At 42.1% G+C, this 288,358-nt stretch overlaps 9 protein-coding genes and 4 long non-coding RNA genes across 25 annotated transcripts; 7 read left to right on the top strand and 6 right to left on the bottom strand.

Annotated features, from left to right (window-relative positions):
- Positions 1 to 52,231: 52,231 nt before the first annotated feature.
- Positions 52,232 to 99,801, bottom strand: prdm5 (PR domain containing 5). 2 transcript variants are annotated; one of them, XM_058073727.1, is made up of 16 exons: positions 99,539 to 99,800; positions 99,010 to 99,093; positions 94,059 to 94,181; positions 90,347 to 90,512; positions 90,087 to 90,264; positions 88,149 to 88,241; positions 87,960 to 88,081; positions 86,825 to 86,904; positions 85,089 to 85,173; positions 84,854 to 85,011; positions 84,483 to 84,576; positions 80,853 to 81,013; positions 75,927 to 76,020; positions 58,083 to 58,168; positions 55,604 to 55,708; positions 52,232 to 54,325 (listed from the first exon to the last, which is right to left on the bottom strand). In XM_058073727.1, the coding sequence occupies exons 1-16, from the start codon at positions 99,629 to 99,631 to the stop codon at positions 54,161 to 54,163; spliced, it is 1,887 nt and encodes a 628-aa protein (XP_057929710.1). In that variant the 5' UTR covers positions 99,632 to 99,800; the 3' UTR covers positions 52,232 to 54,160. The 2 variants fall into 2 exon arrangements, with proteins under 2 accessions (XP_057929710.1, XP_057929711.1); XM_058073728.1 differs by lacking the exons at positions 52,232 to 54,325; positions 55,604 to 55,708; positions 58,083 to 58,168 and adding an exon at positions 75,038 to 75,842 and having other exon boundaries at positions 99,539 to 99,801.
- On the top strand, positions 87,133 to 92,767 carry LOC131129834 (uncharacterized). Its single transcript, XR_009129899.1, has 3 exons — positions 87,133 to 88,268; positions 90,129 to 90,573; positions 92,401 to 92,767. It is a non-coding gene; the product is annotated as an uncharacterized LOC131129834 (long non-coding RNA).
- Positions 99,802 to 103,113: 3,312 nt separating the features above from the next.
- Positions 103,114 to 104,586, top strand: LOC131129828 (uncharacterized). The gene is made up of 3 exons (XR_009129897.1): positions 103,114 to 103,234; positions 103,783 to 103,961; positions 104,092 to 104,586. It is a non-coding gene; the product is annotated as an uncharacterized LOC131129828 (long non-coding RNA).
- A 1,246-nt stretch (positions 104,587 to 105,832) lies between these two features.
- Positions 105,833 to 119,955, bottom strand: ndnf (neuron-derived neurotrophic factor). The gene is made up of 4 exons (XM_058073242.1): positions 119,803 to 119,955; positions 110,840 to 111,043; positions 109,466 to 109,590; positions 105,833 to 107,657 (listed from the first exon to the last, which is right to left on the bottom strand). The coding sequence occupies exons 2-4, from the start codon at positions 111,040 to 111,042 to the stop codon at positions 106,264 to 106,266; spliced, it is 1,722 nt and encodes a 573-aa protein (XP_057929225.1). The 5' UTR covers position 111,043; positions 119,803 to 119,955; the 3' UTR covers positions 105,833 to 106,263.
- A 24,098-nt stretch (positions 119,956 to 144,053) lies between these two features.
- On the top strand, positions 144,054 to 167,636 carry cpeb2 (cytoplasmic polyadenylation element binding protein 2). 2 transcript variants are annotated; one of them, XM_058074423.1, is made up of 11 exons: positions 144,055 to 145,002; positions 147,741 to 147,983; positions 152,351 to 152,441; positions 156,329 to 156,382; positions 156,555 to 156,578; positions 158,301 to 158,474; positions 159,708 to 159,797; positions 159,867 to 159,985; positions 160,045 to 160,159; positions 160,230 to 160,411; positions 160,878 to 167,636. In XM_058074423.1, exons 1-11 carry the CDS (start codon positions 144,535 to 144,537, stop codon positions 161,103 to 161,105), a joined length of 1,788 nt encoding a protein of 595 aa, XP_057930406.1. In that variant the 5' UTR covers positions 144,055 to 144,534; the 3' UTR covers positions 161,106 to 167,636. The 2 variants fall into 2 exon arrangements, with proteins under 2 accessions (XP_057930407.1, XP_057930406.1); XM_058074424.1 differs by lacking the exon at positions 156,555 to 156,578 and having other exon boundaries at positions 144,054 to 145,002.
- Positions 153,845 to 158,927, bottom strand: LOC131130184 (uncharacterized). 2 transcript variants are annotated; one of them, XR_009129971.1, is made up of 3 exons: positions 158,776 to 158,927; positions 158,270 to 158,459; positions 153,845 to 153,959 (listed from the first exon to the last, which is right to left on the bottom strand). It is a non-coding gene; the product is annotated as an uncharacterized LOC131130184 (long non-coding RNA). The 2 variants fall into 2 exon arrangements; XR_009129970.1 differs by lacking the exon at positions 153,845 to 153,959 and adding an exon at positions 157,787 to 158,001.
- A 1,695-nt stretch (positions 167,637 to 169,331) lies between the features above and the next one.
- On the top strand, positions 169,332 to 175,946 carry LOC131130180 (complement C1q tumor necrosis factor-related protein 7). The gene is made up of 3 exons (XM_058074436.1): positions 169,332 to 169,444; positions 172,871 to 173,095; positions 175,174 to 175,946. The coding sequence occupies exons 1-3, from the start codon at positions 169,438 to 169,440 to the stop codon at positions 175,800 to 175,802; spliced, it is 861 nt and encodes a 286-aa protein (XP_057930419.1). The 5' UTR covers positions 169,332 to 169,437; the 3' UTR covers positions 175,803 to 175,946.
- Positions 173,276 to 176,179, bottom strand: LOC131130185 (uncharacterized). Its single transcript, XR_009129972.1, has 3 exons — positions 176,035 to 176,179; positions 175,650 to 175,806; positions 173,276 to 174,391 (listed from the first exon to the last, which is right to left on the bottom strand). It is a non-coding gene; the product is annotated as an uncharacterized LOC131130185 (long non-coding RNA).
- A 1,006-nt stretch (positions 176,180 to 177,185) lies between these two features.
- On the top strand, positions 177,186 to 203,741 carry cc2d2a (coiled-coil and C2 domain containing 2A). Of its 5 annotated transcripts, none has more exons than XM_058074413.1 (40): positions 177,186 to 177,392; positions 177,506 to 177,590; positions 177,898 to 177,954; positions 178,066 to 178,146; positions 178,220 to 178,340; positions 180,469 to 180,560; positions 180,639 to 180,740; positions 180,815 to 180,895; positions 182,799 to 182,981; positions 183,050 to 183,209; positions 183,283 to 183,419; positions 183,514 to 183,645; positions 184,561 to 184,773; positions 184,833 to 184,939; positions 185,020 to 185,160; positions 185,262 to 185,418; positions 185,497 to 185,765; positions 186,779 to 186,956; positions 187,034 to 187,187; positions 187,785 to 187,932; positions 188,027 to 188,165; positions 188,249 to 188,452; positions 189,760 to 189,852; positions 189,924 to 190,015; positions 191,899 to 191,913; positions 192,792 to 192,959; positions 193,034 to 193,091; positions 193,155 to 193,264; positions 194,113 to 194,209; positions 194,279 to 194,377; positions 194,523 to 194,702; positions 195,518 to 195,532; positions 195,617 to 195,820; positions 196,376 to 196,465; positions 199,196 to 199,309; positions 200,883 to 201,017; positions 201,093 to 201,215; positions 201,288 to 201,346; positions 203,172 to 203,349; positions 203,421 to 203,741. In XM_058074413.1, the coding sequence occupies exons 1-40, from the start codon at positions 177,379 to 177,381 to the stop codon at positions 203,604 to 203,606; spliced, it is 4,971 nt and encodes a 1,656-aa protein (XP_057930396.1). In that variant the 5' UTR covers positions 177,186 to 177,378; the 3' UTR covers positions 203,607 to 203,741. The 5 variants fall into 5 exon arrangements, with proteins under 5 accessions (XP_057930396.1, XP_057930394.1, XP_057930397.1 ...); XM_058074411.1 differs by lacking the exon at positions 191,899 to 191,913 and adding an exon at positions 191,590 to 191,718; XM_058074414.1 differs by lacking the exon at positions 191,899 to 191,913.
- fbxl5 (F-box and leucine-rich repeat protein 5) lies at positions 202,813 to 210,601 on the bottom strand. 2 transcript variants are annotated; one of them, XM_058074422.1, is made up of 11 exons: positions 210,460 to 210,601; positions 209,613 to 209,828; positions 207,332 to 207,427; positions 207,075 to 207,270; positions 206,792 to 206,977; positions 206,600 to 206,725; positions 206,379 to 206,533; positions 206,231 to 206,313; positions 204,516 to 205,145; positions 204,300 to 204,448; positions 202,813 to 204,058 (listed from the first exon to the last, which is right to left on the bottom strand). In XM_058074422.1, exons 1-11 carry the CDS (start codon positions 210,541 to 210,543, stop codon positions 203,982 to 203,984), a joined length of 1,998 nt encoding a protein of 665 aa, XP_057930405.1. In that variant the 5' UTR covers positions 210,544 to 210,601; the 3' UTR covers positions 202,813 to 203,981. The 2 variants fall into 2 exon arrangements, with proteins under 2 accessions (XP_057930405.1, XP_057930404.1); XM_058074421.1 differs by having other exon boundaries at positions 202,814 to 204,058; positions 204,516 to 205,148.
- A 1,207-nt stretch (positions 210,602 to 211,808) lies between these two features.
- On the top strand, positions 211,809 to 262,704 carry sh3rf1 (SH3 domain containing ring finger 1). The gene is made up of 12 exons (XM_058074416.1): positions 211,809 to 212,073; positions 217,557 to 218,007; positions 241,199 to 241,474; positions 241,688 to 241,783; positions 244,593 to 244,892; positions 246,357 to 246,467; positions 251,680 to 251,807; positions 251,975 to 252,145; positions 257,416 to 257,687; positions 257,907 to 258,229; positions 258,313 to 258,636; positions 259,433 to 262,704. The coding sequence occupies exons 2-12, from the start codon at positions 217,654 to 217,656 to the stop codon at positions 259,595 to 259,597; spliced, it is 2,520 nt and encodes an 839-aa protein (XP_057930399.1). The 5' UTR covers positions 211,809 to 212,073; positions 217,557 to 217,653; the 3' UTR covers positions 259,598 to 262,704.
- A 141-nt stretch (positions 262,705 to 262,845) lies between these two features.
- LOC131130179 (centrosomal protein of 135 kDa-like) lies at positions 262,846 to 274,940 on the top strand. Of its 5 annotated transcripts, none has more exons than XM_058074433.1 (7): positions 262,846 to 262,960; positions 264,270 to 264,404; positions 264,473 to 264,627; positions 268,365 to 268,476; positions 268,542 to 268,827; positions 268,896 to 268,961; positions 270,098 to 270,905. In XM_058074433.1, the coding sequence occupies exons 2-7, from the start codon at positions 264,292 to 264,294 to the stop codon at positions 270,464 to 270,466; spliced, it is 1,101 nt and encodes a 366-aa protein (XP_057930416.1). In that variant the 5' UTR covers positions 262,846 to 262,960; positions 264,270 to 264,291; the 3' UTR covers positions 270,467 to 270,905. The 5 variants fall into 5 exon arrangements, with proteins under 5 accessions (XP_057930416.1, XP_057930414.1, XP_057930418.1 ...); XM_058074431.1 differs by lacking the exon at positions 262,846 to 262,960 and adding an exon at positions 263,040 to 263,914; XM_058074435.1 differs by lacking the exon at positions 262,846 to 262,960 and adding an exon at positions 271,099 to 274,940 and having other exon boundaries at positions 263,935 to 264,404; positions 270,098 to 270,218.
- On the bottom strand, positions 272,832 to 284,941 carry LOC131130176 (cytochrome P450 2J2-like). The gene is made up of 9 exons (XM_058074427.1): positions 284,732 to 284,941; positions 282,853 to 283,018; positions 280,552 to 280,704; positions 280,318 to 280,478; positions 279,320 to 279,493; positions 279,115 to 279,256; positions 276,920 to 277,107; positions 275,765 to 275,906; positions 272,832 to 275,683 (listed from the first exon to the last, which is right to left on the bottom strand). The coding sequence occupies exons 1-9, from the start codon at positions 284,921 to 284,923 to the stop codon at positions 275,508 to 275,510; spliced, it is 1,494 nt and encodes a 497-aa protein (XP_057930410.1). The 5' UTR covers positions 284,924 to 284,941; the 3' UTR covers positions 272,832 to 275,507.
- Between the last annotated feature and the right edge of the window lie 3,417 nt (positions 284,942 to 288,358).

The raw sequence follows: 288,358 nt of genomic DNA, 5'->3' as shown, positions 1-288,358 counted from the left end.
AATGGGAGGAAAAATAACATTTCAGTAGCATGAACTTGAAATTTTAAAAACAAAATGCGATGCTGTAAAATGCTGTAGGAAAAAAGCATAACAATGTAGGAGGATAAAAACAGTGAATAAAAGCTCCTTTATTACTGTGAGTGAGTACACCACGATCTGGATCTGGATCTGTTACTGTACATGTTACTGTACCTGTTACTGTACCTGTTACTGTACCTGTTACTGTACCTGTTACTGTACCTGTACCCGGACACGTATTCGTATCTGTTCACCCATCTAAATGATCTGTATCTGTAGCCATACTTGGAGTGGGCGTGGCATAAAACAGAGGTGGGTGTGGTTTAACCGGAAATAGGCAAAGCTGGGCTTAAAGCTGTACATTATTTTATGTCTGAAATTGATTTGGATTGATCAGAAGTTGCTGTATGTAATTTAGGGATGCCCAACATTGGCTTTCTTACCGATATGCCGATATTGTCACACTCACAATTTATGATTCCGATATCAACCGATAGCGATACCAAGATGTGTAACATCACATATATTATATACGTTATATACATATACATATACATGATTTATCTGTACTGCACTGACTGAATAACTATAAATTAAAATAATTAAACATTTCTACATGTTGGTAGGTCTAAATGAAAACCTTTCACACCACACCGACAGTACCGCACCCCCAGCCCATCCCCGTGGGGCACGTCCAAATCTCCAAATATTTGACAAGCACTGTTGTAAAGTAACAGTACTGTTAAATAAGTACAGTTGTGTTGGAAAACATTTCTGTTTCTTGTTCCTTGATTTAATGACCAAGTAGAGATGTTGTTTTTTTTTAACTATACATATATAACTTCTTAGCATACAATATCTATGTGTGGTGCTTTAGAAAATACCAAAGTGGCAAAGTTGCATCCATTCACTTTTCACTTTGTGGCCCTGAGCCCCGACCGGGAAACGGGTTGGACATGCCTGATGGAAATGAAATTCATTAGAATGTTATTATTTGACATGTCAACAATAACAAATGGAGGATTTTTGTTAAGAGGAAGTGGGATTATGCGGACGAACGTTCGCAGAGGCACACATCCAAGTGTTTGAAGTCTGTGGCGAGCGCCTGCAGACAGGCGATTGGTTGCAGTGATCCAGCAGCGCTTGAGAAAACATCAATTCCACACACAGATTGTTGTCCTCCTTCGTCTGGTGGCTGGTGGTTTTGGCTGAGCTGTCTGGAACTGGCCCAGCCCAATGTGTTTAGTGGGCTGTGGCACGGTCCAGGTCTTTGTAGATCCTTCTCTTCAGCGCGGGCGCACGTCTCCGGAGAGTCGGCAGATTGATGCTGCTCTCGCTGAACGCTGGGATATCCGTGTCCTTGGCAGGGCGGGATTTTGTGGGTAATGGCGGGGCTGGAAAGGCTTGTTAAACGCCAGCATGAGATGACACGATGAGCCGGCCTGTGCGTGGCGTCGGCGTGTCATTGCTTGCATCTGTTGGAGGGCGTGCCCGCCTTTGGTGTTTGTTTGGATTAGTCCACAAATCCTCCAAGTCCTTTGACGTGGACACCAGTGGAGAGGTTGGTTTGGGCTTTCAAAAGACCTTGGCCAGAGAACCCTCCTGGTTTTTCAACGACACCACACATGCCCGCTAAAGCTAGTAGCTCATATTGTAAGACAAAGTTTTGCACATATTTTCACCAACAACTGACTCAGACAAAAACTGGGGCATATGTAAACTAATCCATATACATTTTTACTAATATTTATTCATTCATTAATTTTCTACTGGTTATCCTCACAAGGTTGGCGGGGGTGCTGGAGCCTATCCAAGCTGATTCCAAGCAAGAGGCAGGGTCCACCCTGGACTGGTGGCCAGCCAATCACAGGGCACATATAGACAAACAACCATTCACACTCACATTCATACCTTTGAACAATTTGGAGTGGCCAATTAGCCTAGCATGTTTTTGGAATGGGGGAGGAAACCGGAGTACCCGGAGAAAACCCACGCATGCACGGGGAGAACCTGACTGTGTGGCCAACATGCTAACAACTCGCCTACCGTGCAGCCCTATAATTATTAATAATAATAACATTAATATTGAGCTGCATGGCGACCAAGTGGTTAGCACACAGGCCACACAGCTAGGATACCCGAGTTCAATTCCACCCTCAGCCATCTCTGTGTTTCTTTCTTGTCTTTTGCCTGTATGACCTTTTGTCCACTGTGTTTCCTGCTAGCCGTTTGCTGCAGTGTTTTTCGTTGTCTGTTGGGTTGTACTTTTGGACTTTATGTAGTTCAGTTTTTGGTTTCTACTTTTCACCCTCTGTTATCATTACCCAAGTGGACTACCTTTGTTGAATAAACATTTTTTGTTCCTTGAGACTGTCTCTGCGTTTGGATTCCATACCCGCTCTCGTGACAGCTAGCTTCATTGGCCACTCCAAATTGTCCATAGGTATGAATGTGGGTGGGAATGGTTGTTTGTCTATATGTGCCCTGTGATTGGCTGGCCACCAGTCCAGGGTGGACCCCGCCTCTCGCCTGAAGTCAGCTGCGATAGGCTCCAGCATACCTCTACAACCCTAGTGAGGATAAGCGGTATAGAAAATTGATGGATTGATGGATGGAGTCAGCCATGGCATGTCCAACATGATAGAGTGCAAACAAGTTCTCCTCCCATTCCGTGTGAAAGTGGTACATTTCTTTATAAATTTCTCTACTCTTTTTTAGATTTTTTAAATCCGCATTCTTAAAGGAAATCATCTCTAAATCCATGAACATATGTCTTTCTCTTTCTGCATTCTAAAGATACAAAATCAGATAAAACATCTAAGATTGCACACCTATTTTGCCTATGCCTTCTGAAACAACCTACGAATAGTGCCAGCAGTGCTGGATTTACCTAATGTTGCCTGTATATGAACCAGGCTACAGCGACATTGTTATAATTATTAACATTGTTTGGCTTATTCAAGTTGTAACTACGTTGCTGGCGTGGTGACATTCCGCCACACAACACTCGCTAGCTATTGGCCGACTAGCAACTAGCTTCGCCACACACTCACTCACAATGCCTCAGGCCACTAGCGAAAGGTAACGCTACATATCGGAGCTGCCGCTATTGCTGCTGTCTTTTTGATTTTGTTTTTGGAAAAGTAAACACCAGCTGTAGCGTTCCGTTCTACGTTACTATGTGAAATCAATGCACCCAGGAAGGAAGTTCCACTAATGATAACAATGATCATGAAGATGCCTGTTACTACATGCTCACAGTATGGATCTAAAAGCATAAAACTCTCTGGAGGTGTTTTAATAGCAGGCTTTGTAGGCGAAAAGGTCAATTTTAATGCTGATCAGAAGTACCAATATTGTAGTATCGATCCACACATCACTATCCTGCAGGAATCCATGAGGCAAGTGTTTGGCATGTTGTTTAGACATGAAGTGATTCCTGGGACTAACAATCCTCAGAAGATGACGGTGGATAGCGCTGAGATGTCGTACGATCATTGCAATACAAAGTATTTCCTCCCTTTTTCTCCACTGCAAGGGGATGGAGCCTCTTATTAGGTCAGCGGAAAGAGGAAAATTAGCACAGCTCCCCCAGGCTGGGATTTATCCCACATCTCTTCCAATTAGCTTCCAGAGCTGGGGGAGATAATTGCCTGGATAGAAACTCGCCGCCGCTACGTTCCCTTCTCATTCCGCAGCCAGCCAAGCACACAAGAAGAAAGTTCAAGTGACGACGGCATCAACATCCCATTGCTCCCGCTTAATCCAGCTCCAAGCGAGCCTGCTAAATCCTGGCATACGCTAGCAAGTTAGGACATGTGTTGTCATTTAGCGCGCTATCATCTTAAAGAACGGGGAGGGATTAGCGTCCTTGTCTTTTTCATCCTATAATCCACACTCCACCAAATCCCAAACTTTTAGCGGCTTCTCCTCTCAGAATCGACCTCAAACGAGGGCGCCGCCGTCCCATCCAATCAGGCGACAGGTGACGGCTGAAATTCATGGCGGAGGGGAGAGAAGTTGGCCCGATGTGGCCGGCGAGGAGATGAGCATCAAGGAGATTAAATGACTTCATAAATATAGCATTCCACTTTGCCGCCACCGCGTATATCACTGGGCCGCATTAATCAGCGGCGGCCATCCCGTGTTGCCGTAATTGCATCCCAGGATGAATCTGAGGGAACTTTATCTTTCTGCTGGTAACGTACATCATGTCACGGATATTTCATGTGTGATTGATGGCCGCACCCTTCACTCAGCTTCAGAGAGTGCGGGAAAATAAGGGAATATTTCAGGCATTACTTATTACACTCGCTGCAAGCACAACTTCTGCTGAGAGAGCTGGATAGAAAACTATTCATGCACAGTGGGATTTTTTATATGATTAAAGATTTGAATCATATTAATCACATGAACAAAATGAATTAATCATGGCATCGCTGACTGAGGCGTTTGGTTGCCAATGTACTAAATATAAACACAAAATGTCCGCCCTCAGAGACGATGTCTCTCGCTACAATGCAAAGCAATGCAAGCTTTCGCTGTGGTTGAAAGGAAACATGTATTTGCCTCATACTACTCTTTAGTAGCAGCAGAACACACCAGGAGGGGTTGCGTTCAAAGACACCACGTCATTTAAGTTCAATTCACATATCTGGGGCATACTTAAACGCAACAAATTAAGAGTTATGTTAGTGAGTGATAAGAATATTTGTTTTAATGATAAGAATATACACTTTTACACATCCATGCATAGTAAAGATGTTATTGTGATATTAGGAGTGTCCTTCAATGCACCTCGCAGTGGACTAGTGACAATGAGGAAGTGTCAAAAAGGGGAGGGATCAGAGACGTGTTTGTGAGCTGTAATACATAAATGGTGTTGGAATTGCACTGAAAGTCAGAATAAAATTATTCAAGAGCCTGTGTGACCTTTTGAGGCCTCAGTCTGCCATCTTAACAGAGAGGCATGGCCTGCCATGATGCTCATGCGTTAATCACTCGTGGTGTCAAAAGATCTCGCTAGATTAAAATGTCTCATGATCACAAGGCCTGGGATGATAATAAATAAATGACGCAACAAATAAAAATGAACTGAATCATTGCACTGGCATCAACACATTGCCATGTGCATGCATGTATCTTTATGGTCATGATAATGGTTTTATTTCATTTGAATCATGCATCAGATTACAATTGAGTGCATCACATAATCACTTCAGTTCTTTAAGATTGCAATACATTGTCATATTTATTTCATTGTACTTTTCTTAAAAATAATGTTAAAGTCTTGTCATGTCTTGTAAAGTAAAGGGGACATTTATGCTCATTTATGGCCCTTTGTATTGAGTTGTGGACTCAATAGAGCAGCTACGCACAATAACCAGCAAAGAAAGCTTTCTAGATCTTGCAAAATGTGAACCTATTCCAGCTGTATTTCCTTTGAGTTCCAAAACGGTCTGTTTTAATTTATTTCACCCTTGGCCCGCCTCCGCAGTGATTGGTCCCACTCAGTTGAATAGCTAACAGTGCACGCCATTGGGACACACCTATTTCAACTATGAAGCCCTCTAAAAAAACCTCAATCAACGTCCATTTTTAGCTAGCTCACACTAACTCATTTTCTTGCGCTATAAGGGAAAATAGAAATAAATATGTGTTCAGGTTTCACATAAGGATTGTGAATGATGGGCAAAATTAAAAAAAAGCTATTTTTCAGAGCCCTATTTGTATTATATTTGTATAATACAACTTAAAAAACATTTCTTTATTATTTCAACTTCAGTGTACTAAAATGACATTTTTCCTCAGAATACTACAAATTTATTCATGTATTTATTATTATTACTTATTTAAATTGCAACTTTTCTTGTCATCAGAATGCATGTTTTTTTCGTTTAATATTTTGATAATATTTTAATATTCTTCTGGTAACTATTTTAACCATTTTAACTTTATTGTTGTAAAATTACCGCAGATTAAATCTGTATTTTCCAAGTATTTCAACTTTCCTCTTGTAAATGTTTTCATAATTTTGACTTTATTCTCATAATACTACTTATAATGCTGACTTTATTCTAGTCACATTCGAACTTCTTCCTCAACCTAACTTGTACAATTACAAATAACGCTACATCACGATCGCAGTTGTATGACACCACCCAGCCTTGTCAGTCTTTGTAGAAGCAAAAAGAAGGAAATAAATCGAGTCTTTGCAAAGCTCACAGCCCTACAACGCCACACTTGACTCTAATATCCCCCCTCTGAGCCCATGAAAAGTAACTCATACACACACACACACACACACACTCTTTGCTGTTGAAACCTTCAGTGGCTATTCTGGGCTGCGGCACCATGTAATTAAGTTCCTGTCGCTCTCCGCTCTCAGACGCTGTCGACATAAATGCAGGCCCGGTTTAGTTAATTAGTTCCAGTGTGCGACCACGCTCACACACGAGCTAAAGCGCTGTGCTGTGCCGGGAGGAGGATGGAGGGAAGGGTCATACATAAAAGTGGGACATCAGTCCAGAGGAGGGGGCGAGAGAAAGCCTGTGTCACATTTATGAAGGGTTTGGAAAAGCGAACAGCTAGTTGTTTTTTTTTATACATTTAATTTAGCATCCAATTACACCAAAGTGTGGGAAGGTTTTTTTAATGGCTCAGAGCACATTCTAAAAATATAATGTTACGGGCTTCTTCCTGAGCCACCACCTTGGTGTGGTGGAGGAGATTGCATGTCCTGATGATCCTAGGAGCTATGTTGTCGGGCCTTTTATGACCCTAGTAGGGTCACCCATAACCAAGAGGTCCTAGGAACGGGACCAGACAGAGTGGCTCAACAAACCCCACCGAAGACAAAAAGCAGGAGTTAATTCCCTCTTGCCCAGCAGCGGTGGGGCACGATAGTGGGTCTGCCGGCCAAAGGAGTCAGGTGCAGAGCGAGCTGGGTGGCGGGCAAAAGCAGAACCTTGGCTGTCCGATCCTCGGCTGCAGAAGCGCACTCTTTCCATGTGGAAAGTCACCTCGCTCGTACCCTGAGCTGGTGCACAAGGTAAAGAAGTTCTGGCGAGATACAGTCGGACTCACCTCAATGGACAGCAAGGGCTCTGGAACCAGTCCACTCCAGATGTGCCAGCAGGGACAGCCAACATGCAGGGGTGGCAATTCTTATTGCCCCCTGGCTCAGGGCCGGTATGTTGGAGTTTAATTTGTGAACTGGTAGGAAGATGGGTCCTGACCGTTGTTTGCGTTCAGAATACCCACCCTTTTTGGTGTCCAGGAGAGTGCTCCCTCTGTGGATTCTCTTGTTCTGCTTGTTCAATGATTGACTTCATGTCCAACTTACTATGTCCACATTTTTGGACAGTCGGCTAAAGAGAAGTGTAACTGATCAACTGATCACCACCTGGCAGAGTACCCTGTTTGAAGGACTTTCAAGTCCCACTTCCGTAAGGTGGTTGATGCTTGTTGTGGTGGTAATCCCAGCACCTGTTGGTGGACACCAGCAGTGGGGGATGCCATCAGGCTGAAGGAAGAGTCCTATTTGGCCTTTTAGGTCCAAGGGACTCTGGAGGCAGCTGACAGGTACCGCCAGGCCAGGCAGCCTGCTCTGGTAGTCGCATGGAGGGAGGGACATGGGCGGAGTTCGGAGAAGCCATGGAGAACGACTTCTGGACGGCTTCAAAGAGATCCACCATCTCAGAGAGGGCAAGCAGTGCACTGCCAACACCGTGTAGAGTGGGGATGATGTGTTGCTGATCTGGACGTGAGATGTTGTGCACCAGGGGAAGGAGTACTCCAAAGACCTCCATTCCACAGACACTTCTTCCATTGAGAAAGCAAAGCTACTTGAGAAAGCCAAGTGGACGATGTTAAGTACCTCGAGTCTTGTTCACTTTTTTCTTGAAAAAAAGTGAGGGCCACAGATTGAAAGGAAGTAACTTTTACACTTTGATATTTTGTCAAGCAACACATGTACGTAGATATGCTTAGAAGTTATATATATTTAAAAAAAAAGAGCATTCCACTCAGGAATGAATTGAATTATCGTTGAAGCGTAAGAGGGGGTCAAGCTCAACACACCTTAGCCTTTTAGTCATGGAAGGCCTTGACCCTGTCCATCTATCAAAGCTACCCCTCATTTATCTGACCCACTGCCATATCTTCTTCCCAAAATGGCGTCACTTGTCCGCTTCCAGCTGTCAACACAAGGAAGCCACTCGGAATTCCCCCGAGCTGGAAGGATGCTAAACATGGGCTGGAATTTTTCGCTTGCCGGCTTGCTGTTGTTTCCCGCTCAGTGACACCGTGCATATTTTAGTCCGCAGACCTAATTACACACAAATCAACCAGGTGGGTGTGGCCCAGCCCCAGACCCCACCCCCCGAGCTTGCTTTGTCGGGTGATTCCCCAAATCTCCCACTTTCCCATGCCCACTCACTGTTCTAGTGGCCAGCAAATTTACGGTTGAAGATGATGATGGACAGGAAGAAAATACCGGACTTGTGGCATCACGTTGCAGCTGTGTATCATTACCTACGTATTATTTATGCAAAACAAAACCTACCAGTGGCATGCGTTCATTCCCACGCAAAACATCATTCTACTCAATAGACAAGCTTTAAACATCACTTTAAACATAAAGCTGATATTAATAATCTTTTTCATTCATATGACAAAGCTGAGATGCACTTTTTTCTACATCATCGTGGCAAAGTTGCACCCTGTCATTTTTCACTATGCAGCCCTGGTGGAAAGACGTGTGGCCACCCCTGGGCAAAGACGTCATGAACTTGTGACTGAGCATGTCCAGAGAATTGTCCATATCTCATTTAGGAGATTCAGAAAACAAGTCACAGTCCCGAGGTTCTTCCTTTTCCAACTCTGGAAAGACTACAAAGCGGGTGTTACCTGATATTCTGCACCCCTGTGTCATAGGTTCATCCAGATGGGATTTTTTTACCCTGCCCCAACCCCCCCCTAAAAACCTTGCAACCTCTAGAAATGTGTGTGATCCTGTGAACACCCAGAAAAAAAATCTTGTTTTGGTTGTCGGAGGAGTTTCCTGCTGTTTTGACTGCGCCGCATGTGAGCTCATACTTTGACATAAATGAAGTCCATCAGGGAGGCGTATTAAGCCACAACCCCCTCTTTTGTCTACAGTATTGGGTAATAAAAGTGTAAAGCTGATTATAGGGCTGTTATGTAATGTATAAAGGGCTATAATAATGTAAAAGGATTGGATTAGAAGGTATATTACATTTATTGATCATGAGTGCTACTTCTCAGAAATTCCCTTATCACGTTTTAGTCTGAAACAAATTAACTGCCATAAATGAGGGATGATCGTAACCCCCAAATCCTTGCTAATTCCATGTATGTAGAGTGTCATTCGGTTACATTGGATGCTGCACTGAAACATCTCTGGTCTCCCAAGAGGACCAAAGACATCAAGTCAAATTGAGCGCAGCGGTTAAACTATTCGGAAGTAATAATGAGCCATTAAAGGAAGAGCTGGATGACTGCGACGCTGGCCGAGCCCCAAGTCACTCCGCGTGAAGTCAGGACACACACACACACACAAAGGGTGATGACTGGCTGATGACATGAATGTGCACCAAGGCTACTTTAGCACTCAATCACAGATCACGTGCAACGGCGCCTGCCGGCCCTCGCGAGGACGCCGTCTAAAGACTTGGCGAGGATTTCTATCGCTGTCACATTATGTCAACACGCTCGTCCTTCACTTGCAATGAGGCCATTAGTCTACCGCCCAAACACACCACAACTCATTCCAATAGAACACTGAGCACATGGGTATACAAAGTGCAGCATGGGGGCCATTTGCGGCCCGAGGCTGTTTTTTTTTTTATTGGCTCATGGCACATTCTAGGAATATTTAACCAAAATAACTAAAAATAAAACAGCAAAAATGCAAACATCAGCAGGAATTTTACAAGACAGTTACTATGGTACCCATTATGTCATTGGATGGTCATATCAACTCGTACTTCGGTATGTGACAAAAAACAAAATAATAATAATAAATAAGTAAATAAATAATTAAATTATATCAGAAAGGCGGGAAGTGAACAAATGTAACAGTTACTGATTGTAAAAGTACCAGATGGAGGGGTAGGATTTAATAAGCTTTGCTTCTTCCTACTCCTTTTGGACATGTGGAACTGGCAACTTATTATGGGATGCACTCAATTGTAATCTGATGCATGTTCAAATGAACTTAAACCATTACCATTACCATTATCCACATAAAAAAAGTCTGAATTTCATGACAATAACATAATATTACCAAGAAAAACTTTAGGCGCATAGAGTTGAAATATTAAAGGGGCTTTTTTTTTTTAATCAAAACAAACAAAACAAGAAAAAAAGTGTTGATTTTTTGAAAATTAGCTTGGGGGAAAAGTCAAGATATTATGGGAATATAGTCATAATTACAATCAGAAACTTTACAAAAATAAAGTTTAAATAGTTGGAAAATTCATGAAAATAAACTACAGGAATGGGGAAAAAACACCTGAAAAGAACAAAGTCAAAATGTGAAGAGGAACAAGTAGTATTCCAATGAGAAAAAAAGTAACAATGTGACAAGAATGAATTGGAGTGAATAGTTAAAGACAAATTAATTTACATGCAAAAAATAATGACATGAGTCATGAGTCATGAGAGTCATGAGAAAAAAAGAATCTAAGCAAAATAAAGTCATTGGCTCGCAGCAAATTCTAAAAATATCATCTAACAAGAAAACTAAAAAAAAACACACCAAAACAACGGAAAAATTAATAATCATTTTACAAGAATAAAATAAATATAATTATTGCAAGAATAATGTAATACTAGGCTACACAGCGGGCTCTTATTGGCTGTCCAGGGTGTACACAGCCTGAGAGTATCACCCTCTCATAAGATGCCCCCTGGCGGCATACCTGACAAGAGTGGAAGTCGGATAGGTGACGGGTCGTGGATACACAATAGAGAAACCCAGGAGAAACCCAGTCCGTATCCTTCCCAGTCCACCAGATACTGAAACCCCCTACCCCTTCTTCTGGGGTCCAAAATGGCCTTTACCGTATAAGATGGCTAGCCATCAATCATGTGCGGCAGAGGCAGCTACTCGACAGGCAGGCACAGCAGACTTGATGATACAGGCTTGAGGCAGGAAACGGGAAAAAAACTGGGTGGATCTTGAGTGATGGTGGTAGCTTGAGCCTGATGGAGCCTGATGGAGCCTAAGGAGCTGATAACAGGGTCGATGACGTAAGGCCCCATGAACCATGAGCATATTTTTTGCTGGTCCCGGCCAAGGGTAATTAGGTAAGAGTAAGGTAAGAGCCAGCCCAGTAATCCGGTGCCCGGACTCTGTCTTATCTCTGACTCGGTCTTCCGACAAACTCTTCTCGCCCGCCGAAGGTGAAGCTGGACAGAAGCCATGGCTATGTCAACCGCCTGCGAAAGGAAGAGCGCTGCGTCCAAGTCCTGATTGGCCCACTCTGTCTGGCCGCTCATCGGTGGGTGGTATCCTGAGGATATACTATCAGATGCTCCAAGTACCTTGCAGAAACTCCTCCACACCCGATAGGTCTGTCGGAAACCACATCAACAAGAATTCCATGTAATAGAAAAACATGTGAAAAAAATGTGCCATCTTGGAAAATTTGTCCCTGATGTTCAGGATTACCGTGTTGCCACTAGAAGGGGGGAGTCCTGTATGGGGTGGGCAACAGCTGTAACAAACCAGCTGTAGGGCGATGTGAGGACATACGCTGAAACAAACTCCTGAACTTTGGCCAACATGGAAGGCCACCAGAACCTCTGAGACACTGTAAATAGAGTTCATTGAATCCTCAGATGACAGGTCCCCTTGGAGGAGTGCCCTGTTGGAGTACCTCAGACCTTAGTCCCTCCGGTACAAACAGCTTGCTCGCAACGCACCCAGGTAAGTCTATTCCCTACAGCGCTTCCAACACCCTCTTTTCCACCTCCTACTGGAGACCTCCCAAGACTAAGGCTACAGGTACGAGCCTCCTCCTCCATAGGACCAAAAACCCTGGTTGATGTTGCATGATTTGGGTCTGTATTTCAAAAAAGTTGAATCTGGAAAGGAAAGGAAAAGTTGAATCCTGTGAGGACCAACAAGCCGGGAGTAAAGTCTTTGAGCAGATGTGATATATGTAAGGTTTGTGTGATCCGTTACCACTACGAAGGGAGGGGCCAATCTTCCAGCCCCACGGCATGAGAACGATGGCCACCAGTTCTCTGTTACCCACATCACAGTTACCCTGTGCTTTGTTGAGGCGACGCGAGAAGAATGCAGATGGGTGAAGATTCTGGTCAACCGGGAAACGCTGGGAGAGGACTGCTCCCCCTCCTGTATTAACGCATCGACCTCTATGAAAAATCATAATGCGGGATGAGGGTAACTTCGACAGGAGTCGAAGTAAACAAGGGCCTACAGGGTCCAAACAAAGAGAATCTTAGTAGATGTAAGCTTAGTCAGAAGTCCCTCTTTGCTACTGAAATTGTGATTGAAGCGCCTGTAGAAATGAGCAAACCCGAGAAACCTTTGTCATTGCTTCATTGATTTAGAAGAAGGCCATTGGACCACTGCTGGAACCTTTGTGGGATCGGCAACAGGCTGCTGCTTTATCCGTGAGTAGGCCCTTAAGAACTCTACAGGAATCCAAATTATACGTGGCATGCTGTTGATCGAAAACCAGGGAACCCTTGTGGAGGAACTGTTCGCAGGAGGTGGACTCACCCGTGAAGCAAGGAGAGTGAGGTACAGGAGGGTGAGGGTCACGGTAGGGAAAACACGGTAGGTGTCACCACTAAAGAGGGACTGCTTCTTCTTCTCCACTTCTCCTTGTTCTTCTCCTTATCCTCCTTCCAAAGAAAGAAGGAGAAGAAGCAAAAGAAAGAGGAGAAGATGGCGGAAAACAAGGAAAAGTGGAGAAGAAGAAGCAGGAGAAAGAGAAGGAGAAGAAGAATGTGAAAAAGCATAAGAATAAGGAGGAGAACTACTGCTTCTTCTTCTTCTCCACTTCTCCCTGTTTTCCTCCTCGTCCTTCTTCTCTGACTTAACTGTCCATAAGTCATGAAGCGTTTGTCTAATAATGATAACACTTTGAAGATATCTGCTTTAAACATATGCTAGCATGTCCTGCAAAGCGTTTTCACCATAGGGGGCGCCACAAATTACACTCACTACCATTGTCGGCCATTTTGAACATCAAGACTACATGACCCTTGGCTCCCCGCTGTTTTCCTTCTTTTCAAGGCACATAAAGGTTAGCCCGCGTATGTATGGAACGACCAACCCCCCCACACCTCACCTCACCCCCCACCGCTTTCTTTACTAATTGAATTCACAGCAGAGACAAACGAGTGTTAATTGGGAGGATAACGATGACAGCATTCGACTGTTCAGAGGCCGTCCTTAAGAAATGTTCTTCACGGCAGGAGGTGGGGGAAGAAGTGGTGGGGGGGTCCCTACAGTTCTTTGTGCTCTTTTCTTTGGGAGGAAGCAATAAAGCAATAAAAAGGCCGGCTCGATGAGTCCTGTGTGCTCCCGCTCCCCCTTTGGCCTCATAGTGGAAAAAACGAGGGCACTCTGAGACGGACCATAACCACTGAACGCCACACCATGTGTCTGTGTGTGTTTACTTTCACTTGTGCTGATACGCATTAACACGCTTCCCCCGAGCACACTTCAACACCTTTTTTAATTCTTAAATGCTGAGCAGGTAAAGCCGTCCATTATTAAAACGGCGCTCGCATGTCCATTTCCTCATCTACACACAAAGTCAAGGCCTGAAGGACGCTCCATATATCGCAGACTCTTCTTTTATTGCCTTCCTCCGCCGGCCCATCAAGAAGAGTGGCAAATATCTCCTGGCTTCATATTGCAATATCAATTCTTTATGAGGTAATATGATCGCAAAAGCAAAGACAACTGCTGAGGCTGCGAATGTCCACAAAGGGAAGGTGACATGCTGGCGTTGGCTGTACTAGCAAGATAGGTACAATTTTCACAGCGTAAAATTAACAATACAAACGATACAAACCGTAGACTAAGAGTATTTCCCATACATTAATTTATTTCTATCTCAATGCCTGTTCATGAGGTAGTAACACTTGAGTATTCATCCGGCACATGCGAGTCAGTGGAACTCAAGTATTTATCCAGCACCAGTGAGTCAAACTTCAGTCTACACTGAGCTCCACGAATCAGTCAAACATTAAGTTTCGAGTACCCATGAGACTGTGGAACTCAATTATTTTAGTACCCGTGAGTCAGTCAAACTCCAGTCTTTGTCAAGCACCTGTGACTGATTGAATGTGCCTTTGAGTCAGAGAGACTGGAGACTTCGTCAAGCACTGTGAGTCAGTAAAACTGAAGTGTTGGTCAAGCTCCGTGAATCTGTAAAACTTGAGTATTCGTCAAGCCCTCATGAGTCGGTGAACATTGACTGGTCATCAAGCTCCATGGATCATTAAAGTCAAGCATCTGTCAAGCTCCGGTGAGTCATTGAAACTCAAGTCTTCTGAGTACAGAATGGTCAGTAAAATCCGAGTCTTTGTCAAGCACCCGTGAGTCAGTGAAAGTGAAGTGTTCGTCAAGCTCCATCAGTAAAACTCGTCTTCGTTGAGCGCACATGAGTCATTGTCAAGCAAATTTTGTCGAGCACCAGGAAGTGAGTGAGTACCCATGAGTCAGTGAAAATGGAGTCCTCACCAAGCACCCAGGAGTCAGTATAACTCGTCATCCTTGAGCACCGTGAGTCTTTGTAAAGGACCCGGAGTCAGTAAAACACCAGTATTTGTCGAGCTCCTGAGATTCAGTGAAAGTCAATTCTGCACCGAGTGGCCGAGAGTCACAGAAACTCGTGTCTTCGCGGAGCAATTGTGAGTTTGTGAAGCTCAAATCTTTGTTGAGTACCTGAAAGTCAGAGAAACTCAAGTCTTTGTCAGGTACCTGGGAGTCAGTAAAACGGAAATATCTGTTGAGTACCGTAAGTCAGTGAAGTCAGTGTAACTCAAGTATTTGATGGGCACTTGTGAGTCAGTGATAATGGAGTCTTTGTTCAGCTCCATGAGTCAATGAAACTCGAGTACTTGCCAAGTGTCTGTGAGTCAGTGGTACTGGAGTCTTTGTGGAGCACCCAGGAGTCAATTCAACTGGAGACTTCGTAAGTTGCCAAGTTACCAGCTTTCCATCTTTTATCCGGCAGGAACAAAGGTGAGCAAGTGAACTGAACAGGGAAAAGAACCTGTGAATCTTTACTCGCTGAAAATGTTTTGAGTTTTGAGTCATTGGTTCAGAGCAGAGACAGAGTGGACTTTCTGTGGTTGTTGAGGTTAGCTCAAAAGCTACACATTTTAGTGGTCTCGCGGCGCTAAAAGCACATTTCACAGGCCTGCACTGAAACACAATAAGTGTTTTCACGGCTCGCCGTCTGTGCCCAGGTTACGTCATCAGGTTTACACCCCCAAAATGAATTCAGAGCATCTAAACAATCCTGTCTTTTTCCTCAGCCTATGTAAACATGTCACAAAGTATTTGTCACAAAAACTGCTCCTCCAATCAGTTCCTACCGCTCACAACAAATTTTTGCCCCCAAAAAAACATCAGGTGATGTGATGTCGTCATGTAGCGTTTCACGTGGCCGCTGCATGAAGTCATGTCTGTCCTCACTGCTGTCGTGGAAAAAGCCATCGCTGCTCAAGTGTACCAGCGTGTACTGAAGGGAGGCGCAACTTGTGATGGAGCGCCGCTTAGGTGTTGGAAATAATCCCCCGACTTTCACTTACACTTCTTTGCTCAAATTTGATTGACACACTTTTCTTTTGAGTTGATCTGCGCAATATTGTTGTATATTATGTATTGTATTTTAGCTTTCCAAATATAAAAGTAGCACATCAGTAGCGGCGTTGAGTATCCGTTAGTCAGTGAAATTCAAGTCTTAGTCGAGTACCCGTGAGTCAGTATTGCAGTATAAATAAATTGCAGTATTCCTCAATCACCCATGTGAGTCTATGTTGAACACTGGTGAAACTCTTGTCAAGGACCTTTTCTATGGAGGACCAAAACTGCCAAAATAATAAATAAATAAATAAATAAAAGTGAAAATAAAAACAAAAATGAAAAAAAATCAAAAAATTAAATACACAAAAATAAATATAAATGGAAATAAAAACAAAATAAAAAATATATATACATGAATAAATAAATAAAAGCAAAAATAAATACAAAAATAAAAAACAAGATTCAAAAATTAAAAATAAATACAAAAATAAATGTAGAAATAAATACAAAAATAAATATAAATAGTAATAAATAATAAATGTAATAAATAGAATTACATATCAATAAATAAATAAAAGCACTCTGCTCTCATATGTATTTATTTCATGCAGCAGACAATGTCAGCTTGAAATGCAGAAGGAAAAACTATTCAAATGAGGGGGCGGTCCTAAGTGTGTCTTGGGTTGAACTGTTCGCCTATTGGTTGATCGACATGTGAGTGCGAAAAAGCTCCGTCGGGGAGGAGAGAGATCAGGCTCCAATAAGGCTTCCACCCGGAAAAGCAGGTAATCCGGGGAAGCATTGTCCGAAATATCTGCTAGAAAACGGAGATCCCTGGAGATTGCAGCCATATTTACCGCCATTGAGAGTGGTGTGGTGACTTCCTCTTGCTGTGGCTGTTTGCAGGCATACCTAGTCGATTTTCGCACTCACATGTGGATCAACCAATAGGCGAACAGTTCAACCCAAGACACACTTAGGACCGCCCCCTCATTTGAATAGTTTTTCCTTCTGCATTTCAAGCTGACATTGTCTGCAGCATGAAATAAATACATATGAGAGCAGAGTGCTTTTATTTATTTATTGATATGTAATTCTATTTATATATTTATTTTTGTATTTATTTCTACATTTATTTTTGTATTTATTTTTAATTTTTGAGTCTTGTTTTTTATTTTTGTATTTATTTTTGCTTTTATTTATTTATTTATGTATATATTTTGTTATTTTTGTTTTTATTTCCATTTATATTTATTTTTGTGTATTTAATTTTTTGATTTTTTTTTCATTTTTGTTTTTATTTTCACTTTTTTAATTTTTTTATTTATTATTTTGGCATTTTTGGTCCTCCATACTTTTCGACAGGGAAACACAAGTCTACATTGAGCACCCTTTAGTCAGTGAAACTGGAGTCTTTGTTGAGCACCCATGAATCAGTGACACACGAGTATTCTTTGAGCACTTGTTCATCTGTGAAACTGGAGTCTTTGTCGAGCACCCGTGAGACAGTGACATTCGAGTCTGTGTTGAGCATACATGTCAGTGAAACCTGAGTATTCATCAAGCACCAATGAGTCGGTGAAACTCGAGTCTTATCGAGTACCAGTGAGTCAGTGAAGGCGCAGATTTTAGTGCATGCAGTAAATTGACTAAATATATAGTATAAATGTACAGTATATCCACTTAGCGACACAAAGAGGGCGGGGCAGTGCATAATTAGAGAGAGGCGGTTCTTTCCTGAAAGTGAAAAATCTTTCTACTGCAGTGATTTTCAACCACTGTGCAGCGGCACACTAGTGTACCTTGAGAAACCGTCAGGTGTGCCGTGAGGAATTATCCAATATCACTTTTTATAATTAACATTTATTAATCATCATTTGCAAATATTATGTCAATAGTATACATCGACCCAAATATTCCAATTGCATTTGGTTTATTTGCTCAAACGGAAAGAATTGAACAGGGATGGAATATTCCTTTAACCAATCCGATTGAGGTATCTTGTACCCGCTCAAACGGAAAGTTGTCAGGGTGCCTTCTTCTTCGTGGTGTTTTTCTTTTATTTTTTTTTTATTTTTTTTTTTTTTTTTGTCCCGTCCAGCCATTGGGGCAGATAGTATTGTTGATCTAAATGCCCTTACATGCTAGACAGATTTGCTCTGTGTCAGGAAAGGTGTTGGCTACAACTTCCCTGTACCATGAAATTTTATTTGCCGTTATTTGATGTCTTTGTTATGCCATTTGGGACGACCGGACCGGAGCAAGAAGAAGAACAGAAAAGAAGAAGAGAGAAGAGAAAGGTGGGGTCGGGGGGGGGGAGGGGGGGGGCAGTAGAGGGAGAGACAAAAACAGCAGCAACAAGAATTCCCAAAACAACAACAGTGACAAACAGAACAGTTAAATGTCAATGATGGCTAAGGGTCACACTGGAGATGATATCAGTGGAATGAAACAGTCCAACTTACCAATAGCAATAGTAACAATGAGGACATGACCCATGATAGTAAACACAATTGCAACCATACAGTTACAGTAATTAAAATCTCATTGCTTGACATCATTATTACTGTAATAATAGCATACCAATACTATATAAACATCAGGGATAAGAGAGTAGATTGTATAGAGAAGCACCCATGTGCTGTGAGTGCCCATATGGAGGTGTGTTGTGTATGTGAATGCGAGTGTGTGAATGTGTAATTGTCACTGAGAATGACAAAAGGAGAGAGACTGCCTTCTACCACCCAGCAAACCCCGCCCCGCGCAGCCAGGTCAAGCCCCCACCGCCAGAGATCCTCCGGCCCCGTGGGTGTGGGCAAAGCCAGGGCCGACTCCCCAAGACCCGCCCCCGAAGCAACTCCCCGAAGAGACCAGCAAGAGGCCATGGAGGAGCAATCCCAACCGGCAACAGGGCGCCAGCAGGCCGGAGGAGAGCCGCACCCCCGAGACCAGCGGGAGACCATACCCTACTAGGGCAGAAGGGCATCGAAGGCCACACACCCGTGGGCACAGGGGCGCCCCTGCCGGCCGGAAGGGAGCCCGTCCACGGCCGGAGGCACCGCCTCCCGCCCCCCACACACCCCCAGGAAGCAGAACCCGGCCCGCCCCAGGTAACCCCAGGCCCGACCACCGACATAGGACCGCCCCGGCCAGGACAGAAGAGGCCCGGGCACACTGCCCCATGGAGGACCGGGCGGTTGAGATGGAACACCCTACGCCAGACCCCCGCAGAGCCCCCCCCCCGTATATCTACATGGCCATATACCCACATACACATCCACACATATACATATATATATACATATATATATAATTATAATAAAACTAATCATTAATTATCTAAGTATTTAAAACAATAAATACATAAAATAAACTCAGACACATGCACACCCCATCCACTCAATACACACACATGCTGTGGACGTCCCCGGGTGGGGCGTCCGGGGCATCACAGGGTGGGGGACCCAGGGGTCCCAGACCCACAACCAGGCCCCGAGCCCAGGGAGGTACGGACCGCCAAGGCATAGCACCCCCAGACTCCCCTCGACCACGGCATCAGGGCTACTGCAGTGTGGCAGACAAAGGAGCGGGCGAGGGGAGGAGGCCCGCACATGAGCAAGCGGAGGGGGCGAGCAGGCGAGTGGTGAGGCGCTCCACTGCGCCGGCCGACATCCACCGGGCAGCTCACCCCCGTGAGGGAGAGCCATAGCTCCAAGTCACGGGGAGGCCACGCACCAGAGCCGAGGAGTTAAGACCAGCGCAAGGCCCCCGAAGGACCCCACCATCCACCGGGAGGGCCAGCCCCCCCCGCCCCCAGAACCAGCAGCGCTCCGCCCACGTACCGGAGAACCATCCCCGACGAGCCCTAAGGCAAGACTGGGGATGGGCAAAGACAGGGACAGCGATGCGGCAGAGCATAGGACCAGTGGCAGCAGACACCCAAACGCCCGAAAGAGCACCGCCCCCCCAGCAGGCCCCACCCCGAGGAGCATGCTCCCCATCCCCACACGCCACCCCGGCCCCCGTACCCACGAGCAGGATCAGGTCCCCTCCCAACACACAGCCCGGTCCCCGCAGCAGCCACCACAGCGCAACAACCCCAAGCCACCACCGTAGACTTCAGGCCACCAGCAGCGCGGACCCCACTGCCTGGAGGCCGGTGAACGCCCCCCCAAGGGCACGTTGGCGCCCGCGACCCAGGACAGATCCAGGGAGGTAGCGCCAACCATGACACCAGGGCAAGCCCCGGCGTCAGCTGGTTCCAGCGGGACCCCCAGGAAGGCCAGGCAGACCAGACCAAAATATCCTGCAGCCCAGGGCACCCCGAGCGAGCCGCCAAGCCCCAGCAGCCAGCGGGCCAATCGCGGGGGTAGGCAGTAGGCTCTCCGGTCCAGCCCGCTACACCTGTGTGTGTGAAGATGGTATTGTGTAGATAGTGCAATTAAAAATAGGCCTGTCCCATAGGGCTGACCTATGTGTGTGGTGTATGTGTATGTGTGTGTGTGTGTGTGGAAGGAAGCTGAGCAATGGTGGGTCCCCTGCCTGCCCAGACCCCCCCCAGAACTGAGTGTCTAAGGTGCGGTTAAAATTGAAGGGTGACCAGCCAGAGGAATGCCGAGGACAAAAGGGCATCCGCAAGGAAACCCTTCGCCCCCGGCAAAACCAGTTGCAGGCCACCCCCCAAAGTCCTACATGTATGTGAGGTGGTGCAGTGCAGCAGGGAGGATCGGGGCCCCACACACGCCCACCCCGCACTACCGGCCAACCGAGCCGGGCAAGCCAGCCGCCCGGAGCAAGCCCTGGGCCACGGGACCAACCACGGGCCCCACCCAGCCCATCGTGGCGGCCAGTCCGGCCTGCCAGCTCCCCCCCGGAGGGCCCCACCAGAGATTGAGCCAGCTATGCCACCCCCGGACCACCAGGAGCCGCGGACAAACCACACGCCCCGAGGCTGCTCCTACAACCACCAGAACAGCAGGAACCGCGCCCCGGCAACACATCCGTCACCATGGCAGCCCAGGGAGTGACACCACAGAGACCGCAGGAGAACCGGGACCCGCATGGGGAAGAGCCCAACCCCACCCCCCGGGCTCGTGAGCCAAGAGTGCCAGGGCGGGACAGAGACACACACACCAGGCAGCAGAGCCCACCAGGCAGACGATACCCCAACAGCCGCAAAAAGTGAATGCCCCCCCCAGTCCCACCCTCCACCACAGCGCCGACCCGTCTCCACCACATCTCCCATCCACCCACGGACCCACCAAGTAGGACACCCCGGAGGCGGGAAGACCGCCACCAGACCGGAGACAGAAGGGGCCAACCAGACACCGGCAAATAGCAGGGGCCGCCCGTGAGCCACCGGCCAGCCCCACCCCCCAACCCTTGGTCGAGGCCCCCCCACGACCCAGAGCCCACCACCCCGCCCCCCAAGCAAGCCCCCCGCTAATCCCGGCCCACGCCGCGCAGAGCACCACCCCCACCGCTATCCGCCCCGCTACCCACGCACCCACAGCCAGCCCCCCACCCGCCCGCCCCACATCCACCACAACCCAGCCATCCCTCCACCGAAGGGAGGGAAGCAGGTAATGCCCCACCCCAGCACCGCACCTCCCCACCCAGAGCCCAAGCTGCACAAACGAGACCCCCCCTCCCGTATGAGCTTACCAGGCGCCCCACCCGGGGCCATACACCTACCATACACAAAAATTAAAATTGAGAATAAAAATAATAAAAAAATAATAATAATAAATAAATAAATAAATAAATAAAAATAAAGTAAAGTAATTGATAATAATAATAATAGTAACCATAATAATAATAGTAGTAATAATAATAATAATAATAATAATAACAATAATAATAATAATAACAATAATAGTAATAACAATAATAGTAATAATAATAATATTTATTGATAGTTATGTATGTATAATAATGATACTACTATTGATACTTAATATATAATAATTTATATAAAATATATTTTCTAATAATTTAGATCTTCGTGGTGTTTTTCTTCTTCTGTTGTTTATTGGCGGTTGGCAAGCAGCTTTCGTGTGCATTAGCGCCATCTGTGGAACAGAATCTAAACCCTTCTATACTTTATTCACAAGTGCAGTTTTATTAAAAAAGAAAATATATATCTACATGTCCTCAGTTTAATTATAAAATATTAGCAAGATTGAATTTGATCTTTTCCTGTTTAAATTGATCCCGGGTGCGTTCTTTCAGCGCATGCTCAGATATAACATAACACCCAGATCCAGACGTTCTTCACTTTTAAAAATGGAGGCCAGCAATCGGCACTGGACTAAGCAAAGTTTGTTTTTTTATTCAAACTAAATTTCAAGACTGGACAGACGAAAAACTGGCAATACGGAGTTATTCCAACAAGTGAAAGAATAACTCGGGGAAGCCGGTATCACGTGATCTTGATGTTTACGTTTTACTGGGCATGCCCTATTGACTATTGTGGTTGATTTTCACGGCGCATGTAGACAAGAGATTGGAATATTCCTTTCCATGGATACCATTGTTTCCCGAAAGGTCATTGGGAAAGAGAAAAAAGTGGTGATGTAAAAACGTGGCTACTGTGGAGTGTCTGTGGTGTAAAGACTGGCAGAGCAATGTAATATTGGTCCGTGTGGCAACACCTACCTTGTTCCTCCGATAGACTTATTGATGCACGTGTGAGGTCGTGGTGACATTTTGGAACATTTTTGGTTAGTGGTGTGCCACAAGATTTTTCCAATGTAAAAAACGTGCCGTGGCTCAAAAAAGGTTGAAAAACACTGTTCTACTGTATAAAAGAAATTAATCTGACCATGTGCTGAGTCAGCATTAACAGCAGTTGAAGAGCTTGCAACCAAAAGGCGCTAAATCCATTTTGACTGATTTCGAGAAAATCAATGATTTTTAACTACACACATATCAATCTATTTGGTCATCAAGTCTATATTGCAAATGAAAGAGCTATCAATATAGGTCATAAAAATGCATGCTATAAAAATCCTGCACACACCATGTATTTTATATATTTTTTTTAATTCTTTTTTTTTCGAATTTAGCGCCTTTTGGCTGAAATGATGGATTTAGCGCCTTTTGGCTGAAATAAATTTGAAGTCACCTTTAACTTCTTCAATGGTATTGTGGTAAAAGCATGTAAGGTGCTTTAATGTTCTATGCTAATAAAATAATTACAGAAGCCATTCTCAACATACAATACACCCCCCTCCCCACCCACACACACATACACACATGCACTTGTTCACCTTCACACATTACAGAAACAAAATGTTATAACCTACCACTAGTACACTGTTACTGATAAAATGTTGTTAAGATATTATAGCACACATTAACATCATCCACATTCCATGATGATCAGCTTTAACACAACTCAACATACCCAATTATACAAGACAATGGTACAAGACATGTCATACATTGCAGGTGCATTCAACCTGTAGGCTGCAGTAGAGCGACACATGAAAAATAACAATTACTGTTTGTGTACTTAATGTACACAAACAAAACAGGATGCGCACTGATACTGGCTTTCTGTATGTGCAGTGCCAATTGTATTCTTCTCTCTGATTGGTCAGATTAACAATAGATGGGAAACTTGGGCCAATCAGAATAAAGAATAAAGAAAGGGATTTAGCTCCTTTTGGTTGAAATCTGAAATGGAAATAGCGCCTTTTGGTTGAAAGCATAAATTTCATATCACTTTTTTTCATATTTTTAAAAATGATTTCAAGACCAAAATATGTGATTTGGATACACATGACAGAGGTCTATTAAACTCATGAAAAACATGCAACTTAGTGAAAATTGGATTTAGCGCCTTTTGGTTGCAAGCTCTTCAGTTGATAGTAAGCAAGACTGCCAAGTTGCGCCATTTTAAAGCGCATGAAGTGCTAGATGATTGCATGTACTTATATTCTCCAAATCCAAGTACACTACCATTGCAAAAGTGTTTGTGGAGCCATCATGCTAACAGCGCTGCTAAAACCACTTATTTAATAGTTGTTGCAGTGTCTTCCTGAGTTGTAATTTTTGGGGATAAAAAAAGTCCCACCACTTGTGGAAAAATGCGTCATTGCTGAGCGCTCGCTGTAGGCACCGGTGGGAAATTCCCCATCTGGCCAGCTAAAGTGCGTTGGTATAAGCCGGTATGCCGGGAGCTGCATCTCCTCCTGTGTAATTAGCAGACGGGAGTAGCGACTTTAGCATGCTCCTCAGACCTCACACAAACAGTAACGCTGTCGACATGACCGGCCTCTGTCCTCAGAAAGACAGAGGCCGAAAGAAAACAGATGCCGGCGTGTTATTCTCATCCATGTGTCAATCTTTACTCTGACTTTTCATACCAGGTTGTAAAAAACATTCCTAATATATCACAACTGGAAAAAACAATGCAGCGAGGGTTTGTTCCTCCACCTTTCAACTATACAGTATATTCCACTTCAGCTGAAGTGGAATATATTTTCAAAGGTGTCTGAAAGATGTATCCTTGGAGAAATTTGGGGCCATTTATTTGTGGATTTTCAGTTCTTCATACATTGTCTTTATTCCAATTGTATTAGAACTAATACTTGCATAACTTTCCGAAAATTACAACTTTCTTTTTTCTCATAATATTACTACTTAAAAACCTAACCTTTTAAAAAAATATTTAAAATCCATGCTCTCAAAATAATATTGTTTTTTTTCTCGTAATATTATGACTTATTTCTCATAAAATGCTGTTTTTTTCCCATTCCTGTTATCGTTTAAAAAAAAAAATCCAAAAATGTTAACTTTCATCTTATAATTTTATTTCTCAAAATTTACTTTATTTCCTTGAAGGGAAAAGTTTTTCCCCAACCTGACTTTCAAAAAATGCCAACTTCATTAGTTTTTTTTTTTTGTTTCCTCCTAATAATTATTACATTTTTTAAAAGTCAACAACAGGTCGTTGCATCTTAGTAGCTCCACCATATGCAACTAATATTTTTATTTTAATGATTATTATTTTACCTCACAATATTAAAAGTTTATTCTCCTAAAAGTGACACTTTTTTCTCTTAAAATTTTGTCTTTATTCTCATCAATGTGTTTTTTTTATTTCTACTGTTTTTTTATTTTCCCAAATATTTTAATTTTCTTCTTATATTTACTCATATTTGTGAGAAATATTTGTGACTTTATTCCCCAAATTCTTGACTTCATATTAAAACATTGCCCAATCTAATTTTCCAAAAATGGCAACTTCATTTGTGTTTTGTTTTTTTGTTTCCTCATATTACCACTTTTTTTAAATGTCTTAAAAATGGTCTTTTGTTTACATTAGTTCAAGTATATGCTCCTAAAATGTTTCAGAATGTTTCCACTTGGGATGTTCCTATCAGGATTTTATGCTGCCGATATCGATCCCGATAATCAGTGAGTGAAATGAACTGATCCCGGTACCAATAGGGATAACATACCTTTTGTATTTCACAATATAATATATATTTATGTATATTTTGTTTTCCAATTTATTTTTATTTAAAATTTGAAATACAGTTTTTTTCTTTCTGTATTACTTTTATCTCCAAATACATTATTTTTGTAAAATTTGTCAATTTTTGCTGTTTTTATTTGATTCTATACCTGTACTGTATTCATAAAATTACAAATTTCCAAATCTAAATGAAAAAGTAGATTGTGTATATTGTGTATACAGTACATACGGACAATCATAAGTGAATATATTTATGCTGCCCCCATAGATCTGGAGTGATGTGGTAGCACAACATGGAACACGTTTATCCCAGGCTGGCATTCCCGCTCCTCCAGATGTTCCTCCCATTCCTCCCCCCAACCAGCCCGAGCAAGGACATACGATCCGGCATTTTATTGTGAGTGAGCTTACGTGTAATTAAGCCTCCCCGATGGCTTTTTGCTGGCGCTTCATTTTAAGCCTCTCGCGCCGGCTGTCGGCCTCCCGGTGACGAGTGGGGGGTGGAGGGGTGGTAATATGTTTTATCGTGTCACGCTGAAAAAAGAAGGCAGTAGAAGGCTGTAGAAAAGCAAACAACTTATTCTTCCCTTCACTTAAGTGTCCTGAACTTACCCTGGTAAAAAGAAAGCCTGAGTTGTATTTATGAATCAAGGTCATGATGGACTCAGACCAGATAACCAGCTGACTGGTCGAGGTCAGGCCATCCTGTACTGTCCTGTACTGCATCTGTCCCTCAAAATAAGCATTCCATGCATCGCCGACTCCATCCAGTGGTGTTATGGTGTGTGCGAGTCCAACCATCTTCCTCATACATCTCTCTGACAAAACGTGTCCTCAACCCGGAAGTCCTTGTTGCCGGGCTCTGTCCCCCATCTATGACATCATCAGCCATTGACTCTGTAGTTCCTTGCAAGCTAACACGGTTAGCTTCCAGAAATCACATGAAACACAAATTCATCCAAAAAATAAATCTGCTAGGAGTTGAGTTGAGTTTAACGATACATGGAATTTTCTGGCAATACCACGCGATACGATTCACCCTCTTCACGATGCGATAATTATTTAGTTCAAATCACTGCAATCCGATATGATATGGTGCAATTTCTTGCGATATGATGCAATTCTAGATCTAGAAATGTACATGAAATATGCTAAACACAAGTAGCTGGTCCAAACACAAGATAGCTAACAGCTACATCACACCAAGTTTAAAAACACATTCAAAATTACAATTCAGGAACATTTGATGTCGCTAGTTCAAATGCTTTTTACGCAGATTGCTTCCTGAGCAAGAAGGTGTCAACTTAATATGTACCACTTGTACATTACATAGAAATGGTATTATACTATTTTATTTATTATACTCGAGCAGCAGTTTACTCACTGAAATAAACTTGACCCCCCCCCCCCCCCCCACATGCACCTGCCACAAAACTTTTCCACTTTTCCACTTTGTGCTTTCATCAGTGCAAACCCCACGATTGGCTTGATAAGTACTAGCTCATTCCAACCTTGTGTTTCCAATCAACAGCTGTGCCGCCATGGAAGCCAAGCAACTGTGAGCAATTTGATGATGATACCGTACGAGCAGCTTTGCCAGGAACAATCTGACGTAGTCAGCAGTAAATGGACTTTCACTTGCATCGCGCTTTTCTACCTTCAAGGTACTCGCAGTGCTTTGACACTGCAGCTCGTTTACCTACTCATGAAGCAGCATCAGGAGCCCAAGCGTTCTTCCACACCGTCGCAGGAGGACATAGGATGGAACCAGCGACATCTTCCTCGGTGGACGCACAGCAGGATCGCTTATTAATGTGCAAACAATGAGGAATCATCCCAGAAGCACGAGGGGGAACTAGTTAATAAACTGCAGGAAGCTGGGACCACAGTTGCAAAAGAAACGGTTGGTAAGACACTACTTCAGCAGCACACACAAGGGGGGACACGTACAGGCCCGCCTGAAGTTCACTACTGACTGCAGGGACAACTCAAAAGAGGCCTGGAAGAAGGTGATGTGTTCAGATGATTCAGATCAAATTGAACTTTTTGGAGGGCAAAGAACACAGAGTGCAACCATCAAGAACATCATCGCCGCCGTTAAGCATGGTGGTGGTGACATCATGCTTTGGGGGTCTTTGTAGGGGGACAGGACCATTCCATGGCATATAGGGGAGGATGGAATTACATATGGAATTATGTGCAAATAAATCCCTACAATGTTTTATTCCACTTTTTGTATTATATTCTGTCTCTCAGTGTCAAAATGAATTAAAATGATGCACCATTGCACTCTTTTCAAGGGGTCAAATCCCCCCCACTTAGGGGGGTTGTAAATCCACTTAGGAATACATGTAGCATTACGCCCGTAGCGTGTAGCAATATTAGACAGTTGCTGGATGTTCCTTGTGTGCTAAATTGGATCCTAGAAATATTCAGGGAGCCGACATCGTAGACACCCTGCCATGTACCTGTGCCACCCTAAACACTTTTGCAAAAACACAGTTTTCATGCTCCACTTATGTTGCAATTAGCATCTCTGCCTCTGTGCAACACCAACACACACACACACACAGGCCGTGTGTGTGTCGCCAACCTGCTCGGATGCAATGTGAGAAACATGAAAAGAGCGCAATTGAATCTGGCCCATTTTCAAACGGGGCATTTATTTTTACAATCTCCAGCTGGACGGCGCTGGAAGTGTGTGGAAGCAATCAGCACACACAAAAAGATGGGGGCGTGGGGGCTGCTTAACGGTCACGGATTCATATGTCACTAAGCCTGAAGGATAAAATACACATGTACTTCGTGTGATACTGTACCCATCTGGGCAAATACCTTCAAGAACACATTTTGTCCTTGGCAATGTCCACTGGGATTTTGAAGGCATGACAATTGAGTATTTGAAAAGTGACTTGGAATTTTAAATGCAGCCTCAATGCATTTCAATTTGTTCGGAGTTCTGAATTTTTCCCACAGGAAATAATGGAAGTCGGTGGAACCCAGGTTTCCTTTCCAAAAGGTAAGACAAAAAGCAAAAAAAAGGTAAGAAAAAAAAATTGCATTCGTTTATTCTTCTGCAACATTGGACTTTGTAATGCTACAAATATATCAGAATTAGCCAAAAGCTTGTTTTTCATCCCTTTAAAAAGTCCATCCATCCATCAATTTTATATGCCACTAATCATCATTAGTCACAAGGGAATGATGGAGCCTATCCCAGCTGTCTTCGGGCAAGAGGCGGGGTACACCCTGGACTGGTGGCCAGCCAATCACAGGGCACAACACCTACTCACCACTTTAACTCCCAGGACTTTAACAATCAACACTTTTGCACGTAAGCACTTTAACACGCAACACTTTAGCACCAGCACTTTAACAGTCAATACCTCAGCACGTTCACATTCAATGCTTTAGCACCCAACCACATTCGCACCCAACCTCGTTAGCAACACTTTAACACCTCAATGCTTTAGTTCCCAGCACTTTAACTGGCAACACTTTGGCACCAAGCACTTTAGCACCTTGACTATTTAGCCCTCAAGCAGTTTAGTAAGGCACTTTAACACCTCTAACACTTTAGCACCCAGGCAACTTTAGCACCCCAACACTAAACACTTTCGTACACAGCACTTTAACATCAAATATTAATATTACTAACACTTTAGCACGTTCACAATCAATGCTTTAGCACCCAACCTCTTTAGCAGCACTTTATCACCGCAATGCTTTAGTTTCCAGCACTTTAACAAGCATCACTTTAGCACCCAAGCACTTTAGTAACTTGACAATTTAGCCCTCAAGCACTTTAGCAACTAGGCAACTTTAGCACCCCAACACTTTAGCACTGACAGACCTAACTCGACAAGCACCCAAACACCTCAACCCTTTAGAACTAAAGCTCTTAACACTTTAGCATCTCAGCACTTTAACACCTAAACACTTATGTCTGCTGTTTTATATGTATTCTTTCTTTTGTTTGATGTGAAATGTTGTTGTTACTGTACTTTGACATCAACCTGCCCCCAAGAGCTAACAATGGAACTTACCTACTGGCTATAATCTTGCATATTAACAGAAATATGTTCCTGTCTTCCTTACTTCCTCCATCTCCAAAAAGGCATGAAAGTTTCAAAACGCATGCAGGGAATCATTTTCATTTGAGCAGGATCAGGCTTTGAAGGAGTTTTGCACAAAAGAAGTCAAAGCTTCCGTAAGCGCTTCTCATCGCACAGAGCCTGATGGATTTGTGAGTACTCTAAAAAGTTACCGGCGCTGTCTGCGCAAGCCTCATGACCTTCCGCGACCTGCTGCTCTCGTACCCAACTAGGCTGGCGTCATAGCAGGCCCGCAGCTCCTCTTTACATCTGGTACATCCAGCCCTGAGGCATGCTGGGAGAGAACTTGACCAGAACCGACCAAATGTACCTACCAGTTCACGCAAGACATATTTTTACTGAGAGCTCCTCCACATAATAGGTATCTCTCTTGTTGTGTGCTGCAGTGAAATGTGTCCAAGCAGAAACAGTGGTTATGGAGAACTACTGTTCTGCACCACAGAACAAAATTGTCAAAATTGCCAGTTGGACACCCTTGGCCACCCAGTAGCGCAGCCATAGCCATACACTCACGTCATGAAATACATCTGTGCAATAGAGTAGCGCGATACACAACCATTATTGTTCAAATATCTGACACCACAAGCGCGTAGCATGATAACTGTGTCTTGCTGGAGTCGAGCATGATGCATGAATGCTGCTAGTGGAATGAGCTGCGGTTCATTGCGGGGGGAGTTGAATTCCAACATGTACTGTGACATGAGGCAGGGAGGACTTTTAAATATTAGTGCAGACTTGCCAACACGTGGGAAATTTCTCGAACTCAGCAGGCAATTAATTAATATGTTTGTATGCTTCACTGCCCTCCGTTTTGTTGCATTTTGCTGGTTTCAGTTTCGAGTTTAGTCTGTGCAGCACAGATAAATAAATAGATCTTGTCAGTCTATCACATTGAGACAAACAACCATTCACACTCATATTCACACCAAATAATTTAAAGTTGCCAATTAACCAAACATCCATCTTTTGGAAATCTGGTTGGAGTACCTGGGTTGGAGTACCTGGAGAAAAACCACGCCACGTTATGGCCTAAACCAGTGATTCTTAACCATACTTGGGCCTCAAGCGCCACCTATAGGGCCGCAAAAAACTTTGAGTTTTGCACCAATGGGCCGCGAGGGCCATGGGACGGCGTAGTAGGTTATCAACTGAAGAAACCAGAGATAGGCTAGCCGCTATGCTACTCTATGCTCTCCATGAGACGCTTGGTTACAGTGAAGCCTCCAACCAGATGGTGGCGGTAATATATCAGTCGATTGTTTAACAAGCTCACAGAAGATCAGAAGAAGACATTCAACTCCAACTGGCAATGGATACCAAGGCTCGACAATAACGTTGTACCGATGGCCCGGGGCAAGTTAAAACAAAATTCGGGCAAGTAAATCCAATCATTAATATTCCCGTCGGGCAAGTGCACTTTAGCATGCCGTACTGCCAAGAGTTTTTTTTTTAAAGCGGTTCTTGTTGGGTGTTGGTAAAACACGGACTGCATAATTCCGATGGTAATTTGCAAACCAATCCTTGCAAATCTTGAAATGGACCAATCAGAATCGTTTATTTAGACCGCGGTCCGTAATCCACAATCCGCGTTTTACCCACACCCGTTCTTGTTCGCAATCAACCAATCAGCGATCGTTTTACTAGGAAAACATCTATCATGGCGTCCCTGCCAACATGGTCTAATTCTTCAACAACTTCTGAAGGAAAACACCAAAAAGTGATGAAACAGTGCCTCCTAAACAAGTATTTTATTAGCGGCAGCAAATCAAATGATGGCAAAGGTGAGTGAATCACATTGCTGTGACAATTTGAAGTGGTCACAATGAAACACCACCCATTAGATCCAATACCAAGTGCTGATTTTGCACAAGCTACAAAACCTAGCGGTTTCATTTCTCTGTGTATTTTTCTCACCTTTGCTTCACAAATTATTGTTTGACCATTGAGCATTTTTTCTGGATTAAAAACACTTTACTAGTACACAAATGTGTCAAATGTTTCATTGAGGTGCACAACTTATAAATATCACTGCTTACTACGACTACCATGTGTAAGGTAGCATGGCTTGCCATGTTAACATACATCTCCACAAATTTTCAGACATTCCTCCAAATACAATGCATCAGTACTATTATCTGATGAATTATCAGCATATATTGATATATGATATCATTATGGCAGTCTTTTCATTTTACATGGGGCAAGTTCGGGCTAGTAGTTCTCACCTTAAGGATTCCCCATGGGCAAGTATTTTTTGTTTTTAACGTAGAGCCCTGGATACGTTTTTAAAACAAAAAAAATGAAGACAAAAGTGGTGCTAGTCCCCTCTCCCAAAGACTACAGTAAAAATGGAGGAAGCGAGGCAGAGCCACAAGTATTTTATCACTGCCTTTTTTATTGATTGATTGATTTTATTGATTTTTATTCTGACTCCTTTTTTTGTTAAAAGTTAAATCTAGATATTGGTCTTTTTATTAATAAGCCTGACTTAAGCCTTCACATTTTTTCTTCATTTCTTGCTTTAATCTTGCTTTATTCTATGAATTATTAGCAAAAGTTAAGATAGGTTTAATGATCTTTGTGATGATCACATTTTATCATGTCATGTTTTTATTCATGAAACTTTATTCAGGTGTTAGCTTGTTAGCTTGTTAAGCTGTGAGTGGATTTGATTGATAAGGGAAAACAAATGAATGAGATCAATTACCTCTATGCACTCTGCACTGACAAAATTGGGCCTTGACGTTAAAAAGATTAAGAACCCCTGGCCTTAACCACTGTTATTATAAAAAATCATATATCATAATAATGCAGTATTTTTAATACCCCATCTTTCACTCTGTAAAATTTGTAGTATTGGCATTTTTTGACATGTATCTTCTCACAGGCAATTTGTACAGTCTGTGAAACATTTGCAGCATTTCTGAAAATGCTGGCTTTTTATCTGTATTAAAGAGCAGTATTTGGGGGGTGATTTTCTGTGACTGTACACAACTTTGAGCTGTTTAGGTTCCCAGATAGAAAAGGTGGGTGGGGTTTATGTTTAAAGTGGGCAAGTTTGTTTTGTTGCCTTTTACTTTGCTACCACTCGAACAAATTTGTGTTGATGGGCTCACCTTTGTCATCATTAATATTCCAACATGGGGGGCTGTGGCATTTGGCTTTGCAAGCATCTTTTTCCCTCCTAACTTCCTTACATTGCTCCTGACGAGACTATTTTGCTGTGTATGCTAACGTCCCCTTCATCCCCACAAAGACAAAGTGATTGTATGACTGACAGGAGGTCTCACTCTGGTCTCTGTTGTTCTGGGAAGCGTGTAGGTGCTGAAGTCTCTTCTGGTATGGGGGCGATCACCAAGGACAACATGGCAATAATTATGAACTTACGAAGTTCATTCATTAAGGAATTTATTATAGCGCAACAATTTCTCTCTGAACAAGAAATCTGATCAATCTGGTCAATCTTGTGACATACAAATGTACTTTTACTTCTCGATGAGTGCAGTAATAATAAAAAAAAAAAAAAGGATTGCCCTCCAAGCATAATCGCCTCTCCTACTCCCCCCTTTTTGCAAAAGTAGGTAAACGTGATGTTAAATGTTCAGTTGTCCATTCGTCTGTCATTTGAATTTTTTGCATTATTTTCTGCATTTACTAAAACTACAAATATTTTATTTAAAATTTGGGTTTTTTTGTGTCAACAAGACACCTTTGCTTTGGACAATTTGGACAATCCTTGCTTTTGTCACATACTGTCAACCCTCCTGTCTTGTACTTCCATGGGGTAGCAGGCGTGTTTGACTGTTCAGTTGTGCGGGATCAGGGGGTTGTGGTGGTGCTTTTTGGACTGAGGGATTTGGGGGCGGGGGAGGCTTGAACATTGTTTATTTGCAGAACTGGCTCTCGCGCCGTCCCGACAAGCTCCCTGACCGAGTGCACACTGAGCTGGTATTAGTGTTGTTTGAAAAGGAGGCTATTAAAAGCAATGACCTTCATTAAAGTCGTATTAGGGGACAGATGCCTACACTGGGGGGGTCAACGAGGAGGAGGCCGGAGTGCAGATGCACGAGTGCTTGTGTCAACAGCTCTCGCTCTTTCCATGAGATTACAACCACCTGGTCCCCAAACATTTTAATCATGGATGAAATTAATTTCTATGTTGCAGTAATTGCACTTAATTGCTGCTTTGAAGGCGAGCAGCAGCATCTGGCTAACACGTGGATTAGCGCGAGACTCTGGCCAACTTCGGCCCGTTCCGACACACATCCCACCTCGGCAAACCAGGGTGAGCCGTTCCGGCAGCTTTCCTCCACGTGTTCTCCAGCCTGAGTGGAAGGTGTTTTAGTCGGATGCTGCTATTCTTTTTAGGAATTCAAGCAGCTCCGGCTAATCCAGCTGTGCTTCCACTTTTCCGGCAGTACACTTTGTTCCATGTGGCCCACAGACGCACACCGACACACACTTGGACTTTACATCCAGCAGGCACGCACCTTCACACGCTGGAATGCTGGGAATTAGCTTCATTACAGGCAACCTCGCCAATGTGCATGCAGCGTGCCAGCCAGCACAGGAAGTGTGTGTGTGTGTGTGTGTGTGTTTGTGTGTGAAGTGATGGCTGTGTCCAGGCAGCGCACAGGTGAAGTCCATCAAGCAGCAGTTTGGAATATACCACTGGAAAAGTAACAGAAGGTAACATTTCCACCATAACACTGTCAGCAACTTCACAACTTTAACATGCGACCATCTTTCCAAAGCTTTTCCAGCGAGGGTAAAAAATCCAAGAATACAACTTTACCACTTTGGGGTTTGTTTCTTTTTGTTGGCTTCTCATATTACCACTTAAAAAAACAACATATTTTTTCTTTAAAATTGAAACTGTGTCACTAAAATGTCATTATTTTGCCTCAAAATATAAACATTTTATCCTCATAGAATTAAGATATTTAGAATATGACTTAATTTCACTTTTATCTCTTAAAAACTGTTTTTAAAATCTTTTTAAAAGTTTTTAAAAGTTGTTGTTTGCTATTGCTATGCTGTTGCTATTTTAAGTTTTTTGTCATGACTTTATTATTCTATATCAGAATATTTTGACTTTATTCTCATAACATTAGAACTGTTTCCATTTCCATATAACTTTTTCCACAACCAAATTTAAAGTCATTTGTTGTTTCTCATGTTAAAAAACATATTTTTTCTCTCATAATATTACTTAATAATATAGTTTATAGTTTATTCTTGAAGAATTAGGACGTTTTTCTGACATTTGTTTTTTTATGTATGTTTTATATTTTTAAATATTTAGATTTTATTCTCTTAAAAACAGTTTTTAACTATTTGAACTATTGAACTTCATTCATTCATTTTCTACCGCTTTTCCTCACGAGGGTCGGGGGTGCCGGAGCCTATCCCAGCTGTCTTTGGGCGAGAGGCGAGGTACACCCTGGACTAGTGGCCAGCCAATCACAGGGCACATATAGACAAACAACCATACACATTCATACCTTTGGACAATTTGGAGTGGCTAATTAACCTAGCATGTTTTTGGAATGTGGGAGGAAACCGGAGTACCCGGAGAAAACCCACGCACGCACGGGGAGAACATGCAAACTCCACACAGAGATGGCCGTGGGTGGAATTGAACCCTGGTCTCCTAGCTGTGAGGTCTGAGCGCTTACCACTCTACCACCGTGCAGCACTATTGAACTTTCTTCTTGTAAATTTTCTTCTGTAATTATGTTATGTTAAGATAATTATTATTTACCAGTAGAGGGTGCATCCCGCCAACACTTGTGATGACATGAGTACAGATAGTTGTTTTATTCATTTGACAATTTTATTCTCATAATTATGACTTTCTCATTAGATTCCAATTCCTGTTGTTGCAAGTGAACAACGGCAATTAAAGAGAGGTTGTGGAGTTGAATGGAATCTAAGGATTACAACAGTGCTACCGGTAAACAACACTTTTCTTTTGTTATGTTTCATGGTAAGTGATTCAAGCTAAATTCATCTTGCCTGACGTTGAACGTTGACTCACACACACTTGCACGCACGGCAGTCGACAACAATGTATCCATTGAGGCACACATCAAGACAAACTTGCAAGTGAGGATTATTATTTTCTGTCATCTCCTGAGTGATGTTCTCATTTACACTGAGAACCTGCCACTCAATGCATGCCCCCCCACACACACACACATACACACGCCCCCAGCTCATCCATGGTGTCATTGATGCTGATGCGTCACATCTGGAAGCTCTTCCCTCTTGGATGTGTTGCAGAGACATTCCGTTTGGGGAAAAAGGTGGAGAAGATTTGCAGACATGAGCAAACGATCCCTTCCTGATGTGGATGGGATCAGTGAGAGTGAGAGTGCATCAAAACACCAGCAATTTGCTTTTTCAGGCTCTTTGAGCCCCTCCTTTGCCGCAGTGCGAAAGGTCAAAAAGCGAGAGCTGACACGTCGTGACCCGTGCCGAGTCCAATTGTCATCAAGTCCCGCAGACACTTGTCAGTGGGTACTCACACTACACCATTGGTGTTGACATGGATTCGGGTTCCATTCCCCCCCCTCTCCTGGACCCCACTGGCCTGCATTCACACTCATCATTCTTCTTACGACATGTTTACTATTTTCACTTTCGCTATTTCAGTCAATCAATCAAATCCAATTCATTTATTCAACCATTATGCGTGTAGCTGGCGGGTTGAGATGTGCCAGTTATGAACGAGTCGTTCAAAACAGAAGACTCAAGTTTCACTGACTCACAAGTGCTCACCAAAGACCCGACTCTCATTGACTCACGAGTGCTTGAGTGTCACCAACTCACAAGTACTCAAGTTTCACTGACTCGTGGGTATTTGACCAAGACTCGAGTTTCACTGATTCATGAGTACTCAACAATGACTCGAGTTTCACTGCCTCGTGGGTTTTTGATGAAGAGTGACGTTTCACTGACTCAGAGGTGGTTGACAACTCGTCGATTTTCACTGACTCACCGGTGATCAATGAAGACTTGTGTTTAAGGACTCACGGGTACTCGACAAAGACTCAAGTTTCACTGACGAAGACATGAGTTTCACTGATTCATGAGTACTCGACAAAGGCTCACATTGTACTGACTCATAGGTTGCATGAAGAGTCGGCATTTCAGTGCTTACTGATTTATGGATACTCGAGTTTTACTGACTCACAGGCTATTGACTTCACTATTGACTTCACTGACTCATGGGTATTTGATGAAGACTTGGATTCCACTAATCCATCGGTGCAGGAAAAAGACTTGTGGATGTTCGAAAATGAAGCGATAGCATTTCAGTCATTTCATGACTTCGTTGTGCACCTTCCATCACGCCGTGCCCCCCCACTCCCATATAAAAGAGGCCAGATGGAGAGGACCTTATGTGGTAAGCTAACCGCTTCAGTGCTTCCTATGAGTGCAACTAAAGTGGAGGTGTGGAGGCGGGGCTGAGGGCGTGGCATCGCTAAAAGCACGCTTCAAGTCCTGCATGTCCAAAGGTATCACGATGGGAAGTCAACCTTTCCGCACAGGAAATGACGCTTCGAATGGTTGCCGTTGGTCCCCATCAACAACATTTGCAGGACGATCTGCCTCCAGTTAGCGGGCGCCGCTGTTCCTGTTTGAGGCGGCTCTTGTTTCAGGACATGCTTTTAATGGAACTCAAACTGAAACACGTTTTCCGCTCGAGAACAAAGGCGGAGGATGGCGAGAGGCTGCAGCGGTGACCCCAGCTGAAACGGGCCCCTGCAAACTTTCCTGTTTCTTCAGCGTGCTAAAGAAACCTGACCTTTTGTGGCTGCTCTAGTTTCTCCTTGTTTGGAAACGCACTGGATCAACTGTGACTTGGCTCACCTCAGAACTCCACAATGAAGACGGCGACAGCTTCTATGTACAAAATATAAAATATAATATTTTAGTTACGTGTAAGATGGACTGGCAGCTAGGAATCTGGTCCAGAAGGGCCATCAAACACCATATTGTACAAGACAAAAATGAAAAAAATGAGGTGTGGGAAAAGTTAGTATGCTAGGAAAACAATGTGCCGGGGTTGGATACGAATCCAACCAATCGAATCGAATCTTTTTGAAAGTAGGTTTGAATATCTCGCTTTGAGTATCGCTCTCTCATGACATTGTGTTGTTTTTATTCATTCATGAATGAATTGAAATGGTCAGTTTCACTATTATCCAACAACCTTTACACAACCTTTCACACAGCATGGACACAGTAAGCCCACATGGCTGAGATTGAGTGGAAAAGGTTCTCCTCCTGTGTGGAAGTGGTACGGCTTCTTTATCCTCCTTCCCCACTCCATTTGAAAACTTTCTTAACTTTAAAATAAGTAAATTGGAGAGGCTTACTAGTTTGCTATGCCAGCACTGCACATCTGTTATTACTAGTTACTAGTTACTATTACTAGTTATTAGTAGGGTGTTATTTCATGTCTACAGGGCTCTAATAAGGATAAAACGCATATTTAGAAAGACATAAATAGGATTTATATGCTCTACCTACAAAAATATTCCCTTTATTAATATTACGTTCTACTTTATGGAAATTCACTTACTGGGGTCGGGTCTGGAACCAATTAACCTCCATCAATGAGGGATGACTGTAATGAGATAAACATTTCACTTGCCTTTTAACTTTATTGAAAAGTCTTGTTGGTGAAGATGCTGAGCTTTCTTGAATTCTCACCTTCTTTATGATTGTTTTGCAGCCTTGCTCACTTTTTGAAGAAGCACATAGACAAGTGGGATGCTGTTTTTGGGCATTCTATTATTTGGCAGAATTATACTCAGACAAACGGGGGAGGTTGTTCCATGCATTGTTTGGCCGTATGGTACCGGGCCAGGATGAGAAAAACTGTATTTTGCCAGCACTTTGGGAAGGAACTGATACTGAGAAGCGAGGCTCCATTGGGTTGATTTGATTTAGTCTATCTTGCTAAAACTGGTGTGGCTTTTCCACGTAAGGACTGTGGCTGGTTGATGAGATCTTATGTCTGATCGAAGAAGAAGATATTCTGGAAATGGAGAAACATCAGCAGGAATCCTGTGAAAAAGATTGGTCCTCCTCCTTGGAGAAGTCCGCTGGGGGTCAACATGCATTATGGATTATGGATTATCCTTTCATTTCTTTAAAATGTCAACAGACTGATTTGGCCTCCAAGCACAAAGAAAACAAAATCTTGTTTTTCATTGTTCTTTGTTGGGCTGGAATGATGCAGAAGTCGGGGTGGCTATACGGTGCATTTCATGAGGAGAAAGATGTCATTAGGAGCATTAAAAGCTCCATTTAGTCCTTCAACCATTCCAAATGAGACGTCCCGTCTGCGTCTGGTGCGGTCTAGGACACTGCTGCACCTGCTGGATGCCAGGAGCCAAGAAAAACAGAGGGGTGATGGTCCCAAATCCCAGATCCCAGATCCGGGTCTGCTTCAGTGTTTTTCCACTCAGTAATAACTTTTAAAAGTCCCACCAGCATTTCTAAGCGGTTTATGAGGATGTGAAGGTCTCTCCTCCTCCTGAGTTATGAGTGTCGGGATCAAGGCTGCTGTCTGGCACCATCCGCACTTCCTGATTGGATCACGCCTCCCGCCGTAAATCACGTCACATGATCACCCTGTACAAGCGTTCCTTTCTACATGCTTCTGTTCACTTCCATTATTATTTTTTATGTTTCTATTTATTAGTATATACGTATGTACCATATTATTTGCATATATTACTATATTTCATTTATTTTAATGTTTCATTATTTTTATTGTACTTTTTAAAATATTATATTTGTATATACTGCGTATATTATAGTATATATTATATATTATATATATATATTATATTAGTATATACATATGTACCACATTATTTGCATATATTACTATATTTTATTTATTTTAATGTTTAATTATTTTATTGTACTTTTTAAAATATTATATTAGTATATACTGTGTGTATTATAGTATATATTATATATATATATATAATATTAGTATATACGTATGTACCCTATTATTTGCATATATTACTATATTTAATTTATTTTAATGTTTAATGGAATTATTTTTATTGTACTTTTAAAAATATTATATTTTTATATATTTATATCTTTTTATGTTTAATCATTATTTTTATTTTGCAAGGTGTATATCCCAGTACATCTGGCATAAAAGTAAGATAAGATAAGATATGCCTTTATGGGTCCCACAAGGGGACATTTCAGGCTTACAGCAGCAAGTACAGTAGCACACAAGTATGTAATACAAAGTACACAAGGGCAGATGAAGTGCAGAAACAGGGTACTACAAATACAATACACTATATACGGTTATCTCCATGTTGATCAGGTCACAGGTGTCTTGAACGGTTATTTTACTGAATTTTGACAGCAGCAGGAATGACCTGCACTATCTCTCCTTTGGATACACACTTTGGATGCATCATCATAATGGAGCTTCTTAGTGCAGAGGGGGTGTGTTGGAGGGGGCGGGACTCCCCCTGCACTCCATAAGACCTCCTGAGCAGATCCAGTCCACTCTGATCTTTGTGTAGTACTGTAGTCTTGCTAGTCCAGTCCAGTATAGATTGGACTTAGGTGGTTTAGATGAACACTCAGGTACTTATAAGATGTCTCCATCTTGGTGTACCTTCCCTGGATGTTCACTGGTGATGGGGGGGTAACGCCGCATTTCAGAAAAAGAACAGTAAAATATGGTGTAGTGGTAGTTTCAAAAAACGCCTATTTACTGATTTTCCAACTCCCAAAACACGCACGCACGTGCACGGCGCGTGCACAAGCACTGCAGGCTGTTGATGAAGCGCATTGAATGTGGGAGGCTTTTCATACAGGAGGACCGTGACCTTCCTGCTTTCCTTTCACTCGTCTGCTTCTGTGCGAGCCGCTGACAGCCAGCACACAAACACAGAGTGTGTGTGTGTGCGTGTGCGTGTGCGTGTGCGTGTGTGCGGTTAGGAGTCACGGTCAACAAGACAAGAACAACACATTCATTTCATTTGTTTGACCAGTGACTTCCTGTGAGATACGTAGATGTGTTGGGCCTCAGCAGCTGCTGTCTCTGACAGTACACTCGCATCACGTGCGCCATCGTCATGCACCGCACATACGTACGTACATGCGTGTGGTCTTGGTGATCAGGGTCAGGGTGTTGCATTCACAGACATCCTCGTCCAGCCTCACACCTCTCGCAGGGGCCACGGTAACCTGGGGCGGGCCTCCGCAAAGCTTTTGAAAAAAGCACATGAGAGGTGCATATCTCGCACCGCTCGTCTGGCCGCACTGGCAGGAAAAAGACCCCCGGCCTGGGCGAAGGTGTTGTGTTACGACGCTGCACTTCAACACAAATTCAAAACATGAGCAACGGAGACAATGGCGCCAATGTTGTTGTGTCAGTGCTCATTTCCACACCTTCATGTTGTTGTCATGAAAGGACGATTGGACTGCTCTGCAAAGCTGGCTATTGTTCTGAAACCGTTTGGACTAACTTGTTATTTCTCAGAAGGCTTCTGTCTAAGACGGCAAAGAAAAGCAGCAGTTGTTTATTTGGAACATAAAGTTGGATACATTAGCTCACTTTTAGGGGCCACATTGAATAAAATAAATCATCTGAGATTTACAGAATCATTTCATTTTCATTGCAGAAAGGTAACATAAGTCCTTGCTTTTCATAGCTGTCTCAGCCGATGCCTGAGTAAAACAATCAAAGCGTTTAAAATGAAATAACTAATTTGTTTTGATTGATAAAATAGCTAGATGAAATTACAAATAAATAGAAAATCATAACTTAACATACCCCGCCTCTCGCCCGAAGACAGCTGGGATAGGCTCCAGCACCCCCGCGACCCTCGTGAGGAAAAAGCGGTAGAAAATGAATGAATGAATGAATGAATGAATAAATTAACATCAAGAGAACATAAACAAAAAAGGAAAAATAATGAAAACAAGTAGTATTAATATAAGACTTAATTTTTTTAACAACATAAAACAATAATACATACAATAATAATCTAAGATGAAATAAAAATACCACAAGAAATAACTTACAAAATAAATAAATAATAAATAAATAAATAATAACTAATAAAGATGAATAAATAAGCTTAAAAAATAAATATGTCTGTAAAATAAAATGATAATATTACATCAAATATAAAAGACACTAAAAATAGCAAACAAAATAATTTTGCCCAAACAAATGAAATCAAGCTTCATAAAAACAGGAGCAAAGTACAACATTCATTCATTCATTCATTTTCTACCGCTTATCCTCACGAGGGTCACGGGGGGTGCTGGAGCCTATCCCAGCTGTCTTCGGGCGAGAGGCGGCGTACACCCTGGACTGGTCGCCAGCCAATCACTGCAAAGTACAACAATTTAAGGTCAAATAACAGCATCCCTCCATAGAAATACAATTCATGAATTCACATTTTGAGCATCATGTTAGCATCAGACATCGATGATGGTAAAACTTGACAAATGTGCTTATTGTCAGAAAGCATGAAAAAACTTAAATGTAGTGAAATTCCTCAGGCTCTTACCTGTCAATCATGCTGGAATCCTGCAAGGACAAGGTCAATGTGAAGGTCAAGTTCAACCTGGAAAACCTGTGCTTCCAAAGCTTCCAAAAACTCGGTGAGCATCTGAAGGAGGAACTGCATTCCTCTCTTCCGTCAAGCTAAAGTGTGATGATAACCATAGAACATATTTTCATCACTACATTTTCAACCCCATCTGCTTCACCAAGTCACAGCTCGTGCTGGAATTCATCTTTCCTTCACTGAACCGCAGCTCCCCACTGCCGGCGGCACTCGTTCAGGTGACCGCCACCGTCCACGCTTCACTGTGGGCAAGACACAGTCATGACTGTGTAAAATGTACACTGCTAGACAAGCTGTACACCAACTGCTCTAATGTGTGTCCAAGAGAAGAACTTTCGAGAAGATGAAGCTAGAAGGTCCGGATATAAACATGAGGACAAGCTGGAAGGTCCAGATATAAACATGAGGACAAGCTAGAAGGTCCTAGTGAATGTAAGGAAAAGCCAGATGCTCCAAATGAGCACAAAGACAAGACAGATGGTCCCAATGGACACGAGGACAGACTAGAAGCTCCAAATGGAAATGAGGACAAGCAAGACCTTGCTAGTGAATGTGAGAAGAAGCTAGAAAGTCCAGATGAACGTGTGGACATGCTAGAAGCTCCAAATGGATGCAAGAACAAGCTAGACTGTCCTAATGGGATGTGAGGGCGAGCTAGAAGGTCCTAATGGACATGGGGACAAGCTACAAGGAGCATGTATGTCCAAAGCCAGAATGGAAGAAAAGAAAAACCACAGAAGAAGAAAAATTGTCTCCAGTTTGGGACACATGAGCAGCGGCAAATTCCATTAAATGAGGAGAAGCCATGGAAGGAGGGAAGGAAGTGGACATCAACTGGTCCACATGTGGGTCATCTCAGTAGATGTGTGCTGTGTGCTATCACTCCTCATGTCCATTAGGACCTTCTGGCTTGTCATCACACCCCTTTGGAGCTTCTAGCTTGTCCTCACATCCATTAGGACCTTCTTCCAAAGCACCTTTGTGCTCCACGCCGCTAATAAGCCTGCCTCCATTTCCTGGAGGAATGACATGGGAGTGTTTCTTTCCACCTTTCACCGATGGAAGACAGAAGACATGTGAACACAAAAGGTGGAGGTTTTTTCATGTTGTTCCCACATATTCCTTTTGAGTCCTGGCAGAAGCCAAACTTCTCTGGGGACAATTTTTGGTACCAGATTTGTCACATGGGGGTCACTGCAATATTTAATAGTTAGTGGGTGGCATCCACGGCCTCTTCTGGTCCAGGAGATGGAAGAAACATCCTCTTTGGGGGTCCTGGTGGGACCCTGATGGGTCAAATTTCAACCATTTGTCTGACCCTGACCTGGTGAAACATTTTTTTTTTCATCTTGCTTTCACAAACTCTTTCTGGTCCAGGAGATGAAGGAAACCTTCCGCATCATCATCAGGGTCCCAACAGAACCCAAAAATGGCAAAGAAACTCCACTTTTTGGAGGAGAAAGTTTTGCTTGCTTTGAATTGAATGTTTTTCTAATGTCGTGAGATCCAAGCCTGTCACACTTTTCTGGTCCAAGAGGTGGAGAAAACCTCTCAGACTTGCATCAAGAGGTTCTAGTACACCCATAAATGTCAGAAAACCCACTTTACAGAGGGGGCAGTTTGTTCTACTCAGGTCGGGGGACCCCGTGTAACATTTAATTGTTTTTAGGTCGCATCAAGGGCCCCTTTTGGTCCGGGATGTGGGGAAAGCCTCACCCTTACTGGAGATCCTGGTAGACCAATAAATGTCAGAAAACCCACTTTACAGAGGGGTCAGTTTTTGGTAGTTCTGTCAGGTCGGGGGACCCGGTGGAACATTTAATTGTTTTTAGGTCGCATCCAGGGCCCCTTTCTGGTCCGGGAGGTGGGGAAAGCCTCACTTTTACTGGAGATCCTGCAAGACCAATTAATGTCAGAAAACCTACTTTACAGAGGGGTCAGTTTTTGGTAGTTCAGGTGGAGGGACCCATTATAACATATTGTTTCAGGTCGTCTATGACCACTTTCTGGACCGGGATGTGGGGAAAATCTCCCACACCTTCAATGGGGATCCCAACAGGACTTATAAATATCAGAAAACACACTTCTCAGAGGGGTCAAATTTTGGTAGTTCTGTCAGGCTGGGTGTAACGTTGAATCAGTGTTAGGTTGCCGGTCCATGGCCCCTGTGGTGGTCTGGGAGGTGGAGGAAAGCCCTCACAACCTCATCAAGGTATCTGGCAGGACATAAAAATACCCAGAAAAGAAACCTTTTCAGAGGGGTCGAATTGCAGGCCTTTTTCAGATCCTGACCTGGAGCAACATTATTTTTTTCATGGCCGTTCCACAGACTCACAAACCCTTCCACACTCTCACCGAGGTCTGGGCAGGACCCAAATATGGCAAAAGAAACCCCCCACTTTTCAGAGGGGTCAAGTTTCAGTCGCGTTGTCATACATTTTGGTCGTGAATCTCATTTTTTCATTTTTTTTCCGACCCTGTCACAACACTGATTCTGGTGGAGGAGAAAACCTCCTACACCCTTAGCAGGGGTCCCAGTAGACGCATAAATGTCAGAAAACCCACTTCTCAAGGGGGAATTTTTTGGTAGTTCTGTCAGGTCAGGGGACCCGGTGAAAGATTTAATTGTGTTTAGGTCGTGTCCCTGGCCCCTGTCTGGTCCGGGAGGTGGGGGAAACTTCCTGCACCATCAGGGATCCCAGCAGGACTAAAAATGCCCTTTTCTAACAGGTCACAAATCTTTGTCCTTAGTCTTATTAAATACATATATCGATTTTTTAAAAATCTTTTCCCCATTTTGTCATCAGGTCCAAGGTCCAGAAGATGGGGGAACCATCCAAAACCCTCATCGGGAGTCCTGACAGGACTTTAGAATGGCTTTTAAAAGGGTTTGTCGACTTTCAGCCATTATGTCAGGTCCCGACCAGGTAAATGTTTTCATGTCACATCCGCAACTCCTTTCCGGTACTGAATGTGAAGGGGAACCCTCCCACATTGTCAAGGGGGGTCCCCTTGCAAAAGGAACTCTCAGAGGGATACATTTTTGGTAGTTCTCTCAGGTCGGAGAACCTGGTTGGACAGAACAGAAGGTGGGCAAAACCTCCCGCACTTTCATCAGGTGTTCCAGCAGAACTACAGAAAGCCCAGAGGGGAGGATTTGGGGCCAACATGCTGGTTGCAGATTCATGGCAGAACGTGATCTTTTGGGGAATCCAGGTGCCGACATCTGTTGCCTACTTGTTGCCACGGCAACACCTGCGGAGGTCAGTCTGGTGCCCGGTGAGGGTTCTGGTGTTGTTGTTGACGTGACGGCAGTTTGCAGTAAATGGCAAGGCGGCATGCTAATGACAATCCTGTGTGGCGGTGCCCGGGCCCGTCTGGCTGCCCTCGCAAATGTTAGGCTTTGCCAGTGAAAACGTGCAATTAAAAGCACATGGAGCACATCAGGGATGCACACGGCAAAGAAAAAAAAGATGTGAAGATGAGTGAGGTCATGCTTGACTGGGAAAGTCCCAGGAGAAAATCACATGTTGGGAAAGCAGAGTGGAAAAGTGACATTGTTACAGCTGCAAGACAACTCCCGGTCATTGACGCAGGGGTGTCCGAACCAACCTTGGTAAAACCTTTCCCAACCTTTTATTTCATTTGCCAAATATTGCAACTTTGTTTTTAAATGATCTTTGTAGATTGTCTTTTACTAATTTTTAGGGCTGTCAAAGTTAACATTAAAGACACGTTAAGGGAAGTTCCCTTTAACGGCGCCAAATTTTTTGACGCACGATTAACATGCGTTCCTCCTGTTTGACCCTCGGCCCCCACTGTAGTTTGGTTGAAGCACGGTAACTCTGTAGCCACAAGCTGGAACAAATATTGATGGGAAATGGAGAAAGAAAAGAGTATTTAGATTGGTAAAGTTAGCTTCAAAGCCCTGGTAGATGGCTCTTGTAGCAAGACCAAAGTTATTTGTATCTACTGTCGCTGTGTTTGACTTATCACGGATTCCATGGCCGACCAGAGACTGGAGCAGTGCAGGTATTGTTTTTATTGTCATATAAGTGCTACCTTGGCATAAGAGTGGCCCAACTAACCAGTGTTTTTCACATTTTTACATCTCTCTGATGATTTTTACATTGAACTGCCAGCTAAATTGGACTTCCAGCTGCTATTGATGGGCTGTCAATGTGATGACCGTGGCCGAAGTCCAGTGTTTTGCTAGCGTTAGCCATTTAGCATGGAACTACCACAATGATGCACATTAGCACTCAAAGTCATCAAATCTTACCTTTATGCATTCCCACATAGTATCAGCATTCGGGAGTAAGTATGAGGTGAAAGAAAAAGGGGAAAATACATCCAAATACATCCATACAGCCCTCTTTGCATCGGAGAACGGTAGGATGGTGCGTTCAATGACCGTCGAAAAAGTAGGGCAAATCGCCTTATACATTCACTGTGGAAATAGTATTATATTAAATTAGAGTATTATATTTAAATAATATTTATTTTAATATAGAGTAGGGCGGCACGGTGGTCTAGGGGTTAGCGCGCAGACCTCACAGCTAGGAGACCAGGGTTCAATCCCACCCTCGGGCATCTCTGTGTGGAGTTTGCATGTTCTCCCCGTGCATGCGTGGGTTTTCTCCGGGTACTCTGGTTTCCTCCCACATTCCAAAAACATGCTAGGTTAATTGGAGACTCCAAATTGTCCATAGGTATGAATGTGAGTGTGAATGGTTGTTTGTCTATATGTGCCCTGTGATTGGCTGGCCACCAGTCCAGGGTGTACCCCGCCTTACGCCCGAAGACAGCTGGGATAGGCTCCAGCACCCCCCGCGACCCTCGTGAGGAAAAGCGGTAGAAAATGAATGAATGAATATAGAGTATTATAGAGAGTATATAGAGAGTATTCTATTAAAATAATATTATAATAATATTTTAATATATAATATATATATATATAATATATAATATTATTATTATTTATTATTATTTATAAAAAATAGTTGGGAGTGGCCAATGAAGGTAACATGCATGTTTTTGGAATGGGGGAGGAAAGCGGAGTACCTGGAGAAAACCCACACATGCACGGGGAGAACATTAGCGCTCCACACAGAGATGCTCAAGCGGGGAATGGAACCTAGGTTTTTCATCTCCTGACTGTGTGGCCAACATGCTAACCATTTGGTCACCATGCAGCAAAAACCAAAATTGTAAGAAATGAACAATAAAAATGATTTCTCCTCTACACAATGACAACTTCTGTTGTTCTGTGTCCCACAGACGCAGTAAAAACGACTCAAAGGATGGTGTGGGCGAGCTGTCGTGGAAGCAACAAGCGAAGAGAGAGCTAATCCTCGGAACCACACGCTGCATTATTTATTGACTTCTACTGACTAACTCCACATTCTCACAGAGCTAAATGCAGACCCAAAGCATCAGAGGCACCTTAGCGTGCGAGCCAATGAAAGGCTTTAATTAGTCGTCACCAGGAATAGAAGGCGCATCAACAACCGGGACTCAAACACTTTTGATCACGTTTGGCAAACATGACATTAGACGAGATTAAATGATGAGACACATCAAAGAAAGACGTGACAAAGTGCAAACATGCTAAACTCAAGTGAAACAACAACAAACAGCTATCAACTAGAAAATTCCCATGCGCATTTGAAACAGGTCTGCTATCTGCTACGAAGCTCTGGTGCTGCGTTTCAGATTAAATGGAAATGCTAACAATTCTAATAGATAGCAGGCTAACAGCCAGCATGCTAGCAACTTGTGCAGAAACCTTGTATTAACATGGGAACATACAGTAACTTAGTTGCTAAAATGCTAAATGTCAATGTGATATGCAAATACTAACATCAGAACCTCAAGGTGGGTGCTATGCACATATTGTGCTAACTGCTACCTAATCGAATTTAGAAAGAATTCCAACAATATTCAAATGCTAACAATGCTAACAGCTAACATGCTAACCTCTACCATGCTAGCATTGTAGTGACTCATCAATCTATCCAACGGAGCAAAGTTAAACTTGCTCTTGCTAAAGCAACCTAGCTAGGGTTGCTACATATGTATAAAGTGGTAACTGTGGCAACTGCTGTAATTTAGAGAAAATCACAACGATATGTAAATGCTAACAATGCTATAAGCTTACATGCTAACACCTAGCATTGGATATATATATATATTGCTCTACCTGTACAAAGTCTGTACAAAGTCAAAGTTGCTTTTCTAGACAGTTGTGAAAGTGCTAAATGCCATGGTGATATGCAAAATGCTAATGCTGGCACCTTAAAACATGGGTATATGTATATAAATTGCTAACTAGTACCTAATTTAATTGTGAGAGAATCCCAACAGTATGTAATACGAACAATGCTAACAACTAACATACAAACCTCTACCATGCCAGCATCTATCTCGCTGTACAAAGTCAAAGTTGCGGTAATTAACAGTTGCTAAAGTTCTAAATGTCAATGTGATATGCGGAATTTAAAAATTGTGAATGCAAGCACTTCGTAAGATGGGGACAATGTACACAAAGTGCTAACTGTTGGAATAAAGCTGTATATATCATGTAATCACATTCAATAAGCTTGCTTCATATTATCCAAGTTACTATTACATGCAAATAGATCACACGTCAATAAGCTTGCTTCATATTATCCAAGTTACTATACATGCACATAGATCACACGTTTGCATAACTCATCACATTCCTTTAGACACTCAATAACAGGATGTCTCCTTGAGACATTCTGCTTTCTCAAAATATGCTTGATGTCTCCTTGAGACATTCAATAACAGAATGTCTCCTTGAACTATCTGTCTCTGCTTTCTCAAAATATGCTTGATGTTGAAACCGGTCTCAACCGTGTGAACTGTTCCCCCTCCCTTAGACGATTGAGACCTATGTAATAGGGCACACCTAAACTCTAATTAATAAAAAGAAGGAGAGCAGAGACTGTTTTCAGAGTAGGTTGGATGAATGTTACTGAACAGTCTCTGATCACTCTCCTTGCAAGCCTATATCTCACGTCTTTGTGTCTTCTTTCACAGTTGGTGATAATGTTTTGGGTTTAACCCTAACATTAAATTGGTCCTTCGAGCCGGATTCCAACAGACCCGATGATTCCAGCGTGGGAGAGAGATCCAGGCAAGTCTGTGGCCACAGCGACCAATACCCTTTCCGGGACTGGTTCCTCCCTCTCGGGCTGGGATCCGACGGTTGACGGAGATCCAGGAACACGGAGACGTGAGTAGAATATTTCACTTAAAAAAGGAATGTGTGACGAGTGAAATAAAATACCGGTATTCAAGGGGTGACGAGTTAGGCGATAAGGTATAAAAACCCTGACAATTCTAGACTCTATCAGGTAAAAGTAAAGACCAGTTAAAGTCCGCGCGAGGGCAGAAGAAGAGGCCTGTTGAAAAGGATACAGTTAAATTCTGCAAGGGCGGCGGCGTCCTCTGGCAAAGATAAGAAAACGCGTTAAAGGTGTGTGAACATGTGTGTGTGAATGGGAGTAAGATTACCACTAGGTTTCGAACTCCATACCAAACAGTGAGATTGTAAGTGGTGACTTGTTGTGGATGCAAAGGCAAGAATTGTCCGCCCTCACCGGGGTAGAAGCTTGACAATTACCACAATAAGGCATATTAGGACTCCCTAGGAGCACTTGTCATAGTTGGGACCAAATTGCCAAAAAAAACTAGTTACGCTAAACATCAGAGGCCACTAATGTCACTTGTTGAGAAAAACCAAGGTAAAACTTTAGTTTTGACTGTAGATTTGACATCAGGACAGCTCCTAAGCCCAATTCCAACCAAAGATACTTCATGTGTGTGGTTGGGATGCACCTGTTGGGAATTCTGGTTATGCCAATGGAGGACAGGCTATGATACGTGTTACCCAATTCAGTTATGCCAGACTTACTCAGCAAAACTACAGAGACCAGAATTAACCAGGGCAACAATTAGAGCAGGTGTTAAAGTAGCTGTACTCCAAACCACTGATGATTGGTTCCAAGTATTTACTGGTATTTCTGGCCAAAACAACAACTGGTTACTCATGGCAGAGCAAGCAGCAAACACCACCGACCAGGACTGTGTGGTTTGCATGGGACCAAGACCGCTGCTGCAGATAGTTCCTTCTGTTTTGAATAAAAGTTGCCTTTTACAGGTTATAACCAAGACCAACCCTACAGGAAGTTGTACCATGTATGATAGGGTGTTTCCCTTTACAGGTCCAGAGAAGAAGAAACCACTGTTTTCCAATAAAGTTGCAATTGGTAATTTCACATGTATCCACAGGACTGGAACCGGCACAATATTGGGTTCATTGAACGCTTCTCAATGTGCTGAAACTGAAACTGTTGATGAACATTTTACACCCTTATCACGGAGTGATATATGGTGGTGGTGTGGTGATAACGCCATATATGACAAATTACCTTTCAATACTACAGGATATTGTGCTACTGTTACCTTAATTCTGCCTGTACACATATTCCAGATCACAGCGGTTGAGCTACTACATACATTTGACACCATACTCCCACATTTATGGACTAGGACTAAAAGAGGCTTGGGATGGAGTGATAATGATCCAACTTTATATTGATGCTATAGGTATTCCACGAGGTGTTCCTGATGATTATAAACTGGTTAATCAAATAGCAGCTGGGTGGGAATCTATTGTACCTTGGATAACAATAAATAAAAATGTAGATAGGATCAACTACATCCACTACAATGTGCAGAAGCTAGGAAATTATACTCAAGATGGTTTTCAAGCAATTCATGAGCAATTGTCAGCTACGTCCTTGATGGCTTTCCAGAACCGCATTGCTCTTGACATGTTGCTGGCGGAGAAAGGGCATGTCTGCGCCCTTTTTGGTGAGAAGTGTTGCACGTTCATTCCGAACAATACAGCAGCAGATGACAGCCTCACCAGGGCCTTGGATGGACTTCAGTCCCTAAATAAGAAGATGAAAGAGCATTCAGGTGTTGATACCTCTATGTGGTCTGGGTTCGCTGATTTCTTCAGTAAGTGGAAGCCTCTTTTAATGACAATTGCATTGGCAGTGACGGTTTTTGTCGGCATTCTGGCAGTGTGTGGATGTATTTGTATCCCCATTATTCGCAGGATTTGCACCCAGATAATATCCTCTGCTATTTCACCCATTCAGTTACATGTTCAAGAGCTTACACTCTTATTCCACAACATGACGACGACGAAGATGGTGTTAACATTAATAAAGATAGTGTTGACCATGACGATGAAACATCTTTTAACATTCCTGATCTTTTTCCAGATCCAGGCGACTATGAGTGACATTTCTCCTCTAGGTGTAACTTTTTCTCATATGTTTATGACTTTATGATCGAAAATCCTCGTGAAGTGATCAATAAATGATGTTCTACAATGAGTAAATTGGATAAACAGGGGGGAAATGTTGGAATAAAGCTGTATATATCATGTAATCACATTCAATAAGCTTGCTTCATATTATCCAAGTTACTATTACATGCACATAGATCACACGTCAATAACAGGATGTCTCCTTGAGACATTGTGCTTTCTCAAAATATGCTTGATGTCTCCTTGAGACATTCAATAACAGAATGTCTCCTTGAACTATCTGTCTCTGCTTTCTCAAAATATGCTTGATGTTGAAACCGGTCTCAACCGTGTGAACTGTTCCCCCTCCCTTAGACGATTGAGACCTATGTAATAGGGCACACCTAAACTCTAATTAATAAAAAGAAGGAGAGCAGAGACTGTTTTCAAAGTAGGTTGGATGAATGTTACTGAACAGTCTCTGATCACTCTCCTTGCAAGCCTATATCTCACGTCTTTGTGTCTTCTTTCACAGTTGGTGATAATGTTTTGGGTTTAACCCTAACACTAACTCCCACCTAATTGAATTCTGAGAGAATCCCAACAATATTTAAATGTTAAAAGCTAACATGCTAGCATTGAACATGCCAACCGTGTAAGTGTGTATCAGTGTATCGCTGCTTAGGCCGTACAAAGCCATGGAGTAATGTCCAAATGTATCCGTTTTTACTTGAAAAATGTATTGAAATCATACAAAAAACATTTATTACAAGAAAAATATTTATTTCACGTTATCATCAGCATTAGAGGCGGGCTCATAAAGAAATAGAAAGTGAAAAAGCCTTCCTTGCTGAGATACAGCACCTTCAACAAACACGTCCAACATGAAGACGCTTTATTGCCCTGCAGTACCGCTTTCTACCTCAAGGGGCAACAGTGAGGCCTGGAACAATAGCCTTCAGGCTTCATGGAAATGTATCTCATTTCCATGATACCTTTATATAATAACGCAATCCCTCATTTCTACTAAAGATAAATAATAACAATAGTTGTACAAAACAATACAGGTAGAATACTCTAATTTGATATATAAATTACTGAGCAAAACCAGGCAGTTTATTTTATTTGAATATTTAAACTTTCTTCTAAAAATACCGTAATTGGAAACGGTAACTTTATTAATTTGTTGTTTTGTTTGTTTATAGTATTGCGACTTTTCGAAAAATAGTGTCTTTGGTTAATATTTCAACATTATGCCTGTAAAACAACATAATTTATCCTCATAATATTATGACTGAATGAATGATTATTACTGATTTTTCCCGTTATAACTTTTGCTCTTAATATTGACTTTTTCCCTAGGCTAATTTTTTAACCCTCCAAAAATTGCAACTGTATTTGCAGTTTTTCATCATACTTTTTTATACATTTTTATTATATTTTTTCAACAAAAAAGTGCTATTTAACATTTCCACGTATGACAATTTGCTGATACTTACTTAAGTTTATTCCCAGAAAATTGTGACTTTTTTCCTCTATAGAATATGTTATTTGTTATTGTCACTGTATTCTTTTAAAAATGACTGCTGCTTCTTTTTTTCCATTTCTGCTACGTTTTTAAAATTGTCCAACTATTTCCACTTTTTTCCCGTAAATTGATTGTAGTCCCATATTTTGACATATTCTCCATAAGTTTGACATATTTCCAAAAGTTGTTTTGTTTTTCATGTTACAAATAGTAAATGTTTCCTTTAATATTTCAAGTCGATGCTACAAAAATGACATTGTTTTTCTCATAATATCACTAGTCTATTTTCGTAAAATTGTGACTTTTTCCGCAATCTAATTTTCCCAAAAAGACAAATTCATTGTTTTTTTTTCATATCATGACTTTTCAAAAATAACATCTTTCTTTAATATTTCAATATTATGCCAATACAACATTATTTTTCCTAATATATTTATATAATATATTTATATATTTTTCATAATATTATGACATTATCCTCTGAAACACAGATTTTTCTGGTTAGATTCTCTTCATATTTTGACTTTTTCCCTCGCCTAAGTTCCCCAAAATTGCAAGTCTATTACTTTAGTAGTAAGTATTAAGTTAAGCAAAATATAACCAGTTTATTAATGGAAAATTACCACTTTTTTTTTTAAATACAACTTTTCAAAAATAAAGCCATTCTTTGAGATTTTAACATTATGCCACTAAAATGATGTTATTTCTCTTCATATTATGACACTAATCTTGTAAAATTAGTTTTTCTGGTTAGTTTACAAAAAAAATTCTTCAAATTTTGACATTGTTCTTGATGGCCGATTTTGCTTTTGTTTTGTGTTTTTGTAGTTTTCTTGTTCTATTTGTGCCACAATGTGCCTAGGGCCAATAAAAACACAGCCGCAGGCCGCACTTTGGACACCCTGGCGTGGAATCATCAAAGCACCTTCGACCTCCACCAAGCAGGAAGTGGTAGCAGGAAGTAGATGTATGGTAACCATGGCTGTTTGTACAGTACTGTATATACATATATACAGTGTATACAGGTAAATACATACACATGTATGTATTGCATGTATACAGACAATATAGCATATTGGACAAGGTCAGACACTTGCACATGCTTGACGGAGCATCAACGTGAGAGCAGCGATCTGGTCAAACATCTCCATGTGTGAGCGACCAGGACTAACGTGGATGTGTCCAAGGAGCTCCTAGCTCTCGGTTTCGCCGTGGACGTTCTCCATGTGCACTTTGAGGTAGTCGTTCCTGGTGAACTTCTTGTGGCACAGCTGGCACTCCGCCATGGGCCGGTTTGGGTTGTGCGTCAGCTTGTGTCGACTCAGCATCTTCTTCAGGCTGAAGGACAGGTCGCACACCTGCCAGAGACGGGAGGGACAAGATGATTGAGACATCTTACTCCGACATCTTTTGCTAGTTTAGGGATGCAGATCTGGACATCTCCACAAACAAGACGTCTAAATGCCTCAATCGCCCTCCTCCTGTCATGCTAATCCATAATTATCCTCTGCAAGCTAACGTCTGTACGCTGGAGCACCTGCTAAACATAATAAGTGTCAGATTATTCCAAAAGCTAACTCTGACCTTCAAAGCACCTTGAGGTGTCCATTAGGGATGGAAATTTAATTGTGGTTCCATACTTTTTACAGTGGCGTACCCCTTCAGACATTTGACCTGAAGTCATCCTTCTGTATCCTTCACTTTTTTTCAACAGCAGCGCCAACATTTACAATCTCCGCTCTCCTTGGGGTGGCTGTGTCTTCCAGCACAAGACGTGTGCTTCAGTCCTCAGGTAAAAATGCTGACGGCAAATGAGCTTTGTTTTCTTGTGTTATAATGCACAGAAAAGGGAAGGAAATAATATATGTGGTCATGTTTCACATAAGGATTTTGAATGATGGGCAAAATTCCCCAAAAAGTACATTTCCCCTTTAAGCAATGCTCATCTTGTTACGTTTGTAGCTTCCCTCTTGCTCCATTGTTCACACTCAGGAGCAGCGGTTAGCTTGGAGCACCCCTTTGCTACACCAAGCAACCAGGCATCCCCGCAGAGATAAGAAGGAGGAGAGGCTACATGGTGGGAGTGAACAGCGAAAAAGACAGTATAAAGGTTGCTGGATAAAGACAGTATCAACCATGTTTACCATCAAAATATTGTGGAAATAAAGTCAGAATTTAAAGTTAAAATGTTTGGAAAATGAAAAAAAATGAGGAAAAAAGGAAGATTGATGTTGATACCAACAATAATGTCACAAAACATCTTAGCACATCTACATGTGTTGCTTGACAAAGAGGAAAAGTTGTATCGTTTCATTTTTCACTAAGTGACTGGACGAAGTTTGGACCCCCTGGCATAGAAAAATGTAACTTTTTAAAATAGCACACAGCGTAAACATGATGAAGTCAATGTTTACTGGAGATCAGCACAAATGTGACCTGCGAGATCACTATCTGCATCAACACTGGATCCACCCCACATCTGGACTCAGTCCAGACACACACACACACACACACACAAACAGGATGTCATGGTCAGGTTTTCCTTATGTGGAAGCCGACATGTCCTCCCAAAGAAAAGCATGAGTGTGATGGATGGAACCTCCAAGGAGATGTGTTGTATTATGGTGTGTACTCACGTCACACTGGAAAGGCTTCTCTCCTGTGTGAGTCCTCATGTGTTCATCCAGTCCTCGCTTCTGACTGAAGGCCTTGTTACACTCGCTGCATTTATAAGGCTTCTCCTGCAACACGCACATTGCCAAGGATACCCTTTACTTTTTCATTGTGTTGGAACTCTAATATAATATAATACATCTCTCTTGCTTTCTCCACCACCGCCTTCCTCAGGCTTCGCTACACGTCTTAAAATGAAGCTTGGAACTCTGCCAACTGGAGAGGTGGGGGCTATGTTGTTTTTTTTCAGCGCATATGCTAACCTAGCATCATGCTATAGTACAATGTTAGCACCGTAACGTCACGTAGCTATGCTAGTACAGTAAACCTCGGATATATCGGACTCGGATATATCAGAAATTCGCTCACAACGGACAGATAAAAAAGAACCGATTTTTCTGTAATGCATTTCCAATAAAAATTCATTGCATATATCGGATTTTTTATAACGGATTTCGCCTATTTCGGACAAAATCTCCAGTCCCGTTCCAATGCATTTCCATTAAATTTCCCTCACATATATCGGATGGCCGCATCGTGGCGCTCCGATTCGCCAAATCTTGACAGGCCGCTATACGACGTAATTTGCAGCGTTGCCTGCGCGTCCAGGTACATTGGAAACATAGTCAAGGAAGTGCCTTTTTATAACGGATAAAATCCGATTTACGCATATACCGGATATAAATCCGATATATGTGTAAAACAGACATTTTCCGGAAAACGCATATAACTGATTTCGCTTATATCGGACAAAACCAGTGGGAACAATTGAATCCGATATATCCGAGGTTTACTTATCACTAAAGTTTGACTTCATTGGTGTGGCGGATTTGTAGTCCTGACACAGGAGTACATATCCCAAAATGTAGTCTGAATTCCAAATTACATGGCCTCAGCTGTATTTGACATTAAATGTTCCAGCCATGTTTATTTACAAGCTAGCAACTTTTCACATCTTTTGTGTGACTTATTTTAACAATACTGTAAACAGTACCGTGCTCAGGCCATCATATTTAAGTCATGAATCTAAAATCTAAAATAAGTATATATTGACTAAAACCACTTTTTCATGCTTCCAACACTGTATATAAACATGTGTTTAAAATATACAACACCTGAAAAGGAGACAAACATAAAAGCACACACACACGGCGTGCGGAGGATGTTGGACTCCACACAAGAAGTGCTTTAAACGTCTATCAATATGGCGACACGCCTCTTCCTGTCAGTCAAAGCTGCTGGCCGACGCCCTGATTGGCGCTCCTGTAAAGCGTGGCAAAATGCCGAAGAGATAGCGGGAGAGCGAGACGCAGCGATAGCTAAGGCTTTGGCCGTGAGGAGCCCCGTTGCCATGGGAACTCAGTCAATGCAGGAAGTAAAGGGGCCTGGGAAAGCACTATCATGTGGGCAGGGCACAAAGTGACACAGGATACAAAAGGTGCGTGTGTTTGTGTGTCCAGCATTCAGTGATGACTTTACCGCAGGAAGGAATTTCTTTTCCATAAGGGGGGGGGCAGAAGGTCAAAGGAGAAAGGCCAGAAAGCACATGGCCGCGCTCAGGGAGCACGCGGCGTACCCACAATGCACCGCCTCTGCCATGACCCCGCTAACATCCAACATCTGTACCTGCTGACCTTCTCTCCTCAGCAGCTGTTCAGCCTTTCACCTTTGACCCCCACCCCTTCTCAGCAGCAGCGAACACGCCCACTTCCTGGTGTGTCACCGCAATACTGCCGCGCATTTGTAAAACAGCATGCAAACAGGAAGTTTACTTTCTAAACATCGACACTGACGTTAATATTCAAACACTAAAAAGACATTCCACAGAAATAATAATTAAAATCATACATATACAATTAAGAAACTAATGAAATAAAAAGGTTATAATTATAAAATAAAAAATTACTAAAAATAAAATATTGTATTTCTAAACATGTCAACTGTTTCAACTGGTCTGAACATTTCCGTGTTGATCTTGCTGCCCTCTTCAATGAAGGTAAAAGGAACCTTAAAGGGGACCTTGAGTTGTTGACTCCTATAGAGCAGCTACACACAATAACCGGCACAGAAAACCTTTTGGATTTTCCAGAATCTGCACCTACTCCAGCTGGATTTACTTTGATTGTGCTTCCTGCCAAAACGGTGTGTGTTTAAATTTATTTCACCCACCTCTGTGCCCACTCACTGTGATTGGTCACACAACCCAAATCGCTTCCTAACTATGAACCATATGAGGAAGTCCGCACCTCTGTGACATCACAAGGGAACAGTTTTATCACGCCTTTTGAAACCGAGCGTTTTGAGCCATCCCAAACTTCTTTTAGGGGTCAGGGAAAAATGTGTTTACCATTTTTGAGATTTGGCATAACTGTAACTGTAAAGGGATCATTGGTACCAACACGTCCAGAATGGTGTGGTGGACATCAAAGGAGAAGAACGTACTCGAGTGTGCGTGCGGATATGCATCTTCAGGCCGTCGTTCTTGCTGAAGGCTTTGTCACAGTAAGGACACTGGTAGGGACGCTCGCCTGCAACACAAAAGCAAAAATGAAGAATTCAGTCCGGTAAACATTTGGCATGACTTATTGAATTCACCCATATACACCCATACTATTCCTATAGCACACCTGTTTGCTTTAATATTATTCTTATTATTATTGTTTTCCTTCTAATATGATGGTTTTTGTAGCGTCTCCAGGGGATATAAGAATGACAAGGTTGTCAATCAGCAATTGCTGTATTGAATAAAACAGGTTACTGTGGGATGCAAACACGCCAAAAGAATATGAGCAAATGTAGGTAGAAAATCTCTGTCGACATAGTTGTCTCCACACATGCAGCGCAGCACACACACACACACACAAGCGTTAAACCCGATGTGTTCACTGCTTCCTAGACTGTCGGACAAGACATAAGCACATGACATCATTCTCATAGTCATTGTTGTTGATTGGAGCCACCAGTTTGTGATGGCTGACTGTTCCGTGTGATCCTGAACACGTCAGGCGGAGTGTGACTTTCTTCTAGCTACGTATGTTTTGCTGACACTCTTCTGGCTATGTTTGATGATCTTCTAGCTCGTTCACTGATACACTTTTGGGTGCATTTGCTGATACTTTTCTATGGACATTTGCCAATACTCTTGAGGCAATGTATGATGGTATTCCTCTAGCTTCATTCACTGATACTCTGTTGGCTACATTTTTGCTGATTTTCTTGTAGCTATGTTTGCAGATATTCTTCTAGTTATATTTGCTGATACTCTTCTACCTACTGTATGTTCGCTGATACTCTTGGCTACATTTGCTGATACTTTTCTAGCTATATTTGCTAATACTCTTTTGGTTATGTTTGCGAATACTCTATTGTTCACTGATACTTTTTTGGGGTACATGTTGCTGATACTCTTCAAACTATGATAGCTGATACTCGTTTGGTTATATTGGCGGATACTCTTCTAGCGACGTTTGACAATTCTCTTTTGGCTATAATTGATGATATTCTTCTAGCTACATTCACTGATACTCTGTTGGTTACATTTTTCTGTTCCTCTCCTCGCTATGTTTGCTTATACTCTTCTAGCTATGTTCGCTGATCCCTTTTTGGCTACAATTGCAGATACTTTTCTAGCTACATTGCTGATACTGCAGTATGTTACATGATACTCTTTTGGTTATGTTTGCTGATTCTTTACTAGCTAGATTTGCCAATACTCTTTTGGCTACATTTTGCTGATACTCTTCTAGTTGTGTGAGCTGATACTCGTCTGGCTACTTTTGCTGATACTTTTCTAGCTACATTCATTGGTACTCTTTTGGCTACATGTTAATGATACTTTTTGCAGTGATAAAACATTACTTAATACAATGATACATTACTCTTGTGCTCTTGCAATGTTAAATATTAAGTGAGCCATGGTCTACAGATGGCCCTAAGGCCACCCTTTGGGCATCCCTACTTTTGCGGGTCGGGTTAGTTGCGTGGCTTCTATGAGCTTGTTGTTTTTGGCTTGTTGCCGTGGGTGAGCGACGGCATTTGAGGGCCTGTGTTCCAACAGTCCGTCCTAACAAGCAGTATTTTTTGGAGGTGCGCATCTACAGTATGTGTCTATATATAGTATCTACGTATATTGGGGGCTTAAAGCAGATTGTGAGGCACATTAACATACAACAATTACTGTTGCGTGAGCAGGCACATCGCTGTGTGAAGTCACGTCAGCATTGTCAAAAACTGCCTCATATTTGACAGTAATCATAGTTAAGACAAAGCTGGCCCTCCACGCAGCTCACGTTATGTTAGTCAAGTGCAAAAACCTTAATCTCACTTTGTCTTTTTTTGTAAACAAGGTACTCAAATTATTCGAGGAATTGTTGCACCCCCACTATGTTCTATATGTGCAGCTTAGTGTCTACAGGGGCTAGAAGCGGGCTTAAAGGTGTGTGTATGTGATCTAAGCGCAGCTAATCAGGACCTGTCTGCTGGCACAGCAAGCAGTGGTTTGTGGGCCACATGTACTATCTGCGGCACAGCCAACATTTGTCTTGGCTAAAGAAGTCCTGGCTCGCAGTCGTGACAAGTGCAACTGGCCAAAAGCTTCGGGGAGCACTTCAGAGGCGGCGTGGAACAGTCGGATGAAAGAGACTTGACCCAAACCCCCCACCGCTCCCATGTAAGAAGGCCCACTGATGATGACACAAGAGAAAGTGACGGGCTGTCAGTCCAAAGTCCGGCGCTGACACATGCTTCAGTTTAGCATGTGCTGGTGTGCTGCCACTTGATCGCTGATGTATGGAAGCAACACCAGATCACATTTTTTAGGAGTGCACACTTTATTGCTTTAATATACTTTTAGATTAAGATGTGATCTAACGAATGCCATATTTCTTGGACATCCACACACAAACCTCACTTTTCTTACACCCCCACTTTGCTCTTCCACTAAAATGTTCGCCAAAAACGTTGCAACAAGCTAGTCCCTTTGTCCTGTACTGCACCCTTACTTAAACGCAGTCTCCAAACAAAGTCGCCAAATTACAGTTCACACGTTTTTTACTGCATATGCCTGCTAAATTCAAATGTTACGTGTGGCAGCAATTTGATGCTGAAGGTGAGAAGTCACCAGGATTTACGGGAAGCATCAACAAGTTCCATCCACTAATCATTTACAATCATTTCACATTTCACACAAGTTTTCTGTATGTAGAACTACAATTATTCATTCATTCATTTTCTACCGCTTATCCTCACGAGGGTCGAAGGGGGTGCTGGAGCCTATCCCAGCTGTCTTCGGGCGAGCCAATCCCAGGGCACATATAGACAAACAACCATTCACATTCATACCTATGGACAATTTGGAGTGGCTAATTAACCTAGCATGTTTTTGGAATGTGGGAGGAAACCGGAGTACCCGGGGAAAACCCACGCATACACGGGAAGAACATGTAAACTCCACACAGAGATGGCCAAGGGTGGAGTCGAACTTGGGTCTCCTCTCTGTGAGGTCTGCATGCTAACCACTCGATCGCCATGCAGCCCAAAACTACAATTATTCATTCATTCATTCATTTTCTACCGCTTTTCCTCACGAGGGTCGCGGGGGGTGCTGGATCCTATCCCAGCTGTCTTTGGGCGAGAGCCGGGGTACACCCTGGACTGGTGGCCAGCCAATCCCAGGGCACATATAGACAAACAACCATTCACACTCACATTCATACCTATGGACAATTTGGAGTCGCCAATTAACCTAGCATGTTTTTGGAATGTGGGAGGAAACCGGAGTACCCGGAGAAAACCCACGCATACACGGGAAGAACATGTAAACTCCACACAGAGATGGCCAAGGGTGGAGTCGAACCTGGGTCTCCTCTCTGTGAGGTCTGCATGCTAACCACTCGTCCGCCATGCAGCCCAAAACTACAATTATTAAAATAAAAAAGTCCTTGTTCTTCATACTTTTGGGGATTCATTGGATTTTCATTATTTATTTATAAAGCTGCCCTCTCTTCGCTTTTTTCCACCTGAACACCCAATCCCCAAGATGTCTTTATACGTCTCAAACGAATTTTTGCGTGAGAGGCAAAAAGAGGTGAGGACGCAAGTGCACAATAGAAGCGATCATGTTTGGTGCAGTTTGAAGCCGGACATAACTTTGCCCACGCAGGTCTAGGCCCTCAGTGACATGGTTACGTTACACTTTGTCTGTTCTGCATCATAAGACTCTCCAGCACATAAAGCACAACATATGTCATTCTTGTTTTTTATAAGCTTTTCAAAAATAATAATCATTTGTTAACATGTACTCCTACTATATAAAGAGAAAGAATCATTGATGTTCCGGTTCAAAGGTTTGATATTATATACTGTATGTAAATATGCTTGTGAGAAATCCTTGGTAATTAACAAGTAATTCATCAAAAAGTAATAATGTATCATTAAAATAAAAAACATTTTATCGAAAAGCTTTGGTGAGTGCCCTCAAAGAATCAGATTCAAACCGAGGAATCGGAACTGGAACTGGAGAACTGGAGAACTGGAATCGCACCCTACATTCGGTGTATCTGCTTCATTGGATTGACATTATTTCCAAGGGAAAAATGGCCTTGGTCTTTGTTTGTTTGGCTTTTCATTTAGGAAGAAATTCACCATACATCAAAAAGGATGTAGGCCCATACTCAAAGGCATAAAAAGTACACCTACTTCATGTTAGAGCGCGGTTTGATCCCAATCTGCTATCATGACAGCAACATAGCCTCTCATCAGCGCGTTTCTGGACAGGAGGGGCTGGGGAGGTTAATTAGCCGGGTTTGCTCGGGGAGTGGAAAGGCAAAGATGCTCATTAAAAGCAGATCCATCATGGAAACGTAGCAGGAAAACAATATTATCCCGTCTCATTTCTCATCTCTCTTCTCATCACAGCTCAGTATGGATTTCACAGCGTTTCATTCACCACTTATGAAAGGTGTCTTTCTTTCTTGAAAGGTGTCTTTCATAAGGTCTTTTTATGGTATATTACACGTCTCATCACTTGGCATATACAGGATGATGCCTGAGAAGTGGCCCGGTCGGTCCATTCTGCGTGGGTCGCAGACAGCAAGTCAAAATTCCACTAAAAGATGTACTCTAAAATTCTCTGTACAACTTGTGTCTAAATTCCAATCAAACATTTGACTGCAACTTTTTGATTTTTAATTTTAAATTAGGAATTATTTGCACACTGTGCAAATAAACGGCAAAACACAAATTACTTAATTAAGATGAATAACCCAAACTCAGTTTTAATCAACTTGTTATCTGCTCCTTTGTGTGCATTTTCTTAATTACATTTTTGAAATGTATATTTTTAATAATATTATTAATAATTATATTATCATTATTATTATTGATAATAATAATATTAATCATTCTTAATACAATTATGATTCATAATATAAATAACCTTTTTCACTTTTCTTCCCTATAAATGTAGTTAGAATGTTGTATTCTGGTGTTAAACCATTCCAAAGTTTCAGATAATGAGGTTTGCGTATTTGCGTATTTTGGAGCCGTGAAAGAAGTTTGAGATGGCTCAAAACGCTCGCTTGGAAAAGGCGTGGTAAAAATGTGGACAATTTGGACATCCATTTGGACTTCCTTGTATGGTTCATAGTTAGGCCACGACTGGCAAAAACAATGCGTTACCGGTGGTAACAAATCTTTTCTTTAATTACATTACATTGTTTTGCGTAATTAACGCATGTGCACCAGAGCAAGCACGCCTTGGTTCGATGGGTGTGTCGTCATAGCACAGTGGAGCAGTGGAGCGTCCTCACAGTTACTCAGAGTCTGACACTATCTTAGAACTTCATTCCGACCTGAACATACACTGTAGTACAATTAGATATATACTATATACTATATACTGTATGTATCCCCATCCCACGTCTCCACTTCCTTCTTCCTTTCTTTCACATTCTCAGTACAAGAACGCCAGATGCATTCAGGCACACTCCGAACATCACAAAAACGGCTTAATAATGTGTGTAAATAAACAAGAAGATCAAGAAAAACATGAATTGGATATTCTTATCACTCACTTCGTAACTCTTTTTTAATGACATAATCAGTTTAATCAGTTTAATGAGATCCAAGTGCCGATACACTGAAACACAACCATTCCCTCCCACATTCATACCTATGGACAATTTGGAGTGGCCAATGAAGCATGTTTTTGGAATGGGGGGGAAACCCATGCACAGGGAAAGATGCCCAAGAGGAGAGTCCAACCCAGGTCTTCCAGATCTCGTGACGGTGTGGTCAACATGCTAACCACTCTGCCCCATTGTGGCCCTAAAAATGACTTTATAGATGTAAAATTAAAATGAAATTAAAATGAAAATGAACTAAAATAACTTGAATGAAAGAGTAAAACATAATAACAATAAATACAAATAAAATTACTTACATGAGAGCAAAATGTGTAAAATAATGAAATTAAAATTGTATTTATTTGAATTAATAAATACAATTAAAATGACCTAAAAGTGTAAATAAAAATTAAAAAAGGTTGAGACCATTTGGGATGACGGCCATATCAGATGGAATTGATACGCATGTTACAAAGCCTGCCTTCTAACACAAACACCAAAAGGGCTAACAGGTCAAACTCCAAGGTCATAAAAAGTGCACGCTCACGTTGGCGTATGCAGCGCTAACGTGACACAAACTGCAACATGTGTGAGGGGAAGTCACTAATCTGTCCCAAAAACCCCTTGCCGGAGCCTCCAGGAGGCCTTTTTTGTTGACAAACAGGGAAATGTGAAGCCCAGATGTGTTTTGTAAGCGAGTAAACCCTATGCCTGGTGTAGCGTGTGTGTGGTATCGGGTTCAGGCCCAAAACGCTTGCGGCAGGGAGTCCTGGGGAAGGCATTAGCGACCTAATAGCGTCTAAGCGCAGTGTGCCAGTGTGCGCTGTGGCTTGGATCTGGTCCCTGCCAGGAGGTGGGTATTGTCCGCTAATGCACCGCGCAGACAACCACGCCCTGGCGAGCACACACCCATCAGCCTCCTTAAGCTCGCCGCTTGGTTACTTACATCTGGGAAAAGCATGACAAGGTCACATGGTCACGAACCATTCGAGAGAGTTGGCGCGCTTTCCTGCTTTTCCGTGGAATAAAACAAGAGCAGGTCTCTCGTAGTCAACGCTGCATTCCAAAAATACTGGAAGGTTACATACTTCAGACCTCCAAGGAGGAAAAACGCTTAGCAACGCAGCTCCGGTTCCTACTCACAAAGTCAGCGCAAATCCCCCAATTTTCAGCAAAGTGAGGTGGGACGCCGGCTGCATGAAAGGGAATCGTGGAAATCTGCAACAGTCGCTGTCCGACTACTAAAAATCTTTTGGCTACGTTAGCTGACACTCTTTTAGACACGTTTGCTGATATTCTTCAAGCTACTTTTGCTGATATTCTTCTAGCCTGGTGATATCTTTGGTGGTATTAGCTAGCAACATTTGCTGATATTCTTTCAGCTATTTTTGTTGATACTGTTTTGGTTACGTTAAGATTATTGGAGAAAAATGAAATTCCTATGGGACAAGTTGGCTTGGTTTTGAAATGTTTGTTTTTTTTGGTTGCGGAAAAGCAAGTTGCAGCGTATTTGTCCTGTGACTGAGTGGTGACTCAGCCAATGTGTAGCCTACATTGGGAAGCTTTAGAATAGGCTGGATGAGTGCTAGGGAAAATGGATGGATGGAAATTAGGGATATTGACACAAAAAGCTATGCTTTTCCTGGATATGGTGAGGACATCATCTTATCATCTCCAAGGGGTTTGTCAGGCGGTTCCTGGCATGTTAGCTAACAGGAGCTGCTTGGCGTCGTGGCCGTGACTGTGGTGTTGTTATGCAGGCGGCGGGTTTAGCGAGAGTTACTGTAACAAGAAACCAGCAGTTATTCTTCAGATTGGGCCAGATTGTTTGGGGATTAAGGGGGGGGGGGGGCTGAGGCGCTGAGCTCGGGCTTTACGATGGTAACTGATTTAGCATGTGCTGAAATGCAACACCATCTCCCTGACCCCTGGGTGTCTCCCCAGCCCCTCCCGCCGTGGCCCTCACACCCCTGGTCTGCTAATCGATCCGTTTGGCGCCCCCCCCACCGTGCAGGGCGCATGTGTACGAATGGGCCTGTCTGTTTAGCAGATGGTGGGCTTTGTCGCCGCACGTACTTATGGAGAAGGCTTTGTAGCTTGGGGCTGCGGCCAGAAATACATTAGCGCTGTCTGTCACAATGAATCCCTGCCTTCCTACGCCGTCCTGGCCGGCCCCCGTAGGCATGCGGGGCAGGTAATACGATAACAGTGCGGTAAGAGATTGGCTTTGGTGCACCACAGGAACGCCCGACAACTTTCCAACTTGACCTTTCCATTACGAGTAGCGCCTCTCTGCTTCCTTAAACACTTCTTGCACATGTCAGATAGCCATACCTTAGTGCACATGCTAGCTCATCATCACAACAGCAAACATTTGCCACAGCCGAGGCATATGTTCTAAATTATATATATCAGAATTGATTACCTTTTTCAGCGCTAACGTGGATATTTAGTATGTGGTGGTGCACCTCCACAGTCCAGGCTTGTACTGGTGGATGGTGACTCATTTAGACTCATTTGGTGTATTCATTTAGTGCTTTAATTTGATGTTGTTCCTGTCTTAGTTTTATGCAATACATAATAAATCATAAATAAATATAATTGAACAATAAATGAGACTGCTATCATGTACATACATTTTGCTGATAGATTGAAAATCTTTCCTGGCGACTAGCTAGTGCGCTGCAAATGCTATTTACGTCCATTCTTGCTAACATGACTTCAGTCATGCTAAGCTACAAAGCATTCATAAAAATAATTTTGCCGGCAGCTCAGGCTCTCGTGTTGTCTTAAGAAGTGGACTGTCAAGCGGTTGCTAGTCTTGCGATACCCGGTTTATGTCTCCACAATCCATTCATCCAAGGCCACATATCTCACTTCTAGAATGGAATTCTTAAAGGGATAGTTCAGATTTGCTTACATTAAAGGGGATTGAGTTGTGGATTCCTATAGAGCAGCTACGTACACACGATAACCAGCAAAGAAAGTGTTGTAGTTCTTCCAGAATTTGCACCTATTCCAGCTGTGGTTGGTCACACTCTGAAGTGCTCCGAAGGACTTCTGGTGTTGTGCCGCTACTTCATCAGAGTTGATCATAAATGCCTATTTATCATCTTGTAATGTTCTGTATGTGCTTTTAACATACATCCATATGTGTTGGATCCCAAATCCGATCTGGAAGTAGAAACTGGACAGTCCAAAATTTCTCAAGAAAAAAGGTTACTTCAGGACGTCTCTCAATGCTAAGTATTAGCATTTTAACGTTTATTTCTACAGCATCTATAACGTGTAATGTGGTCATTAAACGTTTTTTGCAGGACTACCAGTGTTTAAAAAACTTGGGTAGATACACTGATTAGGGTAGGTAACGGCTATTAGCAACCCCACTCCTTGTATGCGCACTCTATAATGCTACAGATACAGAGACAACAGGTTTTTTTCCATGGCTTACACAAAATAAACAGTTAGGACACTGATACATTTTCCACACCACCAAGTAACGTTGGAAAGGGGTAGGGTTTCAGCAAGTTTGTAGGCTAGTCCAGCTGCATAGTGACCCATGTTCACTAAACAGTCCAGTGTGGAATGCCGTTCACAGAATAAAATGCATTTCTTTATCTGGTAGGGAATCAGGAACTCCAACGACTTGTGCCTGATTGTGGTGTCTTTAGGAATTGGAAACAAATGTGGGGTTCCCTTACATCCAAAGATACACTTTTTACGAGGCATTGTTAGCAATGTAAACAGGGAGGGCGAGGGAAGCAGCGCTTGGGGGAGGGCAGAGAGTATACATCACAAAGGAACAGTTGTCCAACACCCTCTGAAACCGAGCGTTTTGAGCCATCCCAAACTTCTTTCAGGGCTACATTTATAGGTCAGAAAGGTGAAAAGCATCATAGGTCCCCTTTATTATTTCATACAAACATTTATAGTAGTATGAAGTTCATTCATTCATTCATTCATTCATTCATTTTCTACCCTTTCATGAAATTAGGACTTTCCTTAACTATTCTGATTTAATTATTGTAAACTTACTCCTGATTTTTCAATTTCACCTGTTTTTTTTAAACGATATTGTTGATAAATGTTTTTGTTAAATGATATTTTTAGAATGTACTGCGGGCCAATAAAAAAACAGCCACAAGCCGCACTTTGGACTTGGTTTAGCTGGTGCAGCCCTGGCACAGTAATTGACGCTTTACAGGGCTGTAACCACGACAACAGTGGTGGCAAACAATCTGTGTTCCATACTCTGCGAGCTGATGTTAAAAATGTACTCCTGTGCTCTCAAAGTCACGTCTGCACACAATTAGTATTACAAATGATGATTATTTGAACAGAAAGGAGTTTAAAAACGGGAGGTTCATTGAAGTTGTCTACTTGCCTAAGCGAACATGTGAGCTCTTGGCGCTGCTGTGATGTGGTGCCAGCGCCATCTCAACACGCAGTGACGGGATATTTGCAGGACAATCAGAGAAAATGACAAGCTTGTTTGGTGAATTACAGCAAGGCTTCATCATCAAAGCTGCAGCTCTTGCTGCTTTTGGGGGAAAAATCTGGAAGCGCAAGTTGATCTGGGGCGCACTGGCAGCCGTTACACGCGACATCATTTTAGCATGACAGTGATTTGGACCGGATGATGTTATTAGGACTGTCACATCATGGATTGTTCTTAGTATTCCAACCTGGGCTGTGACTAATTCCTGGCTTGGGTAGTTTGACTAAATGAGAGTTTTGCATTGCGGGGACTATTGAAAACAAGAATGGGGTGTATTAAATGCTCTTTACAGAGCCTGTTTCAAGATGCTCTTGGGATTGATGTCTACCAACCATACCGTATCTGCTTGACTAGAGCCCAGCTTCTTCTGTGACTTACACTATAGTATATCCAAGTATATGTATAATGCAGTACCTCTCACATAGTGAGGCGGGCCCCCTGAGGAGAGGGTGTGAGAGGCTTTCATTTCAATGCAGACCTACCAACATGTACAAATTTATAGTACTCAACATGCAATTTGACTCTATGCTGGTATGCGCTCCATTTTGTTGCATTTTCCTAGTTTCATTTTGAAGTTCAAATGAATCAATATCATCAGTGTCTAGTATTTAGAATCGATGGATGCAAAAAAAATTCTGTCCCTTGGGGGTGAGGGGGCAAATGACCAAAAATAATTGAGAAGCACTGAATGTTCACCCATGTTTTGTACGCTTTTAATATAATTAAATGTTTTTTTTCTAAAATACTGTATTGCCTAAGCTTTTGTGCGCCTCAGTTTACGTAAGGTTCAGTTTTCATCTGAAGTTTCCACTAAAATTCTGCCTCAGTTTACATACATTCGATTTTCGTACAGGAATTTTAGCAAAAATTTTGCTTCGCTTTTCAAATTTCACAGCTTGCGTACAGTTCTGTTTTTGTCGGAAGGTTTTGCATCAGTTTTCGTACATCTGAATTTTCAGCTAGAATTCTGCCTCAGTTTTCATACAGGAATTTTTGCAAAAAATGTGCTTTGATTTTCAAATGTCTCAGCTTGCGTACGATTCTGTTTTTGTTGGAAGGTTTTGCCTCAGTTTTCGTACACCTCAACTTTTGTACGATTTAGTTTTGGGGGAAATGTCTCCTAAAATATTGCAACTTTGATATTTTGTAAAGCAACACTTGTAGATAAGCGGTGATATATAGTCCAAGGAAAAAAATGCTGCTCAGCTTTGTCATATGGGTGAAAAAGTCTATTATTAGTATTCATTTTTACATTTTCCAACTATTTCTTCTAAATCTTAATCTGTGTAAATGATTGTTTTTGTAATATTATGGCTTCAGCCACAAAAATATTTGGACTTTTTTTCGGATTAATATTCAAACTTTTTCCCCAACCTAACTTTCCAAAAATTACAACTTAATTATTTTGTCTGTTTTTCATAATATTACAGCTTTTATTTCTTGAATATTTCAACTTTATGCTAATAAAATGCTGGGATTTTTCGTGATAATATTAGGTTATTCGAGTAATATTACAACATTTTCTGGTCAGATTATTGCCTGTTAATTTATATTTTTAAAAAGTACTGTGCTCCAATAAAAAACAGCCACACATTGGACACAATTGCCTTGTGGTGATTTCAATCCACTTTGAAGAGAAGATGAAAGATTCCCAAAAAGGAAATCGGTAGCACAGTGGCACATGTTTTCATGCAGCTCATTCCCCGCCTGTGCCCCAACGCCCATCCCAACATGGAGGCTGGTCCCAGGCCCGGTCAAATGGGAGGCTAGCATTGGGGAAAGGGATACAAATCATGCAAGTTGGACTTATTGGTCCAAAATCGTTTGTGAGAATGCTGGAAAAGTCTTGCTATTTGGGATTTGAGGTTCGAGAAGCACAGAAGCCTGCTTTGTTGGAACGCCGTTCCCAGAGCTTACACTGCCTACTGCTACTTTTCCAATGATGTCAGACTGACACGGCGTTACGGCCTCAATATTCCTCCCCATCCCACATTGTGGTGTGAACACACGGTGGGAAAACACAGCACTCTCGCTGTGCTATGATGTGGAGATGAGCCTATTTACAGCGGATGAAGGAGCCAAAAGGAGAATTGAGCAGAATTGTCAACAATACAGAGAGGTCGCCGGCCGACATGCCGCTCCACTTTCTGACAGCTCACATTTTATGGCTTGTTGGTGATCTCATGGCGGCCGCGCCAGCCTTTTTTGCGGCACGACAGCTAATTTGTTGGAGTTGAGTGGGATCAAACAAGAATGAAAGGAAACTAAATCCAAACTAAATATACAGCGCGCGTCTTGCCGACTGCTCCGAGATTTACGTCTCCGCATTTCATGCATTCCGTTTCTCGCTTGACCCCTTTTTCTATCATCGCACTGGGAATGGGATAGGGATTGGAAACCTCCTGGGATCCTTTCAACGTCTTCAGTGTTTAGCAGGTAAATAATCAATGCTGGCTTGTTCCGGTCCAGGCAGGAAGACAAACACCACCAAGCTTCCTGCTCATTTCAGACGTTGCTGGAGGTCGGAGATTCCTCGCAGTTGGTAAAAAACGTCTTCCTGGGGATATGGCCCAAAATCCATGCTGTGGTATATACTGCCACATCTTGCGATAACAATCACCATATAGTCTTTAGCATATAAATAACTATAGAAGCATAGCTAAACAGCTGTCAAAGTGACATATGCAATGAAAACATGTTGTTTTGTAGGCCGCCACATGCTTCCAGCAGAAGTTACCCCTAACATTTAACTCCATTTTTGCTGGCTCCAGCTGTAGTGAGATTCGTTATTCAGCCAAACGTCCCCCTAAAATTTCGCATCTGCCTTTGAACGCCTCGGCTTGTGTAGGATTGTCTTTTTTTCAGAGATTTTTGCCAAAGTTTTCGTACACATTTGCTTCTGTGAGTGTCTGTATTCGTCTAAAATGATTTTTGTACACTTCAGCTTGTGTAAGATTCTGTTTTTTTTTGCCCTGGTTTTTGTACGCTTCAGCTTGTGTAAAATTCTCTTTTTGGCTGAAATATTCGTACGCTTCAGATATACAGTAAACTTGGCTCAGTCATGGTTCTCCTTTCAGGACCTTTTAGAAGGAATTAATAACGACAAATGAGGTTCCACTCCATTCTGGTTAGTATGGTAGCATGTTGCTTTAAAAAAAGGCACCCTTGTGTAAAAGACACACATGTTACGGCTGGTCTCCATCTTTGTCAGCAGCTTGCTTTGCGTGCGTGTAGCAGTGAATGTAAAGCAGTGTGTGCCAGTCTTGATTGTATTTATGTAGAATAAACAAAAGGGAGGAATGCTGGGGGAGGGGTGGGAGCCGAGGGGGACACCTCAAAGAAAGAAAGGAGTAAAGAGAGAAAAGACCACTCCAAGAAAGCATCCAGCCGCAGCACCTTTGACCCCGGCTGGCTGTAAATCTCTCCCCTTCTTCTATAGGTGGGGTTGTTTCTATGCGCGTTTGTTGCATTTTTGTGCGATGGGGAAAAAAACAACTGTGAGTCAAGGTCACCTTGTTCTCAGACAGAAGGAAGACTATGCATGAATGCTGAAACACAATATATGGGGAAAAAAAACAATAACATATATGCTGCACTGGACTATAAGTGCATATAAGTGCCATTTATTTTGAAATTTCATTCACAAAAATCCCAAATACAATGTGGAAAGGCAAGTTACTCAAGGACACCAACACCGTACACAGGGGGGTTGTGATGTTCACCTACTCACCTCCTCAAACCACACCATGGGTGCAAACAGTACAGCCCGGGGGCCTTTTGACATTTGCAATTTTAAGACAATAAACTCATTACATTATGAGAAAAAATAGCATTTTAGCAGCATTTTTAGCAGCATAGAGGTCAACTTCAAGATCATAACATTATGGGAATTAAGTCATAATTTCACAAAAGAAAATTTATGAAAATTATATAAGAAGAAAGATGAAATATTTGGAAAATTAAAAAAGGTGGGACAAGATAGAAGTTGATAATAATAATAGGTTTCATCACCAGGTTTTATCTTTTTGAGATATATATACATACTATAACCTTGTCGCATAGTTACAAAATATCAAAATGGCAATGTTGCATCCTATAATTTTTCCACTATGTGGACCTCGCTGGAGAAACATTTGGCACCCCTAAGCTACAAGGAACATACCTGGGAGGCTGAATAGGCTAAATGAACATAACGAGCCAGCGAGTCCACACAGCAAGTTAGTACTAAACAAGTTCACCAAGCTCCCGATCTCATCCACATTCCACCAGAGTGGCCTCTTGTGGCTGTTGTCATGTTTACTCTTTGCTTCATGTCTGTCAGTATGAATTTCAAATCATCTTCAAATATATCTATTAGGGCTGTCAATAGATGAAAATATGTAATCATTATTAATGATATGTTGTCCATATTTAACACACAAAATATCATTGTGACAAACGTTACCAATCTAAATTTGCAAAACCACCCACCAACCAAGTGAAATGAAAACAGCGTGCTGGAAAAGTAAATATGGACAAGAAACAAAAGAGAACAGTCAGTAGTTCACAGACGTGGCTGCGGCCGCACCCATCCATATACTGTAGTACGGTCAGGGTATAACTTCACTTCCAAACACTCTTTTACACAGACACAAACATCTTTTACAAACACATTATCGCACTTTCCTTAGTCTGGCCACTTCAACAGCGTGGAAGTATGATGCAACATGCAACTTTTATTCTGTTCTCTCTGACAAACAGCAGTTCAAACACTAATAAATCGCTAATCAATGACAATAACGACGCCAGTAAATTCCCTCACAAGCCTTTACTGCCATTTCATTCAGCGCGGTTCATGTGCTCGCTCACTTCCTCCTTTGTCACATTGACACAAGCCCCTAAAAGCTGTCCTCGACTATGCCTGCCAATAACTTGCAGCTCGTAACCAAAATTTTAGCTTGCAGTCCAAAGCAAAAAGGTTCACACTCGTTAGTTGGGACACTCCTATGCCAAGGTACCACTGTATAAAGGACAATAAAAAAATACCGGCAGTGCTCCAGGACCTTCTCTTCTCACTGGCATTTAACAGGCAACGTACCCCGGGACAACTCACAGCGGCACAAATAAGTTTGGTCTTGCCGAGAGAGCCATCCGCCAGGGATTTAAAACTTCAAAATAGCATTTTTTTCTCCAAATCTCATCAATATTTGTTCTCAACTCTCCCACACCAGTGTTTCCTCAAACTGTAGTGTGGGCCGAGGGTCAAACAGGACGTGCACACATGCATCGTGCATCATTTCATTTGTCAGCAGTGCAGGTGCAGTAAGTTGTACCCTACTAGAAGTCGTTGTTTCTTTACAAAAGGTCTAAAAAAGTCAATTCAGTCAACTCAACCCAGTCAACTGGTGGAAGCCCACCACAGGAGCATTCATTACACATTATAATGGGACTGTCTGAAAATTATACACACCTGTCACACCGGGCTCCATCCAGCGTCCGCACATCCCACTTATTGAGATTTAGTATGGAAGTCGACAGCGCTAGCCACTGAGCAAAAGCACCCCGGGCATACCACATTCTAGCGCATCTGTTCATCAAGTTATCTTTAAAATGAGCCCACACACACACATAGCCCAGGAAACATCCAGAATCTGAAAGCACCAACGGAGTACCAGCATTTATTCACGTGCACCTTTTACACAGAAACTTGCCATCCATATGAAAGTTGATGCACTTTGTCTTGACACTATGACAAGACAGCGACAACCAGGAGAGAACACAACACCGGAAAAGCGAATTAGGAAGAAGTGTGTGTGTGTTCGTTCTTAGTTCGGTTGGTAAGGAGACGCAAAGGAATGCGTCAAGGCAGTTTAATGAACATCCCAGTGCTCTATTGGGACTGGAGCCTATGGGACACATTTTAACATAAGAGGAAAGACAATCTGCATAGAAAAGTATCCAACTACTTCATGGATTTCCTCCTCACAGTCTTCACCAACATCCCGTTCTGCTGTTTTGCCCAAGTTGTCCACCTTTCATACGCTTGTCGACAAACATTGTGGCTAATACTTTTGTCTTGGTTTTCATATGCCCCAGTTTTTGTACAATTCAGTTTCCACTGAAAATTTTCACTGAACTTTTGCAGCTGTTCTTCACATTTTGTTCTTGTGCAACTCTGTTTTTATTGGAAATGTTTGCTAAAAAATTTTGATCCGTTTTTGTACAATCCAATTTTTGTACAATTCTGATTTTGCCAAACGTTTGCTAAAATTATGCCTGGACTTTTGTACTTGATTTTTCTTGAAATTTCTCACTACCATTTTGCCTCAGTTTTCAAAACAGTTCGTGTAAGATACTGTGTTTTCCTGAAATTTTTGCTAAAATGTTCCCTCAGTTTTTGTATGCTGCAGGTTGCACAAGAGTCTGTTTTCACTAACATTTTTGCCTCCTTTTTTGTACCCCATCCTTATATTTTAAGACAATATTGCACGTATAAAAGGAGTCAGTTTGTCCGGTCCAGTTTTCATATGATGCTATTTTCGGCCATTATTTTTGCTAAAATTTTGCCTTGGTTTTCATATGCCCTAGTTTTTGTCCAATTCAGTTTTCTTTGAATTTTTTTGCCAAAATTTTACAGCTGTTTTTGTACACCATAGCTTTTGTGCAATTAAAAAAAATGTAAAACTTTTTTGCACAATCCAACATTTATATTATTTGGATGCTATCAATTTTCACAAAAATATTCTTTCATATGATTTGATTTTTGTTGAAAATTCTGCAATTGCCCTGCGATTGGCTAGTGACCAGCCCAGGGTGTGCCCTGCCTCTTGCTGGGAGTCAGCTGGGATGGGCTCCAGCATTCCCCCACAACCCTAATGTGGATAAGCGGTATAGAAAATAGATGCATGGGTGAAAATTTTAACTAAAATTTAGCCTCATCTGCCCCATTTTTCATGTGATGTGATTTTCATCAAATACTTTTGCTAAAATGTTGCCCCCGATCAACCCCTGTATCAGTTTTGATTTAAGTTTTTCACAAAAATTCTGCAGCTGTTTTGTATGTGACAGTTGTCATACAATTTGGTTTTCATTGGAAATTTTTGCAAAAATGTTCTCTGTTTTTGTACAATCCAGTTTTTGTACAATCCAGTTGGGTACAATTTTAGCTGATATTATGCCATGGATTTTGTATAATTACATTTTTGTTGAAAATTCTCACAAAATGTTCCCTCTGTTTTCAAAACAGTTAGTGTGTTTCTCCTGAAATTTTTGTTAAAATGTTCCCTCGGTTTTCGGATATTTCGTATATATTTTACGACAATATTGCATGTAAAAAAACTAGTCGTTCCACTAAATTTTGTATTGAGTGTGACTGCTAAAGACAGTTGCCAGTGAGAGTAATTTGATGCAGAAGGTGAGAAACACTATTGAATTTAATGTGACCAGGATGTATGGGACGTTTGCATCAGCAATAAAAATATCTATCATCTTCTATAGCACTTATCCTCATTAGGGTCGGGGGTATGCTGGATCCTCTCCCAGCTAACAACAGGCGAGAGGCGGGGACCACCCTGGACTGGTCGGCCATTACATTTTAGTCCACTAAAATGTCAAGTAAAATACAAAGTATAAAGTAGGAGTGCACGATAATTAATGAACACCGTTGTTAGCACTGATAGCACTGACCTGTATGGCTGCGGATGTGGACCCTCAGCGTGCCGTTGCTGGCAAACTTTTGTCCGCAGTACGGGCAGATCTTCTCCTTCTCGCCTGTGTGCGTCTGTGTGAAGCATACAAGCCACACCTGGATTAAGTGACGTGACATGATGGACAAAACTGCTTTCCAACATCTCACAGAACAAACGGTCATGCCTTGTGATAGGTGGATTTACCATACGGACCTGTGAGAAATCTAGAGCTGCAACAGTTAATCCATGATTAAGCAGTATCCAATTAATTTTGGTGTTCAATGAATCATAATTTGATGCAAAAAAGTCAATACTACTTTGCCTTTTGAATTTCACGGCTTCACTCTATAACTGTCTTTCACAAATATATTCATAAACATATTTGGAAAGTGAAAAATAACTGCAAAATGGAAAAAACTTGAGCAAAAATTAATTTGAAGAAGAACATATACATGACTGTAGACACCTATGGACAGCCCTGATTTATGAAACGTACACATGGAAGCGCATAGAAAGAAAGATGGAACCCCCAGACACCTTTGTCTTATTCTCACTTCCTCTCCCGGCTTGTTAGTTGAAACATCTTGTGAACCCCACCCCCAACCCTCAGACATGTTGGCCCCACAACTCAGCCGCCATGCCAAGTGTAGTGCTCCAAACCTCCAGACACAACTCCGGTCCACAAACAGCTGTGCTTTCTGGTTGGCGTGCACGTTATTGTTGTACAGAAAACACAGTGTCGTAAACTCATTGCCGCAGGGAAAGACAGTGCAAGCACGTCTTTTCAAATGGAATGACTGGAAAATGTTTCACACCCACTACCAATGGAAGGCTTTCCAACCTGTAATTTGCACCAACAGAGCGGGGATGACCTGGTACAATTTGCTAAATGTACAGTACATGCACGTACACGCTCACACTCAAAAAGCACCAAGACGGAAAGCCGCCAGGCAACTCCAGAAAATACTGTACACGCCCACTCCGAAACCGACACGCAAAAAGGGATTCAAACTACAAAGTGACATTGCAAAAAAGGGGAAATATATACGTACACAACACACCTGGGAATGACAAGCGGTGTTCCCTCCGAGCTGTGCAGTTGCACACTGATTTTGTGTACTTAGCGCACAGCAAATCTTTGCAGCGCAACAAAGTCAAATCCAACCTGGACTGTAAATAAAATAAACAGATAATTTATTCGGTACCGGTTTGCAATGCAACAAAAAACTCAATGACCAACACTGTCCAGCCAATAAGGGGATCGCATTTACTAACGCAGCCAATCAATTCATTCATCTGCCTCTAAATAATAAAAGTATTCATAATGTAATAGCTGACAAGAAATGGAAAATGCAATGATTAACAACTCTGTGTTTCCTACAAGATTCAGATGATGAATTGGATGAGACAGTTCTATAGTTCGTCCAGTCCCGGAGTGCATTCACTCCACACACTGTCCTGATCTGCAAAAGCATGATACAATAAGCTGTCTGTAAAAGATAATTCCCAACATTGTTGACACAGTTGACCATGTGATCTTACTACAGAGGTTAGAAAACTGGGTGGCAAGCTCTGGAGGATAGGAAGTACTTTGTTGGAATTGGTAACTGTGTCTCAGACCAAATGGCTATAACCTGTGGGGTTCCCCAGGGGTCAATCCTGGAGCCGCTATTGTTCAATTTGTACAGCTAATATGCAGCTGCAATGTGTCCTACCACAACTATGCATGTCTACATGGCCCTGCAGATGTACTTTACTTTATTGTCCCTGCATCAAACACATCAGTGTGTGGATGCAAAACAACTTTCTCCAGCTAAAACTGAAATCATTGTCTTTGGCCCACAGAAACAAAGAGAATGATACATTTCAACTCAGAGTTTGACGTTATTCTTGTAAAATGACTGCTGATGTTTACATTTTTGCTGTTGTTTGAGAATGTGCCACAGGGCCATAAATTGTAGTACATATCTGTACTACAGTATACTGTAGTATAGTATCTCTATACTACATTCTGTCGAAAAATGAATGGTTCCCAATCACCTGAAAGGCTTGACACAATGTCTTTTGACACTGGACTTTTTGATGAATATTTTCGAGTGTTTTGAGACAAAAATATGCAAAGTTTGAGTTGAGTTCATTTGAGTTGCAGCTTTAAAAATGTGCTTGTGATGGATACCACTCATCTTTTCTCTTCTTTTTTTGACAATCATTTCTCAGTTGAGGCAATGATTGAGTGCTGATTCTTTTTCATTTAAGATAATGGCTGTGAGATCAAACTGGGATGACGGGCCGTTTCTTTTGATTGACATCATGCCTGCACAATCAGACGTAGCACGCTGCAAATGCAAACACTGAGCCTAACTTGCCGTGGCATTGATAAATATTTGTCATTAGTTCACAAGGGCAAAGTTTGCAGCACGGCCACGACGACGATGGAAGCCGAGCGCGCCGAGCCAGCAGGTTGTCGTCTTTCTGCGAGCTCACTTTGATCACGGCCTTGACTCCCAGTGCCGTCCACACAGCCCCAAAAAAGCCGCCGGCGCGTCCGTGTGCCGTCCTACAGCTCGGAGACGACCCAAGAGGCGTGTTCTTCTTTAGCGCGTGCCAAGACGCTGCTTGATCTGGGCCTGGATCCACACATTGTCAGCTTCAGGGCTCATCATCTGCGCTGGGATCGGTTTGTGGTTTGAAAGCCCGCAGAGCTGATGGACTAACTGCCATTTTTAATCAAGGCAGAATATGATGCAGGGCTTTTATGGGCCTCGCTGGTCAAGATGGATGTCTCTGCCAGCTTTGACAGCTGTCACAATAGCTACACTTTGCAAAGTCACTTTGTTGACTTCACAATAGATTACATTTCACTTTTAAATTTTTTTTAGTGTAGGGGTGTCCAAAGTCCGACCCGTGGACCATTTGCGGCCTGCAGCTCTTTATTTATTGGCCCGAATATTACACATTCTAAAAATATGATTTAACAAAAAACTAAAATATGGAATAATAACCACAAAAATGTATATATCAGCAGTGATATTCCAAGAATTAAGTCAAAATATTAAGAAAAAAGTTGTGAAAAAAAAGTTGTGATGTAGAGAATAATGTCATAGTTTTAGAGAAAAAAATATTGTCATTTTAATAGCATAAAGCTGAAATATTAGAGACTTTTTAAGTCGTAATATTAATACAAAACTAAACAAAACAACAAATTACATTGCAGAAAAACTTACAATATTAGTAGAATAATGTCAGAATATTATGGCAATAAATTCATAACTACACGAAAAATACAAGAAGTCAAAATAATAAAAAAAAAACATAACATAATAACAAAATTGCAAAAAACAGCAGAAATTGAAAAAAAACAGCTGGAATTGGAAGACAATAAAGTGAAAATATTAAGAGAAAAGTATTCTAACGAGAAAATTAAAAAGCAAAATTATGAGGAAGAATAATGCAAAAAAATATACATTTTTTTGTCCAAAAATAAAGTTGTCCTTTTTTAAAAATTAGGTTGGGGGGAAAGTTATACAATTATAGGAATAAAGTAAAAATATTAAGCAAATATGAGAAGTATGTATGAATATTAGTGAAAGTTGAAGCAGTTGGAGACAAACAAAAAAAATGTAAAACTTTGTAAAATTTTCGAGAGAATATAGTGAAAATATGAAGAGAAAAAAGTCGCTTAGTAATGTAAAAAGTCACGAAAGTAACCTCACAATATCATGAAGATTATGGCACTGGATTGGACCATGTTAAATTAATTTCCGCAATTTAGGATTCCATGTTAATAAATTGAATATTTTGTAGTAAGAGGATAGAAAACCTGATAATTACTTCATAAATAAGGTTTTTAACATTGTTAGAGACAAGAAATAACACCCCATCGTCACCTTAACACTCTTATTGTTCATTGTTTTCAACACACTGGAACTCTTAAACTGCCTGGACTTAAGACGTCCGCTAGCAGGTGCGCTAGCTAGCTAACCAGTTAGCCTCTAACTTATTTCTACTAAATGCAAGAAGCCAAAAAAAAAATACCACTTCTACACGGGATGGGAGGAGACCATGTGGGACATCAATGTTGTGTTCAATTATTTGATTATTTGTGTCATTATGGGATAGGCTCCAGCATACCCGTGACCCTCGTGAGGATAAGCGGCATAGAAAATAGATGGATGGATAGATGGATCCTCTAATGGAGACCACAACTCAAAAGGTTGAAATATGAGCATGATAGGTCCCCTTTAATCAATTCATTTCTGAAAAACCACATTGTCATGAGGGAGAGCTCGTTGAACCACAACATTTAGAGACTGTATTTCAACTTTTTAGAAAACATTTGAACTTTATTTCTTTATTGAACTTTATTTATTCCTCATAATACTACATCTTCTGAAAAAGTCACATCTTTTTTCTTTACTATTTCAAATTATTTTCTACTAAAATTACATATTTTTCTTGTTAAAATACTTTTTTCTCTTAATATTTCAACTTGATTCTTGTACAATTACTGCTGATTTTTTCAATATTTGTTGTTGTTTTTAGTTTTCTTGCTAACTTATTTGTTTAGAATGTGCTGCAGGTTGTAAATGACCCCGAGGATGCACTTTGGACACCACGGTTCTAAGTTGGAAGACGGAAAAAGGTGGAAAAAGGTAAATTGTTGCTCTCTGCTGTCATATCATCTTTTGGTCAAACCCAAATGTTTTCGGTCTACAGTAAGCATGAAGGAACTGGCCTCACTGACCCAATAATTCTGTATGGCTGTGTGTATGTCGAAAGTGGACCAATTCCACAATACTTGGGAAGCCGTATACAAATGCAGTTCATTAACGTTAAAGCTACACACACACAAACACACACACACACACACAAACAAAACTGGGTGGCAAACTGGGCGGGCGTGTTCCCAGTTGGACTTTTTTACCTTCTTGTGGCTCTTGAGGACGGACGGCGTGACGAAGGCCTTCTCGCACAGGTCACACTTGTACTTTTTGTGGCCGTCGTGCACCACCTGGATGTGCACGTTGAGCGTGTCCTTCCTCTTGAAGGTGGCGTTGCACTGGTCGCACTTGAAGGTCCTCTCACCTGCAGACAGACACCCGTGAAGATGTGAAGAAGAAGGGCATGGGGAACGTCTGTATTGTTTGGCCTGGAAACTCAGGCTCATCACGCACAGCCAACCTCCATTTGTGGGAGGTGGTTACGTGGACACAAAGACGGCGGCAATGCATTGGAAGGACACTTTGACAAAGTGTTCAATTCAACATGTAATGCTTGTGTTTGCTGAACGAAGTAAAGAAAAAAAAAGTAAAATGGGCCTCAAACTGTTTTTCCTCTTCTTCCACTGAGCCCTTGTTCCCATTACACAGGGATTATTCCATTTCCACAGCCTATTTGCTGCCTGTACAGTGTGTGCGCTCCAAAAAATGTTCCAATTCAAGCATATTAATAACCTTTCCTGGCGCCTGAATGGGGAGTTAACATGCTGTCATAACCTCGTAACGCTACATTTTCATTTGTCAGTGCCGTCTTCTTCAGCCACTTGCATATCTGCAAATATCCACTCTCCCGATACCAGTTCTTCCTGCTCTCAAATCGACTCTAGATTTACTCCATACTTGAGATACTTCAGTCATTTGGGCTAATACTTGTTGAAACAATAACCGACCATAAACAAAGGCTTATTTGAATTGCAGGGCCATGAGACACCTGACTCATGAGACGAGACGATGCATGAGATTAGGTCCACCGGAACCAGACGAGACGAGGTTCTAACATGAATGAATTTTAGGAATAGTCCAATGAAAAAATATGACTTTTTCATTTAATCAAGTCAAAAAACAATGCAGGTGCATTTTGCCCCATAATGTGATGCTGATATGTGACGAAGATATTTTAGTCAACAATTTTGTGACCAAATAAAGCTGATATGATATGATAACATATAATAAAAATAATAATACAGCTCACTGTTTTTGTTTTGTCAACTTGTCTTTGTCTACTTAAATCAGGGCTAGTTAGTTATCATTGAAAATCATTTTTTAAACATTTTAAAGACAAATCTTTGTGTTTTTATTAGTTATTATTATGAACATATTAGCTTTTTCTCGTTACATGATGCTTTTTGCTAATTTCTTCCACTTTTGCTGGAATTTTATTTCTGCAATGAGCCAAGTTCCAAAGATGGTCCCTTATACCACACTGTTGACACCCATGCATGCTTTGCCAAGAAGACGAGTGCATCCAAGCTCCAAGCAAGTGATGTTGATCAGGGGCTGGGTTGCATTATGGATGAATTTAATGGGGAAAATGCATTTTTGTTGGCATTTTCCCAGTCCTTAGGTGAACATGAATACATATTTATTTCCCTTTTCTGTGTATTATAACACAAGAAAAACAGTTAATATGAGCTAGCTAACAATGCACGTCATTGGGACACACCTATTTAGACTATAAAGACCTTTAAAAAACAAAAACCTCTAACAAGTTGCATGGTTTGATATCCATACTGTGAGCATTAACAGGTACACAGATCATGACATGCACCACTTACAACATGCAACTAAATGGAACACTGTTTTTTTTGGGAGGGCTTTAGCGTCAAAATTTTCCCATGATGTCCATCATGTCCTCCAGCAGCCTGAAAGCTGGGAGAAATCAGCTTAGGGGTGTCACAAGATGAAAACGTGATTGGGGGTTGGAGGAGGCCTCATTTTTTTTCTCTATTTTTACTGTTCAAAATTTGTCTAATTTTGTATTTTCTGCCTCATTTATGTTTATGCAGTTATTGGTTCCGACCATGATAAGTGAATTTCAAGGAAGCAGGATTCAATGTTAATAAATTGAATATTTTGTCATTTTTTGTGTGTAGGCCACACTGTCAGGGTGAAGTCATGGGTGTGTGTGAATGTGTGCCCTGTGATTGGCTAGAAACCAGTCTGGGGTGTACCCCGCCTCTCGCTCAGAGTCAGCTGGGATAGGCTCCACTAATGAGGATAAGCGATATGAAATGGGTGGCCGAATGGCCATGTTTGCTTACAGTAGAACATCCTTTTTTCAACTGGTCTCTCTCTCTCTCTCTCTCTCTCTCTCTCTCTCTCTATATATATATATATATATATATATATATATATATATATATATATCAGGGCTCGACAATAACGATGTACCGATGGCCCGGGGCAAGTTAAAACAAAATTGGGGCAAGTAAATCCAATCAGTGATATTCCCGTCGGGCAAGTGCACTTTAGCATGCCGTACTGCCAAGAGTTTTTTTAAAGCGGTTCTTGTTGGGTGTTGGTAAAACATGGACTGCGTAATTCCGCTGGTAATTTGCAAACCAATCCTTGCAAATCTTGAAATGGACCAATTAGAATCGTTTATTTAGACCGCGGTCCGTAATCCACAGTCCGCGTTTTACCCACACCCGTTGTTCACGATCAACCAATCAGCGATCGTTTGACTACGAAAACATCTATCATGGCGGCGCTGCCAACGTCGTCTAATTCTGAAGGAAACAGCAAAAAGTGATGAACCAGTGCCTCCTAAACAAGTATTTTATTAGCGGCAGCAAATCAAATGATGGCACAGGTGAGTGAATCACATTGCTGTGACAATTTGAAGTGGTCACAATGAAACACCACCCATTAGATCCAATACCAAGTGCTGATTTTACACAAGCTGCAAAATCTAGCGCTTCCATTTCTCTGTGTATTTTTCTCACCTTTGCTTCACAAATTATTGTTTGACCATTGAGCTTTTTTTCTGGATTAAAAATACTTTACTAGTACACAAATGTGTCTATTCAATAATGTTTCATTGTGGTGCACAACTTATAAATATCACTGCTTACTACGACTACCATGTGTAAGGTAGTATGGTAGTACTCTCATTTCATCTTTATTTGAGATTCTCATGTGATGCCACAAAAACTTACATATCATTATGGCAGTCTTTTCATTTTACATGGGGCAAGTTCGGGCAAGTAGTTCTCACCTTAAGGATTCCCCATGGGCAAGTCATTTCGGTTTTTAATGTAGAGCCCTATATATATATATATATATATATATATATATATATAAGCACACTGCTTATAATATACGTCGGCTTTTTTATCCACAGAAACTTTTTTGCACAGATCCATGAGTTCTATTACTATTATATTATATTCCCTATTATAACTATTCCCTGATACAAACATTTTAAAAGTATTTGTTCCAATTAATTATTCGTATAAAAAGTCATTCATGGCTCCACCCTTATAGTATACACTAGCTTCTTGGAGCAGAGCACGCTAAAACATACACCTTCTGTCTTCTGCAGCATAATGGTAAGATTGGACAGTAGCTGTTTGGGGGAGGGGCTTGGCAATAGCTGCATTCAGAGCCCTACCGCATGGCGACAATGACCTTGTGTTTGTCTGCGTCCGGCAGAGATCCGGCACGGTGCCGGGATACTTTAAGCCCTGAGTATATGGACTGTATACATATTTTTGTCATGGAATTTACATATTTTAGGCAAAGCTTGATCTACCAATAGGAGCAAGTGTTCTTACTGTTGTGAATGAGTAGGTGGCGCTGTAGAGAGAATGGTGTACGAAAGAGAGCTTTGCACTCCTCGCACTGGAAGGGTCTTTCCTCCGAGTGTGTCTGCAGGGAGAAGAACAGAGCGCTGTCAGCCATGTTTGTCCAAGCGGATGGCAGCGAGGGGGATCATCCACCAGACTCCATTTCGGCTTTTGTTGACTTGATGAAGACAAGCAGCTCGGGTGGGATTAAAGTTCAAAGTGCTTCTGTTGGCTCCCCCTCCCCCAGTCTGCCCCCCATCTATCTGCGTGAGTGACACCTCAATCCCAAAGTAAACAAGACCGCACAGATTGCTGCCACCACCCAGACCCCGACTCATCGCACAAAGTGATCTCCTCACCTTCTTGTGGTTCTTGTAGACGTTCCGGTGTGCAAATTCCTTCCCGCACAGCTTGCATTTGTACGGCTTGTCCTCGCTGTGGATGATCTTGTGCGCCGTCACCTGGTCCAGGCGCTTGAAGGAGCGGTTGCAGATCTCGCACGTGTACGGACGCTTCTCTGTTGCCGTGGAAACGCAGACCACCAGGTATCAGGGGAGGGTGGAGGCAAACGACGACAAGGCTGATTGTTCTCACCTGAGTGCGTGATCATGTGTCGCTTCAGCTGATTGGTGGAGATGAACTTCTTGTCGCACGCGTGGCAGTCAAATATTTCATGTATCTATCAGCGGCCAAGGAGTAAGCTGGAAAATGAGCATCACACAGCGACTTCCTGTACATCCATTTATTTGTGGCGGGCCACCACGATTACATTTAGACCGCCACAGAAAGATTTTTTTAAGATTCTATCTCACCAGATTCTATCTCAAAAACACATGATAATTGGCCTTTCCGTGGCCTGTCATTACGACTCCAACTACCAAATGTGGGCCACAACCACTCAGCACCAGCAACACACACGGAATGCAAGGGTGTAAAAAGTGCGACCTGGGGGCCGTTTGCAGCCCACGCCTGTTTTGTTATTAGCTTGAGGCACATTAAAGATATATAACATAATTTCACACAAAAAAACAGTAAAAACTGAAAAATTGGCAGTAGTTTCACAAAAATTAAATGAAAATATTGAGAAAAAAATTACAATCTAATGTAATTTTAGTAGCATAAAGATGAAATATTAAAGACAAAGAATTTTTTTTTTCGATTCAAAATGTTCGTTTCAAAGCGGAACTGAAGGTGGCAGAGATGAGGATGCTGAGGTTCTCATTGGATAGGATCAGGAAGGAGTACATAGGGATGTGGCTATGTTAGTGGCTAACATGTTAGTGGCTTTGGAGATAAAGTCATGACTTTAGGCCAGACTGAGATGGTTGGGACAGCAAATATATTTCTCTATGAACATTCTTAAAGCAAATACTTCATCTGTAGTACTCTGTTTTGGCATGAAACCATACTGCTACTCACAGATGCTGACTTCTGCCCTTAGTCTAGCTTCAACTACTCTTTCCATGACTTCATGGTATGGCTAATTAGCTTTATACCTCTGTAGTAGCCACAGCTCTGCACATTACCACCGACACACTTGAACACAACACACTCCATTCCTGAGGCATCTTCTCACCACCTAATATCCTATTGAACAACCCGGTCAGGAACTCTACTGCTATCTCTCCTAGACAGGAACTCTACTGTCACCTCTCAAAAACGGGAAAAAGAGAGATATTCAAAGATATTTAATGACATTAATAATAGCTTTTTTTACCTTTTACTCTGAATTATATATAAGTTCATAGCATACATGTTTTGAAATACAAAATATCAACAGTGGCCCTCTTTTTTGACTATGTGGCCCTCGTTGTAAAACTTTGGACACCCCTGCTTTAACTGTTATTTACAAAGTGCCCACAAGGCATGCTGGCTTCTCCTTTAGACGTGAGACTACAGTGAGATGAACATCGTTAAAATCAGCGCACACTTCCATGGAGGACATATCATTTTTAAAATCGATGATGCATGTCACAAGGCACATACACACTCGTCTCGCTCCACCGCAAGTCAATAACTTGTTGTGTTGTTAAAAAAGGTTTAAAAAAATGTGTTGCACATTTCAGCAGACATGACACATTTTGTCACATGACACAAATCAGAACGCTCGGTTTTTGCCCGTTTTCACACACACATCATGCATCATCATCATGGTCAATTATGCATATGAAACCAAGATGTCAACCCAGTGCCACAGATACATTGCAGTCCTGTCTTAAACACTGCCAAACAGACCAAACTTCAACATGAAAATCAGCCAAAGTCATTTTGTCACATAATTAATAATTAATTAATTAGGATTTGTTTAGCATATTCTTCTAAAAGCTTACCTTTCTATGTTCTTGGAGATTGAGAGAGGAGGAACACTTCCTGTTGCATATCGTGCAAGTGAGTTTCCGTCGTGCACTGCCTAAAGTTAAAAGAAAAAAAGGAGAAGTAAATTAGAGATTCACGATATATATTTTTTTTCAAACTGATACTGATGACCTGCTGCTTCTCAAAACCGATATGATAGTGAGGATCTACTTTTTCATATAGATTTTACTGTATTATGTGCCCACCTGGAGGGAAGAAGAATTTGACAAATTAGGATTTGACCTAATCTAGCTGTTGATTGGTCCTAATGAAATATCATGCCATGACTACTACCACATCGCTACTATCAGAGTAAAGAGCACCAGGAGTCACCTGCCATGGCCCAGCAAGGTGCACTGTATTCGGGCACACGCTCGAAGTTGCCGGTGTGATGCCACAAAGGTCTCTGGCAAACCTTTTGCACAAGATGCCCAAAGCATTGTAGCGATGTGACGTTTCAGGTGGTACAACTAGCAACTAGCATTTGGTACAACTGGCACATGAAATGTATTTCTATGAAAGAGAATGTTTGTTTACAAATGAGCTCAGGGCACGCTAAGACAGGGCATAGAAAAAAAGGCAGAAGAAAAAAGGAGAGCTGGATTTGCTCACCCACACAGTACGGGCAAACTCATTGACTCATTTTAAAAATGATCGGTTATCTGATCCAATTTTTGATGTTATTGGATTTATGGGTATGATATCATAATTGCCTCATATCAAGAAAATGACAAAAACACATTTGCTTGAGATGCAAATCTCACCATTTTCATTTCAAATGGGGAACCTCACATCTCATTCTGGGATCATCTGGATCACATGACCCCAATCCGTCCCGTCTGAGGCACTTCCCCCACTTTGTGCCCCCAACACACACACACACACACACGGGGGTCTTTAAATCTCAACTGTGATATCAAGGTCTCAATCTGGGTTTGGCTGAGATTTAAGCTGTCCTACATCCTGCCCTAAATAGCCAAATTATCTGGAGGAGCGGAAGGCCCCCCTGAAGGTGCAGGTCAGCAATTAAGCAGCAGCAGGAATAATTTGAGATTAACACAAGTAGAGCTACTGCCGAAGGACGTCAAAACAAAAAAGAGTCACTCCGACCTGTGTGAACGTTGCCTTTATGTTTCTTCAAAGCGTCCTTGCTCTTGAACCGCTTGCCGCAGCTCTCTTCCTTGCAGATGAACCTGGCGTCTCCTTTGCATGCCTCCTTGTGTTGCTCAAAGCTGCAGAGCCACAGGAGAGAGGAGGGTTCAGCGTTGGGCTTCCAAAGAAGACTGGAAGGTGCCTTACCTGGACTCTGAGCTAAATGTACTCTGACACAAAGAACACTGATGGACCTTGGAGTCTCCTGAAGGGCTGACCACCTCGGAGCAATGGAGCACGCTGGAGGGAAGTGGAAAATACAAGCAGGTTAGGCACCAAATGACAACCTTTGACAAACGGCACTTCATGAGTTTTATAAGGAAAATATCATCAACTTGAAACTGAGATGTAATTTTGTTAGGTTTGCTGTGAAAACATTGTGGGAATAAAGTCATAATTGCATGAAGAAAAGATAAAATAGTTGGAAAATCAAAAAAAGAAGTGGGAAAAACGGCTGTAATTTTACAAAAACATTAAGACAAAAAATGTTGCAATTTTATAAGAATAAATATGAAACATGATGGAGAAAAGATAATTTTTTAAGTCGTCATATTATGAGAAAGAAATAACAAAAAAAGTTGTCATTTTTGTAAAATTTGGTTGGGAAGAAGCTCTAATTGCTTAATTCGGTCATGAACTCATTATAATGGGACTGTCTGAAGAAGTGCACGTGTTAACACACATCACATGTACCTGGTCTGGCCTGGCCGACCAGAAGAAAGCCACACATTGAAGACGTCGCAGTCTTGCAGTGAATGCAATCCTTCTCTTAAAGGGGAACTGCACTTTTTATTTTTGTTTTTTGCCCATCATTCACAAGCCTTATGTGAAACACGAACACATATTTTGTTCCCTTTTCTGTACATTATAACACGAGAAAATTAGTTCATTTCAGATAGCTTCCAATGCTGTGATTGGGATACACCTATTTCGACTATGAAGCCGTCTAAGAAAACCTGGTTTGATATCCATGCTGTGATCATGCATTAACACTTACACTGATGATAACATGTAATAGTTGCAGTATCTTGCCCTATTTGGATGATTTAAAACACTAGCCAAACTTCTCTTCTCAGTGCATTGATACTAATTAACTAACAAGATGCATCGCTAACCGCTCATCTCAGCATCATCAGAAGTGTACCTCTCCATTTCACACACGTCAGCATTTTTTACCTGAGGACTTGAGCCCACATCTTGTGCTGGAAGACACAGCCATCCCAAGGAGAGCGGACATCGTAAGTGTTGTCGCTGTGTGTTGTTGACAGGACTAGCAGTATGTGTATCAATGCATCGAGAAAATAAGTTTTGGTGGTGTTTTCATTCATTCAAATCAAATCAAATCAAATCAACTTTATTTTTCTATATTCATTCATTTTCTACCGTTTTTTCCTCACGAGGTTCGCGGGGGGTGCTGGAGCCTATCCCAGCTGTCTTTGGGCGAGAGGCGGGGTACACCCTGGACTGGTCGCCAGCCAATCACAGGGCACATATAGACAAACAACCATTCACACTCACATTCATACCTATGGACAATTTGGAGTGGCCCAATTAACCTAACATGTTTTTGGAATGTGGGAGGAAACCGGAGTACCCGGAGAAAACCCACTAATGCACGGGGAGAACATGCAAACTCCACACAGAGATGGCCGAGGGTGGAATTGAACCCTGGACTCCTAGCTGTGAGGTCTGCGCTCTAACCACTCGACCACCGTGCCGCCCTGGTGGTGTTTTAAATCATCAAAATACAGCAAGATACTGCATCTGTTACATGTTATCATCATACGAATGGATATCGAACCGTGCAACATTGTCAAAATAGGTGTATCCCAATGACTGCATTGTAAGCTAGCTGAAATTAACTCGTCTTTGCATGTTAGAATGCACAGAAGTTCCACAAAGTGGAGTTACCCTTTGCAAAAAGCCAAAGAAAAAGAGAATAGACTAGTGTTCTCTGGCTGATCTGACATTGGGCATGTTTCGTGGGGGTGACACTTGTTTTGGTCTTGTCGCTGTGTCTTCGTGTGAGCAGACACGGTGGCGAGTACACACACGGCGTGAGGTGATGAGGCGGAGTGGACTCACTGGCGCTGTAGAGCTTGTCTCACAGGGAACTTCTTGCCGCAGCTCCTGCATTTGAACTCCTTCTCCTCGGTGCTGGGCCTCTGGTGGAGGCTCTGCAGGTGTGCGGCCAGGATCTCCTCGCTGGGGAAGCTGCTCTCGCACAGCAAACAGGGGTGGTCTTCCTTCTTGATGACCAGCTCTAGAGGCGAGCAGGAGGGCCATGGCAGTCAACACACAGCCAGGAAGGTTGAGGATACAGCTTGGTGGAAGAACATGGGTACCCATTTCAACCAGGTGCTTGGCCTCTTTACTGCTGTCATCCTCATCCTTGGTGACCTCCTCCTCTTCTTCTTCCTCCTCCTCCATGTCGCTGTCCAGGAAGCCAATCAGGAGTTCCGTGTCCGTCTCAATGTCGTCCACTGCCAAGTAGAAGATGTTCTCTCCATCCTGGAACATAACAACCACCACATCAGGAACAAGAGAGGAGAGGCACGCCACGCACGAGCAGGTACGCTACTTTGTAGCTGTGTGTGTCGTGTGCTGAGCGACTGAATACTTTCTTCATGCCTGTTGTGTATGAAAGGTAGTATGACACCTCATTGTGCACCAAACACATTTGGATACAGCAAACTTTGACCAACTTTGACCAAACTCGGACATAAAATGACCTCATTAAACATAAACAGCATATTCCACAATGTTACATAAGAGTTAATCGAGGAAGTGTATATGCAAATGAGCAAACTTAAGAGTATTTCCAGGTTATTTCTGAGATTTTTTTCCCCAATATTCAGAAAGTGAAAAGGACTCTTGACATTCCAATTACAATGTTCCAATGTTAAATACTCTTGAGAAATTAAAGTTGCTTTTAATGCGGTGTACATTATTATTATTATTATTCATCCATTCATTCATTTCTACCGCTTATCCTCATGAGGGTCACGGAGGGTGCTGTCTTCGGGCAAGAGGCGGGGTACACTCTAGACTGGTCGCCAGCCAATCACAGGGTACATATACACAAACAACCATTAACATTCACATTCATACCTATGGACAATTTGGAGTGGCCAATTAACCTAGCATGTTTTTGGAATGTGGGAGGAAACCGGAGTACCCGGAGAAAACCCACGCATGCACGGGGAGAACATGCAAACTCCACACAGAGATGGCCGAGGATGGCATTGAACACTGGTCTCCTAGCTGTGAGGTCTGCACGCTAACCACTCGACCGCCGTGCAGCCATTATTATTATTATTATTTGTCATTTGTGGCATGTCGATGTTGCGATGTGACCCCAGGATGCAGAGAAGACGAGATGGTGCAGGTAAAAGCTTAGCTTTATTTCTCACAAAGCGATTGCAGCACTGGCATCCAACACAACAAAAAAAACAACAAAAGGAACACGCACCCGGCTGAACTTAATACAATCAACAAATTACTAACAGGTGCGTGTAGAGAGAAAGTAAGTGACGGAACACAGGAAATAATACAAAATAAGAGCATGAAAGCAGGAACTAAGGCAGACAAAGTGAAAACACAAAACTGTCACACAGGCAAAGCTGCAGATTGTGACAATTATTATTATTATTATTTTAAAAAATTAATAATTTGTGTGTCAATTATTGTCCAGCAAAATGTATCATGACAGGCTAACCATAATTCCTTCGTCACACACTTTGTCAGTCTTTTTCTATCTCGTCCTCTTTCTAAGTCGCTCTTTATTGTCTCCAGGCAAATTAGGCATTTAGCTTGAACTATCCTCTTCATTTGGTCAATCCTTTCCAAACCCGTTGGTGACAGGGGACCGTCTGCAATCCGAGCAGTCCAAACTGAAGCTTCAGTAATTCTATGCTTGGTCAAACTTACTTATGTGTTAGACATCGCTGCATAAGACTTCCAAACGTGCTATTAGCTTCCACCTCACTAGTCCACGTCCCTACTTCCTGAAACTGTATTCAAAGCATCATGGGAAAGGTAGTTTTAGCTGTATATTACATTACATTACATATTACGTTTCAGAAATCCAACAAAATGCAGCTGGAATAGGTGCAGATTCTGGAAGATCTGCAAAGGTTTCTGTGCGAGTTATTCTGTGTAGCTGCTCTATAGGAGTCCACAACTCAATACAAAGGGCCGAAAAATTATCATAGTAAGTCCCCTTTCAAGTGAAATAGGCTGTTCATCAGCTGATCAAAAGTTTAAGACAATAGCTAAAAAAATCAAAACACAGATACCCTCTGTAAAATATGAATAAAATGTTGAAAAAGGAATGGCTATGCACTTCTTGTGCCATTCTGAAAAAGCTGAAAAATAGGTTTGATGCCTGTGTTTCCAGGAGCCTAGTGGGGATGGTGGTGGAGTGGCTTCACGGACGGACCTGAGGTCCATTTTTGTAAACTTCCCTTGCCATCCTTTGCCAAATGTTCTCCACTGGATTTAAATCCGGGGAACACGTGGGATCGTTTAAAAGAGTGAGCTTATTCCTCTGGAAGATATGCGTTGTCATGTTGGGAAAAAAACTTCATTACCACACAGACGAGGGACTTCAGTCACGAGGGATGCCTCCTGCAACATCTCCACATAGCCAACTGTCATTTGACGCCCCTGCACAACCTGAAGCTCCATTGTTCCATTGAAGGATCATGATGGCACCCCCTCCATGTTGGAAGCCACGAGGACCATCAAGGTTATATTTTTTTTCATCAGAGAATAAAACATTATTTCACCTTTAATTGTCTCATGTTTGGTGCTCTACTGCAAATGCCAAACTTTGAAGGAGACGAGGCCTTGGAGGAGCTTGTCTTCTTCTTAAAAGCCTTCTCTGGTAGATGCCATCTGATGGTGATTGGACTGAACTGGGACTGGGCTCGGCCCAGACGAGCATGGTCCAGTGACGGACAGCCAATAGGATCTTCCGGCTCATTTTATGGGGGTCTACCACTTGACTTAACCCTTAGGAGGTTTGAAGAAGTTTGAAATAAGTGCGTGAAACCTCAGCAGAAATGCCACTGCTCGAGGCCTTGCTTAGGTGACCCAACAATCCCACCGCATTCAGACTCTTTTTTTCATTCAAGCATAGCCCGGTTACATGTTATCAACCGCAATGCCATTTCCACTTTTCCCAGGGGTCACTTGAAACTCTCATTTTTGGAAAGTTGTACCTAATGAAGTGTCCCGTGGCTGATAATGAAACACATTGAGACCAGTGGAGTGAAGTGAAATATCAGTGATATACGAGAGAGCTTTCAGCGTTATTGGGGACAGCCGCCGAGTGTCAGGTAAGCGTGGCAGAAGCTTGGCATCCATACGTCGTGATCATGAGGCTGCGGGTCAAATGGTCAAAGTCTACAAGTGGGGCTAATGGCATCAGAGCTTCATTTGCTGAAATATGCATAAATAACCATTAGGAGGAGGAAGGCAGCACAATAAATGTCAGCGCTGATTGAAGGCAGAGCTTTGAGAGGTACTGGGGTGACCTTTAGGCCGCCCATCACGTGGGCCCTAGACCAGGTTTGTCCTCATTCATTTGATCTTTCACAGCAAACTGCAAAAGGTCAGCTTGCTCAGGTAGATGAATTTCTTTTGTTTGCCTTTAGCTGAAAAGTTGTTTGAATGAACTATGCTGCAATTTCTATTTTTTAATATGTGACCTATATCTGATTTTTTTCATGTTTGCATGTCAGTGTGAATATCACAATTCAGATTTTTTTCACACTTGCCTTTTAGAGGGCATGAGGGTACATTTGTATCAGGAGTAATTTAGGGGTGTTTGTGTACTAATATTTTTCCAATTTATTACATCAAATGAACAAAAATCCTGACACAATTAAGATAAAAAATACGCCTTTTTTCTTGCAGCTGCATTTCCTCATTTGCTGATTTCCTCACTTTGACAACCGTTAACAGCGGAAAATGCACGACACACACAGTCTGGCATCCGCAGTGATGGCAGGGACTTGAAAGGATGCTTTGTGCGCTTGAGAGTAAACGCACCTGAATGGCCGCCAGGTTCTTCTGCTCCTGCGAAGGTGCCTGGTGGACGAAGCGCAGCCAGTTGGCGTAACGCGGGTTGCTGGCGTCCAGGATATACAGAACATCCCCCTTACTGCCGCGGACCTGGAGGAGGAAAAAAAACAACCATCTTTTATTCGTAGCCAGAAGAAGCAAATCCTCTATGACGGGCACACGATCAGGCTGGGATGTCTCAATATGGCCGCCACTGATAATTACATTATTGCGTGTGTGTGTGTTTTAGCTTTCACATATAACACCAAAGATACATTTCTACTACTAAAGCTGCCAAACAACTGCTTGTGTTCATACTTAACAGAGCCATTGTCTTCTTGCTCCAACTAATACAAATAAAAATTAAATATTTCACCGTTTCAATTATGACAATTCAATTGTGAAAATATTATGGGAGAAAATTTTAGTTTTTACATGAAATCATGTAAATTTCATGTTCACTGACACAATTTTATATAGTCATAAATCACGTTTTTCATGGTTGATTAAGGCCAATTATTACTCAAAAATATGCATATGTAAGCAAAGTTATTTTATGCCTAAATGAAGTACAGATAGAAATCTTAGGCATTCAAAACATACACTGAAAGATGTTGTCATGTCACTCTGTGTCAGTAATGTAACTGCAGTGTTGGGTGAGACACACAGGCACCAGACCTGATGGGCAGAACAACCGGCTTTTATTGCAGCTCTAACTATGGAAAGCCAAAATTCAACTCTCAACCCACAACCTTCACTTCCTGTTCACCTCCCAGTAGAGAGAGGGGGTGACAAAAACAGCAGCAACAACAATTCCCATGACAACAACAGTGACAAACAGGACTGCATCAGTGAAATGTCAATGATGGCTAAGGGTCACAATGGAGATGATATCACTGAAATGAAACAGTCAAACCTACCAGTGGCAATAGTAACAATGAAGACATGAACCGTGATAGTAAACACAATTACAGCCATACGGTTGCAGTAATTACAATCTCACTGCTTGACATCATTATTACTGTAATAATAGCATGCCAATAGCATATAGACATCAGGGATAAAGACGGTAGATTGTGTAGAGAAGCACCCATGTGTTGTGAGTGCGCATATGGAGTTGTGTACTTCTGTTGGTGTGCATATTCATATACATGAGGGTAAATGTGTGCATATGTGAGAATGTTTAATTGTCACTGAGAATGTATAAAAGGAGAGGGACTGCCTCCTACCACCCAGTAAACCCCGCCCCACGCAGCCAGGCCGAGCTACCAACAGAGAACCACTGGCCCCATGGGTGCGAGCAAAGAAAAGGTATATTATATATAGGAGGTATATTATATATAGGAGGTATATTATATATATATATATATATATATATATATATATATATATATATATATATATATATATATATATATATATATATATATATATATATATATATATATATATATACATAACATATTGTATATGTATATAGTATGTTATTATAATATTATAAGGGTGTTGTTTCATGTCTAGAGGGCTCTAATAATGTTAAAGGGGACCACCTATGCCAATTTTCAGCTGTTTGTCTTGAGTTGTGCTCCTATAGAGCAGCTACACATGATAACACACACAGAAAGCTTTCTAGATCTTCCAGATTCTGCACCTCTTTCTGCAGTGTTTCTGTGGACTTCCTGCTTCCGACCAAAACGGTCTGTTTGTTTGTCACACTCCCAAGCGCTCCCGAGGACTTCCAGATACCTTGTTCGGATTCGGATTGCATTGATGCCAGTAACCAATTAACCACCATAAATGCTATACTGTAAAGATGAGCCACAATTTCCACAGAGGCTCTGTGGAAATTGATCCACAAGTAATTGATGTACACCCGTAATAATGTCTATTTTTACACACGGCTCCAAACCCTTCTGCTAGCTTGACATTGATGTTTTCCTCTGATTTCGTATCAACATTCGTAAACCGTATAGCCAGTCACCATTAATCAATGATAATGGAAGATGATCACAGAGAAGAAGTTTCAATTTTGCATGTCACAGCAACTATGGTGCCAAATCTCAATGCTTTTAAAAACATCAGTGAAGCATAAACACTTGTTAAGCACATTCTAAATACACTTTTTAACGTTATTAGAGCCCTCTAGAGATGAAGTAACACTCATGTAGTCACCATTACACCCCTATTACCCAATATAGTAAACACAGGGCTCGACAATAACGTTGTACCGATGGCCCGGGGCAAGTTAAAACAAAATTCGGGCAAGTAAATCCAATCATTAATATTCCCGTCGGGCAAGTGCACTTTAGCATGCCGTACTGCCAAGAGTTTTTTTTTTAAAGCGGTTCTTGTTCGGTGTTGGTAAAACACGGACTGCGTAATTCCGGTGGTAATTTGCAAACCAATCCTTGCAAATCTTGAAATGGACCAATCAGAATCGTTTATTTAGACCGCGGTCCGTAATCCACAATCCGCGTTTTACCCACACCCGTTCTTGTTCGCGATCAACCAATCAGCGATCGTTTTACTAGGAAAACATCTATCATGGCGTCCCTGCCAACATCGTCTAATTCTTCAACAACAAAGGAAAACACCAAAAAGTGATGAAACAGTGCCTCCTAAACAAGTATTTTATTAGCGGCAGCAAATCAAATGATGGCAAAGGTGAGTGAATCACATTGCTGTGACAATTTGAAGTGGTCACAATGAAACACCACCCATTAGATCCAATACCAAGTGCTGATTTTGCACAAGCTACAAAACCTAGCGGTTTCATTTCTCTGTGTATTTTTCTCACCTTTGCTTCACAAATTATTGTTTGACCATTGAGCATTTTTTCTGGATTAAAAACACTTTACTAGTACACAAATGTGTCAAATGTTTCATTGAGGTGCACAACTTATAAATATCACTGCTTACTACGACTACCATGTGTAAGGTAGCATGGCTTGCCATGTTAACATACATCTCCACAAATTTTCAGACATTCCTCCAAATACAATGCATCAGTACTATTATCTGACGAATTATCAGCATATATTGATATATGATATCATTATGGCAGTCTTTTCATTTTACATGGGGCAAGTTCGGGCAAGTAGTTCTCACCTTAAGGATTCCCCATGGGCAAGTAATTTTTGTTTTTAACGTAGAGCCCTGAAACATATCAGACATAAGACTGGAGGTCCTGTGTGTTGCCATAAATGTGTGAACCAAATAGCTGAAACAAACATTTATGAGACTAGAGTCATACATTGACAAGAATAAAGTTGTAATTTACAAGAAAATGTCATAATACTGTATATCATGAGAATAAAGTTGTAAATTTACGACTTTCTTCTTGTTAATTTATGGGGGAAAGTTGTCATTTACATGAATAAAGTCGTAAATACACAATAAAGTCGGACATTTCTACCTCCATGCCACTGATCAAAAAGGGAGGAAATGACTAACGCTATAGATCAGAGGAAGTGTGCAGCCACAGTATTCATGGATCTCACAAAAGCCTTTGATACAATCAATCATGACATCCTAATAACTAAATTAGAAAGGTATGGAATAAGAAGATTTGTTTTGAACTGGGTCAAAAGCTACTTAGCTGACAGGAAGCAATACGTAAAGCTAGGAGAACACACATCTGCAAGTTCATATATTACGTGCGGAGTACCCCAGGGGTCAATACTGGGACCAAAACGGTTCAACTGGTACATCAATGATATCTCCAAAGACTTAAAGCTGGTATTATTTGCGGATGATACCACTGCCATTTGTTCCGGAGGGAGCACAGAAGAAATCATTAGAAAGGTCAGAGAAGAAATGGTCACACTAAAAAGATGGTTTGATGATAATAGATTGTCCTTGAACCTAAGTAAAACTAAAATCATGCTGTTGGTAGCAGTAGACAGAACATGCACCGGCAAATACAAATAGACGGTGTAGACATTGAAAGGGTGAAGGAAAATACATTTCTTGGGATCATAATAGATGAAAATATGAGCTGGAAGCCTCATATTACAAATATACAACATAAGGTGGCAAGAAACATTTCAATATTGAACAAAGCAAACTTTGTTCTCAATCAGAAATCACTCCACACTCTTTATTGCTCTCTGTTCTACCATATCTTACTTATTGTGTGGAAATATGGGCTAGTAACTATAAAAGCAATCTTCACTCGCTAAATGTACCAAAAAAGTTCAGTAAGGATAATTCTTAATGTCGCACATACTAACTCCTTATTTCTAAAATCACAAATTCTTAAACTTGCTGATATAGTTCATCTTCAAACAGCTAAACTAATGCATAAGGCTAAAAATAACCAATTAGCTAAACACGTCAGGGAAGAACTAAATGTGAAACACTTCTACGCTAGGACTACGTTATGCTAGCCATAGCATTTCAGTATGTGGAATCAAACTATGGAATGGATTGAGTAAGGAAATCAAACAATGCACAACGATGAGCCAATTCAAGAAACAATACAAGCAGTTGATGTTTGCTAAATACAAGGATGAAGAGTCTTGAACCAGTCATGATGTGCTATATATATCACTATATTGACACTTACTATGGTGCCCATTATGGCATTGGATGCTCATATCACCTCCTACTTCGGTATGTGACAAAAATGTTTTAAAAAATACAAAATAATAATAATAAATAAATAAAACTTAAATTTTATTAGAAAGGCAGGAAGTGAACAAATGTAACAGTTACTGATAGTAAAAGTACGAGATGGAGGGGTAGGATTTAATAAGCTTTGCTTCTTCCTACTCCTTTTGGACATGTGGAACTGGGAACTGATTATGGGATGGACTCAATTGTAACCTGATGGATCAGTTTTTGAGCATAAGGAGCTGGTATCATAATCATTGATGTTTTTTTTTAAGCAGGTTCCAAATAAAGGACAACATTAGCACTGATGTACAAAGTTCATCACCTCCCACATGAGCCTGGTGTCAGAACCTTCATCCAGCTCGCACGGAAGCTTCTTCTCACCTGCAAAAGGTCCAAACTTCTCTCCCTTGAAGAAGAAACAACAAAGTATTTCATTACAAACAAATGAAAAAAAAAACATTAAAAGCATACTGATGATTGTGTTCGATTCAGAGGCACAGCACTTCCGGGGGGCGTGGTCATCGAATGATGGGTCACAAACGTCATCTTTACATTGAATGGATTGTTTTGAAATAGAGGCTACATGAACATATGCTATTGTATAACATGTACGTGTAAATAGGTGTAAAGTTGACTTATCTTCGTGTTTGCTAGCTTGGTGAACAAGGAGGACCGGAAGAGAGGAGCAAAAAGAAGAAAAAGCGGGAGGGGGGGGGGCTGTGTTGCTACGTGGCACTTCACGTCACAACTCTCATACATTGACAGCGAAGCGGCGACCAAACAACTCCCAATTCACAACTTGTACAGTCTTAACTTAACCAGGGTCTTGTAGAAAAGTCCAAACAACGAACCTTTTTCACTCGCCTGGCCGTGAACAGACCGATTCCATCCTGGACCTCGGACGCCTTCAGGGAGAACCTATGCGGCACGTACATGCCCAGCATTGTCTTTGCTTCACAGTTCTACACATGGACAACAAGACGGACGTATCAGACGTGTCGGACGAGGTGAGGAAGCAATGTCATTTTGAATTTGGAGCGGATCTCGTCCTCAACAGGCAGCCAGGGTGGACATGTTGCTGCCCCAAAGGCAGGAAGACGGCGGCGCGTCCTGATTGGTCCGAGAAGTTTGTAACCAGAAGCTACCTCCGAAGCATACCACGCCGAGTACAGTCCTCATAACCGAATAATACATCCCTTAGGATGTACAAATGTACGCAAAACACAATGAAATGAGATGCCTTCCTGGTCCTGTACTTTGATCAGAAAGGATACAACCATTGAGGGCATGGTAACAATATACACAGTAGGGAACCTATGGTTCGGGGGCCAGAAGGGGTTGTTTTGATGACTGAATCTGTCTCTCAGATAGAATTCATTGAAATATTTTATTTGCTGATATTTCCAAGTAAAAAATTACAGAAATCAACCTCACCTTTTTGACCAACCTCCGTTCCCCTGATCAGAACATTTGGGGATGGATGGCAAGGGAAGTTCACAAAAATGAAGCCCATCTTCACCCCCTGGAGCGACATCCCCTCGCCTCCAGGAAACATGGCAGCAAGCATGCCCAAACCATTGTTCAACTCATTAACAAGAATGTGCCAAACTCACGACTCACTGCTTTTTTAATATCTTTAATATCTTATTATCTTACTATTTTAGTGGCTAAGGTGTGTGTGTATATATATATCTAGGTATTACTGTATACCTGTATATGTTACTGTATTTTCTATGTCTGTCATGTATTGTATGTCTCTGTTGGTTGTATGCAGCTGCACCCTCCCTCTAAACCAAATTTCTCCCAAGGGAGACAAATAAATTGAACTGAACTGGAGGGATATGGATTACATATGATATATATATATTACAGTCTGTGGTGGACTTGGACAGAGTGGATTATTTCGATTCTTTAAAGATATTTTCTCAATGCAAGTTTGATGACGGACGCCCCCCACACATCTACTCTACACGTCCACAATGCCATTTCTTGTTTGGAGGTTTTCTATTGTGCAGGAGCAAGCAAGTGGGAAGCGTGGCCTTATTTCTACGATGGCGTGATTGAGTCATATAAAGGTGTGTGCACGTGCTTATATGCCACAGGAAATTATCTAATTTCACTCAATTGACCAGTTTTTTCATTAAAAAATATTAAATAATACCAATAATAATTTAATAAAAACATGAAATATTCTTATTATAGATATCAACCTATTATTATCAACTGCATTTTTGTTTTTCTTTGTTTTTCAAGAATTTCAACATTTTACCAAAATGACATTTTTCCTCATAATTCAATTTTCTTAATATTTTGACTTTATCCTCTGACAACTTTTTTCATTTCTGCTTTTATTGTTCACTTTTTTGTACTTTACAATTATTTCAATTTTCTTTGTGTAAACGTTGCTTTTATAATTATGGCATTATTCCCATAATATTTTTTCTTTATTCTCGTAACATTAAAAAGAAATTAAAAAAATAATTGAGCAAAAATGATAACTGTATTTATTGGGGTTCTTTTGTTTCTTACACTTTAAAACTTTATTTATACAACTTTAAACTATACAACATTATTTTTCCTTCGCGTTATTCTCTTAAAATGATTCCTAATATATTGACTTAATTCTTGTAAAATGACTGCTGATTGCTCCATTTTTGCTGCCGTGGCAATGGGCCGCACTTTGGAGACCCATAGTCTGTGTATACACACTATATACACAGTGTATATAGTGTGTATTGACCCCTTGGTCATTTTTTCCTCAGGACTTGAGGCTGACTTGCTGAGTGGAATGTGTGTAGTTTTTGGACAGCGGCTGACGTCTGGATGCTGTCCCGTCCTCCAGTAGGCCTGATGGTCTTTAATTAAAGACAAATTTGTCTTCAGTCATCTGCTTTGTCCATTTGTGGGACATTAATGTTTTTTTTGGACGAGGTCCCCAGGAGATTGATGATAAAGAGTGTGCACTCTGTGATTTGAAAGCCATATCTTCTTTAGCTGGAGAACAGGAATACAGTAATGTATACAGTAGAGTGGAACCTTGGTTAGGACCAGTCATCTTTTCCAGAAGGACCAAAATATACTCTAACCAAATCTGTTGTTCCCATAAGAAATCATGTTAATCCAATTCATGTCTTCTGTTTTTATAGTATAGTTCAACAATGATAGTTTGACACAAACCAGATCATCAAATCAATGTAAATATTAGTCAATGACAACACAACTGCAGGGCGGCCAAGCACGGTGGTCAAGTGGTTAGCGCGCAGACCTCACAGCTAGGAGACCAGGGTTCAATCTCACCCTCGGGCATCTCTGTGTGGAGTTGGCATGTTCTCCCCGTGCATGCGTGGGTTTTCTCCGGGTACTCCGGTTTCCTCCCACATTCCAAAAACATGCTAGGTTAATTGGCGACTCCAAATTGTCCATAGGTATGAATGTGAGTGTTAATGGTTGTTTGTCTATATGTGCCCTGTGATTGGCTGGCGACCAGTCTAGGGTGTACCCCGCCTTACGCCCGAAGACAGCTGGGATAGGCTCCAGCACCCCCGCGACCCTCGTGAGGAAAAGCGGTAGAAAATGAATGAATGAATGAACACAACTGCACACAAAATGCAGTTCATAAATTCAATGTCTTATTCTTAAAAGGAAAAAAAGAAAAAGGAATCCAAACCGTCTAAAGTTAATAAGTGGTTGGGCCCCCTTTAGCAGCAACAACTGCAATCAAGCATTTGTGATAACTTGCAATGAGTCGCTTCTTGTGGAGGAATTTTGGCCCATCCTCTTTAGCGCGCAGACCTCACAGCAAGGAGACCCGAGTTCAATTCCACCCTCGGCCATCTCTGTGTGGAGTTTGCATGTTCTCCCCGTGCATGCGTGGGTTTTCTCCGGGTACTCCGGTTTCCTCCCACATTCCAAAAACATGCTAGGTTAATTGGCCACTCCAAATTGTCCATAGGTATGAATGTGAGTGTGAATGGTTGTTTGTCTATATGTGCCCTGTGATTGGCTGGCCACCAGTCCAAGGTGGACCCCGCCTCTCACCCGAAGACAGCTCGGATAGGCTCCAGCACCCCCGTGACCCTTGTGAGGATAAGTGGTAGAAAATGAATGAATCTTTGCAGAATTGTTGTCATTCAGCCACATTGGAGGCTTTTCCAGCATGAAGCCTTTTTAAGGTCATGCCACAGCATGTCATAGAATGCAGGTCAGGACTTGGACTAGGCCGCTCCAAAGTCTTCATTTGATTTTTATTTCTGGAAAATTTACGGCCAATTGCTTTGGTTTTCATACATTTTCTGGTTAGCATTCAACATGGTGCACGTGTTGTGGTGTTATTAATTCAGAGCGTAAGACCATCTGCATTTTGCTTCCTGGTTGCTAACGCATGAAAACAGGAAGCAGGAAGTCATCTTTGTCGCCCGTTTATGATGTCATCAGAAGTTGACTGTGGCTGGGAAGCGGATCTTTTGATCTACCGGGGAAATAGATTTTTCTAAGCCAAAGACCAAAAAATATGCATTACAAAAGAATGTTTGGTTCGACTGAATCAGGTAATGAATTAGGGGAATAATTACATTTTATCTTGGTGTCTTATTATTAACATAACTTCACACGTTGATATCCCCCCCACCCTACCCCCATTTTTGCCGTTTTTAAAAAGTATTTCAACTTTTTACGTCATCTTGTCAAATTTTCTTTGTTGTAATAATATTGTGACTTTATTCTCATAATAATAGTAATTTAGTAATTTTCTAAAAAAGACAACTTTATTTTGTTTTGTTCTTTTTAAAAAAAAACTTTTTTTTCATGTTTCAACTCTAATTACCAAAGTATAAATTTTCAACTCTTATTATCGACATTATTTTTCTCATAATATTATGGGTTTATTCTTACAAAATTGTGCCCTTTGTCATTAGACATTTTTCTTTTAATATTTTGACTTTATTTTTTAAGAAAAAAAATTCTTCCTCGTAATATCCATCCATCCATTTTATACCACTTGTCCACACTCCTACAACGTTCCTCTCGAATATTTTCACGTTATTCTTCAGATTTTTCAGTCAACTTTTTTAGTTTACTTGTTCAATTCTATTTTTAGAATGCGCTGTGGGATGATAAAAAAACAGCCGTGGGTGTCCAACCCCTGTCCTGCACGCAGGGTGAGGGCCCCCCCCAGCTTCATTTGTAGCCCCATCCCAGCGTCACACTGCCGGGGCCGAGCCGTGAGTGGGACCTCCTCCACGAGATTCCAGGCCAGCAGGAGTTAATGAAAGCCAGGTGGGGCTGATTGGCAGCAGCGAGGCGTGCTAGTGAATGAATGAAAGGGAGTTGGGCTTTTTCTTTGGTATCCACCTGAGACGACTCCTAATTGGAGGGTCTGGCTTTTCTCTTTGTGACGGTTCTGCAGGAAGTGCAGGTGGACCAGTCCTCTCCAATTTGGTGGCTGTGGCTCAGTCATGAAACGCACACGAGTTGGATGTGAAATATAAACAATACTCTTATGGTCATGGTTTTCCTCATCATATCCCCAAGCATGATGTAAGGCAGGAGTCCGCAACCATCAGGCAACACACTCACACATTCTCTATCACTTGTCCATTGTTTTGTATGTGGTGGAGATGGTCATCCATACGTGTTCCACAGCGGATTAAGATGCAAGCGTGGTAGCCATTGTCAACACATCCACAGTGTGGAGTGATATGACGGAGGAAAGTAAGGGGAAGTCTGATTTTTATCGAGGGAGCATTTTTGTGATGCAAATGTTTGACTCTTGTCAATGCATATTGTTTTGGAACTCTTTACATAAGTGCCCAAGCAACGTTTCTCATCACCGAAATCGGTTCAGAAGAAGACTCAAGAGACCAAGAGGGGTGTAAGTCGCTGTTGATACACTACACTGCTGATGGGGATGTCATACAAGTTTGTGTCAAAACAGCCAAACTATCCCTTTAAGATTAGTCAAATCAACCCATGTAGATGTTCAATCGTGTGGATTTATGCTGGTTATAGAAGCTGCAGCAATCAATGATGGTTTCATTTCATAACACATCTTATACGTGGAAAATATCCGTGTTGACAATTTAGACAATTGACAATTGTCGATATCTTTAGTGAGATGGGGTGCGCATTAAAAGTGAATGTCAGGAAGTATCCGCCACGTGGCACCTAGTACGTATGACTGAGTATAAATACTACTGTGCTGGTTTCATGCTGGTCTAAAAGCTGCATCAACCCCCTTCTTGGGTGCAGATGGACAGTCCCAAGAAGGTTTGGACATACCACTCCGTTGCCTGGAAAAGACTTGCCTACTAAAATTATTTTCCTGGTTATATTATTCATTCTGGTAAAATTAGGACTTTTTCTATTGTTACAAAAACAACTTTTTTCTTAATATTTTGACTTTATTTTCATCAAATGACAGCAGATTTTTCCATTTTTTATTTTCAACTTCATTCATCTCGTAATTATGACTTTATTCCCATATTTTTAGTTTTGTAACATTTTGACTTTTTCCTCCATGTAATGCTCCAAAAATTACAACTTTTTTGTGTGTTTTTCACATTACGCATTCAATTTTCTTTGATATTCTTCAAAATCTTTTTTCATATTTTTTCTCCTTAGATTACAACTTTTTTCTCTTAATATTTATTTTGATTTTATTGTCTGAAAATTATAGCTGTTTGTTCCAACTATTTCAACTTGAAATTTTTACAATTTTCTACACATAATCAATCATGCCGTTATTGCTGTAATATTTTGAATGTCTTCTTGTAACATTATAACTTTTCTCCCAACCTCATTTTCCTCAAATTACCCCTTTATTCTTTGTTTTGTCATATAACAAATTTAAAAAATATATTTGTTTTTCCTTATAATGTTATTCTTGTAAAATTTCCTCGTTAGAATCCAACATTTTTTTACATAATTCTGGTAAAATGTGTTTTTTTGTTAAATTATATTTTTCAGAATGTGACGTTGGCCGATTCAATAACGGCGGTAGGCTGCAAATGGCCCCCAGGCCGCAATATGGACACCCTGCCTTACCTGCTCATAAAGACATCCAGTGTTTGTGTTCTAACATCATGAAAAAGTATCTTTTAATATGTCAGCTTTCATTGTGCTTGACGTAAAGAAGACGACACCCGAGGTGACAGAGGGATTACTTCTTCTATATTTAGTGTTTATGTACATGAATACTGCCAGGACAACTGTACATGCGACACACACACACACGCGCGCACTCACACTCACACACACACACACACATTGATAATAATTCTGTTACACAAGGGAATGTCACGATAACACTGGATCAAGAGAGAAGCGGTATAAAATAATTTAAAGGACAGGTGTGGAATACGCAGTGACGGATCTATACACACTAGCGACGCTCGGTCTCCCGGTTGCGACGTCATGCAGCAACGCAGCAGATGAAGACGCCAGGAAGTGTAAACATAAATATACAGGCGGACATCTCTAGCGACAGTCCCGTGAGCCGTCTCCTTACTTCTTCCAGAGTTAAATAAACTTATTTCTTATAGATATCTTTTTCCAATAGATTTCCTCTGTGCGCAGTCACTTAACAGTACTTCCTGGTTTTCACCAGTTTGCTCTGGTATTTGACCGAGTGGCCGCTGTGCGCCACTACGTAAACGTCCAGCAGGTAGGTCTTGCCGGGCTCCAGCCCCCCCACTGTCTCTGTGGTCACAGCTTTCTGCAGGTTGGGGCTGTGGAAGTACTTGCACACGACCTTCTCCGTCTTGCGGCGGGTCTCGGGCCCGGCGCAGCGGTTCTGCTCCCGCCGCCGCTGCTCCTCGCCGTAGTTGTCAGCCACCTCCCTGCGGTAGACACAGTACTTGTTGCGGTCTTGCGTGCCCAGCCAGGCCACAGTGACGGAGGAGCAGGTGCGCAACTTGTCAAAGGCCTTGATGCGCGTGTCCTCCGGCAGGGAAGGGAAGGGCTGCTTGCTGCCGGCCCGCGTGGTAGCCAGGACCTTCAAGGTGGAGGCGCCCTTGCGGCTGCCGCGCAGACGGATCAAATACTTGGCCTTGGGCTTTCCTCGCAGCTGGAACTGCCGCACGCCTTCCACATTCTGGGAGAGCAGCAGCTTGCCGTCGCGTCTCACCTGCACCTGCACGCCATCCAGGCAGGCGTGCACAAAGAGCGTCACCCTCTGGTGCGAGGACACGGGGGCGAAGCGCAGGAACTTGCTGCCTTTCCTTTTGATGAAGACATCGGATACTTTGCCGTCCTTCAGCTCCGCCGTCTTCTGGCGGGCTTCTTCTTTGGTGCGGGCGAAGGTGCCCACGTACGCGGTGCTGGTGTTGGTGGCGGAATTGATGGCAAAGACATCAAAGTAGTACTGGGTGTCCGGTTTCAGCTCCGACACGGTGAAAATGTTCTTGTTGCCGATGCACACCTTCTGGATGTCCAACGCTTTGGGCTTGACGGCATACACCCGTGATATCTTGTTGCTGGCGAGGCCTCGGTCCTTGCCCGTGCCGTCGGGTGGGACAAAGCCAAAGCGGACAAAGTCAAACGGGCTGAAGTCTCTGCCAGGCTTGGGCGCCAGCATGAAGGCGTCGTCGGCGCTCAGCTTGGCCTCGGCGGCGCACATGCTCTTGAAGTTGTGCTCCTTGTTGATCACCACGCAGTACAGGACGGGCTGGCCCATCAGGAAGCCGGTGGGCGTGGGCTTCCAGGCCAGGGTGACAGTGGTGCGGCCTAGCGAAGTGACGTCCACGCGGGGGTCGTAGGGCAGCTCCGGGTAGGGCTGGTCCGACTCTGGTGTGGTGCTGGCGTACACTTTGAAGTTGCTGTCCTTCTCTGTGGACAACAACTCCAGTTGGTAGAGGCCGGACGGCGTGCTGGTGGCCACATAGGACTCCACGTCGTTGCCCTTGTAGCTGAAGAGCTCCGTCCCCTCGTCCACCGTCACCTGCTGTTTCTGTTGGTCCAACGGCTCAGGCTCGCCTGCAAGCACAAGCACATCTCATCAGCGCCATCAACCCCTCTTGTACCAGATGCAATCCTAAAAGACATCTTTTATTACAGGCTGTCATCGCGAGAGACAAAGACTTTCCAGTAAAGAAAAGGTGTCGACGCAGCGAGGTCACCGGGACGGCTCACGGACAATTAGCCGCAAACATGTCAGCCGTGTTTGCAGTGCAAACATTCCCCGAAAAGATCACAGCCCAGCGTTTGCTTGGCTTCTTCAGGAGAGCGGCGCTACAAAGAAGCGCCTTGTGGCTTGGGCTCCAGCAAGAAAACATAATATTATCCTGGAGCCTTCTTGGCAGCGTGCTGAAAAATAGCAACGCTCAAACATCCTCTGCCGGCAGAGCCTCCGCTTCCAAATGTCTTGCTTGGCTTAGAAGGACACTCTCGCTTTGATGGGTTAGGTTCAGGTTTAGGGTTTAATTTGAATCCTCTGCTTCAGAAATACGGCCCACGGTTCTTTTCTAATTGGCCTACGGCACATTCTTAAAATAAAATTAAAAAAATTGAGAAAAATGGAAAAAATAAAAATGGATTTTGTAAGAATAACATCATGATATTGTTAGGAAAAATCCTTTTAGTAGCATAAACTTCATATGCTAAACAAATATGTGATTTATTTAAATGTAATATTGTGACAAACAACACAAAACAACAACTACACTAAAAAATAGGTTGGGGAAAGGTTATAAAGTTATGACAATAAAGTCAAAATATTTTGGTAATGAAGTCATAATCGCTAGAAGGATATTTACAATAAAAACGTTAAAATTGTTGGGGAAAACAGCTGGAATTTTACAATAATAATGTCAAAATGTTTTTTTAAAAAGTGCCTCTAATGAGGAAAAGTCGCAATTTCATAAGCATAAACGCATATTATGAGGAAAAATCATTGTAAAATATGGAAGAGAATTTCATTTAAAAAGTTGAACAAAACAAATAGTAGGGAAAATAAAACAAATAAAAACCAGCCATAACTTTATGAGAATATAGTGAAAATATATTGGAAAAAAGTTTTATTCTGATGAGGGAAAAAAAATCTAAATATTATGAGAATAAACTTGTAAAAATAATATTAGTAGCACAGAGTTGCAACATTTAAAGATTTTTTTTTTAAATAGAATGAAGTTGTAATGTTTTTTTAATTAGGGGGAAAAGTTATATTATTATGACAATAAAGTCAAAATTATATGGAAACAAAGTCATAATAATAATAAAAAAACAAGAAAATTTGACTTCAAAAGTTTAAATACCTGAATTTGTCTTTAAAGAGCCAAAAAAGTGTGAATTAGATGTTAACAATAAGATAACAAAAAAATGTAATTAGTCCCATAATTCATGACCTGATTCAGTCCAACCAAACAATCTTTTGGAAACAACAACAACAAGGAAGGAGGGTTTGTGATGAAAATACAGACGGACTCGCACAGTGTATTAAGAACACGACAACACGTGCACCATGTCGAACACTAGCCAGAAAATGTACCAAAAATGAGGCAACATTTGGCCGTAACTTTTCCACGTTAACCGAAGAACATGCTAAGTCTTTGAATGCTAACCAAGGTTCTGCTGTATTTGTGGGAGTGAGCGTTGGATGTGACATATACATATATATATTTTTTTTTTCTTGATAACTTTATTTACAATTTGACATTTTTAAATTAAAAAAAGAAACTTGAGTGTATTGTGTCATGCCCTCATGACTGCGAATGAAGTCTTCAAATGATATATTATCGTCCGGCAAAGATGCAGAAAGAGGAAAACAGGATGGCAGGACGTCCTACCTGAAGCTTCTCCACTGGCTTCTTCGGGAAGCTCCTGAAGTGTCAGCTTCCACTCCAGAGGAGCGTCGCACGGCGTCACCGTGACCGACAGAGGCGTGTTGTCTTCTTCCACTACAAAGTAGTACCTGAGGGAATAGCAATATTAGCTACTTGTATTGATGTTGGCTGGCATGGATGACATCATGAGCTGATACTGTGGGTAAAAATGTATACTAAATCATAATAAGTCTGGAAGATGTCATGGGACATATTTCAGCATTCAGACTCAATGTAATGCAGCAGTACCTTGGTTAATGTCCGCCCCAGTTTGCACGTTTTTCAGTTAACAAGCTAAATTTCCACAAAAACTTTGCCTTAGCTTGCATTCACCTGCTTGTTTAAGTGTCCAAAAGAATTTGTTTACGTCGTCATCTTGGATCACATGCCCAAGACAAGATCTTGCACGTGATCGTGCAATGCATTGTGGTGGCCGGGCGCCATTTTAGGTTGTTTACATTACAGACGTAGAGAGACACACAATGTAACACATGGACGCGTTGAGGGTGACACTCGGTGTTTTTGCCCGTCTTAGTTGACATCCATAATGCTCATTTCTGCTTCCAACCACAACTCTTAAGCATTCTAGCTTACTAGCATGACTAGACGTCATTGTTGTTGTTTTTTTTTCCATTTCTATATTCATCATACAGTTTTGGGGGCGTTTTTGCTGAACTTTCAAGACCCACAGAATATTGACTTTTAGGACTACAGAAACACTGAAACTATATAAAGGAACTTTTGACTTTCATATTTCATGAGAACAAAAAGTTTGTTTCTAGCCTTTTGGGGTCTTTAGAATTCGTCAGTAGAACATGGCACGGTCTCGGCGAAAACACCTGATTTTCAACCAAAAACTGAAAATGACCTTTTTCTGACGAGAAGCAAATTCACGCAGAGCGGTGACTGACGGGGATATTTTTTGTTTTGGTGACACCTCAAACATCTGAACAGTTGTTGGTTCTGCTTTCCAACAAAACCTGTCAAAAGTGATATTAATGTTTAGTTGCCCATTCATTTGTCATTTGTAATTATTTTTGCATCATTTTCTGCATGTCAGACTATAACGAATGTCTTATGAATGTGTTTTGGAACGTCTGGAACAGATGAATTGGATTTACATTGTTTGATATGAGTCCCTTTTGGTTTGAGTCTGACCTTCTGGAACGGATTAATGACATTAACCAAAGCGCCACTGTATTTGTTCTTGTTATCCTGCATATGAAAAAGTAAATAAATACAAAATTTCAGATGAATAATAACCTGAGGACATTTGGTAGTCATAAGCTTTTCATTGGACAGCAATGGAAAACGCAGTGGAGTGTATGGATGGCTTACCTTTTGGGCGTGTCCCTGAAGAGGTAGCCGCTGATCTCGGCTCCATCGGGAATGACGGACGAGTCGTGGAACCGCGACTTGTCTCGGATCTGCATCTGGAAAAGTCCTTCATCTCGCGTGGGAAGCTTTTGTGGCATAGCTTCCTGAAGAAACACCAGCAGCAGCAGCAGGAAGCCCCTCCTCCAACCTTGATACTGCCTCATCCTGCCAAGTACACAAAGTATTCAAGTATTTATCACTTGTACTGCATTTTCCCACAAAGCTATCCGGCATGGCATGTCAGCAGTCAGCTCTATTAAACTAAGCCTGTCCTATCTAGTCTTTGAGTATGAACTGCTCTAATCTGACAAGGCTGTCTGATCTAGTCCGCTCAAGAGACTAGAACTGTTCTCCATCAAGATAGGACAGAACCAGAGGCTAAAGCTGTCCTATCTCGTCTTTTCCCGAGACTAGATCTGTAGTCAGACCAGAACTTCACCAGTTCATACCCAAAGATGAAGCTGCAGTCCAACTACAGACATAGTTGATAGGACAGCTCTAGTCTTCCTAAAACTGTCCTACCGACAGCTGTCTTTCACATGAACATATGAAGCCTGCTTGAATAAAAGGCAAAGACAACCTGAACATTCCAAGTACTAGATAGGACAGCTGCAGTTTCTATTCTGACTAAACCTGTCCTGTGAGAGGCGACCACTGCTGTCCTATCTAGTCTTTGAGCATGAACCAATTAAGTCTGCTCAGATGAGGGGCAACTTGAGCTGTCCTATCTAGTCTTTCAGCATGAATTGATAAAGTCTGCTCAGATAAGAAGCAACTACAGCTGTCCTATCTAGTCTTTCAGCATGAATCGATAAAGTCTGCTCAGATAAGAAGCAACTACAGCTGTCCTATCTAGTCTTTCAGCATGAACCGATGAAGCCTGTTTGTATGAGAGATGACCACTGCTGTCCTATCTAGTCTTTGAGCATGAACCAATGAAGTCTGCTCAGATGAGGGGCAACTTGAGCTGTTCTATCTAGTCTTTCAGCATGAACCGATGAAGCCTGTTTGTATGAGAGATGACCACTGCTGTCCTATCTAGTCTTTGAGCATGAACCAATGAAGTCTGCTCAGATGAGGGGCAACTTGAGCTGTCATATCTAGTCTTTCAGCATGAATCGATAAAGTCTGCTCAGATAAGAAGCAACTACAGCTGTCCTATCTAGTCTTTCATCATGAACCGATGAAGCCTGTTTGTATGAGAGATGACCACTGCTGTCCTATCTAGTCTTTGAGCATGAACCAATGAAGTTTGCTCAGATGAGGGGCAACTTGAGCTGTCATATCTAGTCTTTCAGCATGAATCGATAAAGTCTGCTGAGATAAGAAGCAACTACAGCTGTCCTATCTAGTCTTTCAGCATGAACCGATGAAGCCTGTTTGTATGAGAGATGACCACTGCTGTCCTATCTAGTCTTTGAGCATGAACCAATGAAGTCTGCTCAGATGCGGGGCAACTTGAGCTGTCCTATGTAGTCTTTCAGCATGAATCGATAAAGTCTGCTCAGATAAGAAGCAACTACAGCTGTCCTATCTAGTCTTTCAGCATGAACCGATGAAGCCTGTTTATATGAGAGATGACCACTGCTGTCCTATCTAGTCATTGAGCATGAACCAATGACGTCTGCTCAGATGAGGGGCAACTTGAGCTGTCCTATCTAGTCTTTCAGCATGAATCGATAAAGTCTGCTCAGATAAGAAGCAACTACAGCTGTCCTGTTTGTATGAGAGATGACCACAGCTGTCCTATCTAGTCTTGAGCAGAAGCTAACCAACATTTTCGAAACCAACCTGAGTTGTGATGCATTCAATGCCCTGAGTGTAGAATATGAAAATTCTCTGCTGGTTGTAGTGAATTTGCCAAAAGATTTGCAACATCTGAAGTGAGTTTGCTATAGTTGACGTTTATTCGTTGTAAGCTTGTAAGAAGGTCTTTCAGTAGGAAAAAAGTCTTCCTGGTGAGCATATGAGCCTGATCGTGTGTGTTTGCCATGACGTGAGAAGAAAGCGTGTGTGAAGTTGCTCTCCTTTGATGAACTTAATGAAGATGTGAAACGTGTGTGATAGCTCACACTATTTAATCGTCGCGTGAGAGACAAAAGGTCTGAGCCATCGCTCCGGGCGGATGGAGGGATTAAATTGAAAATGTGGATTTTGCTGGAGGCTCATAAAGCGCTTATACCCCCCCCCCCCCCCCCCCAAAAAAAAAATTCCCCAAAAATGTGTGCATTTGAACTTTTATTGGCGCACAGACGGCCACGAGGTGCGGCAGAGAAGATCCTCTCACGTATCTGCCGCCCATGGATTGGTCGCCATTGATTGCAGCTGATGGGAAGCTTAAATCCCTGCTGATTTCATCATCGTAATGGCGGCAGATTAGCCGGATGCTTTACTGCCATTTACTGCAAGTTGCCCTTCAAATGACCCCTGATACCAGCGACTCCTCCCCTTCATCGCATTATCACACCTCCTCTGAACTCAACAACACACACAGGCGTGTACAAAGTGCAGCCCACGACCTGCGATATATTTTAACATTTATCATTCATGTAATTTTACAATAAATATTCAAATATTTGTTCAAATATGAAGAGAAAAAATATGTCATTTCACAAAAATGATGAGTAAAAATAATCCCAGTTTAGTTGAATGAAGTTGGAATCTTAAAGAAAGACGTATTTTTTTATCAAAACAACAAACAATAAAGAAAGTTGTCATTTTAGTAGCAAAGAGTTGAAATATGAACTCATTCCCGACGTATTGATAGTCTTTTATGTTTTACACAATAAAAGATCATATCTGGTGCAGTTTTAAGATGTAAAAACGGCCACAAGGTGGGAGAAGTGCATTTCAGAAACACTTGGCATGCAGCTCTCCCATGTAAAAGAGGCTCCGCAACCAGGAAGTGAAAATGCATGTAGCCGTGTAGCGTGCAGGAGGTCACGCATTGAGGGGAAACTTTAAGGTATGCATACACGTAAATACATTTACACAGTAAAATAGTACACATCAATAGTTCATGCTGTTAGAGGTGCTGTTTTTCTCCTTATTTTGTTGAGAAATTGAGAATTTTATGAGAATAAACGTATTTATTAATATTTATAAGTTTTAATATTAGGAGAAATAAACAAAAACAAAATAAAGTTATTAAATTGTTAATAAATCGGGTTAAAAATTATATCATTATGGGAATAAAGTCCAAAATATGATCTCATAATCACCACAGTCATAATAATACAAGAAGAAAGTTGAAATAGTGGGGAAAATGTGCAATTTTATGAGAATAAACCCGTAGTATTATTAGGAAAAATAATGTCATTTTAGTAGCATAGCGTTCATATATTAAAGAAATAATGTTCTATTTTTAAAAAGTCCTAATATTATGAGAGACAAATCAGAACAAAGTGTATTCAGTTGGGGAAAATGTAATAACCCCCCCGGTAAAAGTACCTGTTTTTATTACCAGAAATAATAATCTTTAGCAATTATATGATTACATATTCAGAAGTGGTATGAATGTATTTACTTTTATTCATTATTAATATTGATTAAATATTTATTCATCTTAAATGTAATTCTTTGATAAAACAAAAAAGCAACAAAATAGAAAATCTTTGTTTTTTTTGTACATGATTTTATATTTTGTTTTATAACAAAATAGAAAACTATAGTCACTTTTTTCTAAATGTACAAAAATGTACCTGATTTCATATTTTGTTTAGAAATAGAAATATTCAATGTTATTATTTTTATGAAACACAAAAAATAGAAAATGTCTAAAAATATACAAGCTTTTATATTTTCTTGAGAAATGTACGTATCATATGACATAATTTTTCTAAAACATTAAAAGCACCAAAATACAAAATAATTACGGATGTCCGATATTGGCTTTTTTGCCAAAAAACAATATGTGGATATTGTCCACTGTCAATGCTTGTCCCACTGCACTTGACAAGCGTGTCCTTGGGAACAAAAGACGTGTCTTTTAATACTGGTGAGCTTTTTAACATCGGCACGTGGACCACCTCAGCCATGACCCTCCCCATGGAAACCACTGCACCCCCACCTCACCCCACCCCCATGCACGTGATTGGTTACTTGTGTCTGCTGACACTTTCACCTCCAGCGTCTTTGTCACATCCGTGCCTTCATGTGTCTCACATGTGCCTGCAATGATGTCATCGCAAGACCAAGCAATCCCCTACACCCCCTCCCACCCAACACATGCGTACATATACAGGATATACATGAGTATAATCATACATACTGTATATATATATATATATATACTGTATATATATATACATGCTGTACACAGCCCTCTAAAAGTAGCAACATCTGGAAAGTATTGATGGAAGTTTTGATGACGTGAAAGATGAGTGTATGATTGTAGTTTGATGGGGCCGGGGGGTCAACTTATTGGTGCGCTTTACGCTGACAAAGGCGTACTGTGCACAGTGGCACAGTCAAAAAGATACGCGTTGGCTTAGTTGGCGCCCAAACAGGAAGTAGCACCTCCAAATTTTCATCCTTTGTCCTTGCCAACAAGTTGAAAATGAAGTTGCCATCACACCAACATGCATAGAAATGTACAAAAAGAAAGTGGCTATTTGTCATTTTCCGTAGTGAAAACACTAAAAACATGCAGGCAGTCACCCACAAAGTATTTTGTGTAGTATTTGCCTATCACAACAACACCCATGTCTATACAGAAACCGACCATTTTAGAGACCAAAACCCAAGAACATGCAAGTGGTCGCCTGCAAAGTTGGAAAAACTAGACCCTTGTCGTCCGCCTGTCTATTACAACAACGTGCACAAAAGTGTCTATGAAGAAAGCGGCCATTTTCAAGTCAATTTGTCATTTTTGTTCGGCAACACACGAAAAGAAGTCAAAATTGAGTTTGTCTGTCTATGACAACGAGTGGTTAGTGCGCAGGCCTCACATTCAATTCCACCCTCAGCTATCTCTGTGTGGAGTTTGCATGTTCTCCCCGTGCATACATGGGTTTTCTCCGGGTACTCCGGTTTCCTCCCACATTCCAAAAACATGCTAGGTTAATTGGCGACTCCAAATTGTCCATAGGTATGAATGTGAGTGTGAATGGTTGTTTGTCTATATGTGCCCTGTGATTGGCTGGCCATCAGTCTAGGTTGTACCCCGCCTCTCAACTGAAGTCAGCTGGGATAGGCTCCAGCACCCCCGCGACATTCATGAGGATAAGCGGTAAAAAATGAATGAATTTCTATGACAACAACACACACAAAAATGTTGAAAAAGGATGTGGCCATTTTGTGTCTCCCAGACAAGTGAGCATCTTTTACAGTCAAAACCCTAAACACATACAAGCATCCACCCACAGAGCTGTAAAAGGTTAACCTCAGATGGTACGTATTGTCATATCTGCCCATCACACCAACACACACAAAAATGTCAAAAGAGAAAGTGACCATTTTCCAAACAATTTGTAATTTTTGTTAGCGAAGATACTGGAAACAAAGTTTGAAAAACTAAACTTTTTATTTAGTATTTCAACAACATGCACAAAAATGTCGATAATGGAAGTGGCCAACATTTTTCCTAATAAAAACCCTAAAAACATGCAAGCAGCCACTCAGAAAGTGTGAAAAATTCAACCAAAAATGTCAACAAACTCTAGTATTTGGGATCAACATTGTTGTTTTGATGTCTAAAGAGGCAGTGGCCATTTTGCTTGAAATTAGCTTATTTTCTCGTCATTTTCCCATAATTTACAAAAAAGATTTTGGATGTTTACATTTACAAGAATGTAGAAAAAAACGCACATTTTCCACGTTTGATGGCGTGTCAGAAGCAAAACAGCATCGTTTTTCTAGGAAGGCACTTGAAACACAAACCGATTAGCACGGGTTAGCATCATCTCTTGTCATAGCTGTCTCAGGGATTGCCTGTCGCATAAAGTTACGATTCTCGTGAAGTTACAAGTTTATATTCGTCATATTGTAACTTTTTCCTCATAAATTATTTACGTATTTATTCTCAAAATCTCTGATGATTTTAATACTCCATCGTAACAGGCATTGCCTGGGACAGCTATGAAAATGAGGGACTTATGAGACGTTTGGCCTTGGTCAAAAGGTAATATTACTACTTTTTCTCGTAAATTGATGACTTTTATTCTCGTAAATTTATTTTACATTTGACTTTGTCGTACTTTGTTGTACTTTGAGGACAATCAGCCATTTGCATTTGCTTGCTAGTTACCCCTCACAACACTCGCTAGCGCCAACCACCATTAAAAATAGTGGCAATTATCGAGTTAGTTTATATTTAAATAGATTACATTGGTTACTATGACAGGCATCATTGTCCTAAGATGAAAAGACTGAAGGAGTCGGTGGGTATGTCTATGACAACAAGACGCAGAAAAACGTACTGGTGCTTGAAAACAAACATTTCCCTGTAAAACAAGGGTCTCAAACACGTGGCCCGCGGGCAAAATGTGGCCCGCAGGACACTAGTTTGAGACCCCCGCCTTGATATGAAAGTTTAATATTAGTGCGGCCCGCGCAAGTTTGACATGGATGCTGTATGGTATCATGTACCCAGAAAAAATGATTACGTTTGATTAATGTTCATGTTAAAGGTGCATGTGCATGCATGTGCCACCTGGCTGCGCCTCCTACAAGGTGCGCCCACGACAAACAATGAGCCACTCTGCAAAGGCGAGAGGAACGACTCCTAAGAGTGCAACAGGTTGTGTCTTCACAACCGCTAGGGGGCATACACACATACACACATGCTAGCTCTGATTGTTATGATATGCTAGCATGTCTCCATTCATTGCCGAGTTCGAAGCAGTTTTTCCCAACTCCAAAGTAGTCCCCACACTTTATTTTGACACTTCCCTTCCCTCCGGCTCCTTGTCAGCATGGATGAGCGTCCTGACCGCTGCCACATGGAGCTCATTAGCAGAATCAAAGTTGGATTTCCAGACAAATAAAGACGCATTTAGACATTTCACATCCGACAAGAAGTCTTGCTGTGACTGGCCAGACTTGAAGTCAGAGTGAAAGCGGATTAATGGCAGCCGTCATGAGCCAAGGACCTGGTCCTGAGCCAAACCAAAGCGGGTCTGGTGCTCTTGGACGGCATGGCAGCTCATTCATGATTTGGTGGAGCTGCTGATACAGGTTCCCGGCCTTTGCATTCCTCCACATCAACCTGACCCCTCGCCGTCCCGCGACGCCACTCGCAGAGCTCAGCGATCTTGGAGCATCAAAACCAGAAAGCACGATGAACCTGATGGAGCCCGGTTTCCTTCCCGTCTCTCCTGGAATGTCAGCTCACGTGAAAAAGGCGGGCCATTCAGAGACGGGCCGCGGGAGGGAGGGGCGATGTGTGGCCGCTTATAGAAGACACCCCCCCCCCCCCCGGGACATTCGCACCACCGTCCAAGCCTTGTGGGAAAAGCGTCTGATCGTCTCCGTTGCTGCCGCTCATCAGAACGTGATGAATGAGTCCAGCCTCCTGGGACTGAAACGTCAACATGAACGTCTTCAGGACCTTCCTCATACGTTCTCTCCAGTCGCCAGCCCGACTACGAACCTCGGTGGTTTTTGACCGGATTAATTTATTTTTTTCATTGTTTCCTCCTTTATTGTTTTATGATATGATACAGATATTACACTAGCTTTTATTGATGGAGAATTTACTGCTCTGCTATGAATTTGCTATGGTTTGACTTCCTTGTAGGCAAGCCTTGCTCAGGAGTTGATGGGAAGATCACCGTTCTTGCCTTGCAGTTCCCAGGCAGACACTAAAGACGTCCAAATGTAGTATTTGTTGAAGTATTTGTTGATTATGCACAAAATTGTCTAAAATGTCCAAATTTGCTTCCCACTGCTCTTTTTTAAGACAATCGGTCTTTGTCACGACACTAAAACCATGCAAGCTGAAGCAACCACAGACAGCAAGAAACAAACGTATGCTCTGCCATTGGCTGGCCACCAGTCCAGGGTGGACCCCGCCTCTCGCCCAAGTCAGCTGGGATAGGCTCCAGCACCCCCGCCAAGATCGTGAGGATAAGCGGTAGAAAATGGATGGATGGATGGATGGAAGTGGCCATTTAGCTTTCAACTTGTGTTTTTCAGACAACGTATCATTTTTTGACCAAGAAAGACTCAAATCACAAAAAGTAGAGCGGTAGTAGCGTTTGTAGTGTATCCATCTGTGGTCTATCCATCTACGGATGCTATGAATGTAGAGGATGCCCTGCGGGGTGCAGTGTGGTGGTTTACATCTTCTCTTGAAGAAAGCAATGAATGAAATAAAGGTTATTTTTGTCTGCCAAGTGTACTGAAGGCCCGTAAGAGCAGCAAGAGCAGCAAAAGCAGTAGCCTGACTGAATTCTTGGACTTCTTGGGAGTTTTCATATGCAAATGACGGTTTAGTTACGGTATGCTTCCCATTTGAAGACTTTTTTGTGTGTTGATGATTCATTGTGGTTTGAGTCGACTGCTAAACGAACTTTTATCCACCCCCCCTTCCCTCCGACCCCCATCCCAGCCAGCCTCCATGCCTTCCTTGCATGCATTAGGAGCTACAAATGTTTCACTCACGTCATCAAAAGGTTTTGTCATCTTTGCAGGTGCGTAAAAAGCAGCACTGCACAAAACAACAACAACAACAAGTCCATCTTTTCTTTGGTGATGCATTCACTGACCGCAACGCTGCCTTCGAGTTGAGTCTTGAATGAAATGTCTTTGAAAGTTTTGAGCATCCAGGAAGGGGCAAAACACGCACACAAACACTCTTTGAACTTGTCCGGGAGATGTTTCCAAAGACGTGACGCCACAAAAATGTCCATAAAAGACATTAAGAGACTTAATGTCTCGCTAGAAAGACACCGGTAGTTTTCGGCAGAAAGACAAAGTCTTACCTTGGAAAGAGAAACTTGTAGTTGCTCTGTGATCAATCGTCTTCTTCTTCTGCGCTTAAAGTGAAGAAAAAGTAGCGTCCCAAGTGTCCGCTCAGGACTCCTCGCACTCCGGTCGCCTCCAAGCTTCTGCTTCGCTTTTTGGCTTGCAGCTTCAACTGCTCGCTAGCATGCACGAGTGCGTGTGCGCGCGCGCGTTGTGTGTGTGCGGTTATCCCGTTGGCTTGGCAGCACATGTGTCCCTCCCCTGCCCTGCTTCTGCACTGGATTGGATTGGGAGGGGGGGACACACGGGACAAACCCACCCCTGAAAGACACACAAAAAGTTGCGTTAGCGTGTGAAAGTATTGCAATGCAGGCATCGAACATCAACAAGCCAAAACAACTTTGTGCTCTGCATTAACTGCACGTGATGACGGGCACACTCGATTGGCACGAGCAGCTTTCACCTCTGCACCTCACACACGTGATGACGCAGACACACCTATTTCTTTTTCCTGTTTATTTTGCATGAAGTGGGATTCTTCGATCATGAATGTTATCTTTTGGTACTTCGATCATAGAAAACCTGTTTAACACCTTCTAAATGGGCTTTTTAAACATGAGTGAAGCCCTGTAGACATGAAATAACACCCCTATAGTCACCTTTACGCTCCTATTACGCAATATAGTAGACGTAACAACAGAAAATGAAAAATGTAAGACATAAAAATCTTTACGACCTTGTAAATGCACTTTTTAACAATATTAGAGCACCCTGAACATGAAATAACACCCCTATAGTCACCCTTATGCTCCTATTATGCAATATAGTAGACATAACCAAACATAAAACATACGAGACAGCAATTTTTACGACTTTCTGAATAATTTCAGAAAGTGGAGTCCCGCAGACGTGAAATAACACCCCTATAATCACCTTTACACTCCTATTACCCAATATAGTAGACGTAACAACAGAAAATGAAAAATGTAAGACATAAAAATCTTTACGACCTTGTAAATGCACTTTTTAACAATATTAGAGCACCCTGAACATGAAATAACACCCCTATAGTCACCCTTACGCTCCTATTACGCAATATAGTGGACGAAACCAAACATAAAACATACGAGACATAGCAATTTTTACAACTTTCTGAATAATTTTTTTAACATGCGTAGAAGTGAAATAACACCCCTATAGTCACCTTTACACTCCTATTACGCAATATAGTAGACATGAACTAAGAAAAAAGATATATAGTAATCCTCTTTACAACCTTCTAAATTCACTTTTTAACATGAGTAGAGTCCTGTAGGGATGAAATAACACCCCTATAGTCACCTTTACGCTCCTAATACGCAATATAGTAGACATAAACAAAGAAAATAAGATATATGTAATAATCCTCTTTACAACCTCCTAAATTCACTTTTTAACATGAGTAGAGTCCTGTAGGGATGAAATAACAACCCTATAGCCACCTTTACACTCCTATTACGCAATATAGTAGACATGAACAAAGAAAATAATATATATATAATAATCCTCTTTACAACCTCCTAAATTCACTTTTTAACATGAGTAGAGCCCCGTAGGGCTGAAATAACACCCCTATAGTCACCTGTACATGCCTATTACAAAATATAGTATATAATATAGTAGACGTAACAACAGAAAATAAAACATATGCCATACAAATCCTCTTTACAACCTTCTAAATGTGCTTTTTGACAATAGTAGAGCCCTGTAGATATGAAATAACAGCCCTATAGTCACCTCTACCCGCCTATTACCCAATTAAGTAGATGTAACAACAGAAAATAAAACCTCGAAGGCACGGGAATCTTCTTTACAACCTTCTAAAACCACTTTTAGAAGCACTAACAATATTAGAGTCCTGTACACATGAAATAACACCCCTATAGTCGCCTTTACAAACCTATTACACATTATAGTAGACATGACAACAGAAAATGAAACATATTACATAATAATCCTCTTTAAGGCCTTCTAAATGCGCTTTTTAACAATATTAGAGCCCAAGAGAGGTGAAATAACAGCCCTATAGTCACCTTTACTCTCCTATTACCCAATATAGTAGACATGATAATAGAAAAAATACAGGTTGGCATTGTGGAGACTATTGTCTGGTTAATGTAACATGACTGACACCTAATGACCAGTGTAGAATACTACACATCATTACAACAGCGTTGAATGTGTCTTCTGTCTCATTCAGTGTTTGTATTTTACTTCTTATTATTATTATTGGAAGCGCCAAGTGACGAGGGAGGAGTGTGTTGTTGGGAAGCGGTTACAGAGCGTCCCTTTAAGGCCACCCTGAAGGTCAAATCAAGGTGAATAACGCTGTTGGATGACCATGAATGAACAGAAGAGCATGACATGAACATCTGTCATCATAAAACACCCCCTCACAGGGATGGACGTCCTGTCAGGAGAATAAAGTCAGGAAAATGAAGTTGTAATGTTAGAAGGGTGACGTTGTCGTATTAGGAGAGTAAAGCTTATAAGTCATAAAGCTGTCTTTTTTACCCCAAGGACATATTTAATATGAAGTCAAGTTTTGCCAGCACACTACGAGCGCCAAGTTGGCGCCTTTTGCGGAAAGAAATCCTATGTGAATAAAAATCATAGGACTGAAGATGCAAGGAATGAGGAGTAAAAGCACCGTGTTGTTAGAGTAAAATGACAGCGTTATAGAAATAGAAGATTAGCATAGGCTATTTTGTGGGCCTGCAACACATTCTACAAATATCATTTACAAGAAAAGTAACAAAAAAAAACAACAATAAAAATTGAAAAATCAGCAATAGTTTTCCAAGAATGAAGTCAAAATATATTCAAGATGTTGTTTTTTTAAAGTGGTATTTTATTTTATAATATTGTGAAAATTAAAATAATGAACAAAACTTTGGAAATTGATGTTGTGGAAAACGTTATAATGGTAAGTCCAAAATTTACAAGAATAAAGTCATGATTACAAGAAGAACATTTACGACAGCAACGTTGAAAAAATTTTGTTTTAATTGCGATGACAAAATGTAATAAACTAATATTATAAGGAATAATTACTTGAAATATTAAAGAAAAATGTGATGGAAAAAAGTAATATTATGAGAAACAAATATATTATGCTGAAAGGTTAGCATTGCTTTACAATAAAAAAACAAAAAAACAATAAAAATTGAAAAATCAGCAATAGTTTTCCAAGAATTAAGTCAAAATATATTCAAGATGTTGTTTTATTTAAAGTGGTATTTTATTTTATAATATTATGAAAATTAAAATAATGAATGAAGCTTTGGAAATTGATGTTGTGGAAAACATTTACAAGAATAAAGTCATGATTACAAGAAGAACATTTACGACAGAAACATTGAAGAAATGTTGTTTTAATTGTGATGACAAAATGTAATAAACTAATATTATGAGGAATAATTACTTGAAATATTAAAGAAAAATGTGATGGAAAAAAGTAATATTATGGAAAAAAATGCTAAAAGGTTAGGATTGCTTTACAAACTATGAAAGTTAATTTTCCACTATGTCTGGAGTGATAGAGAGACACTTGATGGCGAGAAAGAAGAGCTCAGCGCGTCTCCACATTGTTGCTGATCATTTCCTAGGAAGGACAAGAGCCCAGGTAAGTCAACATTTGCACACAGATAAGACTCAGTTAAAGGGGGTGGGGTAGTCCAGACAATGTGGATTGATGGTTGATGCTGCTCTTCCTTCCACTTGACTTCCTGCTGGGAGTGCTGACTTGGAATTTGTAAGCAACTGCATGCAGATGGCGTCATTGTTTACAAGTGACAAATGACTGACTTTTAGGCCTTGAAAGCACTCAATCTTTCATTTGGAGTGATGAGGCAACCTAGTAGTGATGGGAGGCAGTGACAAAAAGTTGGTGCAATAGCGACACTCAGCGTATGCATGAGGAATGACACACAAATAATTTCATACAGTTTTCATACAATTTCATGACATTGATTTGTCTAATACTTTACTAGCCTTTCACACAAAGTGTGTATTGTCAGTTGAAATGTTATTTTTGGTCTCCAAGGAAATCTGCTGGGTGGGAGTAACGGCACTATCGTCAAGGCCACGTTGATAAAGTACTTTCAAGTACGGTCAAGTAAAGTGTCCTTCAGTGCCACATTAAAGCAGTGAACCAGAATTCCTCCTTCATCACCATTAATCATTTCAAGACCCGATCATGATGAATTCATGTCTGCGAGTCGGTTTCCTATCACAGCCATCCCTCCATACAGGATTCAATGTTAATAAATGGAATATTTTCATAGTTATAGCATACAAAACCACTTTATATCTTTCTAAATACATTTTTAACATGAGAGCTGAGAGTTTACACCACTTGCAACTCTTATGCTGCAGGGACTCCAGACAGCTAGTGAGCTAACAGTCCATCTTCTACCGCTACCGCTTCCCTCTCCCCGGCCACTTTGTCCAGCTCCTCCCGGCAGATCCCAAGACGTTCCCAGGTCAATTGAGAGACATCATCTCTCCTATATGTCCTATATGTCCTGGGTCTAACCAATTGAAATGTTGGAAGCCAAAAACGTACCACTTCCACACATGATGAGAGGAGAACTTTTTTCACTAATCATGTTGGACATGCCATGGCTGACTTTGTGTGATTAGCGATCGATATTGTAATATCGCTACAATATCAATACTAGCACTTCAAACTCTAAAATCCATTCTCAAATCAATATGTCAATGCTGTTGATATCAGCCTTAATTTTACGATGGGGTTGGAAATGAAATCAGTGGTGTCGTACATCACTACTAATTAGCCAGCTAGCGAGCAAACAAGTTATCATGCTACCGAACAAACCAGTTAGCCTTGAATTGATTTCTTCTAAAATTTGCAAGACAAAAATGTGTCACTTCCGCATTAAATAGGTGGACAACTTCAGGTCAGGTCAGACATGCCATGGCTGACTTGTGTTAAAGGGGACCTATTATGTATTTTACGCTTTTCTGATAAATGTAGTTAGAATGTTGTATTCTGGTGTTAAACCATGCCAAAGTTTCACATCATGAGGTTTGCGCATTTGGAAGTGAGCCTGAAAAAAAGTTTGGTATGACTCAAAGGAGGTGTTTCAAAACTGTTCCTTTGTGATGTCACAGAGGAGCGAACTTCCTAATAGCGTGGCTGTAGGCATTGATACACTTTCCGCCCTCCCCCAATTCTCCTTTTCTGTTTACGTTGCTAGCAATGGCTTGAAAGGGAACGCCACATTTGTTTCCAATACCTAAAGACATAAGTGGTTGGAGTTTCTGATTCCCTAAAAGCAAAAGAAATGCATTTTCATCTGTCAAGGGCATTTCCCACTGGACTGTTTAGTGAACATGGGCCACTAGGCAGCTGGACTAGCCTACAAAACCTGCTGTCGATTGATTAATAACATTTTTTTGTTAACAATGTTTGATAACAAACACACTTTTGACTGTAGTTGTTTATTTTGGGCTCACATTGATGGTTGCCTGAAAATGTGCCTGAATAGAAAGTGAGGATGTGCATTTAAATACATTTAAAGAACATAATGATATTTTTTTCCAACCACAGTAAACTTTTTTTTTCATACATGTTATTATTAAATATTATTTATCGCAGTGATGAGTGGGGTATTTGGATTTAAGCTAGCCAATCCGCCTCTTAAAGGGGACCTATTACGCTTTTTCCACCTATAAATGTAGTTGGAATGTTGTATTCTCGTGTTAAACGGCGCCAAAGTTTTAGATAATAAAGTTTGTGCATTTGGAAATGAGCCCTGTAAGAACTTTGGGATGGCTCAAAACTCTCGGTTTGAAAAGGCGTGGTAAAATGGTTCCTTTGTGATGTCACAGTGGAGTGGACTTCCTTATATAGGCATGGCTGTAAGTCTGATTAGCTCTCGGCCCTCCCCCAAGCTCTCCTTCTCTGTTTACGTTGCTAGCAATGGCTTGAAAGGGAACGCCACATTTGTTTACAATTCCTAAAAAATTGGTGCAAGTGGTTGTCATAGAGGAGCGAACTTCCTAATAGCGGGGCTGTAGGCATCGATACACTCTCCGCCCTCCCCCAAGCTCTCCTTCTCTGTTTACATTGCTAGCAAGGGCTTGAAAGGGAACGCCACATTTGTTTACAATTCCTAAAGACGACACCATCAGACACAAGTGGTTGGAGTTTCTGATTCCCGACCAGCAAATTTTCATCTGTCAAGGGCATTTCCCACTGGACTGTTTAGTGAACATGGGCCACTATGCAGCTGGACTAGCCTACAAACCTGCTGAAGCCCTACACCTTTCCAACGTTACTTGGTGGTGTGAGCAGTCAGCAGGGCCAGCAGTAAGTAACAAAAGTTGTGTAGCATTAACTCTACTCGACCCGAGTTTTTTCAATACTGGTCGTCCCGCATAAAAACGTGTAATGGCCACATTAGATGTCACCGATGTCTAAAAAATACTAAAATGCTAAAGTTACTTACCATTGAGAGACGTCTTGAAGTAACCACTTGTCCAGTTTCTACTTCTGGACCGGATTTGGGATCCAACACATTTGGCTGGAGGTGAAAAGTGGACATTTTAAAAAGATAATTGGTCATTTATTATCAACTATGCTATAAAGTTGGGTTTGCAGCTGGCGGCACAAACCAGAAGTCCTAAGCATTAGTGTGACCAACCATAGCAGAGTGGGCGTGCCTGGAGGCGGGCCGTTGGTGGAATACATTAAAAAGACCGTTTTCGCAGGAAGCACAGAATCCAAAGAAATACAGCTGAATAGGTGCAGATTCTGAAAGAACTAAAACACCTTCTAAGTGGGTTAGTGTGTGTAGTTGCTATAGGAATCCACAACTCAATACAAAGGGCTGAAAATAAGCATGTATATACATATATACATATATATACACATACACATATAGAGCAACATATATATGACTTTGCAAAAGTGTGAAAAATGGAACAATAAATGATGAAGCTGGTGAGTACATCACAGCATATGATGTATGATGAATGATATTTGTTGAATTTGCCACAGAGCTATTTCAATCACAAACATTTCTTGACTGTTATGATGTCTTTGTAATATTTGACATCCTTTTTCAGTTATTTCCTTTTTACGTGCTAGAGAGTGACGTCCACCATGGGTGTGATTCCCTGTGGCGTCATCCTGGTCATGTCAACATTCATTCATTCATTTTCTACCGCTTTTTCCTCACGAGGGTCACGGGGGTGCTGGAGCCTATCCCAGCTGTCTTCGGGCGCGAGGCGGGGTACACCCTGGACTGGTCGCCAGCCAATCACAGGGCACATATAGACAAACAACCATTCACACTCGCGGACAATTTGGAGTGGCCAATTAACCTAGCATGTTTTTGGAATGTGGGAGGAAACCGGAGTACCCGGAGAAAACCCACGCATACACGGGAAGAACATGTAAAGTCCACACAGAGATGGCCGAGGGCGGGGACCGAACCGTGGTCTCCTAGCTGTGAGGTCTGCGCACTAACCACCAGACCGCCGTGCCGCCCTCATGTCAACATTGAAGTGTCCATTTAGACAATATCACATTTTTATGTTGATATAATTATCGGACAACCCTAGTAATAAGTCATAGTAATAGTCAATAGTAAACACTGTACAGCGCTTTGTGTTGAGATGCTATTTGTATAAATGCCATGTGATTGTTGCTAATTCTATGCTAAAGATTTTTGTGAAATGATTTGTTTTTAAAATTTTTGCTGTTTTTTTAATGATTATATTTTTACAATATGCCATGGGCCAATTAAAAAAACACCCTTGTTATGTGTTTTACTGCTGGAGGAAGCAGAGTGAGAAGCATGCTTGAACGAGTGCTACGTTTGGAAGGGAGAATGTTTGGGGAATATTTGAGCAAATGTGGCTGGTAATGAGCACCAGGAATTAATCTTTTGTTTTGTTTCTCTTACTGGGCCGCTAACAAGGAGTTTCCAGGAGGGAGCCTGAAGGCGTCACCCCAAGGTTACCAGTGGGAGGGAAAGAACAGGGAGGGTGACGGGAAGCGAGTCTTTCACTCCAACGTGTGCCCACCTGGTCTTGGACAAACACCCTGTCAGCGTGCGGCAGTGAGGTGAGGTGCATGTGAGTGCGCTAGAAAGCAGCATTGTTGAGCGTGCATTAGGCACAAATCCAAACATTAAAGGAGCGGCCCATCCTTCTCCTCACGCACTCTCCGCTTTTGAGAGCGTCTTTTGGCTGCGGATGAGACGAGAAGACTGGAAGCCACAATTGGAACCAGACGTGAGTGGACAGGAGTGGAAAGCTCATGTCGTGTCAGCGTCTAACTTCCTGCCATTATCCAATAAGAGGGCAGTGTGTCAGCATCCTGCATCATCCCATTCGGAGGACGGAGGGATGGGATGGGAGCGCTGCCTCCCAATCCTCAGGGGGACGGAGGATGTAAACAAAGGGCAGCGTTTCCACTCAAACTGGAGTCTGTCCTCGGCATTTTGACTGAAACCTTAGAGCGCCGCCGCTCCGGGCCTGGAATGCTGAGTGTAAACAGCCCATAGGAGGAAGACGAGGAGGCATGCTGTGTTTGTGAATTAGACAGGAAAGAAAGACGTTTATCAGGCCAACGTGTAGTTTGCCATCAGGGATGGACGGGGGGACACAAACTTGGATTGATGTACGTGCAAACACTCAAGCAACAACAACATCCCTCTGTATCCTGGAAACTGTCATGATCTCTTGATGGCAAAGGCAAAGAAGCTTTTGCCTTTTTAGAAGCCATTTCTGCTGAGGTTGGAAGCAGTAAGACAGTCATTTGAAACTTCTTCTAACATCCTGAGTCTCATGGAACAAAAAAGTTTTTTAAAAAATATCACCGTCCATGAGCTGGAGGATCCCATTGGCTATCCGTCAAGACATGGGACCATCCTCGGCTCAAATGAAGGCTGTTATTGGTGCCGAGTGCAGTCCAATAACCATCAGACATGGTAATGGTAATGGTAATGGTTTTATTTCATTTGAACATGCATCATATTACAATTGAGTGCATCCCATAATCAGTTCACAATTCCACATGTCCAAAAGGAGTAGGAAGAAGCAAAGCTTATTAAATCCTACCCCTCCATCTGGTACTTTTACAATCAGTAACTGTTACATTTGTTCACTTCCTGCTTTCCTAATATAGTTTAATTTTTAAAAAAATATTTAAATAAATTAATAAATAAAAAAATAATAAATAAATGTGAATAAATATATATATTTTTTTGTCACATACCGGAGTACGAGGTGATATGACCATCCAATGACATAATGTGTACCATAGTAAGTGTCAATATAGTGATATATATAGCACATCATGACTGGTTCAAGACTCTTCATCCTTGTATTTAGCAAACATCAACTGCTTGTATTGTTTCTTGAATTGGCTCATCGTTGTGCATTGTTTGATTTCCTTACTCAATCCATTCCATAGTTTGATTCCACATACTGAAATGCTATGGCTAGCATAACGTAGTCCTAGCATAGAAGTGTTTCAAATGTACTTCTTCCCTGAGATCATATTTCTCCTCTCTTGTAGAGAAGTATTGGATGACATTTTAGCTCATTGGTTATTTTTCGCCTTATGCATTATTTTAGCTGTTTGAGGATAAACTATATCAGTAAGTTGAAATATTTGTGATTTTAGAAATAAGGAGTTAGTATGTTCTCTGTAGGCGGCATTATGAATTGTCCTTACTGACCTTTTTTGCAGTACATTTAGCGAGTGAAGATTGCTTTTATAGTTATTACCTCATATTTCCACACAATAAGTAAGATATGGTAGAACCAGAGAGCAATAAAGAGCGTGGAGTGATTTCTGATTGAGAAGAAATTTTGCTTTGTTCGATATTGAAATGTTTCTGGCCACCTTATGTTGTATATTTGTAATATGAGGCTTCCAGCTCATATTTTCATCTATTATGATCCCCAGAAATGTATTTTCCTTCACCCTTTCAATGTCTACATCAGGGGTGTCAAACATACGGCCCGCGGGCCGGAACCGGCCCCCAAGGAGGTTCGATCAGGCCCACAGGATAATTTGAAAGTGGAAAAAATGCATAAAAGACATGGAATTAATATTTTTAATTCGCTGCAATTCATGGATTATCCGCTAAGGGGCGCACTCTTTCCATCAGAGTAGAATACAAGCCGCATCACTGAGACAGACTGAAAACAGCAGACGTATCAATGCGCCATCTGCTGCTTGTTACGACGTTGTTAATACCTTGGTCTCTACCTCTCCGCTACACCCTCATTAGCCAAAATGTCGTTATCCAAACGGAGAAAAGTAGATAAGGAGTGTAGAATTTTCAAAGAAAAATGGACCACGTCCTATTTATTTACAGAGATGCACGGAAAACCTTTGTGCTTGGTGTGTTTGCAACAAGTTTCGGTATTGAAGGAATATAATATTCAACGCCACTACGAGACTCATCACAGCGAAAAATATGACGGCTTACTGTTTGCATTGAAAGAATACAGCTCTGTGAAGATGAATCCTTACTGTGGTGATTTAAAAAATGTGCACTTTAATGTTAGTCAGCAGCTTCAAAAAAAAAAAAAAAAAGTTGTGTGATGGAATTCTACTGTTCATACAACTCCATAAATTTTCAGTATATATTGTATGTGTATGTATGTTTCATGTATGAAGTTTACAGATTTACAGGACAGGCGAACACTTTCTTCATTACACATTTAAAATCACTCTCCTTAGTTTGTAAGGTGTACGCAGGGATTACATTTAGATTTTATATGCGTATGTGTAAATGGTTTAAAAATCCCTTTCTTTAAAAGTCTCATTTAATCTTAAAGTGCATTACTATTTTTTCAGTACCAATTAAAGTTTTGTGCATATGCACAAAATTGTGCAATGCATATTTGTGAATGATAAAAGTAAATTGCACATTTGTCTAAGGAAATATGAGGTGTTTCATAAAATGTTTTGTAAAAGGATAGTTCATTAAATTTCAATATTTTCCTAATGTTCCTAATGTGCTTCTTTACACCAAAACAAAGGAAAGACATGATATTTTGGTTATTTATAGCAGAGTATGGTATAATTTTAATGGTCCGGCCCACTTGACATCTCCCTAGGCCGTATGTGGCCCACGATGCGAAATGAGTTTGACACCCCTGGTCTACACCGTCTATTTGTATTTGCTGGTGTGTGTCCTTTCTGCTGTTACCAAACAGCATGATTTTAGTTTTACTTAGGTTCAAGGACAATCTATTATCATCAAACCATCTTTTTAATATGACCATTTCTTCTCTGACCTTTCTAATGATTTCTTCTGTATTCCTTCCAGAACAAAAAGCAATGGTATCATCCGCAAATAATACCAGCTTTCATGGCTTCATGGCTTTGGAGATATCATTGATGTACAAGTTGAACAGTTTTGGTCCCAGTATTGACCCCTGGTGAACTCCGCACGTAATATATGAACTTGCAGATGTGTATTCTCCTAGCTTTACGTATTGCTTCCTGTCAACTAAGTAGCTTTTGACCCAGTTCAGAACTAATCATCTTATTCCGTACCTTTCTAATTTAGTTATTAGGATGTCATGATTGATTGTATCAAAGGATTTTGTCAGATCCATGAATACTGCGGCTGCACACTTCCTATGATCTATAGTTATTTCCTCAGTAATTTTGATCAGTGGCATGGAAGTAGAAATGTTAACTCTGTATCCATACTGACTTTCTGATAGTAATTCGTTCGCATTAATAAATTTATCCAGCCTATTGTTGAATAGCTTCTCAATAATTTTGGAGAATTGTGGTAGTAAGGAGACTGGCCAATAGTTTGTAAATTGGTGTTTGTCACCATTTTAAAAAATTGGAACAGCCTTAGCTGTTTTCATTTCTTGGGGAAATCTTCCGGTCTGAAAAGATAAATTGCTGATGTACATCAGCGGTTCTACGATCTCGTTGACTAACGTTTTTATAGTGTCCATTTCGATTTCATTGCAATCAGTTGATGTTTTTCCTAAACAATTTTTGACAATGGCGGCACGGCGGTCTGGTGGTTAGTGCGCAGACCTCACAGCTAGGAGACCAGGGTTCGGTCCCCGCCCTCGGCCATCTCTGTGTGGAGTTTGCATGTTCTCCCCGTGCATGCGTGGGTTTTCTCCGGGTACTCCGGTTTCCTCCCACATTCCAAACACACGCTAGGTTAATTGGCCACTCCAAATTGTCCATAGGTATGAATGCGAGTGTGAATGGTTGTTTGTCTATATGTGCCCTGTGATTGGCTGGCGACCAGTCCAGGGTGTACCCCGCCTCTCGCCCGAAGACAGCTGGGATAGGCTCCAGCACCCTCTGCGACCCTCGTGAGGAAAAAGCGGTAGAAAATGAATGAATGAATGAATTTTTGACAATGTCGATGATTTCCTTTTTTGTTACATCTGTCAGAAACATAGAATTAGGATTCCTTTCTATTATTTCATTCCTTTCCTCGCTTGTCCTTTGTTTCGGAATCCCTTCTTCTAGTTTGGGACCAATATTGACAAAGTAGTTATTGAACTTTTCAACTGTCTCATCCATATCATCATTATAGGTGTTTCCCACCATGAAATAATTAGGGTAGTCTGTCTTCTTGTTACTTTTCCTGATAATGCTATTTAGAATGCCCCAGGTTGCTCTAATATTGTTTTTGTGCTTGTCTAGTAGTTGGCTGTAATATTCCTTCTTACACGCTCTTGGGACTGTAGTCAACTTATTTTTATAAGTCTTATATGTTCTTTCTGATTTTTTTAGTCTGTTGAACGATGAATTTCCTGTATAGTGTGTTCTTCTTCTTGCAAGCATTAGTAAGGCCTTTTGTCATCCATGGCTGGTTGTTTTTCTTTTGCTTTTTTGACTTTTCTCTCCAGGGACAGTTCTTATCATACAGCTTCATATAAGTATGTAGAAAGTGTTCGTATGCTTCATCCACATCTTTGGCAATGTACACACACTCGCATTTTTGTTCTTCTAGATCCTTCTTGAAAGCGTTGACTCTGTCCTCTGAACGTAGTCTTTGGACAGTCTTTGCAGCCTCCATTGGTGTGTTGTTGTAATGATGGTTATAAATCGTGAACACTGGAAGATGATTGCGAATCTTTGATTAGCAGGCCACTAGTGGGTTTGTTATCAAAGTCATTGGTGAATATATTGTGGATTAGAGTGGCACAATGGTTTGTTATTCTACTTGGTCTGCTGATTTTGGGAAACAAACTTAAGCTGTACATTGGATCTATAAAATTGTCAACTACCTTGTTCTTGTGTGGATTCAGCAGATCAATATTGAAGTCTCCACATATGAAAATAGTTTTTTGATTGTTATCTGGCTTGATTGTTATTTGGCTTGAGCTCTTTAAAATCTGGATGCCCCTCCTGTAGCTTTAGCATTTTTATACAGCATTGGTGACATCTAATTTGGCCATTACGCATTTTTTGCGGGACTACCACTATTTAAAAAAGCCACTGATTGTGGTGGAAAAGGGGTATTAGCAACCCCGCTTCCTAGATGCACACTCTGTAATGCTACACAGCTTTTGTTACTTACTGCTGGCCCTGCTGACTCTTCCACACCACCAAGTAACGTTGAAAAGGTGTAGGGCTTCAGCAGGTGTGTAGGCTAGTCCAACTGCATAGTGCATGTTCACTAAACAGTCCAGTGGGAAATGCCCTTGACAGATGAAAATGCATTTCTTTTGCTGGTCGGGAATCAGAAACTCCAACCACTTGTGTCTGATGGTGTCGTCTTTAGAAATTGTAAACAAATGTGGCGTTCTCTTTCAAGCCATTGCTAGCAACGTAAACAGAGAAAGAGAGCTTGGGGGAGGGCCGAGAGCTAATCAGACTTACAGCCACGCCTATATAAGGAAGTCCACTCCACTGTGACATCACACAGGAACCATTTTACCACGCCTTTTCAAACCGAGAGTTTTGAGCCATCCCAAAGTTCTTCTTTCCAAATGCACAAACCTCATTATCTAAAACTGTGGCGTCATTTAACACGAGAATACAACATTTTAACTACATTTATAGGTGGAAAAAGCATAATAGGTCCCCTTTAAGTGGTGGATTGGCTAGCTTAAATCCAAATACCCCACTCATCACTGCGATAAATAATATTTAATAATAACATGTATGCAAAAAAAAACAGCCAAGTTTACTGTGGTTGGAAAAAAATGTCATTATGTTCTTTAAATGTATTTAAATGCACATCCTCACTTTCTATTCAGGCACATTTTCAGGCAACCATCAATGTGAGCCCAAAATAAACAACTACAGTCAAAAGTGTGTTTGTTATCAAACATTGTTAACAAAAAAAATTTATTAATCAATCGACATCAATATGTGCTACACTAATGCTTTGTATGAATTTCGAGGACATTTCGTTGACTTTGATATTGGCTCAAAGAGCGAAGGCAGAAGTAGAAGTATTTCAATGAGAAAACACTGACCCCCATCGGCCAAACATGGACACTACATCTCCAAGTATTTTAGATACACAACGTCTTAGTTTTGTACTCATATTAGCCTTCATTCTGTGTTTTTAAAAAGTGTAGTCCTTGATGATCCGACGGAATGTAAGGCAGTCTAACTCAGATGAGTATCCCCAAGACGGGAACCAAAGTATTGCCACGGCAGCTTCAGTACAAACATTCGCCACTGGGTGTCAGCAACGCGTCAGTTTAAGTCAGACTGAAGCCTCCAACGAAAATGTAATCATTGTTGCCAACTCCTCTAAGTAAAATAACCTAGAATCGCCATAGGCTAATGTGCACATCATTTGCATATTATTTGCATATGATGTTGCTCTAGGAAAAAAGCATAACCTCGTAGGAGAGACAAAAAAGTGAATAAAAACACCTTCATTATGTTTCCAACTACAAATAAACTTGATATGTAGCTGTTAATTTAACATTGGCCATCACTTCATGAAAATGAAATCATTTTAATGAGAGTAAAGATAAAAACCTCTTGTCTTGTCAGCTAATGAGGCTTGAGTGTAATGACTAATGAATTTAATGGAGACTGAGAAACATTTATAGTTTTAGTTTCGCCCTGGTAGCGTCACAATCACATTTGCGTGATTCATGAGTGCATAGAGCTCCACTATGCTCTACGCCAGGGGTCTCAAACTCAATTTACTTGGGGGCCACTGGAGCTCGGGTTTGGGTGAGACTGGGCCGCATCAGGTTTTCCAAAAAAAAAAAAAACGCATTAAAAAAGTTCATTAAAAACAAAAAAAATTTAAAAACTTCGCTTTGGTTCCAGTTTTCTACCAGAAAAGCTCTGATAAAACATTCCACTGTTCTCAAATATCTTACTTTTTATTTTTCTACACAAAATAAGATGAAAAATAAATAAACAAATCAAGAATAAAGAAAACCAATCAATCAGTAATAAATAAATAAATATAATAATAATAAAACGGCAAATAATAAAAACTTAAGAAACCACATATAGTTTGTGGGTAGACAAATTATTTTTTTCAGATTAAAATGAACAAAGCATTATTGGAGCCCTGTAGACATGACAAAACACGACTATAGTCACATTTATACTCTTTTTATTTACAACATATTGCGCAACTGCAGGGTCTTGAGACACATGCTAACTCGCAAACTAGAGAGCTAGCGACCTAAACGGTAGCCTTCAAGTTATTTCCTTTAAACTTAAATAGCCAAAAACTTACCACTTCCACACGGATAGTGAGGATAACTATTAACAGTTATTTAAACTTTAACATGAACATTAGGGTGTTCAGAAAAATAAAAGTTTGTGATATTCGTTGTGCTGAGTTTTGATTCAGCTCTACTACCCGAGAGTATTGCACCGCAGTTTGCAATTTCTCCCGCGACATCCCTATCCCGTGCCTCACCACATCCCGGATCCTGAGGGTGGCGATCGCTTGGCGATTGTGGTGACAGGAATGGGTCTGGAGAAGATTTTGTCCGTCCCCTCCATCCCGGCAGGGACTGGCGTGGCCATGGGAGGAGCAATCCTGAAGGTTTTGGAAGAATGGCCTCAAGTCAAACCTTGGCTGGCGGGACTCTGCTTCGATACGACAGCTGCCAACACAGGCGTTCACGGTGGCGCTTGTGCTGTAGTGGAGCGAGCTCTTGGATCCCGACTCCTCTTCCTGGCATGCCGTCATCACATGGCAGAGTTGGTAATGTCAGCGGTGTTTGACCACTTCTTCTCCTCGTCTGGACCAGACATTCCCATCTTTGGGAGATTCAAAGACTTCTGGGGCAGGCTAGACCAGTCCTCCTACGATGCCTACGATGACTCTGACCAGAAGTCCCATCAATGGATATCGGACAGAGCCAACGAGATCGAGCAGTTCGTCCTCAATCACATGGAGAAGGCCGAAACCAGGGACGACTACCTGGAGCTGCTGAACCTGACACTGGCCTACTTGGGGAAGAAGCCTAAGATGGCATTCCGCCGACCTGGAGCCTACCACCGAGCCCGCTGGATGGCAAAGGGGCTTTACTGTCTGAAGATATGCCTCTTCCGACGGCAGCTGAAGGAAGCAGCGAACTTCGCCATCAGCAAGCACCAGGAACAGGCCATCCAGCGGTTGTGTACCTTCCTGGTCTCTGTCTATGTGCGCCACTGGTTCGAGGCTCCCTACGCCGCGGACGCTCCGATCAACGACCTGCTTCTGGTGAAGGAAATCGAAGCCTATGGTCAACTGGTCGACGCTGACGTTGCGGGGAAGTTAAGTCTGTTCGTCACACAACGGTCTCAGAACCTATTCTTGAAGTTGATGGTCGACACGCCGCGAACTCTGGAGGACCTAGAGATCATGCCTCAGGCTCTGGCAGCACTAAAGGTGGTCAATGACGCCGCTAAACGAGCTGTAAAGCTCGCCACAGACTACAATGTGGCTCTTACCAAGTCTGAAGAGGAGCGGCAGTTCATCTTCCGAGTGGTTCAGCATCACCGTCAGGAGTACCAGCCAACCAAAAAATCCTTCGTGAACCAATCCGATGGTCTGTAGTGACACCATTCTGGCCTTGTTGGTCCGTGTTTAGTATGCCGAGTGTGCATACTGAACAGAGAACAACAAACAGAACACGCAAACAAAACAGTTACTTTACGAGTTAACAGCATGTACAGTGAACGCACCTTCACACTATAGCAACACATGGTAATGGCATTGGCTGCGTGTAATGGTGTCTACCTATGTGTAATGTGAAAATAAAGGCATCGGCTTCTCGCCCCTGTGGCAGCGGACTATAGGAGCTTTTGCCTAGGGGCAGCAAACTGGACTGGGCTCGGCTGGCAGTGCATGCAACTTCGTCCTTCAGTGGGCACCTGGTACTGGTACAATGTTGTTATCACATACCTGGGTATAGTGAGGCACGGGAATGCGTGTGTGAAAAAAGCTGTTATTTTGCTCAGTTAATGGTTTTACGAAATGGAACCGATTCAGCACTTAGCCGCTTCAAATTTCGAAAGAAAAAAAATCACCATATAAGGGCTGAACACCCTAATGAACATTTATCAAATGTAATAATTTTTTCTGGGTACATGATACCATACAGCATCCATATCAAACTTGCGCGGGCCGCACTAACATTAAACTTTCATATCAAGGCGGGGGCCTCAAACTAGTGTCGCGTGTTTGAGACCCCTGACCCCTGCTCTACGCACAGTATGGAGCTGACGGTGCAGTGATAGCTTGTTACTGGTTTGGTGGGGGTCTGGGGAGGGGAGGACGTGTCAGCAGCACCTGCCGCAGCCCAGTGAGAACCGAAACTGCAGATCAATATGTGCTTTCACTTTTAAGTCCCCAAATACCAGAAAACTCACTTCTGACAAAATATGTTGCAAAGGGCTTGGAATGGCACCAGATTTAAGTCATCATATAATGATCTTATATTATCTTACGTATGATGCACACTATGTCTGAGATACAGGATCCTTACATCCATACATGTCTTCTGCTTATCCAGGTCCCAGTCACAAGAGCAGTGGGTCTCAGTTGGGAAGTCTTTGGCCATGAAAAGCGGGGGCACCACTCTGGGCTCTTGAAAAGACGTGTCGACCAAGACTGTCAACATCCAGAGCTTTGAGGAATTCAGGGCCAAACTTGCCCATTCCTGGAACTTTGACACAGACACAGAAAGCAGTTTGGTCCTTGATTGGTACTCGTCACTAAGTGCCCATTCTGAATAAAATGTGTATTAAAAAGATGAACTAGTCCAAGCAATAAAAGTCAAATAAGTCCTTTGCTGCCTTGTGTAGGAAGTAAGAAGAGGTGACATGAGGCAGGTCATAAAGAAATGAAAAAAAGTCCACCTGCTCCCTGTATCATCATTGAACTCTGACCCCCAGCTGGAGCTCTGTTGTAGGGACACTCCAGACACCGCACCCCCCTCCCAAGTGACATTGTATGCAAGGCAAACAAACATAACCTCATTACCTGTGCTAATGCATGCAGCAACCAGACAGGTGCTTCCTGTTGATTCAATCAGCGAGCACGCTGCCTTGTGTGCATGTGCAACCCCCCCCCATGTTTTCCAGGGTAATGTTTGTGTGCAAATAAGGAGCAAGAGGCTGCAGGCTGGATGTTTGCTGTATCGACACAGCGAGTCGGGAGGAGGACGGCTGTAAAATGGACGCAATCATTGGAGAGCACCCGGGAGAATATCCACAATAGGATTAATGCACAAGGGCCACTAGAGGATGCGAGACAAAGACGACAAGAAGCTGATGAAGTCATTCACTGATCTTTTCACTATCAAGCAGGATTGGTCCTCAGGAAAACATGACAGATGTTAACTAGATGCTAGCTTCCTAACATCTCATCAGGCCAGAAGACACACGTACAGTCATCCCATGTAGTTAAACCATAGTAAGTCTTAATAGCAGCCTTCTAGACATGAAATAACACGCCTATAATCACCTTTGCATTCATATTACCCAATATATTAGATATAAGGGAAAATAATACATAGAAAACCTGTTTACAACTTTCAAAAGTTTTAACATTGTTAGAGCCCTCCAGGCATGAAATAACACCCCTATAGTCCACTTTACACTCTTACTATATATAATATAGTAAACTAATAAGAGAAATAAGACATATAAGACATAGAAAACCTGTTTACGACCTTCTAAATATGCTTTTTAACATTGTTAGAGCCCTCCAAACATGAAATAACACCCCTATAGTCCACTTCACACTCTTGTTATATATAATATAGTAAACTAATAAGAGAACGAAGACATATAAGACATAGAAAACCTGTTTACGACCTTCTAAATATGCTTTTTAACATTGTTTGAGCCCTCCAGACATGGAATAACACCCCTATAGTCCACTTTACACTCTTGTTATATATAATATAGTAAACTAATAAGAGAACTAAGACATATATATGACATAGAAAACCTGTTTACGACCTTCTAAATATGCTTTTTAACATTGTTAGAGCCCTCCAGACATGAAATAACACCCCTATAGTCCACTTTACACTCTTACTATATATAATATAGTAAACTAATAAGAGAAATAAGACATAGAAGACATAGAAAACCTGTTTACGACCTTCTAAATATGCTTTTTAACATTATTAGAGCCCTCCAGACATGAAATAACACCCCTATAGTCCACTTTACACTCTTGTTATATATAATATAGTAAACTAATAAGAGAATTAAGACATATAAGACATAGAAAACCTGTTTACGACCTTCTAAATATGCTTTTTAACATTGTTAGAGCCCTCCAGACATGAAATAACACCCCTATAGTCCACTTTACACTCTTGTTATATATAATATAGTAAACTAATAAGAGAAATAAGACATATAAGACATAAAAAGCCTGTTTACGACCTTCTAAATATGCTTTTTAACATTGTTAGAGCCCTCCAGACATGAAATAACACCCCTATAGTCCACTTTACACTCTTACTATATATAATATAGTAAACTAATAAGAGAGATAAGACATAGAAGACATAGAAAACCTGTTTACGACCTTCTAAATATGCCTTTTAACATTGTTAGAGCCCTCCAGACATGAAATAACACCCCTATAGTCCACTTTACACTCTTACTATATATAATATAGTAAACTAATAAGAGAAATAAGACATAGAAGACATAGAAAACCTGTTTACGACCTTCTAAATGTGCTTTTTAACATTGTTAGAGCCCTCCAGACATGAAATAACACCCATAGTCCACTTTACACTCTTCTTATATATAATATAGTAAACTAATAAGAGTAATAAGAGAAATAAGACATAAAAAGCCTGTTTACGACCTTCTAAATATGCTTTTTAACATTGTTAGAGACCTCCAGACATGAAATAACACCCCTATAGTCCACTTTACACTCTTACTATATATAATATATTAAACTAATAAGAGAAATAAGACATATAAGACATATAAAACCTGTTTACGACCTTCTAAATATGCTTTTTAACACCAACATAGTCACCTCATATATACACCCGTTACCCAATATAGTAGACATATAAGACACAAAGACAACTCGGGAGTTGAGTTTTAGCTTAGTGTGGGTTACTTGACTGAGATCGGTGATCTCATCCTTATTGATCATCCTTAGGTGAAACACACAAGCACCAGGCTTCAGCTGCAGTTTTGAATGATAATGATAATAGGCAGTATGCAACCACAAAACAACATGATTTGTTCATGAAAAATGAGTTGAAGCCATGGAATTCAAAGATTACTGTCCAGTCATGTATGATTCATTTTTTGTATGTTGATGTACAATATTACACTTAACAAACGAGTCCTTTTGCCGTATCGTTTCATTGCTTACTCTTTGTCTGTGAGTGTGGATCAATCCAGGGGTGTCCAATGTGCGGGCCGGGGGTCCTTTGCAGCACGGGTCTGTTTATTTATTGGCCTGAGGCACATGATATAAATATAATTTTGCCGACCTCAGTAATGATTTGGAGTGCATGAGAAAGTAGAACGGAACACGAGGCTCTAATGGTGATTATGTGATTCTACAATGAGCCCCCCCTCCACTGTGGTCATAGGTCCTGTGTGCTGAGATGGGATTAGAGTTAGATGGGGCCCCCCTCTTGATGGTGTCATCACGACTGATGGCTCCACATGTCGGACAGGATGAGCTGATCAATGCTCCACACACACAAAGCAGATGTGCTATCGCTATGACTGCAGCTGTCATGTGACATCCACTCACTGACAAACATTTAAATGACTAAAACATTTCTTATCTCGGCTCTATTAGGATTAATGCTAGCATGCAATTAAAATCTGCTATATTTAGCGCCCGAGCATCAAAATGGCTTCCAAGCCTCTTTTGTAATGATGAGTGTTATTGTTAGTCCGTTTCTAGGTGTTAGTGTTTACATAGCGTATTCTATCCAAATCAGTGCCGTGGATGAGGCTCACAAGCATCCAAATGAAAGCATGAGGACCACTTTGGTACATTAAAGATGCTAAAAACAACCCCGTCTGACAGTACATGCAAAAGCAGGGGTGTTCTTTCAGCCAGGGCCACATAGTGAAAAATGACAGGATGAAATTTTCTTTTCACTTTCCAACATATAGTAGGTGTGCTTAGAAGTTTCTTCTTCTTCTTCAATGAGTTTCGCCAATTTTCTTCTTGTAATATTGTGACTTTATTCCCCAAAATATTTGGACTTGATTCCTGAGATATTATACAGTAGCTTTTTCCCCAACCTACTTTTCCAACAATTACAACTTACTACTCCCTAATATACACTCATTTTTTTTACTTTAATATTTTCATAACATTATAACTTTTTGTCAATTTTTTTTATTGTATATGTATTTATGTAGTATGTTTACTTTAATGTTAGCACTTTAAATGTTTTATTTAGTATTTAATCTACTAAAAATCATGTTATTTTTCTATTTCATTAAATTGTGATTTTTTTGGGGGGGTTCTTGTTAAATTTTGACTAAGACTTGCTGACTTGACTGCTGAATACTGCTGTTGTTTTCACTGCAAATAGCCCCCGGGCCACACTTTGGACTCCCCTATGCTAAACTATAGCATGTGAAAAAAATGTGTTATTGACAAGGAAATGAGAAACGATGTAAACACACAATTGTTGTTATTTCGGGGTAAAAGCACCATAGAAAAAATCATGTTTGACGGATGTATTTGACATAGGTTAATCATTTTTGGATCTGCCGCATCCTGAATCTGATGGGGGAATCTCTCCTGCACACACACACACACACACGTACGCACGCACGACCGCCTCATTAGACAGCAGCAGCTGGCAGCCTGCCTCATTTAAACCTTCCGGCACTCAGTGAGCTGGGCTAATCTCTGGTGCTTCAGCAGCACCCCACCTGCACCCTGGCCTCCACCCTCTCCTCACTGGAGGAGGCATCTGGGACCGTCCTGGGGGTGGGGGTTCCTCTTACTTCCCCAACGCAGCTGAGGGTGCAGTGAGGTCGGGTAAGTTACACTAGAAAATCAGGAATGCGTCGGTGTGTTAGCTTCAGAAAGTTTCATTCTTGAGGTTTTCAATGAAAATACATCCATGTGGTCACACCCACAGCCTCGTTACATGATGCTTCTTCTATTATTCACAAATAATCAGTCTTTCTACAAAATAAGACAAATACTGCAGTATCCACATTTTTGAGAAAGACTCCACTTTCAATGACTCACCAGTGCACGATAAGGACTCACATTTCACTGATTCATTGGTACTTGACAAAGACTCAAGTTTCACTGACTCACAGCAACTCGCAACAAAACCTTGAGTGTCACTGGTTCATAGGAATTTGACAAAAACTCGAGTGCCACTGACTCACCAGTGCTCACGTTTCATCACTTCATCATCACTCCATGAAGACTCCAGTTAGAGACGAGAATTTCACAGACCCACCGACGCCCATTGAAGACTCAAGTTTGACTGATTAATAAGTGCTAGGCCAAGAATAGAGTTTCACAGATTCACGGATTCTCAACGAAGACTAAAGCTTCACTGACTCACGGGTGCACGACGAAGAGTCGAGTTCCACAGTCTCACCAGTGTGACTGATTAATAAGTGCTGGGCCAAGAATAGAGTTTCACAGATTCACAGATTCTCAACGAAGACTCAAGTTTCACTGACTCACAGGTGCTGGACAAAGACTCGAGTTTAACAGCTTCTCTGACTCTTGACAAAGACTCGAGTTTCACTGACTCATAGGATTTTGACAAAAACCAGAGTGTCACAAATTCACTTGACTCCACTTCACTTTCAGTTTCACTGACTCATGAGAAGTCGACAAAAACTCGAGTGTCAATGACTCACGAGTGCTCGACAAAGATTTGAGTTCCACTGATTCACTGGTACTCACTGAAGACTCAAGGGGGCTGAAAAACAACTCCAGTTTCATAGCTTTCGTGGATACTCGACAAAGATTCCAGTTTCACGGATTCACAGATTCAGATCCTCCAGTTTCTCTGACCCACAGCAACTAGACAAAAGAAGTTTCACTGACTTGCGGGAACTCGACAAAAACTCGAGTTTCACAGCTCCACAGATTTTCGACAAAGACTTGAGTTTCACAGATTCACAAGCTACTCAATGAAGACTCGAGTTTCACTGATTCCCGAGTGCTGGACAAGGACTAGGATTTCACAGTTTGCTCCTCGTTACTCATCGAAGACTCAAACTTGATTGGCTCATCAGTGCTTTCCAAAGACTGAAGTTTCACAGATCCACGGATTCCCAACAAAGATTGTAGCTTTACTTACTCATAGGTGCTCCACAAAAACTGGAGTTCCATGGACTCGTAGATGTTGAACGGCGTATCTGAGCGCTTGGTTCACAAGCCAAAGGGATGAAGAATTTGTTGAAAGTGAAGCATAACACAGACAACGTAGAAAATATGTGGGTGCATAAAGATATAACGTGAATGGCCATTTTGTTATGAATGAACTTTTTATCATTCATTATACATGACATTGAAGTCAATGAAATAGTTTAAACATAAATATATTATTTGCAGCACTGTACCATACATATTTGGCAAGCTCAATAATAAACATATTGATCAACTTATTCATGCTTCTTATCATAATTCATGATAAAGGTCATGATGACAACTGGACTTTATGAATAATGAGGGACACGCACATGCATGACGTCATCTATGCGGTCCTCTTTACAGGCGGGCCTGTGCGGCGAGCTCACGGAGGCGTGATGCGGTCGTGACGTAGTTCCGTCTGGGACTTTAATCCTCTGCCGCAGCCGCCGAGTGGAGGAGGGGGGGCACCGGAGCACCGTCATGAACATCGAGGCTAACGGCTAGCAAGACCCCCCTCTAAAAGAAAAGATGGGAAAAGGGAAGATGTCAGACCGCTTTCGGTGCTAAACGAGCTTCTTGTCAAACGTTTGCTTCGGAAGCAAACAGGGCGGCTTCTGCTGCGGGTTCTGCTGCGGGTTCTGCTGCCAGTGCGGCCCGGCCGGCTCGTCCTGTCACCAAAACATGCCGGGGTGTCGGGGGTGACACATTCTCACACACCCCCGACCACCGAGCAGGAAAAAATCGCTACAAAGCCACAGCAGCTCGTCGGCGCCGGATCACCAGAATCGGAACCGGCAGAGAGGCTTCGAGCCAGCCCGCCTGTGACCTTCAAGGGGAGTTCGGTACTCAGAGGAGGACGCCAATACTTCCGTGAAACACCGCAAGATCCAGATGGACTCCCCCGGAACCCACCACGTCAACAACGGCAACATGTTGTCCGGGGGTCTCGGCGCCGCCTTCCCGAACCTCCCCGCTCAGGAGATGCAGAGCACCGGCGGGGGCTCTCCCTCGCCCTCCCTCCCGGGTTTCGGCACGCCCTGGTCGGTGCAGACAAGCTCGTCGCCCCCTCCCGCGCCTCCCTCCTTGGGCTCCCTCCACGCCGTCAACCAGCTGCCCAGCACGGAGTCAGACAGCAGCTTCTACACGGGGATCCCGTCCTCCATCAACCCGGCCTTTTTCCAGAGCTTCTCCCCCGTGTCTGCTAATCCGTGCGCCGGGATGAACGTGCAGGGCTTCGGCGGTCCCTTCACGGTCCCGCAGCAGCCTCAGCAGAGCCGCAGGTCCCCCATTAGCCCTCAGATGCACCCCCAGCACGGGGCCTTCCTGCAGCAGAGGAACAACTACAACCAAGGCCACCAGGTGAGCACCACCAGCCTCCTTCAGATGATTCCATGCAGCAGGTCACAATGCATTGTTCTGAGTGATGATGATGATGATGATGATGATGCCACCACCCGGTATTAGAATGGTCTGATAGACCTTTAGTGGTACTGTAGTACAACCACAGACAAAATCATGTGGTGCATCCTGCTTCTTACCCATGCCAATCAACCAATACTGGCGTTTCCTCAAACCAAGTAGTATCTGGACTGTATCTCATTAGTAGCCAGCACTATTAATTCGGTGAAGCCACATTGCACTCAAAGGTATCATTGCAAAAGAGTCTGCCAAATCTATTTCACGCAGCCCACAAAAGCCTGGGAATATACACTTTTACTAATTTATTTGTATTATTTATTTTTATTAGTAGTATTTTTTTTTACATTATTTTGTAAATATTTTCATATCGATGTAAATTTTGGTATTGTTTTACTTTTTTAACCCTAGTTATTTTTGTTATTGTTTTATTATTTTAATACATTTTATATGCATTTAAATTAAAATGTTAGATTACATTTTTTTTTACATTTTTTAAAATACTTTTTTATATTTTTAAATTCCTCCTTTGTGTGATGAAGTTCAACTTTTACACTTTTGTTTTACAATTTGTTTGTATAGTATATAAATTATACATACTAAAGTGAAAAAATGTTTTAAAAAAAAATTCAAAAGTTTGTTAATATTTGAATTATTTAAAAAATGATACAATAGTCAAGTAATCAAAATTTCCACTCGTCTTGACTTCTTTCAGTGTCAGTTTCTCAGTTTCTCAGTCACTGTAAAAATACTAATAATGAAATGTATAATAATATCATGAGGTGATTACACATTGATATAGTTTTACCCTCAGAGGGTAACCATAATTCTGCCGTGGCCCAGGGTGAGAAGGACTTTTAAATGTTCATTCATACTGACCAACATGAAGCAAGGAGTGAAGCCGCCAGAGGGCACTCTAGGCTTGTGATGGGGCATGAGATCGGGAGCTTGGTGAACTTGCTTAGCGCCAGCTATTGTGTTGTGGAACAACTGACACTTTCATTTAGTGAAATAGATTTGTAAATAAATGCCACCTTTATATGTTTGTCCCTCATTATGATGCATTTTTGGACAGATGGAGCATATACTCCGGAGCAACTTATAATTAGAAAAATACGGTATTTACAATGCAAATGCTAAACTTGGAAAATCCCTCGCAATTTTGCACTTTTAATTTTGCAGCAAAAATCTATGAATTCAGTTTTGTGGTTGAATACAATTCTCAATGGCATGATTCATTCATTCATTCATTCATTTTCTACCGCTTATCCTCACGAGGGTCGCCGGGGTGCTGGAGCCTATCCTAGCTGTTTTCGGGCGAGAGGCGGGGTCCACCCTGGACTGGTGGCCAGCCAATCCCAGGGCACATATAGACAAACAACCATTCACACTCACATTCATACCTATGGACAATTTGGAGTGGCCAATGAACCTAGCATGTTTTTGGAATGTGGGAGGAAACCGGAGTACCCGGAGAAAACCCACACACAAGTAGAACATGCAAACTCGACACAGAGAGGGCTGAGGGAGTAATTGATCTCGGTTCTCCTAGCTGTGTGGCCTGCGTGCTAACCACTCATCCACCGTGCAGCCCTTCCAGTGGGATTCCTCATTTATAAATGGAATATTTTGATAGAGCATAAAAAACATGGTTACCTTATGTAATATGTCTTATTTTCTGTTATTGCATTTGCTATATTGTGTCATAGGCGTATAAAGTAAGGATCGGCTTGCTTTTTACACCATACACAGCCCATCACGTTTCACTGGGTGACCGCTAGGCATAACAGTTTAAGTCATGGTGTGACTATGCAACTTTAACTACAAACTGACCAACTATTTACATCGACAGTGCCGCACAGCATGCTGGGAACCAGGAAGTGCTCCCAGCGACGCTATAATATAGGTTAGTTTGTGGGTCTGAAAACCAGGAAACGAACGAAGACGAACTTTAATGATGAGAAATGTATTATATATCTTACTAAATTGTGTCAGTGTGATGTGTTTGTTTTTTGTGTGTGGAGGCGGCGAGGGGGGGGGGGGTGCGCGTCACACTGCAGAGGAGCAGTCATCACATCGATGCTAGATAAAACTTAAACTACGACATAAATGTTTTGCACATGGTTGAATATTTACTCCTTTTAAAGTTGATAATGCCGTTTAAATGTGTGTTTAAGAAAGCTGAATCCTACTGTGTTCAGTGTTTACATTTCAGTAAATATTTGTTTAAACTTGACACCTGTAATATTTGTTATCATTGTCATTTTTTCGTATAAATTGAGGGAGCAAAAGCAGTATCGGCCACAAATATCGGCCCAAGCAAAATCATCGGATATGGGTGATGGAAAAAAATCGGTATCGGCCCCAAAAAACCCATATCGGTCAATCCGTAGTATAAAGACTATAACAATGTTATCAAGCATATTTAGAAGGTGGTGTTCTGTTCTCCAACTATGTCTGCATTCCATTTCCACGTTAGATGAAAGCAAGTTAGGATACTGAAGGTCCAGGTAGAGGGAGAGTGCGTACGCTGCACAATACTTAAGTCTTAAAGCTCTAAATCTTATTACCCACCCTGCTACAGGGGCAGATCAACCGGGGGCACAGAGGCGGGATAGGAGGTGGAATTGTATTTGTGGCCTTTAAAGGTTCAACCTCGCTCTCCCTTCTCCTCAACACAGCCCGTGGCGAAGACATCACCCTGGGGGGGCCACCAGGGTAACGGCTGGAGCTCTGGCGGGGCGTCATGGGGCTGGGACCACCGCAGGGGCGGCCACGCCTCACCCCTCAAGAAGGCCTTCCAGAGCAACGTCATCGCTCCGCCCAAGTTCCCCCGTGTTGGAGGGTCACTGGGGCCCAAGTCGTGGATGGAGGAGAACGTGTTCCGCACCGACGGCAACAGCAACGCCTTGTTACCCCTGCAGGTGTGTGACTTAAAAATGTTAATGTTAAAAGTTAAAAATGCATTCTCACAATATTTAGATTTCAAAATAGGTACATCATACTTCCGAAAATTACAATGAAATATTTCATCTCATTTTAATTATGTGTTAACATTTTTTTCAACATTACAATTATTTTTGCAACCAAATTTACTTTATTCGCTGTTTTGTTTGTTTTTGATAATATTACAGCTTTAACTCAAAGGACAACCCCATCAGGGGTGGCCATTTTTGACAATTTTGGCAGAATATTGTGTTCTATAGCTGTATGAAGATGCAACCTACCAAGAGAAAGATTAGACCCCCATCTTTCATCAGGGAAAAAAGTTTCTTTTTATTTTTTTCAAATTTTTTGTAATCAGCAGGAAAGCATAAATAAGTTCTAGGAAAATATCTGTTCCGGACTAGAAAACCAGCTTTTTATGAAAACATAAATTTCAAGCATAATTTTAACTTGGACATTATTTTTTGCACTTCTCACTTCCTCCTTCCTGTGTGTGATTCTTCCTTTGACAGGACCTGCCGAGCGCTTATCAAATGCAGTTCTGCCACCCTGTGGCCGTTAAATGGAAAGCTCATGCACAAAAAAAACGAATATCTATAAATACGTTGGGGGGTCTTTGATATTGAATGAGCTTAACATCTTTCTTTATTATTATCATTTTTATGCTCGTGGACAAAAATACATACAACACCATAGGAAAGAAACGTGTTCCGTTGTGTGGCCCGAATGTGGAATATACATATTTCAAATAAATAACGAAAAAGAAGTGTATTCTTTCTAAATAAATGAAACTACTGTGGCTAATCCCACCACTCAAGTAACAACAACATAAATAGTTTCTCAGTGAAAATAAAGACAGCAAAATGCAAATATAAAGTTACGTTAATATTTCATAGCATAGCATGGCAGGTCACACTTTTCCACAAACCTGCGTTTGCGGGTCATGAAACGAGACATTGTTAAGCAGTTGTTGTCTGAGGAAACGCTTTATACCGTCTCCTTGTCAATCACATCTCCACATTTGGTGACCCCTTGAGCGGCCGGTGCTAGCTTTGCCTGACGTATTGCAACATAGCACAAGTCTGTGGGCTCAACACATGGCAGCCCAGTTCCGACTGCCAGGGGTCTCCACAACGTCTGTCATGGACGTGGTGTTCAAATGTGGATTGTAAAAGAAACACCACCTACGAGAACGTAGCGAGGAACGAGGATGGTTTCCATCCATGGACCTCTGGGTTATGGGCCCAGCACGCTTCTGCTGCCATCTGCATGACTATCGTCCTTTGTGTACTTCCTTTTGAGTTTCCTCCGGTGTCAGTTTTTTCCTGTCAGGGCACCTGAGCGGTCTAAAGCGCCAGATTAAAGCTCCTGTCCTTCAGGAGAAATGGGATGAAATCCCACGACTGCATTTCCCTGGTAGGTCTACTTGATAGCAAGGTGCTGTGCTTCCTGGATGTTGGATTGTACAACACAGCTGAGAAGATTCAGGAAGTTCTTGTTCTCTTGAGACAGGTTAGCAAGAATAAACATGCTTCCCATCTTCTGTCACTCAGAACCTGCACATGGTCATCGGGTGTTATAAAACGCTCTTTACATTAAGGAGGTAAAACACGACGCGGTGAAAATATATTCATCCAGCCACACTCACACACAACCGCACTAACATGCTAAACTAAGCTAACCCAGCTGGCTTCCATTCAGGCTCCGTCAGAGGAGGTTCTGCCAACTTTCGCTGGTGTTTATCGCCGCTTTTTACTTCAGTGGATGGCGGTGTAGTGTTTTTAATGACTGTGCCACCATGGAGCGCTCCGCCTGCCAAGTAAATACTTCACCACACAAATGTTCCTTCTTCTCACGACGACAGCATTGCATTCACATTATGGCAATTACTCCAAGACTCAACGGTAAACAGTACATTTGTTTTATTGGCCAATTCCGCCATTTTGTCAATAGGTAAATCATAGGGCCCGACATGCTGAGGTACAGGGCGACAGTCATCAACTTAGCTTGCTTCCGTTTATCATTTATACCAGTAGAAGTCATTTTCTCATCATTGTAAGAATGTATACTGGTAGATGACTGCGCCCAACGCTAATCTCCATGTAGTAGCCTCGCTGGACCTCCAGTCGCTCATATTGTACAAACGGAATGATGGCACTGTATTTCAAATGAGTCCCTGACATGCACTGCTTCAAAGCAGCAAAATGTGTGTGTGTGTGTCATGTCACACTCAGAATGGCCTTTGCTTTGACACGGTTGGCAATTCAAGTGTCATCAGAATTCAGGACTGAGAAGTGGACAGTGGCCATCTTTCCTCTCTTCATGAAACAACTATTTTTCCGGTTTCATCAGTGCATCTGAAAAACAACACTGGCCTAAATGCAGCTAGATAAGATGTTCAGACTGAAAGCACTGCTTGGACCAAAGCCCACATTATGAGTGAGCTGCAGGATGATGTTCATATTCCAGGAAGCATTTCCATAAACAATGTCAGGTCAGAAATTGTTCAGACTCTGTTTTTTCCCTTCCGTCCTCCTCTGTTTAACGTCTGTTGGTCGCTGACACACGTCTGCCTTTTAGCTTACACGTTATAAAAGGAATACAGTCGTCCCTCGCTAATTCTAGTCTATCACAATGTTTCTAATCCATTATATGACCTCAATTCCTGCAACGTTATACAGTAAACCTCGGATATATCGGACTCGGATATATCGGAAATTCACTCACAACGGACAGATAAAAAAGAACCGATTTTTCTGTAATGCATTTCCAATAAAAATTCATTGTATATATCGGATTTTTTATAACGGATTTCGCCTATTTCGGACAAAATCTCCAGCCCCGTTCCAATGCATTTCCATTAAATTTCCCTCGCATATATCGGATGGCCGCATCGTGGCGCTCCGATTCGCCAAATCGTGACAGGCCGCTATACGACGTCATTTGCAGCGTTGCCTGCGCGATTTATATTATTTTATTATATGTAATATTTTATATTATATATAAAAGTGAGTGACGTCAATAATACTAGCACAGCAGTGAATGAGATCTTAACCTCACTATTGGAAATAACGTAGGCCTGACGGGCGTAACAGGGCCTAGCTTAATTAACAATTTTTTATGCTCAGAGTCCAATAAAGTTACATTCTCATTACCTTACGTCTCTTTTCATTGCCCAGTCCAGGTACATTGGAAACATAGTCAAGGAAGTGCCTTTTTATAACGGATAAAATCCGATTTACGCATATACCGGATATAAATCCGATATATGCGTAAAACGGACATTTTCCGGTATGCGCATATAACGGATTTCGCTTATATCGGACAAAACCAGTGGGAACAATTGAATCCGATATATCAGAGGTTTACTGTATATAAACTGCACCCACAAAATTTAAAATAGAGTAGCCACTCTGCAGGTGGCAATGTCATAACCTGGCATATTTTGATGTTACACATAAAGATTTTTACCAGATAGATTCTCTTATGGTGAGTACAGCCACCCTACGGAGGAAAGTCGCCCCTTGGATCCACAATATGGTTGTTTTGGTCACACCAAAAGCTCATGACCATAGGTGGGAACAAGGTGGGAACATACTGTAGATATCGGTAACTGGTAAATCGAAACTGCAGACGCTGCACCAATCCGTCTGTCGATCTCACGCTCCAACCTTGCCCCATTTGTGACCAAGACTTAAACTCCTCCACCACACTCCCAACCCGTAGGCTGTAATCCACTGAGGACCACGGCCTCGGAGGTGCTTTGCAAGTGCTGAGTCTCATCCCAGAGGTTTCATGCTCAGCTGCAAACAGCACCTGAAGGTCGCAGCCTGACGAGGCCATCTGGACCACGTCGTCTGCAAATCGCAGCGACGAGATCATAAGGTGCCACAAAGTGCATTCTTACCTGAACGCGTAGGGAATTGACAAAAAAGTAGAAGAAGGTCCAGCCCCTCTTGAGGAGTCCGGTTCCCGAACCCAGTATTTCACTGATTACAGTCGAGTATGGAACCAATTAGCTGTCACGGAATGAGTACTATGTACAATATGTGTTCATAGTGACAGCTGATGCACAAAATATGAGCCAGAATAGTCGTGTACGTGTACTGTACTCCTACTTCCCTTTTGTTTCCTGGCCAGCATACCTTGAGGACCCCTACAGTGAACAAATACGGAATGTTAATCCGACCACTGCACCCTTTCTTTCATGCTCAACCAAATACTGTAGAAGCTTTATTATTATTATTATTATTATTATCGTATTACCATTGAGACACAGTGCAGAAGCGATGACGTTTGCTTTCAGAAGCTACAAAAGCTCTCACATGCTCCTTTGTCCTTCCAGGAGCGCTCCAGGATGTACGAGAGTCTCAACATGCACTCCCTGGAGAGCTCTCTGATTGACATCATGCGGGCCGAGCAGGAGCCCATGAAAGGTGAGGAGCACCTATCACTTTCCTTGCAGTGTGTGTTTGTGTGTGTGTGTGTGAGTGACTTGGCTTGGTGCAAGGGAGCTGTGTAGTGTTTCTGCACCGAAGCTTATTTTCTCCCCGCTGAGAGCCTAATACAGCTCCGTATTTATACGACCTTCCAGCTCTGATCCCGTTGCTACACAAGCGAGAGGAGGATGAGTATTGCTTGTACAGCCGATAACAGCATGATTATATTATTATTATTATTATATTTCCTATTCACTTCAATTTGCCACCGGTCCGCAAAGGGCCATTACTGGGTCTGGATCTGGTCGAGCTCCACCATTTGGTAATGGCCTATACTGGGGCGGCCATAGTGATAGTGATTGTTGCCACCATGGTTGTTTTCCCATTGGCCTGCGGCACATTCCAAAGATGTAAAACAGTCCAAATTGAAAAATCAGCAGTAAATTCGAAAAATAAAGTCAAAATATGAAAACCAAAAAGAATAACTTTGTAATATTATGAGGACAAATCATTTAAGTAGCATCAAGTTGAAATATTCAAGAAAAAATAAATTTTAAAAAGTCATAATGTGCAAAAACAAGCAAAACAACAAAGTTGGCAGTTTTTGGAAAATTTGGTAGGGAGAAAAAGTATTAAATATTAAAGGTGTAAAGTAGGGATGCTCCGATCAGGTTTTTATGCTGCCGATACCGATCATCCATGAGTGAAATTGGCCGATTTTGATCACATAGATGAAGTGGTAATGTTTAACTGTACTATTAGCATCTTCATTTTTTTTCATTATTCTTAATGATGCCCCTATAAGGGACATAAATTTCACGCCAAAGAAATATGTATTCATTTATCTGTTTTGTTAAGACTGAACTTGCAACACAATGGAGAGCATACAAGCATATTTAAGTCAAATTCATGTTGAGTACTATAATTCTATATACTATAAATACTATAATACTATATTCTCACGCTGACCCTGGATATTACAAAGATTATTTAAGATTTTTTTGAAGTTGAAATATTATCAGAAACAAAGAAAACAACGGATAAAGTTGTCGGAACATCCTTTCTTTTTCCCTATGTGGCCATTGCTGGAGGAAAATGTTATTCAGTTTTGGACTACAATTGGACGATTGGACTACAATTCAACCTCTCCGCTCAAACATGCTGCTCATCTTGTTATCTGTTCTGATGTCAAGGCTATTTTTTTAAATTTTGGGTAGGGTTATGAGAGTCCTGACCGTTGTACAAGCGTAAAAAGAAGTTAACCGCTATACGGACAGTGTTGTAGTTCCCAAGCAAGGTCGTCATTGCCATGGTCTGTGTGTGTTATCCTATTCTTACACAGTCAAACTTGGTCTCATGAAGGTGTTTACATGTGTTTGTAAAATAAGCTTCCATGCAATTCATGTCATAGTTGTTTTATCGTAGTGCATGTGCAGATAGTAGTTGGTGTCACTTCTATTCCAAATCAGCACATACCCCCATGCGCCACCGTCTGTGGCAGGTTAGTTGTTCTTCCTGCAGGAACAGGTGGAGATGACACGGGTTAGTTTGGACAGCAGACAGAAAGGGGGTGGGAGCACACCGGCTAACTTTAGATGCGATCGCCTGCCGAGAGAGGTGAGGGGGGCCTTTGCAAATTGGGGGTTGTTGCCATTTTTAGATGCGGCTGCTAGCGGTTCCAAAACATGGAACCCCCAATTATCGATCATGGATGGGACTTCTGAACTGGGTCAAAAGCTACTTAGCTGACAGGAAGCAATACGTAAAGCTAGGAGAATACACATCTGCAAGTGCATATTTTACGTGCGGAGTACATGGAAAATACACTTCTGGAGATCGTAATAGATGAAAATATGAGCTGGAAGCCTCATATTACAAATATACAACATAAGGTGGCCAGAAATATTTCAATATTGAACAAAGCAAAATTTGTTCTCAATCAGAAATTCCTCCACACTCTTTATTGCTCTCGGGTTCTACCATATCTTACTTATTGTGTGGAAATATGGGCTAATAACTATAAAAGCAATCTTCACTCGCTAAATGTACTGCAAAAAAGGATAATTCATAATGCCGTCTACAGAGAACATACTAACTCCTTATTTTTAAAATCACAAATACTTCAAACAGCTAAAATAATGCATAAGGCTAAAAATAACCAATTACTGAAAATTGTCATCCAATACTTTTCTACAAGAGAGGAGAAATATGATCTCAGGGAAGAACTAAATCTGAAACACTTTTATGCACTTTTATAGCATTTCAGTATGTGGAAAAAACTCACTTAAATTATATTAGGAAAGCAGGAAGTGAACAAATGTAACAGTTACTGATTGTAAAAGTACCAGATGGAGGGGTAGGATTTAATAAGCTTTGCTTCTTCCTACTTCTTTTGGACATGTGGAACTGGGAACTGATTATGGGATGCACTCAATTGTAATCTGATGCATGTTCAAATGAAATAAAACCATTACCAATACATGCATTTTTTTTAAAAAGGCATGTTTGGGCCTAGCAAGGGGGAAATGTCCCTGTCAAATGAGGCTGTCAGCTGATTCAAATGTTTAATCGTAATTAAACGCATTTTGTCCATTGTAACTTGTCATTGACTGCATTTTTTTTTTCGTCATCTCTCTGTCACTAAGAATGCAAATTTTAAAACCGGATAAAGAAAATAGCATGTAATATCACCCACTGGAACAATTTAATAACAAACCACATATCAATAGAAATAAAAAAAATATAGCTCACAATCAAAAGCCTGTTTTAGCCTTTGCTAAAATATGGACCCCATTTGTAGATTATCTACATCAAAAATGCACCAAAATGCCTGAACAAGATAAGAGACAGAGAGGTCTCTTCAATGTTTTTGTGTTATTTATTCAATGACTTTTATTCTAATGTATCTATTTCAGCTTGAGCTCAGTGGACAGTCGGCTTGGCCGATATATTTTATGTACTGGTATACTGGTATACTGGTATAGATTCTTCCAATGATAAGAAAATGATTTGTACCGGTACAAATGATAAAACGTAAACAAGCCAAGTTGATGACATTGCGCCGTGGCGGATATACGAGATGAATGATGCCATTTTCAAAAAAAGCAAAGATGAATGATGAAATGCAGTCATTGTGAGGAGAAGGAACGTTACACATTCTACACACACGGAACATGCTTCCATGACTGTCCATCAGAATAAGCGTTAACTAAAGGCAGTGTCATACAAATACGTATCTTCCATTTGCAGTTGGAGTTGTATGTGATGAAGGAAGACGACATCTTCCTTCATCACAAACACAGGCATTACAGTTGTTGAAGATTTAGGCGCAATGGTGCAGAGGCCACTTTCTTACCAATCAATAATTGTGCTTTACAATTTTAGACAAGTGTATTTCATTATATGGCTCAAGTTTTTTAGCTTAAGACTTAAGAGTCAGCTGATGTTTAATTTGATATCGTTTTATATCGTCATATTGTGATACATCCTGTGATATTCTGAGGGCGATATCGCCCAATTCTGGTAGACAGCACAATTCATGCTTCCATTCATCAGAGCAAGTCCTGCAGGTCCTGAAGCAGCAAAACAGCCCCAGACCATCACACTACCACCACCGTATTTTACTGATGCTATGTTTATGTTTTTATGAAATGTAGTGTTACTTTTTCGCCAAATGACACACTTTTGTTTTGTCCAGAGCCATTTATGTTTGGATTTTTTTCCTCCCTTAACAATAAATTCTACTACTGTTTACATTACCTTTGGAATGCATTTTATTTATATTTGACTTAATGTAGACTAATAATAAGTCATAGTCAACCACAAAACAGCATGCAAGACAAATCTCTCATCTCTAATAATAAACGTGTGTGTGTTTTTTGCAGCAGGTCGTGTTGGATGTCCAAACCCGACAGCAGACGGGCTCCTGATGCTGAACGGTAATGATCTCCACCCAAAGTAGCCCATATGGAAGTCAGTGTTTGTGGGTACTGAGTTAACAAATGTAGAGTATGTGGAACAGGCATAAAAACAGACGTGTGCATATTATCATGCATGTTATGAGGAGGACGAGCATGTGTGAATCTTGCATTCTTCTTTGTTTACATGCAGCCAGGAGCTATGGGAGACGCCGAGGTAAACGTGCTATGTGGTTTTGTTTTTCATGTGGCATGCTTCGTTGTTTTGAGTCTGCATTCGGCTCGCGTTCTAGACGCTGCGGTTCTACAAACACCTAATGACTGAAATTCACACAGGTTACTAATAAGCTGATGGACATGGATTTGCTTGATGTTCTTGTCGCAGTATACTTAAGGTGCTGTATGTCATCTCTTACCAATTGCATTTTTCAAACAACATTGAATTAGAATGAGATCGGGAGCTTGGTGAACTTGCTTAGCGCTAACTCGCTCGTTGGACTCGCTGGCTTGTTCTGTTAATTGAGCTGACTTGGACTCCCAGGTATGGTTTTGATGCTATTGTGTAGCTGAATATGTGTTCTTAACTACGAGAAGAAAATTGAAAGAATAAAGTAGAAATAATTGAAGTTGAAAAAGTAGTATTCTCACTCGGAAAAAAGTTACAAAACTCCCAAACTTGATGTCACTTCCGGTCCGCCACCTACTCAGTTCCTGTAGCACTGGAACACATTTACAGCAACACCCATGAGCATGTGTCTTATTTATGTCTTATTTTGTCTACTATATTGGGCAATAGGTGTGTAAAGGTGACTTTAGGGTTGTTATTTCATGTCTAGAAGGTTCTAATAATGTTGAAAGGTGTATTTAGGTGGTGGTAGTAAACAGGTAATCCATGCTCTAACTACCCAAATATTAAATAAGCAAAATTAAGCAAAATAAGCAAAATTCACTCGTCTGGAACCAATTAATTACTGAAAGCAACTATAGGGTCAGGCATAATGATGTGACTCATTTGTAGGTTAAATAAAAGGCAAATAAATTAAAGAACGAAAAAAAGTGTTTTTATTTTGGAAAAGCACATATAATGCTGTTTTAGTATGTTTTAAAAATTGAATCAGTTCTGGCGGTGCGAGGTCGGCCGGTTGATTTCGTTTCAATGCAGATCCAGTAGCTGTGAAGTAGGTAACCATAACAAGCTGGTGTTTCCAGCTGTTACGGGATCATGTCTACCAAGATTGAAGAGCAAACAGAACACTTGTTGTGTTGCAGTTACAGATTCCTTTGTTTCAATAAACGTTTCCACAATGAAAGTGCCATGCTCACCAATGGAACAAGAAACCAAAAACAATGGCATTATAAAGAATCAATGCAAAATGGCATTATATGTACTTTTCAAAAATAAAAACACTTTTTTTGTTTCTTGACTTTATTTGCCTTTTATTTAACCTACAAATGTGTCAGATCATTTTGTCCGACCCTGTACAAACTCACAAAGGGACATAAAGTAGAGATTGTGCCCCCCTGTTGGATATGTATGGTACTACTGCAGATTGTTGTGGAAGGATTATCTCATCTTGATGCCACTGCCCTCTGTGGCGACTCGAATGCATCAGTCCGGAGAGGAAACAGTTCAAAATAGTCTGTGGAAAAATATCATTGCAAGATGACACTCAGGGTCAACGTGCACTTTTTTAAAAAGGGCCAAAAGTGCTCTTTATTGTGTATTTTGGTGTTGCAAAAGCTTCCGGATTCATTGAAAGATGTTTCCAAATGGATGATTGTGTGCTTTGTGCTGGTGCACATAGAAAATGGATTGTAGATAATCCCCAGGTGCTTGGTCTCATAAGCACGCGCCGTGAAATAAAACAATAATGACACCTGACGGCATTGGACCCTGAGATGCCTCACCTTCGCCGTTTTGTATTCTCTTCACCTGCAGGACGCTCGTCTCTTTTCCCAATCGAGGACAATCTCCTGAATGATAGCCATGGCAACCAGGGTGTCCCAGGAGTGTTGGGCTCCACCAGCTGCTACCCCCATCAGAACGGGGAACGCATGGAGCGCTTTTCCCGGAAGGTGTTTGTGGGCGGGCTGCCGCCTGACATAGATGAAGGTGAGGACATATCCATTATATCACGTCTTTTTAGTTGATGATTTTAGTGTTTGATCTCTCAATAAATAGGAAGCATCAGCAATACTGTCTACTCTATATTACTGTTGTTGTTATGCTTGCTCAGCTATTAGCTAACTGTCATTAGCAAACTGTAGCTAGCTAACGTTAGCTACAGTAGAGGCAATGAGCACTAAATACCTATAAATATGACTACAAATCATTCAAATTACAAAGACAAAACCACACATTTGCTAGTAATATGTAATAGCAGTATAAATACCAACAAAAACATAAAGATCACCTCAGAGTTCTTGAGCTGCAGTCTTTGCTGACCTCAAATCTCCATGGCGACCATTGAACTGTTCACTTTATTCCACAAAAACAGATGTATGGTGGCACCCCTAAATAATATGTATTGGAAAAATATTTTGTATGTGTTGTTTCTACATATATTGGAATACTTTTAGTACCCAGCCATATCAAAATTCAATAATTGTGTTTTTTGATGCACCTTAATGTTGGTTGATGTTAAGGATAGTCTGATCAGGATTTTATGCTGTCAATTTTGATACCAATCATCCAGGACTAAAATCGTCACACAGCAACCTAACACTTAAAAGGTATATAAATAGAAAAGAAACTAAAATGAAAAAAAATTGCATAATGGATTCCATCTGAACAACACATTTACTGGTGCCTGCTATGGTGCTGCAATGACATCAGCCTCCCTCTGGGCTCGTCTGGTGGACAGAGGCAGCATTGCAATGACATCCATCCATCCATTTTCTATGCCGCTTGTTTTCCAAGGAAATGCTTTTCTTAGACGAAATTGCTTATCCTTCTGATTGTCACACACAAACGGGCAAGAGTTGGCCACATGAGTTGGCCACGTGGCCGCGTTAACTGCCATCAGATTGAGCCTTGAAAACTCTGTCAAGTGTTTTTCTTCAAAAGCTGTATTAAATTCAAGCTTTTTAACAGCAAGCATGTGTTGGCAGTTAGCTTCTACTTGGCAGACATGATTGTTTTTGTTTTGCCACGCCTGCGCAGTGTGAAGAGGGTCTTCCTCTTAGTTACGGGAAGATATTACACTGCACACAGGGATCACTGCTAGCCACAGGTGTCTTGTGTGAGTGATATTGGAGTGTTTTTGACATATGAACCAGTATTTTTCATGACAGCTTGATAGTCTTTGAGGATGTTGAACAGTATCTTCTTCCACTTTCCTTCCAGATGAAATAACCTCCAGCTTCCGCCGCTTTGGTCACCTGGTGGTGGATTGGCCACACAAAGCCGAGAGCAAGTCCTACTTTCCACCAAAAGGTAGTGAGGGATGACGGAGATAGACGATATTTCATTTGAATCTTGAGGTTCTTCGTGTGTGTTCCCAAGGATACGCCTTCCTGCTGTTCCAGGAGGAGACGTCAGTGCAGGCCTTGATCGAAGCCTGCATGGAGGAGGACGGCAAGCTCTACCTGTGTGTCTCCAGTCCCACCATCAAGGATAAACCGGTAGGTCCCACAGCACCAGCAGGTTGTGAAGGAGTTCCAATGGAGGGTTTGGTTTGCAGGTGCAAATTCGCCCATGGAACTTGAACGACAGCGACTTTGTGATGGATGGATCACAACCCCTGGACCCCCGCAAGACCATCTTTGTGGGAGGAGTCCCTCGCCCCCTCAGAGCAAGTACGTTGAGATATTTCGTTTTGTCTTTACCACCAAGGATCTTCAATGACTCTCTCTTGCTGCCAACCAGTTGAGTTGGCCATGATTATGGATCGCCTCTACGGCGGCGTCTGCTACGCGGGGATCGACACCGACCCGGAGCTCAAGTACCCCAAAGGGGCGGGACGGGTGGCCTTCTCCAATCAGCAGAGCTACATTGCCGCCATCAGTGCCAGATTTGTACAGTTGCAACACGGCGACATTGACAAGCGGGTATGACACGAGGGCATCCTCTTCATCAACATCTTACTTAGGTCTTCGTCATTCCAGTGGACTTAACCTTCAGTCCAATTCATAATACAACATAAATAAATAGTGCTTACCCCTTTAAATAATGGCACACCTCTTCCAAGCACAGATGAGTAAATAGATTTATACTTATAGGCTATATAGTTATAGGTAAATAGTCCTTGTCACATGGGTGCAATTACTTTCATTACATGTATTCCATTACCCTACTTTGCAGAAGTTGATTGATCACGGTCAGGTCTGGAACCAATGATGCCATAAATGAGGGATTACTGTCTGTAGATGGATGAATAGATGGAAGGTAGGTGATGGGATAGGACAGGCGTTGATGGATAAAAGCTGAAAGGATAGCTACATAAGTTCCCCCTGCACCATAAATGTGTTCTTATACGGCGTACAAATATCTCCCTATGATGCTCGGGTGTTGCAGGTGGAGGTGAAGCCATACGTGCTGGACGACCAACTGTGCGACGAATGCCAGGGCGCTCGCTGTGGTGGGAAGTTTGCTCCCTTCTTTTGCGCCAACGTCACCTGCTTGCAGTACTACTGCGAGTTCTGCTGGGCCAACATCCACTCACGCGCCGGCCGGGAGTTCCACAAGCCGCTGGTCAAAGAGGGTGCGGACCGCCCACGCCAGATCCACTTCCGCTGGAACTAAGAGGTGCACGGGCGGGTCTGCCGATCAGTAGGAACCCCTAACACTGAACGGTGTGTCATCCATTCTCAATAGCGCTTTAGCTTTTGTAGCCGTCACAAGCCTCGTTTCTCCACCACCTTCACGTCCCAGGCTCTGACGACGACTCCTTTTGTGGTACTGTCATCTTTTTCTTAAGAGGACATTTTCCAAAAGAGAAATTGAGTTTTATAAATTTTTTTAATTCTTATTTTTCTATGTGAAATGAGAGGAAGATGTGGGGAATGATTGTGCATGGGGGCAGGAAGGGGGCAGTCTACTATTGCGCTCGCTGCTAGCCCCTCCCAAGTGAGCGACCAGCGAGGTCGCCTGCCAAGGACAGGAACCAAAGGTAGCCAAAATGATAGGACGCATACAGCTGACACGCTTTTAAAGACGCCAAACTACGGAGCGCCAGCCTCCTTTAGACACGGATCAGGAATCAGAGCCGTAACAGACGTTCTAGAAAGGATAATGCTGCAATGGTGTATATTTTTACACAACAACATGACATCCTGCAACTAGCAGGATAGCCCCTGGTGCCACGTCTAAAATGCAGTGGAACCTCGGTTTTTGTTCGTAATTCCTTCCAAAAGGTCAGATGAAAATGGAGACCTACACAATTTTTACCGTACATCAATCCAATTAACCTAAAAACATGAAGAAAAATAAGTTTTACAGAGAATAACTATAGTGTTACATGCAGTACACAATGCAAAAAACATGGCTTCCCATGGAACTCTCCCATGGAGCTCTCACAGGATCAGGTTGACCTCCAAACCGGAGTCCATGGTTCGGAAAAGGATGGAGTGCCATCCCTGGGTCCTGGGTCGGGATGAGATCTTGCCCCAAGTGGAGGAGTCTAAGTACTTTGGGTCTTCACGTTCTTGGCCGACTCTGGCCGCTGATTCGAGTCGCGACTGAAAGCACAAGATCGTGGGCACAAACGGCCCAAATGAGTTTCCTCTGTCGGGTTGCTGGGATGTCCTTTAGCCATAAGACGAGGAGGAAGGACTATTTTCCCGGGAGAAGCTACACATTGAGAGGAGCCAGAGGAGGTGGCTCGGACATCTGGGGAGGTGTTCAGGGCACATTCCACCAGTAGGAGGCCTCAGAGAAGACCCAGAACACTTCGGGGAGCCTCTTAACTGGCCTGGGAATGGCTGGGATCCACTGGGAGGACCTGGGAGGAAAGAGGCTGCTGCCCCTGCGACCCTACCTCGGAAGGCGATAGATGGATGGAAAACAATCCAGAACAATTAAAAATCTGGAACTTATTGTCGATGTGGACTTCCCGTACATCCTGGCGAGATGGAAATCAATATTTCTCGTTTCTCAGCTTCTTTATCAAATTGCTGGCACCCACAAATGTCTTTGGCCCCATGACAGGTTATTTAGAAGTCACGGTGAATCTGCAACTTGTCGGGCAAAATGGGAACACCGTTTCACAGAACTTGTTTCTTAAGTGCAATATGGTACGAAAACTGAGGCAACATTTTTGGCAAAATGTTTACGAAATCCGAATCTTACCAAAACCTGGTCGGACGGTGAGTATAAGATGTTCCACTTCCAACACAGGCAGACCCCCCACCTCTGTTACGACTCTGACACTACCTCTGCTCGGCTCGTACTGCGTTGGTGCAGTATATCCTGCAGTATATCCAACTGTGACTCATAAAATACATAGCGACTATCCCTTCTTTTCGCTTGGCGACTAAAGATGCAGAGATACCTCTGAGTTGGCTGATACCTCCGGGTTCCTGCTCACTGCATTCGTCAACATTTATACACAACAAGCTACTCTAGGAACGTTGCTGCTACTAAGAAATACAAACATATATGTATATATATATATATATATATATATATATATATATATATATATATATATATATATATATATATATATATATATATATATATGTATATATATATATATATATGTATACGAGTAGTTGTGTAGATAAAATATTTAATGCCGTTTCCAAAGCAAACGTGTAAATACAAAAAGAAATGCTGTGATGCACTTACAGCCTCTGATGCCGTGGGGAGGGTGGGGGGTGCATGTTTGGATGAGCGAGCATGCAAGGAAAGTCAGGAGAGATGAAAGAAGAACAATGAGGAATAAGAAAAGACAAATGGGTTGGAAGTAGCATGAGCATCAAGGGGCGTGGCTTTGGAAATCCATTGGAAATAATACTAGGAATTTGGAAAAGGCAGACTTATTTATACTTGCATGCTGATGTTGATGTTTATCTGTCGTTCCAGCCGTTTACAACAAAGCGTGATTCTGCTGTAGACGTTTAGTGGACGCCGTGGCGGCTTGTATGGCAACAAAAACAAAAAGCGGTGTTCAGTGGTTGTGTGCGTGTGTGTGATGTCGTCCATGTGTTGTGTGTGTGTGTGTGTGTGTGTTCGTGTATAAACCAAGGCTCTGGTAATCATACCAACATCGCCCGATGAAGGCTGTATTGTTTCCCATTCTGAAAATATTACGGGACAATCTGTGTTGGAGTTCCGCCCCCGCTGGCCTACCTGCTACTGTACTGTTAGTGTGTCATCATGGTTTACTGCTTAACACTTGATTTACTTCTTCATTGTTTGTTCACTACTTCCCTTCACTGGACCTCCCTGATTGCTTTGAAAAAATAATTATGCACTACTTTTATGATGTAACCTTCTTAGTGACCCTCAAGTGATCGAAGTGCAGATTCTCTTATTTGTTGTCCTTCTGAGATCTGTTCAAGCTGTTGGTCTTAAGTTATCTGTATGATTGGAGAAGAATTCAATCATTTGCTAATACAGGGTGACCCAAAAAGATGCGTACCCATGAAAATTTCAATTGTGACTTTGATTAAAAAGCTATTTATTTCAAATTACAACCACACATTATTCAGTTTATGGAAGACCATTCACCAGAGTTTCAGCTATTTCTGTCAATTTTTAGTCAATTTATGGCTTTCCCAAGATGTGTTCCAAATGTCCACCATTCCGTTGCAAGCAAACCTGTACTCGTCTGACACAGTTGTCAATCACTTTTACACACTCCTCTTTCGGGATGAACACGCCGCAGTGACTCCCTTGTCATTCCGAGTTCTTGGCTGCGTCTACGCACTGATTTCCTAGGGCTGCGTCCTACTGAGTCCCTGTTTTCTTCTGTCCTTGCACTCTTTTTCCTGCCTGAATAAGTTCCCCCTTGGCTTTAGAACATAAGTTCACTACAGTCCCATGCTCTCTGAACTTCGTAACCCAACTAACAATCGTTGATTTTGGTGGAAAGTTGCGACAATGGAAACGTATATCGAATAAAATATGGGTACGCATCTTTTTGGGTCACCCTGTATATTACATGCTGTCGGAACCTGCAGAGATGTTTACAAGGATCTTCCATTCTATGGACCGTATATTTCAATATAGGCGGGAAGGGGTAGGTGAAATAAGATATGCCTTTATTCGTCCCTCAGTGGGGAAATTTGCAATGGAATGGAAATGATTGAGGTATTGTGATGTTAAAATGAACGTTGGATCCTGGATATTGGCAGAAAAACCTGACAGGAATATCATGGAAGTGTCACCCCCGTCATTTTTCTTTGTGATTTATTATTTTCTCACACTTAAATGTTTCAGATCATCAACCAAATTTGATTCGTCAATGACAACACAAGTGAACACAAAAGGCATTTTCTTATGTGAAACTTTATTATGAAGGGAGAACAACAAATCCAAAGCTCCATGTCCCTGTGTGAAAAAGTGATTGCCCCCTAAAGCTAATAACTGCAATCAAGTATTTGTGATAACTTGCAATGAGTCTCTTCCAGTGGAGGAAGTTTGGCCCATCATCTTTGCAGAATTGTTGTCATTCAGCCACATTGGAGGCACAAGGGTCAGGACCCTTGACATCATTTGGTTTTTCTTCAGAGGTGGACTTGCTGCTGTGTTGTGGATCATTGTCCTGCTGCAGAACCCAAGTTGGTCTCAGCTTGAGGTCGATGATGTTTTTTTTCTGAAATTTTTAGTTGAGCAGTGCAGGCCTTTTTGGCTCAGGGTTTTTCTTCAGGTGGATTCATGAACACTGCAATTGTTTGGATGTTGTTGTGGTGTCTTTTGTGACCTCTCAGATGAGTCGTCGCAGAGTTCTTGAGGTCATTTTGGTTGGCCGGCCACTCCTGGGAAGGTTCACTGCCGTTCCATATTTTTGTGGATGATGGCTCTCACTGTGGTTGGCTGGAGTCCCAAAGCTTTAGAAATGGCTTTATAACCTTTTCCACCTGATATATCTCAGTTACTTTCTTTGTGGGGAGGAGGCAATCACATTTTTACACAGGGCCATGTAGGTGTGGAGTTCTTATTTCACTGTTAAATTCAAAATTTCGACTGTTCCACGGGCCAATACAAAAGGAGCTGGCTGTGGGCTGCACTTTGGACACCCCACAGATAACACCGACCAAGTATAGGAACTTTGGAAGTCTGTCATCTTTTGTTTGTGTCCACCATCACGCGCGTTTAATTAGCACGGCAAGCGCCTTGAACGCCTTCTCTTTAGCTTCCAAACACACAGCAGCTGCAAAGCACAAAGCAAGGCCATAGTTACGGGGCCGACTGACTCCACAGGAATGAAACCGAAACTAATTTCATTATGTACTGAGATCTACAAATCACATGGTGTCCAATCATCACCATTGTTATTGCTGACATCTATTTCAGTGAATGCGAGGTTTTATTTGTCGCAATTCTTCATGGACTTAACATTGTACAGTTGTCTTTCGACGTGATGTGGCGAAAATTAAGCACGCTTGGAGTACACCTCAACTTCAAACTTTGACTCCCGTGTCAGTTTTTGTCGTCAGCAGGTTCGGAGAACGTGTCATATTCTTGTGATGTATTGTTTCATCTCTTCACCTGAAACACTTGACTGGTGTGCTTTTTACTTCTGTTCTTTGTGCTTTGACTTTGTTCCGTGTGTGGTCTGTTTTGTAAAAGAAAAAGATATCATATTTATTTTCACTATTTTTGTAGACAAAAAACTATTTGATTTTGATTGTATTTTTCTATTTCAATATGACTATTATACCGTCTATCCGCCCCCCACCCCTCCAGTGCTGAATTATTTTGTTCCAAGACAAGACAAAGAATCCGCTCACATCCACGATGTTTTTGATATGATTCTTATTTTCATACACACTTGACATTTCACTTGAAGGCGAGGCAACAGGAAGGTTTTATTCTATTCTTGGAAGACACTTGAGATTCTCCCGCTTTGAAACTTGAATATAACACATTTTGAAAGGCTGACTAACCTCGAATCTGTGTTGTGATGTGCAATACTGTTTCTAATGTTTGTATAAAAGTATGAATTACAGTGTAAACCTTTTTAAGATGCAGATTTATTTTTTTCATTGCATATTTTGCAGATTTCTGATCCACAGTGTCATTTTTTTACTGTCCGGATGAAAAAAATAAGACCCCGTTTTTTCATTGCAACTATTTTTAAACCCAGATATCTTTGTACTGATGTAAATGATTGTAGTTATTTTGGATAGTGTTTTGCTAACAAAAGGAGAGACTTTTTTCCATGCATATTTCTATTTCCTTTTGACCTTCTTTCAAGCCACCTTTTTCTTTCACCCAATAGTAGCAGGATTCCTGGAAGTCTTCTTGAGAGTCATTTGTATGATTTTGTATTTGTATATGGGAAAACATGATGTGTATATGTATCATTTTAAAGGAAAAATGCACTTAAAAACAGAGACATGAACACCCATGTCTTTCACATGTCGTGTGTTGTAAAGATATACAAACAGCTACAATGACATTATTATTATTATTATTATTGTTATTAACATTGTTACACCCAAGAACTACGTTACTGGTGTAGTGACACCTCCCCACGCCACACCAGCTAGCTACAATGCCTCAGGCCACAAGCAAAAGGCAACACTACATAATGGAGGCGCCGCCACTGCTTATGTCTTTTTGTTTTTAAGTTAACGCTCGGTGAGAGTTCCTTTCTGTGTTGCTATGTGAATCAATGCACCCAGGTAGGAAGTTCTGCTAATGCTTAATAACACCAAAATATGGCCAACTACTGTAAAGTTCTCATGAATGTACTCGTTACTAGTACATCCTCACAGTTGGAGGTGTTTTAATAGTGTGCCCCAATAACTGCCTCTTTTTCGCTGTTTTTATGTCTTTAGAACACACAGACAAGTCACATAAGGAGATGAAATTTGAAAATTTGAAAAAATGAAAAAAGTGCACTTTCCTTTAAGATGCCAATTGCAGAGAAATGATTTGAATTCTTTTGAAGCTAAATAGTTCTCATTTTTCCAAATCCGAGTTTGTGTATAGGCTCTCAAAAGTGGATGAAGAGGTGTTCCATCATAATTATTACTGAATGGATCTCCAGTATGCAGAAATGAATATGGTGTTTATTTTGATTTGGGTTTGTTTTGTATTGAACTTGTGTGTTGATTGCAATCTTTTTTGTTTCACTTCCTAAATAAAGGCCCATTCTGTTTGGACACAACATGGCAGCTTTTCCTTCAGTTCATGGAATAGAATTACTAATTAACGGGATTGTAGAAGATTAACCGACAGGACCGGATATCGGGTTTGACAAGTAAGAGGTACGACTGCGTTGGTGGCAGCCACCTCGATGGAGAAGGATCAGCCATAAATCCATAGACAAATGGAGTGTCGAGCCTCCAGTACCCTTGCAAGGGTACTCCCCGTGCATGTGTGGGTTTTCTCCGGGTATTCCGGTTTCCTCCCACATTCCAAAAACCAAATTGTTTTGAATGATTGTTTGTCTATATGTGCTCAGTGATTGGCAGTCCAGGGTGTACCCCACCTCTCCCCCAAAGACAGCTGGCTCCAGATAGGCTCCAGGATGCCTGTGACCCTCGTGAGAATAAGAGGTACAGAAAATGGATGGATGGATTTCAAGGCCAGCAAAGGCGTTGACCAGCCATGTTGTTTGGTCTAGAGACAGTGCCACTGAGGAAAAGACAGGAAGCAGAACTGGAGGTAGCAGAGATGAGGATGCTGAGGTTCTCATTGGGAGTGACCAGGATGGATAGGATCAGGAAAAAGTCCATCAGAGGGACATTACATGTTAGAGACCTTGGAAATAAAGTCAGTTATCGGCCAGACTGAGATGGTTGGGACATGTCCAGAGGAGAGATAGTGAATATATTGGTAGAAGGATGCTCCCAGGTAGGAGGTGTAGAGGAAAACCAAAGAGGAGGTAGTGGATGGATGTAGTGAAGGAGGACATGAGGGTAGTTGGTGTGAGAGAGACAGATGCAGAAGACAGGGTTGGAAGGAGGAGATTGATGTTATGTCTGCTCTTTGCCTATGATGTGGGGAAGTTCACTGCTGAGTGTGAAGCTTGTGGAAGGACACCAAGCGCCTCCAAATCCGAGGCTATGGCTCACCAGAAAAGGGTGGTTGCACCCTTTGGGTTGGGAGTAAGATTTTGCCCCAGGTGGAGGAGTTCAGGTACTCCAGGCAGAAGCATGAGATGGAATGGTGGAATGGTGGATCAGTGCATCATCTGGCTGTACCGGGCTGTTGTGGTGAGGAGTGAGCTGAGCTAGAAAGCAAAGCTCTCAAACTTAACGTAACTTGGTCCAACTCTTACAGATGGTCGTACAAGATCATGGATGCAAGCAGCCGAAATGAGTTTCCTCCTTCGGGTTGCTGGACTCCGCCTAAGAGATTCGGCCATTCAGAGGGAAGTCGACTCAGTCAGAGGAGCCAGCAGAGGTGGCTCAGCATCTCATTCCAATGCCGACTCTAGGTGACCTGTAACGACATTGTTGACCCGCCAGGTGGAGTTGGAAGAGGCAGCTGCACGGGAAAGTCTGGACTTTCCTACTGAGGCTACTGCAAACGCCATCCAGACTCAGATAAGAGGAAGAAATGAATGAATGAAATTGAAAGTGGAGTAAAGTCTTTGTGTCCCCGTCTAGAGGCAGAGATGAGATCTACAACGGAGATTTACAACATTACGTCACAGAAGCCTCACTTTCCCACACTTGCACTCTCACACTCTCAACAAGCACGAGGGTTCCTTCACGTTCTGTGTTGCCTGAATGATGTCAGCTCTTGGCCCCAATGAGACAGAGAAGGGAGTGGGTACGGGGCGAGGGTGGGAGGGCTGGTGGGTGGAGTCCATGAAGAGTCCATCGAGCTGCTCTTGCTGGCTAACGGCAGGACAGTGTCAGCAGCAGCAGCAGCAGCAGATGGCAACAGAAATCAAAGGAACATGTTCATGGAAGTTCTGGAATAAGAACAGATAGGACTGGAGTCCCACATGGGGGGTAAGATTGGTCTGCTAATGAAGTGACTTGTGCAAACTCGTGTAGGACTGTTACAAATCTTGTATACTGTGCAACACAACGCTGACGTTTGATTGACACTGTCAGAGTGTTTGTGTGTTTGTGTGCATGTAGCCGTAATGCAAGTGTGGCAAGCTTAAGAGGCTCAGCGGCCAGATTTGACCACCATATTGTTTTATGTGACATATGTGTATATATATATATATATATATATATATATATATATATATATATATATATATATATATATATATATATATATATATATATATATATATATATATATATATATATATATATATATATGTCATATATATATATATATTATAATTTATAATTTTTATATACTAATAATTTTTGCATATTTATACTTTTTTTTAATTTTATATATAATTTTAATATTTTTTCCATTTGTTTCAATATTTTATGTATTTATATTACCAAAAAAATCCAAAGGTCACTTAATCTTTCTTGCTAATTGTATTTGTTTTGGGAATTTTTAACAGATTTTGTACTGCATGGAATTGCAGTTGGAGTCCAATTAATTATACATTAATTATACAAGTTATATACTTGAATTTCTGCGTCAAAACTTCTGATTTGGACATTGCAGCTCAGTGCAAAACTGCACATGCACAAGTTTCCCAGGGAAGTTTAAAAACACAACTCCATCTCACCTTTGAGCAGGATTACAAAACACAGCATGAGGATTTTTGCAAGACCACGAAGGCAAAGAAACAAACATCTGGCTCCCTCTAGGTTGGCAAAAAGTCATTAGCTGTGAAAGAAATGGGGAGAAATGTCACGTTTAAACACTTCAAGACTTCAAGGGAAGTCGAGAAGCCCAGACTACGGCTTAGGCTGCTGCTTCAGCGACCCAACTCCGGATAAGCAGAAGATAGACGATAGATAGACGTATCATGAATAAATGCCAGCATCATCATCGCCATGTCTTTGGAGGGACATTTGCAGGCAGAGTTTTGTCCTTACTTCAAGCTGGGTCTCATCAAAACTGTCGGAAAGTTCTGGGACCAAGATGAACCGGTCCATTCGTTCACTCACTTCCTGTTGATTTTGTAATGTTTACCAAAGCATCCAGAGTGTAAACCTTGTCCTGCGTGCTTATATGTCGCATTTTGATGAACGCCTGCAAGGCTGACACATATGTTCCGTCCTCCACCCAGATAGCAGACTAGCTTTCTCACGTCAACATGGACACAGACATGCAATGCATGGAGCAGGAATGTGCATATGTATGAACAATTTGCACCTAGCCTCCATGTTCTATTGGTTATCGTGATGCTTGCCAGACTGGATTAAAGCCCAGCTATGTTCCAACTCACACAAATGGGGATTGTGTGTGTGCGTGTGTGTGTAACAAACATTCCCGTTTTGGCTTTCTGTCTGCAACTGCGTGACTTTTGCATGCTGAGGCTCCTCTGGAGGCCACGTGTTAGGTCACGGCTTGGGAATGTTTTGGCAGGAGGACGAGAGCTGGACCTCGGACAAAAGGTTTCATTTGAGGTTTCTCACATACAACAACAAGGCCCTGGGGCAGATGAGAAGATGATAGCCCGAAAATGACTTGGTAATCTTCTTATTACAAGAATCACATCTGGCCTCCTCTGAACTCCAATTCGGATTAGCTGCAGGTGTGTGTGTATCTCTGAGAAACTGCTTAGACGGGCAGGGGGGCGTCAGATGTGTCAGTAGGCAGGTAGGTAGGAGGAACAAGGCTTGTATGAAGGTAAAACATTGGATATACTTTAGTATAGTCGTCACTATACTGCTTGTGATGCCCACTGAAAATGAGTCACAACACAGACATTATTGTGAAACTATTAGGGCTCCATCATCACTACAACAAGATACACAACAACATTGGTATGCAGCTCAGCATTAAGGTCATGGTGGGTACCTCGGTATGGTATGTACGCACTTTGCATTTTGGACTGTTGGATCCCAAAAAGGTTCTACGCAGAGCTTAAAAATGCAAATGAGTAAACAACAAGCATGAAAGTGAAATAGGCTCTTCATCAACTGATCAAAAGTTTAAGATAAAACCCAACTTTACAGGAGTTGATAAACACCACAATAGTTGATAATAAACCGAAATTAATCTTTTTAAAATGTCCACTTTTAACATACAGCCATATGTGTTGGATCCCGAATGCAATCAGAAAGTAGAGATTGGACAGTCTGAAGTTTCTCAGGAAATGGTAAGTAGCTTTAGCATTTTAGCGTTAGGTTTTCTACAGCATGGCTAACGTAATGTGTTTTCTTCGGGAATACCAGTGTTAGAAAACTCAGGCAAACACACTAATTGTGGTGGGAAAAGGCTATTAGCAAACTTGCTCCCTCTATTATATAAATATATATAATAAAACTTGCACACTCTATAATGCTACACAGACAACTGCTTTTTTCCATCACTTACACAAAATAAACACAGTTAGGACAGTTACTTACTGCTTGCTGCAAGCTACATCTGTTTACAGCAAAAGAAATGCACTTTCATCTGTCAAGGGCATTTCCCACTGGACTGTTTAGTGGACATGGGCCACCACGCCTTTTCAACGCTACTTGGTGGTGTTGAAGAGTCAGCAGGGCCAGCAGTAAGTAACAGTTCATCAGTGTCCTAAATGTGGTTATTTAGTGTAAGTCATGGAGCAAAAGCACTTATCTGTGTAGCATTATAGCATAGAGGAAGCAGGGTTGCTAATAGCTCTACCCGAGTTTTTTACACACTGAAATGTTGGACTGTCCAGTCTCTACTTCTGGATCGGATTCGGGATCCAACACATATGGCTGCATGTTAAAAGCTGACATTGATATTGATAAGCTGATATTAAAAAGATAAATCGCCGTTTATTATCAACTCCTATAAAATTGGCAGCACCAACCGGAAGTCTTTATATGCACTCAGTAGTGGGCAAAATCTGTGTTCATTATCACCTGTCATACAGTTTATTAACTCCTAAATAGTTAGCAGCACAGTGCCTGGAGGCGGGCTGTGGGTGGAATACATTAAAACAGACCGTTTTCGCAGGAACCACAAATCCAAAGAAATACAGCTGAATAGGTGCAGATTCTGGAAGAACTAGAATGCTTTCTGTGCTGGTTATTGTGTGTAGCTGCTCTATATGAGTCCACAACTCAATACAATGGGCCAAAAAATGAGCATAATAGGTCCCCTTTAAGGCCACAGGTATAGTAGCTCGGTGGGTTACTTGGCTAGGGACAGACATGAGCATAAAGGTAGTTAAATGAAGTTGTTATAAGACATAGCGGGTATGAAGATAGGTAGGTTTGTAGGCAGGTTGTGTGTTGAGGTAGAAATAATGCTCGTGTCTATAAATGCTGGTTTTTACTTGCCAAAACATTTGATTTTCATGGTTGGCTCTGCAGATGTGAAGATGTGGGCCGTGCTGGGAGCGGTCTGTCTTTGCCACTGTGTGCTTGGACAGCTGCTGAAAGGAGCTCCGCGTCTGATCTGCAGCGTACCCGGGTCGCCGGGCCTGCCTGGCAAGCCTGGCCCGAGCGGGCCCCCGGGTGGAGACGGGCACGTGGGTCTCCCAGGCAGAGATGGCAGAGACGGCAGGAGGGGGGAGAAAGGAGAGAAGGGAGACCCAGGTATATGGTGTGATCAAATCATGTGATCAAAGTAAAAATATTAAATGGAAAAACGGTCATAATTTTACAAGAATAAAGAACAAATTTGATTTTGTCAAATTAGATTGTATAAGAAGTTACAAGTTACAAAAATAAAGTCAAAACATTAAGACAAAAAATTTTAATCTGATAATTGAAAAAGGCAATAATAAACTTTTTAATTTTAGTAGCTTGTAGATAATTTTCTTATAAAATTTTTAAGAAAAATTTTCTATCCCCTCCTGCTCCGGTCCAACCGCTCCAAATTTTCATAACAACGAAACATCAAATGAAGCCAAATAATACTTCATATAACAGGGAAGGCGCAGGGAAGGTGTAACTTACACTTTTCCCTGACTTTTCCCAGTCTGTTTAGCATGTAAGGGCGTATAGATCAATAATACTATCTGCTCCAATGGCTGGACAGGACACACAAAAAATGTGTTATTACTATGATCATCGTGATGAAAAGATGGAAAGATGAATATATTTATATTTTCGTGTGCGTGAGACGCATAAATGACGTATGTTCACCTCAGCATGCAGAAACATGCAGCGTTAGTTACCTAACATCACTCAGCTGCAGCATGTTTATTGTGCCAAAGGAGGCGACTGGAGCGCAGTCAACATTTGGATGAAGCAATCAAAAAATTGTCCGGTTCGGGGGCCTTTGGATCTGATCTTTGCTATTTGCAGATGATGTGGTGCTGATGGCCTCTTCGGGCTGCGACCTTCAAGCGTTTACTGGGACGGTATGCATCTGAGTGTGAAGCTTCTGGGATGAGACTCAGCACCTCCAAATCAGAGGCCATGGCTCTCAGTTGGAAAAGGGTAGAGTGCTCCCTCTGGGTTGGGAATGAGGTCCTGCTCCAGGTGTAGGAGTTCAAGTATCTTGGGGTTTTGTTCACGAGTGAGAGAGGTGGGAGTGTGCAGTCGCCGTATCGGACCGTCGTGATGAAAAGAGAGCTGAGTCGGAAGGCAAAGGTGTCAATTTACCGATGGATCTACATATGTTCCCACCCTCACCTATGGTCATGAGCTTCATCCGGGAGGGTCTAAGAGTAGAGCCGCTTCTCCTTCACATGGAGCCAGTTGAGATGGCTCGGGCATCTAGTCCGGATACCTCCCAGACGGCTCCCTGGTGAGGTGGCATGCCCAGCCGGGAAAAGGCCCGGGGCAGACCTAGGACATGCTGGAGGGATTTATGTCTCTGGGAACGCCTTGGTGTCCTCCCGCTGGAGCTGGAGGAGGTGGCCGGGGACTAGGAAGTCTGGACTGCTGCCTCCGTGACCCAGACCCGGATATGCAGAGGAAATTGGAAAAAAGATGGATGGCTTGGTGGAAATATCGGAAATATATTGAATATGGTTATGTTATGGGCGGCACGGCGGTCGAGTGGTTAGCGCGCAGACCTCACAGCTAGGAGGACCAGGGTTCGATTCCACCCTCGGCCATCTGTGTGGAGTTTGCATGTTCTCCCCGTGCATGGGTTTTCTCCGGGTACTCCGGTTTCCTAGGTATGAATGTGAGTGTGAATGGTTGTTTGTCCATATGTGCCCTGTGATTGGCTGGCCACCAGTCCAGGGTGTACCCCGCCTCTCGCCCGAAGACAGCTGGGATAGGCTCCAGCACCCCCCGCGACCCTCGTGCGGAAAAGCGGTAGGAAATGAATGAATGAATGGTTATGTTATATATATATCCCAATTAGTTTTTCCACAAAGTGAGTTTAGACAAACATCAAAGCCAAATACAGTATATGCACAAAGTTGTTTTATCAAAATTAAAAATGTCTTCTAGGAAAATAGCCGCTGAAATATATTTTTTGACATACATATAGAAATAGTAAAATATAATCTTGATCAGGCTGCATTCACGGTAGCCCCTCTGCAGCCGTGTTAGCGCCGTTAGCTCTTCCATCTTGTTGGGGTGAGATCTCATGTTCCCCATGATGACAGACGGTAAACATGGTTGATAATGTTTTTGCACTTCACTCCCACTATGCAGCCTCTCCTCCTCCTCCGTATCATCTTGCTGATGCGAACATGCTTCCTGTGTTTCAGGTATAAAGGGCAGAGTTGGTCCCACGGGTAATATTGGCGAGCGAGGTGAGCGCGGCCCTGCAGGCAAGCGAGGCCCCACAGGGGAGAACGGTGATGCTGGCCCATCGGGAGCTACCGGCCGCGACGGTGAAAAAGGACAAAAGGGCCAACGTGGGATTCGCGGGACTGCAGGAAAATGCGAATGTGGGAACATCACGCCCAAATCAGCCTTCTCTGTGGGAATCACGAGCAGCTACCCAACGGAGAACACGCCCATTAAGTTCAACAAGGTGCTCTTTGACGAGGGCGGCCATTACAACCCACAGACGGGCAAATTCGTCTGTGCCTACCCTGGTATTTACTACTTCTCCTACGATATCACGCTGGCAGACAAACACTTGGCAATCGGTCTGGTGCACAACGGACAGTATCGCATCAAAACTTTCGACGCCAACACTGGGAACCACGATGTAGCTTCTGGGTCCACTGCAATGTACCTGAACATTGAAGATGAGGTGTGGGTGGAGATCTTCTACCATGACCAGAACGGTTTATTTGCTGACCCAGGTTGGGCTGACAGCTTGTTTTCGGGCTTCCTGCTCTACGCTGACACCAACTATTTGGATCCACTGGCAGAGGACCATGCATAAAAACCTGGGAAAAACAACAAGTATCCTTGGATATGTAACAAACTCCTAATAATGGTTTGGGCATGTATAATGTATGAAATATGTTCATGATTGACATGTCTATCGAGGTACGTTATACAATAAAGATTGAATGAAGGTTTTATTAGGAAGCCCATTAAAAGTCAAATGGACATGGTTTGACACTTGAACTTCAATTTGCATTAAAACAAAGAATTAAGATTTACATACGTACCTGTAGGAGGCTGCACAGCGACGAGTGGTTAGAGTGCAGGCCACACAGCTAGGAGACCCAAGTTCAATTCCACCCATCTGCCATCTCTGTGTGGAGTTTGCATGTTCTCCCCGTACAAACGTGGGTTTTCTCCGGGTACTCCGCCCCCCCCCCCCCCCCCCCACCCCATTCCAAAAACATGCTAGATTAATTGGCTACTCCAAATTGTCCATAGGTATGAATGTGGGTGGGAATGTTTTTTTGTCATTGTGCCCTATGATTGGCTGGCCACCAGTCCAGGGACAGCTGGGATAGCCTCCAACACCCATGCGACCATCCTGAGGATAAGCGGTATAAAATGAATGAATGAATACCTGTGGGGCAAAAAAAAAAACCCTGATTGCAGCAGGTTCACATACTCTTTTGGTCTCCAAAAGACCAAAATAGAGAAAACAAGATGAAACAAAAGGCTGATTCAAGACCATTATACACATCAATAAAGCTGATTTAAATGGGGAAAAACTCCATCCTCTGCTTACCAGTGATAAATGACCAAATTAACTAATATGAGTAAAGCAAACACGTTCGCAAAACATCATTATACAATTGAGTGGCTATAAAACACAATATTCCAAGCTGTATTGAGTGTTTTTGTGACAGTTTGTGTCCAAATAACCGTAGCAACTCGAGGGTCTGACCTTTTAACTAACCTACCAAAACACAAAAGAAGTGACGTTAACAGGAAGTCTGAAGAGACACTGCAATACGTGGTGAAAATAAGAGCCTAGAATAATGTTAAAAAAAAATATATATATATATATATAGAAATACGCACACTACTGGGTAAGTTTAAATACATCATGTAAGCACATTAACAATATTTCAAAAAGAACACTTCCGTGTACCTATTGTTCGCCAAATGTGGGAAGCAACCCTCTAAAACAATCAAGATCTGGTGTAGATAATACCGATGTAACCATATTCAAATGTAAAAACAATACGTTGTACCGTAAATTGGTTTATGTTTGCCACAAATGCAGCTTCTGATTGTCAGTTATTGTCGTTGCTTAGCAGCGAAAACTTGTTGGAATATGGGTGTATCCTTTTATATACAAGGACCAATAGCAGGCGTCGTATAATGACGGACAGAGAAGACCAACCAATAGGATTATCTAATACTGAATTCGTCACACTGTTGTTGAAGACCGGGGGATTTAGTTAAGTAGCGTAAATGTTTCCATGATCAAGTAAATTCGAATTATTATATACTATAGGAAACACGTACGATTTGGTGACAATGGACCAAAGTGGTCACACTGTATTGATCATATTTTAACGCCAAAGAGTTTCTCCATCAGCGTCGCTATGGAATCCTCAAGGTAACTTAGATTAGCATTAGCTTGAGCTTCAAGTATGAAATAAGGCATAACCGATTTGGTGGTGTTTTAATTACTAAATTAACGGCAGCATTCATTTCTCTTGGTTCTTCTAGCGTCCTGCGAGACAAACTGCGGAAGAAGCGGCGAGCCTTTCAAGAAAGCTTGGTCAAAATCAAACATGAAGGGGACGACGAGCAGGTAAGGATGCACAATACTACTGTAAGTACACAGTGTAGACCTACGGCGCTGTAAACAAATTTAATGGCGATTGTATAGTTTATTTGGAACGTACATGGTTGCATTTGAAGTACATTGCATGGCAATTCAGCCTGATCGAAAAGGAGTAGGAAGAAGTATATTTGTTGAAGCAAATAGATTGAATGAACCAGGCAGACTAGCTAACCTTGAGTGAATGAAGTAAAACATGACTCCACATGAGCCGGAGGAGTGGCTCTTGTTTGGAAAAAATGAAGACAAGAAAATGAGGTAGTACTGTGCTTTCCAGGCTCTTGTTCCGTCTTCCTCCAATGTGAGCAAGGAGTCACTGCAAACAACAATGGAGGTTGGTGTGTGTTTATGGCTGCGTTTCTCTACTCTTTTTTTGCAGATAAGTTGCTTTTAGGTGTGAGTGTACATGTACAGGCGTGTTTTGACACAATTCATTTTGCACCAGGAACCTCAAAGCAATGACGAAGACCCTGGTGAGATCCTCAAGCGCACTTTAAGGGCCCAGAGACAGATCAGGAGGAAAAGGGTTTGTTTATACTAATGACCATGTGTGTCGCTTTAATGTGTTAACCACAGCTCTAATTCTTGTCGTATGATAGCTGCTCGAGCAGTCCTCGGCACGCGAGTCCCTTGGTGACAGTGGGGAGGAGGTCCCCAGAGGATGGCCCCTCAGTGAAGACGATGGATTAGCCAAGAGGACGACACTTGGGTCTCTGAAAGGTAGGCGTCCGATGACTTGAGTACGATGCTGCTCACAAAATGTTAGGAATGCACTTGTCCCTCGCCACATTGCGATTTTCGTGGCTTCAGAAATATATTCACGAATAAACCATGCTGTTTTGTGGTTGAATACGGCCTACTATTAGTCCAATAGTATGCGTGTTGAAGCAAATGTTATGATGCATTTTAAAGCATAAAAATTGCTAAATTAAATAAAATACAAATATAAGCATTCAAAGATATGCAGTATTGTCTACAAGTCACTTGGTGTCAGCATGTTACCATCATGTTGGGTGCAAAGCACAAGCACCGGACTGGTGGTCACAACAGGCTTTTATTGCAGTTTCACAACAGGCCCAATAATAACAACTAGTTGTGTTGAGAGATTAAAACATGACCAGATTTCTTGTTTGGAGAAAAACCATATGATGAGAACAGGGGAGCCAGAAACCAATCAAAGCACTATGACATGGCTACGGAAATGATAATACAGTAACATGGAAGTGGAAGTGTGCAAGGCATTACTGGTCATTACTGGACGCACATTAACTGCTTTAGCCACACCTTGCACCTCAACCTACCGACAGCGTCAGCAAGTATTATGGCTCTTTTTTTTCCATTGCCATTAAACAGCTTCTTGCTACTTGTTGATTGCTACATATGATCAGTTTTGCTTAAAGATTTGTCAGATCAGCACACGTAGATGTTCGGACTTGTCTGCACCTTTAATCAACTTGCGCTTCTATAGACGCTCACTGCAATTGCCGCTGCTTTACCTTTAAAGCACCTGCCATCACCATCTCCGTTTCCTAACACAACTCAAACATAGAAAGATCCTTGTTGACAATTTAGTGGCATGGTCGCTATGTTTACCAAGTAAAGGTGCACATTTAAGTGTTTTCTGCATCATGCATTTATTCAGCAATTAAATAAAAAATAAAAGGCATTAACAAAGGCCCACCTCCATAACACTGCAATGTAGGTTTGAAAGCTGTAAAAGACCCTCCATAATGCAATCCAGCATCGCCAAGAAGGCAGAGGTTGGACACACTCTTCCTGGCAAAACATGCATGAGTGTCCAAAGTGTGCTGCAGGGGCCATCTGTGGAACTCTGCTCATTGTGGAAATAACATTAAGAAAAATCCAGCACAAGTGGAAAAACTTGTGGAAAAACAGAGCTTTGTTTGTTTCTGCTTTTGGAGTCACCACAGCGGATATTTTGATCCGCATACTGTTTTTTAAATTATAAATATCAAAGGAGAGCTGGACAGCCCTAATGTAAATAGACAAAGACAAGTAGACAAGAGAAAAGCAGTTAGCTGTTATTATTGCTATAATATATTATCATAACAGTGATTTATTTGGTCTCAAAAATGTTGACAATAATATATTTCTATGTCAATGTGTGGTACAATAAATATTTAAAAACACACCTACATTGTTTTTTGAGAAAGTCTTACTTATGATATTGGGTAATAGGAGTGTAAAGGTGACTATACGGTTGCTGTTTCATGTCGAGAGGACTCTAATAATGTTAAAAAGCATATATAGAAGGTGGTAAATATATGCGGTAATTCCCCAAATATTCAATTTGTAAATATCCTACTTGACGGAAATGGACTTGTCACGGTCAGGTCAGAAACTAATTAATGATTGAGCCTTTATTGTGAATGAGGAAACGCCATAAATGAGGCATTGCTGTGTTGGGCTTTGAGGGGGAAATTTGAGGATTAAGCTACGTAAGAAGCATTGTCCAATAATATCGGCCAACTGATAGGAGTGATATTAGCAGCTTTTGCTGATGTAATTCAAATGAGACCACAATAAATCAATGGAAAATGAGTACAGGTTTTTTGCAATTCTACATATTTGACATTTTATGAAACATTGCTGTATTGTGTTGATATTTTTTGTTACAATATTTGTACAGCAATTCGTAAAATGTATATTTTTAAATTATGATTTAAAAAAAGTCAATTTTGTTTTAAATACAATTGTACTTTTATTTTGAAAAGATTCATGTTGTTATTACTTCAGAAGGATAAACATGGTATATTTGCGGTTATAGCTTTTAGTAAAATCCTATTGAAGATGTTCCTGTCCTTCTGTGTTGAATGTTGTGCTCCAGGTCACACCACCAAAAGCCAAAAGAGTGGCGGCTCACATCAGTTTGATCGCTTTGTGACGCGCCGCTTGGAGGAGAAGCTGAGAGCGGCCAGGGTGAACACTGCAGAAGTTTGCATGCCGAGCAAAGATAGTCTTGTAGGAAAGAGGTGTTCATTGCTTGTTGTCTTTCAGTCGCAAGGTGAGAGTCTTGAGCTCCAGGAGGCGTCCGAGGTGGCTGTCAGTCGCCTCCACAGTCTCCGAAACAGTCAGATGCTCATGAGGTTCGACAAAGAGGTAAACGATGCCTTCAGTGGAAAATATGCAACATCATCCACACATTTGACTCTGCTCAACTACTCAACATCCAGGTCGATTCCAAAGGTGATGCAGCCGTCTTTATCCCTCAAGCCATCAGCACCAGTGTCAAGTTCCAGGATGCTACCAGACATGTAAGACTCTTAAGCCTCGGTCACCCAGCCTGCATGTTTTTAGTCCCTATATTTCTTGGGGTGGCCACAGTCCCTGCTGCTGCTGCCTCAAGATGCCGGCCATTCTACCGCAGAGATTCCAGGTTCATGTTTGTACCACTGGTGTCGCTAATTCACAAGGTTGTACAGGAGCGTAGAAGAAGTAGTTCCGGAAGTCTAGAAATAAAAGAGGAAATGATAACATGTTGAATGTATGCTGTGCAACGACCAAAGTAAAGCTCAGAAAACGACACTTCAAATGTTTACTTCAATCGTTTGAAACCCAACAAAATTGCGGCTAACTTCCCACAACAGCCTTGCAGAATTTCTGTTCAGCGCTTTTTAAAGAGGAAGAAATCGGTAGAATAACAATAAAATATATTAAATCACATAAAATCCAAATTAACTTTAAAATAATAATAATGATTATTAATTATATATATATATAATTAATATTATGCTTACTGGCTGACGATTATTTGATTATATTATTGGATTGTGTTTATATTATTAGATTATATTAACACTCAGTTACGAGTGTGCCTGAATGCCTCACAGTGCAAGGAGAACAGAGCAGAGAGGAGTCAGAGCATGAAGTTGTTCATTACTCTGTGTGCATTATATGGACAAATAACTAAGTTTGATGATTATTCTGTGCGTTAAGAGAGTTTTATCTTGTAGATTTCATTCACATTGGCAATCCAGTCCCAGCACGGCGCTGCAGTGAAACCTGTGGGAAATTCCCCTGAAAATGAGACTTTATTCTTATGATTGGTTGTATGCATTTTTGTACTTTGTATTTCTTGAAATAATAAAAAATAATATGCAGATTTAAAGCATTGCCGTCATGAGTGAACAAAAAAGATGACGCTCAAATTGAAGCCATTCACACGTAAGAATGTCAACATCAGAGTGGAATAAAAGATATAGAGGATGATTACTTATCTATCAGTGCTCATGGCAAACTTTATCAAAATGTGACCATGTAAAATCTGCATTTTTCACCTGGAATTACTATAAAAAATAATTAACCATTACTCTTTCTAAAAATTATTCTCAGAATATTTGGACTATTTTTGTATTTTCCAGAACTTTTTTTTCCCAATATTACTTTAGAATTTAATACATTTATGATTCAAAAATGAAATTGTTTTGTAATTGTTAGTAATTTTAAATAGATTCAAGGGATGCGGTTTCAAAACCCCTGGGCGACAGTATGACATCATACCCTTAAATCCAATAACATACAAAATAGCTGAGATAAACAAGGTTTTAAAACAAGGTGAGAAAATCAAATGCTCCTTTTATCACACGTCTGTGATGTTAACAGCCTGCAATGAGGGGTTAAACCCCCCCATCGAGCAAACAAAAAACCTTACCAGGCACCTAAAACGCCAACGCCACGCATTTGAAACGACCGAAAGGTTTGCCAGAGACCTCCATGGTGTCACACCGACGGCTTGGAGTGTATGCCTGAATACAGTGCACCTTGCTGGGCTATGGGAGGTCCCTCCCACTCTATACTCTGGTTGTCCTGATGGTAGCGATGGGGTCGTAGTAATGTTGGGATATTTGATTAGGACAAATGAACAGGCACAGTTGGTCAAATCCTAATTTGTTCCGGTCTTTATTACTACCTCCAGGTGTGTACAAACTACAGCTAAATCCAAATTTTTAAAAAGTACTAGTAAAAAAGTTACCATATCGGTAGCATATTGGTCTTGAGAAGCAGAAAGTAATCGTTATCGTTTTGAAAAAGAAGATATTGTGCATCCCGAGAATACCATATCATAAAGAACTGGAGGATGGCTGTAGGGATGTAGGGATGCTCTCCAAGCGTGGTATTATATATGTGTAGTTATTGCTGCTTTTTTGTGGCACACAGGTGGGGAAGGACCGTCCCACCACTGAAGAGGCGTACAATTTCTTCACATTCAACTTTGAGCCAGAGCCAGAGGAAAGGCCCTTAACGGAGAGCAAGAAAAGTGTGAAGAAGAACAACGCAGAGAGCGGTGACGTCGGCGGAGAGGAGGCTGAGGAAGATGTCCAGGATGAAAATGAAGACCGTGTAAGACTATGGTCACACGGTGGCAAACTCACAGAGTCCAAATGTCGTTTGTTTTCTCCTGACCTTAGAATGAAGACATTCCTCTCATGCAAGACGGAGACGGGAACGCGTTCGTCATTGACCGTACGCCCAAAGACTTCCTGGAAACAAGGCCGGCCGAGTACATTGGGCTCCGAGCGCTTGCTTTGCGACACAGTGATGTTCTGTCCACGCCCAGTTCTCAAACAGGTATTGTTTCACATGCATGTCTATGGACACACTTGGACTTCAGAAAATGAAGCTTCGCTTGTCATCTTCATAGTGCCGACCTCAGCAAAACTCCCCGAAAATGTGAAGCCTCGTTATCTGGAGGACGAAGGTTTTTACGTGGGCGAGCGCCCCCCTGTGACGCTGACCAATGAGAACATTCTGGAGAACCGCATTTTGAAAATGGAGGAGGTGACATCACTGGACGAAACAACTAACAACCTAAACACGACCTTCCCTTGCCTTTTTCACATGTTCACAAGTTCTTTCTTTCTGTGATATTTAGGGAAGGAAGTGGTTTGGGGATGACGGAAGGATCATTGCTCTGCCAGACCCCATCAAAGAATCTTCCACCAGACCTCCCCTCTTCCACGTGGAGGAAGAGCTGGACCCTGCTCTGCAAACTGTGTACAGGAAGGTCAGCCGGCACACCATACATGGCTTGTTCAATGATGATGCGTCGTGCTGCGTTGCTTGTGTCGTCTACTAGTGTTGAGTGTTGTCTACTGTTCTACTAGTACAGTGGAACTTTGGAGCGCAGGCCACACAACTAGGAGACCAGGGTTCAATTCCACCCTTGGCCATCTCTGTGTGGAGTTTGTGGGAATGGTTGTTTGTCTATATGTGCCCTGTGATAGGCTGGCTCCTGGGATAGGCTCCAGCACCCCCCACAACCCTCGTGGTGGAAAATGAATGAACATTTACAAGAAGAAAGTTGAAATTAAAACAAAAAAAAATGGTGTCAATTGTGAAGTAAAAATATTTTGAGGAAAAATAATCTAATGTTAGTAACGTATATATTTTTGAAGTTGTAATGTAGGAAAACAAAATAATAAATGCTCAAATTCTTAAATGGAATAATACCTTATAACTTACCTTATATTATTTCTTATAATGTGTTATAGCAGTTGATATTATTTTTCTAACTGGTAGTTATAACATGGTAACCCAGGACTTTCTTCCATAAAACACTGTTGTCACTTTGCCATGAAGGCATAAAACATGATGAATGATGAGCTTATACACATTATATCCACCACATATAACTGTTTATAAACCTTGTTCTAAGTTGCCATACACAATTATGAACATTTGTAACATGTTTTATAATGCCTTATGAATGCGCTCATAGTGCATTACACAATAGACCTTCTTTGAGTGTTAGTGTTACCAGCATATGTACAAAAGTGGCAAAGTTTCACCCTTTACTTTTTCACTATGTGGCCCTGGCTGGCAGAGGTTAGAACATTCCTCCGCTACCGGATAGTCATGCTGCAGTGCATATGGCGACAGTACGTCACTCTATGCCACCTTGCATTCTGCCTTTCCTCAGGCACACCAGCCCAGCCACACGCATCAGGCCTACACAGCAGGTGAAACAGACTCCGTGAGAGACTACCAGCTCGACGTCGACGTGTCTGGTCTCATCTTCTCTCATCACCCGCTCTTCAGTCGGGAACACGTCCAGGGGGCCCGTCTAGCCCAGTTGTACGACCAGTACCTCACCAGGCAGCGAAACAACCTCACGGAGCACCTCACGGACAAGGTGAAGCTTTTGTTTTTCTTCTGTGATTGTTATTGATACTGATAATGTGTGTGGTGCAGTTGAATGGGCTGAGGAACACCATGAGAAACATGCTGGAGATCCACAGCGAGCAGAGCCTTTCTCAGGCCATGCAGCAAAGGATTGTAGAATACAGCCTGGAGGTCAAGTGAGTGCCTCCGTTTTTGAAAAAGAAAAATCCGTCCTGTTTGTCCTCCATTTTTCTAAGCTGTGAGGATATTGTAACAGGAGCACACGGCAGCTGCGAGACAGCGAGCAAGAAAAGGACCGAGCTTTGCTGAAGAACCTGGTCAAAGTGTGGAAGGAAATGAAGTCTCTGAGAGAGTTCCAGAGGTTTACCAACACACCTTACAAGCTCTGCCTCAGAAGGTACTTTTGCTCACAAACTGTGCACCCACTGGCCGCTACATTAGGTACAGGGGTGGCCAAAATGTGTATGGTGTATTTATATTTGACTTTTTGTTATCCAGGGAGACTGTAGACCGGATGACAGATGAGCAGGAGTACGAGAAGGAAATCATGGCAGAGGTGTGGGAACTGGAGGCTGAAGGTGACGTGGACTACCAGAGGAAGCTGGGGGAGTACCAGCACCAGCTGGACCAGTGGAAGACCTGGAGGAGAAAACAGGTGACGACACCTTCAACAACACACACGTCATCACATCTCGCTAGTACAACATTTCTTCACACATTACATCTTTGACAGAGAGCCAAGAAGAAGAAGAAGAAGAAGAAAAAAGGACAACCACGAGAAGAAACAGAAGAAGAGGAACACGACCCAGAAGCCAGCGAATCAGAGGGGCCCGTCGACGAAGAACCGGTAAAACCGGAGCCCCCAGTGAAGCTGGACGTTGAAGCTATTGAGCAGCAGGTCAGGGAGAAGGCAGCCAAAATACGCAGGAAACCCGGCGAGGCCATCCTCATTCCAGAGCTGTCTGCTTCTGGAAAGATCTCTGGCACTGAACTCTGCCCCAGGTAGTAGTCTCTCTTTTATCGCATGCAGTTAATTATTTTTAATACAGTTTTTAACATTATTCGAGCATTATAACAATATTACACTCCTATTCTTTGTTTACGTCACATTGCACAGACCAGGGGACATAACAGATAGCCACCCATAGCGTAACAAGCTACCAAGCTAGCTCTTGAATTGACTAATTCTGAATTTAAGTCTTTCAAACGGAGTGAGGACAAAGGACAAAGAAGCCACAACAAAATACTTCCACACGGATTGAGAGGATAAACTTTTTTTTTTCACTCTATGTCGGCCCGGCTCTGCTGGCTCAGTAGCCAGTCTCCATGCAGTGTGAAAGGTAATGTAATCTAACGTCATTACAGATGCCAGTGCTACAGTACAAATCCAGTGTTTGCACCATTCCCTTTTTTGTCACACTTATAATGTTTCAGCTCATTAAAAAAATGTAATATTTCCTCAATGACAACACAACTGAGCACGACTCCAAATTGTCCATAGGTATGAATGTGAGTGTGTATGGTTGTCTATATGTGCCCTGTGATTGGCTGGCCACCAGTCCAGGGTGTACCTCGCCTCTCGCCCAAAGACAGCTGGGATAGGCTCCAGCACCCCCACGACCCTCATGAGGATAAGCGGTAAAAAATGAATGAATGTATTATTTGTTATATGATATTTTTTTTATAAAATAAAACAATAATATTGTTTTTGTACTTTGAAAAATCTGATAATTGTAACATAATTATTATTATACTGTATTATTTGTTATATGATATTACATATATTATTATTACATAATATTTATATAGAAAATATTTATATAAAATGAAAAAGGTTTTTGTACAATTTTTTTTATATTTAACACAATCATGACTAAAATAGAATACAACAAGTTAAAAATAAATAACCTTCTCCTCTTGGCCTGATGAATGATGAGCTGACAACAGAGGCAAGTTCCGCAATGTCGAACTGAAGTATAACTAGACGGTATTCTACTTTTTTACTTCTCTTTCAGGGGTGAAATGGCTCGAAGAGAGGATGTTGCCAGACGCTCTGTTTTCATCAAGATCCTCTACAATGACAAAGAAGTGTCTCAGACCAACAGCCGGACCCTCAACTCTGACTTTAAAGTGCACTTTGGCCAGATATTCAATCTGAAGATTACCAATTGTCCCAGGAGCATCACTTTGCAAGTACTGCATAGGAATGTGTCACCTTTGTGACGGCCTCCCTATGTGTTGTTGTAAACTTGTTTGCGTGTGCTGTGCAGGTGTTTGAGGAAGTGGGTTCGTCGTGCTCACTCCTTGCCCAAGTCTACGTGCCCGTGCCATCTTCCTCAGTCGTGGCGGGCAGTGACGCCGTGGAGGAGTTTGAATTTAGCAGCAACCAGAGAGTGATGTTTGACCACGAGGGAGTGGGAAGTGGTAAAGTATCACATGCAATACTCAAAAATAGTGACCTGGACGTCAGTGCTAGTCAACCTTTTTTTTAGCCAACTACTCTTTTTTTCAATTTTTACAAATTGTGGTTTCAGCAGAATAATGTCTTTGGGGAAAAGAGATGTTAAATGTTCAGTTGTCTATTCATTTACAATGATTTTTGCATAATTTTCTCCATGTAAAACTATCTTGTCTATAAAATGTGTTTTGTGAAACATTTTGGGGGTCTGGAATGGATTAATGTGATTTACATTATTTTCTATGGCCATATTTGTTTAGATTTAGAGTCTGTTTTGTTTTGAGTCGGACCTTCTGGAACAGATTAATAACGTTAACCAAGGTACCACTGTGTACACATATTGTAAATATTATTATTATATTATAGATATTATTATTAATAATCCTATATGATCCAATTTTTGCCCATTATACCTGCTATTGGTCAACAGCACCTCTAAAGAAGTGTGTGCTGCAGTTTATGTAAAAAGGAGCAGCTTGTTTTTCTAAAAAAAAAAAACAAGCTGTTATTTTCCTTATGTGCTTGCACTCTGATCCACTGGTAAGTTGTGTCCTCTTGCCCAGATGTCCCCCTCTCCTTTGCGGCTGACGGCAGCAACAGGGTGGTCCTCTTGACCTCCGGGAAGGTGTCTTGCTGCGTGGCCTGGGGGGTCAGCGAGGATGACCTGCCGCTTGCACCTCCTGTGTCTCAGCATCCCGGCAGTGCACTTGGGTAGAAGAACTTGACATTCCAAACATGCAGATTAATATGCTGGATGTAAAAGAATGCAATGGTTTTGCAGCACTTACTGTCTTTTGTGTTTTAGTGGTGTGGGTCATCCCGAAGCCGTCTACCATATTGGGCCGTCTGGGCTGTCTGACATGAAGAAAATAGGAGAATGGGCCGTACAGTCTAGGCTGGACCCAAATGATCCTAAAAATGCTTCCATCATGCAGCTCCTCAAGGTGCACACCTGAAAGATTCCACCCATCAGCATGGTGTGTTTGTATCATGTACCATGTCTTTTTATGTGTGTGTGTCCATGCAGGTGGCCAGCAGCGGAGACGTGACGGCTCCCGACTACTTCCGGCTAGAGCAGCTGCAGGAGGAGTTCAACTTTGTGAGTGATGAAGATCTGGAGAAGTCCAGGCGATTCCGTCTACTCACCCTCCGTAACCAGGAAGTGCCCGAGTTTCGCAATTACAAGTGTGTCCCTGCTCAGGAGAGAGAGGTCCCAGAGAGAGTGTTCAAGGTATGTTTTTCAGCAATCATTTTATCAGATCTAAGACCATACCAGAGAGCACGGGTGTCAAACTCAATCGCACAGGCGGCCAAAACTCAAAGCCTACTTTAGGTTGTGGGCCTAATTGGACATTAAACCCCACCCAACCCCCAACTTTGTACTTTCTTATTATTTATCCAGAAATATTCAACACTATTTATTTCTGCAAACCTTAAAACCCTCTTGTCCTTTTCACAAACATCATTGGCGGATGAAGCAATGCATCATCTCGCTTGTTTGAAGTTGCCAACATGACAGTTCATTCCCCGATAACCCAGGCTCAAAAAATAGTAGTTAGTAGGGTCAGATCTTGAGAAAATGTCTCATTAGCACTGACGACTAGATAAGGCAAGTAAAACGGTTTTCCCCAGTGTGTATTCTAGTGTGTATTTTCAAGCAGCCTTCACACCTTTTATCCCGGTTCCCCATGGGCGCAGTGCTGGGATTAGACCATGCAGTGGTGTGAAAAAGTGTTTGTCCACTTCCTTGTCACTTCTTTTATTTTTTTCCAAGTTTGTCACACTTAGATGAAGTGAAAATATTAGTCAATGACAACACAGCAGATTTCATGTTTTCACTTATTCTTTTTGTTCAGCAGTGGTTTTTGTCTTTTGTCCATGCCGTTTTTGCCCAGTGTCTTTCTCATGGTAGAGTTATAAACTCTGACCTTAACTGAGGCCTGCATTTCTTTGGATGTTGTTGTTGGGTCTTTTGTGACCTCTTGGATGAGTCATCATCATACTCTTGGGGTCATTTTGGTCATTTTGGCCGATCACTCCTGGGAAGGTTCACCACTGTTCCATGTTTTTGCCATTTGTGTTTTTTTTAGTAGAAATGGCTTATAACCTCATAACCTCCAGACTGATGTTATGTTAAGATATGTTTTAACGGGGGGACAATCACTTTTTCACACAGGGCCATTGATGTTAAAACTGCATTTTGTGTTCAGTTGTGTTGTCATTGACTAATAGCTGAAACATTTAACAGTGATAAATATGCAAAAAAAATCAAAAAGGGTAGTAATAGTTTATATTCAACCACAAACAGTGATCAATTATTAATTTCTGAAAAACCGCCATATAGTGAGGCAGCGATAATCAAACCACAATTCTGCAAAGGACGACTGTTTACTTCTATTGAAGCTGCTCAAAAGTTGACTATACTAATAATACCAGTAGTATTATATCATACTGGATATGATAGCATGCTGAAATGTACTGACTTTAGTCAGCAACTGTGTCTTTATTGGTGCTCCCATTGTTTCTCCTCTGTTTCAGGAGTACGAGAAGAGACTGAAGGATGGAGAGATCATTGACACCAAAGAGCATCTGGATTCACACAGAGCCTTAGTCGCCAAATACCTCCAGATAGTGAGCCTGCCTGGCTGATGACATCACCACCCCTGACCACAGGTTGATATGTCTTTTTCCCCCCAACACAGATCCGTGAAGCGGTCATCCACCGATTCCTCCTGGCCAGACATCACTACCTGCTGTCTGACTTGGTGGTTGAGGAGGAGATGCCAAGCATTGGGTAACCACCTACCACAGTGACACCTCACCATCGTCTTGTGTTTCATGCATGCTGCATGTGTTCGACAGTGTTGCCAGGTCTCCCCAGACAAACCAGCCCAGCAGGCCAAATATACAGTATACATTTATTATTACATGATGCATACATAACGGCAGAAAAAGCATTGAATGGTTTTTAATAGAGATACACTTTATCTTTTATTCAAAACAATAGCGATAATATTGTGCTTCTTAACACTGATATAGTACCAATAACATGGAGGAGCTACCTGCTGTGGCCCAGTTTTTTGAGCAGCCGGTGTGACGCCAACCTTTGGCATGTGGCGCTGGCATGGCAGTTGGCTGGGAAGGTTTTTTGTGTGCTTGATAGGAGCAGAAAACCACACTGGCAGAAAAGCAATTAAAGCGATTACTGTACAACTGCAAAAAGAAGCCTCGAAAAATCACCACTACTCGGGAAATCATCTTTAGAAGAAAAAGAAAGCCAAAGTGTGCTGCAAATATTCTCATTCATCCAGGTCATTGTATTCTCCGGGCATTGATTGGATGGCAACAGGACTGTTCAGGTTGTCTTAGAAGATGCCTGGCCTCCCAGGCCTCCGAGCAGGCTTCATCACTTCATGCTCCTTGACGAGGTGGCACACGCACCAGTCAGACTAGATAAGACAGCTCGAGTCTGAGAACTTGGTGCCACATCCAATCTGTTTATCTTCCAAAGGTGGAGGCAGATCCACACAGGCTTTTGGGGTGTCAATTGATGATTGTAAGGAGACAACGTCTGGTTTGTCAAGTCATGTTTATTTATATAGCCCTTAATCACAAAAGCGCCTGAAAAGGCTTAACAAGCAGGCAACAGTAGGTACTAGACCACATCCCCCGATCTGAACCCCCTATCAGGGCAAAGAAAAACTCAAAACCCATTAGGGAAAAAGATGGATGACCAGGCTGCAATGGATGTTGAGAGGGTAACGTGGCAAATTAAATATAAACAGAGAGTGTAATAGTCCAGGTCCAGGATGTAATGCCATCAGGAGAGGTGGTCAGCCGTCTGCTGCAGCGCCTCCACGAGGTAGGCCACGTCCGATGTTGAGGTGGTGTTTTTTAGCGATGGCTTTTCAACCTTAACGTAGATGGCTTCCTTCACTCCTCAAACCAAGCCATCTGTCTTCCCTTATAGAATATGCTCATTTTTGTCAGCAAAAGTGTACTTTTTCTTTGAGGTTCAGGCAGACCACGGTCTTGAGTCAGTCGTTTGGCAGGCACACACCCCACCCTACTGTATACTAACGATCGACATTTGGCGCCACTAAAGAGCCAAAACCATTCCAGTCTGGACCTACCTCCTCCTTTAGAGGATAAATCAACTGGATCTCGCACCAAGCTCTCAGAGTAAAGCTGTCCTATCTAGTCCATTCAGTGCCCTGAGAAGCCCAAGTGTCTTGTGCTCGGCGGAGTTGGCAACACTGGTGATCACCATCACTGACTGCTGGCCCTTTGGATGACTCCTAATGACTCCTTTCTGTCTTGTATTCCCTGTGCATGTTTCTCCGAAAACACACACAAAACAAACAAAAGGAGAGCAAATTTACTAAGAGGGCCTGATCGGCATCTTCGAGTTGAAAGGGAAAGGTTAGATTACCATGAGCTGTGGAGTCAGTGGCCAGTCAAAATGAATGACAGGGTGGAAATAAAAAACAGGCTGATGTAAGTATGATGAGCTTAGTCTCATGGATCTTTACGCTCTCTACTCTGGAAGCATTCAAGCCCTCCACCTAAATGCACTCAAATGCCTTGCCTTTTTTCTTGAACTCTAGCTTGTGTCTTTTTTCATCTTTTCTGTTGCATTTATCTCTTATCCTTTCTTCTGCTATGCATGTTTAACAGTGGTGCCGGTCCAGGGTACGTTGACTTCTTTCTTTTCCATTTTCCCCTGAACACTCTCAACCCAGCCCAGTAGATGCTGTGTAGTCGTCAGTCATGCCAAGAAACAAATGGCTGCATATTCCTTAGCTGTACTTTTACCCATTTGTTTATCCATATCCATCTTTGTAGCCCAATGCCCTTCTGTTAGTCCTCACTGTCCTAGTTCAGAGGAAGAACTGTGCTTATTTATTGAGAATGATACTCTACCAAAGCCAAGAAGGCCAAGCTAAATTTAGGTCAAAGGACAGAACCAATTTCTATTTGCTGCGATAGTTTTCAGTCTTCCTCTCGTGCAGGGGTGTCCAAACCTTTTCCAGCAAGGGCCACATACAAGCATATGCTGGTATGGCGCCAATGCACAAAGACACATGCAGAGTGAACCCTCTTGTCATCCAGCCGCGTGGATGGGGCAGACGTGCATACACTTAGAATTTGACAGCTCTTGATTACCAAACTGCTTATTTTATTATTCGATAATTTGATATATACATTATCGTGACAAGCCTACTACAAATACCACAAATAACCACCCACTTTGGACACCCCTGCTCTAATGTGTCTGTTTTTAAAGCCATAAGCAGGTTTATTAACGAGAATATTTACCTCTGCGGAGACGTGCTCAGCTTAGGCCATATGACAAGACAGTAGACGTTTCTATTCAGTGCTCTAGCAGTCATAATTTTTAATTCTTCCTGTTTGCCGTGACGCAAGGCAATAACATAGCAAGAACCCTATTGATCTTGGCTGACTTAGATCTGTTTTGGTTCCTGGAGGGACTGAGATGCCTTGTCAGATAAATTGTCTCTGAATTGACTCCTATGAGTGCTGACTAAATGTTTGTGGGGTCAATCCAGGATTCTCGGGCTCAACCTCTTCCACCTGGCTGAGCCCAAGCGCCCACTCAAGCCGCAGAGGAAGGAGAGGAAGAAGGTGACGGCGCAGAATCTCTCTGACGGTGACATCAAACTGCTGGTCAACATCCTGCGAGCCTATGACATTCCCGTGCGCCGGCCTCAGAGCAGGTGAGTGTAAGCCTGGCGCTCGGCGCCACCCACTGTTGTCTTTAATAAGCGCCTTGTTTGTCATCTTTCCTCAGCAAAGCGGTCCAGACGTCACAGGGCGTCATCCAGGCCAGCGACTGGCTCGTCAGCCAGGTAGGACTCATGTTTGCGTGATGTGAGGACGTCTTGCGTGGTGTCTGTTGTGGTGTGATGCAGGTCCAGGTGAGGCCATTTGTGGAGGTGTCCTTCCAGCGCAGCGCTTACCAGACCACCACAGCTGATGGCCCCAACCCCTGCTGGAACGAGGAGCTGCAGCTGCCGTTTAGGTCAGCATGGCTGCCACTGCAGCGCTTGGAATGCTCGACTAGTAGCATGCTAATTCTATGACGGGGGTGTATTTTCTTTTTTATGTAATTGAACCAAAAAATTTAAACATCAGCATACATAATGTTATGAGGAAATATATAATTTTAGTGCCATAAACTTGAAATATTAAAAATATATGTACTTTTTAAAAAGTTGCATAAACAAACAAAACAATAGTATTACAAGAATAAAGTTCAAATATTTATGATATTATATATATATATTAATATATGATGAAATTAATTATGACTCTGTTCCAAAAGTCATTATTATGAGAAGAAAATTAAAATAGTTGGATCTAAATCAAATCTAAATTACATTTAAAAGGATTAAATATAATGAGAAAAAAAGAAAGAAAAAAATATTCTAGCAAAAAAGTTATTGAAAAATCTCAATATTATGAGAAACAAATAAAGTTGTCATATTGGAAAATTAGGTCGGTGAAAAGGTTATAAAATAGGAATGGCAGTGATGGCACAAAACATTGAGACATTACCTTAACACTGCATGAAGTCAACCATGGCATATCCCACATGATAGAGGGAATACAAGTTCTCCCATTCTTTGTGGAAGTGGTATGTTTTTGGCTTGTTAAGTTTAGAGGAAATAAATTCATGGGTAACTGGTTAGCTCAGTAGCTGACTAGCTTGCGAGCTAGTGGCCATCTTGATTGTGCACCACGTGTTGCAAACAATGAATAATAGGAGTGTAAAGGTGACTATAGGCGTGTTATTTCATTTTTTATTTTCATACATGAACCTGACTTTTTATGATGTCAATTTTCTTGTGAAATTACGGGTGCTGTCAGTGCACCCAACGGGGACTACAGCATCGCCAGCTTGCAGTCTGTGAAAGATGAAGTCTTCATCAACATCTTTGATGAGGTGCTCCATGAAGTTGGAGTGGTGAGTTCTTTGGTACTTTTGGATGTGATGCAATAATTGTTCTTTGTTGAAGGGCTCATCTTCTCTCAGGGAGACAAAGACAAAGGCAAATTGGTGCACACTCGCGTGGAGAAGCACTGGTTGGGTTCTGTCAAGATTCCTTTCAGCACCATCTACTCCCAGTCCAGGGTGAGAGGGAGGACCTGTCTCCTTTTTTCCATCTAAGAATGAAAAAAACAAACCTAAACAATTTAGCCAGGCTAGTCCTCTTTCTAAATGATTTAGTTGAACATAAAGGAAAGAAGTGAATTAACAATCAAATGTGGTGTTGCAGATTGATGGAACCTTCAAAGTGAACACGCCAGCCGTGTTGCTAGGCTACAGCAAGGAGCACAGCCATGGCAACAATGGCGCCTATGACACGCCTATGCAGAGCCTCTGCGAGGGCGCCTTCATCACGCTCTTCATCACCATCGAGCCCCAGCTGGTACCTGGAGAGTCCATCAGGGAGAAGGTCTGCCAGCACGGGCCGCTTCTAAGACGCATGCCATGAAGCTCACTCCTTCTCTCTTTGCATGTTGGTCTTTCACTGCGAGGAAGCGTCCACACGACCATTCAAAGTCCAACACTGCAGTAAATCAGTGTCACACCCACATAATACTTACGGTATTGCGAGTGTGTTAACCGTCTTGCTGGAATGCAGACTTACTAAAGTAGTCCTACGCTATTGTATGACTTTTGCCATATCCACTGCAAGCGTATATTGTTCAATATCACAAACGCCACGGGTGTCCAAACCTTTCACAGCGAGGGCCACGTGGTTAAAAAGGAAAGGTTATTATGTATGTTATTTTGAAACACATATGCTCAGACCTTGTACACTTTTATATATTTCCAGAAAAACAACATCTCGATTTTGTCATTTAGATGAAAAAGGTGATTATTTTTCTTCCATTTTTGCAGATTTTTTCCCGTAAATATTTCAACATTCTTTGGTATTATGACTTTATTTCCATATTTCAGCTACCATGCTACTAAAATCATATTATTTTGAGTTTCATCTGATTTGTAATATTTTTTCAATTTGTTTCCAAATGCCTACTCATCCGTACCCTAGTGACCGAGTACCTCAAATATCTGAAACTTTCCAACTACATTTGTAGTTCAGAAAAGTGGAAAAAACATAATAGGTCCCCTTTAAGATGTGCAGCAAAGCCTGTTTGTGTTTCGTTGAAGACTTCCTCCCTCGTTGTGAAAGCTCTTTCTTAAAGGTGCATCTCCATTGTGGTGTCATTCATTAGTGTCTTCTGCTTTCTGTGCATGTTGTAGATAAAGGAGCTGAAGGTAACATCACACGCATGCACTGTCCCAGCCTTAAACGCCCCCCGTTTAGCTGGCCCCCACCTTGATGCATTTGCCTGTCTGCAGTTTGACAGCCAGGAGGACGAGCGTCTGCTGCAGGCCTCGGAGAAGTTCGAGAGGTTGGCCGCCAACGACTTCCCGGGCCGACCGTGCACGACCACAGTCATCGACCTCAACGGGAAGACGGTGTTCATCACCAGGTACCTTCGCCCCCTCAACCCCCCACAGGAAATACTGGACGCCTTCCCCGACAGCCCCCAGGAAGCCATGGTGAGTGAGGACGAGGTAGCCTGCTGACTTTGCACTGCTAATCATTTTGTACTTGAACACCTGACCTTTTGTTCTTATGCACATTATGGGATGTTTTATTTCTATTCATTAAGGCCCGCTTCTTGCATTAACATATATTTTAATTGTATTACTTTTATGCACTAACACGGGACTTTTTATGATAATATATTTTTTATTCATTAAGACGCAACTTATTTTACAATTTTTATAGGTGAACACTTATTTGGAAACATAAATGTGACTTTGTATTTGCCATATTTTTATTCATAAACACATGACTTTTTAATTTTATTTGTATACGGATTTTTGTCTTAACATGGGAATTTTTACATTTTTATTTTTATACAACAATACACTTTGTTAAATGCAATATTTCTGATTTTATTTTCATACATTAACGTGACTTTTTACTCTCCTATTGTTTTATTATCGTGCATGAACACAAGACTTCATATTATGTTGTTGTAACAACACGTGTCTTCTCACGACTATATGTTTCCATTTATTGATGCAAACATGTGACTTTTTACGCAGGCTCAGATCACCCGTTTTGTGTCGCTGATCCCGTCTCTGCCAGACAGAGTTTCCTTTGCGGGTATTTGTGACCTGTGGAGCACCTGTGATGTAAGTACTGGTACCCCATGTACCTGCTATGTACACCCAAGTACTACACGTCATTTATTACACAGACATCCTACTTTGAATGGATGTTATTGAAGCTGACCATCATTCTAAAAATATATACACCAATACAAATATACAATATATATTCAGGAGTTTTTTCATTTATGTTATTCTTGTCTGGCATATATAGATATATGTCTGGCATATATAGATATCTGTCTGGCATATATAGATATATATAAATATATGTCTAGCATATATACGTAGATACAGTGAAGAAAATAAGTATTTGAACACCCTGCTATTTTGCTATTTCTCCCACTTAGAAATCATGGAGGGGTCTGAAATTTTCATCGTAGGTGCATGTCCACTGTGAGAGAGATAAACTAAAAAGAAAAATCCAGAAATCACAATGCATGATTTTTTAACAATTTATTTGTGTGATACAGCTGCAAATAAGTATTTGAACACCTGTGTATCATCTAGAATTCTGACCCTGAAAGACCTGTTAGTCTGCCCATTAGAAGTCCACCTGCACTCCATGTATCATCCTGAATCAGATGCACCTGTTTGAGGTCGTTAGCTGCATAAAGACACCTGTCCACCCCATACAATCAGTAAGACTTTAACTTGTAACATGGCGAAGACCAAAGAGCTGTCCAAAGACACCAGAGACAAAATTGTACACCTCCACAAGGCTGGAAAGGGCTACGGAGCAATTACCAAGCAGCTTGGTGAAAAAAGGTCCACTGTTGGAGCTATCATTAGAAAATGGAAGAAGCTAAACATGACGGTCAATCTCAATCGGAGTGGAGCCCCATGCAAGATATCACCTCGTGGGGTCTCAATGATTCTAAGAAAGGTGAGGAATCAGCCCAGAACTACACGACAGGACTTGGTCAATGACCTGAAAAGAGCTGGGACCACCGTTTCCAAGGTTACTGTAGGTAATACACTAAGACGTCATGATGTGAAATCATGCATGGCACGAAAGGTTCCCCTGCTTAAACCAGCACATGTCAAGGCCCGTCTTAAGTTTGCATATGACCATTTGGATGATACAGAGGAGTCATGGGAGAAAGTTTTATGGTCAGATGAGACCAAAATAGAACTTTTTGGTCATAATTCCAATAAGCGTGTTTGGAGGAAGAAGAATGAAGAGTACAATCCGAAGAACACCATCCCTACTGTGAAGCATGGGGGTGGTAGCATCATGCTTTGGGGGTGTTTTTCTGCACATGGGACAGGACGAGTGCACTGCATTAAAGAGAGGATGACTGGGGCCGTGTATTGTGAGATTTTGGGGAACAACCTCCTTCCCTCTGTCAGAGCATTGAAGATGGGTCGTGGCTGGGTCTTCCAACACGACAACGACCCGAAGCACACAGCCAGGAAAACCAAGGAGTGGCTCCGTAAGAAGCATATCAAGGTTCTAGCATGGCCCAGCCAGTCTCCAGACCTGAACCCAATCGAAAATCTTTGGAGGGAGCTCAAACTCCGTGTTTCTCAGCGACAGCCCAGAAACCTGACTGATCTAGAGAAGATCTGTGTGGAGGAGTGGGCCAAGATCCCTCCTGCAGTGTGTGCAAACCTGGTGAAAAACTACAGGAAACGTTTGACCTCTGTAATAGCAAACAAAGGCTACTGTACCAAATATTAACATTCATTTTCTCAGGTGTTCAAATACTTATTAGCAGCTGTATCACACAAATAAATTGTTAAAAAAATCATGCATTGTGATTTCTGGATTTTTCTTTTTAGTTTATCTCTCTCACAGTGGACATGCACCTACGATGAAAATTTCAGACCCCTCCATGATTTCTAAGTGGGAGAAATAGCAAAATAGCAGGGTGTTCAAATACTTATTTTCTTCACTGTATATGTCTAGCATATATAAATATATACAAATATACGTCTAGCATATATAAATATTTGTCTAGCATATATAAATATATACAAATATATGTCTAGCGCATATAAATATGTCTAGCACATATAAATATATATCTACCGCATATAAATATGTATAAATATACGTATGTCTAGCATATATAAATATATATCTACCACCTATAAATATGTATAATTATATGTCTAGCATATATAAATATGTACAAATATATGTCTAGCGCATATGAATATATGTCTAGCACATATAAATATATGTAAATATATATCTAGCGCATATAAATATGTATAAATATGTCTAGCATATATAGATATATGTCTAGCATATATTTATATATATATATGTCTAGCATATATATATATATATATATATATATATATATATATATATATATATATATATATATATGTATATATATATATGTATATATATATATATATGTCTAGCATATATATATGTATATATATATATATGTATGTATATATATATATATATATATATATATATGTATATATATGTCTAGCATATATATATATATATATATGTATATATATATATATATGTCTAGCATATATATATATGTATATATATATATATATATATATATATATATATATATGTCTAGCATATATATATGTATGTATATATATATATATGTCTAGCATATATATATATATATGTATATATATATATATATATGTCTAGCATATATAAATATATGTCTAGCATATATAAATATATATCTAGCAAAGAGTGCCTGCAGTCATCAAAGGCAGCACACTAAAATGAAATTCCTAAAATCAGTGCTGATTATTTTTCAGCAATTCCTGACGTTGCTGGCGGGCGATGAGGAGGAGCACGCCGTCTTATTGTGCAACTACTTCCTGTACCTGGGCAAGAAGGCGTGGCTGATCATTGGCACTGCCGTACCAGAGGTCATTCAATATTATTCCTTTTCTCTTCATTTGCTGCTTTAATGGCGTTTCACTCAACATCGTCCTGGGCTTTCTTCAAAGTATTTTTTACTCTTTTTCCTTTCATTTTATTCCCAACAGTTGATTTACACTAAAGCAGCATGAGTGATGGGATACTCCATTCCTTTTACTGATTTGTCTTTTTATGAGTCACTCAAGTGAATCGAGTAGTGGATTCATTCCAGTTGGGTGTCGTAGCGCACATGCACACGGAGGCTCCCACAGAAATACAGTAGTGCCTTGGTTAAAGTCCAGAAGGTCTGACTCAAACCAAAACGGACTCTGAGCAAAGCTACTTTTTTCCCCAAAATGTTAACACAAAATACATTTTATAAACAATAATTATAGTACATGCATAAAAGAAAAAAAAATACCAATGACCACTGAACACTGACTCCACACAGCCAACACATTTTGTGTGGAAAATTATGTTATCATGGCTAAATACAATGAAAAGTATTTTTTCAGCCTTACCTGTAAAAGGTGATCCCATGAGCTCTTGTTTGGACTCTAAACCAGTTGGTACAATTCCATGCACAACATGAACTATGTATTTTCCCCTTCAGTCTTGCCACATCCAATATGGCGCCTAAGACGTATGATCCAGCAGTCAATGTGATGTCCACGTCACCTGAGAAACTCCACCTACCTGACTCACTTGATCTGTGACCTCGCATTCGGTTCACCATTCATTTGTCATTAGTGATTTTTTTTTTGTTTTTGCACGTTTGTCACACTTCAATGTTTCAGGTCATCAAACAAACGTAAATATTAGTCAATGAGGACACAACTGAACACCAAATGCAGTTTTTAAATGAAACGTTTTATTATTTAGGGAGGGAAAAAAATCTTTTCAGCCATTTCTGAATCTTTGGGACTCCAGCACACCACAGTGAGAGCCATTATCCACAAATGGCCAAACACGGGACAGTGGTGAACCTTCCCAGGTGTGGCCGGCCAACCAAAATGACTCTAAGAGTGCAGTGACGACTCATCCAAGAGGTCCCAAAAGACCCCACAACAACATCTAAAGAAGGGTAGGCCTCACTTGCCTCAGTTAAGGTCAGTGTTCATGACTCCACCATAAGAAAGACACTGGGCAAAAACGGCCTGCGAGGCAGAGATTCAAGACCAAAACCACTGCTTAAGAAAAAGAACATGGTTGCAACAGTAAAATATGGTGGTGCTAGTGCGATGGTCTGCTGCTTCAGGACCTGAAAGACTTGCTGTGATGAATGGAAGCATGAATTCTGCGGAACTTGGGTTCTGTTGCAGCACAATGATCCAAAACACCCAGCAAGTCCACCTCTGAATGGCTGAAGAAAAACCAAATGAAGACTTTGGAGTGGCCTAGTCCAAGTCCTGACCTGAATCCTATGAGATGCTGTGGCATGACCTTAAGAAGGCTTCATGCTGGAAAAGCCTCCAATGTGGCTGAATGACAACAATTTTGTCGTGTCTGTCCGTGTTGTTGTTCTTATTAACACAAGAAGAGTGTCGTCATTGTGTCTCCTTGTGTCCCCTTGTGTCCCAGGGCCCCACCGCCTATGTGCTGACGCTGGAGCAAGGCCGCTACCTGATCTGGAACCCCAGCAGCGGTCAGTACTACGGCCAGTATGACATCTTCTGCCCCCTGCAGGCCATCGGCTGCCTGGTCGACGCCGACAACGTACGTACAGACACGACAGGAATATGAATACATGCTATACAGATATGAATACTTATGTAGGTATATACTTACTAGGTGTGGTTCAACATTCAAGAGCACGTCTCCCCCATGAGGATCAGCTTTGATGTCACCAGGAGCAAATGGTGGAAGCCCTTTTTTACACGCTCTTTCCCCCACCCCGGAATCTGCAGTGTGCAGGTGACGCTACTGTTGTTTTATCGACTTGGATGGAATGGTCCGGTATGGTCTAACGTGTGTGTGTGTGTGCAGCCAGAGGAACTGGTCTACAGGCGCTCTGATAAAGCAACTGCAGCGGAACTTCAGGACAGGTGAGGAAAAAACTGGAATAGTCTTTGAATGTCCTTGACTTGACTTTTGTGTGCCTCTGCTGTTAAACGACTTGTGTTGCCTCCAAGCATCTCTTTTACCACATCGACATTTTTGTTTTAGATGGACTCAACAATCGTGTCTATTTCGTGATTATATTCCTCTATTGCATCCACAATTGTTAATCTGCTATTTATTGGCGATTGCAATAAATACAGAATAAATATCCAAAAGCACACATTGGTCAGCATTAAAAAGTGAATAATTAACACAATTATTACCTCCGTCAAGCGCAGCACAGAGGTTATGTTTTTGTCGGCATTTTATCTGTTTTTTGGTTTGTGTTCAAAATATGGTTTTGGATGAAATCTTCAAGAATTGTCGGAAATGGGATATGGAAGAACTGATTACATTTTGGGCGTGATGTGCCATCACCATCTGGCTCCATGATTTTTTTTTTAAAGGATTCTTTAATATTGCGATAGGGCCATTTTTGACACTTGTGCATGCAATTCCCCCCAAAAATAGTCAGAACACTTGTTTGAGACATTCAGCCTTCCCGGTACATTTTTGTTATCGTGTTAGTGTGCAATGTTAGCATTGCTAGTATTCTAACATTAGCATAGTAACATTTTTTGCTATTTTCATGTCTAGACACATAAATAAGCACTTACCACTATCATGCCTACGTTAACATTGCTAGCATGCTAATAGTCACATCTTTAGCCGTTGTCATGGGTAGACACATATGAACACTTAGTAGTATGCTATGTGTTAGCATGCTAACATGAGCAGAATAACATTTTAATCTATTTTCATATGTAGACACTATTATGCTACCATTCTTAGGATGCTAAAATGAGCATACTAGTATTTTATGCAATTTTTATGAACTTAAGCAGACACTTAGTACTTTCATGCTAGGTGTTAGCATGCTAACATTCTAGTATTTTCAGTATTTACCACTTATATAGCTTCTTCTTTTGGCTTTTTCCTGATTACGGAGTTACCACAGACGTTTAGTGCTATTATGCTAACACATTTTAAGGCATTTAAACCCTTCCAGGGGTATAATGTAGGACTAATATTTATGCTGTTGGGAATTATGGTGCTTGGCTTGCATTTTGGTGGATGTTATTAAAAATGTATTCACTTTGTAAATTAGTGGAATCAAAATATATTTTGCACTTTTTCATGTGCTTAAAAGACATAGAAATTAGTATGAGAATTTTTTGTTGTTGAGGTCCTCCTTTTGTTTACATTTTTCATTCATTTTCTACCGCTTATCCTCACGAGGGTCGCGGGGGGTGCTGGAGCCCATCCTAGCTGTCTTTGGCCGAGAGGCAGGGCCAATCACAGGGCACATATAGACAAACAACCATTCACACTCACATTCATACCTATGGACAATTTGGAGTGGCCAATTAACCTAGCATGTTTTTGGAATGTGGGAGGAAACCGGAGTACCCGGAGAAAAACGCATGCACGGGTTGCAAACTCCACACAGAGATGGCCAAGAGTGGAATTGAACCCTGGTCTCCTAGCTGTGAGGTCTGTGCGCTAACCACTCCCGCGCCGTGCAGCCCTTGTTTACATTTTCTTTTTTGTAAATATACCCAGTAGTTAACCTGACTTTTGGTTATTATAAATTTAGCTTGAAGACAGAATGATATTAAACATTTATTCGCCTAGACATGAGATTCTGTTGACGCAAGAACTGTTTGTGTTTAAAATTTGAATATAATGTTTCATTACTTTGCATGACTTTGGTCTTGACCACGCAAGTTGAGACAGATTCTTGTCAACACCCCTCTGGTCTCCACGCAGGATTGAGAAGACGCTAAGGGACAAGATCATGGCGTGGCGCCCCCATCGGCCCACCCGTTGGAACCGCTACTGTACCACCGCACTCAAACAGTTCCTTCCCAAACTGGAGCTGGGCGGTGGGCGTGACGTGGGCGAGGAGCACCGCCACGAGCTGCACAGCCTGTTGGGAGACAACAGGGTAAGCCCGTCACCACGGTAACAAGTGTCTTCGGCAAGACAATCCCTGACCGGCCTCATGTGTCTGTCCAGATTTCAGGATTCCCACTGCATATGCCTTTCTCAGAGATGGGCCCCATCGTGGAGGCAGTGCACAGCACAGGCGTCCACACCAACCACTCATCCAACGTGGAGTTCGCCTTGGCCGTGTATGTGCACCCTTACCCCAATAACGTTCTGTCCGTCTGGGTCTACTTGGCCTCGCTCGTACGGCCATGACTCAGCAAGAAGGAACTTTGTGTCTGTGACGTACTTTTTATTTGTTGTGTTTTTTTTCCCCAACACAAACCCAAGTGGGCGCTCTGACACATTTGACTGTCAGCCATTAAAAAGAACAATTGATGAGTGTTGTGGTTTTGGAGTGCATAGGGAAAAACACTAAGCGCACGAGGTGTTAGCTAGCGTCCTCCTCTAACCAACTTGATGCAGACTAACAGAAACTAAATGCTAGACGTGAACGTCTCTGGAGATTTTGCCACAACACAAAAAAACCTTCACATTACACTTTCACAAACATGAATGGAAGTTACACCAAGTACAGCCAACAGGATAAAGTGCATCTATGTGGGGGGGTCGGGGTCGTCGGCGTCAACATCACTCTCCAGAGCGACAGCAAGCCCTGAAGCCACACTGCAGGTTCTGGCAGCCACTGGCCGTATCTGCGTGAGGACCTGCAATCCAAGAAAAAAAGTCAATAAGAGCTTTGATATAAAACATAAAATAAAAGCAATTTCTCTTTTACAGAAAATTCACACCACCAAAACCAGTCATTCCCATTTGTACGCCAGTGTGGGTGGCACTGGAGGTCGGGTGAGGCGTCTCGCCCGGGCACAACAACAGCGACTGGGTAGAGGGAGCGAGAATCGAACTGCCAACCTTCCGGTTTCATCCGGTGGGATGTCGTGTTTTTACCGTTGATGTTGTCGCAGTAGTAGAAGTGCTCGTCGTTGAGGGTGGGGCACGCCATTACCAGCTCGTGCAGCCCCGCCTCCGTGATGAACAGGCAGCCGGACAAGTTGAGGTGCTCCAGGACAGGAAGTCCTCCTCGCTGAGCCAGCGCCCTGAAAAGCGTGTTTGTGTCACGGGAGGAAGATGAGGATGAGGAGAAGATGAAGAAGAAGTGTTTACCTGAGTCCCAAGTCTGTGACCTGGTGGCATCCTGACAGGCTGAGAAACCTGAGCGTGCGTCCCGACTGTGTAGTCCCGCCTCCAGTCCAGGGACTTTCAAGTCCAGTTAGTCCATTGTTAGTCCTGAGGGGCGTGTCTGCACTGCAGCAGGTGGAGTGCCCACATAGGTTGTCCCCTGACACGGCCGGGTGCCAAAAGGAGGTGTTGGTAGGGCCTGTCCTGTGGCCCCGCCTCCTACTCCTCCTACAACAGCACAGGCTTGCCCCCAGCTGAGTCTCTAGCGAGTGTTCCACCTCCTGAACTCGCCGGGTCCACTCCGCCGAGTCCTCAATGTCAGCGGGCTTGGAGGGGTCCAGGACCCACACATGTGTGGGGGTGACGCCCGAACCCCAGCGGCCACATCCCGGCTTAAAGATGACGGCCCGGCGCCTGCACAGGTGGAACTCCACGCCGACGTCAGTCACGTCCTCCACCGGCGCCACGGGGGGTGCCACAGGGGGCGCCGTGCCACGACGGTCTGAGCGGTTGCCCAGTCCCAGCGAGAGCATCTTCAGGGTTCCGTCACTGATTTTGTCGCAGCCTGAAAGGTCCAGATGCTCCAAGGAAGAACACGCCCCCAACCGCGACCAGCTGCTGGAGGACCACAAAAGTCAACACACACGCACACTAGTCAACACTAAAAAGGCCACTGGTATATCCATATATGGTCCAGACCTAGCCCACACAGCCTATTGTGTGATACACAGCACCTACATACATACATCACTCTACTACGTAGTACACACTAGTATACAGGAATAGTACAGCAGCATGTCATATATGGTGCAAGTAGTAGAGTATTAGAATATTGTGTACTAGGGGAGGAGCTGAACCAGAATGCGGTATTCGGAACGGCACAAATAATTACTACTTTTTTTTTTTTACGAATAATGAATTGGAACAAATACTAGCAAATACAAAGACTATTAGTATTGAAGAACAATGAAAACATCCAATCAGAAAGCTGCGTTTCTTGGTGAGAACGTAGTGTATGCCAATGAGTGACAGGTGTCAGGGGCGGGGACAGAGCGACACAGAGCAGTCTGTGTCACATGTTGACGTTGCCAATGATATTGTAATGGCGGCTGAATAATTACACGTCAGGATGGCCGTATTCAGTCGGCCATTTATTGGAACAGCAGCATACAGCACTTCCTGTCTCTGGTCACGGGTTTATGGTTCAGCCATCCATCCGGTTATGGCTGCTAGTATTTATTCCTTACAGGTTCATTGGTGCATTTATATGGAAGTAATAGAGAAGTTTGCAGTACACAGGAGTAATTGTGGAATATAGAGGACTATATAGGATTAGTAGAGAAGTATGTTGTATACACAATAAGAGTAGTAGAGGTGTACCAGAGGAGCAAACAGTAGAAAAAAAGTATTAGGAGGACTATGTAGTATATAGTATAGCAGAGAAGTAAACAGGCGTAGTACACAAGCATAGAGGAATGAGAAATACAATAGAGAAAAGTAGTAGACAAGTATGTAGTTTCGTAGTAGTGGAGAGGTATTGAGGAGTATTCAGTAGTAGTAGTAGAGGAATATGTATCGTATAAGAGTAGTAGACGAGTACATACTGTAGTAGTGAAGTAGTGAATAGTATGTATGCAGGCGTACTGAGGAGTAGTAGAACAGCAGAGGAGTGTGCAGTACATAGTAGTACACAAGAGTACCTGTGAAAGGTGCAGTCAGTAACATGAGTGTGTGTGAGGTCCAGGTGCGTGACGTTGGGACACAGGCTGAGGATGTGGCGGACCTGAGGAGGAAGAGGAGGATGAAGAAGCCCCGTGCGTGATAAAGTGACGCGTGCGTGCATGTCACCATTTTACTGGAGACCGTGGATCCGTACGCCAGGACCACAGACTTGACGGAGGGGCCCACGGCCGGGAGAAGGTTCCGGATGAGTCCATTGAGGAGTTTCTTCTCACGTCGGGCGGCGCCGATGGCCAAGTCGTCGTTGGCGTGGTGGGACTCGTCTGATGTGAACGGTGGAGATGTTTGTACTGGTCAAGGCTAAAAGTGCGCTTATTCGTCGGGCTCACCGGACTCGTCCACATCGGCGTCCTCGTCCCAGTCCCAGTACGCCCGCACCTCCTTCTCCCAAGTCTTCACCCAGCCATCATCCAGCTCCTGGTCCAGATCTCCGGGGGGGCCGCTGTAGAAGTGGCCTACACAAAGCGGCTGCTCTCAGTCTCTGCTCTGCACGCTCTCTGCTGACTGTTTGGGTTCTTTACCTCTGGCCCAGCGGACCGGGTACAGGTGCCTCCACAGGGACCCGGTCTTGGCCAGCTCCCACCAGGACACGCACACTTGGCTGCAGCGGCAAAGATCTGCTGGGCTCAAACACTGCAAGATCCTCAGCAGAACCTCAGCGGGGAGCTGGGAGATGTGGGCTGAACACGGCCTGTCCCGCTCCTCCGCTTCAATCACATACGAGGCAAACATGGATGTTGGGGGGGGCGGGATAAGCATCGGGATGTGGATGTGACACCGTGGCCCTTTGGGGGAGATGCTCACCGTAGTCGCTCTTCTCATGGTCGGCGTATTTGAAGGCCTTCTGCAGCTCCTCGGCATGGCTCCACAGGCTGAAGCCCTTCAGCAGGTCTGCTGCACGCTGCGAGCGGTGCTGGCTGCAGTGCTGCGCCATCACTTGCTTCTTGATGGCTTTCAGCTCCTCGTAGGTGAAGTACTGCATGAGCATAGGCTGAAACACCTGCAAGACACCTCCTTACATATCACAAACGCACAAAAGCTGCACTCCATGCATCTTCTACCTCCTCTTCCTCCTTCATGTGCGGCAGGAAGTCCTGAGTGAAAGCTTCCAGTCGCTCCTTCAGCTGCTGGGCATAGTTGAGCTGCTCGTATTCGCTCTAAGAAGAAACATTCATTTATTTATACTTTCACTTTCTAAATGACATTTATCCATCTTCTCAGCCAAACCATCATCATCATCAACTTGGAAATATTCAAGCACTTTTACCATCCGCAACTCATCCACCGTCATACAAAAAATACTTTTCCCTCACATGTGTTGCTCATGTTGGATCTGGTTTAACATCTTACATGGCGTAGGAGCTTATGGATGTTGGATTTCTCCAGGAGCTCCACAGTACTGGGTCGACACACGGCACCCAGCCGGGTGGAAGTGCTTGCCAAGCGGCATCGAGGAAGGCGTGGAAGGGAGCAAGCTAAGCAGACGCTAACACCGCACAGACGCTCCTAACCGAGCATTTTCCTCGCTAATGTGCGGTCTGCGTTAGCACTCCACAACACTTTACAGCCGAGTAGCGGACAATGCTAATGAGCTAGCCTAAAATGTGTATTTTGCATGGCGACATCAGGATCAAGTTTGACTGATATGCAGATAAGTTATCATCCTACATATCTTTTATTCCACTTGGTTGGCATCCAATCCATTTCATTTCATTTGAATAGACTTAATTTAAGCCTCACTTGTTTGTCCACTCGGGATGGCTATGGTTTAAGTCTGCATATTGCTTTCATAGCAATCATGAGAAAACGGTTATCTGTCAAAGCTTTCTTTAACATTGATGTCTGTTAGAAGTACAACTTATTGTTGGATGAGCAACAAGTGAATGGTTTTGTAAATACAGTAAACCTCGGATATATCGGACTCGGATATATCGGAAATTCGCTCACAACGGACAGATAAAAAAGAACCGATTTTTCTGTAATGCATTTCCAATAAAAATTCATTGCATATATCAGATTTTTTATAACGGATTTCGCCTATTTCGGACAAAATCTCCAGTCCCGTTCCAATGCATTTCCATTAAATTTCCCTGGCATATATCGGATGGCCGCATCGTTATGCTAATCTTGTTGATGTCACTGGCTATTGTCTTTCTCCTGGCTCCAGATTTAGGACAAATATAAAAGTGAGTGACGTCAATAATACTAGCACAGCAGTGAATGAGATCTTAACCTCACTATTGGAAATAACGTAGGCCTGACGGGCGTAACAGGGCCTAGCTTAATTAACAATTTGTTATGTTCAGAGTCCAATAAAGTTAAATTCTCATTACCTTACGTCTCTTTTCATTGCCCAGTCCAGGTACATTGGAAACATAGTCAAGGAAGTGCCTTTTTATAACGGATAAAATCCGATTTACGCATATACCGGATATAAATCCGATATATGCGTAAAACGGACATTTTCCGGTATACGCTTATATCGGATTTCGCTTATATCGGACAAAACCAGTGGGAACAATTGAATCCGATTTATCCGAGGTTTACTGTATCACCGACTTTGGGCTGCATGTGTATGTGTGGGTGTGTTTGATAGAATTTAACAGTGTCCCTGAATGCAGCGGCAACTTCATCCTTGTTAAATATGAAGTGTCCCGACTGGAACTAATTGTTTTTCATTCGACTATAGATGCACTATGCACAAACTCTTAACAGATCAGATTCGACTCTTATCGAAGACAGCCCTGGATCGATAATACAGGTCACATGTACAGCATACAGTACCACAGTTTTTTATCTTGTGGAGATAATTTCTTTTTGCTTCACCATTTGTCCTCAAGTGGTGACATTTGATGCAGAAGTGAAACGTTGGCAAATGAAAGATGGCAGCTGAAGAGTGAAGGGGAGGGTTCAGGCGCTGAATCTAATAATTATGACACTCGCTCTTATTGCAAATGTTGAGCCGAAGTCGTGGCGAAATAGCAGGAAGAATTGGAGGGGGAGAAGCAATTTTATTAAACATTTTTATGAGTGTACGTATTGCTGGCATTTGCTTGCAAAAAGCAAGTGCAAGAGCCTTCAAATTCACTCACACCGTGGACACAAAAAACGGCTGCTCCCCGTACTATTTACACCGCAACGCATTGTAAAAATATAATTTAACAAGACCATTGTTTTATGGAGGGAAACCATCTTCAACATACAGCACCGATAGATCTTTTCAAAACATACTTGAACGTGCACAGCTTTCAAGAAGAACATTTGCGCTCAACCCAACAAAGCACAGGAATTCCCACACTTGAAACAACAAAAACACGCTTTCGGAAAACAGAAATATGGCACCTTGACGTTGTGCAGGCCCTTCTCGAAAAGGAGCAACATCTCCGACAGCTTGTTGTCCGAGTGCACGTTGTTGACGGTGCAGCAGCGTTGCTGCAGCAGGCCAATGATGCACTCATTCTCAATCTGCTCGTGCATCTTGAACTCCTTGAAGGTGGCCAACAGCGACTTGAGGAAGGAGCGGAAATCGTTGTTGTTGGAGAAGTTGGTCTTGGACAGCTGTAAAAGAAAAAGAGACACGTTTTACTTAATGTTGTAATAAAGTAATAACAATGTCAGTCAGCCGGAATGTAGTATTCCACTTCACTGTGGCTTGAGGCAGACAAAATATAACTCAACCAGATACACTCAATTGGCAGCGTCAAGTCATATTCAACGGAATACGTTACAGGAAATGACGTACTAGTGTCTACGCAAACAAACAAGTTGCAGTACGGCGCACTAGTCAGGCAACATTACGGACCTGGTAACTTAAGTGGCTTTCACGTCAGAAGAATAGCAAACGATGAGTTTGACAAATGTAAACGACAAAAACGTTATTCATCAAAGCCTGTTGCATAACTAGCTAGCTAGTAATCATGCTAGCACGCCTCCTTGCTGGGGTTTCACATTTTTTTACCTCGCCAAATAGAATATAGTCATTGAATTAATTGAAAACTTTTAATTACAATGAAATGCAACGTTCATACGCGTAAAGAAAACCGACTCATCTAGCGGAGGGGTAACGCAGTGTTGACACAAGTCAGCTAACTATAGCATGCTGTGCTTGATAGCCTCGTCGCTCGAGCCGACGTTTTCTGCCCTCCCAAATTCAAAAAGTTAGGACGGACGTCAATCAAGAAATTGTCACCTTTTCTGAGTACAAGCCCACCAGCTGCTTCATCCGCCAGTGCGGCCCGGTGAAAACGTCCACCTCGTCCGGGAAGGGAGCCATCTTCAACACCGAGGATGGGCTCTCAGTACAAGTCAATGCGTCATTATGCCAGCAAGCCAGGGGGCGTGGTTTTATTCCTGTCACGTGACTGCAATGTGACGCCTGCTTTGGCCACTAGAGGGCAATGAGTATTTGTTCATGTTTGTGGTTATGCAACAATAATTATTTTCAACTATTAATCATAATTTACAGCGGTAATATTTATTTAAAGATTGCGCTTTTTGCATTAACATATAGTGGGGTGTATGACGATTAACATCCCTCCATTTTCTATACTACCTGTCCTCATCAGGTCACAGATCAGATCTCTGTTTACTTACAATAATAAATCCGGGGTTCCAGGGGTCCTTTGAGGTATTTTATTCATATTACACATATAATGCAATTCATTAATATTTCATTAATATTATTGTTTGATTAATATTACACACATCTTGAAATGAGGGTCGGCGGTAATAGGAAGCAGAGGGTTGCCTTTGACAGTCAATGCTTTACATTGAGGTACTGCTGGTCATCGGGTCTCAAGTAATGTAGGGTGGGACACACAAGCACCAGACATGATTGCCCGAAAAACAGGTTTTTATTGCAGCTTTAAATGACCTCACGATATCCTGAATAACACAGGCTACATTTGCGGCCATAACCCACAGCTCAGTCTCCTCTCATATGGAACACATTTATGGCACCACACACAAGCACAAGTCATATCTATGTCTATGTTTTCTCATAGTATTTCGACTATATTGGGTAATATGAGTGCAAGGTGAATATAGGGGTGTTAGTTTATGTCTAGAAACCTCGTTGACATGTTAACAACCTCTAAAAATGTTAACATATACAGAAGGTCAACAGATTTTCTATTTTTTAAACTGAGAACATATGCCAATAATCCAATACTCCACAATTAAAGTGTGGTGCATATATTTTAATTGCTGCTTCCTTTGTCAAAGTTCATCCCAAGGTAAAAGGCAAACTGTGTCTCTCGTCTGACACACGGTCACGTGATGTAAGTTCACGCCCAACGAACAAAGCTTAGATGTGCACTCCATATGTGCCTCGGAAATGGCCCAAATGCACTATATATTTAAAAGAAAAACAATACACAAGATGTAGTGAAACAAAGTTATAAGTTTCGATTTGTACCCACACGAATTTGCTTCGAGAACACGTTGTACAGCTATTTGTGTTTTTGCTTACTTACACACGATCACTTTCGATTCCCAGTGACTATGAACGCCACACATCTCCCTCCTCCCTCTCCCTTCTTGTGTGTCTCCAGCAGAACAGAACAGAACACAATTACTAGCATGGCGCTCGGCGCTATTGGACTTCTCGTCTCTTCTGTTCGTGTTCTAAGCTTTAACTTCATTGTCCGCTATATTATCACGATATAATTGTTCATGTTTCAACGTGCGAAAGACTTACAAAGGCAAGAGGGCCGACAAACGAAGGCGGCATAATAGAAGTCTCTTTGGGCTTTTTAGGGAGCTTGCTGACTAGTGAGCTTAGCAGCAACAGCAACAACAGGAGGTAAGTTTTCCGGAAGACGAAATTCTTCTCTTTTTTGTTGCTCTTTTTTGTACTTGTCCTCGTAGGAAGTAATTAAAGTGCTGTAGAAACTTGTTAAAAGTGAACACCAGCACCCTGTCCCCCGCCGTCGCCAGTTAGCACAAACTACTTTCATAAACTAGCAAGCACTCATAACAATTATCACAAGCAATACTGCACTGCACTTTTTGTCCTCCCGACTGTTGTTGTGAAATTACGTAATGTTGCAAGTGACCATGGAGATGAAAAGATGAACGGTCACGTGACATTGGAGCACAGCATGACTCAGCAAAGCAAAGATGGATTTACTACATATGGCATGACTAGAAGCAATATGCTCTATGCTGCAGTTCAAATGGCATCCATTCATCCATTCGTCTTTTGTCATCCGGGCTACGGATGAGCTGCAATCTAACCCAGCTGGGGTGCACCCTGGAATGGCCACCGGTCAATGCCAGGGCACACACAAACACACATTCACACCTATGGACAATGTGAACTCTACGATGATCATAACATGCATGTTGTTGGAACGTGGGGGGGAAAACACGCTAACTCCACACACTCCAGCATCTGGTGAATGTGAGGCTGACATGCTTAAATCACAGTGGGGGCCGTGTCAACATGTAATATCTACAATTTGCAAGCACTTAATTGAAACTGACGTTTAACAAATAAAATGAAGTGCAGTAATCCCTGTTTATCACAGTTAATTGGTTCCAGACCTCATACGTTTTCCACAAAGTAGGGTTTCTTATTTATAAATTGAATGTTTTGGTAGTTTTGGTAGTAGAGCAAAGAGACCACCTTCTAAATACAGAGATATCAATTAACACCCCTATAATCACCTTTTACGTTCTTATTACCCCACATGGTAGATATAATAAGACCTTAATAAGACGGTTCTTGTGTGTGGCCCTGTCGATGTGTTCCCTTGGGGAGCTGAGTGGGGGCCGGACAGGAAGTGACATCAGGGGTTGAGTTCCAGCTTGGTGTGGGTTACGACGGGAATTGTAGTTATTGTTGCTGCCATAAAAAAAACTGTTGTTCTGATCAAATCTGGTGCTTGTGTGTCTCATCAACATTTACAGCAACATTACTGACACATAGTGACCAATGAAGAATACTACATATCATCACAACATGTTTGAATGCATCTAATGAGAGCCTTATAATTATTTTATAAGGCGTTAATGTATTTTGCTTAATTGAGTCTTTTTTTTAAATCTTGAAAATACTTTGTTTAGGCAAAAAGCCTTGTTAAATTGGCTTATATATGCAAACAAATAATAGGCCACATTCAACCACAAAACAGCATGATTTATTAATATATTTTTGAAAAGCCGTGAAATTCAAAGTGCAAAATGGCGAGGGATGACTGTGTCGCCATTTAAAGGGGAACTGCGCTTTTTGGGTTATTTTTCCCATCATTCCCAATGCTTAGGTTAAACATGAACACATACACTATTTCTTTCCCTTTTCTGCGCATTCTAACACAGGAAAATGAGTTAACTTGAGCTAGCTTACAATGCAATTGTACAATTGGGATACACCTACAGTATTTTGGACTATGAAACCCTCTTTGAAAAAAACCCAAAAACCCTCCAACAACGTTGCATGGTTTGATATCCATGCTGTGATCATGCATTAACACGTACACTGATGATAACATGGAACAGTTGCAGTGTCTTGTTGTATTTTGATTATTTAAAAACCCAAACTTCTTTTCATGGCGCATTGATACACACACTTATGCTAGTCCTGTCAACAACACACAGCGACAACACTTACGATGTCCGCTCTCCTTGCGATGGCTGTGTCTTCCAGCACAAGATGTGGGCTCAAGTCCTCAGGCCAAAAATGCTGATGGTAAACCAGCATCTTGTTGAGTCTTTGTAGCCAAATGACGATGGGACTAGCGATTAGCAACTCATCATGTTAGTCTGTGAGATAAAAATAAGTTTTTCATGTTAGCTGCTACAATAATAATATTGCTGTAGCTTGGTTAATATACAAGTAAATGGAACATTTTTTTTTGTTTTTTTTTTGTCAGGGCTTTAGTGTCAAAATAGGTTTTCCCCATGACACCCTTGCTAGCAAGCTGATATTTCCCAGCACTAGAATGCACAGAAATGGAAATAAATATGTGTTCATGTTTCACATTATGATTGTGAATGATGGAGTTCAACGGTCAAAGTTCATGTTTTGGTTGCAGTCAAATGTGTCAATGAAACGTGCCACCGTTTTGTATTATTTATTTCATTGTCTTTGTCACAAACCTTTTCATGGCACAAAGTGACAATGCACAGACAAGCTGAAATCAGATGGTGTTTCATACGCAACAGGCACAGAGAAAGTATTCTATCGTGTAGCACAGCGACACGCATAGCTAGCAAGTAGTGCACTTGCTAGTGCGTAGCGCCCCGCCTCTCCCCGCTGGGGCAAAGAGATTGAATGACTGACAGGAGTGCTCACTCGTTCCGTAGCGAGAGAGGAGGGAAACATACATGCGTGCACATGTCAATATGTTGAGGCCGGCAAAATGATTCAGTCAATTTTTATTTATCTTGCAGTATTTATTTTATTGATTATTTCTAGTTGTTTATTTTTTCCCGTAGTAGTAGTTGGCCTATGCATGTTCACTTAACTGTTACACTGTGCTGTCATTTGTGTCTTGGCACAGTGATTGTAGTTAGTGTACCGTCAAGTGACTCCCTCCCCCACCCTGTGCATTTAACTGTGTGACAAGCTCATTGTGAGTTCAGGGTTGGCTTGTGCTTGCCCCTGCAAGTACCTCTGAAGTGGCCCAGGCTTTGGAGGGCCGCAATTACACTAATCTTTCATGTCAAGTAGGTGGCCACAATGTATGTCCTGTCGTGTCAAAAACGGCCCGCAGGTCGTTGGTGTGGGACCCCGATGCTGATCATGTAATGGCTCAAAAATCCATGCATCCTGATTGCATTTATTCCACATGAAGGAAGCAGCACGGTGTAATTCCTGTCTGCTTTGTCAAAACGCCGCCGCCAGAGGATGTGGGATGGCGGAACACAGGTGTGTTTATCCGCTTTGCTGTAAATTAGATTAAATGTCAACTTTAAGCACCTGTGCTTACTCTAATCAGCCATAACCAAGCCGCAGGGTTGAGGTCTGGCTTTGTTTGGCCCTTTTTAAGGGGAGGGGGGGCTTATTTAGTAAACCAAACACATGGAAATGTCATTTTTCAAAATGAACTTGCATTATTCATGCATGCCAGCTTCTTATTATGGCTAGTATCTATTCGGAATGACTGTGGAGTCTCTACGGTTGAACACAGTCGGATGGAATACCAAGATAAGCTTCTGTAGCACAGAAAGATGGTATATACATCAATTTATTGAGGGCCCATAATTAGTGGTTTTGTTTTTTTAATCGTTTGATAAATCGATATATCCATTATCTTGGCAGGCCTACTTGGAATACTTTTCTGGCGATCAAGTCTGATTCTTGTCCCACTGGACAATTACTGACGCCGACTGAGCAATGCTCATCACAAGGCAGAACGTGCATTTGACTAGATTTAGCACTAGGCAGGAAATCCATTCAAGTTGCTGAAATGGGTATACATTTTTGACTAGTAATAGTCCATTATCAACATCAGGTGTTGAGATCAAAGATATGGGATTATATCAGCCTGCATGCAAATCTCTGATATTTCCGAAACAAGCAGTCCATTCAGGACTGACATCAGCAGCGTACTCGCTGAAGTTGAAGGTGTTCTTTGCTGCTGCCGTGGCACAGAACTGGGTAAAAAACATCATAAGGATCCTCACAAAATCACAGGGTCCAAAACAGCCACAAAGTGTGCGAAAGTTTGTTTTCCTCATAGCCTTGACTGTCTCTGTGCTACGTTTACACTTGGGACACTATGGACTAGGGGTGTCACAAGATGAAAACGTGACAATATTTCTCTTGGGCACTACGCCTGGGATGATAAATAATTAAATTAATCACACAATAAATGAAAATGAACTAGATCATTTTGCCGGCTTCAATATGTTGCTGTGTACATGCTTGTCTGTTTTCCTGGTCTCTCGCCTCCAGACAGGCAGAAAGAGGATTGACAATGTGCATTGGTTTCAGCACCACAACAGTAGTCCTTCTGTCTGGGTGCAGGCGGGGCATATACGCAGAGTGCAGAAGAATGTAACGTAGTAAAAATAAAATTAACAGATTATGATTTATTGTCACATAAAACGGTGGAACGTACGTTTCAGTGACCATGATTCCCAAAGTGTAACACCTCATTGTGCATCAAACGCATTTTACTGCATCCAAAACATGTACTGTGACCAAACTCAGAAATATTGCATAGCGCTCATAACACGTGTTACATTTCAGTTTTATACTGATCTACGTTTTTTTAATTTTTTTTCCAAAAAGTCAATACACTTTGGGGAACTGTCATGTTTCCACATGCGTTTGTTTAATCATGTAAAATTGCGACTTTTTTCCTGTTTTTCATTTAATATTTTGACTTTATTCACATAACATTACATCTGTTTTCAATTTCTGCTTTTTTGTCTTTAATTGTCCCCCAATTTCAACTTTCTTGTAAATTTTCTTCTCATAAATATGACTTTATTCCAATGATTTGACTTTATTCTTTTAACATTATTATTATTCTCTGAACATTATAACTTTTTACACAACCAATTTTTCCTAAAATTATTTATTTGTTGTTTGTAATATTACAAATATTAAAAAAGGCTTTTTCTTTAAAAAACAGAAAATTGACTTTTTTTCCTCATTAGAAAGTGACTTTTTTCTATGATTACAGTATTTTGACTTAATCTGCTAAAATTGCAGCTGTTTTTTTCATTTAGTTTTTTTTTAAATTTTCCAACTATTTAAATTTATTTCGAGATATTTTTATCATCTTTATGACTTAATTCCCATTATATTTTGACTTTATTCTCATAACATTCTAACTTTTGTTTTTGTTCAAAAATGTCTTTATTTGGAGTTTTTTTCTCATAATATTACATCCTTTAAAAAAGGTCTTTTTTTTCTTTTAATATTTGTTTATGCTACTAAAATGTAATAACTATTCCTCATAATATTACAAGTGTATTCATGTAAAATTGCAACTCTTTTCTCTTGATATTTTGACCTTATGGGGCTGCACGGCGATCGAGTGGTTAGTGAGCAGACAGCAAGGAGATCCGAGTTCAATCCCACCCTCGGCCATCTCTGTGTGGAGTTTGCATATTCTCCCTGTGCATTCGTGGGTTTTCTCCGGGGACTCCGGTTTCCTTTTGCACTTTGGACACTCGTGGACTAAGAAAACAATTGTTAATAATTGTAGCACTCGTTGTGTGCAAATGTCGTGTCTATTTAACATATGCATGTATGCATGACGTGACCTGGTTGTCAACATTGTTGATTCACTTGCACGTCCTGACTCTTTTATTTTTTTATTTTTGCAGCTCATGCACACGCCATGGCGACCGTAACTGAGGCATGGAAGTGACGTGACATGCGTGGTCCTTTCCTGCTGAAAACAACAGCAGAGCGCTCGAAAGGATGGACGAGTCCGTCCTGCTGGATTTGCTGGAGTGTCCCGTGTGTCTGGAGCGGCTGGATGCATCTGCCAAGGTCCTGCCCTGTCAGCACACCTTCTGCCGGCGGTGCCTGCAAAGGATCGTGGGCTCGCGCGGGGAACTGCGCTGTCCAGAGTGCCGCACGCTGGTGGAGTGCGGCGTGGACGAGCTGCCCAGCAACATCCTGCTGGTGCGCCTCCTGGATGGCATCAAGCAGAGGCCGCGCAAGCCCGGCACCACCAATGGTTCTTCTGGGGCCGTGGGCCGGGCGGCCAGGGAGCAGGGCGCACCTGGAGTCCAACCCCAGAGAGCTCAGGCTAAGAGCTCTCTTGTCCGGGTGAGTACGCTCAAGTTCTCTCCCCAAAGCTCAAACAATAGAGTGTAAACCTGCATGGATTAAAAGCAGCACGTTGCATTAGCGCCTCTAATCTTTTGGCTGCGGATTAACTGCAGGGAATGGACAGCCAGCCACTTACGGACGTGATTGAGTTGAGTTAATCATTGAATAAAGCGATCTCTGCACCCGCCACACTCATGTTGCATGGTTTTGTTTTTTTGCTTTTGTCCTCTTCGTCTTGCACTTGTGTACCCTATCAATGTACTTAGGGTGGGACTGTGTTATCTCCACTTGTCAAACTCACACAGTCTTGGAGCATGTGTGCTCCATTGTTCAACCGGATGACAAATAAGTAAGGCAACAATTGCTCCAATATCATCAAAATATCGGTGTGGAGTTTTCTGCTAATCTTGATGTGTGATGATGTTATGGACCACACAGCAAAACCAAAGTTGGCAAGCTCAGAATGTCTGTGGTGTGGAATTATCTGCAAGTTTGGCCTTTGGATTGTGAATATGCACCTTGCAGTGACTGTTGAGCACTGGCGAGGGAAAATAAGGCTTCTTCCTTTTAATCCCGATGTTCTAACATCACACCTCAGGAAGAATGACTTGGACTCACACGCCAGTTTACCTGCAGCAAAATAATAAGCAATGGGAACAATGAACAAGCACAGTTTATCATTTCACAGATTTTATTAGTCCAGAGTTTTCATACTTTGCCCTAGGGCTGGGCAATATGGACCAAAACTCATATCCCATATTTAGAGTGAATATCGATATATGATATATAGTATATCCCGATATTTTTTCCACATTTCACACAAAAATCAAAACCAAATATTCATGTCAACTTTTATTAAAATATAAACAATCATATAGAAAAAGCTAAGAGCTGATTCTGAGTGTAAACAATGATGCAAGAGGCAAGCATCCATAGCTGCACCCTCGCTATGGCACAAAAAACAATAAGGATGTACGAATAAAGCACTATTAACCACTCCAAACGCAGCAAAATTTTACAGTACGGGACTGTTGTAACTAGCTTGCACTCAGGCGCCGCCGTCTTGAAACATGAGACCTCCACATCAAATCCAGTCTATATTGATATGAACGATATGCTTTGTTTTTGATATTTAAAAAATATTCATATATCGCCCAGCCCTTCTTTGATAATGATGTTTGTGCCACATGAAAACACGCAGCTTTCCAAATGGTATGATTGCCGGTAGGGGTGTCACGAAAGATTATACTGTGACGAGAAAAAAAACTGTCAGGCAAAAATAAGTCATAATAATAAGGAAACAAATGTGGTGTGTGAATTCTGAAAAGCTGAAGCACAACTGAAATGCTTTGAAAAAGTGTGAAAGTTGAAATGTAGACTGAATGTAGGAGTTGTGTGGAAGCTGAAGCTGGACTGAAATGCTGTGGAAATGTGCTGACATGTAGAATGTTGAATAAAAAAGTTGAGCTGGCAATGTACTAAACTGCTGTTAAAATGTATACAGTTAATGTTGAAATGTAGAATGTGTATCAAGTCCAAGCAGAATGTTATAAAAAGTTAGTTAAAAAGAAAGTTATCAAAATACATGTTATAGAAATTGTTGTAGTGGATACCATTTAATTTGCCCGCTCATTTTTAGCTGACTAAAAACAACAGGTATTGTTGGAAAGTAAGAATACATATTGCAGATGACTGCCCCCACATGAATTGAACCGGCAACCTCTTCATTGTCAACCAATTGATCCAGCAATGGAAAATGGAAAATCATTTTTTTTGGTATAGGATGGCAAATAAATTGCTCATTCATTTTCAATGAGAACATTTTTACAGAAAATACGAAATTTCACTAAATGTAGGAACAAAGGTGTGAACTGACAAGCAACCTTGTCCTGAATGAGTATTGGATTGGTTGAGAAATAAATGACGAGTTAGCGAACAAAAATAAATATATCAGGATATCAGGTGGAAGAAGAAGCACTTCTTAGAATAAATAAGAATAAATAAAAAGAATAAATGTGTGGTGCACAATTTTATCTCATTCCATCCTGGCCATTTTTCAAAAGCCGTCCCATTTTTAATGATTTTGACTGAATAATTTTAATTATGACTGTACTCCCCATCGTTTTTTGACTCTTTTTTTCCTCTCACACACTTTTTGACTGATTTTCCAAAAACGTTTCCAAAATTCGTAATTATGACTTTCTCTCTTATTGTTTTTAATTGATTCATACAAAACTACCTTTTTGATCAATTCTATTTTTAGGACATATGAATGGCCCAAAGGTAACTCATTGGCCGCACTTTGGACACCCCTGTTCTCAGGGCTGCTTGTGGTGAGCAGCTCTGCCCTGCACAAAAGCGAGGATGAAAAGACGTCAAGGCCCCCGCGTAAAATTATCTGAATGTCAACACACTGATAATGGATCAAGCCCGGCCCGAGATCAGAGGCCCTCCTGTAAATTGCTACTGGGCGAGCCGCCTTGCTGGCTACAGTATCGCTCCTATTTATGCTCCTTTCAAAGCTTCTTGGAGGGCGTTGTGGGAATTTCCCTCAGCTACATAACTCTTTTCAGGCTAGGTTGATATCTGACACACCAAATAACAAACAACTTGTGCACTTGCCTTATTTCACTTGAAATGTTGTCAGTTGGGCATTGTTTCCACACATGATTGCAATTCAGCCGTTGTACTCTGTTCTCATTGCGTCGTTTGCATAACTGGCCACGATGCAAAAATGAACACTTTTTAGTTCGCGTGACATGATCTCACATCTTCAAAGCTTATTTAGCAAACTAACAAGAAGTTATTTACTTCTTGGTGTTGGTTTCATTTTCTGCATTCATGTTGTTTCCTGAGCTCCGTGTGTGTGAGCACTGCTTTTATAGGTCATGTGCACGTCATTGTACATCTGATATCTCACTGCAGTTACCCCGCCTTTATAGCTATTCATTGGTGCCACACCGATCATGAGTTACGGCTGCAACCGTAGCCCTTGTTTTTAATAGGGAATATCATATGTATACACTCTAATATAATATGTGCTGCATGAGGTCCCGGCTGGTGAATAAAGACCATCTGCATTTATTCAGGAAAGGAACCCCCAATATATTACACATATTAAGTATGGTGATTGACCATTTCATGCATGTCAAGCACATTTAACTTCCAGGTTATACGTTGGGTGTGTGGTGGTCTTACGCCTCCACGGTCACCACAACACAGCGATTTGTGGAAGGCCACAAACTGCCTGGCCCATAAATCGTATGTCCAGTAGTGACCTAGGTTTAAGAAACATGTGTGGGTGCTTCCAGATGATGCTCTGTGATTTGTTGCCGCTTTTTCAGCACCATGTCAGCGTTTAAGTGAGTAATGGCATCTTCTTCCATGCCTACTCGGCCATCGCAGAGGCGTTCCGCTAAAGCGGGGATGTGCAGGTGTAAGTTCTTCACAACATGAAAGGCTGGGATCAAAGCCCATGCCGATTGGCTGCACTGACCCCAAAGCCCACCCCCCCCGGCTGGGTCTCTCCACAGGGTTTTGAGCGCTTCACTGCTCCTGCTCAACATCTTTAGCCTCACTTATTCATTGTGTTTGTCGCCCCAAAAGGCTGCTGGCAGTTCTTTTGGCTTGCTGGGTTCATGTTGGAGCTCAAGACCCCACCTCTGATTCTTATGTGTCTCAAAGAATGGCCGAGAGGGAAAAGCACCGGCTGACAGATGCACAACAGGGTTTTGTCCTGGGCCCCCTTCTGATCTTACGGGCCGCAGGTGTGTGCGTGTGTGTAAGTGTAATAGCTCCAGAAGCTGATGAGTGTTGAAGTAGAGGCATAGTGACCAAAAGGGCCAAATATCGGCTCTGTGCCCACCCCTCTTCTCAAACATCGCCAGTTGTCTGGTGTTGTTTTCCTAGCATTTGCTTTGAAGGGCTTGGGGGGGCGGGTGTTGACGGACACCTTCACGCTGCAGTTTGATGACTCGCATCCCACGGTGCTCGCTAACACGGATGTTTTGACTTCGCTCTCAGCCCATGGTTGTAAGAGTATTTCTTCTTCTTCTCCACATGGATTGAGAACAGGCGGTGTGCTCAGCGGTGCTTGTGCACACGCGAGTGAGCAAAGCTGTAGGGGGCCGTCTGGAAGTCAAAGGTCAGGGTTGAAGAGTCATGCTAGTCCTGGCTTGGAGGCATGGGGGTTATCATGATGGTGGTCTGGTGAGTTGAGCCTTTTCTTTTCACAGCAGAAACACTCCTTTCATAGTCGTCACTCAAACGGCCATTCCACACCTGACGCCTGTTTATTCAACTTAAGTAACAACATGTTTTTCACAGCACAGAGCATCTGCTTGCAACCTTGGTTAACACCATGAATCCGTTCCAGAAAGTCAGACTCAAACCAAAACCATATTTTTTCCATTCCCAGATTTTCCCATAAAAAATTATGTCAATCCAACTCATCCCTTCCAGAAAGGAAAGTTAACACAAAACACCTTTTTATACTTTAAGAATTTTAGTTGTGCATGCAGATAACAATTCTATGACAGGGTCTCCGCTACATGTCCATGGCCATATATCTGATTTTTTATAACGGATTTCGCCTATTTCGGACAAAATCTCCAGTCCCGTTCCAATGCATTTCCATGAAATTTCCCTCGCATATATCGGATGGCCGCATCGTGGCGCTCCGATTCGCCGAATCGTGACAGGCCGCTATACGACGTCATTTGCAGCGTTTGCAGCGTTGCCTGCGCGCCCAGGTACATTGGAAACATAGTCAAGGAAGTGCCTTTTTATAACGGATAAAATCCGATTTACGCATATACCGGATATAAATCCGATATGCGTAAAACGGACATTTTCCGGTATACGCATATAACGGATTTCGCTTATATCGGACAAAACCAGTGGGAACAATTGAATCCGATATATCCGAGGTTTACTGTACTTTCACAGTAGACTCCATCTGCTTGCCGGTACAGTAAATCTGCCTTCATGTGAACAGGGACAGGAAGTAAACATACGAATGTACCTGACATACTACGAGCCTTAACTACGTAGAAAGAGGGTTGGGAGGGGGAGGAGTGTTATAAAAGGACATTTTATGACCACGTCAATTACCTAATGGCCATTTGGCCATTAGACGTGGAATGTAACTCCTCTGCAGTAATTGTGCGTTTGTCTAGTAAACCTTTGAGGGTATACATATATTGCATGTATGCTAGTATGCCTTCATGGCGTTTGAACACAAGCCACAGAGGAAAAAAATGTAAGGCTTTATAGTTGAAATAGGTGTGTCCTTTATGTGAATGATTACCTCCTTCATGCTATTTTCTGTCTTTAGAAAACTCAGAAAAGAGAAAGAAATTGTTTATATTGCGTGTTCATATTTAACATAAGGATGATTGTGGTTGATGGTGTGGTTGATGGGCAAAGAGGAGTAAGTGGGGTGATTTCTCCTCAGTGGAGGACAAATCCACTGGCTACTCCCCTGGTGTGGACTTTGTGCTTCCTAACTTATTTACACCTGCACACACTTTGTCCTCGTAGTTGCACACAATTTTACTTGCCAATGGGTGAATTGGTGGTTAGGAATTGGTGAGGAATGTGTAAATAATTTCTGTAAAGTAGTCATGAATGTAACTGTAATGAACGCACCGCAAACGGGCAGCGCATATGAAAGTGTGTCTCATTCACATGAATGGGTTAACTTTTCCAAAACCTCTGTAGCATCTCGGATGCCTGCTGTTGCGTGGTTTCGCACGGGACACAGCAGGACCAAATGATGTCAGGACTGCTTGACAAATGTGGGACGTGGTGGTGACCATCCATAATGGTCACCAATTGTCTGCAATGCTGGTCGTGTGCCCTCTTTTCATGAATAAGTCATGCGGGAACTGAAGTGTACCATTTTTGGTCACTAATTGCGTGCCAAGTGCACAATTTATGCATAAGCAGAACACAAACCGTGTGTAAGCTCATCTTCACACTGTCCAGGTGTGCCGTAAAATAAATGATACACATTGACAAAGCAAATTGCGGGGCAATGCAGAGGTAAATGCCACTGTTGTCTTTTTTGTCCCTTTCGGGACACTCCAGTCAAGAACCAAATTGTTTTGTAGTTTTGTACTGCCTCACGTGAACCTCTTTCTCCGCAGCCATGCAGACGGAGAGGGATGGGGTGTGTGTGTGTGTGTCTGAGAAATTCCATGAGCAGTGGCAGGTCACCGTCTCCCCCTTCCAAAAAAAAAAAAAACAGAAAACACAGGGCTTGTCTAATCTTGTCGCGCTTGTCAGCTCACATCCATCTTCAGTCCATCCTTGAGCAGTATTGTGTCGTGGAAAAGAAGCAACACTCTTCCTTGACTCCTGAGTCAATGCACTTTGAAAAGAAGGTGGGGGGCTCTCTCCGTCATTTATGCAGCAAAGCTTTGCGGTTGCATGCGGCGACATGCGTCTGCACCTGAAAGCCTCCGGGGCGGACTCCATTTTGTCTGCTGTGCTCATATAAAACATTCCACCATTATTTCCTGCGTGCGTCTGTGCCCTGCGGCTTTCAAACACCACTTCTTCCTAACAAAGGTCTTCTTTAATGTTGTCATTTGTGGTGCTTTTTCAACACTAACCTCTGGGTGGTCCACCGAGCAAACATATTTACCCATGGGCCTATGACACTTCCAGCCCCCAACACACTGTTCCTTCCACCGCTCCTCCTTCCTGTCTCATCTACAGCAAGTCTGTCAGCATGACAATAGCAGGGAAGCAGTCATTAGCCTGCTCACACCTGTGGGCCACCACAAGACTCCACGGCAGCATTTCTTGCCGTCCAGTTGAAGGAGAGAAATGCAAGTTTTCATCCCTGTTCAGGGCTCTACGTTAAAAACAAAAATTACTTGCCCATGGGGAATCCTTAAGGTGAGAACTACTTGCCCGAACTTGCCCCATGTAAAATGAAAAGACTGCCATAATGATATCATATATCAATATATGCTGATAATTAATCAGATAATAGTACTGATGCATTGTATTTGGAGGAATGTCTGAAAATTTGTGGAGATGTATGTTAACATGGCAAGCCATGCTACCTTACACATGGTAGTCGTAGTAAGCAGTGATATTTATAAGTTGTGTACCACAATGAAACATTATTGAATAGACACATTTGTGTACTAGTAAAGTGTTTTTAATCCAGAAAAAAATGCTCAATGGTCAAACAATAATTTGTGAAGCAAAGGTGAGAAAAATACACAGAGAAATGGAAGCGCTAGATTTTGTAGCTTGTGCAAAATCAGCACTTGGTATTGGATCTAATCGGTTGTGTTTCATTGTGACCACTTCAAATTGTCACAGCAACGTGATTCACTCACCTGTGCCATCATTTGATTTGCTGCCGCTAATAAAATACTTGTTTAGGAGGCACTGGTTCATCACTTTTTGATGTTTTCCTTCACAAGTTGGTGAAGAATTAGACCATGTTGGCAGGGACGCCATGACAGATGTTTTCCTAGTAAAACGATCGCTGATTGGTTGATCGCGAACAAGAACGGGTGTGGGTAAAACGCGGATTGTGGATTAAATGGTCTAAATAAACGATTCTGATCGAGCCCTGCCTGTTGGTTTGCCCCGTGCACAGTGACATTGGCAAGATGTTGTAACACCGATATGTGTGTAGGTCAGGGGTGCTCATTAAGTCGATCGCGATCTACCGGTCGATCGCGGAGGTGGTACTGGTCGATCGCTGGTCGATCGCGGCGTGACATTAAAGAAATATCATCCCAGCATCAATGCCGTCACTTGATTGATATACAGGGCAGCCATTCAGATGACAACTGAATGTTGCCCTTCGGGCGACCAATCAAATCAAACAACGTCTCTAAGTGCCGCAGAACTTACGATGTCAGCCTATCATCCATCCCCGTTACTTGATTGACATACAGGACAACCAGTCAGATGACAACTGAATTTTGACCTTTAGGTCACCGCTCATGCGTAAACAACGATGCAAAGTGCTAAGCTAGTCGGCGAATTGCGAGATTTTAAGCCCTCGCTAAAGTTTATGGTCACTAAAATGAGTGAAGGAGCTGGACCAAGTAAAAAGGCAAAAACTGGACCAAGTAAAAAGGCAAAAAACATATCACTTCCATACGGATATGGAATATTATACGGATATTATGATACGGATATTATCCATAACTGATAAACATTTGGAAGTGTGCTTGAGGCTGCTACAGCAGCTACTGTCCGGACTATGCATCCCTGGCTGGTTCAATTCAGTGCAAGTCATCAAAGTGAACTCAGGTAATTACAAAAAATTTTAATAGTTAATTATGTGTGTTTTGCAATATTGGCTCATTTGGTTATGTAAGGTACATCAACATACATTGTACGTACAAATAATCCTCAATACATTTGAAAATAAATAGATGTTTTGCATTTTTGTAGTGGGTAGATCATTTTGACTCGGTCATTTTAAAAGTAGCTCGCATGCTGAAAAAGTGTGAGCACCCCTGGTGTAGGTGCTTGTTTGTTTCACTTCTGAGAGAAGATGCATCTTCTCATGACAACATAAAGGAAAATCCTCCTTCCTTGTGGACATGAGCCTACCTAAGTAGCATGTCTGTACAGTGTTCCCTCATTTATCACTGGCGTTTGGTTCTCAAAATAGTCCACAATAAGTGAAATCCGCAAAGTAGCCAACTTTATTTTTTACCAGTATATATGTTTAAGGCTTGTAAAACCCACCACTATATAAACTTTATAAACTTTACTCAAACAGACATTAACATTTTCTCACATCTCTTGTTTAAACACTCTTAAAGTTCAAATTTTGTATACATTTTAATGATCAACCTACTAGAAATTACTAAGAAATTACTAAGTGACTCACATGTATTTAATTCCTCTGACCGTGCCATCCTGGTGCCGTTCAGCTGTAGTGTTTTTGTGTCCTTGTTACAACATAGTGCTCCTGTCGTCATATTTTATTCCTCATCCTTGTCCTCCATGAACTGAATATTCATTTACAGAACTCTGTAAATACATGAATGTATTCATTCTGTAAATGAATGGCTGGCTTCCTGCTTTTGGGTGCAGAACGTTTCATTGACATTGTGGGTTTTGTCGGGGAGAAAACTTACAGCATTCAGCTGTTTCTGGTTCTTTTATTATTTACAGTATTGGCGGTTTCCAAGAGGCTCACACAGTTGGCTAGTTGATAGACATTACCACAACAAGAGACGGCACAAAGATTGGCTGTAGACCATTGTCAATCAATCAGGCGAGAGAGAATAGAGACACACCGCCTCGTGCAGTACTACACAGTACTACAACACTCAACTTCCCACAATGCAACGGCCTTTAAAAGGCCAGGCTCAGTCTGTAACAGTGTTCATATGCTGTAAATTATTTACATTTTTTGTAATGCAGTATTTCAATTTACTGTCAGTAATAATGTCAATATTAGGGTCGTTCTCACAGGCTTCAATAATAAATACATGAATTACCTCTAAATACCCCTCTCTCTCTCTCTTTTCTTCCTCTCCTTAAGTGCCAACAGAGCAGGCAGGTGATTCCAGTGTACAGCGCAACATTGATTGCACGTTACATGTAATGTTTCCATTTCTGTACAAGTCGCAGAAACCCTGATAAGATGCTTGAACAATTAGCGGGAACATTGACAGTATAGTCTGTGCAGTGAGGGAGAAAGTCACGAGATGGTGTGTTAAAGGATAGTCCAACAAAGTGGGACAAGTCACCGCTCGCACTTAAAGGTGCAAAAACTGCGGGATTTAAACTAAAATAATGGCCTATATTTCCAAAATTTATTTTGCTGTTGCATAAAATTGTTACATTAAGATATGCCTTTATTCGTCCCTCAGTGGGGAAATTTGTAATTGTAAAATTTGTACATAAAATTGATGATATGATGTGCTCTTTTATGCTAGGAGTCCATTGGGCCGGTGTCAGTTGGTGCCAGTTCGCGCCAAAGATTATGTGATTGGCGCCTAGTGGCTCGCTGTGGCGCGGAATTAATGTTCACTTGGCACCACAGTGAGCCACTACGCGGCAATCACATAATCTTTGGCACGGAGTGGCACTAACTGGCACCAGCCCAGTGGACGCCGAGCATCATTAGGGCAACTTTGCACGCGCCATTACATTCCAGTGGATGCCAATAGGCGGATTGTTTGCGACATTTGGTTCCACTTGGTGGACACGCTGATTGCTTAATGCAGGTGACGCGACAAAAAATTTAAACATTTACAAATTTTCTTGCCACCAAACTAAATTTTTTTGCCACCACCATGAGCCAGTTGGAAGGCAGTTTGAGCCACTGCACACCACTAGGCGCCACAGCCAATTGCATTGGCGCCAACTGGTGCCGGCGCAGTGGACATCACTAGCATCACACATTCAACAATACTGCAAGAATGCTAAGGCATTTTTATAGAATAGAATTAATAGAATTAGCATTTTTATTTTATAATGGAAGATTAATCTCTATATCAACAAATTGATTTAAATTGAACTGCAAACTGTTTTATTGTTCTGCATTTAAAATACATTGTTTTTTAATCGTATCTTAACCCGTGGATTGAATCATCTCTGAAGAGATTTACATCTATAGTTAAAAATAGCATTCAGACGATACAGGGTGTGTACCTACCTTTGGGGTCTCACTGTTTGACCTTGAACGTAGGACCCAAATTCCCAAACACCGAGTTGTTTGCGTGAACTGGCGGCTCCATGTTACATCCGCCATGCTTAGTGGAAGGGCGGCATGAACAAACACAATTGCACTTTTGTTTGCAAAGTGAAAAATGCTCAGCGCCTTTCTTGGAAGCTCCTAAAGTCTGAGAGGTGAAGGGATGCAGTGTCTGCATCCTGGAACCTTGCCAATACTGTGTCAATATGCCGTCTTGTTGCACAAATACTGGCCAGTGCAAGCAAACGCGCTGAGCTTGCAGCAACAGCGCCCATTTAGGAAGGCCGACAGGTGTGTCCGGAAAAGTCCCCAAACCCCAGCAGCAACCTGGAGAGTCCACTTCCTAGACTTCCGCTACACTGATGTCAGTGGGCCTGAGCGGAGCAGGTGGCTTCCAGTGAATGACCGAGAGCAAGAAAAGAGCAGACAGTGCTTGCTTTGAGGCACACAGTGGAGAGTCAAGTGAAGAAAGGCTTAGTATTCTGCTCATGGTGACTGCCCCATCCACCCCTACTGTCACATTTGTCAACCTAAAAGCCCTCTGAAACGGTTAGATACATGTTATGTGCAACTCCTCTCTTGGTACCCATCCACCAAATTCAATCTTAACGCATTGGAAGCACTAAAATCAGTCTGCTTTTGTGCTGCAAACAGAGCTTTATACAGTATACAGTATCTATGTACCAGGTCATACCTTCACTTGGTACCGTACCCATGGATTTGCTTTGTTTCCATTGTGGAAATTCTTTTCTACTGTGCCACTTTTCAAAATAGTAGTGGATGTTGTAGTAATAACGTATACAAAAATCCCTCACCACTTCACTGTATCATGGTTTTTCAAGAATGCATCCATGAACTAATCCAATCTGACATTTTAAAAAGGACAGCCATTTTAGATGATGTATCTACTACAGTAAACCTCGGATATATGGGACTCGGATATATTGGAAATTTGCTCACAACGCACAGATAAAAAAGAACCGATTTTACTGTAATGCATTTCCAATAAAAATTCATTGCATATATCGGATTTTTTATAACGGATTTCGCCTATTTCGGACAAAATCTCCAGTCTCGTTCCAATGCATTTCCATTAAATTTCCCTCGCATATATTGGATGGCCGCATCGTTATGCTAATCTTGTTGATGTCACTGGCTATTGTCTTTCTCCTGGCTCCAGATTTAGGACAAATATAAAAGTGAGTGACGTCAATAATACTAGCACGGCAGTGAATGAGATCTTAACCTCACTATTGGAAATAACGTAGGTCTGACGGGCGTAACAGGGCCTAGCTTAATTAACAATTTGTTATGCTCAGAGTCCAATAAAGTTAAATTCTCATTACCTTACGTCTCTTTTCATTGCCCAGTCCAGGTACATTGGAAACATAGTCAAGGAAGTGCCTTTTTATAACGGATAAAATCCGATTTACGCATATACCGGATATAAATCCGATATTTGCGTAAAACGGACATTTTCCGATATACGCATATAACGGATTTCGCTTATATCGGACAAAACCAGTGGGAACAATTGAATCCGATATATCCGAGGTTTACTGTATATTGGGTAATAGGTGTGTTATTTTGTGTCTAGAGAGTTTTTATAATGTTCAATAGCATATTTAGAAGGCTGTAAACAGGTTTTCTACAGTATGTCTCTACTCTACCCCGTTGAGAATCACCGGCTTAGCTGACACAGAGATCTCTGCAATGACAGTTCTAGCTTGGTCTTCCTAAAAAAAAAAATACCCTGGTCACATCAAGGAGGGTGTACTGGCGCCAAGACACTGGTGGACACGGGCTGCTGTGTAGCAGAGAATGGAATCCCAGGTCTTGTCAAACATTTACACTCCCACATGACTCCTCCCGGAGCGCTGCAGGCGGTGCACAATGAGGGAGTAGGGGGGTACCGCAAGGTAAACATATGCTAAGGGTGGCAACGCAAACGGGATGCAGAGCGTCCAGGTGGTCATTTGTCAGACATGTTCTTCATTAGCAGGTGGTTTGCTTCTGCCAACTGTGCAGACGACCACCATGAAGCACAGGCCACGGGAGGGAGACTGGGAGGGCAGAGGGCCATCTTGGCTCTATTAGCGCTGCATGGAATTGATTCCTAATGGCGTCTTTAGTGAGGGCTGTACAGCAGGCGCCTTTTGCGCGCTTTGGCTTCCCGTCCTCAGGGCTTCCGTGCGTGTAAAACGCAGGAACTGGAGCACCGAGGCCAACAAAAGGATGCATGGAAAAGAAAGGTGCTTGGCAACATCAGATTTGGATGCAAGGATGGTGTTGATGTCAAAAGAGACTTGGCTTTTACTTTGCAACAACGTTGGTGCAGGAGTACTTCCTGTCACAGCAGAGCAGCTCGTGACACCATGCCGTCTGCCTCGCCGTGTGCCACAAAAGAAACTATTCTCTGGTATCCATGGAAACACCTTTTTCGGGGGAGGGGTGAAGGAAGGGAGTTATATTTATGGATGTCTCCAGAGTATAACTGTGGTGCAATCGTGGAGTTGAACTCGTTTGTTAGCAGTGTTTACATGGCTGCCTACAGGACGCCAACCCCACAATAGAAGAGAGCACGTTTGCTGCAATTTTAAGCTGAAAAAACGGCCACAAAGTAGCAGAAGTCCATTTTATAAGCGCACGGCCTGCATCGCTCCCATTGAAGTCTTTATGTTTAATATGTTTTAATATTATTTAAATGTGTATTTAGTTGGTGATCTATACTCTTAATTCAAGGGTGTTTTTTCCACATTGTGAAAAATCAAAGGATGAGAAATTATACATATTTTATGATATAGGTTAAAAAGTATATTATTATGTACAGATTTTTTCCTTTTCTTCTTGAATGTTTGTAAATTTTGTTCCCGCAATATTATGAATTATTCTTATAATATTTTGACTTTATTGTCATAGTTTTTCCAAACCATGGCAACTTCATTCTGCATATTTTTATACAGTAAACCTCGGATATATCGGATTCAATTGTTCCCACTGGTTTTGTCCGATATAAGCGAAATCCGTTATATGCGTATACTGGAAAATGTCCGTTTTACGCATATATCAGATTTATATCCGGTATATGCGTAAATCGGATTTTATCCGTTATAAAAAGGCACTTCCTTGACTATGTTTCCAATGTACCTGGGCGCGCAGGCAACGCTGCAAACGCTGCAAATGACGTCGTATAGCGGCCTGTCACGATTCGGCGAATCGGAGCGCCACGATGCGGCCATCCGATATATGCGAGGGAAATTTAATGGAAATGCATTGGAACGGGACTGGAGATTTTGTCCGAAATAGGCGAAATCTGTTATAAAAAATCCGATATATGCAATGAATTTTTATTGGAAATGCATTACAGAAAAATTGGTTCTTTTTTATCTGTCCGTTGTGAGCGAATTTCCGATATATCCGAGTCCGATATATCCGAGGTTTACTGTATTACGACTGTGTTAAATGACATGTGTTTAAAAAAATAACATGTTTCAATTCTATGGTATTGAATAATGTTACTGAGATTTTTTTTCCATTATTTTATTGTTTTCATAATATTGCAACCTCCCAGTGGCCATTTGCAGCCCACAGCTGTTTTTTTTATTGGCTCACAGTACATGCAAAAATATCATTTAACCAGAAAACTGAAAGTCAAACAAAACAGCAGCGATGTTGTGAGGAAATATAACATCATTCATTCATTTTCTGCCGTTCATTTCCTATCCTCACAAGGGTCGCGGGGATGCTGGAGCCTATCCCAGCTGTCTTCAGGCGAGAGGCGGGGTATACCCTGGACTGGTGGCCAGCCAATCACAGGGCACATATAGACAAACAACCATTCCCACCCACATTCCTCATTGGGGTTGCAGGGTATGCTGGAGCCTTTCCCAGCTGACTTTGGATGAAATAGTGTTTAAATATCATGAAAATATTTTTATTTTAGGTCTTACTATTTTGAGAAACTAAAGAAAACTAAAGAGAAACTGAGAAAATAAAGTTGTGAATTTGGCAAGGGCAAAAAAAGTGATAATATGGGAATAAAATAATAATATTACAAGACCAGCGAAGGCCACATAGTGAAAAGATGCCACTTTGATATTTTGTAAGAAATAGAAAAAACTGCATCTTAGCTTTGTCATCTATGTAGGTGAAAAGGCTGTTTGTCATAATATTACCACTCTGTTTTCTTTCAATTTCCAACACGAAATGCTAGTAAAATGAGGTTATTCCTTCTCATAATATTACAACGTTATTTTCGTAAAAATGATTACTTTTCCTTGCTGACGCCCGGTGTTTTCCACTGAAAAGAAAAACATCACAGGTGTTGCCAGTCGGAGCTGTGATGTCCTCCTCCGTGACATCTGGTACCAACATGTGTTGGTCAAGCTTCACGTTGGAGCAGAAAGGTGTACATTACAGCTGTAGCGGTATTGTCTGCCATTAGAGGAAACACGGCACTTTGCTTCTGCTGGGAGATGGAATCAATCAGCGCATTCAAGCTTGGCCGAGTACGTTGCTGTACAAGCACTCCCTGCGCTTGTTTGTGTTTACACTCACACGGCCAATGAGTCTCTACAAAAAGCACTCGCAGTTGTCAGGAGGCCAGATGGAAGCCCGGATATAATGTGAGAGGAGGGGAGGTTTTCACCAAGACCTGGAAACTCTTCTTCTTGCTGTCCAAACAGCCATTTCACCCCTCTTACAGTAAAAAAAAATATTGTGTAAAGCTAAGACAGGAGCATTGATGAAAAAATATTTGGGTTTTTGTTTAATGCAAGTGATGACTTGTCCAGCTTTGTTTGGCGATCCTTGAACACAGCATCTAAATGTCTTCCTTGCTGCAGAGACTACTATACTGTATTTGTACCCTTCAAATTTGGTCACAAATGCTAATACTATGTGGGCATGGTAAGATAAGGTCAGATCTGATGACCTCATTGAGCATGCTGCTAATGCTATTGCTGTGAATGCTATTTACATCCTTTCTCGTCTTCAGTCGTCAACACATTGACAAAAGCCCCCAAATAGCTGTCCTCAGCTATGCCTGCTGCTAACTAGCAGCTCATAGCTCAAATTTATCAGAAAGACAGCTTGCATCTCAAAAACACTCATTGGTGGTATGCCAAGGTACCACTGTATAAATGACAATTAAAAAAAAAGGCCAGCTGTGCTCCACCTTCTCCATAACGTTTCCTAACAGTCTACATCTACTGCTGCATTTCCCCAAACTGTGGTGTGGCACTGACGGTCAAACAGGATGTGTGCATGTTAATAGAATTAAAAAAATAAGAAAATGTCAACTTTCACAGATGAAATGCCAACAATATATAGCAATATACTCATACAATTTCTGCTACATGACACTCATCTGCACCCTCCCCTAGGGATCGACCGATTTTTTTGGGGGGCGATATCGATTTTTTTCCATCACCCTTAGCCGATGGCCGATTTTGCTTGGGCCGATATTTGTGGCCGATAGTGCTTTTGCTCCCTCAATTTACATGAAAAAACAGTATGATTCAGCGTTCTTAAACACACATTTAAATGGCATTATCAACTTTAAAAATGAATAAATATTAAACCATGTGCAAAACATTTCTGTCGTAGTTTAAGTTTATCTAGCATCGATGTGATGACTGTGTGTGTGATGCGCCCCCCGCCTCCTCCTCCTCCAAACACCATGGGACTGAATTGCCAATGTTGCCATTAAAGCGGTGTTGGTAACAGCTGTACATATTAGCCTCCAACTACATCAACAGCTCCCTAATTCCAACGGTAGGCACTTTTAAAGATGAAGCATTCAGCGGCATTCCTGGTTTTCAGACCCACAAACTAACCTATATTGTAGCGTCGCTGGGAGCACTTCCTGGTTCCCAGCGTGCTTTACGGCACCGTCGATGTAAATAGTTCGTCGGTTTGTAGTTAAAGTTGCATAGTTGTTCATTCTTGTTCTGCTCAACTAGTGAGAGTGCTTTTATTCGTCTGTTGCGTTGGTATGTGATGTTTTTGGGATTTCTTGTTGTCACACCATGACTTAAACTGTTATGCCTAGCGGTCACCCAGTGAAACGTGATGGGCTGTTTATGGTGTAAAAAGCAAGCTTATCCTTTAATTTGTGAAATAAAAATTGTTCTCTGCTTTAAAAGTCCCTCGAGCGCCACATTATTCTCAAGCACGTATATTGTATGCACTAGGCGTTCATGCTATTTCAAAGCAGGTGGCATTATTTCAACTAAGTTTAACTGTTAGAGGCTAATTAAAATTTGAAAACGTGCCCTTGTTATGATTCAGCAGTGGGGACGGGGTACCCGTGCATGGTCCTCCGGCAAACACAAAGCTGCCCGGCGGATGCCTGTCTGTAAATCATGTGGCGAAAAAATACATCGGCGAACCCATGCGCGTATCGGCCGATACCGATTCAAGTAAAGAACGCAAATATCGGCCCAATATATCGGCCGCCCGATGTATCGCTCAATCCTTACCCTCCACCCATCCAGACAGAGACTCACTCCGTTGATGTCGTTGCCAAGGTGCTGACACCATTGCACATTTATTGTGTGATGAAATCATTCATTTGTTATTATCACAGGCCTCGTGCCCGCAAGTAGATAACGGGCCTATCCCTGTTCTCGCCGGTGCCCTGAGACTCTGGCTGGGCCTCGTGTACGCAAAGAGACCATTCATCTCACACTGCCAGCAACTTGAGCTGAAGTTGAGGGGGGCCCATGGGAACCTGGGCCCTGGAAGATGATCAAAGCCTTCCTGAGGTGGGGGTTCCATGTGTACAAGCAGGAGTTACCTACGTGGGGATTTTTGTCTGGAGAGATGAAGTCTATCAAAACATTCTTGACGTTTACACGGTTATGCCGAGTAAGCAAAGGATTAGCCTGCAAAAGGAAAGTGTTTTATACTGCCTGCAGACACGCATGAGAGTCCTATATTATGGGATGCTTAGCCTTCTCCCCTTTGTGTGCATTAGATGCTTTACCTGGCCGGGCCTCTGGCTGGTCTGGGTGGGCCAGAGGATCAGCCACTCCTCTTGTACGACTTGAGAGGTGTGTTTGCCAACTGCTGTTCCAGAATAGTACAGAGAGCAGCAGAGAAAGGAAAGCTACAACGCTAATACGAAGGAGGCTGGAAGTGAAATCAGACTGCATTGGTTCGACTCCGTCGCCCATCGATATGTTGTCAGAGGTTGACTCGATAGTTCTTTGCATAATTACGCCACATCCATAATTATTAGGTCGAAATTAGTGAATTATGACTTATGACCGATACATTTGATTACATTAAAAATAACTCCGATAACTGATAATTGAAAAAAAAAATCCACCAATGACGCCAGATTACCTGGGTGAGCAAATCAACTACACTTTTTTTTCCTGCCAGTGACGTTAACGCCCTTTCAGAACTTTGAAACAAACACATTCCCAGGAAGACATTTCAGGTCGGTTCTAGTTGCACCAAATGCTCCACCATGAGGGGGAAAAAACCCCTATTGGCTTCCGTGGCGTCACACCAGCTGCTTGGCAAATGTGCCCGAATACAGTACACCCCCCACCAAACCATCGATTAACAAAATATGAACAAAACATTCCATTCTTCTGCTGCAACCACAATATGTCAAATGTAAAAAAATATCAAATATATATATATTCATATATATATACCATATATATACCAAATATCAACATTCTACAACCAATTTTTTTTTAAAAGCTGGTGGCGGTGACGTCGCGGAAGAGTGTGCTTTGTTTGACTCAGTATGTTTGAATATGTACAGTTAGGTCCATAAAGAAATAAAGTTTTTATATTTTTGGTACTGTACACTACCACAATGTATTTGAAATGACACAGTTCAGATGTACTTCAAGTGTAGACTTTCAGCTTTAATTTAGCGGGTTGAACAAAAAGATTGCATAAAAATGCCAGGAATTAAAGCACAAAAGGCTCAAAAGTAAATGGACAAATTAAATAACTGAAAACTAAATGTTCATTTCTAATACTTGGTTGAAAACCCTTAGCTGGCAATGAAGTCTTGAAGTCTTGAACTCGTGGACATCACCAAACGCAACGTTCCTCCATTCCAATGTTCTGCCAGGCCTTGACTGCAGCAGCTTTTATTTGCTGTTTGTTTGTGGGCCTTTCTGTCCTAAGTTTAGTTTTTAACAAGTGACCCCTGGGTTGCTTTTGCTGTATGTTTTGGGCCATTGTCCATCTGTATTATGAACCCCACCCAATCAATTTGGCTGAATTTGACTGGATCTGAGCAGATATAATGTCTCTGAACACCGCATAATTCATCCGGCTGCTTCTGTCCTGTGTCACATTATCAATAAACACTAGTGACCCAGTGCCACTGGCAGCCAAGCAGGCCCAAGCCATCACACTGCCTCCCCTGTTTTTTACCGAGGATGTAGTGTGCTTTGGGTCATGAGCTGTTCCAAGCTTTCGCCATACTTTTTTCTTGCCATAATTCTGGTAGAGGTTGATCTTTGTTTCACCTGTCCAAAGAATGTTTTTCCAGAAACATTCTGGCTTTTTTAGATCTTTCTCAGCAAAGTCCAATCTACCCTTTCTATTCTTCAGACTTATGAGCGGCCTGTACCTTGCAGTGAACCCTCTGTATTTACTTTAGTGCAGTCTTCTCTTTATGGTAGACTTGGATATTGATGCGCCTACCTCCTGGAGAATGGTGTTCATGTCATTGGCTGTTGTGAAGGGGGTTCTCTTCACCATGGAAATGATTGTGCCATCATCTACCACCATTGTCTTCCGTGGACGTCCAGGTCTTTTTGCGTTGCTGAGTTGACCAGTGCCTGCTTTCTTTCTCAGGATGTACCAAACTACAGATTTTGCCACTCCTAATATTGTAGCCAAGGATGGCTTGGTTCACCTGCATGGAGAGCTCCTTTGACCGCATGTTGTCTGTTGTCTTCACAGCAAAATCTTCTGAATGCAAACACCACACCTCAGATCAATTCCAGGCCTTTTATCTGCTTAATTTATAGCGAAATAATGAATGAATTGCCCAAACATGCCCATGAAATGGCCTTTTGGTCAATTGTCCAAATACTTTTGGTCCCTTTAAAAAGAGGGTGGCCGATGTTAAAGAGCTGAAACTGCTAGACCCAATTTGAATGTAGATACGCTCAAATGAAAGCTGAGAGTCGGCACTTTATGTCTATGTCCATTATATCACCATCTTTGGAGTATGTTTCAGTAAAAGGGTAAAAAAAAACTTGTGTCAGTGTCCAAATATATATGGACCTAACTGTATGTGTTGTTGTTCAAAGCAGAAATGTGTGTTACGGATGTAAAATATAAGTGTCAGGCGGGGTACACCCTGGACTGGGGTGTACCCAGGGCACATATAGACAAACAACCATTCACACTCACATTCATACCTATGGACAATTTGGAGTGGCCAATTAACCTAGCATGTTTTTGGAATGGGGGAGGAAACCGGAGTACCCGGAAGAAAACCCACGCATGCAAACTCCACACGTGGGTGTCTGGAATGGATTTATTGGCTCCACATTAAAGCCAATAAATCCATTCCAGACACCCAAATTTGTATATATATATATATATACACCCAAATTTGTGTGTTTGTGTGTGTATATACTATGTATATACAGTAAACCTCGGATATATCGGATTTAATTGTTCCCACTGGTTTTGTCCGATATAAGCGAAATCCGTTATATGCGTATACCGGAAAATGTCCGTTTTACGCATATACCGGATTTATATCCGATATATGCGTAAATCAGATTTTATCTGTTATAAAAAGGCACTTCCTTGACTATGTTTCCAATGTACCTGGATGCGCAGGCAACGCTGCAAACGCTGCAAATGACGTTGTATAGCGGCCTGTCACGATTCGGCGAATCGGAGTGCCACGATGCGGCCATCCGATATATGCGAGGGAAATTTCATGGAAATGCATTGGAACGGGACTGGAGATTTTGTCCGAAATAGGCGAAATCCGTTATAAAAAATCCAATATATGCAAGGAATTTTTATTGGAAATGCGTTACAGAAAAATTGGTTCTTTTTTATCTGTCCGTTGTGAGTAAATTTCCGATATATCCGAGTCCGATATATCCGAGGTTTACTGTATATATACGTATAATATATATATATATACGTATATACACAAATTTATATATATAAATTTTAATTAAATTTATATATATCTCAGGAACGTTTCCGTGTGGATAGGGCCTCAATTTCATGCCGTAATTGTTAGCAGTAGAGCAGACAATGTGCGCTCATCACAGGCAATTATGTAACCACAGACATTTCATATTGTTTAGCGTGTCCTCACAAGGGCTTTTTGTCATTTGCTCCCATTTGCAATTTCCTCACGGGTTGTCCCTGCCGGGCCTGAAAGGAGGCTCATTGCTTGTGCTGCCTGTGTACCCGTGTGATGGTGCAGCAAGGTAACGTCAGGCCGGCTCACCATCAGCACCCGTTCTCCCCTTTCTCATTCTCCTCCAAAGGCTTCATTAGCCTGCAGCCAGAGTCCAGTGTTCCAGGCTTATTCTTCAGCCCCTGGCTCCCTCCCTGCCTCCCTGGCTCCCTGGCTCACTCCGCCACTGTCCAAGATGATGCTGCTGTTTGGGATTCACATCACTGCTTAGAATGTCCAGCAGTGGAGGAGGGGAGCCCCCCCCCATCAACACCCACCCTCAATGGAGGACATTGATGCTTCTCTTGCCTGCTTACCCCCCACTGGCTCCGCCCTCTTTCCGTGGATTGTCATCCTCTCAATGGCCCTTTCAGGCTTGGGGGGTAATGTACAAAACCTTCATGGAGGGGGTCCTTCACTGGGCATCAATTCTTTATTTATCAAAATTTGTTGTTGCTCAGCATGCAACTCCCTGAAATGCTTTTGTTTCTTCCACAAACTCGTTTCATATCCCACATACAGAATATTTCCCTTTCTGTGACTTCTCTTTTAGTATCTTCTTCCGCCCTCAGACCCGTCATAGCCTGTTCTTCTTCACTTGCTTAAGCTGGTGTCCTTAAACCAGAGGTGTCTGACATGCTGTGCAGGGGCCATTTGCAGCCCACGCTATTTTTTTATTGGCCCAAAATATCATTTAACAAGAAAACTACAAATAAAAAAGATGGAATAGATTCAGTCATTTGACAAGAATAAAGTCAAAATATTAAGAGATGAAAAGTAGTAATCTAACCAGTAAAAGTTACCAGAATAATGTAGGGATATTGTGAGGAAAAAAAGTCATTTTTTTAAATTGAAACACTAAAGAAAAATGTTGTATTCTAATGAGGAAAGACATTTTTACAACAAACTTGTAATCTTCACACATTTTCTTCTTGAAATATTAGGACTTTTTCCGCAACTTAATTTGACAAAATTGACAATTATTAGTAATTATTAGTTATTTGTTTGTTTGTTTTTTTTTGGGGGGGGGGGGGGGGGGGATATTACAACTTTACAAAATAGCATTTTTTTTCTTTAATACTTCAACTCTGTGCTACTAAATGAATGATAAATTGACAATTTTTCTCATGATATTACAAGTTAATTCTCATAAAACTGAGCCTTTTCTTCTCAACTTGCTGTACTCTCAAAGTACAGCCGTATTTTTTTTCTCATTTTCCCCAACTCTTTCAACTTCATTCATTCATTTATTCATTTTCTACCGTGTATCCTCACGTGGTTCGAGGGGGCGCTGGAGCCTATCCCAGCTGTCTTGGGGCGAGAGGCGGAGCATACCCTGGACTGGTGGCCAGCCAATCACGGGGCACATATAGACAAACAACCATTCACCACTTTCAACTTTCTTCTTTTGTCATCATGACTTTATTCCTACGGTATTTTGTCTTTATTCAAGTTCAATTATTACTTTTTCCACCAACCTCATTTTCCAAAAATTACAAATAATTGTTTGTAGTTTTCTTTTGTATTTTTGTCAAATCATGTGGTAACACTTTACAATAAGGTACACACAATTACAGAAGTAACCCTAACCACTACTCATTAGCTCTTCATGAGTTCCTCAGTAACTACTCAAAATGTATCTCTCTACAACTCTGATATTTGTTGTCTTAAAATGGCGCCCACATTGCATTTTGTTTTGGCCATGTGATCCCACATGGTGATGTAAACAAACCGATTGCTATGCAGAAGTCGGATGCGGAAGTCAAGGTAAAACTTTAGCCAAAATAATGTAATATGACGCAAAACCAATGAACCAAGGTACCACTGTATTGTCTGTAAAATGTGTTTTGGATGTCTGGAGCGGATTGATTGCTGCAGCTGACTGCTGATTTTCCCATTTTTGCTGTTATTTTTTTCCGGTTGAAATGAGACTTTTACAATATGCTGCAAGCTTCAAATGCCCCCTGTGCCACACTAGGAGAAGAAGTAATCCATCTGCATCTGGAAATAAGTTGTTGCTATAATAGCACTGGTAAAACAGTTGAGTGACGTTGGTGTGATTACCCGATTTCCAGGGTGTTCCCCAGCTGCCGTGTGCCAAGGCGCTCTACAACTACGACGGCAAGGAGCCGGGCGACCTCAAGTTCAGCAAGGGTGACATCATCATCCTGCGCCGGCAGGTGGACGAGAACTGGTACCATGGCGAGATGGGAGGGGCCCACGGCTTTTTCCCCACCAACTTTGTGCAGGTCATCAAGCCGCTGCCGCAGCCGCCGCCCCAGTGCAAGGCCCTGTACGACTTTGAGCTCAAAGACAAGGAGGCAGACAAGGACTGCTTGCCTTTCTCCAAGGTGATGCAAAGAAAGGCAGCATAATGATGATGAATGACATTTTCCTTGGCTGCTTGATGATGGGCAGTAATTAAGGCATGCCACGTCGGGCAAGATGGGGCGTCATGAAGGGTTAGACACATGACACATCAGCGGGAAGGAAAGAGCATCTTAAAGAGCCTCGTTATTTGTTCCTGGAGCATAAAGGATGTTCTTTCACGTCCTCTCTTTCAGGATGACATTCTCACTGTGATCCGCAGAGTGGATGAAAACTGGGCCGAGGGAATGCTGGGAGATAAAATTGGAATTTTCCCCATCACGTACGTGGAGGTAAGGAAACTGTTCTCGAGCGTGCAAGTGTGCTGAGATCCAGGTCAGAGAGTAGGTGGCTTTCAAGTTTTATTTCTGGATGATTTGAAGTGGCAAGCTCGGAAATAGCAGCACATCAAACTGTGTTCCTTTGGGGCTTTGTGACGTGGGAGCTGCAGCAGGGAGTGGACCGCCTCAGCCTCATTTGACTTCCAAGTCTCCGGTTACTGTGCGGACATCTTAGTGATGTGGGGATCCATACGTCCGATACCAGCTCCTCATCCTCCAAAATCCATTCTTAAAATCCAAATATCCACACTTTTGTTACTTCCGTTTGAGATCATGTGTGAATTGTGCCCACAGTAGTTCGCAATAATTAATCATTATTTCACTAATTGTGTTTTTTCGTTGTTTAAAATGCCATTTTCACATATTTCATGTGATTTTGTCCTGTTTTTTTACTCTTATTAGCTTGTCAACATTGTAAACTACTTTAAAATAAATGAGTTTGTTACATGATTACATTATTAATTCATTCAAATTAATAATTGATTTAAAATGTAAATAATAAATTGAGAATTTATTTAATCAATGCATTCATTCAATGTCAAAGCTGCAATATTAAGAGGAAAAATGATGCCATTTTATGAGCATGCAGTTGAAATGTTCAAGAAAATATTTTGTCAATTTGAGAAATGACACTGCTCAAAAAAATGAAAGGGAACACTAAAATAACACATCCTAGATCTGAATGAATGAAATTTTCTATCAATACTTGAATGTGCTCACAACATCCATCCATCCATTTTCCTCCGCTTATCCGGGTCGCGGGGGCAGCAGTAGGGAAGCCCAGACTTCCCAGCCCCCGGCCACCTCCTCCAGCTCCACCGGGAGGACACCAAGGTGTTCCCAGGCCAGCTGTGAGACATAATCCCTCCAGCGTGTCCTAGGTCTGCCCTGGGGCCTTTTCCCGGCTGGGCATGCCCGGAACACCTCACCAGGGAGGCGTCCGGGAGGCATTCGGACTAGATGCCCGAGCCACCTCAACTGACTCCTCTCGATGTGAAGGAGAAGCGGCTCTACTCTGAGCCCCTCCCGGATGGGTGAGTCCAGCTACCCTACGGAGGAAACTCATTTCAGCCGCCTGTATCCGATATCTCATTCTTTCGGTCATGACCCAAAGCTCATGACCATAGGTGAGGGTGGGAACATAGATCGACCGGTAAATTGAGAGCTTTGCCTTCCGGCTCAGCTCTCTTTTCACCACGACGGTCCGGTACAGTTACATTACTGCAGAGGCTGCGCCGATCCGTCTGTCGACCTCACGTTCCCACCGTCCCTCACTCGTGAACAAGACCCCGAGATACTTAAACTCCTCCACCTGGGGCAGGACCTCATTCCCAACCCAGAGGGAGCACTCCACCCTTTTCCGACTGAGAACCATGGCCTCTGATTTGGAGGTACTGAGTCTCATCCCAGACGCTTCACACTCAGATGCAAACCGTCCCAGTAAACGCTGAAGGTCGCAGCCCGAAGAAGCCATAAGAACCACATCATCTGCAAATAGCAGAGATGAGATTGTAAGGCCCCCGAACCGGACTCCCTCAACACCTTGGCTGCGCCTAGAAATTCTGTCCATGAAAATTGTGAACAGAGTCGGTGACAAAGGGCAGCCTTGGCGGAGGCCAACGTTTACCGGAAACAGGCTCGACTTACTACAGGCAATGCGAACCAGACTCCTGCCCCGTTTGTGCAAGGACAGGATAGCACGTGGTAGCGCGCCACCAATCCCGTACTCCCGGAGCACCCCCCAAAGGACGCCACGAGGGACACGGTCGAATGTCTTTTCCAGGTCTACAAAGCACATGTAGACTGGTTGGGCAAACTCCCATGCACCCTCAAGCACCCTCGTGAGGGTGTAGAGCTGGTCCAGTGTTCCACGACCAGGAAGAAAACCGCATTGTAACAAAGGTTCGACCAATGGTCGTACCATTCTCTCCAGCATCCTGGAATAGACTTTCCCAGGGAGACTGAGGAGTGTGATCCCCCTATAGTTGGAACCCTCCAGTCACCCTTCTTGAAAAGAGGGACCACCACCCCAGTCTGCCAATCCAAAGGTACTGTTCCCGACTTTCACGCAATGTTGAAGAGATGTGCCAGCCAAGACAGTCCCTCAACATCCAGAGCCTTGAGGAATTCTGGGCGGAACTCGTCCACCCCCGGAGCTTTGCCACTGAGGAGCGTTTTGACCACCCCAGATACCTCATCCCCATCCCCACTGTAAACAGTGTCGACCGGGCACTGCTGCCCTTTTCTGAGGCACCAGACGGTTTGCCAGAACCTCTTTGAGGCCGACTGAAAGTCGTGCTCCATGGCCTCACCGAATTCCTCCCACTACGCTTGCCTTGACAACCGCCAAAGCTGCATGCCGTTTGGCCTGACGGTACCCGTCAGCCGCTTCCGGAGTCCCACAAGCGTGCTCACAACATAATCACAAAAATGTATCAAAGCAAATCAAATGTATTTTATCGTAGAGGCCAAATCAAATGTATTAGGGCTGTCTTGCTGTCCACCATGGGAAATCTGTGTTGCTTCCTAAGTAGATGGTTTGATTTCACAGAAGTGTGATTGACTTGAAGTGTTCCCTTGATTTTTTGGAGCAGTTTATTATGAGGAACAAAACTTGTCAGCATATTTTCCATAATGTCAGATTTGTCACCATGTGGCCCTGGCTGGATGCAATGTCTGATGGATTAGGACAGGGTCTTTATACAATCAGCTCAATTCTCACCACCAGCCCCTGCAATGTCCCTTCATCCCCCCTCCTCAGTTCAACTCAGCGGCACGGCAGCTCATTGAGTCGGACAAGCCCTCCGACCCCAACGGCGAGTCTGGCGAGGGAGCCTCGTCGGGGCCCCAGAGCAACGGCGCCCAGCAGGACAAGAAGAACAGCAAGAAGCGACATTCCTTTACCTCTCTCACCATGTCCCACAAGCCCGTGCTGGCCCCTCCCCCGCAGCGCCACTCCATGGAGATTAGCGGCCCGGTCCTCATCAGCTCCAGCAACCCCACGGCCGCCGCTCGTATCGGAGAGATGAGCGGGGGTCTTTCCTGCAGCGCGCCTTCGCAGGTAAGATGCTTGTCATGGAAGCATAATACAAACTGACCCTCGAGATGGCACTCTGTGGTATTGCATAGTCATTGACAAGTCACTCAAGACGCTGGACTTTCTCATAATGTTTTCGACGGTTTTCTTTGTCTTTTATGCTCCTCCTTTGGCCAATCACAACACCCCCATGATAGCAGCAACGTTGCTCCAGCAAAGCATTGGAGATCATGCGTGCATGTAAAAACATCTGCCCGAGGTTTCCCCGCAGCCAACCACGCATGACGGCGACTCACAGCTGCTTTACGCTCGCCAGCCGCCACAGGTTTTGGATACGGTCGGATGCACTCACACTCGATTTGTCTGAGCTCAGCTGCACAATTTGGACTGAAATGGAAACACATCTGTTGACAGCTTGTCGGCGGCAAGCGAAGACAAAACGATCAGCAGCAAATGTTCTCAAAAAACATAGCTGCAAGAATATCAGTGAATAGCCAAAAGAATATCAGCAAATGTTCCCAAAAGAAAATCAGCCAACATAGCCAAAAGAATATCAGCGAACATTGCCAATGAGTAAGAGGGAACATAGCTATCAGAAAACCTAGCTAGAATAGTATCAGCAAATGTAGTCGAAAGAGTATCAGCTAGCCTAATGAGGAGAGCATAAGCAAACATGCCAAAGGATTCATCAGCAAACTTAGCTAGCGTAGGTATAAGAGTATGAGTAAACGTAGCCAAAAGAGTAGGGGTGCACATAGCCAGAAGAGTATCAGCAAACCTAGCTAAAAGAGTACTAGCGAACATAGCCACAGGAGTACAAGCAAATGTATCTAGAAGAGTGTTGAGAAACGTTACCAAAAGTGTATAAGCAAACATAGCTCGAAGAATATCAGTGAACGTAGCCAAAAAAGTAGCCGCTAACCTAGCCAGAAGAATAGCAGTGAACATAGCCAAAAGAGTTAACATAGTGAGAGGAGTATCAGCAAACGTTGCCAAAAGACTAACAATGAACCGAGCCAGACGATTATCAGCGAACATATATTGTGCCCTTGAGCAATTACACTTAAAGTGGAAAATGTAGTTAATCCATGAGTTTGGCTGATCTCACTCATGGATGATCGGTACTGGAATCGGCAGCATGAAACCCCGACTGGAGCGTTCCTAAAATAAAACCCAAAAACCTTGTTGGAGGTACACTGTATTGTTAGCTGCCTCATGCTAGCACACACAGAAGAGTGAAAGGCGTGTGCTCATGTCTCATGTAAGGATTGTGGATGATGGGCAAAAAAAAGTGCGGCTGGGTGCAGTCTTGAGTGGAGAGAGGGAGTGAGCGTGACCTCGCAACCGCAACACCGCCACCTCCACCTACATGGCCGGTCGTGCACGACAAGCCACTCGGCAACTTGACGGGAGGAAACATGGCAGGCCGTGACAGCCGAGTGAAAGGCTGTCTGAACGAGAGCTCACGTCTGTCTTCTTTGTTGAAAGGTACACATTTGCACAAGCGGACTGATTGTGACCCCGCCCCCGAGTAGTCCCATTACCACGGCAACGGTCTTCACCTTTCCTTCGGAGACAAGCTACACGCCCATTGTGCTGGTAGGTCTAACTATTCATCAAGTCATGTTTATTTCTACAGCATTGTATCTTCACCACTGTATGCAATGCATCTCCTCCGTTACAGACCCTTGCCATATTGTAAAAACAAATGGAATATTATTGCGCTACACTCATCCCGCACCACTTCATGCTGCCAAGTCGCAAAATTTTAGTTTATGAAAAATACATTCATTCATAAATCATGGCCGTTGTGTCGTCCTCAACACCCTATTATTACTGGTGTGACTCGGTTCATGAGATGGGATGATGTACGAGACTTTATATGATATGAGATTTTAAGTACAATGAAAAAATATATGGCAATTACCCATTACTACGTTACTACTCCTCTGCACTCCACGTGTATGCTAGCAGCCCCGTCTCCATCCACCAAGACAGAGACACTCTAACTGGTAAAAAGGGCTTACTCCGTTCATGCTGTTGTTTTATGGAACGCACCAAGGGGCTGAAAGCAATGCACAGAGTGAACTCCCTTCCTGCCTGTATGGATGCGAGTTGTCGTTTTTTATCATTCCATTTATCATCTTTTATTGTCCACTCCTAGTACCCATGAGAAATCTTTTCATGTTTTGCAAGATACATCTTGCAAGATCTTGCGACGCCACTGAAATGAAGCCATTTCAATGCAGACCTACCAAATGTACTCATAGTACTCAACATTTGAATCTTGAAGCTTGTATGCTCTCCATTTTGTTGCAGTTTCCTGCTTTCAGTTTCAAGTTCAGATAAAGGAATAAATATTATCACTTTCTCTAGTATTTTGAATCAGGGGGGCATGACAGAAAATAATTGAAGCACTGGTTTAGGAATGTTCACACATTTGTTCACAGAAATTCTACACCAAAATATTTTCTCTGTTAAGACAGATTGTGCCACAATAAACCGTGTTTATTTTTTCATGATAGAGTATCTGTTTTTCTCTTCAATGTCAGTGTCGTAGATTATCGTAGATTTATTTCCTGACCAATATATCAATAATCGCTGTATCGCCATACGGTGAGGTAACTGTTATGGTGAGCCTTGTATCGCGTGTTGTATCGTGAGGTACCCAGAGGTTCCCACCCTGATTGGCGATGCTGATGATGCCATATTGATGCATGTACAGTGAATCTGGAGGAGTGAATCTGGACTTTGAGGAGACGTGTGAGTAGACGCGGCGTACTGATTGCATCGAACATCGTTCGTTTGTAAGGTTGCTTAGCAACTGTTACTTTTCATCCCATTGGCGTACGACATCAGACGTGCAACTGGTGATCTTCCAAGTGCTAACCAGGACCTAGCTCTGTGCTAGCTAGCTAGCTAGCAAATCTCTCCAAGTGCTAACTTGGACCGCTCACGCTGTCTGGAGGCTAGGGTAGCTACACTCGCCATGCCAACATCAGACTCTGACTTGCTGGAAGTGGAACTATTATTAAAAAAGGCAAACAAAAGGATTGCTGACCTTCTCGAAGACATTGAAAGAATGTTGGGCGAGCTGCAGAGGAAAGATTCCATGCTGACCACCATCGGGTCTTGTCTCCCAACGCTATCCAACTGGCTAGAGTCCTCGTAACCGGTGAGCCCGGACCACAGAACATCCCTTTGGCACTCGGGCACACAGTTGTCAGTGACCTGCCTGCTCAACTCCTAACAAGGGGACCCCTGGACCAAAGTGGTTGTCCGCAGGCGGCAGAGGCCCCCGAGCGGGACCCATGGCGGGGCATCGTCTTCCTCGTGCTTGTCGCTCTTGAATAAGTATGCAGCTTTGTCTGTGAGCGAGAAGCCGGCGGCCGGGGACCCGTACCAGGGATCTGCGCCTGTTTCTACGGTCACAGACATCATGGCCCCGTTGACGGACACCACAGCCTTCCCTCCTGGTCCTGGTGTGGGTGTCGGGGCGGCTGAGCTGGCATGCCCCCCTGGAGATAGAGCGGATGCTCCCACAACTATCGTCATTGGGGTCTCCATCGTGACGTATGTCTGCATAAGGGGGGCTTTCACCCTGTCGTTCCCCGACGGTACCGTCATGGACATCACAGGGAAAATCCCGGACATCCTCAGCGTGCATCCCCACGCAAAAAGGATTATTATCCACGCAGGACATAATGACCTCGTCAGGCAGTTGGAACTTTTATTGCGGGACTTTACCCATTTTCTTAAAACCTTGTCACAGTTCCAGGTGAGTGTTTTTATCTCCGGCCCCACCCCCACCTGTAGCAGAGAGATGGGCAGTTTCAGCAGGCTGCTTACCCTCAACACTTGGCTCTCCTCTGCTTTTGACACTCGCCATTCCGGTTTAATAGACAATTTAGATGTTTTTTGGGAGAGACGGCATCTGTTTGGGGCAGATGGGCGTCACCTGAACCGATCAGGTGCATGCTATCCGCCAACCTGACATACGTTGTACAGCACGCCAATCTCCCCAAACCTCTAATAACTGATCCGTCCATCACTGACTGATGTCCTCCAGGTCCATGCTCCTACGCATAATGTTCCACCACTACCCATCTGACACACAATACCAGACATGGACCAATTCACACCAACATTTCACCCATTTCCGTTACATAACACTTCGTCAACACACCAGACACCACCATGTTCCCTCTGTGAACTACAATAACCTAAGGCCTCTCCCGAAACACTAGCATTCAACCTCTTTACACAATAAGCCACCTGCCACCATCAACATGGCTCTTTTTAATGTTCGCTCCCTTTTTAATAAATCTTTCTTTATTAATGACCTAGTTTTAGACAATAAAATTGATTGTTTATTTTTAACTGAAACATGGCTAGGTACAGATGCACCAGTTGTTCTCACTGAGGCCTCCCCACCAAATTTTAACTTCACATTTTCTGTGAGAAGTGGCAGGAAGGGTGATGGTACTGCAGCAATAATCAATGATTTACTTAGGCCAATAAACATTGTTTTTCAGTACACCAGTACACCACCTTTGCGCACCATGCTTTTGTTTTTAGCAGCCTCTCCATTCTCTGCATCACAATCTACAGACCACCACTGCTTTTATCAGTGATATCTCAGAGTTTTTATTAATAATTCATGCCACTTACAATTATCATTATCATTATATCCGGTGATTTTAATTTACACATAGACAATCCATCAGATCACATGTCCAAAGAGTTTTTAAACCTCCTCAGCTGATGGATTTTACCCAACACGTCACACGGCCAACTCATAACAGGTGGCACACCCTGGATCTGGTCATTAGCCATGGCCTCTCAGCTGGTGTGTCCTCTGTTGTTGACTTGGCTGTGTCCTGACTGGGGTGGCTGGGAGCTCTGTGGCGGTGCCCCACTGCAGCGCTGTGGTTCCCCTGCCTACCTGTTGTGTGGTGGGCCCGAGTTGCGTCATTATGGCCTGGGCCGTGGGCAGCCCCCAGCGCAGATGGCAGCGTTTCCTGAACTGGTTCCTCTGTACTCAGGCAAACAATCGTCTTATGTGTGTGTGTCTGTGTATGTGCAAGTGTGTGTTTGTATATGTGTCTTGTTGTTGTCTTTCTTTTTTAACATGTAAAGCACTTTGTGCTACATTCTATGTATGGAAAATGCTCTACAAATAAAGTTTGATTGATTGATCTGCTGTTGATAAGACAGTAAGACCGGTCCTGTCGGCCTTTGTGGTAAGTTCCAAGACCCAAACCGCTAAACAAAAGGAACATTAAGGCTTGTTTCAATTTTGCCATAAAACATTGCGACGATGCCCAAGACGTTTGGGGAAAATACTCTGTGGTCTGACGAGTTTGGAAGGTGTGTGTCCCATTACATCTGGCGTACATCTGGCAGCATTGACTGAAAGGATGTCCTGAGAAAATGATGGGATGTGAAGCCCATCCACATTAGGACCTTTGGCAGTGCCTTTCTTCTGCGCTACGCCGCTCACCCTCACTATGTCAGCCACCTCCAATATATGGCTCTGGGGCTTAAAACTTATCCTCCAATTGTCTGACGATGTGCTTTTTTTTGCTCCCGGGTCGATCATGAGGCCCTTCACCTTCATTCCACCCGCTCCACTTGTGGTCCTCATCCACTGTTTGCTTCACTTTATCCTGCTTTCTCCACTGACATTTTGTGGTGTGCGTGGCAATTTTACAAAAATGGCGCTACTGTCTCACCAGCGGCTGACTTTCGAATCCACAGCTTTGTGGCCTTTTTGGCCACAAGGTTTGAATTATCTCTTCCTTTTACTTTCATCACACTGTCCTCCGCTGAGCCAACAGCACCAAACTTCTCTGTGCTCTTGAAGTTCCTCACTTTGTCTTCAACTGTGCAAATGTCGACGTTTCATCACGCTAAAATGAGTAGAAAATGGTATGAAAACATCAGGGAGGATCTCCATTCCGCAGTGCTGTGATGGCGGTCTCTGCGCGGATAATGTAATCCGTGACGTCCTCATTCACACCTTTCTGAAGGGATGTCAATTCCGTGGACACACTTTTTACCCGTGGCTTCCCCTTGCCAGCGTAAAGCTCTTTGAATATCTGTACATCATCGGCAGCATCTCTCATCACGAAGAATAAACTTTTATCATCCAAAAGACAAACACTTTGTTTCCCTCAGTTCTCTCTCAGGTCCCAGGATTCCAAGATAATTGGGACTTCCTTCACGAGACGTCTGTCAGTACCCTCAGCCAAGAATGTTCCCTGAATGAGTCTAGCGAATCACAGAAGCTGACGATGATAGACTTCCTCAGGAAAATCACCCATGACAGAGCCCACCCAAGGGAGGATTATCTGGAACTCCTTGTCTACCTGGGAGGATGGAGCCAGGATCTGCCTCGATTCAGGGCCCGTGGAGCCCACCATCAAGCGAGATGGATGGCACAGGCTATTTACAGTACATGCTCAAGATTGGCCTGTTTTTGCAACCGTCTGATTCACGTCAGATGCTGGCAGCTGTCCCAAACTTGGTCTCGAACTTTGCAACGGCAGAGAAGGTTTTAGCACTGACCATTATTTTACTTGAGAACTATGCTGAATTTAGATAGCAGTGTTATTCTCTTCCTGGGGGTGTCAATTAAAATGTTGTTGTCGTCGATGGGGGCTCTCACCAAGTCTGCCATGATTAGTGATGGCAAACTCTCTATGCGGCTGCTGTGTGCTGAATTGATATTTTATATTTGTGTCTCCCCCCACCACGCCAAACAAGAATAGACAATCATTTCTAATGAGTCTTTTCTTATTTTCTGCAGGATGCCCTCCCGCCACCCCCACCTCCTCCCCCACAGTCGTCAGGCGGAGGTGCGGCATATTCACTGGCAGCGGGACAGAGGCCCTCCCCCAGCATTAGCGACCAAAGCGGGAGACAAAGACCCACAGTGTGAGTTCTACCAACGCTGTTTGTTACATACCCACATTTCCTGCCCCCCCCACCTCCCCCATTTGTCTCACAGGTACGTAAATAGTCGCCCCAAGCTTTGACACCCCTCTTCAGAATGACATGCAGCTAGATGATGATGATGTCCTATGTGTGTGATGTGACCTCAGGTATGTGGCCATGTTCCCCTACACCCCCCGCAAGGAGGATGAACTGGAGCTGAGGAAGGGGGAGATGTTTGTGGTGCTGGAGCGCTGTCAGGACGGCTGGTTCAAGGGCACCTCCATGCATAGCGGCAAGATGGGGGTGTTCCCGGGGAACTACATGGGGCCGCTCGGCAGGTGGGTGGGCGAGAGGCCGCTATGACACACAGTGCATCCCACAATTCACAATATCATTCCATACGCCTCTAGATCCACGGGCGACTTGGCGCCGCTCTGGTGGCAGCCTGCTACAGCAGCTCTCGCTCTTCGTTGAGTTCTTTTCTTCTTTATTCTGTCTTTTTCATTCTTTTTCTAGGTTATTCTTAAAGGAACGGCTTCGTAAATGCTCAGTTCAACTGTCCACCATAGTGATAGTGTTGAGCTGGCATTTCTCATAATTTTTCGACGATGTTTTCGACCGCACGCCGAAACTCTATTGTTTACAGTAGGGACCAGCTGTTGGCGCTCCGCAACACAGCGGCGCTGCCCCCCGGGGAACCCCTCGAGGTTCCCCGGGAGGTAAAGAGGAGAAGACGGGGAAGCCGTGCCGGAGCCCAATGCCGCGACAAGAGGAGGAGATACAGACCAGTTCTCCCGTCCATCATCATGGGGAACGTAAGATCTCTCCCCAATAAGATGGACGAACTAGCGGCGCTGACCCGGCATCAGAGGCAGTTCCGGGAGTGTAGCGTCATGTTGTTTACGGAAACGTGGCTGGATACACGGACCCCAGACACGATCGCTACACTACACGGATTCACACTACTGCGGGCGGACAGGACAAAGGAGAGCGGTAAGAGGAAAGGAGGCGGGCTAGCAGTGTTTGTGAATGATAGATGGTGTAACTCTGGGCACATCACTATTAAAGAGCAACTCTGCTGCAAAGACATTGAACTGTTAGCCGTTAGCATGAGACCGTACTATCTGCCGCGGGAATTCTCGCACGTTATCGCGATAGCGGCGTACATTCCCCCCTCTGCTAACGCCGACGCGGCCTGTGACGTCATCCACTCTGCCGTGGGCCGGCTACAGACACAACATCCGCAGGCTCTCCTTCTTCTCTCAGGTGATTTCAACCACGCTTCTCCATCCTCCACCCTGCCAACCTTCACCCAGTATGTCACCTGCTGCACCAGAGACAATAAAACACTGGACTTGTGTTATGCCAACACCAAGGAGGCATACAATTCAACAGCACTTCCTCCCCTGGGAAGATCAGACCACAACCTGGTACATCTCCAGCCTGTGTACAAACCTCTGGTACGCAGGCTGCCAGCTGTGTCCCGCACAGTGAAGAGATGGTCTGATGAAGCCGACGAGGCTCTGAAGGATTGTTTCAACACAACAGTGTGGGAGGAACTCTGCCATCCTCATGGGGACGATATAGACAGTCTCACTGACTGCGTCACAGACTACATAAACTTCTGTGTGGAAAACACTGTACCCACCAGGACTGTACGGTGTTTCTCCAACAACAAACCGTGGATTAATCCGGACATAAAGGCTCTCCTAAAGGAGAAGAAGAGGGTCTTTAAGTCAGGAAATAGGGAAGAGCTGAAGGCTGTGCAGAAGGAGCTGAGGAGGAAAATCAGGGAGGGGAAGGACTGCTACAGGAAAAAGATGGAGGAACAGCTGCAGCAGAACAACGTCAGAGGAGTCTGGAGAGGCCTGAAAACCATCTCTGGCCACAAGGGGCCCGACTCCCAGGCTGCTGGGGACCAGGTAAAGGCTAACGATCTGAATCTATTTTTCAACAGGTTTGATCAACCATCTGCCCATCCCCCGGCCCAGCACCTCCTGCCGAAACTTCTGCCGAAACTCCCCCCATCGACACCTCGAGTGGACAGCCCTACCCCCACCTCCCCCTCCTGCACACAGCCATCCCCCACCACTTCTCACCTAATCAGCTCAACCTCCTCACTAACCTCCCCCCGCACACAGCCCCCCTGCTCCAACCTGACCCTCACAACATCCCAGGTGAGAAACCAGCTCCGGAAGACCAAGGCGAGGAAGGCGGCGGGACCAGACGGCATCAGCTCCAGGCTCCTGAAGTCCTGCGCGGACGAGCTGTGCGGGATTGTTGAGCACATCTTCAACCTGAGCCTGAAGCTGGGGAGGGTGCCACAGCTGTGGAAGACATCCTGCGTGGTTCCTGTCCCCAAGACGCCGCACCCCAAGGACCTCAGCAGCTACAGGCCGGTGGCACTTACATCACACCTGATGAAGACCCTGGAGCGGCTGATCCTTGACCATCTCCGCCCCCTGGTGGGTCCTTCGATGGACCCGCTCCAGTTCGCCTATCAACCTGGCACTGGGGTGGACGACGCTGTCATCTTCCTCCAGCACAGAGCGCTCTCTCACCTGGAGAAACCTGGGAGCACGGTGAGAATCATGTTCTTTGATTTTTCCAGTGCGTTCAACACCATCCAGCCAGCACTTCTGAGGGACAAGCTGGAGAACACAGGGGTGGACCTGCACCTCACATCGTGGATACTGGATTACCTCACCAACCGTCCACAGTATGTGAGGACACGGGACTGTGTGTCCGACACAGTTGTCTGCAGTACGGGGGCTCCGCAGGGAACGGTCCTGGCTCCGTTCCTTTTCACCCTCTACACAGCAGACTTCTCCTACAACACACCAACCTGCCACCTGCAGAAGTTCTCTGACGACTCTGCAATTGTTGGCCTCATCACAGATGGGGACGACTTGGAGTACAGAGGACTGACACAGGACTTTGTGGACTGGTGCCAGCGGAACTGCCTCCAGATCAACACGGGGAAAACCAGAGAGCTGGTGGTGGATTTCCGCAGGCGCATCCACTCTCCTCCAACACCAGTGAACATTCAGGGAATGGACATTGAGATGGTGACATCTTACAAGTACCTGGGTGTTCATCTCAACAATAGACTGGACTGGACTCATCACACGGAAGCACTTTACAGGAAGGGCATGAGCAGACTCTATCTGCTCAGGAGACTGAGGTCTTTTGGAGTGCAAGGGGCACTCCTCAAGACGTTCTATGACTCTGTTGTGGCTTCAGCCATTTTCCAGGGAGTGGTCTGCTGGGGCAGCAGCATTTCGGCTGCGGATAGGAAGAGACTGGATAAGATCATCAGGAAGGCCAGCTCTGCACTGGGTTGCCCTCTTGACCCAGTGGAGGTGGTGGGAGAGAGGAGGATGTTGGCTAAGCTATCATCCATGTTGGAGAACGACTCCCACCCCCTGCAGGACACTTTGACAGCACTTGAGAGCTCCTTCAGCGATAGACTGCTTCACCCCAAGTGTGTGAAGGAGCGATATCGCAGGTCTTTTCTTCCTGCAGCTGTCAGGTTGTACAACCAGCACTGCTCCCAATAGACTTCTACACTGCTATGTACATCTGTGCAATACTTTGCTTTTTACATTCAGTATAGTTACTCCAGACCCCATTCACTGTGCAATATCTGATCAACCTCCATGTGCAATATTAAGGGCTCTAAATGCAATATACTATTGTTCTATGTGAAGTGTTTCCATAATGCCTCATATTAACTCCCTAACAAGATCTCAGTGTATAGACTGGTCATATATCTCATCTCGTCTCATATTATCTACATACTGTATTGTATATAACTCTGGGAAAAACTGTTGATTTTTGTTAATACTTGGGTCGTTTATATTGTTTATTTTTCTATATTGTGTATTTTGTACTGCTTAACTGACTCTGTACTCTTGCTGCTGTGCAATACAAATTTCCCCACTGAGGGACGAATAAAGGCATATCTTAATCTTAATCTTACCATACGATTAAGAAATGATACATTTTGACATCGGAACGCTTCGATACAACGTTCATTTGATTCGATACAATTTAAACATTTGTTTATGTAGACTTTCAGGGGCACTCGGAACATCACATCATTTTTATTATGAATCTATGTGTGATGTAAATAAACAGGAAGACAACGTGGATGTTCTTATCACTGACTATCAGAACTCTTTAAATCTGGAAGTACATTTTTCTGCATTTAAGAACGCTCAGAAATCCCGGAAAATATATCTACACTCAAAACACTGAATATGCAAAATGCTTTTTGTTCCAAAAATACAGTAAAAAGGGTATATTTCACAAGCAGTTACAAATGTTGATTATATATAATTTGTAAACTGTGGTTAATTTGATAAAAATGTTTAACCATTTGACAAGCCTACAATAAATACAGTAATATAATAAAGCAGGGTTACCCTGAGCTTGACTTTATTCTTGGAATGGAACTTTTTCATTCATTCATTTTCTAGCGCTTATCCTCACGAGGGTCGGGGGGGGGGGGGGGGGGGGGGGGTGCTGGAGCCTGACCTGGACTGGTGAAACAACCATTCCCACCCACATTCATACCTATGGACAATTTGGAGTGGCCAATTAACCTAGCATGTTTTTGGAATGGGGGAGGATGCCCGAGGGTGGAATCAAACTCGAGTCTTTTAGCTGTGAGGCCTGCACGCTAACCACTCATCCGCCATGCAGCCCTGTTTTTGTTTTATTCCCCATAATTTGATGACATATTTTATCTTTAATATCTCATCTATGCTACTAAAATTGTTATTTTTCTCATTATGTCACAAAGTGGGCTGCACGATGGCCTGGTGGTTAGCACGCAGCGCTCACAGCTATGATGCTAGGAGTTCAATTCCACCCTCGGCCTCTGTTTGCATGCGTGGGTTTTCTGGCCACCAGTCCAGGGTGTACCTCGCCTCTCGCCCCAAGACAGCTGGGATAGGCTCCAGCACCCCCGACCCTTGTGAGGATAAGCGGTAGAAAATGAGTGAACGAATGAATGAATGTTACAAGGTTATTCAGTAACATTTACTTTTTTCTTGTTTAAAGATCGCTTTTTTCTCTTAATATTTTGACTGTATTCATGTAAAATGTTTTTACCTTTTTTCCAACTATTTCAAATTTCTTCTTGGAAATGTTCTTCTCATAGCGGCATAACTTTTCCCACAACCTAATTTTATTTGGTTTGTTTCTTATGATATTATGCTTTAAAATATATATACTGTATATGTATTTTAGTCTCCTAAAATTACAACTTTTTTTGTATAAGATCACAACTTTTTTTTTATTTATTATTTTAATAGATGTTGCTTTCTTGTTTGTGTGGTTTTTTTTTTATTTGTTTGTTTTTAGTTTCCTGTTGAATTCTGTTTTTAGAATATGCTGTGGGCCAATAAAAAAGACAGCCGCCCGGGCTAAAGGTTAGCATTCATGTGTGAGCAAACACTTTCTCTTTCATAGCAATAGAATCCCACGTGTTCTTCTCAGCAAGGAGATGTTCAAAGGCCCCACATCATTGAAGTAAACCACACATGTTTGGAGTGTATTTCATGAAAATAAATGAAGGGCTGTGTGTGCCTGCTTGTTTCAGGACCGCGTCAGGGAGTGGTCAGGCCAAAGTGCCACTGGGTGTGTGCACGCAGGCGAGCAGAGGGATCGTTGTCAGCACCTCTTCAAGCCACCTCGGAGCCATGGTGGCCGGCCCGGACTCCGGCAAACCTCCCACCCCCCAGTCTGGCGCCACCTGTCAGCCCGCAGTGGCGCTACCGGCGGCTCAGACGGCCACGGGGCAGCAGCCCAAAGTTTCCTTACATGTCAGCTCCCAGATGACGGTGAATCAGGCTCGCAACGCCGTCAGGACGGGTGAGTCCAGCAAGCTATGAATGTATGATGAGAGAGACATATTTATTTATGTAATGCATTGAAAAGTTGGAGGGATTGGAGTTTGATTAGATTGGAGTTGGAGTTTGGAGTTGGAGTAGCCCCTGTGCGTCTCTTATGTTAGCTTTCTAAAAAACAAAGTTGAAATGGAAGAAAAACTAGAAAATTGCCATTTTTCAAGTTTATAAATTGCGTCTCCAGCCGCCAGTCACAGTCAGGACCGGCCCACCGCAGCAGTGACCCCCATCCAGTCCCCCTCACCTGGAGCCTACTTCCCGCACCCATCTGCGTGCCCTGAGCAGCCCCCCCTGGGTCCGGCTCAAGGCGGCGCTCGGACGGGAGTGGCGCTGGGGTGCGCCGCCGCCTCCCTGACCCCGCCCAATGTCAGTGCGGCATCCTTGGAGGGGGGGGACGCCTCGAGGCTCGTGCCTGTCGTCCTCTCTGCGCCTGCCGGGGTCGGGAACGCCTCCGCTCTCAACTCGGCTGGCGCCGCCCCCACCTGCCGACCGGACAAGGACACCAAGGTCAGAAAGGACGGGAGAGGAGTGGGTGATAGTTATGTAAGGGTATGCTAAGGGTATGCTAAAGTGGTCTTGTTTTGCCACAGAGAGAAAAGAAAAGTCTTCTGAAGCTGCTGTCCAATAAGAAGAAGTCTCGTTCTTCCCCGCCGCCCTCGCCCACGCTGGAGGCAGAGCAAGCTGCCATCGGAGAGTCGCCTCAAGGCGCCGTGGGACCCGAAACCTCCCGTAGCTGCCCGCCTGAGCCTGACGTCGCTGCCTCTTTGGCGGTGCCGTCGTCCTCTTCTTCGTCGGAGCCCTGCCATCGGAAGAACACACCCATGGACGCTCCCATCGCTCCTCCTCCTCGCCAGCCGTGCTCCTCGCTGTCATCGCTGCAGCACGATGCACGGCCCATCATCTGTGAGAGGTACCTGCCCTCTGTGCCACAATGCTATAGAAGAAAAATAACATCATATTAAATCATAAAACGGAAGAGTCGTTTATTATAATAGTTTCTTGCTATTTTTTTATATATATTTGGGAAAAATTATAATATTATGGAGATAAAGTCATCATTACGAGAAGGACGTTAAACTAACTTGAAAATGTAAAAAAAAAAACTGTCCCAAGAATATACTCAAAATGTTTGAGAGAAAAAAGCTGCAAACTTATGAGAATAACTGCGAAAAGTATGAGGAAAAATGATGTCATTTTAGGAACACAAAATTTTTATTTTTATGAGAAACGAACAAACCAGGCAACATTTTTGGAAATAAGGTTTGGTAAAAAGTCCAAATATTACAGGAATAAAGTCAAAATATTAAGGGAATAAAGTCAAAATATTACAGGAATGAAGTGGTTATTATGAGAAGAAAATTTACCAAAAATAATGAAATAGTTGAAAAAAACATAATTAGAAATAGAAAAAACAGCTGCCTTTTTATAATAAAAATTAAGGGAAAAAAGTATGATGATAATGGGGGAAAATATGAGCGTAAAATTAAAATTACATTAGGGATAAAGTCAAAATATTATGCTAAAAATGTCAAAATTATGAGAAAAAACTTGACTTGAGAAGAAAGTTGAAAGAAGTAAGGGGAACAGCAGCAGAAACGGAACACTTTCCATTTACAAGAATAAGCTCCAAATTTTGAGAGTAAACGACTTCAGCGTTTTGAGTTTTGATGAGCATGAAAGTCAAAGGTGTGGTCCTCTCGCCGCAGGTACCGAGTGGTGGTCTCGTACCCACCTCAGAGCGAGGCCGAGCTGGAGCTGAAGGAGGGCGACATTGTGTTTGTGCACAGGAAGCGCGAGGACGGCTGGTTCAAAGGCACGCTGCAGAGGAACGGAAGGACCGGCCTGTTCCCCGGCAGCTTCGTGGACATCATCTAGACCAGCAACCTCTCAGAAACCTCTTCCTACAAAGGATGCCTTCTACGCTTCTCCACGTAATTGGACCACTTTAACTTATTTGGTAGACTTCGCCCTCGTGGGCTCTTCAACTGGCAACCTGCCAACACTGCTGTTTATTGATATAGTATATTTCAAACATACACACCACACATGGCTAGCGTCACATGACAGTGCAGCCACCATGCTCCGCCCACAACATGATAGCAATAACTCGCGTCTCATTCCGTCACTCCAACATTCTACAGCAGGGGTGTCCAAAGTGCGGGACGAGGGCCATTTGGGGTCCACGGCAAAAACAGCAGAAAAACTGAACAAAAAAATCTAAAAAAAAGCCAAAATAAATTTAGTAAAATTAGTTTTCAGAAAAAGTTATGATAAAGTCCAAATATTATGGGGAGAAGACAATTTACAACAAGAATTGTTGTAAAAACCAGCCTAAATAAAATAAACAGTTGTAACTTTACAAGAATAAAGTGAAAATATTAACAAGTCATAATTGTATGAAAATGAACTCATAATATCTTGAGGGAAAGGAACATTGTATTAGTAGCATAGAGAGTATTAAAGCAAGTATGAAGTATTAAAGCAAAAAATATTTTTGTTTTACTTTTTTTTTATCCTTTTTTGAAAATTAGGTTGCGGAAAAACTGAGAAACCAAATCACAATTTCATGAGAATAAACTTATGATATTACAAACGAAAAATAATTCCATGTTAGTAGCACAGAGATTAAATATTGAAGAAAAAATACAGTTTTTTTTAAGTTGTAATAATTATAAAAAACAAAGTAATAAAGTTGTCATTTATGGAAAATTAGGTTGCGGGAAAAGTTCTATTGTTGTGAGAATAAATTCTGGGAATTAATTCTCACAGCAATTATGGAATTATGGGAATGAAGTCATAATCATGAGAAGACAGCTGAAAAAGTTGAAAAATGAAAGAAACGTCTGGAAATTTTACAAGCATAAAGTGAAAATATTGAGAAAAAATATATAATAATATGTTTATTTTAAAGTTGCAATATGGGAAACAATTTTGGAAAATTAGGTCAGCGTAACAGTTATAAAATTCTGGAAATAAAGTAAAGTATTATGCAGATAAAGTCAAATTTTTTGAAAAAATATTAAGATGAAAGGTCAAAATTTTGAAAATGAATCAACAAAGAGTGAAGTTGATATTAATAATTAGTCTTTTTCTTCTATACAACAAAGAGATGCACTTAGTATATTAGTAGAAGTAGTTATAACTTAGCAAATCTTCACAAAATATCAAAGTGGCATCCTTTCATGTTCCACCTGTGGCCCTCGGAAAACGTTTGGACACCCCTGCCCTACTTTGATGATTCTTTCTCGCCACTTGAATGATTTCTTTGCCGTAGAGTACAAGCACTGAGCAGTTTGACCAAGTGTGCTTTTCATATTATTGAAAAAAGGTTGAAAAATAGTTTCCTGTTGCCTGTCTGTGTTGCCGTCATCTACGGAAGGTCGCGAGCGGCAGCTGGATGATGCTGAGACTACAAGTCGCACCTTTCTTTCACACCAACAAACAGTCAATCAGGCCACACAGAAAGGAAAAACATTGAAAGTGTCTGCAGGAAGAGTTCCGTGTTTACAGATGAGATGCATAGAAAAGTGGCCTTTTGGTTTGTGTGGGAAGTCTGGCTTGTTAAAATGACAAGTTTATACAACTTCACTTTTGCATTTATTAGCTAAAATAACAACAACAACAAAACACAGACATAAAACCGACGATGTGCCTCACATTTCAACATTTTTCCTGGTCTTCAAGTTGAAAAAAACATTATTTCTCTTTAATGCAATATTACAGTTTTTGTTGGTAATGTGATTATTCCTTGACCTTGTTTCTGTTAGAGGGGACATATGATGCTTTTTCCACTTTTCTGACCTATAAATGTCGTAACAATTCTGGTGTTAAACCATGCCAAAGTTTCAGATGACATTTGCGCATTTGGAAGTGAGCCCTGAAAGAAGTTTGGGATTGCTCAAAACGCTCACTTTCCGAAATTTTTTTTCTAACACCGACTGCCTGTCACGTCGGAGTGAGCCAGACTTCCACATATGGGCAAGCACGGGTACAAGCTGTTAGCTGTATAAGCTGAGTGGGTGTGCCCGGAGTCGGGCAATGGGTGGAATAAATTTAAAACAGAAATCTACGGAAATCCAACTGGAATAGGTGCAGATTCTGGAAGATCTAGAAATCATTCTGTGTGGCCTCTCTATAGGAGTCCAACTCAATACAAAGGGCTGAAAATGAGCATAATAGGTCCCCTTTAATTGATCACACTGCTGGACTAGACAATTGGACATTTTTCCCAAAATTGTACGACTTCATTCGGATGACATTACAACTTGTTTTTTCCTTAACAAACAAAAGTACATTTCACTTTACAATAAAGTACACAAAAATATAGTACTTACTGAGGAACTATTGAAGGACCAATAAGGAACTAATGAGTAAAGTAGTTACTGAGGAACTAAGGCACATACATTTAGAGTAGTTACTGAGGAAGGATTGAGTAGTGGTTTGGGTTATGGAGGTTTGTTCCTACTTTACTGTAATTTTGTGTGCCTTATTGTAAAGTGTTAGCCAGAGAATAGCGTTTTAGTCTTGTAATATGGTTTGGGACTTTTTTCTATTTATTTTCATGAAAAATTACACCTTTATTTTCATAATATTGCCAGCTCATGATTTTTTTGTATTTATTTTTCTGGAAAAATTACAACTTTATTTGCATAATATTAGAATCCCCCAATACAACTGCTGTATTCATAATATCCTTTTCCTCAGAACATTGTCATAATATTGGGTTGTTTTTCCCCCTCATTTCATATCAGTGTGCCCCCCTGGACTTGATGATGAGATGGATACAATGCTGCTGTTGTGGTTTAATGTCGACTGCACACTTTCAGACTCTCTTTACCTTGTTTTTCTTTTCAAAAAAAAATTATTTTGATTTTTTTTCTGTAGTGTGAAAGGTAAATCAATGTTTATGATGTTTTGTCAAGCGTTTGAGGGAATAGCACATTTTTTAAAGTTCGTATAACAATAAAAGTTTATGCTTTCCATCTTTTGTGTCGTGACATCACAGGTTTAGCTGTGATTTGATGTGCGGGTAAATGGGTACAGGTGTGTGCGTGTGTTGCAGAGTGTTTGTTCTGCTGGGAAACACTGACAGGAAGTGACAGGCGCACACTGAGGTCAAGCTTTCTACACACGCATCCCTGCAGAGGAGGATGGCGTTACCACGGAGACCGGTTCTGCTCATGTACACAATGTTGAATCCTCAGTGGGTTGTGAGAGGCCAGGGGTCAGATGGTTTTGGTAAGTACTTACATTTCGTAAGTATGCAGACCTGCAAGGGATACGTTTTGCGTGACAATGGAATCACTTTTCTGCTTATCAACATTTCCTGTAAAATAGCTAAGCTGTATATCAAAATGATATATAACCAGTCTATTGCAATGACTCTTGTTGTGAAGTTAACGACATACTTCCGGTAGTAGCTTGCCTCTAGTAGCGAAAATCGGTTGGAGATGCGTCGTTTCATTTTCATCCTCAGCATCCCTGCATCCCTAATTGTACTTACTTGTAGAGGTAGAAAGTCATATTGTAACTATAAGAACTAGAGATGCTTGGAACGAACCTCTTTGAGTACTTTAACTACCATTGTGATGTCAGAAACTCAACGAATGTGCTGCTCTTAATTTGAAGCTTCAGTGCAAACATCCACTACTAGCTGACGTCGATGCAGCAGCATTTTAATCGGTTTGGACTTTGTACCTCCTTAAATGTCATCGTATCTAATTTATATCTATTTAAATCATCACCATTATCGCCACTATTGAGGTTTAGTCGCTGATAATAGTTACTAATGAATAACGTTAGTGTAACAACTTAACAGCACGACTTCCTGTTGTGATTAAAGTGTTTCCTTTGTCTTTTTTTTTTTTACCCATCAACATTATTTCCCCACATGTTCTCTGTGGGGCACCTTTGGCCGATGGAAACGCAAAAACAATGTTTCTTTTCCGACCACTTTCGGTTCCGGTTATGTTTATGACGCTTCAATAATAAAAGTACACTACTCCTCGCGCCAACGTCACGTTAGCCAATCCCGCTGTCACTTTCATTGCTCCACGAGGTCAGCTAAAGTGAAACGTTTCCGTTTAAAACGTTAACAATGTTTTAAAGGTTAAACTAGGAACGTTACGCGGGCTCAATTGAACACTTAAGGACTGTTTTGATGTCTGCTAACGGTAGCAACTTCCCATAAAGGTAGGCTAAAATGAGTAACACTTCTCAATTAGGCGTTGGACACAAGCTAGGTACTGGTGAATTAACAGGAACATAACATTCACAAGGTAATTAGTATGTACTGTGTGAGTACTGGACTTAGGGTTAGGGCTTTTGTTATTGGAAACGGTTTGGGTGACACTCTTATTTTGTTAGCACAATAAAACGGAAGTGCTCTTGTATTGAAGGGCGGAAGTGTGTTGTGTGTCGACAACGAGTGATGATGGCTTCAAAGCTTGTGCTGAATGTCCTCTGAGCCCTAAATTATCCTAAAATACCTTCAATAAATCAGACGTGTGACATGTTGGCTGATTTGAATCAAGAGGTTTACTCCTAGGATCCCGAAGTCCTCTTCAGGCATGGACAACAGTCCGGACTTGACCATGAAGCACCTGAGGAGGCGTCTGAACCAGCTGGGCTACACGCAGCACCTCGGAGTTGACTCCGTGCCACTGGTTGCTAAAGTGTTCAGGTAAAGTCATTCCAGGTCAACAAACCGCAGAGACCCTAATGATGTATCACTGCTGATCTCTGTGGCAGCGATCTGGTGCACACCACTGTTAGCCTGCGCAACGCTAAGCTGTCTGCGGGCAGGACGGACAGAGACCTTGGTGATGGACAACTGGAGACATCCGGCAGGACTCTTAATCCTCGTGTGTCCAAGGCATTGGACCGTGGAGACCACATCAGCCCAGGTAAGCCGACATATTACAAAAACAACAGAACTTTCAGGTTTTTTTTAGCCCTATGTATTCAAACAAAATGTTTAAACAACGATGTCACAACAAACAACACAAAAATGATTGTTTTATAGGAAAAATAACCATTTTAAAACACCTTAAAAAAAATAACACCATTAACTATTTACAATTTTTACATTTTCAACTGAACTGTGTGTGCAATGCTAACCTCCTTTGCAAAACGGTGAGATGCCTTTTCACTTCCATATTTGAAGGGACAGATGCAGGCCGAGTTCTTATAAAATGTACAGTAAACCTCGGATATATCGGATTCAATTGTTCCCACTGGTTTTGTCCGATATAAGCGAAATCCGTTATATGCGTATACCGGAAAATGTCCGTTTTACGCATATATCGGATTTATATCCGGTATATGCGTGAATCGGATTTTATCCGTTATAAAAAGGCACTTCCTTGACTATGTTTCCAATGTACCTGGACTGGGCAATGAAAAGAGACGTAAGGTAATGAGAATTTAACTTTATTGGACTCTGAGCATAACAAATTGTTAATTAAGCTAGGCCCTGTTACGCCCGTCAGGCCTACGTTATTTCCAATAGTGAGGTTAAGATCTCATTCACTGCTGTGCTAGTATTATTGACGTCACTCACTTTTATATTTGTCCTAAATCTGGAGCCAGGAGAAAGACAATAGCCAGTGACATCAACAAGATTAGCATAACGATGCGGCCATCCGATATATGCGAGGGAAGTTTAATGGAAATGCATTGGAACGGGACTGGAGATTTTGTCCGAAATAGGCGAAATCCGTTATAAAAAATCCGATATATGCAATGAATTTTTATTGGAAATGCATTACAGAAAAATCGGTTCTTTTTTATCTGTCCGTTGTGAGCGAATTTCCGATATATCCGAGTCCGATATATCCGAGGTTTACTGTACTTCTGTCACCTAGTGGTTGTTTTTTCATCTTAAAACTGCATTAAACATGCTCTCTTCTATTGTAGAGTTGCATCATAACCTCTTTGTACCTCTCACGCAAATAAACCGTAATAGATGTACAAATATATCTTTTGGGAGCGAGCGGGCAGGTTGAAGACATTTAACTATGTCTTTGGTAGCGGATGAGTTAAACTACACTATATTAATTTTAAAATCTACTCTATATATATTATATATAACTTTATATTGAAAAACACTTTTGCACTTCAAAACCTAGATGGCTGTATGTGAAAAACTGATTCCTTCCCCGTTAAAACAAAACTTGACAGAGATTAATTTAGACCTATCAGTCTGAAAACATTTTAAAGCCATTTCTAAAGCTTTGGGACTCCAGCCAACTACAATGAGAGCCATTATCCACAAATGACAAAAACATAAAAGAGTGGTGATCCTTCCCAGGAGTGGCTGGCCAACCAAAATGGCCCCAAGAGTGCGGCGACGACTCATCCAAGAGGTCCCAAAAGACCCCACAGCAACATCTAAAGAACTGCAGACCTCACCTGCCTCAGTCAATGTCAATGTTCATGACTCCACCATGAGAAAGACACTGGGCAAAAAAGGCCTGTATGGCAGAGTTCCAAGACCAAAACCACTACTGAACAATAGGAGCATTAACGCTTGGGGGTCATCAAGATGTTTCTCTGTGGTCTGACCAGACAAAAGTTGAACTTTTTTCCAAGGTGTGTGTCCCAATATATCTGGTGGAGATCCATAAATCCATCCATAATCACAACATACAAACATTCATACATTTTAAAGTCACCAGTTAACCAAACATGCATGTTTTTGGAATTGGGAGGAAACCAGAGTACCCAGAGAAAACACACACATGCACACGGAGAACATGCAGAGATTCCCAACGGATATCTGTGAATAATGGAAGCATGAATTATGTCTACCAAAACATCCTGAAGGAGAATGTCCGGCCATCTGTTGGTGACCTCAAGCTGAAACCAACTTGGGTTCTGCAGCAGGACAATGATCCACAACCCACCAGCATGTCCACCTCCGAATGACTGAAGAAAAACCAAATGAAGACTTTGGAGTGGCCTAGTCCAAGTCCTGACCTGAATCCTATGAGATGCTGTGGCATGATCTTAAAAAGGCTTCATGCTGGAAAAGCCTCCAATGTGGCTGAATGACAACAATTCATTGGAAAAACAATGGATTTAGAGCTTGCAACCAAAAGGCGCTAAATCCATTTTGACTGATTTTGAGAAAATCAATGATACGCACATTTAACTACGCACATATCAATCTATTTGGTCATCAAGTCTATATTTCAAATGAAAGCGCTATCAATATAGGTCATAAAAATGCATGCTATAAAAATCCTGCACACACCATGTATTTTATATATTATAATTTTTTTTTCGGATTTAGCGCCTTTTGGCTGAAATAAATTTGAAGTCACCTTTAACTTCTTCAATGGCATTGTTGTAAAGCCATGAAGGTGACAGTGACAAAAATCATCTCATTCCAAACTCTTTACATTGTATGTTTTTTAGTACAAGTAAAATAATGTTTCTCATGAAAGTTGGAGGTGTCTAGGTAGAGACATGCCTTTTATGGCGTAAAAAAAACTTCCATGTTACAGAATACTGTAAAAACACAATTTGTGTTCTCCTGAATTGCATAACATACTGTAACTATCATACGTGTACTTAATGTACACAAACAAAACAGGATGCGCACTGATACTGGCTTTCTGTATGTGCAGTGCCAATTGTATTCTTCTCTCTGATTGGTCAGATTATCAATAGATGGGAAACTTGGGCCAATCAGAATAAAGAATAAAGAAAGGGATTTAGCTCCTTTTGGTTGAAATCTGAAATGGAAATAGCGCCTTTTGGTTGAAAGCATAAATTTCATATCACTTTTTTTCATATTTTTTGAAATGATTTCAAGACCAAAATATGTGATTTGGATACACATGACAGAGGTCTATTAAACTCATGAAAAACATGCAACTTAGTGAAAATTGGATTTAGCGCCTTTTGGTTGCAAGCTCTTCAATTCTGCAAAGATGATGGGCCAAACTTCCTCCACAGGAAGAGACTCATTGCAAGTTATCACAAACGCTTGATTGCAATTGTTGCTGCAAAGGGGGACCCAAACACTTATTAGCTTTAGGGGGCAATCACTTTTTCACACAGGGACATGGAGCTTTGGATTTTTTTCTCCCTTAATAATAAATGTTTCATTTAAATTGCATTTTGTGTTGAGTTGTGTTGTCACTGACTAATATTTACATTTGTTTGATGGTTTGAAGGTTTGAAGGTGTGACAAACATGGGGAAAAAAAATAAGGAGGGGGACAAACGCTTTTTTACACCACTGTACATGAAGCGTAGTTACAATTCATGTTTGTACATTTAAAAATAGAAATAAAAAGCACAGCACGTGATATCGCCGTAGCACTGTCGTAAAAATGTTCTAATGGAGGGGGTGATGTAGGTCTCGCGCATCCACAGAACTGATGTTTCCGCCTCCAGCGTAGCCAGGAAGTGGAATCAGAAGGTCAAAATAAATAGAAGACCAAAACCAAACAAGATGTCTTGTGTAGTTTGCAATCATTGGTGGGGTGTATTAGCAAGCTGCTAACAATGTTTAGTGATCCAAATATATTAACCAGTGCTAATTATCTGCTCTACATTGCTATGTGTTATGTTTCTGTGGAAAGGTGATCAGGTGTTCCTAAAGAAGTGATCTCATGGTGAACTTTCCTCAGGTGTTGCTGTGAGACATGAGAGCACACAGACTGATGAAGACTTTCCTCCTCCTCCTCGTCCTGCATCAAGGCAGCTGGATGACGGGGAGCAAGATGGCGAGGCGAACAGGAGGTGTGTTGCCGAGTATTCGTGCCTGTGTGGATGCGGGTAAGCTTGAAGGTTCTTTTGCCGTGCAGGGTCTTCCAGACGCCGCAGGAAGTCAGCGACGACATGTCAACACGGCGAGTCACTCAACTGGAGGCGCACACGGTTGCCATGGAGATGCAGATGAAGGAGCTGCAGGAGAGCAAGTGGGTGCGGGATCAGGAGGTGAAGGTGCTGCGGGACAAAATGGCCGCCCTGATGTCACAGGCGCAGAAAGCGCTTCGAAAGCTGTCACGCAAGGACGCCATCGTGTGCCGGCTGCGGCGGGTCAACCGGCACGTGAGGGACATGGCATGGAGGAAGCTGTCTGCTTCCAAAGTAAGACAAACCGCTTTCATGTTGGAGTACTTCATTTACCACCTGACTGACCTTTGCTCTTTCAACAGGACGTTGTTCTGCGGCAACAGGAAGTCATCAAAGACTTGGAGGATAACCTCACTATAATAAAAGATGTAAGGACTTTTTTTTCTATCTGTTATTTATTTTTTCATGTACTCGTAGTAGTACAGTAGGACATGCTTTAAGTGTGCTCCCACTACATGCTTAGGATGTGTTCATACTAAGGATCGACCGATACCTCGGCCGGTCGATATATCGGGTTGATATTTGCGTTCTTTACTTGAATCTGTATCGGCTGATACGTGCGTGGTTTCGCCGATGTATTTTTCCGCTGCATGGTTTACAGACAGGCATCCGCCGGGCAGATTTGTGTTGCCGGAGGACCCTGCAACACACACAGTCGCGGTACCCTGCTGCCACTAGTGAATCATAACATATATTCCTTTTAAAGTTGATAATGCTGCTTAAATGTGTGTTTAAGAAAGCTGAATCCTACTGCGTTCAGTGTTTACATTTCAATAAATGTTTGTTTCAACTTGACACCTGTAATATTTGTTATCATTGTCATTTTTTCATGTAAATTGATGGAGCAAAAGCACTGTCGGCCACAAATATCAGCCCAAGCAAAATCAACCATCAGCTAAGGGTGATGGGGAAAAATCGGTATCGGCATCAGCCTGAAAAAAACCATATCGGTCGATCCCTAGTTCACACTACACATTGTGTACTGACACTTGGCCCTTTGTTAAACGTGTACTCACACTACATGCTTAGGGTGTATTAACGCTGTAACGCATCAGCTCTACTGATGCTAGGCTGTTTTTTAAAAGTGTACTCAAGCTACATGCTGATGATGTATTCACACTGTGCTAAATGTGTATTTGTGCTAAACGTGTACTCATGCTAAATGCTTAGGTGTATATTCATACTATGTGCGAAACGTGTACTCATGTCATATGTTTATGGTGTATTCACACTACGTACTAAATGTGTACTCACACTGCACGTTTATGGTATATTCACACTCCATGCTAAACATGTACTGATGCTTGGCCCTTTGTTAAAAGTACACTCTGCTACACACTATGTGCTAAAGGTGTAATCATGCTACATGTTTTGTTTAATGCTACACACAGAGGGTATGCCCTGCTTGCTAAACGTGTGGTCATGCTACATGCATAGGGTGTATTCACACTATGTGCTATCTTTAGCGTGAGTACACAGTACATCACCGGCTGTTTATCATCAGGGGGTGTCTGAGAAGGAGGGTCCTCTCAGGGAGCAGTTGGAGGAGGTGAGAGGACAGAACGACAGACTTGAGGAATTGGTGAAGTTGCTGGAGGACAAAGTGGCCAAGATGATGGGGACAGGTAAAGCTCACCTTTTGCTAACATCTTCAAGTTGTACCACTTTCAAGGTGCCGCTGTTGTCGCTAAGCTTCTGCCACATCGCAATAACCTCCATTCCGGGTTCTATGGTTGTCAGCACTCATTTTTGCCAGCACAACATAAACATGCAAAAAGCCAATGACAAAGCAGAACACCAGGTCTTGATTATGCAAAAGGTACCTTTTAGTTATGTAGTGTCAGTAATATGCGTTTATGAACATCAAAGGTGATAAACATCTATCATGTCCCTCCCCTTTCTGTCTCCACTTTGGAGAGAAGACAAGTTTTTCAACTCACAACAGCAGGCTTCACTACACTTCACATTTTCAAGCACTGCCAGCTAGGTCATTAAGATCATTAAGTTGCTGGGTGTACCCCACCTCTTGCTCCAAGACAGCTGGGATAGGCTCCAGCATGCCCATGACCCGAGTGAGGATAAGCGCTACAGAAAATGAATGGATGGATTGTTCAGACAGAGATTTGAGAGGTCCCACTCTGATCAATAAAAGTTGTGGTTGTTCAGACAGAGACTTGATTCTGGAGTTGGAGGCCATGCGTGCCAAACATGGCATCTGTGGAAGAGTGAACGGCGTGATAAAGCGTCAGGAAGAGGTAGAATATTCCAGAAAAGTCAAAGAGAGGAGTCGCACCTCCAGTCCCATTCAGGGCAGGAAGGTAAAGTTTGTCCTAGCGGCCACTTTCCATACAGAGAGTAGCAGATGGATGTAAATATCTAATTATGAACGTGCAAATGACAGCATCAATAATCATGTTGTATGATCATTAGCATATTTGTTGCATTGTTTGTACTTTACGGATGCAGGATCATGACCATACAGTCTTAACTTTGCTGTGTTCTCAGCCGCATCGTCTCGTGGTGAATGACACACGGCATGTGTTACATTATGGGATGGCGGCGAAGGAAGCTTCACCACATTTGCAAAGTTGATTCAAATACAAAGGAAAAGGAAAGCATGTCTAAATTGTCATCAGGAAATAATACCATAAAAACCTGTTAAAAGTACTAACTTACTACTGACTTACTAGTCACTTACTACTATAACAGGAGTCGCAACCAAAGCAAACAGTAGTTTTCCTTTTATAATTACCTTTAGCGGGTATAATTACCTTCAGCGCAGGGGTCTCAAACTCGCGGCCCGCGGGCCAAATGCGGCCCGCGAGACGCTAGTTTGAGGCCCCCACCTTGATACCAAAATTTAATGTTGAAATGACAGCTTAAAGCTGTGTGCACACCGGACACAATTAACATGATTTTGCCCCGCCCATACTGTTACCCTACCCTGTTACCCCGCCCTGTTTTGCTTTGGATTAGCAATGAAGCTAAAGGCTTATGACGCTGGGTACAAATAAATGCAGGAAATGATTTGGAATAAAAACGGAAAATACACGTCAAGATAAAGCATCTCATCAAACATGTTGTTAAAGTTACCACGCTGCTCCCAGATGGAACTGAGTGCTAACGATGCTAACTTGCTAATTGGGTCAAATGATTAAGTTTCATTAATGTTCACGTTAAAGGTTAAATAACTGTTAATGCTGTACATTTCAATCTGAAAAAAATAATTTCTCTACCAACTGTATGTGGTTTCTTACGTTTTTCTTATGTGCTGTTTTATTATTGTTTTACTTATTTATTACTGATTGATTGATTTATTGTCTTTATTCTTAATTTGTTTATTTTTTTTATTTATTTTGTGTATAGAAAAATAAAAATGAAGATATTTGAGAACAGTGGAATGTTTTATCAGATATTTTGGTGTGGAAAACCGGAACCAAAGTACTGAAAAAGTGTAGGGTATAGCAGAAGTAAAAGCATTGAAGATAGTTTTTTTTATTGATTTTTTTAATAAATGCGTTTTGTTTTTTTTGTTTTTTTTTTGAAAACCTGATGCGGCCCGGCTTCACCCAGAACCTAGCTCCAGTGGCCCCCAGGTAAATTGAGTTTGAGACCCCTGCTTTAGCGGGTACAATTGCCTGTTGCAGAAATTGTGAACTGCAGCGGGTATTACCTGTTGTTATTACCATAACCAGTGTTATGACCCAATGAAGGAGATGTCTTTCCATCCATGAGGTTGTGATGGAGGTTCATGAGCAGGTCAGTGTGTCTTCAGATAACTTTTGAATTGTAACAGAAATAAAAAATAAATAAATAAATAAAACTTTACTTGGTGGACACTTTATGCTATCTTGCGGACAAGGTTGGTACTGCACCGACCCGAGATGGCTCGAACTTGGGTTCGGAACACGCTCCAAACTTTCCTCCAAGCCATACTGTATTTACTCGGAGGAACATACTCCTGCAGCTTGTCTCACCGGAGACACCTTGCGGTCACAGGTGATATTGCACCAAAAATGGTCTAAACGTGTTCCTACGTGAGCTCTCCCTGCAGGACGGTTTTATCTAGTGCCGCTTTGGACCTCTTCAATTTAAAGTACAGGTCTAGTGTATATATGGGCTATTCCTACTGTATTGGTGTCGTGAATATACATTCATAATATTTTTAGTGATTAAAAATATATAATTCAATTTGTGATTTTTTTTTACCACACAGATGAAAATGGAGGGGAACTAATGGGTGTGAAGGTGATTATTCATTATATTATTTTAGTTTATTATACTCATCTCATAGTTTGGCTTGTTACACCCACATGTCCGGATATAGACCACACATCAGACTGATTACTTTTATTATAAACCGTTTACTGGTTTAGTTACACACAGATATGGAACAAAGAGTGTCCCCATGAGTTACGGGATGGGGGGGGGGGGTATCTCTTGCAGTTTGTTTACAGGTCAGGAGGTCACCAGCGGCATCCACCTACAGGAGGATTTGGGGGCCCTTCTGGGTCTGGACAACATCTACCGCTGACCAGGGCGGTGGCAACTTCTTATTGGCCAGCCGATGCGTAAAAACGCATCCCGGGCAGGGAGAGAAGGGGCTTTTTGCAGCTGCGCTGTTCTAAGACCCGCTTAAATGTAGGCCGACAGGGACGTCTGTATTAGGATTGCGGTGTCAGGAATACATTTTGGGAATATTCTATCTTGGTTTGTGTATTGATCTCTCCCACCCTCCACTCGACACCCACCAGGAAGTCACCTCGAAGTACAGGGAGGCTGTGAGTTTCCTTCAGGTGGTACCTTCAAAATCACCTTGACCTTGACCTTAGCACAGCATGCATCTTCAGGTGGAAGACGTGTGTATTACGACTAACTCATGTAGTAAACGACTGATGAAGTTGGAGTTAAAGACTCCGCTGATGAGCGGCCGTTACTGACATCGTCATATGGAATGATAATAAATCTATTAATGGAACGATAAAACGAGGTTTATCATTTTGCCGACTTCATCTCGTCGTACCACAAAGGTTGGTTGACAAGGGGGTTCACTCTGCATGTGTCTGAAAATAATCGATATTGATCGATACATTGATGTGCAGTGCAAGTACATCACCTCATTCAATGGGTACGGATGCAATTGACGGGTGAAATCTAGATTCATCGCGACGCGTTTGTGGGCATCGGTAAAATCCGATGAAAGCACCATTTTATTAATGTTCAACTTCACCCCATATGCTGTTCCCAAGGTGCCATGAATGCACCATCATCACCCAGAACAGCAGTTGGCTTCTTCCTGAATTGTGAAACAATTTTAAAACGGTAGAAGTTGTTTTCCACTTTCTGCTCCTCACTACTGTATTAGCCTAGCTGCTAGCTCATTCATATTAGCAGCATGTTTAGCAGATAGGAATATAAACAAACATTGATTCCACTGTTGAAAACTTTAACTTTGTTGTTGCTGCATACTGTATTTTTTTACAGCAGTAATTAATGTTTAATTGTTTTAGTCCACCACTGAACCACTGCTATTGTAATTACATAGTCCATGTGAAAGTGGGAGGAAAGTTGTTGCTTTTTTTTAGATGGCAAAAAGAATGATGAAGAAGTGGTGCATAGTAAAAAAGACAAACAGCACTTTAGTAGAATTTACTGCCAAGTGCCTAGAAGGAATAAAGCCAAATCCTTTTTGTAGGACCATACTGAATTCCATTTTTTCCCTTTGCTTATTTGCATCATGTTGAATTACATCATATCGCAAGAAATTGCAGCATATCATATCAGATTGCATTGATTTGAACTAAATAATTATTGCATCGCATCATGAAGAGGGTGAATCGTATGGCCAGAAAATTCCATGTATGGTTAAAGTATGGTATCGCTGGGAATGCATGGAGATGTATATCGAATCTTCCTCAGTGCTGAGATTCCCACCTCTAGTCTGTACGCATTGGTTCTATCGTGGAATGAACGGAGAGAGTGAACCATCCTGTCAGCCATTCAGCCTCTTTGTCCCAGTACATGGAGGCCGGGCTACCGATCAGCTAGCATCAAATGCTAATATGAATGACTGTTCTGAGTTTCAGCTCCAGTGTGGATGTGCAGCAGAGCCTTCGTCCCACGCTGGGAGTGAATCGTGGAGGAAAACGATACAAGCTAATATGGTGGCGCTCACAGACCATGTTGCTGGCTACATTGCAAAAGTAATGCGAGAAAAGTGCAATATTAGACTGTTGGATTGGGACACTAATGAGGTCTAGATCGACCAGTAGAGCTGCTGTGTCAACCCCGGAGTAACTAAGTAGACAGGCAAGTATATAAGTAAGTACAGTAAACCTCGGATATATCGGATTCAATTGTTCCCACTAGTTTTGTCCGATATAAGCGAAATCCATTATATGCGTATACCGGAAAATGTCCGTTTTACGGATATATCGGATTTATATCCGGTATATGCGTAAATCGGATTTTATCCGTTATAAAAAGGCACTTCCTTGACTATGTTTCCAATGTACCTGGACGCAGGCAACGCTGCAAACGCTGCAAATGACGTCGTATAGCGGACTGTCACGATTCGGCGAATCGGAGCACCACGATGCGGCCATCCGATATATGCGAGGGAAATTTCATGGAAATGCATTGGAACGGGACTGGAGATTTTGTCCGAAATAGGCGAAATCTGTTATAAAAAATCTGATATATGCAATGAATTTTTATTGGAAATGCATTACAGAAAAATTGGTTCTTTTTTATCTGTCCGTTGTGAGCGAATTTCCGATATATCCGAGTCCGATATATCCGAGGTTTACTGTATAAGCTTCACTCTATGTTCGTTCATTGGTGGATCCAGAAAGGACGTTTTACCGCTGAGATACATTGTGCTCTTAAAGTGCAGGGACCCTCAAGAAAAGCCTTCAACGGGCTTTGGCACGGATCTTGAAAGGGTAAGGCGTGCGTGTGAGTCCAACGATGCCCTCGAAGCTCAGATCAACTCCATCCAAGGTGGAGAAGGTGAACTTGTGCAGCAAACTGACCAGAAACAAGAAAAGCTCCATCCGGGCCAGACTCTCTCCCAGGCACACACGTTTCCCTGCCAAACGAGACAACAATGACCATCTTCTTCTTCTTCTTCTTCTTCTTCTTCGCATCGCTTCCTCGGTGTCAGCCTTACCTGCAGAGAAAGGTAAAAATGCCTTCCTTGTCACGAAATTGCCATGGGCATCCAGGAAGTGTCCCGGGTTGAAGGTGTGAGGACTTTCCCACTGGTTCTCGTCGAAGAGCACAGAGGTTAGGATGGTGAGCACGTTGCTTCCCTGGAAAAGCAACAAGATGATCAGCAGCTAGCATAGCAACCACATGTTGCTTTTAACGCTCGAAGCTTGGCATCAGCTGGCATAGGCTCCAGCCTCGCAGCCAAACGTGTGCGCCATTGTTCCGGCGACATTGCACAAATATTTTCACTTTATTGTTAAATTGTAATTTCCCCCCCAACCTGATTTGACCAAAACGACGACTTTCATTTGTTTTCTTTTTCTCATAATATTAAAGACTTCTTAAAAAAATACAAATATTTAATGTTTCCTCTCTAAAATGACATAATTTTTCTTCATAGTATACTTTTTGTTTTCTCTTAATATTTTGACTTTATTCTCGTAAAAATTACAGCTGTTTTTTTCCATTAAAAAAAAATTCATTTCAACTTTCTTCAAACTTTTCTTCTATGTGTAACATAACTTTTCCACAAACTAATCCCCCCCCCCAAAAAAAAATCTGTAACATTTGAACTTCTACTTTTTAATTTTACAAATATTTTGTTAATATTCTTTCTGTAATATTACTATGTAATTATTTCCATATCATTTTTGTTCCCCTGCCTACTTTTCCTACTTTGTTTCTGTGATTGGCTGGCGACCAGTCCAGGGTGTGCCCCACCTCTTGCATAGGCTCCAGTGAGATATCCATCCATCTTCTACGTATGCTACTTATCATCACTAATATTATGAAAAAATATTTCAACATTATGCTAACAAAGTGAAATTTTTCCTCATAACATTATTTATTTATTAAGTGTTTCTTGTAAAATGATTACTTCTATTCGTTATATTTTGCCTTTATTCTTATGGAATTTGCTGATTTTTCAGTTTTTGCTGTTTGTTTTTTTAGTTAACTTTAGAATGTGCTGCTGGCCGCCCTTTTGCTGTAGAAAAAAACAATACAAGTCAACACAAAATGTTTGCTATTTGTTTCTGTCATCACAGACGCTGAATGTCTATTGGGGTCGTCCGCCATGTTTTTGATGGTGACATTACCAGAAACACCCATGCACCTTGGGTATGGAGTAGCCCCCCAGTTGCGTGTCTTTGGTGGCCACTCTGGGTCCGTTGAGAGGAACAACGTTGGCCATCCTCTGGATCTCATGGACGACTGCGTTGGTGTACGGCATGTTGGCTTTGTCCGCCATGGTGGGCCGGCGAGTCGGCCCGATCACTCGCTCGATCTCCGCATGGACTTTGTCTTGGAGAAGAAAGACGTGTTGATGAGTTCAAGGTGGTGTCGTACAGTGGGACCCCACATAGTCCACATTCTCAATATGCATCAATGCAACTGATCAATTTTGGTCAAACAAAAATAATTATACATTTTTTTTTAATTACTTTAAGGATTTTTCTTCCCAATATAGGCCACTCAGCAAAATATACATACATTATAGCAATTTGTGTATTATGTAAAACGAAAACGGAAACAACATGAAATCAAAAGTCCTAAATGAATACGGAACCACCAGCTGTGATCGGAATAACGGCGTTACTTTTTTCAGTAACGATTAATCTAACTAATTTCTTTTACTGTCAGCATAGCGCCGTAGTTGCTTTTGTAGTCGAGTAACTCAGTTACTTTTTTTGAGAAGTAACTATAACTAATTCCTTTTTTAAAGTAACATGCCCAACACAGTATGAGCCTGGACATTGTTTTTCAGAGAGGTGTGTTATTATTACTCTCAATATACGTATAAGGCCTGAATACGTATGTATAAGGTGAATACCAAATCAAATATACGTAGGTATATCCTACTATATATTGCTTAGGTACAGTGTATACAGAATAAACTATAGTATAAAATACAGTATAAAATCCTAACATAATCGGCAACAATGTCATGCATTTGAAATGTTTGATAGACCACGGGTTCCCAACCACGAGGCCGCAATCTGGTAATAGTCTGTGGGCAGGATTGGAGCAGGCCTCCACCCAGTGTTTGGGGACCCATGACTTCTAGAGGTGTTTTTATAAGCCTAGAAAGTAATTGTATCGCTTAGGTTTTTTTCCCCTCATATAATTTCCAATATCTGACATAAATACAGTAAACCTCGGATATATCGGACTCGGATATATCGGAAATTCGCTCACAACGGACAGATAAAAAAGAACCAATTTTTCTGTAATGCATTTCCAATAAAAATTCATTGCATATATCAGATTTTTTATAACGGATTTCGCCTATTTCGGACAAAATCTCCAGTCCCGTTCCAATGCATTTCCATCAAATTTTCCTGGCATATATCTGATGGCCGCATCGTTATGCTAATCTTGTTGATGTCACTGGCTATTGTCTTTCTCCTGGCTCCAGATTTAGGACAAATATAAAAGTGAGTGACGTCAATAATACTAGCACAGCAGTGAATGAGATCTTAACCTCACTATTGGAAATAATGTAGGCCTGATGGGCGTAACAGGGCCTAGCTTAATTAACAATTTTTTATGCTCAGAGTCCAATAAAGTTAAATTCTCATTACCTTACGTCTCTTTTCATTGCCCAGTCCAGGTACATTGGAAACATAGTCAAGGAAGTGCCTTTTTAGAACGGATAAAATCCGATTTACGCATATACCGGATATAAATCCGATATATGCGTAAAACTGACATTTTCCGGTATATGCATATAACGGATTTCGCTTATATCGGACAAAACCAGTGGGAACAATTGAATTCGATATATCCGAGGTTTACTGTCATATCTTTTTTTTTACTGAGACTAGAAAAAAGCATTTTGAGTTTTTGTTGTCACATGAAGAAATGACTAAACTGTGACTAAAACAAGGAGCATTTTCGTCCAAAAACAGACTATTACTAATAGCTAAGACTATTACTATCTATGTGTACTGCTGTGCATTGGGTAGTGGGAGGGTAAAGGTGACCATAGAGGTGGCATTTCATGTCTGGAGGGCTCTAATCATGTTTGAAAGTGTGTTGACAAGGTGGTGAACATGGCATGTTCTCCTCTGATTTCAGATCAACATTTGCAATAAAAGCCACTGTTGTTTGCGTTGCCATTTGTCCCTTGAAAAACAGAGTGGTTCCATATTTAGAAAGACAAGTATGGACCCCGTTTCTAAACACTTTACAGCAGAAGTTGGCATTTTGATTGGTATTGGTGGGGGGTGTCTTGGCACGTAAGGCGCATCTTAGGCAAGGCCACCTCTGATGTTGTATTCTTTCACAGGTCAAAGCATGCACACCCACCCTGGATCTGAGGGTGCTTGATGAGGAAGATGAGGCCCCACTGCAGCGTCTTCGAGACGGTCTCGGTCCCGGCAACAAACAGATCCAGACAGCACAGAACCAGATTGTCTTCATGAAAACCCAGTTCACAGTTTGCTTGGTCCTGCAAGGACACACAAGGTCATCCCTCGTCTCCTCCGGTGCCTTTTTCATTGTGTCCTCTTACTTGGCTCTCCATCAGGAAGGCATCCATGTAATCTTGTGGGTTGTTGGGGTCCAAATCCAACTTGTGCGCCTTTATCTCGGAAGTGATGAACTCCTGCAAGGTTCGGAAGTGGCTGAACATTGTACTGTGAGGCCCGGGCAGGTGTTTCATCAGCGCTGGGAAAGCATCGTAGAGCTGCAAAAAACGCCAAAGCGGTGTCACGTGGCATCCTGCATCTCGACACTGTGGGTTGTATCCCGACGAGATGGAACACACACCACCATGTCAGAATATTCAAAAGCCTTCAATATGGAAGGGAAAAGCTCAAGTTGCACCAAATAGCTTTTGTCGTCCCTGAAACAGGCATCACCACTTAGGTACTGTACCATTTCAAGCTATTCATTGGACTTGAACGACTTCGATTTGTAAGTAACTGGAAGTCAAATTAAATCACATGTGGCGTTCTGGCATCTGGAAATCATTCAAATATGTATTACAGTAAACCTCGGATATATCGGATTCAATTGTTCCCACTGGTTTTGTCCGATATAAGCAAAATCCGTTATATGCGTATACCGGAAAATGTCCGTTTTACGCATATATCGGATTTATATCCGGTATATGCGTAAATCGGATTTTATCCGTTATAAAAAGTCACTTCCTTGACTATGTTTCCAATGTACCTGGACGCGCAGGCAACGCTGCAAACGCTGCAAATTACGTCATATAGCGGCCTGTCACGATTCGGCGAATCGGAGCACCACGATGTGGCCATCCGATATATGCGAGGGAAATTTCATGGAAATGCATTGGAACGGGACTGGAAATTTTGTCCGAAATAGGCGAAATCCGTTATAAAAAAATCCAATATATGCAATGAATTTTTATTGGAAATGCATTACAGAAAAATCGGTTCTTTTTTATCTGTCCGTTGTGAGCGAATTTCCGATATATCCGAGTTCGATATATCCGAGGTTTACTGTATTTCATACATGAACACTAATGAACTTTATTCTCACCCGAGCCCAGACGGAACCTTCCAGGTAGATCATCTCAGCAAGGCAGGTGTGTAGTTTCTGCAACCTGCGGTCGCCGTAGTCGAACCTTTTCCCAAACACAATGTGACAGATGATGTTTGCCACGGCACTGTTCAAGTTGGCCACGGGGTCAAAGGGTTCACCTGCCGGTAAAAAAAACACTCTTTTGTTCCAATGAAAATAATTCAGGCAATTTTTAGTTTCTTGTCCTGCTACCTCGCTCCTTCTCCATGGCTTCCTGCAGATGTCGGCTCTCCTCGCAGATGCTGCGCTCGATGGTGCCGTTAGCCAGGCCGAAGGTGCGCAGGGTGGCCATGGCGAAGTGACGCTGCCTCCTCCACACTTTGCCGTTACTGCACAAAAGCCCTCCTGAAACAGAAGCAACCAGGTGGGCACTTGAAGCACCGGGTGCTGTGTGTATGTGTGTATTAGGGGCAGGTGCGACAGTGCCCCAGCAGTTCCAGCAGATGGCACATGGGTAATTTTTTGGACTTTTGGACACCGTACCTCATATGAGCTCCAATAAAGAGGAGCTGGACTCCTGTGGAACCACACTGTTTGATGTCATTTCTTCCAAAAGGTTCCACAAAAACAAAAAAGTTTTTTTTTTTTTGTGGAACACAAAAAGTACCGAAGTACGAGGTGATAAGGATCCAAAAGGAGTAGGAAGAAGCAAAGCTTATTAAATCCTACCCCTCCATCTGGTACTTTTACAATCAGTAACTATTACATTTGTCCACTTCCTGCTTTCCATAATACAGTTTAAGGTTTTTTTGTTTGTTTTTTAATAATGCACCTCGTACCGAAGTAGGAGGTGATATGACCATACAATGCCATAATGGGTACCATAGTAAGTGTCAATATAGTGATATATATAGCACATCATGACTGGTTCAAGACTCTTCATCCTTGTATTTAGCAAACATCAACTGCTTGTATTGTTTCTTGAATTGGCTCATCGTTGTGCATTGTTTGATTTCCTTACTCAATCCATTCCATAGTTTGATTCCACATACTGAAATGCTATGGCTAGCATAAAGTAGTCCTAGCGTAGAAGTGTTTCAAATGTACTTCTTCCCTGAGATCATATTTCTCCTCTCTTATAGAGAAATATTGGATGACGTTTTTAGCTAATTGGTTATTTTTAGCCTTATGCATTATTTTAGCTGTTTGAAGATGAACTATATCAGCAAGTTGAAGTATTTGTGATTTTAGAAATAAGGAGTTAGTATGTTCTCTGTAGGCGGCATTATGAATTATCCTTACTGACCTTTTTTGCAGTACATTTAGCGAGTGAGGATTGCTTTTATAGTTATTAGCCAATATTTCCACACAATAAGTAAGATATCAGGGCTCAACAATAACGATGTACCGATGGCCCGGGGCAAGTTAAAACAAAATTGGGGCAAGTAAATCCAATCAGTGATATTCCCCTCAGGCAAGTGCACTTTGGCATGCCATACTGCGGTTCTTGTTGGGTGTTGGTAAAACACGGACTGCGTAATTCCGGTGGTAATTTGCAAATCAATCCTTGCAAATCTTGAAATGGACCAATCATTATTTAGACCATGGTCCACAGTCCGTGTTTTACCTAAACCCATTCTTGTTCGCGATCAACCTATCAGCGATCGTTTGACTATAAAAACATCTATCATGGCGTCCCTGCCAACATCGTCTAGAACCAGAGAGCAATAAAGAGCGTGGAGTGATTTCTGATTGAGAACAAATTTTGCTTTGTTCAATATTGAAATGTTTCTTGCCACCTTATGTTGTATATTTGTAATATGAGATTTCCAGCTCATATTTTCATCTATTGTGATCCCAAGAAATGTATTTTCCTTCACCCTTTCAATGTCTACATCGTCTATTTGTATTTGCTGGTACGTGTCCTGTCTACTGTTACCAAACAGCATGATTTTAGTTTTACTTAGGTTCAAGGACAATCTATTATTATCAAACCATCTTTTTAATATGACCATTTCTTTTCTGACCTTTCTAATGATTTCTTCTGTGCTCCCTCCAGAACAAAAAGCAGTGGTATCATCCACATATAATACCAGCTTTAAGTCTTTCGTGGCTTTGGAGATATCATTGATATACAAGTTGAACAGTTTTGGTCCCAGTATTGACCCCTGGGGTACTCTGCACGTAATATATGAACTTGCAGATGTGTGTTCTCCTAGCTTTACGTATTGCTTCCTGTCAGCTAAGTAGTTTTTGACCCAGTTCAGAACTAATCCTCTTATTCCGTACCTTTCTAATTTAGTTATTATTGATTGGATCAAAGGCTTTTGTCAGATCCATGAATACTGTGGCTGCACACTTCTTATGATCTATAGCGTTAGTTATTTCCTCCGTAATTTTGATCAGTGGATTGGGTTGGAATAATGCATCGGCCTGATAATTCTGTTCTGTTTTGTGGTTGACCATGGCCTAGTCGTAAAATATACACCTTTAAGAACATGGCATGTGTTTTTGTGTCTACATGTTGAAGCATAAAATGGTTGGTGGGGTCACCTGTGTTCCCAGAGTACATCCTGGTTAACACCGGGTTGTGGGGCCGGTCGGCAAAGTTCTCAGCTTGTGTGATCAGAACTTCTTTCAGCATCTTCCATCCGCACACAAACACCCACTTCTCCTTCCCCAGACTTAAGCGGAACACATCCCCGTAGATGTCGGCCAGCTGCGGACGCAGGAACAGAGAATAATGGCGCCCGTGGCGTCTTGCATGTGATTGTGGTAAGAACAACACGCTCCTGTTGGACAAGCTGTCAACAGCACTTTCCAGTCTCAGCACATTCCACATTGGCGCTAATAGGAAGTGGATCCCAATGCAGTCCCATCATCCCATTCTGTGTATGAAGACGCTCCTTTATTGGCATACGCCACAGTCTGTGACCCCCTCCCCCTTTTATTGGCCTGTTATTTAATTAACAACAGCAGCAAAAATTGAAAAACGAACACTAATTTGACAAGAATGAAATACAAATTTTAAGACAAAAAAGTTGTCATCTCATGAAAAAAAAATTGTGATTTTATAAGAATAACATTTTCATTTGCAAAAAGTTCACAAAGTTGGACAATGTAAAAAAAACAGCAGAAATGACATAAAATAGAAGTGATTTGATGAGAATAAAGTTTACATATTAAGAAAAGTTATGTATTCTTACAAGAAAAAAATAGCATTAAAAACTCACAAGCTTACAAGCATAAACTCATAACAGTGATTAAAAATATTTTTTGTAGCATAAAGTTAGAACATTAAAGACAAAACACGCTATTTTTTAAAAGTTGTAATATTTTGGAAAATTAGGTTCTAATATTGTGGGACTAATTGTGGGACTAAAGTCATAATATTATGGGAATATTATATAGTTTTATTTGACAATAATGAAGTCCAGATATTAAAAGACTCTACAAAAAAGCTTTTTTGTAGCATAAAGTTAAAATATTAAAAAAAAAAAGAAGCTATTTTTAAAAGTTGTAATATTTTGGAAAATTAGGTTCTAATATTATGGGATAATATTGTGGGACTAAAGTCATAATATTATGGGAATATTATATGGTTTTATTTGACAATAATGAAGTCCAGATATTAAAAGACTCTACAAAAAAGCTTTTTTGTAGCATAAAGTTAAAATATTTTTTTAAAAAAAAGCTATTTTTAAAAGTTGTAATAGTTTGGAAAATATGGTTCTAATATTGTGGGACTAAAGTCATAATATTATGGGAATTTTATATGGTTTTAGACTCTACAAAAAAAGCTTTTTTTTGTAGCATAGCATTAAAATATTAAAGAAAAAATAAGCTATTTTTAAGAGTTGTAATAGTTTGGAAAATATGGGTTCTCATATTGTGGTCATAATATTATGGGAATATTATATGGTTATATTTGACAATAATGAAGTCAAGATATTAAAAGACTCTACAAAAAAACTTTTGTAGCATAGTTAAAATATTAAAGAAAAAAAAAGCTATTTTTAAAAGTTGTTATTGATGGAAAACGAGGTGAAAAGTGATAATAGGATAAATAAATGTGTGAAGATTATTTAATAATAAATAATAAAAACATTTGGAATATATTGAAAAAAAGAACCACAATAAAATGGGGGGAAAAAACGGCAAAAAGTGAAGCTTCTGTAGCTTGTCCTCACTGGGGTCCTGGGTATGCTGGAGCCTCTAATAATAGGCTTTTATACCTGCTCTTTGTCTTGACATATATTCATATAATATATAATATCATATAATATCAAAGTAGCTAAGTTGCATCCTGCCATTTTTCACTGTGCTCTATGGCGTCCAAACATCTCCACTGATGTAACGACGCTACTCCAAAAGAGGTGGACTTTGCGTGAGTGACGTCATAAAGCTGTTTGAGTTAGCGGAAGCATCTTACCTGCGTCAGGTACGTGTGAGACTGTTCGATGGCAATATTGAAGACATTGCCGATGAGGGGGAGAGCCGGGGGTCCCGGCGGAAAGTGTGGCGGGTCCTTTCTGTTGAGAAAATACACCGCCAGGAGAAGAGCCAGACCCGAAAGCAGCACCCCCCACATGTTCACCCCCAAAAAGGAAGAGTACGCCAACATGGTCGAGCAGCCAACGGCTTGATTCCGGGGCTTGTGCTGACTCACCAGGCATTGTGCTTATATGGCCGGTGTCACACTGAGCACGTGCACAGCCTTCCTCTAATTGGATCCATCCTGCCAGCGCGGGACTTTCCAGACAAAGATACCGTAGAGCAGGGATGGCCATTCTCAAAATATCATTTCACAAGGAAACTAAAGAATCGGCAGCCATTTTACAACAATAAAGGAAAAATGTTGAGGAGAAAAAATTACGAGAATAATGTAATATAAGGAAAAATATTTTTTTTTGTTCATTTGAAATATTAAAGACTATTGTTTGAAGTCATAATATTATGACAAATAAAGTTAAAACGTTAATTAATGTTTTAAAAATTAGAAAACAGCACACATAATATTGGTATTGGTTTAATTTTCATTTGAACATGCATAATGGGGCTGCACGGCGGTCGAGTGGTTAGCGTGCAGACCTCACAGCTAGGAGGCCAGGGTTCAATTCCACCCTCGGCCATCTCTGTGTGGAGTTTGCATGTTCTCCCCGTGCATGCGTGGGTTTTCTCCGGGTACTCCGGTTTCCTCCCACATTCCAAAAACATGCTAGGTTAATTAGCCACTCCAAATTGTCCATAGGTATGAATGTGAGTGTGAATGGTTGTTTGTCTATATGTGCCCTGGGATTGGCTGGCCACCAGTCCAGGGTGTACCCCGCCTCTCGCCCAAGACAGCTGGGATAGGCTCCAGCACCCCCGTGACCCTCATGAGGATCAGCGGTAGAAAATGAATGAATGAACATGCATAATATTTAATATTAAGAGTTTTGTCGTCCAATAAAAGAGTTGAAATACTGAAGAAGTGGCAATATTGTGAGAAAATTAGCTTTGGGAAAAAGTTACTTAATTCTTTGCTTTTTTTGTTTTTCATAAAATTACGACTTGAAAAATAACGTCTTTCTTGAAAGGAAAATTGCCCATCCTCTACAATCCTTACGTGAGACATGAACACACTCTTTTCTGTGTGTACTAAAAATATAAAAACAGCTAAAAAGAAGCAGCAAAGAATGCACGTAATCGGATGCACCTATTCCCCCACCTTTTCACCCCCCCACCCCCTCAATTTGAAATACAATTCAGAAACTACTAATATATATTCATCTGTGTGTTCCGTAAAGTCTGAACTTGGAAGTGAAACCAGGAAAATGCATGTTGAGTACAATACGTGTGGTCCTCTCTATAGTCCGACAACCCACAGCACTGCACCCGGCCCCACGACGACCCCCCCATTAACTATAGGAGAGCATGATGTGAGGCGTGTGCTCCTAGCAGTGGACCCCAGGAAGGCCCCGGGCCCTGACGGCGTACCTGGAAAGGTTCTCCGAGCATGTGCACATCAGCTGTCCGGAGTCTTCTGCAGGATTTTCAACCTCTCCCTGGCCCAAGCAGTCATCCCCACCTGCCTGAAATCCGCCACAATTATCCCCATCCCGAAAAAGTCACCTGCATCCAGCCTCAGTGACTATCGCCCTGTTGCCCTCACACCCGTAGTCATGAAGTGCTTTGAGAGACTGGTCCTCCAGCACATAAAAGGCTGTCTCCCCCCACCAGTTTGCATACCGGGTGAACAGATCCACAGAGGACGCCATCGCCATAGCCCTGCACGCGGTGCTGAACCACCTGGAACAACAGCACTATGCCAGGATGCTCTTTGTGGATTACAGCTCGGCCTTCAACACCATCATCCCGGACATCCTAACTACAAAACTGGACACCCTTGGCCTCCCTCCCCTCACATGCAGGACTTCCTGACAAACAGACTCCAGACTGTGAGACTCGGCCCCCACCTTTCCTCCACCCGCAGTCTGAGCACCGGATCACCACAGGGCTGCGTGCTGAGCCCCCTCCTGTACTGCCTCTACACACACGACTGCAGTCCGGCCCATGAGAGCAACATCATCGTCAAGTTTACTGACGACCCCACAGTGGTCGGACTGATCTCACAGGGAGACGAGGCAGCCTACAGGGAGGAGGTCCAGAAGCTGACGACCTGGTGCTCCGACAACAACCTAGCCCTGAACACGCACAAAACAAAGGAGATCATCGTGGACTTCAGAAGGAACAGGAGTGACCCGCCCCCCCTCTATGTGGAAAGGGTCCACACATTCAGGTTCCTGGGAGTCCAGATCTCCGACTACCTCTCCTGTACAGACAACATCACAGCTGTCATAAAGAAGGCTCAGCAGCGTCTACACTTCCTGAGAGTCCTCAGGAGGAACAACCTGAACAGGGAGCTGCTGCTGGCCTTCTACCACTCGTCCATCCAGAGCCTGCTGACCTACTGCGTTTCCACCTGGTACGGAAGCTGCACTGAGGCCGACAGAAGGAGGCTTCAGAGGACAGTCAAGGCAGCACAGCGCATCCTGACGGACATCTACTCCACCCGGTGCCTCAGCAGAGCTCGCAACATCATCAAGGACAGTTTACATCCCGGTGCTCAGCTGTTTGACCTGCTGCCCTCTGGCAGATGCTACAGGTGCATCAAGGCAAAAACAATCAGACTGAGAAACAGCTTCTTCCCAAGAGCCATCACCACCCTGAACTCAGACATACAACGTACCCTCTCATATTTGGGCAATTTACTGTTCACGCTGCACTTTACATTATGTTGTTCATATTTGGTGTCTATTCTATCTATTTATTCTCCACATTATTATTATTATTATTATTTATTATTACTTATCTTCTTTTGTGTCTGTTATTATATGGGAGCCAGGCAACGACATTTCGTTGGCAATTTCACTACTGTGTTTTTGTGCAATGACAATAAAGGGAGTCTATATATTAGCATAATGCAAATGTGCAATATTTCCATCACTGCCTCTGTTACTACCTCAATCATATTTATTTTATTTAACAACCAGTCATTATTTGCACTATGACCCATTTACCATCGCACTAAAATTAACCCTTTCACGCATGACGGTCACTGCAGTGGACAGCTATTAAAACGTCATTTTCAATTATGAAAATAGGTTTTGATGGCAGTGTTGCTTATAAGCCTCTAGAGTGGACGCCTGAGAATCCACCCAACACTGCTTTGTGTGGTCAACCATTGTAACTGCAGAATAATTGTGTCAACATTGAAGATGGCTGCCAGGAATTAAAACATGCCTAACACCTGTGGGATTTCTGCTCAATCCTTCTAGAGTAGGAGACTCCTGCAGGTAAAAAAATATTTCTACATCAGGAAACACCTAATAATCACCATAGTTGTGAAAATTTCCAAGTATTGATTTTAGATTGGGAGGAAATTGCAATTTTTCAGATGTCCACCAAAGTGGACTGCATGCAATTACATGCAATTCCTGAACAGTATATCATTCTTGACAGTGTTTTATCTGAAGTAGTTTTCTTTTGTATAAATCAACATTTTATGCTATTAGAT

Source organism: Doryrhamphus excisus, chromosome 5 (assembly GCF_030265055.1).
Source record: "Doryrhamphus excisus isolate RoL2022-K1 chromosome 5, RoL_Dexc_1.0, whole genome shotgun sequence".
NCBI lineage: Eukaryota > Metazoa > Chordata > Actinopteri > Syngnathiformes > Syngnathidae > Doryrhamphus > Doryrhamphus excisus.
The sequence above is the reverse complement of the archived record's forward strand: the minus strand, read 5'-3'. Positions and strand labels throughout refer to the sequence as shown.

Excerpts from the sequence above, each read along its gene's own strand:
- prdm5 (XM_058073727.1), bottom strand. The coding sequence starts at position 99,631 with ATGCTGGGCATGTACGTGCCGCATAGGTTCTCCCTGAAGGCGTCCGAG. Across the intron at positions 85,174-86,824 it reads ATCTCCAAGAACATAGAAAG|ATACATGAAATATTTGACTG; the intron begins GTAAGCTTTTAG and ends GGCCGCTGATAG. Across the intron at positions 58,169-75,926 it reads CCACATCCGCAGCCATACAG|GCGAGCGTCCCTACCAGTGT; the intron begins GTCAGTGCTATC and ends TTTGTGTTGCAG.
- ndnf (XM_058073242.1), bottom strand. The coding sequence starts at position 111,042 with ATGAGGCAGTATCAAGGTTGGAGGAGGGGCTTCCTGCTGCTGCTGCTG. Across the intron at positions 109,591-110,839 it reads TTCAGGGACACGCCCAAAAG|GTACTACTTTGTAGTGGAAG; the intron begins GTAAGCCATCCA and ends CTATTCCCTCAG. Across the intron at positions 107,658-109,465 it reads AGCCAGTGGAGAAGCTTCAG|GCGAGCCTGAGCCGTTGGAC; the intron begins GTAGGACGTCCT and ends TTGTGCTTGCAG.
- cpeb2 (XM_058074423.1), top strand. The coding sequence starts at position 144,535 with ATGGACTCCCCCGGAACCCACCACGTCAACAACGGCAACATGTTGTCC. Across the intron at positions 145,003-147,740 it reads ACTACAACCAAGGCCACCAG|CCCGTGGCGAAGACATCACC; the intron begins GTGAGCACCACC and ends TCCTCAACACAG. Across the intron at positions 156,579-158,300 it reads GAGCTATGGGAGACGCCGAG|GACGCTCGTCTCTTTTCCCA; the intron begins GTAAACGTGCTA and ends CTTCACCTGCAG.
- LOC131130180 (XM_058074436.1), top strand. Across the intron at positions 173,096-175,173 it reads AGGAGAGAAGGGAGACCCAG|GTATAAAGGGCAGAGTTGGT; the intron begins GTATATGGTGTG and ends CCTGTGTTTCAG.
- cc2d2a (XM_058074411.1), top strand. Across the intron at positions 180,896-182,798 it reads TCCAGGATGCTACCAGACAT|GTGGGGAAGGACCGTCCCAC; the intron begins GTAAGACTCTTA and ends TGTGGCACACAG. Across the intron at positions 190,016-191,589 it reads GAGGAGATGCCAAGCATTGG|GAGAGCAAATTTACTAAGAG; the intron begins GTAACCACCTAC and ends AACAAACAAAAG.
- fbxl5 (XM_058074421.1), bottom strand. The coding sequence starts at position 210,543 with ATGGCTCCCTTCCCGGACGAGGTGGACGTTTTCACCGGGCCGCACTGG. Across the intron at positions 207,428-209,612 it reads AGGGCCTGCACAACGTCAAG|AGCGAATACGAGCAGCTCAA; the intron begins GTGCCATATTTC and ends GTTTCTTCTTAG. Across the intron at positions 204,449-204,515 it reads GTCACAGACTTGGGACTCAG|GGCGCTGGCTCAGCGAGGAG; the intron begins GTAAACACTTCT and ends CACGCTTTTCAG.
- sh3rf1 (XM_058074416.1), top strand. The coding sequence starts at position 217,654 with ATGGACGAGTCCGTCCTGCTGGATTTGCTGGAGTGTCCCGTGTGTCTG. Across the intron at positions 252,146-257,415 it reads TACATGGGGCCGCTCGGCAG|GACCGCGTCAGGGAGTGGTC; the intron begins GTGGGTGGGCGA and ends TGCTTGTTTCAG. Across the intron at positions 258,637-259,432 it reads CCATCATCTGTGAGAGGTAC|CGAGTGGTGGTCTCGTACCC; the intron begins CTGCCCTCTGTG and ends CGCCGCAGGTAC.
- LOC131130179 (XM_058074433.1), top strand. The coding sequence starts at position 264,292 with ATGGACAACAGTCCGGACTTGACCATGAAGCACCTGAGGAGGCGTCTG. Across the intron at positions 268,477-268,541 it reads GATGGCGAGGCGAACAGGAG|GGTCTTCCAGACGCCGCAGG; the intron begins GTGTGTTGCCGA and ends TTTGCCGTGCAG. Across the intron at positions 268,828-268,895 it reads GGAAGCTGTCTGCTTCCAAA|GACGTTGTTCTGCGGCAACA; the intron begins GTAAGACAAACC and ends CTCTTTCAACAG.
- LOC131130176 (XM_058074427.1), bottom strand. The coding sequence starts at position 284,923 with ATGTTGGCGTACTCTTCCTTTTTGGGGGTGAACATGTGGGGGGTGCTG. Across the intron at positions 280,479-280,551 it reads AGCCATGGAGAAGGAGCGAG|GTGAACCCTTTGACCCCGTG; the intron begins GTAGCAGGACAA and ends TTTTACCGGCAG. Across the intron at positions 279,494-280,317 it reads AAGGTTCCGTCTGGGCTCGG|CTCTACGATGCTTTCCCAGC; the intron begins GTGAGAATAAAG and ends CGTTTTTTGCAG.